This window comes from Xyrauchen texanus, chromosome 12, assembly GCF_025860055.1.
Source record: "Xyrauchen texanus isolate HMW12.3.18 chromosome 12, RBS_HiC_50CHRs, whole genome shotgun sequence".
NCBI lineage: Eukaryota > Metazoa > Chordata > Actinopteri > Cypriniformes > Catostomidae > Xyrauchen > Xyrauchen texanus.
The window spans coordinates 28724949-28962166 of NC_068287.1; the positions used below are offsets into that span (position 1 = coordinate 28724949).

At 40.5% G+C, this 237218-nt stretch overlaps 3 protein-coding genes and 1 non-coding gene across 5 annotated transcripts; 3 read left to right on the plus strand and 1 right to left on the minus strand.

The window, feature by feature from the left end:
* The first annotated feature begins 1948 nt into the window (after positions 1–1948).
* Positions 1949–23314, plus strand: LOC127653466 (uncharacterized). Of its 2 annotated transcripts, XM_052140170.1 has the most exons (10): positions 1949–2189; positions 3820–3952; positions 5260–5425; positions 8675–8784; positions 8941–9104; positions 9291–9310; positions 15344–15480; positions 15663–15832; positions 16066–16980; positions 17122–23314. In XM_052140170.1, exons 2-10 carry the CDS (start codon positions 3840–3842, stop codon positions 21609–21611), a joined length of 6285 nt encoding a protein of 2094 aa, XP_051996130.1. In that variant the 5' UTR covers positions 1949–2189; positions 3820–3839; the 3' UTR covers positions 21612–23314. The 2 variants fall into 2 exon arrangements, with proteins under 2 accessions (XP_051996130.1, XP_051996129.1); XM_052140169.1 differs by having other exon boundaries at positions 16066–23314.
* A 7116-nt stretch (positions 23315–30430) lies between these two features.
* On the plus strand, positions 30431–168985 carry shank1 (SH3 and multiple ankyrin repeat domains 1). Its single transcript, XM_052139116.1, is given in 28 exon segments — positions 30431–30548; positions 83496–84026; positions 101241–101444; positions 102615–102686; positions 103760–103868; positions 108823–108977; positions 109070–109237; positions 110240–110356; positions 112171–112248; positions 112814–112880; positions 113064–113230; positions 114294–114418; positions 118326–118474; positions 119875–119988; positions 120365–120440; positions 145959–146041; positions 146287–146411; positions 146567–146702; positions 147046–147126; positions 149295–149303; positions 149804–149830; positions 149931–149987; positions 150486–150598; positions 150752–150869; positions 159017–161217; positions 161220–162583; positions 164884–165786; positions 166063–168985. Coding segments are annotated over 27 exon segments (7386 nt in total). The 5' UTR covers positions 30431–30548; positions 83496–83546; the 3' UTR covers positions 166151–168985.
* Positions 168986–171255: 2270 nt separating this feature from the next.
* On the minus strand, positions 171256–171345 carry LOC127653501 (small nucleolar RNA SNORD88). The gene has a single exon (XR_007971820.1). It is a non-coding gene; the product is annotated as a small nucleolar RNA SNORD88 (small nucleolar RNA).
* A 12182-nt stretch (positions 171346–183527) lies between these two features.
* Positions 183528–207190, plus strand: LOC127653173 (protein kinase C and casein kinase substrate in neurons protein 3-like). Its single transcript, XM_052139748.1, has 10 exons — positions 183528–183772; positions 188217–188279; positions 193185–193341; positions 195226–195461; positions 195594–195749; positions 195998–196173; positions 196275–196395; positions 204044–204117; positions 204303–204382; positions 205952–207190. Exons 2-10 carry the CDS (start codon positions 188220–188222, stop codon positions 206059–206061), a joined length of 1170 nt encoding a protein of 389 aa, XP_051995708.1. The 5' UTR covers positions 183528–183772; positions 188217–188219; the 3' UTR covers positions 206062–207190.
* The last annotated feature ends 30028 nt before the right edge of the window (positions 207191–237218 follow it).

The following is a 237218-nucleotide window of genomic DNA, read 5'->3' on the forward strand; positions in this document are numbered from 1 at the left end:
TCATAATGATAAATAAGACAATTAGTGGTTTAAAAAATACAATGTTTTTTATTTATTTATTTTTTTTTTCAATGAAATTTGATTTCCAACCTCAAATCTTGTTTCTCAGCTTTCAGAAAGAAAAATAAAACGGTGCATTTGTACTGGCTGTTTTGATATTCATTTTACACTTTTCCTATTAGATTTACAGATTTTCCACACAAAAGTGATCTCAATGAGCATAAACGTTCTAAAAGAGCACAATTAAAAGACGAACTTGATATTTTCAGTTGATCTGAAGCTTTTTTCAGCCACAACATAAAAACCACCTGCCTAATATTATGTAGGGCCGCCTCGTGCCGCCAAAACAGCGCCAACCCGCAGAATCTCAGAATAGCATTCCGAGATATATTCTTCTTTTACACAGATGTTATCTGAGTTACTGTAGACTTTGTCAGTTCGAACCAGTCTGGCCATTCTCCGTTGACCTCTCTCATCAACAAAATCCATCCACAGAACTGCCGCTCCTTGGATATTTTTTGTGTTTGTCACCATTCGGAGTAAATTCCAGAGAATATTGTGTATGAAAATCCCAGGAGATCAGCAGTTACAGAAATACTCAAACCAACAATAATGCCACACTAAATCATTGAGATCAAATTTTTTAGCACTGCACTGCTGCCACATGATTGGCTGATTAGATAGTCGCATGGATGATTGTAGACGGGCACAAAACAATGGTGCCAAAAACAAAAAACATCCAAGGAGCGGCAGTTCTGTGGATGGATTTTGTTGATGCGAGAGGTCAACAGAAAATGGCCAAACTGGTTTGAACTGAAAAAGTATACAGTAACAGAAAACCGCTCTGTACAATTGTGGTGAGAAGAATAGCATCTAAGAAAGTTATTGATTGGCGCTGTTTTGGCGGCACAATCTTATTAGACAGGTGGTTTTAATGTTGTGGCCTTTTTGTGTATGTGTGTGTGTGTATATATAATGAGCATATATATATATATACACACACACACATAAAGTGTCATTTCACCTACAAGTATGGAATCCAATTTCCGCCACATAGAAATAAAGCATATTTTGGTAAATCAAAATTATTAGATGAAAAGTCATAATTTTTAAATAATTACAAAATTATAATGATGAGATATGAAACCATAATGAGATACATTTTATATCATAGTTTTGAATTTTAGCTCAAAATTGAGAACTTTTTATCTCATAATTATGATTTAGTATCTAATAATTTAGATTTATCTAATAACTATTTCAACGTAATTACTTTTTAATCTCACAATTATTACTTTTTATAATAATATTATGACTGTATTTCATCATTTTGATTTAGCATGTAAATGAGCTTCCATATATAAGGATGTTCTACAATAAAAAAAAAAAATACATTGAAAATGATAGTTTTATTCATTTAAATTATAAGCGCCTTAAAATGACATTTTTGGAATATTGAAAGGATTTTCAAACGTAATAGGAAGTCAAAGCGTACGTTAGATATCAGGCTACAAGACAAAGCCTTTTTTATGGTTTTGAGACAATGACCGGCACCTAAATAATACATTTGAAATAGTACAGATACACAGAGAGGGTAATGCATATTTAAACATCTGAAACTGCAGGTTCAGAAAACCTTAAACCATCAAACATGTATTTTTTCAAACAAATAACCTAGTATTTTATTGCATAACTCCAGGAGGTCAGCAGAACAGAGGAGGGAAATTATGTTTCTCTCTCGCCCATTGATTTGTAGAACCGTGTGGTATTTCCTACATCTACTCTTCCATAGGCCAGCATCAATGCCGTGCAACTAAACCAGCCAATAGGATGAGGTAAAAAACACCGAGGCGCGTGTCAATTTTTACACGAACCAATAGGAGCGCGACCATGACCGTCAAGGATTGGTTTAATTCACTTTACAGTACGAGACTTTCAGCTTCGAAAACAACGCAGTACTGAAAAAATTAATGCTAATATCCAATCCGAATCACCTCACTTCGATTTTCCCCCCTGCTTATTCACTGATTATATTTCCGCACCAGAAAAAAAAAAAAATTATGGAATATGGATGCACTCGGAGCAGATGGCAGCAGGACTTGTAGCCAACAGGAAGAGCTAGCCTGCTAGCTTTATAACCAGTTTCACTAAGGACAAACCGATCAGAAATTTGAAGGAAAGCCCGTCAGGTAACTAAAATACGTTCTAATCGAACATTAAAATCGATTTAATAGCGCCGCGTTCGCATTAAACGTAATCATGAATGATATTTTCAGACATAAAGGTTCAAACAGGACCGTGTCGGTCTGGTTGTGTTGTCCAGCGAGCTCACTGGACCGCGTTGGTTCTGGGAGGTTCAGGGTGAAGTTCGCTTCATCGACTTCCCTGACGGCGACAAACTGTCACTTGAAGTTTTGGCGATTTATGTAGACAATTTTGAATGGGCACATTTATTTCCCTCTGACCTCCAGTCATGTATTTTTATTTATTTGTTAATTTATTGGAGAATGTTTGTTTAATTACTAAAAAATGAAAAGGTCAGAGCTGTTTGATAACAGACGTGGGATTTATTGTGAGACCACGTGAAATTTCTTGCTGTAATCAGTTTGATTAACCCATTCACCCTGGTGTATAATTACTTTTTCCATGCAAGTTTTCCCGATCCCCGTACTGCCGAGAGCGCTGTTGTTTTACAGACATTCCTGCAGCTCACTCACTTACTACTCGTACTCTATTACAACTCAAGTGCTGACGTGTTTTCAGACAGAAAAAGGCGGCATTGTATTGCGTTATAAGTAACCTGTCAGTCTCTCCTAGCTGTGCAATTGTAGCACACAACATTTTATAATTTTGTAGCACATGCTCAGTTTTTGTTATCTCTGCCTGTGAAATAGAAGTTTCATCGTGTTTCAAAATTAAAAACTGATTTAGATGTCTCCCCCTTCTGCTGTCTTGGTGAGGTATTCATGTCAACACAGAGAGTGATGTCTAAAGTGATTTGTTTTAAAATGACTTGTAAATATTAATGTAAGCTAATAGACCTGCTGCTGTCTAGTGTCATAATAATCAAACAAACATAACAAGAAAATGAGAAAACGCTCTCTGCTCTTGACTGGTAACTTTAGTAGCTTTAAAAAGTATTAATGTATTATAATTATACAGTGAAGACCAGTAGTAGTTTTATGTTGCTTTTCATTTGAATGTTTACTTGAATACTTGAAATTGCTGTTAAAAAGTACTTAATTTTCTTATTATTTGTAATCCATTTTTATTCATTGCTGTTTTTTATTGTCATTTTATTGTTTACTAGTTTGGAATACTTAAGAACTTGAAATTATTCTTCCACAATTAATATTTATTTAGTGTTATTTTTGTTGCGGTTTTGAAGCTGGTATTGAGATTTGTCAAATTTCACTACCGACTACTGACATGTTGGTATCGTGATAATGTATAGACTTTATTGTTCATGGTAGATCTTGCTGCAATAACATGATGAAAAAGTAGAGCTCATGCCATAGACCTGTGAACATCCCTGCTGTATATGAAGGTGATGGAGGCTTTTCTTTATTTGACTACCATATGTAATTACCATATGACAATAGCCTCCTCCCCTACCCAGTGCAGTTTACATTTCAAGTTCAAGGAAATCCACTGTTAAAAAGACAAGTAAAAAAAAAAAAAAAAGTTGAATAAATGCATGACGTTTCCAAAGTCTGTGAGTAATTGTGTTAAATATTTGTGTATATTGACCAAAATAATCCTGATTATGATTTTTGCCATAATCAAACATCCCTAGCAATGGGTGTCATTTCGTTCCAGCATGTTGATGGTGGGCGACCATGGAGGGATCCTATAGAATGAGTGTGAGAGAGCTGTGTGAGACAGATGATCTGGCCACGAGTCTGGTGCTGGATCCCTTACTGGGGTTCAGCACCCACAAGATGAACATAAGGTACTTATTTTGTAGAAACATTCTCCTGACACTACTGTTAAAATGACTTTTAATTATGTTTGAAATGGGGATGGCAAGAATAATGACTTCAAAATAAATAACAAATTCACCCGAATAATAGAAAAACTATTCAGAAGACTGATCATCCAGTGAGCACAGACATAAAGCGATATTTTAAATAAACATATAGAAAATTACAAAGCAATGATGTGTCTGTGAAACCAATCTTACTACAGTGTAAACCTTATGAATGAAAATGTGCATGGTGATTTTAAGTTGAGATCAGATGGCGGTATTCTTTACTCCATTTGCAGTCTCCGTTAATTGTGCGCATCTTAGAAATCTAAGCTTGTAAATAGTATTCACTTCTTGAAATGTCTGTTTGAAATGTCCGATCATATTAACGACAAACTTTTCACACAATTCACACAAGGATTTATAAACCAAGCTGAGCACGATGTTTAATTGCTGACCAAAGAAGTGCTGATTTTATAGTGGAGCTCGACTCTTAAGTTGACCACATTTTTATCCACATTAAAGGTAAATTATCTGGTTAATCCTTTATTCCAAAAATGTTTAAATGCTTCATAGAGTGTAAATCTATTCAGAATATTCCTGCACATGGAGGATTAAAAAAACGCTGAGTGTATCAAAACCTTCTGATAGAGATTTAATTTGCTTTCAGTTTGTTGGCAATATTAATTTATTCTCATTTCTTTTAATATTTGTATTTAATATTCGCTGCAAAATGTGAACTTGACATTTTACTATTGCTTGATACCTCATGCTTCCAGAATATAATTGTTACTTGCACAGACATACACAAAAATTGTTTCAGCAGATATTAATGTCCGAAATACCAGGAGAAATCACAGTTAACAACATATTCCAAAGTTTATGTAGCCTACATAATTCAGCTTCATCTGGTGAAAAACAAAATAAAGAATATATCAATAATATAATGAAATAAAAATTATAAAAATGTAATACTAATAATATAGGCCTCTCCGAGGCATACTTTATATACAGAAGCCATCTTAAATGTAAGAAAGTTACATTTTAAAATTAGTTTTGATGCACTTTCGATTTAAACCATGCCCGTATCTGGATCTATCCGAATACAGAGACAGCTACGGATAATTCTTTCTAGTAACATACAGATAATGGCTTTACTGCACACCCCTAGTTTGAATTACATGATGGATTTCCAGTACTCATGTCTTCTGTTTGAGGAAGTGTTCATTTCTATTGTATATTTAAATCATATATTGCATTTTTTTCATTGTGTTCTTTCTCCCTAAATGAAGTGCACCTCCAGAGATTCGGCGATGGGGCTACCTCAGAGAGACACTGCTGCGGTTCAAACGCACACATGACTTCCAGACAACCTTTGATGCTCTGCTCGATGGGGAATGGGTCAGTGACTATTTCACTGGGCTGGGTTCACACCGACAGGAGTTGTTGAAGCAGCATGTGAGTCATCTTCCTACATTTATCCCTTTTTTTCCCCCCTCCTTTTTCTCCCAATTTGGCTTCACGCCATCCACCGCGGCATTCACGTTCAACTCACAACTCGCACCATGAGAATGAACCATATAATAGCGACCATGTGGAGGTTACCCCATTTGACTCTACCCTTCCTAGCAAGCGGGCCAATTTGGATGCTTAGGAGACTGGGTGGAGTCACTCTGCATGCCCTGGAAAACAGAGGAAACCTCTCATGATTTTACTCCATCAGCTGAGAGGTTCCTAAGAGAGAGGGAGAGAGGGAGTGATGGCGCACTACAGTACTTGGTTACTTCCTCCTCAGCTCTGGCATAGGCTGACATGGGCTGCTGCTGGACTCTAGCATCAGTAAAGGTCTGCTCTGGCAGTTTCTCTAGCAGAGTAGATGATGATGACCTTCTTTTGGAAGTAGGGCTTTGGTGTTGCTCCTCCTCAGTGATCGGGGTGTCTTCCTTCAATGTGTTGTGCTCTGGGTTGAACTTCTCTTCTACTCTCACCTCTTGCTGTAGGTAAACAAAATGAGAAGAACAGGTATCACAATGTCAATATTTTCAATCCAAACCACATTTGAACAAAATTATTTACAAAACACAAATGTACTTGTTCTATTCAATATCAAAAACCTTGTATTATTATGGAATATTTGTTATTTGGTCAATTGGATAAGTTAAATTAATGTCTTAATCCCAGAGTGACATTTTACATGAAGTGGCAGAGTTGCCTCTAGTGATGCAGCCTCCGCAATCACTCTTCCATACATCTCCGCTCTCTCCTCAGATAGAAAAGTCTGGCCCTAGAATGGTCCAGAGCAGAGGCTGTGAAAAGTGTTTCTCTCCTGCTCACTACTTTATCTTGCTGAGGTCCCCATTGATGGCCTGCTTTATCTCCAAGACCATTGATGACTCTCCAATACTGTCCTTTGTGTCCTGGATGAGTTGAGCTTGCAAAGGAGCAATCAAACAGATTGTGGGGCTGCTCTTCTCTGACATGAGAGTAGTTACATCTTTCATTGGCTTTAGAGCCTTGATAATATCCTCTGCATTTCAGATATCTGCTTCACTGAGAGTTCAGATGTCAGACTCTCCTCTCCTTACCTGAGTAAGGCGGTGTAGACTGCAGGCTGTTGCTCCAGAAACCGGTCAACCATCTCATACACACGGTTCCACCTGGTGCTCACATCTGTTTTCAGCTTGTGTCTCGGCAGACCAAGTAGCTTCTGCTTCTCTTCAAGCTGGTGTTTTGAAGTGGTGCTGCAGTGGAAAAACTTAGTAATAGGTTGGTAACATTTGGCAACTTGAGCGCTCGCTGGAAGGCCAGGTTTAGCGTGTGGGCATAGCTTTTCACATGTAGTAATTTACCCAATTCAGCTGCAACAACCATGTTGGATGCATTATCAGTAACTAAAACTAAATCTTTCTTAGTAATCTGCCATTCCTCTGCTACATTCTTTAACAGCTCAGCCATATTTGCACCCGTGTGGCTCTCATTCAGTGCTCTTGTTTGGAGCACATGAGACACTAGCTGCCACTCATCTGTGATAAAATGCGCAGTTACGGTTGCATAAGATTCTGTGGCAATGGATGTACATGCATCACATGTTACAGCTATCCTACCCCTGCTTAACTTCATAGATTCCATGACTTCGGTTTTGGTCTCATTGTAGAGTGTGTGGATCGCTGTGTCAGTAAAATATCTTTGAGATGGGACGCTGTATCTCGGCTCCAAAGTGTGCAACATAGCGCAAAAGCTATGTGACTAAGCTATGTTCTCAGTGACTGAATACGAACGCAAATCCGTGGCAACTCTTTCCGAGTTGGGTGAAAGCTTTGACATCTCTTGCTCGATGGTCCTCTGGTTGGCAGCAACTACAACTGGGTGGTTTTCTTCCTCCTTCGGGTGGAAACGTGTAATATGGTTTCTCATGTTTCCAAAATATTTTAGTTTAGTTTTACACAACTTGCATATAGTGTGGCTCTTGTCGAGGTCCTTTTTCCTTTTCAACTTCATAGAATCCAAAGTGCTTTCATATGCTAGCTTTTAATGCAGAGGTTGCCGGTCGAATTTCTAATTCAGCCACCTTTTGTCTCTGTTATGTGCACGCCACAGACTGTCCGGGTGCTGCACTTGGTGTCCATCATTGCCACTGCAGAAATCTCATCAACACATTTTTAGTGGCCACATCAGGCGATGGTGGAGTGTAAATTGGTAACACCAAATCTTGAATTTGCCTGGGAGATGACAATTGTCTATCTTATCCAGGCCCTCTTTCAGTTGCTTCAGGACCAACTCTCCCATATGTGTCTGAAAGGTCTGCTGTGTATTCTCTCCCTAAACTATGAATAGGCTGGTCTGCAACCAGGATTCTTTCCACCTCAAATAAAATCCGATTGTCCCTAATAGAAGGACTATGTGATTTTGTTGGCTTAATCATCATTCTGGCCCATGCCAATAACTCTTCCAGCAGTACATGCTACAGTCTGGAGGATGCTTGTGATATCATTCTTATAACTGTGCAGAGCTGACAATCTCACCCCAGATTGTGCATGGATTCCTCTAACCATTTGTCTTGCTCAAATTAGGATTATCTTGAACACAGCCATGAACAAGATGGGAGAGATTAAACATCCCATCGCTATTCCTTTTTCTAGTTGATGACATCGCGTTGTGTAGTCCTGTGTTGCATGACACATCGTCAGGTCCCCATATTAGCTGTCTACCAATCTCCTTATGCACACTGGTACATGGAAAAACTCCAGTGCATAGCTAACGAGCTGGTGTGGAACTGATCCATAGGCATTTGCCAAGTCCAGCCAGACTACGTGGATGTCTATCTCTCTTGGCAGACTAGATCTGCTCCCACATTACAATGTAATTAAATTACAATAAACTGTGAACATCAATAATTATTTGAATGGCTTTGCAATTAAAGCATAATAAAGTATGTAAATACATTAATATGGTACTATATGCATGTTATAACAGACCAGGCTTAAAATGTATCTCTCCGTTTTCTACAATATGTAACGGGGGGTCTCTGCTCTGTCTTTCTGTGCAACAAGGGGTCCTTGGTCTGAAAATGTTTTAAGACCCTGCTTTAACAGGCAGCTCTTACTGTGTATGTGTGGACACTTCTCGGTTTTTGTTGTTTTGCACTCTGTTAAAGTAAAAACTTATCTTGAATAAACTTTTTGTAACATCTTCACCCCTCTCTTTTAGATGTATCGCTATATGACAGCATTTCTGTTGGACAGTGGAGTGAACATTGAGCCGTGTAACCGCTATTCCTCGGAGACTAATGGAGCCAAAATCACATCCACCCGACACTGGTTAGAATCGTCATTATTTTAATGATTATAAGACAATATTTTACTTTTAACTGTAACAGTTATGTTGGCCACATTTCCAATGAGTTCAGGGATATGATGTAATTGAAGCTGCATCAGTAACATTTAAAACATGAATCTGGGTGTGAAATTCTCTAGGTTTGTGGGAGAGCGGGTGGAGGTTCTGCAGGGCTGCATAGCTGAGCTGAGCCCTGAAGACAGTGCAGTGCTGCGGGCAGGAGTGAATGACTTCAGTATCATGTACTCGACACGCAAGAGATGTGCTCAACTTTGGCTGGGGCCTGCTGCCTTTATCAATCATGGTGAGAGAATCATGTTACACAGAAGACCATGGACACATTTAGTCAATTTTCTCATGACTGCCATAAGAATAATAAAATGAAGAGATTAAAATGTTTTTGTGTTGGATGTGAGACACATTTTGAAAAACGTCTTTGGTAATGAGGATCTAATTGTGCATTTTCCATTTTATTTATTTTTGGGTGCAGACTGCAGACCCAATTGTAAGGTAAGGCCCTACATTTCTAAAAATATTTTACTATAATAATATTTTAAAATATAAGACTAGTGTGTCATGAAGCATAATGCTTTAGTTTTAGTAGAAAACTTTAGTTTTGGCAAGTCATTTAGGGCATCTAATTTGTGTATGACAACAATTGTTTAAAGACAGATTGTTTCACTTTTAATAGACCATATCACAATTCCAGTCGGTCAGAAGTTTACATACTCCGTTAACTGTGCCATTAAGAAGCTTGGAAAATTTCTGAAAATTCTGTCAAATCTTTAGGCAATTTGCCAATTAGCTTCTGCTTATTGGAGTAATTTGAAGATATACCTGTGGATGTATTTTAAGCCCTACCTTCAAACTCAGTGCCTCTTTGCTTGACATTATGGGAAAATCAAAAGAAATCAGCCAAGACCTCAGAAAAAAATTGTGGATCTCCCCAAGTCTGGTTCATCCTTAGGAGCAATTTCCAAATGCCTGAAGGTACCACGTTCATCTGTACAAACAATAGTACGCAAGTATAAACACCATGGAACCACGCAGCCATCATACCGCTCAGGAAGAAGACTCATTCTGTCTCCTAGAGATGAACGTAATTTGGTGCGAAAAGTGCAAATCAATCTCAGAACAACAGCAAAGGACCTTGTGAAGATCCTAGAGGAAACAGATAGAACAGTATCTATATCCACAGTAAAACAAGTCCTATATCAATATAACCTAAAATGCTGCTCAGCGAGGAAGAATCCACTGCTCCAAAACCACCATAAATAAGCCAGACTACAGTGTGCATGGGGACAAAGGCCTTACTTTTTGGAGAAATGTCCTCTGGTCTGATGAAATAAAAATTTAACCGTTTGGCCATAATGACCATTGTTATTTTTGGAGGAAAAAGGGTGAGGTTTGCAAGCTGAAGAACACCATCCCAACAGTGAAGCATGGGGGTGGCAGTATCATGTTGCGGGGGTGCTTTTCTGCATGAGGCACTGGTGCACTTCACAAAATAGATGGCATCATGAGGAAGGAAAATAATGTGGATATATTGAAGCAACATCTCAATGCATCAGCCAGGAAGTTAAAGCTTGGTGCCCCAAGCATGCCTCTAAAGTTGTGGCAAAATGGCTTAAGGACAATAAAGTCAAGGTATTGGAGTGGCCATCACAAAGCCCTGATCTCAATCCAATAGAACATTTGTGGACAGAACTGAAAAAACATGTGCGAGCAAGGAGGCCTACAAACCTGACTCTGTTACACCAGTTCTGTCTGGAGGAATGGCCCAAAATTCCAGCAACTTATTGTGAGAAGCTTGTGGATGGCTACCCAAAATATTTGACCCAAGTTAAACAATTTAAAGGCAATGCTACCAAATACTAACAAAATGTTTTTAAACATCTGACCCACTGGGAATGTGATGAAGGAAATAAAAGCTGAAATAAATAATTCTCTCTACAATTATTGTGACATTTCACATTCTTAAAATAAAGTAGTGATCCTAACTGTCCTAAGACAGGGAATGTTTTCTATGGCGTTTAATGTTGGACAAAACAGCGCAAGTGAATTTCAACAGTGTGAGCACCATGACACAGCTCGCACGTAAAATGTAAACCAGCAGAACTTGCAAATCACAAACTCGAGCACCAAAAATATGATTGTGCACACAAATTAACAGGTCCCACACACGCGCAAGTTATTTTCTGCAAACGCGCGAGATATTTTCTGAGATATTTAAGTTGGTTTTGACACTCAGGGGCGGGGCCCAATCCTTTCTGTTAACAAATGCTATTGGCTGCTGACCAAATACTGTATTGATTGGCTGCATCTCTTCGAATCTCTCGTGATTGGCTGTTGTTGGACGAGAACAGACAGAAAGTAGGAAGGATGTTGCAGAGAGTAAAGAGGTTATGGTTTATTTCTAAATTCCTCCTTAATTTCTTGTAGCTGGAAGATGTTTTGTGCATACACACACACACACACACACACACACACACACACACACACACACACACACATACACTCACCTAAAGGATTATTAGGAACACCTGTTCAATTTCTCATTAATGCAATTATCTAATCAACCAATCACATGGCAGTTGCTTCAATGCATTTAGGGGTGTGGTCCTGGTCAAGACAATCTCCTGAACTCCAAACTGAATGTCAAACTGGGAAAGAAAGGTGATTTAAGCAATTTTGAGCGTGGCATGGTTGTTGGTGCCAGACGGGCCGGTCTGAGTATTTCACAATCTGCTCAGTTACTAGGAATTTCACGCACAACCATTTCTAGGGTTTACAAAGAATGGTGTGAAAAGGGAAAAACATCCAGTATGCGGAAGTCCTGTGGGCGAAAATGCCTTGTTGATGCTAGAGGTCAGAGGAGAATGGGCCGACTGATTCAAGCTGATAGAAGAGCAACTTTGCCTGAAATAACCACTCGTTACAACCGAGGTATGCAGCAAAGCATTTGTGAAGCCACAACACGCACAACCTTGAGGCGGATGGGCTACAACAGCAGAAGACCCCACCGGGTACCACTCATCTCCACTACAAATAGGAAAAAGAGGCTACAATTTGCAAGAGCTCACCAAAATTGGACAGTTGAAGACTGGAAAAATGTTGCCTGGTCTGATGAGTCTCGATTTCTATTGAGACATTCAGATGGTAGAGTCAGAATTTGGCGTAAACAGAATGAGAACATGGATCCATCATGCCTTGTTACCACTGTGCAGGCTGGTGGTGGTGGTGTAATGGTGTGTGGGATGTATTCTTGGCATACTTTAGGCCCCTTAATGCCAATTGGGCATTGTTTAAATGCCACGGCCTACCTGAGCATTGTTTCTGACCATGTCCATCCCTTTATGGCCACCATGTACCCATCCTCTGATGGCTACTTCCAGCAGGATAATGCACCATGTCACAAAGCTCGAATCATTTCAAATTGGTTTCTTGAACATAACAATGAGTTCACTGTACTAAAATGGCCCCCACAGTCACCAGATCTCAACCCAATAGAGCATCTTTGGGATGTGGTGGAACGGGAACTTCGTGCCCTGGATGTGCATCCCACAAATCTCCATCAACTGCAAGATGCTATCCTATCAATATGGGCCAACATTTCTAAAGAATGCTTTCAGCACCTTGTTGAATCAATGCCACATAGAATTAAGGCAGTTCTGAAGGCTGAAAGGGGTCAAACACAGTATTAGTATGGTGTTCCTAATAATCCTTTAGGTGAGTGTATACACACACACACACACACATATATATATATATATATATATATATATATATATATATATGAGAGGCAAGATGACACTAGCTGCATTTGAATAAAACAAGAGCGTGTCCATCTGAAGTGTGATAAAGAGACATGAAAGAAGGGCCAGATGCGCTTTCATTATAAAGCCTTGCTACTGACGACGATCATTATCGGTCATATAATGTTGTAACTGACAAATCAGAATCAAACATTTCAGAGAGACATTCCTGTAATAATATTATAATTTATGTACACTTGATTTCCTAACCTGGCCTTATTCTGCTGCACCTGCTCTGCTTTCCCAGCCCCAAGACTGACTGGCTTCCTCTCTGAGCCTGCATTTCATCTATGTATAGAATTAATGTAGAGGCTGATGAGTAGTGGATGGCCCTTGCAGTACCACACAAACAAGCTTGGAACTATCTGGCATCTAGCTATCTACACTTACCATTTTGTGAAACACTAACGTTCCCTTCAACATTAACGTTAGATGGATAGATATGGATAGATAGGGCACCTCTAAACAGGTTCACTAAACACCTTGCTGCGTTCTGTATTTCCACCTATTTTCAGTTATTATCAAAGACAGAAAACACAAACACACACACACACACACACATATATATAAACGCACAAAACATCTTGCAGCTAAAAGAAATTAAGGAGGAATTTAGAAAGAAAGCTATGTGATAGATAAATTGTTTCGATTAATATCCACTTGTATGCTATGTCTAAAGGATGGTTTTATTTCTCAAGCCTTTTGATCTCGAGACTATTTTTTTATTTTTTTAAACCAATACCCCCTTGTTGTTTGCTTTTTGTTGTTCAGTATTGTGTAGGGCACGCTTTTCTTTCATTTACACTGACAATAATTGTATTGTTCCAATTGATTCCAATTGTATTGTTCATATTTTTTGTGCTCGAGTTTGTGATTTGCAAGTTCTGCAGGTTTAAATTTTACGTGCGAGCTGTGTCATGGTACTCACACTGTTGAAATTCACTTGCGCGCTGTGTTTTTGCGCTTGCGCTGTTTTGTCCAACATTAAACGCCATCGTTTTCTACTATTAACTGTAAGAAATTGTGAATAACCGAGTTTAAATGTATTTGGCTAAGGTGTATGTAAACTTCTGATTTTTTGTGTGTGTGTGTGTGTGTGTGTGTGTGTGTGTATGCGTGTATATATACATATATTACCGGTCAAAAGTTTTGAAATGCTTGACTGAAATGTTTCACATGATCTTAAAAATCTTTAGATCTGAAGGCATATGCTTAAATGTTAAAAGCAAAAATATTATTGTGCCACCATATTAATTGATTTAATTATAAAACTAAAATGTAATAAAAAAAAAGTTTTTGAAATTGATGACTTGGACCAAATAACAAAGAAAAGCAGCCAATAAGTGCCCAACACAGATGGGAACTCCTTCAGTACTGTTTAAAAAGCATCCCAGGGTGGTAGATACCTCAAGAAGTTGGGTGAGAAAATGTCAAGAGTTCAAAATGGTGCTAGATGGGCTGGTTTGAGTATTTCTGTAACTGCTGATCTCCTGAGATTTTCACGCACAACAGTCTCTAGAATTTACTCTGAATGGTGCCAAAAAAAAAAACCCATCCAGTTCTGTGGACTGAAATGCCGTGTTGATGAGAGAGGACAACAGAGAATGGCCAGACTGGTTTGAACTGACAAAGTCTACAGTAACTCAGATAACCACTCTGTAAAATTGTCGGAATGCTATTCTGAGATGCGGGTTGGTTCTGATTTGGCAGCACGAGGGGGACCTACACTATAATAGGCAGGTTGTTTTAATGTTGTGGCTGATCGGGGTGTGTGTGTGTGTGTGTGTGTGTGTGTGTGTTTATATATATATATATGAGATAAAAATACCAAAGGTTTGGAATAATGTACAGATTTTGCTCTTGAAAGAAATTGGTTCTCATCAAAAAATCCTCCATGTTCAGCAATGACAGCTTTCCAGATCTTTGGCATTCTTGTTGTCAGTTTGTCCAGATACTCGGGTGACATTTCACCCCACGCTTCCTGTAGCATTTGCTTGTTGGGCACTTCTCATGCACCTTACAGTCTTGCTGATCTCACAAAAGCTCCATAGATCCATAACACACTTTTCCAATTATCTGTTGTCTCATGTTTGTGTTTCTTTGCCCACTGTAACCTTTCTTTTTGTTTTTCTGTTTCAAAAGTGCCAAGGAATGTTGTATGCATGCACAAGATCGTGCTGACACCGGGTGCACTCTCCTAACACTGTCCTCGCTCTTGTCCAATTGTCTTAGCAGAAGCTATTACCAATGTGTAGAAAATGGAAGGAAAAAACCCACTTAATGAATTTACTTGCACGTTATACATTATTGTAGGACCCAGAAGCAGTTGCGGAACACAGATGATCATATCAACAATTTCATAATTGTATCGGTTTAATACTGTTTTAGTTATTTGCAAACTTTTTTTAGAAGGTTACAAATCTACATATGTTTACAACACCAATACATTGTCTATATGTGGTTATTATACAGCTCTCAGGAATATTTGACACCAATTGTTCAATCACCACATTCTGATGTCAAATATTCTTGTATAATTGGCGCTAAACTGTATTTAACAGATGTCTCAAGCAACCAATTTCCTACATAGCTCTGCAAGTTTCAAGTCTCTTGTAGCACTCTGGTCTCTTTTCTTCTCACATAATAACAAGTTAAACTCAAATCAATATTACATGTCCATAATTTGTTCACACTCTGTTTGTTTCTATTCCCCCTTATGCTCTCTTAGTTCGTCCCTGGAGATAAGAATGGAGCTTGTGTTAAAGTGATGCGACCCATCTCACCAGGGGAAGAGATTACCTGTTACTATGGGGACAGCTTTTTTGGGGAGAATAATGAAATGTGTGAATGTTGCACCTGTGAGAGGTGAGCAACAATAAATTGGTATTGCTTCAAGACCAAGTGCTTAGAGGATTATAGTCATGTTGAACCTATACATTTTTTATGTTTTTGTCAAGTTGCAAAATTGCTTTATTTAAAAACCTTTAACAACTTTCTTTACAATAAAATCTCTTATGATTCAAGTCTTATGATACTCATCTATGTAGGAGAGGAGAGGGATCTTTTGAGAAGAGAGACAAGTTGCCAGACTTGGTTTGCTCCAGTGCTCCAGGTTCAGGACAGAAATATAAGTTCAGAGAGACTGATCTGAGGCTTAACAGAAAAAGGGGAAATGGCACTCCAACTCCAAAGCCATTTCTCACTGTATCACACCCTGGTATGTGTGTTATATTGTTCATATTTGCTGACCAAGTTATATTCATATCCTACTTGTGTCCTGGAGTAAAAGTTCACTTTAAAAATGTTAGTGTAAAATTGCAAGGCATACAGCTGATTATGGAACCCAGTGCTCTGTTCAATGCAATTTTAAACAAGGAGGTTTTGATCTGATATGACCATCCCAACCCCTTAACTCTGACTGTCTGCTCTTCTCCTCTCATTTTCTGTCAGCCTTGCCTATGTGGAACACATTTTCCCAGCGGACAAAGAGGAACACCCTTGTTTTGAGCAGTAAGATGAGAAAGACTCATGGGCAGAGGAGGGAGGAGCTTCGCAAACAGGTGGAGAAGAGGCACAACCTTTTATCATCTTTGTCTCACCTTGGACTTAGGGAGCTAAGGGTTTGCCTCTATCAGCACAGTGTAAAATTCCTGCTAAGCTGTAGGAACCCCACAAGCAAAGAACGGACCCTGTTGCACCTAATTGAGAAGGAGAGAACAAAACCTGAGAGGATCAAAAGGAACATGAATGAATCTGTCCCTCCATCACCCAGTAATGCAAACAAAAATGGATCAGAGGAGAGAAAGGATACAGATGGAGACATGTTAAATGGAGACTCTGTCATTAGGTTCAAACCATTTACTCTTGGATGCATTTCCAGAATCCCTGAAAGAGACGGCATGAAAGCCAAGGGATGTAATGCTGATGCTTCATCTGTCAGAATTGTCCACAAGATGGCCATTTCCTCAAGGACCAGGAACATTCTTCGGAGTCGTCTGAGCAGTTTCCGAACAAGCAATAGGTCTAAACTCTCCATATTCAACAAAAAGCGGACCAGACTGATCAAGCATAACCCTAAACTCCCTACAGGAAAAAGAGAATGCTTTGTCTTACAGGCACAAGTAGGGAGACTGCAAAGAGGAAGTGAGGTTGAATCCAAAAATATCCCCAATACTGTTTTAACCCCTGGTAAACCTAGTACTGATAAGCATATACATACCGGGGAGACTGAAACTAATGGTGACAAATCATCACAAACAGAGAGCACAGTGATCAGTGAGGTGCAGCAGAGATTCTTTAGGGATCACCTCAGGGTGGTGGCTGGCGGCGGGAGACACATCAGCGGTTCCAGTGCTACTAGGGAAGGTGATGTTAGTTCTTGTGTAGCTTTAGAGACCTCAGGGGATAACAAGCAAAACCACAGGCAGTCTGCCACTTCTAGTACTATAAGCATTACTCCGTCCTCATCTTCACAATATTTTCATAATCCTGTCTCTCTGCTCTCAGGCTTAAATCGTGACCTCAGAGTAAGTCTGGTCAGGGTAGCTATCCCAGGAGAAGCCAAGGCTGAAAGTACAGGTCAGATGCAGGCAGACAGTGGAGGAGACAAAGTTATCACACCACCAGCAGCAGCATCGGTGCTGCAAAGCATGGAGTTAAATGGGAGCAAAGAAACCATTAGACAAGGTAAGAAGGGGGTGAAGGAGATGTATTTCACACCAATAAATTTGGAGAGTGAAGATAAGTACTTGAAAGTAACATGTGATTTCCTACCATGTGGTTCAGAGAAAAAAAACGTTAAAACGCTACCTGTTGTTAAAGAACTTGTAGATGTGTGTGGTAAAGGTAGCCTCAGTGAGCATGAAATTGAAGGTAATCAAGTTCGAGATAATGACATTGTAACGGTTGCATCTGTTGAGGTCACTATTCCAAAAAATTCTGAATATGCTACAAGACATACGCTTGAGAATGCTTTAATAAAGCAAAAAGGTGCATCTAAGGATAAAAAACAACCAAGTGTTAAGAGCACACCTGAAGTGCAAGGTAAGAAAGAGAGCAGTTTTAAGGTAATTGATCAAGGAAAAGATTTATATAGGAAAGAAATAACAGAGTATTTTAGAAGCAAGACAATTGTCATGAAAAAGGCGAGAGTACTACTTTCAGATATTAGGAAGAGTTTGAGTGGCCAGATTAGTCAACAAATTAAGGATGCTAATGGTCGTCACCCTGCACTTTTGAACTCTCCATCCAGTTACAAGAGTAAAGTAGCTGATAATATGAAGACACGATCACCTGATGCTAATAAAGAGAGGAAGGACATGGACAAACAAGATGCACTCAATAAGAAAAATGGGCACCCTAATCAGGAATTCACTCCCTTTAATCAGTCAAAAATCAGTAAGTTTCAAATGAGACGGACTGAAAACAGTTTGCTTTCCTCTGAGGCTCTGTTGATGAGCAGAGTTTCTCTGGAAAACAGTCCCCAGAGCAATATTCCCCTAAAGAAACGTGCATTTCGAGAATCGCTTGATACCGACCCAGATCAGGATAACAATGTTCCTGCAGCAACACAATTTACAGATGCCAATAATGAAACGGAAGCCAAGCTATACAATCTGTCTCCTAAGCCAAGCGACGACAGCAGTGTGGAAAAAAAAGAGCAGAAATGTCCAATATCAGAATCGAGCTCAACTCTCAGAGACAATGGAACAAAAAAGCGTGGATCATCCAGATTGATAAAAAATTCATCAAAACAACGCTGCAGCGGTCGTTTAAGGGCTCAGACTGTAACAGTACAAAGCAAGGCTAGAGGATATGGAGATAATACAAGTAATGTATCTGTAGCTGAGAGAAAATTCACTAAACCTAAGAAATTAACATCCAGAATTGATGAAAAAGTGGAGTGGAATAAGACTGCAATGGAGGGGAGTCAAGCAGAATGTGAGAAAAAATTAAAAGGACAAACAGAAGGACAGACAACGGAAGGGTCAGGGCTCTGTGAGATAATGGATAATACAGCAGTTAACATTACAAATGAGTCTACCTCAAAAGTTTCTGATGAGACCGAGGAAGATCAGAAGCTAAACTTCAGAATCCGCCTTAAGAGGAAAAGGGGAAAACAGTGGGAAATGGAGAATACCGACGAAGAAGAAACAGTTGTGGACAAATCAAGCCCACAGCAACGCTTTGTTGCAGTTGACCCTTTTAGGGCCATTTTGGATTCTGTCTCAATTTTAAATGCAGAAATGGAGAGGATTCGGTCTCATGGGGAGGCAGATAATGGCATAGGTTTAGAAAAAGCCACCAAAGCAGTCCAAGATGTGCTGGAGCATTGCAGAATGGAATGTGCACCTAAGCCAAGGAAAAGACAACGAAAAGTTAGCACACCGAAAAACAGCCATGATGTTACAGAGGAGCTAATACAACAAAACCAACCTGGTCTAAAAGTTGAAGTAGACATTGATGACATTAAACCATTACCTCCTATTCGATTGTGCAGGAGGGCTGAAGGCAAATGGGAGGTGCAGTGGAACAAAGCTCAGAAACATGATGGGAACAAGCAAACAAAGGATTCAGCACACATGGAACCAAATAAATTAATATATGTCCCTTCTAAAATGGCAATATTAGAACAAATGCCTCACAGAAAAATTAAAGAAGAAAATCTGTCCCCTTGCCAGGAAGTGCATATTTGTAACAAGGGCACAGAGACCTTCAAAGATCCACTGAGTTTTGAGACAGCACCTCAGCCATTATCCCTTTCACCTTTGTCACTTTATTCTCCTTGCTATGAGGGTCTGACAGGAGTTCGTTATGTTGGTGGCAGTGTTCAAGCAAAAGAGGCTGTTGGAGAGAAAATGGCCTCACAGAATATTGATGGGAACGAGACTCTTAAGACTATAGTTAGTAAAACTGAGAGTAAAGGAACGACTGATGCTTCCTTGAGTCACAATTTATTTCAGATTAATAAAAGTCTTTCAAGATTGCAGGCTCTGAGTCAGGTATCTGAAAAAAGTGTGCCCACTAACACCAGTGTAACATCCTCTCAGATTCAGTCTCCCCCCATCTCTCCCTTCACCACTGAGTGCAGCTTTAGTAATTATCCAGAGGATGTCCTTGACTTTCCATGTTTGAATCTTGAAAGCTATGATCAAATAGCAACGCAAACCAGCCTGGCAAGCTCTTTGATGGATTACTGTTCTGGTGAACCACATAACACAGGTTCCTTCAACAGCCCCTTCACTCAAAGTCCCACAGATGCATGGAATCCAGAGACACCTTACCTGGGATCCCCGAGCCCAGTAAGTACCTTTAGTGATGATGAAGATCTAAGCTTCCCGGATCTTGTCTTTACACAATCTGACACATTCTCATCTAGCAGTGGTAATACAGCCATGAGTTCTGCTCCTCTTCAAGACGCTGAAAAAGATTTATACTCGTCTGAAGGTGAGTTGTCAAAAAGTCCTACAGTGCTCCAGGTCCAGGAAGATTCAGCAACACTGTTTCTCCGCAAAGACTTGATCATGTTTAAAAATGAATCTGCAAATGCTAAACAGTCAGTACAGTCAACTGCACATATACATCCTCAGGAGAAAAAGTTCAATGTCCTTGATTCCATTATTAGCACAAAGACTGTGTCAGCTGAGTCATGCTTGGCTAAAATCCAGGAGAAAGACAAAACTCATGGACCTCTCAACTTAAGCTCTTGTAAAACCCAACCCGTCTTTCCGAGCCAGTCAACACAAAGCCTGTCTGGTGCTGGATCTCAGAGTAACGTGGTTACACCCTTCCATTCTCTTCACGTAGGTAGTAAGTCCACCTCACTTGCTGACTTACAAGGGATGTTAAGCTCTGGTAATACACTTTTTCGCAGCTATGACAGGAGGCTTCCATTTTTCCAGAACCAAAAGAATGTTATGAAAACTGAGGGTGGCCAGAATGCATGTAGAGTTTCTGTGGCTGCCAGCAACAACAAATCTAGCAACAGCCTGGAAAGCACCTTCACTGGTCCAGGGGCATCCTGTTCTGACATTGGAAAAGATTCTGCAGCTAAATGTCCTAATGCTGGGTTTTCTAGATTGACTGAAAATCTACAGAGAAGCACCAAGAACACCTCATCAAAACAGTGCCCTGCTAATCTTTGCCAGCAAAGAGATCACATTCACCCTGTTTATTTCCTCAGCTCTAGCAAAACCACATCGAATGCTTTCAAGAACATTCTAGGTACAGAGCCCCAAATCTCACAGAATGATACAAATCCTTCCTTGCCCGCCACATTTTTATTTTCCTCTACTCAAAATCCTCAGTGTTACAGTACACCACAGAGCAAAAGCTCTAAATTGGAGAAACCCCATGCTGTTGTGGCTCCCACTCAAAATGCTCAAATTTCTGCAGTGTCTACTACTCTTCCTAAAACTCAGATGATTACAAATGTTTCTCACTGTGATACTTCTGACTTCAACTTAAGCTCCTCCCTTTCACCTGCTGTATCAAAGCACAACAGTCCTCAACTGGGATACAGGGAATCCTCAACCCATGAGATCCCAGGGACTAAAACTCAGGCAAACAAATTTACACACAGTCAGCTTCCTCACCAGTCTTATGTTGTAAACTTTACAGGAGATCATTCTGTTACTTTGGGGTACAGCGATGATGGTGAATGCTTGAATTACACTGGTTCAAGGCCTGCAAATTACACATACCATTGTCTCATGGAGCCTTCTGGAACCCAAGGAAGGCTGGTTGTAGAGGCATGTGGTCCCTCAAACCTCTCACCTTCTCCCTCTTTGGGTAGATTTGAAGGATCTAAAGTCCATGGGGGCCAAACTGGTAAAGACCCACAGCAGCAGGGGCAGCCTGGAACTCACCCATACAATTCTCTACACTTTTCCACCTCCCACTCACAAAGCAACCCTGCAACGGATCGCAAGCCTAAGAGACTGAGACTTGTGGTGACTGACGGTACAGTCGATCTGGACCTACAATATACGGATTAAAAAATTGTTTGTTGTTGCAATGCTGACACACATATTTCAGAGATAATATTTATTTACATTCAATGTGTTAAGGTGTTCTCTTTGTTTTCATTAAAATTGTACAGAATTATGTACAATGCCCTGTTCTTAGCATCAAAAGAAGAAAAAGAGTTTTTCTTGGAATATTTAGTCACAATTTTATCTGCACACCTGTTCAATAGTTTGTATACTATATTTAAAGAAGTCTGCTTTGTATGTTATTTTAGATGGTAATCTTCCCATACCAGTGGGTTTTTTTAAAGGGGTAATTCACCCATATTTACTCACGTTCCGTGGGTGTCATCATTTACTGTTGTTTCCTCTGTGGAAAAGAAAAGATGTTAGGGACTGATAGCGTCAGTCCCCATTCACTTTCCCTATAACGTTCATCTTTTTCCTATACAATGAAAGTGAATAGTGAATGAAGTTAACATTCTGCCTAACATCTCACTTTGTGTTCCACAGAAGAAAGTAAGTCATATGACTTTGGAACAACATAAGGGGTGAGTGAATGATGACAAAAATTTTATTTTTTTGTGAATTAAGTATTGAAGACAAAAGAAGATATTCTGTTTAACCTGTAGTACATAAGACTTGCCACATGATGGGGATGTGGCTCTCCATGATGGGGAAATTATTTAATTCCCTCCTAGCATTTTTTCATTTCGAAGTCATCTATGTAGCTGTTATAAAACGATGTGACCCATCAACATATGTGAAAGGAATTTGCACATATGGCATCTTGTTTCATTGGGGTTGTACATGAATGACTAAGGCAGGATTCATGTGTTTTTCACAATCCCCCCCACCCCGCAGTCAAACTTGCATACATTTGTGCAGCTTATGAAAGACATACTTTAGCATAGCACTCAGGTGTCCTGCATTTGGCTATGGGGATTCCTGTATCTTGCATAAGAGAAATTAGCGGATGCTACATTAAATACACACATGCTCTTGTAACAATCACAAGCATTTCTGAATCCTAACCATCTATTGTCATGGTTATTTATTTGAATAACATCCCATCTTAACACCCAAATCTCCCACACTTTGCAAGTACATTGTTTGAGCACAATTGTGTTTTAGTCTTTGATGCATTTTTAACACCAAACCCTAGGTGTCTTATTTCAGTTTCATGGTTTCTTGTACCATATTATGTATTACTTTGGTACATTGGGACACAAATGTATATTTGTTAAGTTGCCACTTGTATATCTCTATAGAGAAATGTTTAGTGCCCTTTGGAACTGTTCATTGATCAGACTCCCTGTTTAACACTTGATAGAATATTGTTACATGTACTGTAGCTCTGTAGGTCTCCATGACCCAAAGCCAGAAATCACTGGCCAGCATTATGCTGTGTTATCGTACCTTTTTCTCAGTCCATGTCAGAGATTCAAGGCGTTTGTTGGTTTTTCCTCAATTTTGTGGACATGAGAAAGTTTTGGGCATGAACATGTTTATTGTAGTTGTGTTCAGCCTTGCCTCAGTCTATAAAAGCCAGTCTATTAATTATATTTATTTCAATATTTTCTTAACATGGTGCTTCAATATAACTTAATTTTTTTTATTATTGTACTGGACATAATGTATTTTACTCCATTTTTAAAAGCTAGAACTGAAATTTCTGTTTTTGTTTTGGTAATTCTTGTATGGCCATATTGTTTGTTATTTAGAAAAATTGTGAGAGATTACATTTTAAATTGTGATTGTTCCACTGTAAAATTGTAAAAATTAGAATAACACAAGTAAAATGAAATGATTTTAAAAGGAGCTGTTCATGGTGTTTTAAGCATACTGAATTATTATAATTTTTTTTTAAATTGTTGCCAGTTCTCTGAAAACATATTCATAGACGCAATGTGCTTGAAAATTTTTTATTTTTTTTATTTTTTATTCAAGGTTATGGTACTTGCAGTTATTTCTTTCTATAGTGTCTGACTTTACCTAATTACTGCAAAGACGTTATTAATGAGATGAATCAGATGATCGAGATTATAGAAGGAAACATAAATAATTAGCATGTCCTCTGCCCACAAATACAGTACATACAAATGCACGAGCATATCTGTATGCTTGCTTTTTTGAGATGCATTACTCAAAGCATTGTTTCTCTCTCTGGTCTTCTCTAAATCACTTCACCTCATTTAAATACTAACCTAACACTAAGCCCTGTTTGTTGCCCCACTTCCTTTCATCCTCTGATTTAAAACCGTTTCTTTCAATCAATTTTTAAAATACTTACCATATATCTTCCAGTTCCTGTGATCTTTCCAATTTCTTTTCTCTCTAAGACATCTTTCTCTAAAGGATTAAGCTGTCTTTACATTTTTGCTTTTTGCAATTGCCACATACTTTTTGCCTGTTTAAAAACAGGGTATTTTCCTTTATTTTTAATTGTCTGTATGCCATACTTTCCTTTTCCTGCTCTGTCATTTTGTTACTTTCTTTCTACAGACCTTTCTCAATATATCTTCTCTCTTCCTCGCCCCTTAATCTTTCAGTCCTTTGTCCATTACTCATCTATTTCTTGCTGTATCCTTTACCGACTTATGACCCATTTTTTGATTTTTTCACCGGTGAGCAGAGGGTTAACTCTAAAGCCAAGTGGAACAGCTTTATTCATAACGAGGACACATGCAACAAGGCAGTGGATAGAGAGATGGGCAGTAAAAGGCTGAACCTTTGAGGCACTGCGGAAAACTGAAGGATCCTAAAACCTTTTTCAGTCTTCAGTGACTTCCATGACACAGACATAATTCAGAATCCTCAGTCTCCAGTTGTTGATGCTAGTAGCCAGAAGACCACAATATTTTTTTAATGATTCATGTAAATACATAAATGCCTAAGTTTATGCTATTGACTATTGTCAATCATCTTGATCAATAGCTAAATCTGGTGACCCAAGCAAGCATGGGTTTGCTCAATTTGAAGACACTACCAAATCTTACAGACAGCTTTGTGCCACAAAAGAGATGTACAGTAGCATCCTACATTTGATGGTGTTTGTGTGTGAAACAGGTACTTGTCCGCTTGAGTCATCTATGCTTTCTTCTCTTTTTCAATTACTCCGTTAATCCTTTTCTGCACAGAACCAACCTTCCTGTGTATACTATGGTGTTACTAAACATTTAGAATTTACAATGGAAATCTAACCCTTTCCTATTAATCCCTCATTGAAACTATACATATCTCTCGGTTTCTCTCTTAAACACTTTGTCAGAGGAGATACTGTGATACTCGTGGTATGCTGAAACAGACAGATGCAATCCTTAAAATGTTATGCAAAAGTCTTGGGCTTAAGATGCTTCACTAAAACGTTTGTCTTAATTGGTTATTTATATTTTAAATTTTAGTGTGTCAATAAGAAATATACTTTTTAGACAAACATTACTTTTGCAAGTAGAATAGAAGAACAGGGAGCCCTGCAACAGATGGCATGGTCCCCACTGAAGTCAGTCTGGATTACAAGAAGAGACCGAAGCAATTGAGACAGCCGAAATAGATAGAAGAACTGTGATGAATTCTCCAAGAAGCTTGGTACATCCTATATGCCAACACTTTGTCTCTCAAAGCCTCACGTTACTACACCTTAATTTTTACATCACTCATTCTACAGTAAGTATTACAGCAGTTTCCTAGTGAAACAAACACTAGAGGCACTACAACCACAATTACTTTTATTCACTTCCACACAGATCACTAGTAAAATTACAGATTATCAGTTCCTAAACACTTGCTGTAGTAACCAACTGCCTTTACAAACATGTTAAATTCGATTCATTTGCACATTGACAGTATTGTTTTTTTGATCTCACAAGCTTTAATGTCACTTTCGGTTAGGTTTAGTTTAAAAGGGTATGTATTGTTGATTTAAAACTTGACAGAGCATTAATCGTATACACCCTTAAAACGAATTGATTGAGAGAACATTTAGCTCTCTTTTAGTGCCACACAGTAAACATTTCACCTTGGAGCTGCCCTGGTGTAAAGAACCACGTAATATCATTTTGGAAAATGTCGCCACAGTGAAGTAATTTTCATGAGATCCAAAAGGATTGAAGGTTTTCAGTTACTTTCTGTGAAAAGCATTTCTATAGAAATCTACTAACCTGGCAAATGCCAGGAGCCAGATCATATTTACGTATTCTCAGTAATAAAGCTTAACCATGACTCTGTCTCTGTCCCCATCACAAAGAACTACAAATTTCTTTCAGTCGTGTAGAGGTATGGTTTTCTAAAATAGTGCTACAATTCAGTGTTCATTTGCAGTTCCTTCCCTAGAATATTATTTGTTGTTTCTATCTTATGAGCATTTATATCTTATGAGCATTTAATGTACTTCCTAAAAGTGAAACATCTAATTTTGAATTGAGGACCAGTAACCTCCCAGCATGTTAACAGAGCTGCAAGATGACTTAAAAGGCCCTGTGTATAGTGCTTTTAACCAGGCCCTGGCTCAGCCTGAAAGCTTGTCATGTCTGTAGAGGTTGGAAATGGATGATAATAGATAAAAACTAAAATGGGTGTAGAGTAGACCCATATATTTGGAACTGGCTTAGTGTCCAAACGGCCAATCAGCATTAGTGTCTTAAGTGATACAAATGTGAATGATGGATTGTTTTCTTAACTGGACCTTCATCTCAATTATTCAATGCCAATTTAGTATAAATTGTATATTGAATTTCTTGGCCCATGACACATTAAGTATGTGTTTCAAAAGGCAGATTTGTCAAGTAATCTTCTCTCTGACTGTTAAGCTGTTTCACTCAGCAGTCAGTTGTTTTATTTTTGCATCTCTGCTAGGGACTGTTTTATCAGAGATAGTGTGCAGAGACTATGCTGATATAATACTTCATGGCTTTTATCTTAACCAGTGCTTTTATAGATGATTGTACATGCTCTTAAGTGGTTGTAGAAGTTGATGTGGTGTCAGTGGGGATGTCGCAGATGAAGAAGCAAAGGTAAATAAAGTAGAGCCACATCTTTTGCATCTGAGCCACTGGTGTAAAGACAGAGCTATCCTTAATGCTGAGAAATGTTTGTAGACATAGAGACAAGGAAATGCAAGAGGTATATACAGTATCTCCTGTAGTTGAGAGACAATAAAAGAGAAAGAAAAGACATGAGTGAGTTTGGAAACATCCTAGTGCTTTAAAGCAAAGTAGCTAAATAACACAATGAAAACAATAGAGCTAAATAAATACAGTGGATGAAAATGGAGAAGAATGGATGGAAGGAATTTGTGGATGGAAGTTTACAGGACAAATGATTTAGTGGTAGAGAGGGAAGACCATAATTGGACTTCCTGAGAAACATTTGCAAGTTGCAGGAGACATGAAGGCAGTGATGCAGCTGCAAAGTATTTGAAGTGGAGAAAGGTCATGTTCATTATGACCATAGCAGTTAAAATGGCTGGCATATGCTGACTACAGCTCTTGATGTGTCTTTTATTTCTGTGTGCCATTCGTTTTTGGGTAAGTTGCTCCAAAAACAGTAATCCACGACAAATGACAAATTCATTTTATAAAATTGTGATCAGATTACTTTACGGATTACTTCATGGAAAAGTCATGTTACATCTAATTTCTAATTACTTTTAAGTTACTTCCTTAACACAATTTTCACTGTCTATTTTTACTCCATGTTCATTATCACACGTCATACACTTAGCACCACTTACCTTATAAAGACACATTAATATTGTTTTAGAAATATGGGTAACCAAATTTATAAAAGTAATTAAATTAAAGACAGTACATTAATCTGATTACAGGAATTTAAAATGTAATGTGTAACTACTTTTTAACTAAAAAATTAATTAGACTAGATGGACAGTAATTTATCATTTTATGGTTCAAAAGGATGATCGCTGGGGCCCGTTGTGCACCCAGAGCACTCAATGCACCTTTTTGCAAAGCCTGCACTGGTTTCACAGCTGCACACCACCCAACATATAAGTTAATATGTAGTATGCATGAAGTATGGAATATATATATATATATATATGAATTATATATACATAAAACAATCTTCACCTATATGTAAAAACAGCAGAAATGGGCAGGAGCACTGACCTACTCCTGAGGTAGAATGCATTGTACTGCAATAATTAGTAGATAAGTGAATTCCCTAGTAGGCAGTGCAGTGACGTGACGTGCTGTTTAATTGTAAAGCAACAAGACATAGAAGTAAAATAGAAGAGCAACTTCAACATAGCAGCATAACTGTAACTGACAGGAAAGTGACATTGCAGTAAATAAATTTGTAGTGCAAATTTGAGCGTGAACTAGTGACTGTTCTGGAGCCTGATGGCCTGTAGATAAAAACTTGTCTTTAGTCTAGTTGTGTGTGACTGAAATGTGCAACAATGTAATTTGTCAAAAACTGACTGTGTACAGTGCTATATAATTATGTGGGCTTTCCTGAGACAACATGTCTGATAAGTGTCCTGTAAGGATGGAAGTTTATTGCCCATGATGAGCTCTGCTCTCAACACCCCCTAAAGGGTTTCCCATTCAGTGTAAGAACAACTGCCATTCCAAACAGTGAAATAGCCAGTCAAAATGCTCTCTGTGGTACAGAGGTAGAAGTTTTTCAGAATGTCAAACCTCTTTTGTCGGTATGCAAGGATGTATCATCTCCATTGGAGTTGAGGCCTAACCTGGTATTGTCAACAGCAAATTAAAGATCAAGTTGGAGCTGGTCTTTGCAGCACAGACATGGTTGACAAGGCTACAGCCTCATAGATTTGCAGATATGTTAAAAATGCATGTAGGAAGACCAGGTGAATTCAGCCACAAGTAAGGGTGTCGATCCACTAAAGATTGAAACACTGATGACTTAATTACCTGCAAAAGTATTATGGGGTCTCGGATTAAAATACAAAAATAAAGTATATTTTTAAACAACCTTTGACAAATCCCCTTAGACTCATCACAACCTTTTGCATTCCCTTTGAAAAAATAGGCCATACTAAATAAAAGGTGATACAATTTTAACATCATAATAAACAAGACAACTGTTACATACATACTGAACAGAAAGTGTGGCAGAGTAATCAGGTCGTCCGATAACATAGCCGAATGGCAGCTGGTTGTGAGGTAGGATGGTTCGTTTGGTAACTAGCAAGTGCAATGACAGTGGCTCATGCTATAGGTTGAGTTAGAATGGGATGGGTGGAGCTGAGCAAGCTGCACAAAATATAAATGTCAGTGTTGTGATAGTGCTTGGGAGGCTCAGTGTTTATACATTTGAGTAAGGTAAACCCACAAATGGCTGACTTATAGTTGTCAATGAACAATAAACTTGGATAGTAGAACGCATTTTGACATATAAAAAAGCTACATACTTCAACTTCAACTTTTAACCTTGTATTGTTTCACTTTCATGTACACTATGAAAGATAACTATATCTAAAAATATATTTGACCGAGAATTTTACACTCTAATGACTTGATAGACTTGTGGCTGGAGTGAACATAGTGAGCAATGATGTTCACAAGCAATGGTGCATTTTTTGAATTTTTAAGGTGCATACATTTCAGTACACTAGAACGTATTTGTTATTGTTGTTGTTGTTGGTTTGTGATTGGAAAAGCCCTGGAAATGGCCATCCCCTGGCCAGTGCCCTGACGTAGGGAGCTGATTGAGACACACCCTTTGTTTTGGGCAGTCTGTGGCAAAACACATGAATTCAATGAGGGTAGCTTCTAACCATCAGTATATTTTAAATTTTTAAATTGCATTTAGGTCCTTGTTCCACTCCTTTCCCTACTCCCTTCATCATTTTCCTAGCTCTCTAAATTCTTTTGCCCTCTTACAAGCTCAGCCTTTTTACCAAATCTTTAATATCTATAATAAATAATATTTATAACCCCTCTTTCTGCCTCTCCCCTCCATTTTGGCTCCCTCTTTGCATCTCTAAATGAATAAGTGGTTCACTCTTCCTCTTACAGATGTTGTATTTTTCAGTTCTCAATTTATGTTTGAATACAGCAAGCTTTTATTTTTTCACAGAGCCAACATTTATTCTGTGGACTGCATCAAGGAAAGAGAGTGTTTCCCTCAGATGCCTTCCCCCATGGTGTGATTTTCTTTCTTTTGTCCTCTACGATGAATTTAGCTGAGTTCATGTTTTCTCTTTGTGTATGATGTGTGTCCACAGTATAATCTGATGTATTTTTTATGTTCTCTACTTTTTGTATGCCTTGCACTGCAATCACCATAGTCAGTCAAGAAATCTCCTCCTTGTTCTCAGCTAAGAGTCTAGAACTCAACATCAAAGAAAAAAGGAGAGAAGGAGTGGGTCTGTATTTGGGTTCTGATGGAGAAGACAGTGAAGGAGAAATTGGGACGGGAGGAGGAGGACGGGGGAGGGGCAAAAGCGATTGAGAGGGAGCAAGGCAGGTATGGAGGGTGGGAAACAAGAGGATGAGAGAGGAATGAATCCAACCAACCAGCTGAAAGAGAAAGAGAGATCGGCGCTGTTTGAACGTGGTAGAGAGAAAAGGGGGGAGGGATGGAGAGAGAGAGAGAGAGAGAGAGAGGAGAAATGGTAGGACCGATTGTCAGTAGTGTTGCTACTGCACGGCCACTGGAACGTGTCTGCCTGCTGAGGATATGCATTGGCTCCCAGCACTCAGCAGCACACAGGACACACATTTTAAAATGTAATTTCCAAAGGCCTAATTGTTTCCGCTGTGATTTATTTTCATCCTTTTCATTTTTCTTCTTATTTTTTTGTTTTGTTTGATCTGCCCTTCTCCCTTTTCCTTCTCTTTTTTTTCATTGTTGTTGTTGTTTTTATTTTATTTTATTTTTTTACCAGCTGCTGGTTTTTTCCCTTTTTAAAAACTGCTGTCATTCTCTCCGTTTACAAAGGAGGGATCTGCAAATAGAGACAACCACAGTAAGACAGTAAGTGGGACTTGTTTCTTCTATAGCCTGTGCCGGGGTATGCATGAAACGCTCTGGGAGGCTGGTAAAAATGTGAGGAGGATGCAAAATGAATGGATCTGATGGAGATGGATAGATTTTAAGAGTAGATGCCAGAATCTGACTGCTGCTTTGCTATTCAAAGTTTAACTCTTCATCTCTAGAATGTGTTCAGCTATTTCAAAGCAGAGCCAGCCCATGCATGCACTGTATATACTGTACTAAGTGAAAGATGTCAGGAGATAAGACTGTGGGTGTTGCTTATCTGTATTTTGGCTGCAGCAGTATGTCTGTGATATAGGGGGAATCCGATTTGCCTTCAAAGAAGACAGACACTGAGGTTAGATTAAAACAGGAGGTGCAGGAAGAAGTAAATACAGCATAAGTTTATCTGCATATGTGAATGATTGCATGTTAGGTGTATTGTGCACTGTTTCTGGTCCTCAGTGTATTAAAGCGACTGAGCGTTGACAGGAGCATGATATGCAATATCCTGTCACTCCCTGAAACACACCCACCCACATACATTGGCATGCATGCAGACTTACTCACCCAGCAACGGCAGCTGACTGATCTGCAAGCATGGCAGCTCTCTCATATGATTGCTGCTCTCAAATGCCACATCAGTTTCTCTGTTCCCTCCTTTCTTTCTCAAAAACACACACAATGATGACTAAAATAACTAAAATTACTAAATTTGCTATGAAGTTATGGTTTGACTGATAAATGCCATTCTGCAGTTATCCCAAGTGAATAGTTAAAGGGATAGTTCACCCAAAAAAATAAATCATGTAATCATTTACTCACCCTCATGTTGTTCCAAACCCATATGACTGTCTTTCTTCTGTGGAACTCAAAGAGAGCCAGCCTAATTCACCATTCCCTTTCATTATATGGAAAAAGGTGCAATGAGAGTAAATGGTGACAGGTTAACATTTTGCCCAGCATCTCATTTACTAAAAGAAATGTATACAGGATTACGTTTTATCATTCGTATCACTTTCTTTCTTCTGCGGAACACAAACAAATATATTTTGAAGATTAAATTATGTGTTTTTGTACATACAATATAAGACAATGTGTTTTAAAATGTTTAAGTTTCAAAGAGGACATAAAGGCACCATAAAATGAGCCACTCGAGTGGATTAATCCATGTCTTTTGAAGTGATACAATAGCTTTAGGTGAGAAGCAGGCCAAAATTTAAGTCCTTAATCAATTATAAATCTTGCAGAAGCTCATTCACACACTTTCATGCACTTGACTCAAGCACAGAGCTCTGTATGTGAACCAGACACAGGTTTGTGGTTTTTATGCTTAGTTTGGCTATTCTGAAAATGGAGATGCAAGCTAAAATGATAGAGAAGATGGTTGAAATCATTCATATTTGTATACTTTTAAAATATACCTTGGTTACCAAAAGGTTTATAGTTAACACTAGAAAATCAAAATGCAATGTTTTATTGATGTATAATTACACAAGGATTGAGTGTACCTGGCAACTGTGCAGTATCAAAGTATCAACGTCTTTAAACCTGCACTGTGTTGCGATCGAGCAAGATGTCAAGATTTAAAATAAATAAAGGTTTAAATTTGTATCTGTTTCTCTACCAAAGCAATCAAATTGCTTCAGAAGAAATGGATTGAACAGCTCGAGTTGTATGGGTTACTTTAATGCTACCTTATATGAAAGTTTTGGACCCCAATGACTTGTATTTATGGACAGAAACACACTATACATTCTTCAAATATTTATATTTATTTTTGGGTGAACTATTCCTTATCATTAAATCTTAATCATTAAATACAGACATATAAAAAGCAATGGCAAATCCTTAAGTAGGTTAACAGCATCAGTTACTTTTCAAGTGCTTCCCATAAACACACATACCTATAGCTCCAGATATACATTCACCCAAACACACACAAACACATGTTGGTGCAGCTATCATTATAAGGACTTTCCATAGACATAATGATTTTTATACTGTACAAACAATAGATTATATCCCCTAACCCAACCCCTAAACCTAATGATCATAGAAAACTTTCTGCATTTTTACATTTTCAATGAAAACTTCTTTTAGTATGTTTTTTAAGTGAATAAACCTGACCACACACACTCACTTGTACACAGAATACGGAATGCCCCTTGAACAGAGAGCAAACTCCTCATCTCTCAGGCAAGAAGTGGCACACAAATGAATCAACACAAAAGCATTCTGATGTGAAGAGATCTCCAGGCAGCACTGTGTGTTGTGTACTGTGTATTGATTTGGTTTGGGATGGTCCCCTGTCATTATCTGCTGAATCTATTCTTAGGAGCCTTTGTCTCTTGTGTATATCCTCCTCCAATATATTGCCTGCGCTCACAAGAGGAAGATTGTTACAGGTCTCTGCAGCGGTCACCCGTAATTACATGATATGGGTATTTCTAGCCAGTTATTTTGAAAGAGAGAGAGAGAGAGAGAGGGGGAGAGAGAGAGAATAAGTAATAAAAGCAATGAGGAAAATATATTTATATATATATATGCATATAATTTGCCTTTCCAGCTGTCAGAAACAAACATGTATGACCAAATTCTTTACTCAGAGTATAAAGGAATATTTTTGATGGTATTACAGAGTTGGAAGTGAGGGCTTTCCCCCCTTATTTCAAATACAAACAGCAGCATAAAAACAAAAAGAATACACAAAGACACACAAATATGCTTTTCTGGCATAGATACTGTAGGCAAAACAGTGTTGCCAACATTGCTTGTAATAAAGCATCTCTTGCTTGGTCACATGCTGTCACACACCCTCTTTTCCCATTCTCTGTCTTCCCTTTAAACACACACATACACATTGAGTCTCTTCGGTGTGTGTTAGCTGCAGGGGGATATGAGATAGGATGACAGACTGGATAATCAGACAAAGGCACACAAAGAGAACTAAAATTAGACACAATGAACGGGCCATTGACAAATCGAGAAACTAGAACGGCACTAACACCTTTCTGCTCATTGCTCCGGTACAACCCAGACTCTCGCCTCATCTGCATTGCCCTCTCCATCTCATGCATACACATGGATGATTTCAGAAAAACTGCCATGTCTTTACTCGTTACTATCTGAGGATGATAAAAGCTGTGATAGTATAAAGCATATCTTACGAAGTACTTTATTTAATTTTATATGAGTTCACATTTGGGGGAGGGGGGGTTGGGTTGGCATGGGTGCTGGATGGCAGGGGCAGGCTGAATACATACAAGTTGTGCCGCTGTGATTTAATGTGCTGAATAACATCATTTTTCCCACCGTGTCCGATATTAAATTACGGTCCAGCTGTTGTTAAATTTAAATTATATTTAGTTGTTTTCACCGGAGCACCACCTGAGACTTCTCCCATCTACCAGCGATGCTTGATTCAACATCCCGCGTCTACTACCTGTGCAGATATCAACAGTGCAACTGGGTTGTAGTTTGCCAGGTTGAGGTAAAAAATGGGTTGAAATTTGTATGATGTGTCCATTGTGTGAGTAGGATGCGTTTCATACAAGATCTGGCAACTGGACAACCTTGGAATAATATATTGATGTGATTATTCATATAACGATGTTTGGGCCATACAAATTACGGGAGTTTCATGGGAGAAATAACAAAACGGGAGGGGGGGCGGGAGATCGGTGTGAAATACGGGAGACTCCCTGTAAAAACAGGAGTGTTGACTGGTATGTTTTCATATAAACATTGAAAGTGAGACAAATGTAAACATAAGGTAAATTCCAAATTTAGGGCTGTTGATTCAGCGCGTTAATTCAGTGCGATTAATTTAATTAAAAATTACGCGTTAAAAAAATGTACGCAATTAATCAAAATGCCCCCGGATTGTAATAAGGAAGATTCCTGAGAAATACAAACTTGTAGTACCACCTGTTTACTCCAGAGGGCAGTAATTTAAATTTCAGCATTCGTTATGTTCTTGTGTTCAAAACACTTGATGGAGCGCAAATCCGAACTATGGGATCTCAAGATGTGTTCGAAGTATTAAACTATATTTAACTTGACACAGTGACCTAAAGATAGTATGTTTATTATGCAACGCACCCGAGACGCTACACAAGCATGTCTGATGCAGGTGTACATTGACGGGTCCTTAAACAAGCCCTCACAATAAATCTCGAACTGATTGACAAATTCACTTGTGTAATGGATTACTGTGAACTGTATGCCAATGATTGACTTATGATCAATAATATGGTAGTAAACAATATATTGTATTCTAAAGCCGCTTTTTATATTGTCTTATCATGATTAACTCTTCTGCCACAAGAATATAATACATTTTAATTATCTGAATATATATATATATATATATATATATATATATATATATATATATATATATATATATATATATATATATATATAATTTTAGATATTTATAGATAACTATGTATAATTAGTTCATCATTATTTATTTATTTATTGTTATATGAGGGGCTTTCTCAGCAAATATTTGTATATGCGATTAAATGCGATTAATCGTGAATAATTATTTGGGACATCATGTAATTAATTAGATTCAAAATTTTAATCGATTGACAGCCCTATCCAAATTACATTTTTGCACTCTTCAATGATACTGCTTTATTCATAAAGTCGTTTCAAATCAAATTGAGCAACTGAATCCCTTCACAACAAGATTCGACAACAAGATTCTACTCCAGCTCTAAAAACTCTCCTGGGCTATGAAGAATTGACTGTTAATTCATAAGAGAAGGGAAAAGACATAGAAGTGGAATTGGGATGGTGGAAGGATGCTGGAATAATTGTCACAGTTTATATACACTTGCATTCTGAATGACAGGATTAGATGAACATGCTCCTCCTATACTTTCATTAAGAACTCCATATTGTAGAATCGTTTGTATATTGCATCACATCTCTCCCTAGTTTTCTCTCATGTATAGTGCTGGTATGCTTGCTTGCCAGAAAAATCTCCAGCAATGTACTTGCTTTACATGCACAGCTATAATCAAGCTGCAGTAGTTTTTTTTCGTAGTTGGGATACAGTCTTCATCTTTCTGTCCAAGTATACATGATACAATGCAAAACTGCAGAGAGGAAAATTTGAAGCAAGGACATCAGCTGCGGATGTGCCGCAATACACGCCAAGTGTCACCTCTGTCTTCTAACCATGAGCACAAAGGTGGAGGCTAATTGCAATCCGATTAACGTGTATACATTCTGAACGAACTCAAGCTAAAATTGCATTATCTAGGTCTGTTTATCCAACTTTGAAAATATTGGACTAGTACAGTCAGATAGACTTAATCGTTGACGTGACATTTTATAAAGATGAATTATTGTTTTAGTCCAACTGAAATAGACTTTTAAACAGATACACAGGTAGCTGTCTAAATTTGCTTAAAGTAAATGTACTCTAAATTTATTGAGTGATGTTACATTAATATGGTTTTTGACTTCAATTAAACTAGCTAATAACATTTTTAGGTTACCTTTTTTTTCAATGTGGCCTCCATTTTCACTGACAAAAAGAAAATAGGGCCTTCAAAGATATGAAAGAGTAACTGTTTCAGAGCAGTAGAGGAGCAGTGATACACATGCCTCTGATAAGTTGGAATTATGGAATCCTATTGGGATGCAGGTGCTTTCTTTAATTTCCTGATTCAATTTCCCTTATCTGGCCCTGTCCCAAATAATACCCTCAACCCTACTCCAAGTCTAATCTTTGGTGACGTAATGCTACATAGACTGAAAGTGCATTGAGGGTGCAAACTATATATATATTTGAGGACACCAATCTAAAACATAACCTGACAGCTAGACCTATGGCCTTGGGTCGACTTCACAGACAAATGCAAAAGAAGGGCTCAAGACCACATGTTTTCATGGCAAGTGGCATAAAAAAATCCCATAAACAATAATAATAAAAAAAGTAAACACCAGTGCACTAAACTAACAAAAGCACTTTACAGAAAAAGCTATTCATCATGCATATGTTTTGCTTCTCTTTGTTTTTCTATATTAGTTCTGATGTGAGCACCGGTTTGAATTAGAACAAAATACTTCTTGAACTGTGCAAATCAATTGTGATGAATATAGTCCTGCATGTTCCTCTCACACTTTCCCAAGAAATGGGTAGATACAGATATAAAGTCTGTTAATTTCTATTTTCTATTAACAAACATTTCTATCCTGAGCATTTTCTAAGGGAGGGCTAATTAAACATTTGCCTGCATCAGCTGTATCCAAGCAGTGGGCACAACCTGGCCGGCATGGATCGATACCAATGGATCCATATGAATTAGGCCAGTGTGGAGCCATGATATGGTATTCAGTCTTTCATTCCTGTTTATTTTACTCAACTACTGTCAGCTTATGTTTGTTCCCTGATTCATCCTCTCTTTTCTTTATACTTGAAAAGACTAGCATTGCTGGTCACCAGCATATGTTGAGTTAAGGATGCAGATCCCTGGTCCTCCCTATATGCAAAACTACATGTTGCATAGGGGTGTTAATCAGTATATTATACAGTAAAAAGTGGGACTTTCTTTAGCAAGGCACAACTATTAATATTGGTGCGTCCTTTGTTGAGGGATTTTCGAAAATTCCTAACCCAATACTTCTTCCACCAAAACTTTGGTTATCATTTGTTGCACACCCATGAATGAGGGGTCAAACCGACCAGTTTACCGAGGAGAGGAGCGCTATGACTTTTATAAGCGGTCAGGCGGTAAGCAAAAAAAAAAGCCCATAGTCTTAACATTGAAAATGGAGAAGAAGGCTCATATCTCAGGAACAGAAAAATTGTAGAGACATGGGGGTGGCCTCTTTTCACAAGTTTAGCACAACACCCTAGCAACCACCTTGCAATGCCATATCAACCACCCATAACACCATATCTCAGCACCAGAACATCATGGAGACATAGGGTACCTTTTGACCAGGGGAGATGTGCTGAGGCCCTTAGTACACCCTGGGTGCCTCTAGGGGCCCTGGCCATATCACGGCAACAGAAAAAAATAGAGATGTGGGGATAGACTCGTTTGAATTAGGCCAGTGTTCTTAGGCCCTTAGTAGGCCCTGTGAGGCCTTTGAGGGCCACAGGGGGCATATCTCAGTACCAGAAGATCTTAAAGGCTTAGCTGTTGGCTTGTTTGATTTTGGGAAGTGTACTGAGGTCCTTTGTGCTTTATCTTGGCATCAGAACATTGTAGAGACATGGGCTTTTTTTGACTTGGGGAAATGGCTTGATTTGACATTGTCAAGTTTTGCTAAGGCAAGCACATCTCACGTTTTCTTATCCTATCTCGTTATTAGTAGTATTTCATTTATTTTACGGACATACACAAAGTTTTGCTTAGGGCCCAACAAGGCTGGGGGGTGGGGGTGGGTCGTTCAAGCTTTTGGAATTTAGCCCACTTATTTACGCACTTCCACACATTTTCCTCCCTCTCTCATTCTGCTCAAGGTAGAGGACTGATCTGGGACAGACAGTTTCCCTTGTGCTCTGGCCTACTTCAGATCTGTCCTTTCTCTCTCCCTTACCACCCCCTCTCTTTCTCCTCTTTTATTCTGTCCATCTGTCTCTCTCTCTCTCTCGTTTCTGTGTATCTCTTTGGCATAAGGGGTGATGAGGTTGGTGTTGGCAGGGTGGGGTGTCATATTGTGTAGTGTCTGGGTAACAAGAGTGATACAGTGTTATGTAGAGACAGGTGTCATGCACTCTGGTGGTGTCTGTGTGGTGTTGGCAGAACCAAGAGTGCTGAAGTGGATCTCCAAGTCCCCTTGAACTGACAGAGCTGTTCCCTCTTGAGCGTTGTTTTTCAAGGAGACTCCCTTTTGGACCCAAACAGAAGCCCTGCTTTTGAGATTAGTCTAGCACTTTGGAAACGTATGTACAGAGAACGTGTGATATGTCTGCATCAGTGTGATTATAGGGCATAGGGGTGTTTCAGGGGATGTCAGTGTTTATATGTGTGTGTGTGTGTGTGTGTGTGCAAAAGAACAGAATAGATTTGGTGAATCCCGGAGGACAGCATCGTTCTCTGTTTCTGTCTCTTTCTATTTCAGTCGTTTCCTGTCTATCTTTCTCCATTGCTTCACTGCGAAATGCAAGTGAAATATGGTTATAGTAATGCAGCTGTATGCTTCCATTCTCCTTCTTTCCCACTCGGCCCTGGCTTTGCCACTCGATTGCAGCATGGCGGTATAAGTCATTCATGCCAACTGAACTGAACGATTGGCTGAAGTCTCCTGTACTTCTGTGGACCAGCTCCCGGTGTATTAGTGCTAATTGCACTATTGAGAGGGAAAGAGGGATGCAGCAAAAGAGGGGGAGTGGGGCATGAATTTTTCCCAGCAATAACCAGTGCATCATCAAAATACAGCTATATTTAGATACAGAAGCACGGTTGGTGAGCTGGTCGGCCCAGAACAGCAGTTTTACTGCCGTGTCAGTGCATTACGCCCATATTGACTTATCTATGGACAGTTTTGCTGCTTATGCACATTTATTAAATGTTGACGTTCAGGTTTTGTACGAAGACTCTGAGGAGTATACTTTATGAGATGTTCTATTCAATGCTGTTTAGACATGCAATCGCTACTGAGCATGTTTACATGCACACCAACATGCTGATAACTACCAAACATCAGCTCAACAATGCAAGAAAACAGCATTTACATTAAACTTGAAATCATCAGATTAAGGTGTTTACAGGCAGAGAAAAATGGGATAATGGGCAAAAATATACATGTGCTAAAGAAAAACCTTTTAAAACATTAACATAACCTTACACATTGTGGGCTCATTAAGCATAATTGTTGTAAGATTGTGCATGTAAATACACAGTGACACTATCATGCAGCTCTGAGTACTTTGATATAATTTATGTCACCAGTCTCCAAAGCATTTTAAAGAGCGCAAATGCATCACAAAACACCATAATTTGTGTGGATATTATCATTCAGTTTGATCTGTGAGCTCAAGTCTACACCCAGTCCCAAGTCATTTCTAGTATTCTTGACAGTTCACAAAATGTCATTCCATTGGACAAACATCTTTAAATCAACTCTGTTTGTGGCTTCTTTGGATTACCTGATCAAAACTGAAATGTGGAATGAGCTGTGTGAGTGTTTGTGGTGAAGAAGCATGCATTTTTATTCAGAGGGATTATGTTATTAAGACTTGCTTAATGAAGACAGGAGACAGTCCATTACTCATGAATACTTCTGCATAGAATCTCATTGTTTGCAGAATTGTTGCACTCAAAACTGTATTAATCCACCAATGGTAAATCCTGCAGCATTGATCTTTTTTAGTGAATATTGTCGCTGCTTCTGATGAGAAAATCAGTTAGCAAAATTATTATTGCTCACATCCCTGTAGATATTAGGGACAGAACGTCATTAAGGCAAATGAAACCAACCAGTATGCTTATTAGGAATGTGTTTGAGAGTTCTGCTGAATAGATTAACACTGTATGCTATCCACTGCATTAGTTGATGAATGGCTTGTTGGATACTAGTGATATATTCCTGCTATTCTTCAGTCTCTGCTCATCTACAGTATGTCTAATGGCCACATGCTTCAGCTCACAGCGCTAAATGTTTATCACAGTGGCTTAGCTTAACTTGCTAATGTACCCTTCCTTATGCTGACAGCTTTGGCTCCATTTATCAGTGCCAAGTGCACAGAGACTATCAATCAACCTTCAATTGAGCTGCGGTGGCAGTGTCAGATCAAGTGAACAACTAGATCAATAGGCTTTTGGAACTCTCCTACATGTCAGTCATAAGTGTCCTTATCTAGGCTAATGTTCTATTGTGCATTTAAAAGGGTAGTTCACCTAAAACAAGAACATTCTGTCATAATTTACTCACCCTCACATTGTTTAAGACTCAGTTGTTAAAGTTCATTAAGCAAGTGTCTTGATATTTTGGGTAAATTAATTAAATCTGTGAATGCTTATGATATTTTACTATTCAAGACATTTTGGGACACTGAACTATACAATACAATAAAAAATGTTTTATAGGTTCAGCATAACTTTATATCAGGCCCACTGGTGCCACCTTAAGGATCACATACTGATAAGATCTCTGTGCCTGGCAAACTGGAATTTGGAATTTATATATTTGTGAATAAGAGGAATTTTCTTCTTTCTTCTTTCACTGAAACAGATGCATTCTCAAGCCGATTGCTATTAGAGATGCCTGTTGCTATAAGTGATGAGCAATATGTGGCAGCATAAATTATAAAAAAATAACAAGCCCATCTGTACACTTGCTTCATGTTTTAACAATCATTGCTCAGTTGTGAGTTATATTTTTCATGTCTTTTAAAGAGCAAGTAGCAATGACCTCCCTGTTGGTATCGCCACATTTATTATGTAAACCACACAAAATCTACCACACTTTGTGTTATTGAGCATAAGACACTGCCTCTGTCATGACCAAGCTCAGCATGTATACACTCAATGAGCAGTTACTGTTCACATTAACCTTAAGAATGGGGAAAAATGTGATCTCAGTTATTCCGACCGTGGTATGATTTTTGGTGCCAGACGGGCTGGTTTGAGTATTTATGTAACTGCTGATCTCCTGGGATTTTCACACACAACAGTCTCTAGAGTTTACTCAGAATGGTGCCAAAAAAATATAAATAAACTCCAGTGAGCAGCAGTTCTGCAGAGGGGAATTCCTTGTTGATGAGAGAGGTCAACAGAGAATGTCCAGACTGGTTCGAGTTGACTGAATGGCTGCGGTAACTCAGATAACCACTCTGTACAATTGTAGTGAGTAGAATAGCATCTCAGAATGCACAACACATCGGAACTTGAGGTGGATGGGCTACAACAGCAGGAAGCAGGAAGTAAATTTACCATTTATGATCACTTGACCCTGGGTTGCGTGTCATTGTGATATATTTTGAAGTAAGGTTGTAAGAACATATTACATGTTCAAATGCTAGGGCAAGTGCTATAGCCCTTTTGAGCAGATACGTCTCCTCCTTCACAGTTTAGATAGCAGACAGTCATAAGCAGAGATACTCCCAAAACCGTGTCCATTTGTCCTCTAAGCTTAACGCTGAGGTAACCTAATTATTAAGACCTCTTATGCATGTCCCAAATAACTTTCACCACAAAATGTTCATTAGTGTATTTCATATTGTATATACACATCTGGTGATGGGGGTGTAGCCGAGCGACATTTGCAGAGAGCAAGGCCAGGAAAGACAGAACAGTAAGGAATGACACCTGTGGGAAATCACCTCTAACAGCTGTTTTGTGTTTGCAGTGAGAGTGGAGAGGCAATTTATGGAGAAAAAAAACAATGAAAAAAGGATACTTATTTGCAACAACAAATTAACAGCAATAAATAAGAGATTCCTGTTGTTAGAACAGCTAATGGGATGATGGATGCTGTACTGAGTTTCAGGCAAAGATAAAGAGGAAGTCTTTCATTACTCCCTTCATCAAGGGTGTTCCAAATGATCATGTATGAGACTTGAGTGCCCTGCTCCCTCCAGAGTTCCCTCTCCAAGGGCTCTGCCCTTTGGAGTGATTTGGACATAGGGATGCTCACTTCTGTTTGAAAATTGCCCAATTTCATTATTACATTTCTTAAAGCTGCACTCCGGAACTTTCTGCACACTATCGGCATCTGTGGTTGAAGCCTAAAATTGCAAGCAACTTGCAAAGGAACATTTTACAACAGTTGTGTCGGCACAACTAGTAGGAAGTTTAATAGGCATTAAATCAAAGACCATTAATGGATAGCCCAAGTGGATAATGCAAGTACTGTAAACTATAATCCTACAATAGTTTGCCTAGGCACCGCACACAATAGAAAACTGTAAACTAAATGTAGTTAAAAAATACAAAAAGCAAACTATACATCATTAGATAGTAAAGGTGGAATACTCCAGCTTCGATATTTCATCACTGTTTTACAACAGAAATGTTACTGCAAGAGTAAATACTTAATTTTTGTTAAAATATCAAAACAACATTAATATGTAACTAATAAAGATGCACTTACCCATTAAATTGTATAAACTGTCATTGATTTGTCTTTAGCAGATGTCAGTAAAGTGTGCACATTTAGATAAATATTCATGGGTTCTTATTTAGTTAGCCAATTAAAAAATGTCATTCATGTTGTTTTCCATGAAATTATGTGATCGGAAGCCGAAAGGCCCTACACTCTCATATGGCATGTGTTTACGTAAATATATGATTTGTTATATATTTATATATATTTTATATATTTATGTATATTTTATATATACTATATATTTTCCAAGCAGTCTTGTGTTTTTACATGTTTATTGTATGCATAATAAAAAAGACACTGTAGCTTTCAATTTTTGCACACTGGATATTCTATACTGTAAATGATATGCATTCTGTCTCATTCTATGAATGGAATCCACAATAGATCAGTAAAAGAATTTGTTATAACCACTCAATGTTGACTGAAAGTGATATATGCAGTAGATAATGTGTAACATTCTGCATTTATGACACTAATGCCAGGCTAAATGCTCTACTTGGCCATAATATTTATCTGTTATCCTCTGTTGTTGTATTTTATGATGAATTTTAAAGAATCCTTGTACGATCACGCAAAAGGTTTTCTCCCTTGCTCACATAAGGCCCAAATATACTTTATACGAAATCAAAGAGCAAAAGGGTTTCGGTGGTTCGTAGCAGCTCACCTGAGCAAACTTTTAGGAAAATTTCTAACCGGCTGCTAAACACTTTCTTACTGCCATTGGTCCATGTCATTTGTAGGTGTGACCTGGAGTTCCACCTACCTTGACACTGACAGCTCATTCTGTTTATGTTGTTCAGTCAGTACAAATTAGTCAACCGTGCAGTGTTTAGCGAGCTTGTGCAAATTTACCTACATCTGTGGATCGTTCATGTAGACAAATTTTCCAAGACTATGTCATGCAAGTTTTTGTTTTGTTTAATTAGTCGACAAAAGGAATCAAATCTACTCAAATACTCTCAAGTGCCCATTTACTCATGTGTCTTCTGCAGTGAAAGCCATTTATACATCTGCCCAATGTAAGATGTGCCTGTCATCATTCTTTTGTCTATATTCTGCACGTTAAATCTTTTATACACTGATCTTTACTGCAGTATCAGTGTCATCATATATTACAATAACAGAGTGTAACAAGTGCAAAATGTAAACAAGACAAATTAAAAATGTTCTACTGCATATACACTTTAAATCATCATCAAGTGGTTAAAACAGCTTCTTTTACTGACCTCATGTGAATTATACTCATAGAATGAGGCATAAAGTCATTGATAACACATTATAATATCACATTAGTTAAGATTTTACTGAGCGTCCTCGTATATAAATGCTCTTCTAAACGCCTCCTACGGCAGTGTGGCAGATGTCTGAATGTTCTCAAACAGTATACTGTTTCTCTGTGGTTTAAAACTATTTACCACTGAAAGAAGAAAGAATGAGAACTTCTTCAGAAGTATACCGAGGGGTTTACAGTCACACACATAGAGTGCATCCTTTCTCCTCCAATAACAAAACTAGTAAAGGAGGCTTGGGCTGTTTCTATGCAGGATGCTTAAACAGTGGCGTAAGAATATAAACTCAGCAAAAAGATACGTCCTCTCAATTTCAACTGCTTTTATTTTCAGCAAACTTAAAATGTGTAAATATTTGTATGAACATAAAAAGATTCAACAACTATGACATAAACTGAAGGGGGTCACGGACTGCACCAGATTTGTCAGGTCTTGCTGTGAGATGTTACCCCACTCTTCCACCAAGGCACTTGCAAGTTCCCGGACATTTCTGGCAGGAATGGCCCTAGTCATTCACCCTCCGATCCAACTGGTCCCAGATGTGCTCAACGGGATTGAGATCTGGGCTCTTCACCCGGATCTCTGAACACTGACATTCCTGTCTTGCAGGAAATCATGCACAGAACGAGCAGTATGGCATTGTCATGCTGGAGGGACATTTCTGGATGAGCCTGCAGGAAGGGTACCACATGAGGGAGGTTACTTATCTGTAACAACAAGTTCAGTCCGCTGATGCTGTGACACACCGCCCCAGACCATGATGGACCCTCCACCTCCAAATCGATCCCGCTCCAGAATACAGGCATCTGTGTAACGCTCATTCCTTCAACGATTAATGCGAGTCCGACCAAGAGCACTTTTTATCAGTCCTGTCTGGTACAGCGAAGGTGGGTTTGTGCCCATAGGCGACGTTGTTGCCGGTGATGTCTGGTAAGGACCTGCCATATAACAGGCCTACAAGCCCTGAGTCCAGCATCTCTCAGCCTATTGCGGACAGTCTGAGCACTGATGGAGGGAATGTGCATTCCTGGTGTAATTCGGGCAGTCTGTACCTGTCCTGCAGGTATGATATTTGGATGTACCGATCCTGTGCAGGTGTTGTTACATGTGGTCTGGCTCTGCGAGGACGATCAGCTGTCCTTCCTGTCTCCATGTTGTGCTGTCTTAGGTGTCTCACAGTACGGACATTGTAATTTATTGCCCTGGCCACATCTTCAGTCCTCATGCCTCTATGCAGCATGCCTAAGGCACATTCATGCAGATGAGCAGGGAACCAGGGTATCTTTCTTTTGGTGTTTTTCAGAGTCAGTAGAAAGGTCTCTTTAGTGTCCTAACTTTTTGTAACTGACATTAATTGCCTACCGTCTGTAAGCTGTTAGTGTCTTAATGACTGTTCCACAGGTGCATGTTCATTAATTGTTTCTGGTTCATTGAACAAGCATGGAAAACATTGTTTAAACCCTTTACAATAAATAGCTGTTAAACTATTTGGATTTTTACACAATTTTCAATTTTCTAAAATACAATTTTCTAAAATACAGTGTCCTGAAAAAGGGACTATAGTTCAATACACAAAGCATTTTAGGGACAAAAACCTGAAAATGTTTTGAGTTAAAAACATGTACAAATTGTAATCATGGTATATTCTAATGTTATTAAGTCACTAGAAATGTCATAAAACACTAGTCATGGCAATATCTTAAAGTCAAAAGATTTCCTTGAACTCTCGAAAATTTGTGAAGGGCTTTTTTAGAAACCGCTGCTTTTTCACAGTGAAGAGAGCTGTTGTGCTTATTGTTGCCAGATTGCACAATATAAGTAATAACAATGGGCAGAATATTTCCAAACTGTGCCAGATAAAAACTCTGATTGGGGGATTTTCTCTCTTGATATCTGGCAACCAAAATGTGCCAAACGGCTCTTCAGAATATTCAATTCTGATTGCTAATTTTAAAGAGAATTAAAATATTTTATTTTCACAATTATTTGTAAGTAATAATGATTGACAACTGATCTAAAGGGGATGATAAGGGGGTATGGCAGTTTTACATGTGGGATGTTTTTGTTGTTTCTTTCAACAAGGAGGATGGCATCCTCCCGCAACCCTCTCAACTTGAGCCCTGGATACAACAACTTATGCATTTCTGTGACTGGAGTAAAAGAAATTAGAAAAATGAGGCACACACTTAAGGAACCTTGAAACTGCATTATTCATGAATATTATTAGTATTTTACTGAAACTTCACTGGAAAACAAAACCTACTAAAAACTTTGCGGTCTGTAAACACAACATCCCCTGAGTAATGTTCGATTCATGAAAGCAAGACAACCCATATAAGCTTCAACAACCCTACTAGAAAATTTCAGTAATGAAATAATGCTCAATAATGGACTTAAGTACATTTTAGCCAAAAAAAATATCTTGCATAGAGCAGCTAAAATGTTACCATCTCCTTAAATGTAAGAAAAACTTGAAAAATAGTAAACATGAAAAGCATAATTCGCAGCACTTTAGAGCCCCAACAAGATGGATATTACTGTAATACTTTCTCTTATTGCAGCAATGGCAAGATGTGATGTCCTCAGGTGTCTCAGAGCATTCATATTACCCTCACCATGTGCTCGGTCATCCGTTCACTCCATTTATAAGAGATTACGGTGAATGAGCGAGACACTCATCCACTTCTCCCACTCAAACCGGCCTTCCCAGGATACCTATTTGATCCCCTTCTTAAACCTGTGTGAAGCCACTGGCCTCGTTCAGAGGACTGTGGGTGGATCAACCAGACAGGCATCTCGCGGTGTTGCCGTTTAGTCTGCAATGATGAATTTTGGATAGATTGGTGGGATTGGCTGGATCGGCTGTGTGCATTAATAATGGAGGCGCTTCTAGTTATATTTATAGTAACAGTGGCGGGTGGCAGCACTGTGAACGGGGAATGATATATGACAGAAACTCCCTTACCACTCAGCCACCCGCCTGCGAGTCCGGTGTGTGTGTGGACGCCAACTGGCGTGACTAACAGCTGGAGATATAGCAGGCGGCAAGGTCCTAGAGACATGCATAGATGCACTGGCAGATATTGATGCACTCAAACAAATATGCACTTACCCACATACACCTTAATTATGCGTTCAATCCTCCACACAGCTTTAAATAAACTTTCAAATGAGCTGTTTTATCTTTTTCTTATCTGAAACTTTAAGCAAAAAGTGAAGATTTTCACATAAGAAATGGAACACACATAAACACACTTCTCTTTATTAGTGAGGACATCTCATTGACTTTTTACACAGAAGTGATGATATTTTCCATACCGTTCCCCTAACTCACACACAAACCTGGTAAAGGGGCAGTTCACACAAATGGAAAATTCTGACATAATTTCCTCACCCTCATGTTGTTCCAAAGCCACATGACTTTCTGTCCATTGTGGAACACATATGGAGGAGGTAGGCAGTATGTTAGTCTTAGGCACCATTTACGCTCATTACCTTTATTTTTTTTATCTAACGAGTGCGTTAACATGCACTTTAAAAGTCGGATTTACTTTTGGACTAAAGCAAACTCGTAGATAATTGTAGATAATTTCCATCTAGAATGTATACATGTCTATTGGACTGCAATAGGCCTCGTGTTATGCGCATGCTATAAAAAAAGAGGTGCCGTGTGACGTGTGTTTAATACGTACGGAAGAGGATTAGGGCCAAGCAATAATAAAAAAAATAAAGCCATCTCGAGATTAAAGTCATTATAATGCGAGATTAAACTCGTTAAATTTCGAGAAAAAAGTCGAAATACAATCTTGAGAATAAACTCATTAAATATCGAGAATAAAGTCGTTGTGTTTAGAGAAAAACTCGATTAAGTTTAATCTCGCATTATAATGACTTTATTCTCGATATTTAATGAGTTTATTCTCAAGATTGTATTTCGACTTTTTTCTCGAAATTTAACGAGTTTAATCTCGCATTATAATGACTTTATTCTCAATATTTAATGAGTTTATTCTCAAGATTGTATTTCGACTTTTTTCTCGAAATTTAACGAGTTTAATCTCGCATTATAAAGACTTTATTCTCGATATTTAATGAGTTTATTCTCAAGATTGTATTTCGACTTTTTTCTCGAAATTTAACGAGTTTAATCTCGCATTATAATGACTTTATTCTCGATATTTAATGAGTTTATTCTCAAGATTGTATTTCGACTTTTTTCTCGAAATTAACGAGTTTAATCTCGCATTATAATGACTTTAATCTCGAGATGGTTTTATTTTTTTATTATTGCTTGGCCCTAATCCTCTTCCGTAAATACGCAAGTCAAATCAAATAGCTGAGAAGAAAAAAAAGCAACAACAACACGTGTGCGTTTCAATCAGAAGTGATCATCCCTATGTCCTATTCCCTTCAAAGAGTTTACCATCCACTTTGAGAACTTTGGAGGGCTGAAAAGTGTGGGGCTCAAAAATAAAGTTTACTTGGAATTCACCTTTTAATGTATTTTTATTGGAAATTCTGTTTGAAGCCATCTTACAACATGGCTACTATGATTTTTCTCCTTTCAAAGTGCCCTTCGGAGGCTGATCTCGTTTGTAACGCAGGGACACATGGTGAATGCTAAACATTTTCATTTTTGGACTGATTAGTAGTCTGTAAACCATTCACACCTGTGTTATATTGACCTCTAAATACTACTCTTTTGTCCATTGACTAATCCCCCTATCTGGCTGCCATAGTAACATTCTTATCATTCATTCATTTAATGTACAATATATTACCCATCATCCAACTTTGCAGTAGAAATAAATGTATTTCTTTAATGAAAAAGTGTGAAAAAAATGTCATGATCTTATGAGGACTATTTCCACACATCTATGTTGACTATCATAAAATACAATAAAAGAGGGTAACAGATGCATAATATGGCCAAGGTAAGCATGCTAGCATTAGCACCATAAATGCAGGATGTAAACATTACAAATTATACATTATCTATTGCATCTACAGTGTTTTCATCAAGTGATTATAAAAGCTTCTTTGACTAATCTCATGTGGATTCCACACAAAGAATTGTCAGAAAGTGTGATATTTATAGAGTATGCAACCAGTAGCAGATACAAACAGTACAGATACATAACTGTAAGAATACAGAACAGACAACAAACATACTGTATAAAAATATCAGTGATCCCTTGGAAAATATAGACAAAGCATATATTTTCTTAATCGTCTATTTATTCATGGCATCTCTCCTAAGTCTAAACGTTATTATTATTATGCTTTACATAGAGATTATAAGGATGAAACTGAAGGAAAGCAGAGGTTGTATAATTAGAAGAATCCAAGAGCAAATAGTGTTTTCTTCTGCCTTCGGCCATCACCATAAACACAACGGATAACGTACATCTGATGTGCAACCAAAATCAGAAATGTAGAAATGCATGTGGCTATAAAGGAGAATGCCTTCACACTAGACAGGATTGATTTCATTTGCATCTCTCAAATGCAGTTTTGCCAGATTATTGCTTTATTTTCCAATCAGCTATGGACCATTGACTGCAGAAACCTAATTGATCACAGTCTTGTCTAATCTACCTGATTAGAGCCAAAAAAAAGAAGAACCATTTCCGGAAGTCGGTTGTGATTAGATGCCTGTTATCAGAGGATTCATAAAAGAAGACCCTATTGCATTTTGCACACACAGATAAACAATATGATTTATTTATGTAAGACTCTTAGTAGCCATATGTACGCAATATAAGTCAGGAAATTCAGTAATTATGTTTTTCTTTACCTTTGCTTTATAGGTGCAAGCCTACTTGCAGCAAAATTACTCTTTGAATAAAAAATGATGACTCCTACCATCCTTGATGATTTCTGTATCTCTCTAGATGTAATCAAATGACTCAGTACAGCTCGCTGTCAGTGAAGTCAGGGTTTATCTTTTCAGTCCTACTCATCATTTAACATTTTCATGGGAGCACACAGCACCATGTTAACTCAAACATATTTTGCAGCTTTGTATGACAGCGCTGAGACTGCAGGATTCTTGAGTCAAAATGGAAGAATGTTAAGTCTCTTTTCCATTCCTTTATTGCTTTGAATTATTAAAAATGCAAACACAATTAGGAGGTGAAGAGTATGTGAGTGTTATTAAAGCCGGGTGGGCAGGAGGAGAGGGAGGGGGGAGAAAAGAGCCGTTTGAAGTGTTGCCATATTGATTGGCCTATATAGAATAGATTAGAATGTTATTAAGAGAATTCAGTGTTTGTTGGTTACCCCCTTTCATCCACAGTTTGAAGTCAGATTTAATCTTTGGCTTAACATTCATCTTACTGTTTCCCAGCATCACTGATCTGATGTTCTGCAACTGAGATTAATGTGAAATTTTAGGTTTCAATCATTAACTATCAAAGGCAGAATCTTTTAGTGGCAGTTGTTAGCGAGTGTTAATGATAATGCATGTTAAAATATGTAGTTTAGAAAAGGAACTTGAGATAAAAGATGTGACCCCCATTCTCCTCTCTATCTTTCCCTGTGATTATCTCTTTATTTACACTGACATCATAAGCTAATGATTCTGAATGCATACAGACTTTGTGAAATTAAGGCTTTGACATGCTCGTATTGGTATATTTGTTAGAGTCCGATACTGATTTTAGAGGGGGACAATTCACTGATTACCGTTATGGTGGCCGATATAGTTCATTTTTGAGCTGGAATGAAAACAGACCTGTTCTATGTGGATTGGAAAAAATAGATCTGGAAAAAAATTAGTGTCGCTTGTCAGCTGATATTAATTTTTTTAAATGTACATTTTGTCATGAGGTGTAACCTTGAGAAAACTTGATATTTTTGACAAAAAGAAAATTATAATATGTATACTTATATATAGAAAATACCTTGAAAATTGTATTTGAAAACTTTTTGAAAATGAATGATGAAGTTGTTTATACTCTCATGTATTCAAGGTGCAAATAAAGTATTATTATACTTTTTACTTGATGGTTACACCACACGACAATTAAGTTTCAATTTAAGTTAAAGTTTTAAATATTTTTGTTGAAGGTTTTTCATAAATGTCCAAATTGGACACAAAGATTACATTTCTGAGAAATTGACACATGCATTTTAAAGTAGGTTTCTAATTTTAACACCTTGGACAACCTTATTTGTCAATGACCCATAAGTATTAGAACTCCCAGTTCCCCGTCTGTTGCTCACTCAACGTTGTGTCGAGTGAAGCGACACTAGGGATCTCTCTTGAAGGCCTCGGTTACCTCTGAACTTTGAAATTGGCAGACAGAATTTGTATGTCCCTCCCTATAAATGGAGGGAATCGTGCATCTCTCCATTCAGATTTTTTCTTCGGAGCCGAGCGGTTGTGCGATAAGCAAGCTGAGATCACTTCTGTTCCACTCACCTCTGCAGAGCGTTGCTGTTGGATCTATGGCGCATATCAGCGGCTTTCTCCTTCTCTGCACGCCAGTGCAGCTTTGCAGCGCTTCTGAAAAAGAGGCAAGATAGAGACATGTTTCTCACTGCAAAAATGTAACAATGGCAATGTTGCGGTCGCGGCATTCCTTCCTAAAAAGTAACACCACTTCAACCGCCCCCCACTTCGCTTCTTCTTCCCACGGGATTGAGGACCACCCGGCTGGCGATGGAGGCGATTTGGGGATGACAGCGGGCTCAGTTTCGCCGGGTAAATCCCCACGAACCACCTGCCCCCCCGGCATGCTCGTTGACCTCCGTCCGGGCTTGAGGTGAGAGCGGCTTGACTCATGGTCAGGCTGACTACTCCTTCAGACCTGCCGAGCTGGATAAGTAATTTTCCGCTGCATCGGAGAGCGTCCCGGCATCTGACACGGAAGGCTCGACTGTGCTGCCGCCTTCGGGTCGGCCCGCCCAGTCAGAGGCTGACACCCAGATGGCCGACATGCTTGCCCGGGCTGCCGTGAGCATTGGGTTGGACTGGTATCCTCCGTCCTCCCTGCAGCCCTCACAGCTAAATGATTGGATCCTCGTGTCCGGGCGCCGCTCACAACCACGGACATTGTAAACTAAAGTGTCATTGGTTACTTACTCTATTCCGGAAGTCTGTTTTTTTATTATATATATTTTTTTATTCTTGAATGAATCAGCAGAAATGCAGTCATAACTGAAAGATTTACAAACAAAGACTGAGATTATAATTCAAGTTACACATCACATTCTCCACAACATACCAAACAATAAATTACAAAAAATAAGTAAATAAAGAAAATAAACAAAAATAAAAATAAAGTAGGGGAGTAGGAGATTTTAACATTACAAAACTAATCCTTCAACCAAGAATACACATATTTTGCTTTGGGACTTTTCATCCCACTCAAAGTCTCTAAATACATTGAAAATTCCTCTTTAAAAGCAAGTAATCAGGGAAATTTGTGTATGTAAAGGCCGCTTCCGCCTTGCATGCCATGGCCCTCCTACAAGTCCACCAGGCCAAGGCACTTATAGAACTGCACTTGGGTAGTCCTGACCCCGGCATGCTGCAGGAACTGCGCTCTGCGACCGACCTCACCCTACGGGCCACACAGGTCACAGCGTGGGCACTCGGGCAGGCGATGACAACCCTCGTGGTCCAGGAGCGTCACCTGTGGCAGAACCTGGTCGAGATGCAGGAGGTCGACAAAGCCCGCTTTCTCAATGCCCCTGTCTCCCAGCTCGACCTATTCAGTTTCGCCCAGCAGTTTTCGGCGGTGAAGAAATAAAGAAAATAAATCCCCTTCGGCCCGTTCCTGTCCCCTTGAGTCTTCAGGTAGGTCACAGAGGCAGCCCCCTAAGGGAAGTAGTCATCCGCATACCAACTACCTCGATGACTGGCTCGTCCTAGCCCACTCTTGAGAGTTACTGTGCACCCAAAAGGACCAGGTGCTCAGGCACCTCAGCCGTCTAGGCCTTCAGGTCAACTGGGAAAAGAGCAAGCTCGCCCCAGTTCAGACAATCTCTTTTCTTGGCATGGAGTTAGACTCAGTCTCAATGACAGCATCATTGCCTCACCTTGTTCAAGCTAGGAACAGCGGTTCCTATAAAACAATTCCAGAGGCTCCTGGGGCATATGGCATCCTCCACGGCGGTCACGCCGCTGGGGTTGATGCATATGAGACTGCTGGGGTTGATGCATATGAGATTTTCAACCCCTGGAAAGACCTCTGTTTCCTGCGTACAGGAGTCCCCCTACAGCAGGTGTCTCGACGCGTTCTGGTGCACCGTGTGCAATGGGCATGCAGCCGCCAGCATCTGGACGGGGCCCCCTGCTGGGTTGGCAGATCAACTGCCTAGAGTTGCTGGCTGTAATTTTCGCCCTGCGAAGGTTTCTCCCGCTACTTCGGGGCAAGCACGTCTTGATCCGTTCAGACAGCACCATCACGATAGCGTGCATAAATCACCAAGGTGGCGTTTGCTCTCATCACATGTCGCAACTCGCCCGCCATCTCCTCCTTTGGAGTCAGCAACGACTCAGGTCACTGCGCGCCACTAATATCCCAGGCAACCTCATCACGGCTGTGGAGGAGCTGTCGCGACAGGGCACGCTCAGCGGAGAGTGGAGCATCCACCCCCAGGCGGTCCAGCTGATTTGGGAGCTGTTCGGCAAAGCACAGGTAGACCAGTTAGCATCCCAAGAGTCCTCCCACTGCCCGCTCTGGCACTACCTAATGGAGGCTCCCCTCAGGACAGGCATGCTGTCACACAGCTGGCCCCGGAGGCTTCGCAAGTATGCATTTCCCCCAGTGAGTCTACAACACGACCCTCTTTGAGCCACTAGAATCAGTCAAGCTCAGAGCCCTCTCCTTGAAGACGACCCTCCTGATCACGCTCGCTTCCATCAAGAGGGTTGGGGACCTGCAAGCTTCCTCTGTCAGCGACACTTGCCTGGTCTTTGGTCCGGCAGACGCCCATGTCATCCTAAGACCTCGACTGGGCTACATGCCCAAGGTTTCTATGACCCCCTTCAGGAAGTGAGCCTGCAAGTGCTGCCCCAGGAGGAGGCAGACCCAGCCTTTTCTTTGCTGTGTCCTGTATGCGCTTTGCGTACCTATGTGGACCGCACTCAGAGCTTTAGATGTTCTGAGCAGCTCTTTGTCTGCTTTGGTGGACAGCGGAAACGGAACGCTGTCTCCAAACAGAGGCTAGCCCACTGGGTTGTCGATGCCATCGCTTTGGCCTATCAGACCCAGGCCATGCAGGTTCGACCACACTCAACGAGAAGTGTGGCATCCTCGTGGGCACTGGCCAAGGGCACCACCCTAGCAGACATATGCAGATTGGCGGGCTGGGCAACACCTAATACCTTTACGAGATTCTACAGTCGGTTTTGTCCCGTATTCTCTCAGGTCCGAGCACATAGAACTAGGGAATACAGGACGTCTGACTGGGTGTTCCGCTTGCACATAGCACCCTTCCCCTCCACTGAGGCGATCACGTGTGCTCTTTTCTCCCAGGAGAGTCCACCAAACTCACGCTCCCTGGATGTCCTTCCTCCCTAGCTCTCTGGTCCGCAATTTCAGCGGAGGAATTCCCGACCAGACCCACTACGTGTTTGCAGAAACTCCTCCCTCACTAGGTAGGATCTACCACCATGCCACTTCCACATGTGGCCTGAAAACCCATCCAGCCATCCATCCATCCATCTTCAACCGCTTATCCGAAGTCGGGTCACGGGTGCAGCTGCTCCAGCAGGGGGCCCCAAACTTCCCTATTCCGAGCCACATTAACCAGCTCTGACCGGGGGACCCCGAGGCGTTCCCAGGCCAGTGTGGAGATGTAATCTCTCCACCTAATCCTGGGTCTTCCCCGAGGCCTCCTCCCAGCTGAACGTGCCTGAAACACCTCCCTAGGGAGGCGGCCAGGGGGCATCCTTACCAGATGCCCAAACCACCTCAACTGACTCCTTTCGATGCAAAGGAGCAGCGGCTCTACTCCGAGCTCCTCACGGATGACTGAGCTCCTCACCCTATCTCTAAGGGAGAAGCCCGCCACCCTTCTGACGAAGCCCATTTCGGCCGCTTGTACTCACGACCTAGTTCTTTCGGTCATGACTGAAAACCCATGTGACGTATTTGCCACATTTAACCTTCCCCTGCCTGGGCAGGATGTGGTCTCTGCTGGGTCTTTTCCCCCTGAAAAAATAGGAGTTGGAAAAGAACGCCTCCCCCGATGCGTGTTATAGCGTTAAATGGCCCCAGACTTTTTAACTCTATGCGAGAAACATAGAGAGAGAAAAGGTGCGGCTGGCACGACCTGTGCCCATACTTGGCACGTCGCTTGTTCCCCCCTTCGGGGATGCCGGGAACCTAAAAAGTTTTTGCCGTTTTTATAGGGTGTTGGGGAAGGGTACGTGCAGTCTGATGCAGCCTGCTGCTTTGGCACGCAACTGCCTGCCTGCACCTGCATCAGCAGCTCATGTACGCGGTTCAGTGCATGGCATGATTGAATAGGGACCCCTAGTGTCGAGCCACTGTAATGGCCAAACCTTTTCTCGGCTCCTCAGTGCAAAACCTGAATGGACAGATGCACGATTCCCTCCTTTTATACCCGTATGTCTGGGGGAGGGACATAAAATTTCTGTCTTCCAATTTTTCATTGGACTTTTCTTAAGTTCAGAGGGAACCGATGCCTTCAAGAAAGACCCCTAGTGTTGCTTCATTCGACAGAACGTCTCGTTCCCTCCATCAGGGAACGGAGGTTACAACAGTAGCCTAGACGTTTTATCCTTGTACAATTTTTTTTTACAGATTGGCCACTGGTTAGCACACGTTTATATCTCCTGCTTCAATTGTCCAGTGGCATTCATAATGTGATATGCCATTTACTGTATCTAACTGTGTCAAAACACTGTCAGATTATTTTACTTTATAACTTGTCATTCATGTTTTATGTATGCAATGTCACTCTAAACGCACCCATGAGGATTATTTATTATTGATTATGTGAGGGCGGCTAGAGAGCTGCCCACAGAATTCTGTACACTCCATTAAATACAACACTGCTTCATTTTCTCATGAAGACTGCTCTGATATCAATGACTTCAGCGCCATGTTACAATTGCTTAAAACAGAGCTCAAAATGTCACGCATGATCTACCCAAGATGAAGCTTTTCCTTAGTATATTATGCTTAGATGGCATTTAAAAAAAGAGAAAGACAAACTATGAAATGCATATTACATAAAGCTCTATTTTTGTGAGTGCGCTATGATGTGCCCAAGTCTTTGATCATTTTCACAAGAGTGCTAATTCTAAGCACAATGTTCATTCCACAGCAAAGTGCAAGTGATTGTGGTTGGGAATGTTTGCATTATCTGTGGGTGTATGCACACAAACTGGGGGTGTATTGTATGTAAAGGAAATGGTACAAAGCGCAATTTGCAAATTTCTGGAGAAATAGAATATAAAAATGATTAATAATAAATGCATTCTCTTTCATTTTACAGAGCGTAAATTCAAATTCTGACAGGAACCACATTTTTCAATAAAATATAAGTAGTGTGTCACTGTGAAAGAAGCCTGACATTGAACAAGGATGCAGTTAATGCACAAAAGAATGTGAGTCCATAATTCTATTCTTCTAATTGATTGCATACAGTCCATTTACACTACCAACTTCTTGACAGGGAATGGACTATATAATAGGAAGCAGATGGTGCCGAAGAAGAACCTCAAAATTAAATTGCACTTGACCCAGCCCTTTAGCGCTTTGTACACACAATTTCACCAAACACACTTGAGCCTAGACTTAGCACATATGCTTGCATGAAAATACCAGAACATGCCCATTGACTTTGCATGTATGACTTAAGGCATATTGCTGCACTTAACGCTAGCACTCTGAAAATAGGGCACAAAAGCTCAGTTGGCAAGCAGTATAGGGACAATATAGTGTACAACCAGAGGTATAAAAAGTGCTGAGAAATAAAAATGCACTTAAGTAAATCTCTGTAAAAATTTAAAGATTCTCAAGACACCATTTGGGGTTCCTAAGTTGCCACACTGGCATAACTCTCTGGGGAACCTCTAAGCAACCTTTAAAGGAGTCTCAAATATTGTATTTATGTACTTCAAGAACTAAAATGCCAAGTGCTTTCTTTGCCTTATGATAGAGTTACTGAAGGAACCATTAGCAGTCTTTAGCGTTCTTGCAGGATCTAAGAGTAAATTCATTGTTCAAGAAAAATTCAAATTCAAGAACTTGCATTTAATTACATCTGTAGTTACACTGTTAAACTTAGCCCTAACCCAACCCTAAATATTAACCCTAACCACTTCTAAACCTACGTATTTTAATGTTAGTACATAGTAATTAAAGACACCTAATACAAACTGGACCAGATAAAGTTGTTAAATGTTAAATTCATCATGAGCTGAATTTATATTTTTGTGGACATTTTAGTATAATTGTTTATAGACTGATCACTGGCCATGTTTGCACTTGAGTTGAAGTTCATTTTCAATGATGATTATAACACAAAAATATATTTTTAAAATATCAATCTCGATTCTCTAAATGAAAATGTGAAAGGAGTAAAATGTATGATCAATAATAATTTTTTTATTTATTGAGTAAATGTATTATGCAGTATCAACTATATTTAAGTAAAGCTCAAATTTCCCAAAAGTATACTTGAATATAGCAATGAAGTACAATTCTTGAATTACTTTACACCCCTATGTCAGGTTGCAGGGGTCTTTTGGTGGATTGACAGACAGAGCAGGGACCCATTGATACATATTGTATAAAATTGAGTGTTGCATTGTAAACCTGGCCATAATAAAGTATTTAACATGCATATAGTATGTTAGTATAGTATAGTATTCAAATTTTAATTTGAACCCCAATTCTGAAAAAGTTGGGACAGTATGAAAAATGCTAATAAAAACAAAAAGGAGTGATTATTTTCACAATTTGCTGTATATATATTGACTACACTACAAAGTACAGATTATATGATGTTTTGCCTTGTGAATTTCATTTTTTCTTTTTTTTTCTTTTTTTTTTTATGTACAGTAATTTCACATCAGATGATAGCAACACATTCCAAAAAAGTTGAGACGGGCATTTTAAGACTAATAACAAATTGACGAGTTGAAATAACAAGGCGATTGTGGCAGGGCGGATGGTAGGGCTGGGTCATGATCCTACACACCCGGTCCCGTCTCCGTGAGGATATCCGTGAGGATAAATGCTGACTGCAAGGGATCCTGTGGGAGCGAGAGATCGTTAGCGGACATGTCCGTCGTGTGTGTTTGTGGCTTCTTTTAAGTTTATCATTAAACCATTATTTATATTATCAAGCCGGTTCTCGCCTCCTTCTTTCCATTGAATACTTTTACAGCGATGTGAAAAAGAAGATGTTAAACCGGTGAAGCAATTGTGTCAAAGTATATATGGAGCCTCCAAAAACAGCCAAGTACTTTAAGAGCAAGGATCATTCCAGACTTGTCAAAAATAGTAGTCTTAAAAACATAATTCATCTGTTATGAAGAACATGAATTTGGCTTGGGATTAATTTAGTAAAACTTTGTTAGTCAACACCATTCACCGCTGCATCCACAGATGCAAATTAAGACTTAACTTTGTAAAGCAAAAGCCCTACATCAAAACTGTCCAGAATGCTGCCAACTTCTCTGGGCTCGTCTCATCTTAGATGGAATGTAGAACAGTGGAACTCTGTTTTTTACTCTGAAGAGTCCACATTTAAAAAAAAAATAAAGAAGTTTTTGAAAAACAATGCTGTCGTGGTATCCGGACCAAAGAGGAAACATATACTGTGATCCAGAAATGTCTTTTCAAGGGACATCCCAGCATTTTCAGCAGGACAACTTCAAACCACATACTGGCTGTATTTCAAGTGCATGGCTGTGTAGGCAGAGAGTGGGTGCTAGATTGGCCTGCCTGCAGTCCTGACCTGTCTCCAGTTGAGTATGTGTGGCACATTATGAAGCACACCATACGGCAAAAAAGACCCTTTACAATTGTGCAGCTAAAGACCTACAAAATGGATGATTGGGGGGAAATTCTACTTCCACACAATGTTTTAAATTACTGTACATTTTCAAAAAACAATGAAATTCACAAGGAAAAACATAAAATGTTTAGTTGTAGTGCTTTCAATATAGCAAAGGGTGCTTTGCTATATTGAAAGCACTACAACTAAACATAAAAATTGTTTTATAAGCATTTTTATTCTGTCCCAACATTTTTCGGAATTGGGGTTGTATGATGCTTACACTACAACATCATTTAAATGATCATTATTGATGCACATACAGTTATACATGTACATTTTATGTACATTTTAGGAGCCATATACATTAAAACATTTTATTTACAAAGTTTTATTAAAGAGTGAAATATTTAGAGGAAGTTTTGCTTTTTAACTTTTGCTTTAGATAATGTTGAACACCCTTGTTTTAAACACCATTATGGAAATTGCAGTGTGGCATTTGGAGGAATATAATAGTAAAAGAAAACACAATGAAGGGTATTAAAACAATAGCAATATATGTACTATCAATCAGTCTATAATACCCAACTGGATGTGTTTTTTTAAACTTTTGGCTCATATTTTGATATTGCAGTTCAATCTGTTAAATCCTAATGAAGCAAAGCAGGTCAGATCATTAACTGTATGTAGAAGTGTTAAGCACATTCAAAGTGAGCGGGTACGTATTCTCAGATTTGTGATGCAAGTGAATTTGAAATGGAAATAATTTTTTTTTTATTGTAGGTTAAATGTTTTTGAGTAAAATACTAAGGCATAATGCCTTTATAAAGTCATTATTTCTCTTACAATATCTCTGCAGGCTTTGGCCTTTATTGGTGAAACATCTGAGTTTTGACATCTGGAGTGCAAGTGTGAAATGCACTTTCGCCGTGGAATTGAGAGCATGTACTTGTCAGAGAGCAAGTGGATGTTTGCAGGCTTGACTGGTCCAGCTTCCTACTGCCCTGCCTCTCAGCCATTTCTTTGAAACAGACACACAAAGACATTTTAATCCCCTGTTTGCCCATTCAAATCCCTCTGAAGGCTGTATCATCTCAAAATATATCCATCACAAAATGCTAAGTCAGCTTCATTTGCACCTGAGGGAGCCAGGGCCAAACAGCAGCGTGGGCTGTAAGGAAACTGTGAGAGAATGGTTTCAACTCTCCCTCTCTTTCAAACAAGATCACCTGGAGAAAGCCCTCAGGCCATAGTCATGACATAACACCATCCAGCAGTGTCTCAAGGACAGTGAAGCTAGCTTTATTTGACACATTAATTTAGCACTTAAATTGACATTACATACTACAGTATATTGGTATTGGTTTGGTTAGCAGTAAAATCTGGATCTATTTATTCTGAAATGTGCTACTCCAGTTGCAATGCAAATGCAAGTTGGATTAGATCTTTCTACTGCGTTTGCCTTAAAAAGCAAATTCCGAAAGATAAACATTCCATTTAATTTTTACTAAGTTTCAAACACATTTACTTTCAAAAAACAAAAGCTAATAGCAAGATCAAATGCATGGGATTTAGTTCCTCAATTTACATTTCTATTACACAGAAAATATGTCATATATAACAGTGCCACATGTCAAGGTATGGTTTGATTAGATGTAAGCAAACAATCAGTTCTCGTAGTCTATGTGTTGAATGCAGGAGAAATTGTGGGGTGCTCCCGATCAGCAGTGATGAATGCCTTCCGACATTGGTCCAAGGAGGGACGAACCACAAACCGGCTACAGGGTGTTGGGCGCCATAGGCTCATCGATGCACAAGGGCAAAGAAGGCTATCCCGTCTGGTCTGAACTGATCAAGGTCTACTTTGGCACAAGTCACAGAACATTTTAATGATGGTTATGGGAGTAATGTGTAACAACACACAGTGCATTGTACCCTGCTGCATATGGGGCTGCATAGTGTAACGTAGAGTGCCCACGATGACACCTGTCCACCATCGAAATTGCCTAAAATGGACACAGTGTCAGAACTGGATGTTGGAGCAGTGAAAGAAGGTTGCCTGGTCCGTTCAGTCCCATTTTCTTTTACATCATGTGGACAGCCATGTACGTGTACACCGTTTACCTGGAGAAGTGATGGTATCAGGATGCACTGTGGGAAGACAACAAGCTGGTAGAGGGAGTGTGATGCTCTGGGTAATGTTCTGCTGGGAAATCCTGGGTCCGGCCATTCATGTAGATGACAATTTGACACGTGCCTCATAACATCGTTACAGACCAGGTACACACCTTCATGGCAATGGTTTTCCCTGATGGCAGTGGCCTCTTTCAGCAGGATAATGTGCCCTGCCACACTGCACACATTGTTAGGGAATGGTTTGAGGAACATGATGAAGAGTTCAAGGTGTTGCCCTGGCCTCCAAAATCCCCAGATCTCAATCCGATTGACCATCTATGAGATGTGATGGATAAACAATTCCGATCCATGGCGGCTCCACCTCGCTACATACAGGAGTTGAAGGTTCTGCTGCTAATGTTTTTGTGCCAGATACCACAGGACAACTTCTGGGGTCTTGTAGATGTGATGCTTAGGCGGATAGGAGGTTATAGCGGCACGGGGAAGACCAACAGGATTTAGGCAGGTGTTCATAATGTTTTGGCACATCAGTGTATCTATACACCATTACACCAAAATATATCAGTATTGGTAAAACAAAAAAAAACTAAAACAAGAAAAACTTTTGGAGGTCAATTTTGGAAATAATTCCATTTATTTTTATTTTTAGAAACTTTCTTTTTCTATATCTTTAGATTTATCTCATATTGTAAGTGCTTCAGTTGTAGTGTAGCTGTCTGAGCTTTAACATTTTTAGGGCAAATTTGTAATGGCCAAAACCAACATACATAGATACAAACATAATTTTTCACTTTGTGGTGTCGCTTTATTGTTATTGCATAATATGTATAATGCTTTCATTGGGTGTGATAATAGGTTTCATAGGATTTCTTAAGCTCTCCCATGTTGTATTGTATAAACTGGGTCCATTAGCTCAGTTTTAATAATGTTTATACAAACCTCCGTGCATTAGCTTAGAAAAACTACACTTTCAATGGTCAGTGAAGCCTTTGTGGACTGTAGAGATCAAAAGCTTCCTATTCTGTCAAAGCTTGTTACAGGGTGCTTTTTTTTTCTTCAGAAAAGCAGCCATGAAAGAACGGTAAAGAGAGTTGGTAGGTAAATGAAAGAGAGAGCATTGTGTAACCTGATCAATATGATATTTAACAAAAAAAATCATTAATGTAGTTATTTAAACTCTGCTTTTCCTCAAGCCAAACAGCAACTTTCAGTTCAGTTATGCATGCGTGACTCCTCCCACAATTCCATCTAACTAATTACATTTTCATGAGATGTTCTTTTGGTTGTTGGATTGGGAAGCCTTAGCTGGGAAGCCTATAATGTCACCACTCACTCAAATTTCACTAAGATGTCTTTGGCTCAAAGCAGCATGACTTTAATCTGTCTTGTTTGTAGTGGGTTAAGCTGTCATTTATTTGTGCCATCCTGCATGGTGTCTCCAATCATTTTTAAGCATGAAAAACCCAGAGCCAACACATTCTCTACCCCTGCAGCATTCCACTCTGATGTGTGTAACCTCTTTATGCACTTCCATTCAGGAATGTTTCAGGCAGAGCTCTTTTCCCATTGAGATGTTTGTACTCTTATCTGGCTAAGAAGGAAATGCAGGCTAGCAAAGCATTGTTCAGCCCCTCGGAGGTGGCCAGGAGGAGAGCTGTTACCTTGTAACGACATTATGTGTGTGTCCCATAGTTTTGGGCCCAGAGGTAATACGACATAGTGTCATGCGCCCAGTGGTTATGATGTAATGGGTCATGAGGTGACATCACTGTCACAGGTGGGCAAATAAAAACGGCTTGCCGTCATTTCTGTTGTTGACAAAGCATTGTGACCTTTTCTCATCATGAACACTTTAAGACTTCTCCCTCTCTTTCTCTATCCATTGGGTGCTTTCTGTCTCTTTGAAACATGCACAGACTCATAAACACTTATAGTCCTCCTTGCACTGTACAATATGTGGGCAGCTGCTCTGTGTAACAATCTCATGCATGCTCTCCTTATAGATCTACAGGTCACTGATGATTGATGCTGAACTCAGAAGCATCAGTGTGTGTATAGAATATGAAATCACTCAGCTGTATAGCACTTACATGATGATGCTCAGGTGTTTTAAGAGAGTCGTGGCCTTTGAAATCTCCTCTTTTCAAACAACATCCACCTGCATGATAGTGCTGTAATTTGACTACCGCTCTGATGCGAGTATATTTTTTAAGGGTCTGAACCTTTTAAAAATTGTGAGCTAGATTCTAACTCTAAACATCCTCTCTTCAGAGTATATAATGACATTTAAGTGAAAGATTCTGTAAGAAATTTCATAAGGATACAGGGGGACTTCTGTATGTTCACTCTGCCCTGAAATATCTCTGATATTTTCTGTGCAGTCATTTTGGAAAAGATAGTTTGAAAGAAGGGGATCTAAGATCCCAATTAGCCCCATGGTGGAGAATTTTCTACTCTGAGGGGAAAGTTTGATTTTTGTAGTGAAAGTACAGCTGTTTCCTTCTCTGTAATGTATTTTCTATTATAAAACAGGACCAGAATTATAAAAGGTACACAGTAGAGATTTGAGATTTTTTGCATTCTTTGCTGTGGGAATACGATTCTACACAGCAATAAAATAAAAAAAATAATTTCTTAATCAGTATTTTTGTCTTTGCTGAGCATGCATTTTCTGAACATGCTTAAAACAAGAAACATTAATTTGAGAAACAGAATTGTGTAATATTATAAGACTTATTTTCAGAGAATAGGCTATATATTGAATTAAGTTATTTAAGTTATGAAATTTAAGGATTTAAGTTATGAAATTTTGTTACATCATTGGCAAATAGTTTTTCTTGTTTTAAGCATAAATCTCACTGCATTATTATTATTTTTAGATTTATGCATAAAAAACACATTTTGGGTAAGAAATTGGGTAAGACAATAACTTATAAATACTGTTTATATTCTTAATATATACTTAAAATGGTACTTCACCCCAAAATGAAAATTCTCTTATCATTATCTACCCTCATACTGTAACGATGAGCAGGAAGGCAGACGAGGGGCAAGGATCCAAACGCAGGGTTTTTATTGAATTAATAAGACAACCAAAACAGGAACAAACAAAACATCCACGATGGGAAAAAATAGAAACAAAACACGGAAGACATTAAATGGAACAAAACACGAGAGGCATAAACAGGGTTCACGAGCAAGCATCCATAAACATCAACGATAGACAAGGGAATGGAGAACAAACAGGGTATATATACACTGGATACAAGATGATGACAAACTACAATCAGGTGAGCACAATGACACAAGGCTGGCAGTGATGAGTGCTGGGGATCATGGGAAATGTAGTTTTAACATGAAGACAGTGAAACACGGGGCGGACAATAAGGAAAATGTGCCATGGAATGTGAACAGAGATGGGTGAAACAGAAAACACGGGACAGACAACAAGGGATCATAACATAGGCCCCCCTCAAAAGGACCGGATTCCAGACGGTCCTAGAGGGGAAAAGACCCACAAAAACAACAACAAGAAAAAATGACCAAGGAGTGAGGGGGTAGACCCGGGGGGGAAAACAGACAGATGAAGGGGGGCACAAGGGACACAGAGACAGACCAAGGAGATACAAGGGACAATTAGACAGACCAAAGGGACACAAGACAGGCAATCCAAGGGAGCACAGAGAGCAGACAGGCAGTCCAAGGGGGTAACGCGGGGCACTTAGACAGTCCAGGGGGCAACGAGGGGCAGACAGGAAGTCCAAGGGGGCACAAAGGGCAAGGACAGGTTCAGGTGGTCTGGGAGCTGGCCACCGGGCAAGGACCGGTTTGGGGGACCTGGGAGGAGGCCACTGGACAGGGACTGGGTCAGGGGGCCTGGGAAGAGGCCACAGGACAGGGACCGGGTCAGGAGGCCTGGGGGGAGGCCACAGGACGGGAACAGGGTCAGGAGGCCTGGGAGGAGGCCACAAGACAGGGACTGGGTCAGGGGGCCTGGGAAGAGGCCACAGGACTGGGTCAGGAGGTCTGGGAAGAGGCCACAGGACTGGGACTGGGTCAGGAGGTCTGGGAAGAGGCCACAGGACGGGAACAGGGTCAGAAGGCCTGGGGGGAGGCCACAGGACAGGGACCGGGTCAGGAGGCCTGGGAGGAGGCCACAGGACAGAGGCCGGCTTTGGTGGCCTGGGAGATGGCCGTGGGCCAAGGGCCGGTTCAGGGGACCTGGGAGGTGGCCACAGGACAGAGGCCGGTTTAGGTGGCCTAGGAGATGGCTTAGAAGGCCCAGAAGGCGGAGCTGAGGGAGGCTCAGGAGGTGGAGCTGAATGAGGCTCAGGAGGCGGAGCCGAGGTAGGCGGTGCCGTAGGAGGCTTTAGGAGTGGAGACCAGGAAGGCTCTGGAGTCTCTGGGGGCAGAGCCGTAGGAGGCTCGGGAGGCTCTGAGGGCAGAGCCGTCGAAGGCTTGGGTGGCTCGAGAGGCGGGGCCATAGGAGGCTCTGGAATTTCTGGGTGAAGAGCCGTAGGAGGCTCGGGGAGAAGGGCCGTGGAAGGCTCGAGAGGCTCTGGAGGCGGAGCCCTGGAGGGCTCGAGAGGCTTGAGGGGGGAAGCCCTGGAAGGCTTGAGGGACTTGAGAGGCGGAGCCCTGGGAGGTTCGGGAGGAGGAGCCGAGGGAGGTGGCGCCATAGGAGGCTTTAAAGGTGGAGGCCTGGAAGGCTCTGGAGGCGGAGCTGATGGAGGTGGCGCCGTAGGAGGCTCTAGATGCGGCGGCCTGGAATGCTCTGGAGGTGGAGCCGAGGGAGGCTCAGGAGGTGGAGACGAGGGAGGCTCAGGAGGCGGAGCCGAGGAAGGTGGGGCCGTAGGGGCCTTTAGGGGCGGAGCCGTAGGAGGCTCGGGAGGCGGAGCCATAGGAGGCTCAAGTGACTTGAGAGGCGGAGCCCTGGGAGGCTCGGGAGGCGGAGCCGAGGTAGGCGGCGCCGTAGGAGGCTCGGGCGGCTCTGAGGGCAGAGCCGTCGAAGGGTTGGGTGGCTCGAGAGGCGGGGCCATAGGAGGCTCTGGAATTTCTGGGTGAAGAGCCGTAGGAGGCTCGGGGAGAAGGGCCGTGGAAGGCTCGAGAGGCTCTGGAGGCGGAGCCCTGGAGGGCTCGAGAGGCTTGAGGGGGGAAGCCCTGGAAGGCTTGAGGGACTTGAGAGGCGGAGCCCTGGGAGGTTCGGGAGGAGGAGCCGAGGGAGGTGGCGCCATAGGAGGCTTTAAAGGCAGAGGCCTGGAAGGCTCTGGAGGCGGAGCTGATGGAGGTGGCGCCGTAGGAAGCTCTAGAGGTGGCGGCCTGGAAGGCTCTGGAGGTGGAGCCGAGGAAGGCTCAGGAGGCGGAGCCGAGGAAGGTGGCGCCGTAGGGGCGGAGCCGTAGGAGGCTCGAGTGAATTGAGAGGCGGAGCCCTGGGAGGCTTGGGAGGAGGAGCCGAGGGAGGTGGCGCCATAGGAGGCTTTAAAGGCGGAGGCCTGGAAGGCTCTGGAGGCGGAGCCGATGGAGGTGGTGCCGTAGGGGCCTTTAGGGGCGGAGCCGTAGGAGGCTCGAGTGACTTGAGAGGCGGAGCCCTGGAAGGCTCGGGAAGCTTGAGGGGCGGAGCCCAAGAAAGCTCTGGAGTCTCTGGGAGCAGAGCCGTAGGAGGCTCTGGAGGCGGAGCCCTGGGAATCTCGGGAGGAGGAGCCCTGGCAGACTCGAGAGGCTTGAGAAGTGGAGCCCCGGAAGGCCCGAGAGGCTTGAGAGGCGGCGCCCCGGAAGGCCCGAGAGGCTTGAGAGGCGGAGCCCTGGAAGGCCCGAGAGGCGGAGCCCTGGGAGGCTCGAGAGGCTTGAGGGGCGGAGCCCTGGGAGGCTCGGGAGGAGGAGTTCTGGAAAGCTCGGGAGGCGGAGCTCTGGAAAGCTCAGGAAGCTCAGAAGGCGGAGCTCTGGAAAGCTCGGGAGGCGGAGTTCTGGAAAGCTCGGGAGGCGGAGCTCTGGAAAGCTCGGGAGGCTCGGAAGGCGGAGCTCTGGAAAGCTCGGGAGGCTCGGAAGGCGGAGCTCTGGAAAGCTCGGGAGGCGGAGCTCTGGAAAGCTCGGGAGGCGGAGCTCTGGAAAGCTCGGGAAGTGTTGGGTCTTGGACGGTAGAGGCCACAGGTGCTGGCTCTGGGACGGTAGAGGCTACAGGCGCTGGCTCTGGGACGGTAGAGGCCACAGGCGCTGGCTCTGGGACGGTAGAGGCCACAGGCGCTGGCTCTGGGACGGTAGAGGCCACAGGCGCTGGCTCTGGGACGGTAGAGGCCACAGGCGCTGGCTCTGGGACGGTAGAGGCCACAGGCGCTGGCTCGCTGACCGTGGCAGGCGTGGGCCCTGGCTCGCTCAACGTGGCAGGCGTGGGCCCTGGCTCGCTCAACGTGGCAGGCGTGGGCCCTGGCTCGCTCACCGTGGCAGGCGTGGGCCCTGGCTCGCTCACCGTGGCAGGCGTGGGCCCTGGCTCGCTCACCGTGGCAGGCGTGGGTTGGGAGGCGGAAGCCTTCCTTCTCTTCCTCCTTCGGGCGGACGAAGTTGGCAGCGCCGGCACGTTGGTCCGGGTAGGTAGGGGCTCAGGTTCGACGGCCGTAATCACGAGGGGTGGTTCCTCGGGCGTGAGTTTCCTCAGCACGAGACTCACGTACTCCCTCCACAGGTGGTCTCCGGGTTTCGGCGCCTCTCTCCGCCGGGATGACGGTAACCCGACCCAGTAGATGGTCCTCAGGGCGTCGTCGTCGAACCCGGTGTGGATAGCGACCGTGGAGAAGAGTCGTGAGTACTCGCGGAGGGGAAGATTTGCCTGGGCCAGTTCAAGGAAAACCGCTGCTAGATCCATAGGTGGGTCTATCGTTCTGTAACGATGAGCAGGAAGGCAGACGAGGGGCAAGGATCCAAACGCAGGGTTTTTATTGAATTAATAAGACAACCAAAACAGGAACAAACAAAACATCCATGATGGGAAAAAATAGAAACAAAACACGGAAGACATTAAATGGAACAAAACACGAGAGACATAGGGTCCAAGAGCAAGCATCCCTAAACATCAACGATAGACAAGGGAATGGAGAACAAACAGGGTATATATACACTGGATACAAGATGATGACAAACTACAATCAGGTGAGCACAATGACACAAGGCTGGCAGTGATGAGTGCTGGGGATCATGGGAAATGTAGTTTTAACACGACAGTGAAACATGGGGCGGACAACAAGGAAAATGTGACATGGAATGTGAACAGAGACGGGTGAAACAGAAAACACGGGACAGACAACAAGGGATCATAACACATACAGTGTTCAAATTGATTGGGGGGTGCTCTTACATCAACTCGCCCTTTCACAAAAATGTGATATTAAAATGAAACTATATTTCGGAAAAACAAATTACAACATTAACCCAGCTAATCACAGTAACCTCTTTAATCACAGATTGATTGTATCTTTATCACACTTTTATCGTCCTTCTCTAGGGGTTTTCTAACAAAACGACAGGACATCACATTATAACCTGACCACAAACATCACAAACATTGTTTACCTGATTAAGCTGTGCTTTTGGTCAGGAGATACACAATGCTTCAAATAGTTTCATTGTTGCTTCATGTTCTTTCACAGCTCAATTCTCTTCTGTGACTCTCCATGTTGTCTCTGCTTCATACTACAGTACGGTCATTTCTACATCTCTGATCGTGTCATTGCATTGGCACCCAGTAACTATTATTATTATTAACATTAATGCGAAAAAAAAAAAAAAAAAAAAACACAAAATTATTTACTGCCCCTCAAGTTATCCCTCATAGAGTTTTCCCCCCCAAGTGGAATCTTAACACAATCTTTTCTTCAAGAATCATAATGCTGCTCTTTTCCATACAAAAACAGTTCACGTTGACCACTGCTGTCAAGATCCAAAGAAAAAAAAAAGGCAGAAGCAGGAGATGGCAAAAATCAACTCAAAAGGTCATTTATTTTACACTCCAAAAACTCGCTTTCAGCAGATTGTCAACACACTCTCTCTGTGCGAGGGTTGCAATTTGGCTATATCTGATTATATTTGGGGGGGGGGGGCAACTTGTCCCCCTCAGTGTATATTGTGGTTACAGCCCGAGTCTTAATATCTTGAACAATTCGATTCCTAAATAAATTTATTTTGTAAACTGTATTTAGATATTTTAATAGGAAAACAAAACAAAAATACTGATTATGCTAATGCATTTTGCAGTGTAATAATCTCCATTCAAGTGAATTTAGTGTGTGGTGTTTAGTTGGTGGAGTAGTGGGCTAAAGCACTGAACTGTTAAGCAGAAGGTTGTTGGTTCGATCCCCGCAGCCACCACCATTGTGTCCTTGAGCAAGGCACTTAACTCCAGTTTGCTCCGGGTGGATTGTCCCTGTAATAAGTGCACTGTAAGTCGCTTTGGATAAAAGCGTCTGCCAAATGCATAAATGTAAATGTAATTGTCTTTTGGCAAGCCCTTTTCATGATGAGCACCTTGGTTCAATTACATAATTGGAAATTCCCAACACTTTAAAATGGGAAGTATTTTGTGAAGTAAATGGCAGGCCAAAGTAGTCAGGAAGTGGGTCACTGTTATTACAAACGTCATGAAATATGGTGGGGCGGTTATTGTTTTATGAGCTCCAGTGAAGGGGTGGCTGAGGGAAAGGGAATTATAATGACTCGCTTCGATTTTGCAAAGAAATGGCAGAATAACTCTCTAAAGACTTCACCTCTCTTAGCAACCGAGCTTGCGTCTTGGTTGGTTGACGTATACTATGAAACATGAGATCATCCTGTGGGTCATGAGAGATAGAAGAGAACAATGGTGCACACATGTCATTTCCTGTCTCTGTCACTTGTCACACACACATGGAGGATTATCATTTTGCTAGGTATGTATGAAAGTGTGTGCGTGCCTGTGTGTATGCGTATGCTTGAATGTGTGTGTGTGAATCAAAGAGAAATGGTCCGCTCCAGTTTCATGGTGTACAAAGTGGGGCGGTCTGTTCCTTGGAAGTTTCCCAGTATAATGTCCTGGGGGCCGAGAGACTGAAAATATCTATCTATATAGATGCTTTGTCCTACATTGAAGTGAGGGTGAAAGAGAGAGAGGTAGAGAGATGGAGAGTGAGTGAGAGAGAGGGCAGAACACCTGAGAGTGGGCAAGTGACACAAGGAGAGAACAATAGGAAAGAAAAGCCATTTTAGGATAGGGGAATGGTTTAGAAGGACTCAGAATTTGATGTCCTTCTGGCAAATTATTTAAAGGAAAATTGTGAAAATTCTGTCATCATTCACTCACCCAAGCAAATGGTAACTGAGGCTAACATTCTGACTTATCACTTTAAGTTACTTTGTAGCCTCCAGTTTCTGTGTCCAGGGGTGTAGCAATCTACAACTGGGAGGACATTGGTGGGTTTATCATTTTTTGGGCCCCAAGCAAATTTGGATTTGAGGCTGTGGATTTTGGCATGATTTACTGTAAGTCCTCATTTGCATGTTATGTAAAAACAAATTACAGACCAAATCACTTCAATTGCTTGAAGCAGTCACCTTGAGTAAACAAACTTATAGCTGCTAGCCTGCTACTCAGAAGATTGTGCTAAACTTCCAATTTCCTTAAAAGAAATAACATAAAACCAAAAAATATCCAAAAAGTACCACCTTTTCACATATTATGTGTGTGAGGAGTGAGCAGAGTTGCTGTGTTACTTCAACTGGAGACACGGTTTGAGTTTTCATCACATCTGTACTGTGTGACTCTACAGAAAATAAAGTGATTTCTGTAGTACTACTGTACATTGAATTTTAATATATTACAAACTTAACCATCATAAAATCTAATTTACATGAGGAATGTGTTGCGTGCCTGTTACTGGTTGGTTGACTTGCATCAAGACGCATTTTTTTCAGTCAATCGGTGAGTAGTTAAGTACAGAATATTATGTTGAGCCTTTATTGTAAAAGATAAATAGGTTTATAGTACATTTTCAATATGTTTTCCGCTGAGTTCAGCGTGTGATGCATGGTTAAAATAGGCTGAGCACCTCATCTCTCCTCTCACTGCAGATTTAGGGTTGCAGCACTGTGCGGCTCAACCACCCAGTGTAAAATACCCCTGAAAAAAGTGTAGCTCTGATCCTGGCATTGTCCATCAGTGCTGTTGTTGCTATTGAATTGCTTGTGCAAACAACATCAAAAGAAAAATGGTTGACACTACGGGGGCTCCTTTGTGTGCAAATTCAAGAGAGGGGGCTAAGTCTCTTTGAGTGTGCTGTTTCTTGTAAGCGTTCTCATCTAGAAAGTTCAAGGGGTTAGTACCTGAACTGTATGTGAGAAAGGGGCTATTCAGATAATAATGCCCTTTTTCCGTAAGGGCTCTGCCCTGGAACAGGCCCTATCTGACCAATAAAAAAAAAAAAATTTGACACCCGAGTCACAACTTAAATGGCATTAAGTAATTGCATCATTCGGCATTCTGTCAGAACTTCACGTCGGCACATCATGACCTTCAGGATTACAATGGACTGACTGGGCAAGTAACCAAAAGTGAGTGGCCATGTCAATATAGGCATTTCACCAGCACGGTAAAAGGAGTCAAGTGTTGGTCCTTAGTTTTGTCTCGCAATGTGCGTGCCATGAATGTATGTTTATTTTCTGCTCAAAATAGAAGAGAATGTAGCACAAACTCAGACATAACAAAATATGTCACAAGATTGTGATAAAAAAAAATACTAAATGCTCTGTAGTATGATGGCTAACTGACGTACACTGTCAAACTTCAGAAACTGTGACACTGAGTAATCACACCACAGGCTCAGAAACATTGGATCTCATTAAAATTGAGTAGAAATATGAGTAAGAGGAAGGTTGGCTGGATTGAGCAAGTGAGAGAAGGAGCCATGGGAAGAGGATGAAAGAGAACAAGATGAGGAGAGATACAGTTATCTAGCTCTTCTCATCTCTCTGTTTCCTTCTTGACCCACAGAGGACATCAATCACTTCCTGTCTTGATTCATCTCTTCACCTATGCTGATGATTAATTGAGATATGCTCGGTTCACTATGTGCTATCACATCCTTCATGTCCTTTCAAGCTCTGTCCTAATGTGCACTTTAAAGGAATAGTTCACCCAAAATTGAACATTTTGTCATCATATACTCACCCCCATTTCGTTCTAGTCCAGTATTAATTTCTTTCTTCCATGAAACACAAAAGGAAATCTTAGGCAGAATATCCGAGGAGCTCTTTTCCAAACAACATATGTGGAAAATGATTTGAAATGCCAAGCTCCAAAAAAAACTGATAATAAATGTATCATAAAAGCAGTCCGATATACCTCAGACGCTACATTCCATATATATTGTCTATTGTAGCCATATAATACATTTGTGTGATGAACTGACTGAAATCTGGAAATCTTTCCTTTGCCCATTGATCTAAAATACTATTCATGCTTGTGTTTAATTAAGCAAAAGTTTTACTTTTAGTGTGTCATCCCAGCCTTTGACGTCACCATTGGTCTTTGCGTGTCATATAAAGATCGCAACGTTAAAAAACTATATTTAAGATCAGTGGCAGAAAGAAAGATTATCAGTGAATAAGTACTTTTGGGTCTGTTCCTCAAACAAAGATATCTTATGACTTAAAAAACTTGGAACATTGCACTACAGTCATAAGAACTACTTCAATTGTGCTTTTTTGGGGCTTGGCAGTTGAGATCATTATGAATTTTTCGCTACTCAGATATTCTGCCTTAGATCTCATTTTGTGAGAAAGCAAAGCAAATAAGGTTGGAATGGTATGGAGGGGAGTATATGATGACAAAATTTTCATCTTTGGCAGAAGTATTCCATTAACTCTCTATCTCTCTGCATCTATATTTCTCTATTTAAACTCTCTTTCACATGCTTCCACCCATTATGCACCTCTTCCCATGGCTCCTTAGAGTTTCCCTTTTCAATCTAGCCTTTCATTTCTCATTTCTCTCCTCCTGCTGTGTCCCAGACTCTGTGCCCTGGATCTAGAACATGCAGAGACGAGTCCCTCTGTCTCCACAACTCTGCCTTCCTCTCTGCCTCTCTTTCTTTTTTCCTTCAACATCTCACACCAGCTCTCCCCACCCTTCTCCTTTTGCCATCTATCTTAGGTCCCTCCTACCTCCCCTCATCAATCCCTCCAAACTGTGATTAGTCAGCAGGAAAAATAGGCTTTGTTCTTTTGCCAGTTTTAACTCTTTCATTTTGTCCTTCTCCAGATGCTTCCTCGTGTTCTGCCAGCTGCTGTACCCATCAACGCTCCATCTTTCAGTTTGTCCTCTCTCTCTGTCAAACAGCACTGCCTCCTCTATCGTTTCTGTTCTCTCCTACTGTTAGTTTCTCTCTGTACAGTCATTGCACCCTAAATCATGTTTTTGTTGTCTGTAGCTTCACCATTCTCTGCATTCTTTTCTCCTTGCTTCTGTTGCTCTGCTGAACAGTGTTTTTCTGGGTTAAACTAGCAAGGGTTTTGAGTTTGCCCAAGGAATTTGCAGATTTTTCTCACGGTTGCTGATTGTGTTGGAAAATGTATGGAACTCTACAGAAAAGATGTTTATACAGTAAAATATTTTCAAAAGAGCTGCAGTTGAATTGGTAGCTTAAAGTGTACATTTGTTAAAATATTTAATAAACAATCATATAGGGTTTTAATGAGTTCTGAGGGAATTTTGCTGAGCTTTCATCAAAGACCACATCCACACTTGAAAACGCATTAACTTCTCACAGCCACTTTTAAATAGCCTTCAATGTAGAAAGACACTTTGTGTCTAACGATGATGGTGTAGTTATGACCTTTATTAGCAGGAACTAACGGGGCTATTCTAACCATCCAAACCTTGACTCCTTGGTCATTTAACCCCAGGTTACTACACACAAGAGCTTAAACCATTTGTGGTTCTGATTCTTGGTTTTAGGAGGTCAGTAATGTTGGAGACAGCCTGCACAAAGACACAGTTTCAGAAAGCTTACCAGAGGGGCATTAGTTTGATCATTTGGTTGTAAATAAAAGGGATTTGTGCCTATTTTATTGTATTTCTTTCATATTACCCTATTTTCCCTCTCCACATTCCTCTCTCATTGTCATTTATTTTCTTTGACAGTCATATTATTGCTTTTACAACCCCTTAATGTTCCCGTCATATATTTTCTGTATTTTTTCCACCAAATGAATCCCTCTAGCAATCATTTTCTCCTTTACTTATCTCTATTGATCCTCCTTTTCTCTTTCTTTCCCTCAAAAAGAATATGACAGGCAGTGCCTTTCTCTGTCACTCATTTTCAGATCGGGTCAGGCCTGTAATTGTGCGTAAAATACGGCCTTTATCTTTCTGTCACACTTCTGTTTTATGCATCCCTATCTCTCACATAAAGAAACATGCATATAGGCAGTCAGGGTCAGGCTGTAATGGAATACATGTAATGGCGTTACGTATTCAGAATAAAAAACAAGGTAACTGTATTCAGCCCCTGTTACGTTTTCCAGAATTTGTATTTAAAATACTTTATAAACTTTTGTTAAAATACTTTTAAAATACTCCTCTTATAATGACCACAAAAAAGGCAGAAAGAAAACAATTATTTCCAGTCAAGTGAGAAACTTGATTGTTTATCTGAACAGTTTTTTGAACAGTGCAGATGCGCACAGCAGCTGCAACACGTGAGCAGTTCCAGAGTTTTCTAATTTGCATGCCAAATTGGGCTAATTTGAAAACACAGTCACAGGTTACAATTATAGCTTTGCAGTTTGTGGTTTTTGGGATACTTTACAAATGGACCACGGCCACTAAAAGGTTTGATGGTAGACACTAGATAATAAAAATAAAACATCATAGTCACATATAATGATTCAGGGATTGTATATCTGGCAATCGCACCGGAATGTTGTTGTCTTAAAAAAAGTTGTTGCCAATTTTTGGTATAACTTAGAAACTGAATCATGCATTCGCACATATGAACCATAGGGACAATAAAATTTAATATGCGCAGTAACTGCTTTGAATACGCACAAAATTGACTTCTTTGTTTATATACACATTTAACCTTTAAATGAATGATCAACAACAAGAGGGTCGGGATTGAAAGGAGAATTCTTAAGCCGGTATTAAAATACTCTGACTGGAAGCCTGACTGTTTCAACAACTCTCTAAGGGGCACTTCACAACAAATCCACAGGATCAAAGCTATTATAATCTGTGTTTTGCTGAAGATGCAAATTGGGTGTAATTGTATTTGGCACATTGTCAACTATGATAGCGTTGTTCTCTGTATTTTATATATATATATATATATATATATATATATATATATATATATATATATATATATTATTTTAATTTTTTTTAATTGCATGACTTAAACTCCTCATGCAGCTAAGCTGTTTTAGGACTATTTTCCTACTGTTTTGAAGAGTATGTTTTTGTTCTGGGAATAAGGGCATGGAAGACAAAGGAATCGTGTTGCTGTGCCCCCAGGAATGGCTTTTGAATTACGTGTCTGCTGGGACATTAACACAAGCTGCCCTTCAATGCTGAGTCAATAACCCTTGTGGAGGGCATGTAATGATGTCTTGTTCAGTGGTTCAATTGCTTCCCATCTCACTGAGGTAAAACAAACCAGCACATGGCTTGACTTTAAGCATTGTCAGTAGGATTTGACCGATATATTTTTTCAGGGCAGATAAAAACGATTATTTGTAATAAAGGAGACTAACCGATATTTGGGGTCGATATTTTATTATATTTTACTGTGGATATAGATACTTGTCTACCTGTTTCCTCCAGTATCTTCAAAAGGTCCTTTGCTGTTGTTGATTGACGTGGTACCTTCAGGCATTTGGAAATTGTTCCCAAGGATGAACAAGACTTGTGGAGTTCCAAAATGTTATTTTCTGAGGTCTTAGCTGATTTCTTTGGATTTACCCATGAGGACTTAAAAAACATCCACAGGTACATGTTCAGTACACCTCCTATCAGAAGCTAATTGGCTAATTGTATAAAGGCTTGACATAATTTTCTGGAATTTTTCAAGATGCTTAAAGGCACAGTTAACTTAATTGTATGTAAACTTCTGACTTCAATTGTAGATAGGAAATATACTGTTTGGGCGTTCAGGGTTAACCTCAGAGAGAAAATGTATGCAAAAAAATCTTAATTAACATTTGAATATTTTCCTTAAAATGCAAATCTACCAAAAAACAAACAAACAAAATAGTGCCGCTTAGAAATACTGTTTTCTATAGTTAAGTATATATGGGCTGCCTATCATATAATGGAAATGTTTTTCAACAGCAGAGAACTTGTAATTTCAAAGTTTTGGTTGTCTTTCTTGCCATTTCTTGATTAATTTTCACAACATTGAAATAAAAATCTCTGATTAATATCATCAATAGAATCGAAACATGTTGATTAATAAAGCTAATTTTAGACAAGAATTTTTTTTTCTCCAAGTATATAGGTGCTCTGGAAACACGATAAATTGTCCTATCACAAACCTTGCATCAGACATATCAGACACATGAAAACTGTATCTCCTTCATTTGTGTTTTTCTGCAGTGTATTTAGCAAAAGATGCCAGTATCCACCTATATTGCTTTGCTCACTCTATTTCTCCGCAATGGTCTACTGTCGTTAAAATAACCTCCTCTTCAGCTCTGCTGTGTGGTGCCTCATGCCGCGGACCAGAGGAGAGAGGTAACGCGTGCGGAGCACGAAAGTGTATTAATGAAGCGTGTTAAGTGCCAGAGAAATATATTCAAGGATATAGCGCTGAAAGATCAGTGCTATCTATGCCCTAGTAAGCTTGCGTTTTACACAGTTCTGTTGTTCTGTCATACTGCTAACCTAAATTGTAGACATGTTGAGATGGGGCAACCATTGTCATGTTGTCTCACGGCCCAGATGGAACAAATCTGGGGTTCGGACCCAGAACGCAGTCTGCTAATTGGTGATCTTTGGCATAGAGTATTGTGATGTTTATTGGAAGTTAATTATCAGCATTCTTACCTTTGAAAACAGCTTGTCCTCTCATTGATATGTCTTTTTCTCGCTGCTTTCCTCTTTTGTGTTGGTTGGCCGTATTCGTGACATATAACCAATCCGATAATACTGTGGGCGGGACATTGTGCCAGACTACAAGCAGTTACCTTTCAGAGAAAGGCAGTGGCATCAGAGCTGATGAGAGCATTTTAAAATTTATCAACAATCAAATCAGACAAAATAATGATTATGATAATTAAAAAACTATGAATATCGGATCCGATTATTGGCTAGGCCGACCTACTTCTAAGTGAAAAATTCCTTGGAGCTGTAGAAGGATGGGGAGGCGGCACCGTGGAAGGCATAGGCGGAGCCGAGGGAGGCTCGGGAGGCAGAGCCGAGGGAGGCGATGGCGTAGAAGGCTCAGAAGGCAGAGCTGAGGGAGCCACTGGTGGCGGAGCCGAGGGAGGCTCAGGAGGTGGAGCTGAAGGAGGCTCTGGAGGCAGAGCCGAGGGAGGTTCAGGAGGCGGAGCCGAAGGAGGCGAGGGCACAGAAGGCTCTGAAGGCAGAGCCGAGGGAGGCTTCGGAGGCGGAGCCGGGAGAGGCTCGGGAGGCTCCGGAGGAGGAGCCGTGGTTGGCGGAACCATAGAAGGCTCTGTAGGCAGGGCCGAGGGAGGCTCCGGGGGTGGAGCCGTGGTTGACGGAGCTGTGGGAGGCTCAGGAGGCGGAGCTGAGGGAGGCTTCAGAGGCAGAGCTGAGGGAAGCTCCGGAGGCTCAGGAGACGGAGCCGAGGAAGGCGCAGAAGGTGGAGCCGAGGACGGCTTAGGAGGCGGAGCCGAAGAAGGCTCGGGAGGCTCAGGAGGCTGAGCTGAGGGAGACTCAGGAGGAGGAGCCGAGGGAGGCGGAACCATGGAAAGCTCTGGAGGCTCAGGAGACGGAGCCGTGGGAGGCTCAGGAGGCAGAGCAGAGGGAGGCTCGGGGGGGCGGAGCCCTGAGGGGCTCGAGAGGCTCGAGAGGCGGAGCCCTGGGTGGCTTGAGAGACTAGAGAGGCGGAGCCCTGAGTGGCTCGAGAGACTTGAGAGGCGGAGCCCTGGGAGGCTCGGGAGGCTCGAGAGGCGGAGCCCTGGAAGGCTCGGGAGACTTGAGAGGTGGAGCCCTGGGAGGCTCGGGAGGCGGAGCCCTTGAAGGCTCAGGAGGCTCGAGAGGAGGAGCCCTGGGAGGCTTGAGAGACTTGAGAGGAGGAGCCCTGGAATACTCGAGAGACTTGAGAGGCGGAGCCCTGGGAGGCTCGGGAGGCGGAGTCTTGGAAGGCTCGAGGGGCGCTGGCTCTTGGACGGTCATGGCTACTGGCGCTGGCTCTTGGACGGTCATGGCTACTGGCGCTGGCTCTGGGACGGTCATGGCTACTGGCGCTGGCTCAGGGACAATCGAGGCTACAGGCGCTGGCTCAGGGACAGTCAAGGCTACAGGCGCTGGCTCAGGGACGGTCGAGGCTACAGGCGCTGGCTCAGGGACGGTCAACGCTACAGGCGCTGGCTGGTTAGCCGTGGTATGCATGAGCTTGGGTCCGCTGAACACTGAGGGCAGAGCCACGGGGGGTTCTGGGGACGGAGCTGTGGGAGGCGGAGGTTGGAGAGCAGAGGACTTTCCCCGTCTCCTCTTCCTCCGGGCGGGTGAGACTGGCGATGCTGGAACGCTGTGTGTGGTTGACGTGGCGTCAGGCTCGCTGACCGTGGCTGACGCGGGCTCAGGCTCGCTGACCGTGGCTGGTGTGGGTTAAGGCTCGCTGGCCGGGGCAGGGGTGGGCTCTGGCTCGCATGGGCTCTGGCTCGCAGACCGGGGCAGACGTGGGCCGGGAGGCAGAAGCCCGTCTTCTCTTCCTCCTCCGGGCAGATGAAGTTGACCGTGCTGGCTTATGGAAAGCGACTGGCGTGGGGATGAGCTCGCTGACAGGTGGGGCTGGCGTGACAGGAAGCGCCATGGACGACTGGAGAGTCACCACTGAGGGAGGAGAGGTAGGGTCCTCCTCAGCAACGCCCACGGTTAACGGCGAGCCGCAGACCAGCAAGTCACCTCCATGAAGTCGCGGAGAGTCCAGTCGCGCGTTGCCGGTGGCAACCGCTCCTTCAGCCAGCCACTCAGGTTGTCCCTGAAGAAGACCACAAGGGAGGAGTCTGGGAAATCAGAGACGTTTGCCAGCTCGAGGAAGTCACTAATGTGGTCTTCCACCGGTCGGTCCTCTTGTTTTAAGCAGAGCAGACGGTAGTTGGCTTGTTGCACCGCTAGATCCATTGTTGGGTCGATCGTTCTGTTATGATTGTGGGAAGCAGGAGAAGGCAGACGGGAGGTTTGGAACTAAACGCGGTACTTTATTAACAAGCAAAGTAAAACAAAACACTGGAACAAAGGAAAAGTCCACGAGGGGAAAACCTGAACTCAAATACAAAATGACACACCGAAGAACACAGGTTGGTTAAACATCCACGAAGGGCAAGATTACCTCGAACGAACACGAGTGGAAGACTGGAAGACAGGAACCGCAAGGAACATAGTCAAAGAACATGAAACGTCAACGATCGACAACGGAGAGAGGAAACAACAGGGTTTAAATAGACAGACACGAAGATGACAAAATAACAATCAGGTGTTATACAAAGACTAGTGAAACACGGGGTGGACAACAAGGAAAACGTGACATGGAATGTGATCAGTGACGAGTGAAACAGAAAACACGGGGTAGACAACAAGGGATCATAACAATACCGGTCTGTGTTTTCAATACAATGGCAATAGATAGTGCCTCACCTTAAAGCTTAAAGGACCAAAAAGTCATAAAAATCATAAAAGTCATCAACCCCGAAACTTGAATTATGGAAGGTGGGATTGAGAGAGGATATATCTGAGGATGAATGGAGACAAGTCTGTAAAAACTCTCAGAAACAGTCAGGTAACGTTAGCTTAAAACTACTTCAATATAACTGGTTGATGCAGACTTACATAACTCCTGTCAAACTAAATAGGTTTAATAAAAATATCCCTGATACATGCTTTAAATGCAGAGACGCTCAGGGATCATTTGTGCATTGTGTTTGGGAATGCAGTATTATTAGAGACTTTTGGGTGGAAGTGATTAATATTACAAAGATAATTTTATCCTTGAATATTCCTCTAGATGCAAAAATGATTTTGCTACACTTATATCCAAAGAACTTTAAACTAAATCACCAGCAGCGTAAATTTATAGATTTTGCTATATTACAAGCTAAAAGAATGATAGCTCTTAGATGGAAAAGGTCTGATCCACCAGTTATTGGAGCTTGGATTAACTCCATGGCACAGTGTATGGCCTTGGAAAAAATTATTTAAAAACAAAATGGATGTATATGAAGAAATATGGAAGCCGTTTAATTACTACATTAACAACAATAATATTGGTCATTTATTACAGGAGGTGTAACTATGTATTAGTGTTATTTTTCTTTTCTTTTATTAATTTCTTTTCTTTTATTTAATATGGTGTCTTGCTGGAAAATGTAACTTTTATGTGTAAAGAACAGTAATGTATACTTGGTTTCTGGGTACCTTGCAATATCTGTTTTGTATTTAGAATGATGCTTGTCTGATACCTTTGTGTATTTCTGTATGGGAGTAGAGAGTGATGTGTTTTCTTGTTGGGGTGGGAAATAACTGTGACGATCTGAAAAAGTGTTTCTTTGTTAACTGTCTTGTATAATCCAAAAATAATAAACACATTGTTCAAAAAAAAAAAATCATAAAAGTCATTCAAGCAACTTGTGCATCATATTCAATGTCTTCTGAAGGCATTCAATTGGCTTTGGTGAGAAAATTTCAGTAATATTTCTGTGAAAATCTTGACATCAGTTGAGCATTCATGAGCACTGGATATAAGATTGTTTATAGTATCTTGTGTTTACATGAAAATCTGCATTATTTTTAGTACTAAACAAAGTAAATTTGAGGCATTTCCTGATAATTTCCGGTCTCCTTTTAAATCTCCCTATAAAGTAGCAAAAGACCAAAAAGTTATACATTTCACAAAAATGCATAAAAGCATACACAATATGGGCAAAAGTATGTGGACACATTTGTGCATATTGAGCATTAAATTTAAAAACAATTGGCATTAAGAATGAGTTGATTCTCCCTAACAGCTTCCATTCTTTCTCAAACTCCTTAAACCAATTCTGTATGGACCTTGCTTTGTGCACAGGATCACACCCTATTTTACTGAAAATGTTATTCTAAGGAGATTGCTTTGCTATATGATTGATTTTATACACTGGCAAATAATGGGTGTAGCTGAAAAAGCCAAATCTGATAGTTAAAAGGGGGCATCTCCATACTTTGGGCATTTTAGTGCATATCCTATAAAAGACAGCATGAGTAATGCAGTGGACTGTGGCTTTCAGAAAAGAGTGTGGCAAGATATAGGGTGTGACGCCCTGTCTTCACACCCAATTCTACACACCCGGTCCCTTATCAGGCTAATTAAGCCTCCGAGAGGGATAAAGGCCGATTGCGGACAGTGGTGCGACGAAAGAGAGATTGTTTACGGACATGTCTGTCATGTGTGTGTGTTTGTCTTTTGTTTAAGTTAATCATTAAAATATTGTTTATGTCACCAGGCCGGTTCTCGTCTCCTCCTTTCCATTGAACTGCTTAACATAGGGGTATAAGCAGGCCCGGACTGGCCATCGGAGCATCGGACAATTCCTGCTGGCCTGGCGACTAAGTTGGCCTGCTGCCAGCCAGCGTTTTTTTTTATTTTTTTAACATTTTATTATTATTATTATTTTATATTACTACCTTTACCAGTGATCATTTTTGAATTCGTCATTCAATAAAATTATTATTAATATTAATAACAATAAAAAAAATAAAATCATGAATCTGTTAGTCTTGACTGGCAAGGCTACGATTCGACTTTACGCCTCAGACAAACGGTTAAACAGAAAATGCGAGCAGCACCCGTCTAACGTTACATTCGTGGAGAAATCAAAACAAATGAGTGCACACAGAAAACTCACAGAAGAAATGTACTGAGGTAAAAATTCTAATTGTTGTTTTTTTATTTATAACATATGATTGAGTTTAACATAACACAACTAAGGGAGCTGTTTTGCTGAGTATTATCACGATTGAAAATGTTACATTGAATTTATTGTTCAATAAACAAGTAGCGTAGTTAATATTTATTATTAAGTTACTTCCATTTTAGACACAAACCATATTAACTGTTTTTGTTCTATTTCACCGACTAAAATAGTTCCAAAGGAAAGCGTTTTGAACGAATGTTTTGTATGAATGACTCACTAATTAAGACGGTCACTTGCCGCCACCTATTGGCGGTTTAGTTTAATGTTTAAGTATTGCATTTTTTATATTCAAACATTTATTTAAAACCTCAATCTCATAACATTATTTATTGCAGTTGTAATTGCAGTGCACAGGACGTTATGTGCAGACCCATTTGATATTAGGACTGCTTTACTTCTAGGTTGGTTGTTTATGTTTTTATGTTATGTGAAATAAATGTAATTTAGGGGGGAAAAAAAACAAGGTTGTCCGTGTTTCTAAATTAAATTTGGGTGCATAGGATGACCTGGATGGGTGTAGGATTTCCCGGCCTGAAATTGTGTCCCAGTCCGGCCCTGGGTATAAGTGTCTCAAGGGTTCGGTAAAATGTGCTTTTGGACATGGCAGCTGATTGGCACAATGACACTACCAAGACATCCATTGAGTCAAAAGACATACTCCAAATCTAAAGTGGTAGGTACAGCATATGACCAACAGAACAGCTGGGTGTTGTGTGAGTGGCACTACAGAGACTCTGTTCCCACTGTTCCCTCAGCTAAACACAGTGTTCCTGTTTTGAAGAGGTTAGGGTTAGGTCTAGAGTCTGAGAGTGCAGCGCTTCAGTAGTTTTGATAGTAATAATCAGGGACATATGAGGAGTTGCAACACTGTGCTGAATGGCATTTGTGTGTGTGCAGGGACAGAGGCAATGAAAGCTAACCGTCCTGTCTCTGGTGTAATGTGAGAGGTGCATGAGTGCATGTGTTTGTAGAGCTACAGAGCAGTTGAAAGCCAAAAGTCCTCTCTCTGCTGTAATACAAGAGGCGTATATGCTTGTCTGTACAGGAGCAGTTCTCTCTCATCACTGTAAAGAGTTGGTGTGTTTTGCATAAGGGCAAGTGGGACATGAGGGGTAGGTGGAAGCCTGTGAATGAGAATCAGCTTCTTGCCGAGTAAGGCTGAGAGAGGGCATCTGTTCCCATAGCGACCAGATGGGAACTACTGACTGAATGATTGACTGATGTTGTACGTTTTAGTAAAACAAAACTGTCTCCTTTTATTCTCTCAAACTCCTTCTCCTGTTCTCTTTCTTCACAGTGTGTCTCTGGGGATGATGCTGTTGCCGTTGGTGCCACTCTCCCTGTCGCCATGACGATGCCGCTCAGCCCCCTCTCCAGTGACGAGGAGCAGCAAAGGATGCTGGGAAAGAGTCAACACCTATATCCAGGGGCAGAAGAGGAAGAGGAGGAGGAAGAGGAAATGGACGACGATGGCGTAGATGAGGAAGGAGAGGAAGAGAACGGAGAGCTGGAGTTAGAATACGAAGGGGAGGTGGATGATGAAGATGACATCAGGCGAGGACCCGGGCATTTGAGAGGAGGCAGGGAAGAGGGGCACAGGCAAAAAGTCACAATGGCTGGACGACAACCAGGAGAAAGACAGATAAGACCTGGCAACATGGGCCACACAGCCAACCCTTATGCATCCAACCCTGGACCTGCCCACCAACCGCCAGCTAATCAGCAGCAGCAGCGGAAGCTGAGAGAGCGGAGCTCTAGCAATGCACCTGATGACACACACATAGCTATGATGGTGTTTCGCATCGGCATTCCAGATATCAAACAGACGGTTAGTCACACACACTCACACAAACCCACACCTGTTCCCCAATTACCCACTCATCCACTATGCAGCAGCCTACTTTTGCTAACTATGCCCGGTTGAGCCCACTGCTTGCATATTAACCAGGCAGTCAGAGCATGGCCAAACACAGTTCTAAAAAATCAATGGGGGTGATACTGGGGGTGATTCAAGCAAACATAGTGAGCAAACCTCAAAACTTATCACTCACATGGTGCTCATTTTGGGACATGAATTCTATTTCACAGTGTATGAATTTGAATAAAGGGAAGGAATTAATTAAAAAGAAAACAGACAGGGAAAAGCTGTTCTCAAGTGCTCACTGCCACAAAGAACATCTGAAACAGTCTGGATCTTGTGTTCTACTATGGAAAACAGCAAATCAGAGCTTTCAACAGGGTCTAACATTGACAAAGTCAAAACTCCCCTGCAAAGCCTAAATGCAATAACTACACTGAATGGAGAGCAATGGTTTCAATGTTTTCAAACACGATTTTGGTAATAACTTAATTTTGACAAAATGCGTAGTTAATGCGCTTAGCTTTGCAGGGCGATTTTGCTGCCGCAGATAATTTTGCTGTCACAGACAGATTCAGCATCTTTGTTGCAGACAAAATCAGTGATCGCTACGGTCTGCGATGCTTGTTAAGTATGTACAGTTCAGCGACCTGATCTGAGCAAGTCTTGAGCAGTTGCAGACGCTGGGATGTTTTCACACCATGCTTGATATTATCACCAAATGACCATGTAGTTTGAGTGATCCAATGACAAGAGAATGACAGATGACAAGAAACAGATGTTGTGTAATGTGAGCAGTACAGCGATTCAGGTAGTCTGAAGCCCTGTACACACATGGAGCGACTTCCAGCAACAAAGTGACCTCATCACATTCATTGTCAATGAGAGCTGCAGACTTCCGGTGACACAAGTGACCTCTGGTGACTAGATGTGGGTGTGGTGACAAACACGACAAAGTTGAGAAAAGTTTAACTTTATGCAAATGATGAGTGACTTTCTGGAACCAGTAGGAGTTGAAGACTGTGTCAGTGGAGCTCACGTCATCCATCTCCTTTGAGATGATGGAGTGAGTTTAATTCATACATTAATAGTTTGTTCATCTTATTAATTATATAATGCAATGAGCACTGCTGCAGTTCATATAAAAACATTCTCCCCTGCAGAATGTACATTTGTAGGGAAAAGAAAACAAATTCTTTGTGAAATTAGAATAAAATCACAGTTTTACTAGCAAAATGCCTCATCTGTGATCATATTTTTAAAAGACATGGCCAGACATGCAGTCCACCAATAGTGTTAGAGCGACAGCAGTAGGAACGTCCAATAGCGACTTCACAGTACAGAGACTAGCGATATCAAGTGATAAAGTCGCTGCATGTGTGTACAGGGCTTGAGGGTCATGTAGTGAGAGCATGGCTTTAGAGTAGTTCCAATCCTCCAGTCCTGCTATGCACCTACCACCAACTAAACAGACAAGGCTTTGGAATATATAGTGTATTATACATAATTTAGTATTAAATTATTTCAATCAATTACTTGGCAAAATATTAGCTTTAACTAACTAAATAAATATGTCATTAACAATTTTGGAGCATTTTACTTATATTTTCTTATAGCGACTATTTAAAAAAGGCTTTATGATTCTGGAGCTTGCACTTTATACTGAAAAGGCAAACTCCACCACTGGTTCTCACCAAATGAACATGCACAAAACACACTCGATACTGCCATTACACAACATCCATGAAAATTTTGTACACTGCTCTTTCAACTTACCCATGGGTCCAGTGATCCTGCACTTGAACTTAATCTGATTGAACATTCAGATCTGTTCAGTCAGATTGAATCCAATGATTTACCACTATGATTAAAATTTGATCAGAACTGGTCACTTTAATAAGCCAGGACTTATTAAAGTCAGGAGATTACTCTGAAATACAGTTACTCTAATATGCATTGTAGTTCACACATCTTTTTATAGTTATATGGTATAAGTATTCTTATGGCTCAGGAATCTATAATAAAATATGGGCTGGATCTTCTGAATTTCCCCTCCAGCGTATGCATATACAGTTTGTGTTCTTCCACAAGTGTGTGTGTGAGATGATTTTATCCTCTATGCAGAGTTTCAAAGCTCGGCAAAATCTTCTGTTCAGTGCTTTTCCCCTGATTAAGCAAAAATGAAGAGAGAGAGAGAGAGAGAGATTTAAAATGTATCTTTATTACAAAAAACAAAAAAACACTTTACAAGGTAAGAATCATCTCATAGAGAAAAGTGGAGATAAGATTACAAAAAATGTGTAAAAAAACAAATCATCTTCAAACTCAGAACACAATGCAACTTTGCTACACCATTTTAGTTCAAAAGAAATAAGATCATCCATAGATTTATAAAAATAAAAATCAAACAACACTCTAGACTTTACAAGAGCTGAAAACAAGACAGTAACATTCTGAATAGATTGCTAATTTAACTTGACCCAAGATAAAATTCAATAATTGACAATCCATTCGTCTTTTCTGCACATATTTAGCACCCAATACAAAAATTTCTAAGGAAAAAGTTTCATTAAAAACATCAAATAGATTTGATAATACAATAAATAAGGACTTTAGTCTAGAACACTCCATAAAAGCATGAAAAACAGTTTCTCTTAAAAAAAAAAAAAAAGGACATTCAGAGCTCACATCAGGATTTAAAACTGAAATAAAAGCATTAACAGCTATTGCTCCATGGAGAACCCTCAATTGTATGTCTCCTGCTCTCTTCATTAACGGTGGCTTATACAAAACTCTCCATTCAGGCTTAACATTATCATTCAGTTTTAAGAAAGAACGCCATGGTGCATCCACTTTGTTATCTAAAATCTTCTTATTAAAAACCAAAACACAAACTCTGTACAAAATTTTCCCCATAACCGAAAATAAACTTAAACACAAAGACTTCGTAGTTTTTAAAAACATACCCATACCGTCATCTAGTTTGGGAGACAAGTATATAGCGGACAAGGGTCCTCAGCGTTAGAAGCTTTTACCCCTGCACAAAAGTCTGCAAATAATTGTCTCTCTTCATCTGTAAGAGCAGACTGCCACTTTGCTAACAGTTGAGCAACTATACGGGTTGAAAAAATACCCAAATGTGATGCTGCTTGTTCACTTTTCATAAAACTAGGTCCAGCCACGTTTAACAGCTGATTCAAGGTGGTGATCTTGGATTTGCAAAGTATATTGTTTAGTCCAGGAAATGTGTGTTCAATCGCAGAAATATCCAAACAGGTTCCATGTATTAAGGGTTCGTTTAACAACCAGAAGAGTGATTTCATGCATGGTGTCCTTTGATGATTAAAAAGACTCCATACTTTAAAAAGATTGCAATAAAAAATTGCATGTTAGAGATGTCCAGTTTTATGGGGTCTAAAAAGAAGAGAGATTTATCCATCTGTAGGCCTCCCAATGGCACATGCAACCGCTCTCCAACTAAGTCACATGACCTTGAAAGAAGTCTCTGTATAAATTGCAGACGCAAAGCTGCTGTTCTGCTTTGTAAGTTTAACAGTCCCTGTCCATCTTCTTTAGACAAAAATAAAATACTCTTAGATATCCAGTGTAATTTATCCCCAAAAAAGTCCACCATTAAGGCTTGAACTTCATTCATCAGTTTTAAAGGTGGATCTATACATGCCAGCTTATGCCAGAGAGAGGATGCAATTAAATTATTAATAACTAAAGTGCGCTCTTTAAAAGACATATATTTAGGGCAAGCCATTTCCATTTGGCTAATCGTCCTTTAACTTTTTCAACAATCCCATCCCAATTTTTTGTACAATGGTCTCAGTTCCTTAAAAAAACTTCCAAATATTTAAAACCCCCTTTACTCCAAAGTAAACCATCAGGAAGTCTTTGCTCCTCTCCTGTCCACTTTCCACACATTAAAGCTTAATTTTTGTCCCAGTTTGTTTTAGCAGAAGATAAAACTTTAAAATCTTCAAGAAATTTCATCAAAGTCTTTATATCTTCTTGACTATTACCATAACCTCATCAGCATATGTTGATAAATTAATATTACAGTTAAAACCAGGTATATGTAACCCATTCAGCTTTTCCCTTATCTGCTTCAATAATGGTTCTATGGCTATTGAATAATGCATTCCTTACAATGAACATCCTTGTCTGACACCTCTGCTAACCTTGAAAGGAGTGCATAAGCCACCATTCACTTTCAGCATACTCTCAACATCAGTGTAAAGTATTGTAATCATATCTACAAAATCTTGGCAGAATCCAAAAGCAGTTAAAGTTTTCCAGAGGTAATTGTGTTCAACTCGATCAAATGCTTTCTCTTGGTCCAGAGAAAACAAGGCACAATTTAAACTAAACAACTTGGAGACCTCTAGAATATCCCACACTAAAGAAATATTATCAAAAATGGACCTACCAGGTATGCAATAACTCTGGTCCGGATGAATGACTTGCTCCATTACTTCCATCAGTCTATTTGCCAAAGTTTTAGAGAGCAGTTTGTAATCCATACAAAGAAGCGATACAGGGCACCAGTTCTTGATTTCTGTCAGGTCTCCTTTTTTCGGGAGGAGTGTTAGAATTGCTCTACGGCAGCTCAATGGCAGCTGCCCTTCAGCCAAGCTTTCATTGAGCACCGCTAACAAATCCTCCCCCAACACTGTCCAGAAAGACTTATAATAGTCTACTGGGAGACCATCGATGCCAGGAGCCTTCCCAGATTCCATGCCCTGAAGGGCCTTATACAACTCATCTAGGCACAAGGCCTTACCAAGTTTCGTGTTGGCCTTCCCAGACACCTGTATCAAGTTTTCAAAAAAAACATTGTCAATGTCAGGCTCTGCAACAATATTTTGAAAACGGGACCGAACCAGAGCTCCTTACACCCTAAAATATCACCAAGTTCATTGAAAGAGCTTCCAAAACATTATTCTCCCCATTTAATTTGACTAACTCTTGAAGTTTAAGTCGAGTATACTGTTGACAAAACGGTTTAATTTGCACTTTACCAAACCCACCACTGTCTCAAGGATTGGAAAGAGTTCTTTGTAGCTCTAAAAGTTTCCCAAAAATACTTAAGTGTCTTTAAAATTTGTATCATTTAACAAAGAACAGTTAAAATGTCAATAAGCACTATTTGGTTAAATAGAGTTCAAAATAAAAGAACAGCACACCATACTATGATCAGAAAAACAAACTGGGACAATAAAACATTTGCTAAAAATACCACATTAATGTTTGAACCCATAAAATCTATCCAACCTAGCTAAAGAAAGCACATTGTCACGTGTATGAGACCAAGTATATTGTTTTAGATTACCATTAACATGTCTCCATACATCACACAGCTCATGTGTTTTAATGACTTGGATAAGTCTCTTATGGGATGGTTCACGAGGCTCCATGTGATTCCTATCCAAATTTTGTTCTGTACAATTAAAATCCCCTCCCAGAATCAAAAACTCTTCACTACTACAGTTCTGCAGGGTTAAATTGAAAGGATTTAAAAACAACATTCTTTCAACTCCTGAGGTTGGGACATACACACAAATAAAAACAAAAACATACTTTTTTCAAATAAAGCTCTAACTTTTAAAAGTCTGCCCTTTATAATCTCTTTAACATCATAAGAAACTGGTTTGCAGTTTTTAGAAAATAAAACAGCAACACCACTGGCAGCAGTGCAGTGACTTAAAATAGAGATGCTGTCCCATTCTCTTGCTCAATCTACAGCATTCTTTAAGTCACTGTGAGATTCTTGAAGGAAAACAATAACTATTTAGGGGTGGTGGTGGTGTAGTGGTCTAAAGCACATAACTGGTAATCTGGTAATCAGAAGGTTGCTGGTTCGATCCCCACAGTCACCACCATTGTGTCCTTGAGTAAGGCACTTAACTCCACTTAAATAAGTGCACTGTAAGTCGCTTTGGATAAAAGCGTCTGCCAAATGCATAAATGTAAATGTAAATTTAATATATCATTGCAATCATGCACTAGATGTCCCATTTTATTGCAACCGAAACATTTCATTTTCCCTGTTTTCACAAAAACAACATAGTCAAAGTCATCAATACGAAATTTGAACATAAGATCTAACTCAGCGCTGTCTTTTACAATTAGTTTTGGGTTTTTTCCCTTTGAGGCAGAGTCCTGACATGTGCATGTTACATGTCTGTTTCATGTCTTGTGTCTGGATTCAGCCACTTCGGTTGGTTTGGTTAATTTACTGTGTCCAGACACTTGTCTCGTTATGTGAAAGCACTTGGTTTTGTATTTTCTAATTTCCTTGTGCATTCATGTCTGTCTTGTCTTCAATGATAACCCCGCCCTCTCGTTTGCTTTGTTACCTGTTTGATTATTAGTTTATTAGTTTCACCTGCCTTCCTAGTTTCCCTCCTGATTTCTCTCCCTTTATAATCTCCTTTTGTGCTCTGTCTGGTGCCAGTTTGTTGTGGGATGTTGCTTGTTTTTATGGCCCATGTTAGGTCTCTGTTGGTCATGTTCTCGTCCAGTCGTGTTTCTGTTGGTTTCCCGTTCCAGCCCGTCATTGTGTTATCGCCATGGACGGTGTTTGTGTTCCCCCTTCAGGGTAGCCCATATCACTACTCTGCATTTGAGTCCTGTCATTTCCTCGTCAAAACCTGACACATGCATTCCTTTATACACTGCAACAACAGCTGAGAATAAAACTGGAGAAAAAAAAAATTCCAGTAAACAAGCCTGTGACTTTCAATTAGAGTGAAAAAATAGAATAAAAAAAACAAAAACCAGAATGAGATTCAAGGTCACCTGAACAGATATATACAGAAAGGTATTAGAAAAAAGAGATCAGGATTGGAAGTAGCACAGTAAAAGGCTTGTGATGGCATACAAGTGAAGCTCTTTTATACAAGATAAAGAGATTCAGTGGCTTGAGAAATGAAATCACCACTGCTGTAATCCGTTTATTTTACACCACATATTAAAGCAGGCACTTCTAATTAAAGCCACTGTGGACACGGCTGCTGAGAGGGACACAAACGATTGCGGTGCTCCCTCTCAGCCCAGAAACACACAGCAGCATCAAGTCTCCATCTTTACTACTTAGAATGACATTTTCAAGGCTTCCTTCACTTTCTCATCATGCTTTCTGGCCCACTTCATAGCTGGGCAGTGTTGAGAGCTTATTGTTTCATGAATAATTTGATTATGCTAATATTTGAATTAAAATGGTTGGAAAACTGGGACCATATTGTTCTATTGCATGGGTGTCTGCATCCAAACCAAAGGTATAGATGCCTTGCTGACCAGTAAGTTGATAGTTTTACAGACAATTTTTAAAACAGTATATATAAAGTTACCTCCTAATAAAATTGGTTTCAGACCGGTATCTCAGGCACCATAATGTCACACCTAATAATCTAGAGCAAGGTAAGCCAGTCTTCCTAAAAAAGGGAACAATTTATATTTCTCAACAATAGTAATTTAGGCCTTTGTAACAAAAAGGTTGTTTAAAAAACATAATTCAGTCAAGTAAGACATTTCTAGTGTCCCCGTAATTCAAACCACTTAAAAAACATACTAAACAAAGTTTTTTTTTTGAAAAATGGTTTTTCGTGAGGGTTACGTTTAGGGGTTGGGTTAGCAGATAGAATATATAGTTTGTGCAGTATAAAAAATTATTATGTCTATGGAGAGTCCTCATAAGGATAGCCGCACCAGTGTGTGTGTGTGTGTGTGTGTGTGTGTGTGTGTGTGTGTGTGTGTGTGTGTGTGTGTGTGTGTGTGTGTGTGCGCATTTGTGAGGGGGACGTTTGTGTATGTTTGAGTGTTAGAGGATGACAGCAAGTGTCTTCTTTGTTATTTCTTTGTTCCAGTTATCCAAAGCTGCATATTTAGTCTAACAAGCTGCTAGCAAATTGTAATTAGTGTAAGATTGGTAGATAGCTGAAATAGTGTGGCAGTGGAACACCTGGAGATGATCTGAACTGAATCTACATACTCTGCCAAACACATTCCTCATGACTGTAGCCCATCTGCAACACCTCTGGCTGTGCGAAAGCAATATCACTCATGCTGCAACACAAAAAAGAATTCAAGAAAATATCATAACCATTAAGTTATACTATTAAAATCAATAATGCAATATATTAAAATCATCTCTTAAAAGGTGTTGTTTCTTTTGACAAAGTGAATAATTTGTCTTTGATCCTCTATATACATTAAAGTAGCCATTCAGTTGTGAAAAGCTGTCATGTTGCTTTATTTAAAAAATAAACATACAATGACATTCTTCTATCCTTTTCAAACTCTCTTTCATCTCATTTTTTTTTCACTCTCTTATTTTTACGATTTCTGTCTTGCCTCAAACCATGTTCTTTTATGACTCTTTCTCTCTCTTTCCCTCTCTCTGTTTCTCTTGTGTGAAAAAATATATTCTGTATAATCCCAGCACATTAGGCCTGCTCTACATATCAGCTAATTCACCCTCAATAAACTTTAATTGCTCGTTAATTGTGCTTTAATGAGTTTGAGGAGAGCCACAGGAATGCCCACTCACCCTGAAATATGCTTAAGACTTACACTATCATACTTGGCTGTATGACACAATGGCACATGCATATGGTGTTTTACTGACACAGCTGTGGTGGCAATGTGAGGAGCTACTACACCCTGAGGGGCAACAGGGCAGTAACACAGCAACCCTACTCTTCGCACTCATTAGCCATAGTCTGCCTGCAGTCTTATGAATCAGTAGAAATGGGGAGAGGAAGGGAGGATGGGCAAGAACAGCAAGGATCATAGGAATGAGTGGCAAATCAGGTGGGGAAAAGACCACTAGAAAAAAACAGGGAAAAGAGATGTGTGTGGAGTCAGAGACATTAAAGGTGAGAGTAGACATACCACCCGGCTGAAAAGAAAAATTCCAAACAGCTTAAACAAGCCAAAACTGGCAAGCTGGTCTCTCAGGCTTGGCAGTGGGCTGGTTTTAGAGGGGTTTTGGGCACTTTTTAGCTGGTCAGATTGAGAGACAAGCTTGCCGACCAGCTTAAACCAGCTAAGACCAGCCAACCACCTTAGGCTGTCTTTTTTAATAAGCCTGTCTTACAGTTAAACAAACCAGTTGCCTTTTAATTGAGTAATTGCAATGTTTAACCCTCATACCATCCCAGATGTGTATGACTAACAAAGAATTTCAAAGAATATCTCAACTCTGTTGGTTCTTATAAAGTAAGTGAATGGTGTCCAGAAATCTGAATGTCCAAAAGCAGATAAAAGCAGCATAAAAGTAATCCTAAGTAAACTCATACAGTATCTCCAAAAGTGTGGGTAAGAAACATTTAAATATTTAAGTCCTTTTTTTTACTATAAATCTCCACTTTCAATTTCATATGTGAAAGTGAAACTAAACAGGTGCCACATGTGACTTTCAGATGTCAAAGTGGAGATTTATATAAAAAAATTACTTAAATATTGATCTGTTACTTTCCCACACCTTTCATATCACTTCTAAAGATATGGATTTAACCACCAGAATCTAATGGTTTCCTTTATGTGATTTTTGAAGTTCTGGCTACCATTCACTTGCATTGTATGGACCTACAGAGCTGAGATATTTTTCCAAAAATATTTGTTTGTGTTTTGCTGAAGAAAGAAAGTCATACACATCTGGGAGGTCATGAGTGTGAGTAAAGGATGTGAAAATTGTCCTTTTTGTGTGAACTATCCCTTTAATATGGTGAGTGGCTATGGGAATTAAAGTCCCACAAAGTTTCTGTTAAAAGAGCCATGTGCTTTTTTGATAGAGGCATTGCCTTTTTTACCCTAGAACAAACATGCGCATCAGCTAAATCAGTCTGAATATGACTTTTTTTAAGCATGATTTGAGCTAAAGAGGGAAATATTTATGATAATTTTGTCAAATTTAATACTGATTTGAAATATGTTATTGAAAGAAAATATTGAAAAAACATTTTGGAGATTTTGTTCTTTCCCATTCAATTGGTTATTGGTTTGACTAACTTGCCTTAAAGGGATATTTCCAAAATGACAATCCTGTTAATATTTACTATACCCTACCTTTATGACTTACTTTGTTCTGTGGATCACTAAAGAAATGTTAGGCAGAATGTTCATCTCACCATTCACTTTCATTGTATGGAAAAAATATGCAATGAAAGTAAATGGTGACTGATCATTCTACCCAACCTCATCTTTTGTGTTCCAAGGAGGACAAAAAGTCATACGCGATTGGAGTGACACGAGGGTGTGTAAATAAAAACAGAATTTTTGGGTGAACTATCCTTTTAAAAAGGACTTTACTGGAGCATATTAAACACTAGGGAGTGGTCATGAATATGTCAATGAAAGAGAGAGAGAGAGAGAGAGAGAGAGAGAGAGGAGGAGGAGGAGGAGGAGGAGGAGGAGATGGTAGTGAAACTTATTTCCCTATAGATCTCATTAAAAGCTACTAATCCCCCTGCTTTTGCCCTGCAGAAATGGGCCTGAGGGAGCAGATTGAGAGAGAGAGACGCATGGAGTGTTAAATGAAACAGAATGTGCCATGCATACATGACTGGGGGAAATACGACTGAAAGATGAAACCATTTAATGTTTTAGATTACAATGTCACATTTCTTTCTTCTGTATATCGACAATAGTTACAGTAATTTGACTTATATTGTATGTTCTGGACTGTCTCTCCATGATTGGCTCACTCACATGAACAGCACATCCAAGGGCATTCACACTGAGAGTGATTTGCAGCAACAAAGGGACCTGCAGTCATTAATTTCAATGAGACTTCGAGATTCTGACAACAGCAGAGTAACACTTTATGCAAATGAGCTGCAAAGTAATGTGGCGACTGTCAATGTCTGATACAGTTGGATACTAAAGTCAAAAAGAACACCTACTTGCAACCAACAGAGCACAGAGACTCTGTACAGTCTTTCTGTCACTCAGAAATACAGTATCAGATACATTGGATTTAGAAGAGTTTGAACGTATGCAGAGTAAGAGAACATATATTGGTTTGCCATGCATCGCAATCCTTATTATAGCAGCAAAATTGGGTAATTTTCACTTGAACAAGTTAGACACAGTCTACAGGGATCTCAGCCCCCTGAATCAATAGCGTAGCTCTCTATAGGGGCAGTGTTTTTCCAAAGGGTGTTACACTTAATAGAAACACTTGTGTGATAATGTTAACATGGCATTGTAATATGTTTGACCCTGAAATTACAAAAATTAGTTCCCAGTATCCTTTCAAAAGGCCTCTCTGATCATTTAACTTGAACTGAATGTTCTATCTCTGGGCACCGAGACGGAATGAGGCTGAGTGCAAGAAGGAAAAATCAGGAAACAAAGTGATCAACTAAAAACAGTGTAGTAGCTAAAGAACTGAGAGAAAAAATAAGTATAATTTGGAGTGTAGAACAATCAAACCTGCATAAACCAGCATAAAAAAATGTGTGTTGGTCTTTTCAGCAGGGAGGTCAAGCACTTGAGTAGGTTCTTTTATAAATGATATTCTTATACACTAGAATATACAAGCAATCTTGATCCATTTTTCATTAAATTGTTCCACAGCTCGACATCTAGTTAATAACAGAAAATACATTTACATTTATGCATTTGGTAGACACTTCTATCCAAAGCGACTTACAGAGCCCTTATTACAGGGACAATCCCCCCGGAGCAACCTGAAGTTAAGTGCCTTGCTCAAGGACACAATGGTGGTGGCTGTGGGGACCAGCAACCTTCTGATTACCAGTTTACCAGTTATGTGGTTTAGACCACTACACCACCACCACTCCAATAATAGGACAGTGTTGTGTAGAAGCCTGCGGATTGAACCTGAAAATAATAGCTCTTAACAACTAAATGACTATAATTAGTTATCATTATAATAAATCATTTTACAGGTTTATTGTCATTCAGACTGAATTATTGTAATCAAATAGGTGCAAATGAACTCATGTCTATATCCGTGTTATACACCTTATTTTAAAATCATTTGCATGGTCTGTGTGTGTGTGTAGTGCTAATATTAATGTTGCGAATTGCGATTCTTGTACTACAGGCGTGGATGTTCATGTGGGTGTTGTTTCGCCTCTGTAATAAAATGTGAGTGACAGGACAAGATCTGGACAAGACTCTATGTTGTCAGTGAACTTATCCACTACAACTCTGAACTCTCAAGCAGAACTCCATCCCCTCCATAAACTCACCATAAGATCACAATGAAACATGTACACCTCACCATAGAGCACCAAGGGATTGCTGAGATGTTTCTATGGCAACCTGCAGTTTGCTCCACTAATGAACTGGTTGCCATGGTGATGAGGATTGGCTGTGCGCAAAGTGAGAGGCTGAGAATTTCACACTTTCCTATGCCACTGCACGCACACGCACACACACACACACACACACACACACACACACACACACACACACACACACACACACACACACACGTGCTAGAGGGCAATGGTAAAAGGAGAAGAGAAGATATAATATATAAAGATATATTTGGACTTTGTTACTGTACAACCTCGGACCAATCATGTCATCTCCTCAAGGTCAGAGGCACTCTGCTTCAGGGCTGTCCCATTTTCATTGTTCCTGGAACAGTGCTGCTGTCACAAAATTTAGTCTAAGCAGCTCTAAGCTAATACGCCTCTATGCCAGAAGCCATCGCTCAAGCTTGTAGGCTCTAAGGTGTGTTTTAGGCAATATCGTTGCTAGTCACACACATCAATGCTTTTGACTAAAGAGCGTAAGATCTAGCACTCACTGCAACTTACTCTGGCCAAGAACCGCCCACACTAATACAGCAAGAGACTATTTGACCGACATGCAAAGCAAATAACAACAGTTAAGCCAAGAGTACACTACATGACTTGCAGTCAGAATCCTGTGGCTCACAGTCCTATTTTTCATTGTGCTGGTGCGAACACTACAGGACTGAAGTGTATCAAATACATTATCAAATGATAATAAAGCACAAAAATGTAAAAGTCAAGAAAGAAAAGCACTAAAAACCGGTGCACAATTTCTTCGCAAACAGAATTGCAGTTCCCGTAATTGAGCTTCAAATGGGTGTGCTACTCATTTCTGCGTCCCTATTGTGCATGTTCGTATGCTTATTTCCCTTTAAATTTGTACGTAACTGGCGAAAAACCGGCTTCAAAGGGATCGCCCAAGATGCGTCTTAAAATTAAGATAACGAAATTCATTCACAATTTTGCAGTTTATTCTTGATAACATGTCAATAAACAATAAAAGAATGGCTCTCGTCCGTTATTCAGCTTACTGACACCTCTGTAAAAGAAAAAAGAAAAACAGCTGATAATACTAAAAACAACAAGTCGGGATATTTTATTTATGAATGAGGTTTTATTTTCTTATTTTTCTCTCCTGTTACCCAATACATTGCTCTCCTCTTTCAAAAAACATGAAAGAATGTCTCGTACATTTGCAGGAAACATTTAAGATAAAATGTTCAAAATAATAAAGAGGGTTGTGTAGCATTGGTGTCTAGGAGTGGAAGAGGAAGAGAGGAGACGCAGGAGTGGAATCTTTAAAGCCCTTAATTACAAACGCTAGAGTGGAACAAACACTGGAGTAGAACAAACACTGGAGTAGAACAAACACTAATAAACAGTAATCGCAGAAGTGGGACAAATACTAAGCTCAAAATGCAAACTTAACACTATGTAACACTTCAAGGACTGACCAATCACTGAATAAAACTAGAGGCTATGTATACACAGAAAACTAATGAGGGAATGGAAGGCAGGTGAGGGTGACGATGAGCAGATGAGAGTGATTAGGGCAAGGAATTCTGGAAAATGTAGTGCAGGGGAAAACTTCAAAAGAGTCCTTGAAGAAAGTCCTTTAAAGGGTGACTCCAGGCGCCCAACGACGGATGAGGAGGGTATGATGATGCAGAAGATGAAAGATCCAAGGAGGATGATCAAGAGGCATAGGCGGCGGCTTCAGGGCTGGGAATGGATCCGGGGGCCTTGGGGGCGGCCACAGGTCTAGGGATGGTTCAGGAGGCCTGGGAGGCGGCCACAGGGCTAGGAAGGGGTCAGGAGGCCTGGAAGGCGGCCACAGGGCTAGGAATGGGTCAGGAGGCCTGGAAGGTGGCAACAGGGGTAGGAATGGGTCAGGAGGCCTGGGAGTTGGTCACAGGGCTAGGACTGGGTCAGGAGGTGGAACTGCTGTGGAAGCAGGCGGAACCACAGAAGAGTCAAGGGTGGCAGAGCCAAGGGAGGCGGAGCCATGAGTGGCTCGAGGGGAGGAGCTGAGGAAGGAAGAGCCGTGGAAGGCTCGAGGGGTGAAGCTAGTCATGGGAGGATCGAGGGACGAGGCTGTGGAGGGTTCGAGGGACGATGCCGTGGAAGGTTCGAGGGATGAGGCCATGGAAGGCGGAGTCTTGGGAGGATCGAGGGAAGAGTCCATGGGAGTCTCGGTGCTGAAATCCATGGAAGGGAGTACAGGCAGAGACTGGGAAACGACATCCGTTGTCGTGAGCATAAACAGAGACTGGGGACCGACCACCGTGGTCGTGAGCATAGGCAGAGACTGGGAGGGGGAGTCCTTTTCCTTCTCCTCCTCTTCTGGCCAGCAGGGAGCGTGGATACGGGGATGGTCGAGGCTACAGGCATTGGCTCTGGGATGGTCAAGGCTACAGGCACTGGGAGGGTCGAGGCTACATGCACTTCTGCTTCATAATACCTGGCCCTCCTCTTGCATGCTTCATCACTTTCATTGGCTGTGGCTTATTGTCCATCTCTCGCTCGTCGGGATAGTGCACACACATGACAACAAGACGTCTAGATATCAAGGTGTTTTGAAAACTGTTGTGGCATCATAAAACTAAAATAAAGGTAGGGTACAACAAGGCTAAAGGCACACCTTAAGGAAAATATTATTTTAATATATATATATTTATTTAAATGTATTGGCCTAAAATGGAAAATGATCTGTTTTGCTTAACCATATGAATATTAACCATGGTTTAACTACAGTAATCATGCACTAAAAAACCCCTAATAAGTTCATTGCACTCATTTGATTGAGTAAACTGTTTCCCTCAATTCCATTGAGTAATGGGATCTTCCCAAAACGTTTTTAGTATTTAAGTTCAATTAACTTGGTTTTCAAGTAGAGTGAACTTAACTATTTAAGTTGAGTTAACTAAATGCAAGTGGACCTAACTCAGTTTTGAATTTAAATAGTTGTTTCTACTGTTGTACATTTTTAATTGAATTGATTACATTTTAGATCAAACAACAGCACAGCTCAAATAAATAATTATTTACAATAAATTCATGTATGCACTTCAGCTGCACATGCACAAAGAGAACTGAGATAGTGTGACCAGGGTCCAGCTTGACCCTAATGGTGACATTACACCAAACATCTATTTGCAACAAAGCATAAATAATACAACAAAAGAGCTAAAACATCTATGAATTCGTAATAACAATCATTTAAATGGCCTAATCTGGAGACTCCTGGAGACAAAAGGACTCCTCCTCCCCAGACTCTGCCTATGCTCACGACCACGGTGGTCGGTCACCAGTCTCTGCTTATGCTCACGACAACGGATGTCGTTTCCCAGTCTCTGCCTGTACTCCCTTCCATAATTCAAGCAGCAAGGGATTGTGGGTATTCCCCATAGCCTCAATTTTAACTAAAATATATTCAGTATTTCTGCACATTTAATTAAGGGTGGAAAAAGCAGATAGTTCCTATCTTACGCAACTATTTGCTAATATACTTCTTCGGAAGTATCGATCTGCCTATCCCAACTGTAGCTTCAAGTCCAGCACCGATCTATCTGAACAGTACAACATGAAGTTGAACACCTATTATCTTAGATAAACCCACATCTAAATGGCATGAAATGACATTACCAAACAAATAAAGCATGACCGAAGATGATTGAACAGGCTCTTTCTCTATACGTGGGTGGTTCTTGGCCAGTCGAAGCTCCAATAGATCCTAGACCTTTTGACATTTAAGTAAAAGGTCTGGCTATGTAAGGCTGATAAAAAAAAACACACATACACACACACACACACACAAAAAAAAAACTCCTGGAATTTGTGTAAATTAAGCCATTAACTAATTGGTGTTTACACTCAGCGCTTGTCATTTCTGTGTGCAATATGCATCAGGCGGCCAGTAAACATACTGCGGGCAGTCAGTGGGCATGCCAACTGAAGCTATATAATCTACCACTGCCTGTAACGATGTGCTGGCACTGGCAATGACGAAGACGTGAAGATGAAGAACCCAAGTGCAGTTTATTTACATACGTGAAATCCAAAACCCTAACTATAGGCATGAACTGAACATAAACTTGACTTAAACTAGACTTAAACTAGACTTAGCAAACAAGGTTACATTAACATCTACAATCACATTCAATACTTGACAATGGCAAACATGAGGTTTAAATACATGACATGGGAGACCAAGACAAACAAGTTAACCAATGAACAGACAGAACTATAATCAAGATAACAAGACTAATAAATTTAAACCAATGACAAACTAGAACTGATAAGACAATAAACCAGTGAAAACAAGACACATGAACACGGAGGGAAACATGAAATCACATGACAAGGGAACCACATGACATGTAACAGGAACTAGAATTTCATAATAAAAGACATGAAAACAAAACATGAACAAAAACACATCTAGACATTACACTACCCAAGTAGTAGATTATTCTCAGTGGGGTATGTTACAAGTCAGATCAGAACATTTCACCTTCTTTTACTATACCAGATTAGGCAATACACCATAACGATTACCTCAAGTTAAGAAATCAATTAGCATTTCCATTTAGTAAAACAAGGGTGACTGATTATGAAGAGGATGAGCAGTTGCTGGTCTGGGGTCCATTCATTCGACATGCTGTGTTGTTTCACCCAATTTCGTAAGACTGCAACCGCACTCTCTATAGTGAATCACAATGTCTCCCTCTAGTGAACATTGGACAGCATTTGTGCTAAGACTCAGTTTTTGTTCTTAAGGGTCAGTAGAGATCAATACTATCCAAGAATGAACTAACCAAATAAATCAGTGTCTGAATCAATCATTGAAACATTTTGTTTTATTTAACAGCAGTCTCTCTTTCTCCTTCTCTCTCTGTAGAAGTGTCTGAGGTTCAACCCAGATGAAACCGTGTGGAAGGCAAAGCAACAGGTTTTGTGTAGTCTAACTGAATCTCTGAGGGATGTTTTGAACTATGGCCTTTTCCAACCTGCTACCGATGGTCACGATGCCAAGTTCTTGGAGGAAGAGAGGCCTCTCCGCGAGTACCCTCAATCCTTTGAGAAAGGTGTACCCTACCTGGAGGTACATTCATGTTATTCTGCTCTTCGTTTTAGGATATTTTGTTTGTTTAATTGGTTCTTTTTTTTTTTTTTACACTTAATCTATAATTGAATATGAATCTTGGTGCTAGGAAACCACTGCTTCAAATTGTTGGTTGCCTTGGAGATAATCATTTTTTTAAGCAGCTTCTCTGGTAACCATGAGTCCTAATAACCCTGATATGCTTTACTGGAAATTTATCTTACAGTGAAAATAATAAAAATTTAGGGGAGATGTCATTTGTGAAGCACAGGGCAATTATTAAGGTAAACAATGCTTGGCCTACAAGTCAACTTTATGTAAATTAATTAATTTACAAGAAAGCCCTTTAATTCCTTTTACAAGAGATTAAAGGAATAGTAAATACAACTTAATCTCAACTGACAGCATAAGTGATATACTGATTAACACCAAAAATAATTTTGACTCGTTCCTTTGTTAAAAAAAAAAAAAAATGGGTGGCCTGTGATACTCAATGGAAGATTAGAGGTAATATATTATGGAAATTTTAAATGGAAATTAATGTAAAAGTTTTTAAATATGGGTCAATTGTACAGAACTGAAATAAACATTACAAATTTGAATTTCATTGCACCGTTTGGAAATTATTGCCACGTAAACAATTGAACAATATTAGCATAGTATCAGGGTGATAGAATCACTTACCTGTGCTCACCAAATTCTGTGTAAAGTTATATCCATCTTTCAACACAAATCATGTAAATCCGGTCAACCCGGTAACTTTCACATGGTATCTATGCAACAATACCTCAAAGGGATTTGAGGGAACCATTCGTAAGCGTCATAACCAGAGGTTCATCCATCTAGAAAAGGAAGATATTGGACAACTTCACAGATCAATTAGTAAATGTTTTTAATAAATAATTAATTTAAGAAAACCCTTCCTCCTTTCATCCCTCTTGTTGCCACATAGACTTACATCATAATGTAAGTAATTACTGTAAACACATGTTATTTGTTTAAACTGAGTCAAAATTATTGTGCATGGTAATCATCAGCATGCCACTGATGCTGTCAAAAGAGCTTATGGTAAATAATTTTCACCCCGATTATTGCTATAAGTTTAAATGTGTCTTTGACATCTCTTTTTCCCTGTCTTCAACTGATTTTGAATGGTTTATTTTTACACAGTTCCGCTACAAAACCAGGGTGTACAAACAGACAAATCTCGATGAGAAACAGCTGGCCAAACTGCACACCAAGGCAAGTAGGGTTGAGTAAAAATATGGATTTTCCAAAGCACCGCGATCTTCGCTTGAACGATCTTGACTATTAAATCACAAGATCTTTCTTTTTACACCATGTGGAAACATTCTATAATACAAGTACATAAATCACTTGCATGTCCAACCAAATCTCATGCTATGCAACTAAAAATGTCTCTGGTTAGCTACTACCAGTAAATAATCAGATTTCACTCACCAGTGATTGAGTAGTGTAGTGGAGAAGTTATTTGCACAGAGGTCCTTTCACTGAGTGTTGAGAGTAAAAGTTTGGTTTAACTCGTTCTGTGTGTCCAAAGACGAGATCCACTGATCCATATGTCATAAAATAATGTCTCTTTTAATACCCTCTCTGTTTTTTTTACAGTAAGTTGTTATGATAATGAAAAATGTCATTCTAATCAAACATGGATGTGCTAAAGAATCACGCAGGTCTCTAGTTGTATTCGCCTACTGCCGATGCCGCTAGTCTTAAAGAGACAATACCGATGAAGCATGTGTTCTATATATCAATGTAAATATTGTAAATAGTACAAATTACGCAAGTAAACAATACAAATTTTACACAAATATAGATGCAACATAATTTATGCAATTTAATTAATTGATGGAATAGACTGAATTTAAACAATTTTCAAAAGCAAGATTTGATGAAAAACTAATGATACATTTTTTTTTTCATTTATATTTTCAAATAGTACCTACTGTAGAAGGTTCCTTTATAATTAATAACATTAGCTGAGAGATCATTTATTTTATATGCAAGCAAAATGGATAGTGTAACAGAAATGTACCCATATGAAGTGATATCAAATCATAATCGAATCGATTCTGCACCAACACCCATACCTATAGGTAAGCAATCACAGCATGAACAATTTTATTCTTCCTATGAAAACAGAAATTGATTTGTGTCTGTGTGTGAAATAGAAAGACTTATAGCATGTGCTACATGTGTGTTAGCATGCATGTCAATGTTTAAATACTGCAATAAATTATCCTCAGGGCAGTGGTGAGAACTGAAGTGTGTGTTGTGGCCTTCTCCCCCTATAGGTCAGTCTAAAGAAGTTCATAGACTACATTCAAGCTGGCACCATGGAAAAGGTAGCCAAACTTCTAGATAAAGGGCTTGACCCCAACTACCACGACCCTGATACAGGAGGTGAGGTGTCAAGTACTTTGTTGTTCCCTTCCTGAGAGTTAATGAACTGCCCATTATTTGTAGGCTGAATAATTATTTACAGCCAGCAGAGCATAAACTGGCCCACACACACACGCATCTTACATGCATTATGGAAAATGGCTGCATGAATATTCAATGCATGTTTACAGGAACGGAAATTTGCATCTTCTAAGTCATCCGGAGTTTAAATTGCAACAAAAGTGTAAGGTTAGTTTCCATCCACTTTTTGTGCTTTTTTTGTTATTGACAAAGTGCAAACAAGTAAAAATTTTTGCAAAATTTGCTGTCTTCTACCTGTTTCCATTCAGAATCAGAATCAGCTTTATTGCCAAGTATGCTTACACATAAAAAATTTAATAAAAAATAAAAATAAATACAAATTGAATTGAATTGAATAGAAAATAAAGTATAAATAGAATACACAATAAGACTATATATATATATATATATATATATATATATATATATACATACATACCATACACATACATACACACATATACACACACATACATATATACACATACATACATCCATACATACACACATATACACACACATACATATATACATATATACACATACACACACATACACATACCTAGTGCAAAACTAAATACAAATCTGTTATATACAGTGCAAGGGAATGTAAGTAATGGCAGAAGAGGTTGGATGTGTTGAACAAATATAAAAAAGACTATATGGTAAATTGCACATAATTATTGCTTTATGGGGCAGTTTTAACTCTTCATGTGATGGATAGCCTGAGGGAAAAAACAGTTCCTGTGCCTGACGGTTCTAGTGCTCAGAGCTCTTAAGCGTCGGCCAGAAGGCAACAGTTCAAAAAGGTAGTGGGCTATGTGAGTGCGGTCCAGAGTGATTTTTGCAGCCTTTTTCCTCACTCTGGAAGTGTATAGATCTTGAAGGGAGGGCATGGGGCAAACAATAATCCTTTCAGCACTCCGAACTGTCCTTTGTAGTCTTATGATTTCCAATTTCATTGCTGAACCAAACCAGACAGTTATTGAAGTGCAGAGGACAGACTCAATGACTGCTGAGTAGAATTGTATCAGCAGCACCAGTGGCAGGTTGAACTTCCTCAACAGGCGAAGGAAGTACAACCTCTACTGGGCCTTTTTTACAATGGTGTCAAGGTAGGTCTCCCACTTCAGGTCCTGTGAGATGATAGTGCCAAGGAACCTGAATGACTCAACTGCTGCCACAGTGGTGTTTATAATGATGAGGGGGGTCAGTGTTGGGGTGTTCCTCCTAAAGTCCACAATCATCTCCACCGTTTGAGCGTGTTCAGCTCCAGGTTGTTTTAACTGCACCAGACTACCAGCTGTTCAACCTCCCTTCTGTAAGCAGACTCATCATCATCTCGGATGAGGCCGATGACAGTGGTGTCATCTGCAAACATCAGGAGTTTGACACAGGGGTCCTTGGTTATGCAGTCATTGGTGTAGAGGGAGAAGAGTAGTGGGGGGAGCACACATCCCTGGGGGCACCAGTGCTGATTGTACAGGTGCTGGAAGTGAATTTCCCCATCTCACAAGCTGCTGCCTGTCCAACAGAATGCTGGTAATCCACTAACAGATAGACATGGGAACAGAGATCTGGTGTATTTTAGTCTGGAATATAGCTGAAATGATGGCGTTGAAAGCCGAACTGAAGTCCACAAAAAGGATCCTTTCATATGTCCCTGGTCTGTCCATATGATGCAGGATATGATGCAATCCCATGTTGACAGCATCCTCCACAGACCTGTTTGCTCGACAAGCAAATTGAAGGGGATCTAGAAAGGGTCCAGTGATGGGCCAACACCAGTCTCTCAAATGATTTCATGGCCACAGACGTCAGAGCGACAGGTCTGTAGTGATTAATTCCTGTGATTTTTGGTTTCTTTGGGACAGGAATGATGGTTAGATGTTTGAAGCAGCATGGGACTTCATAATGCTCCAGTGATCTATTAAAAATCAGTGTAAAGATGGGGGCTAGCTGGTTAGCACAGGATCTAAGAAACATGGATGAAACTTGCTTGTACTGTACTTGCTTGTTTTCATTTTTGGGGGGTTACCTCTCGCAATCCCCCCTGGAATCTATGCCCCTTTGAACTCCGCATTGGACAAATAGTTCTATAACATTTTGGGAATGTCATTCAGCTTTTTTTGTCTGAGAACAGGGTAAGGCTAATTTAAGTTTGTGTACAGAAAAGGCAATTATATAGGCCTAACAATATAACATTTTAATTTGGTGATTTCTTAAAAAAAAATTAGTTAATGCTTTATTCGTTTTGGTAATTTATTTAATTTAATACAGGGACAATAATTTGATTGGTGTTCCAAAAAAGCTCACTAAAGCGTTTCCTAGTATTGCAAATTAATTTTTAATTTAAAGCATTGTGCACAGAAATTATATGTTTTTTTTTAATGTGGGCTAATGCCCTATTATTTTGAATGGTGTGGAAAATAAACTTTTTTGTTAATGAATAAACAGATGGCTACCGCAATTACATTAATCACAAAGAGTGGCGATTCATTTGTTCTCTGTGCACTTGTTGATGACAGGGGCGTGATTTGAGATATTTGTGTTGGCACTCCAGGAAGTGTCATGATGCAGACTTGTTTGCAGCATCAGATCTGTTCAGGTATGCCGTTAAAACCAATCCAGAACAGTGCGAGTAATGCTTCACGTATACAATAATTGGCTTTCAAGAACGTATACCTTGTAATCGTGATTACCACATGCTAACAATTTGTGTAAATTGTGTAATGTGACACAAAATGTCTGCGTTAATGCCAATTTTCTTGACAAAAAGTGCTTCCAGCGATATTTGAGGTATCCACAGTTTAAGCGTTTGAGTTAAACAGAAAAAATATTACTTCGACAATTATGACATTTTAGCGATAATTTGCGTTTCCATCAACTATATTGGTAAACTTTTTGATTTTCTACAGCTTTTGTCGAAAAAAATAACCTTGGATGTAAACGTAATTACTTGCTGCTTCTTAAACAAACAAATACAAACAAACAGAAAAATAACCCAATTAAGCTCTTGGCTTTCGTGTGTAGTGAGATTAAACGATTAGTTCAGTGATTCAGTTCAGTGGGTGTCAACAGAGGAAACCCGCAGGAATATATTTGTAACTATTTGCATATTAATAATTGGGCAGCATATTTTGTGGCATATTAATTCAAGTTTTTATAATTCAGATTTAAGATGTTCTTTGAGCATTTGGTGAGCTGTAGACGTGGCCAGACATGCCGTGAAAGTCATTTTATCACCCAGACGACAATGAGGAATAATATTAGCGTTTGTTAAAGTGGAGTGTGGCGTGCGAGACGACTACCTTGAGTGTTGTTCACAGTTTGTGTCGACTGCGCTGTCACAGAACTGATGTTGTGCTTGCCAGGCTGACAGTCACTTAGCAGCAGACCCTGCCAACAGAGTGTGAACTGCTGCTCCATTTGCAACCGCTAGGTGGCAGCGCAAATAAACTGTACTGAATGCCGTCAGCTTCTAAATTTTTTCTTTTTGCTACACCCTTCTAATGGCAGCTGAATTGAGAAATTTGAGATTTTACAGGCCATAAATATTATGACTGTCCATGAAACTGTAATATGAATACATTTTATAAAAAAAGTAAATGAAAATGGGATTATTTAGCTGATTTTGTCTTGAATATTTGTGACAAGAGTATGTCATCAAGAGATGAGCCAGTCTCTCAGTGAAACTGTATCTGTAACACAAATGTTTCCTTCGTTTTGTTTATCATATTCTCATTTTGCAGGCTTAATGTGATTAATATTCCACATATACTTGGGTGTAATCCAGTTACAAAGTTATTAGTAAGTAGCTGTAATCTAATTACAATTGTAAAAAAAAAATAGTGTAATACAATAAATTTTAAATTCTTGTAATCAGATTACAGTTACTGAATTTCAAGTGATTTAATTACTTTGAAGTGCATTATAGGGATATGCTTACTTCTAATATATTAGCCTATTTATGTAGATTCAATTGTGACCCCTGTAATGAGTCAATATGACTGGGAAATGTCAAGAGTCTATGACATGTTTGTAACATTGAACAAGAAAAAATATAGAAATTATTTAGAATTTGTTGAGTGGCAAAGTGTTTTAGAAAGTAACTTAAAAGTAAAGTAACTAGTAATGTAATATTAATTAAGTATTTAGTAAAGTAATCTGATTCCAATTTTAAAGAAATAATTTGTAATTTGTAGTAAATTACTATTTTTAAATAACTTAACCATCATTGTAGATATATTGCCACATGGAGTTCTGAAGAAAACAAAAAACATTTCAGTGTCCAATATAAACGTCTGATAGCAATGAGGTAAATTTCGTTACAATGTGCATAAGTCACTTCAGACTTTTTTGTTTGTTTTTCAATAGTTTGTCATTAATTTGAATTGCTCAGTCACATTAGAGATAATTGAATAATTGAATAATTCTGTTTTATTTACGTACTTGTCAAATAATTTCTTTACTCTCATTTTGAAGGGGACACCAAGGGGTTTTTTGTTTTGCCCCGTTTGCATTTGTATTATTTTATTTCTTAAACAATTATTTTAAGAATATATCATTATATTATTTACAATACACATATTTTATTGATATTTTAGGGGGGGACAACCCTCAGATAGGGGGGGTCCTGACCCCCCCATCTGAGGGATTTCCGCCTATGTTTACGGGCCCTGCCTACCACCATGTATTTTACCTGTGTTTACTTCATTCATGAGTGAGAAATATTTATAACACAGAAATGCTTCAAGTTTCAAACATGTTTAAAATGGTTGTTTATTTACTAATTAAAACCCCAGACATGTATGTATTTGCTAGACACATTAATTGTATGTGTGTATGTGTGTATGTGTGTATGTGTGTGTGTGTGTGTGTGTGTGTGTGGCAGAGACCCCACTCACTCTGGCGGTACAGACAGAGCCAGGCGGAGGGGAGAACATCAGGCTGCTGGTGATGGGGGGAGCTCATATTGACTTCAGGGCAAAGGATGGCTTGACCCCTCTCCACAAGGCCGTCAGATCACATGGACACACAGCCTTACTGGTAACATGCAAACATGCAAACACGCACATAACCTCTGACATTCTGAAACCCATAATGGAATTGAAATTGTGCTAATTTTTTCTCTTTTATAGATGCTGTTGTCTTTAGGGGCATCTCCTGATTATAAGGACCACCGTGGGCTGACACCACTTTACCACACTGTGCTTATAGGGGGTGACACCTCCTGCTGTGAGACCCTCCTGTACCACAGAGCCAAGCTGGGGCTCCGTGATGAAAATGGTTGGGATGAGACCCATCAGGTAAAAAGAGATGAGGATAGAAAGGGTTTGTATGTGCATGCCATACACAGCAAAAACATGCAAATCCAGAGATAAATGGGTATGCACAAAATAATTTTGGAAAGTTGACATGCCCTCTGATGTTATATGCTATACTCCTAAAAAAAACAATTTTGCTGCTACTTTTATAATTCTTATGCATGCAGCTTTTATGACCTCAATGAGAGAGACTACATGAAATCATTTTTATAACCGCAGGACCTTTTAACATGAACTAGTGACAGGCAAAAGTTGATGAAAAATTGTATTATTACACTTAAAAGAAATGGAAGTGTAAAATATACACTTTCGCATATACATTCATATACTGAAAATTGTTACCTAAAATCTTGATGTTGATTAAATGTCAATGTACATGTTATGCATCAAATGCCCTAATGTTTGTGTCTGTGTTAATTTAAACATATCTCTGTCTCACTGTGAATCACTCATTTAGTCACACCTTCACCTTCTTTATCTTTCTGTCTCTCATCTCATGAAATGTCAATCTCACAGTGCCCTCACTTCATCTCAGGGCTGATGGGGAAACACCTATCTTCTCTGAATATCTGCACCGCATTGGGTCTGTGTGTTGGTTTTAAATATGTATCAATAGCGCTCTTCTAAACAATCTACTACTTCATAGTATCTTTCCATCACCCTCTATCCTTATCTTTCTCTCCCTGTCTCTCTCTCTCTCTCTCTCTCTCTCTCTCTCTCTCTGTATGTGTGCACATATCTGTTTTGATTATTTTGTTCTCTCACTCACACATTCTCTGGTGTTAATTAGCAAAGGTGTCTGTTCTGACAATGTATAAAATCTATTCTCCTTTCTCTCTTTTTCCTCCTTGTATCAAAAAACTATTTCCGCCTCTACCCTTCCACATCTCATTATTCTCTTTTTCTCTGTTTCTTATCCATTTTTTATACTTCCTGCTTCCTTTCCCTCTTTTCCTTCTCCCTTTTATCTTCCTCTGTTTTCAGGCCTGTCAAAATGGCAACTCACAACACTTAGAGCACCTGCTTTTTTATAGTGCGGACTCTTCATCCCAGAATGCCTCAGGAAACACTGCCCTGCACATATGCGCTTTATATAACAAGGTAGCTGCCAATCTAGACACAAAACACATGAAATGACAAATTAAATCCCTGTATACTCTTTCTACAACAAAATGGGTAATATGATTACAAGAAAGGTAGCAAATTTAGCCTAAATTAATCAATCATTACAGACTAGCTAGTTTGAGATCAAATGTTGACTTACAAAAGTTATAAAGTTGATAAACATGTATTTCCCTTTAAAGGGTAACTAAACCCTAAACCAACTTTTTTTAGTTAATGATCTGTAAGCATGGGGCTTTATTAGTACTGGTCATTGATTCAAGTAATTTTTTTGACATTTGTGTATAAAGTGTTTTAATTCTACAATATATGGTGTAAAAACGTCTGAGTGCTGCCCTCTTCAGGTTGAATGGTGGCTACTGCAGTTGAATTTTCCTATTGGCTGTTGCGGTATTTCTTGACGTAAGCGGTGACAGTTGACGTCAGCAGGTTCCAGCTCACCACGCCAGATTCATGTACATGTTGTCTTGCGACCGTGTGAGGAATAATAATAACATAGAGTCTGACAGCAGCTGTCAATTAATCCGTCACTACGAGTCTCAGGTGCACCCCGCTCAGCCCCTCACTCGGTTCGTTCCCTCTATCCCCGCCGGGGTCTGCCCACTTTTCCAGCATTTTCAAATATTTCTAGTGGGTGGAGTCAGACTCTGAGCAGGTGTTTAGTTACCCTTTAAATTATAGAACAGTGTTTGTTTGAGATTTTGCTTCATACAATTAAGCAGTAAGGCATGAGAGGCCGAGCTATATTGAGAATATAGTCACGGCTGTAGGGTGTTGCAACCCCTTCAGTTGTGACTATATTCACAATATGGAACAGACTCAACTGCAACTGTATGAAGCAAAATCTCAAACAAATTTTTTAAACTGGTCACAACAATTAAAAATAAAATTATGGACACAAATGTACATTAAAATTTTATATTTTGTATGTAAAATCATTAAATGTCATCCTTCCACCAGAAATATAGTCACTAACAGTAAAGAGTAAACAGAACATTGTTAGGCAACAAGAATAACTGTCAGCTTTGGGTGCTGTGGAGTGATACATATAGAAGTTCAATGAAGAGGTCAAAGCTGTGATTTATTATGAATAAAGCACGGCTGTTGACCAATCAGCATCCAGTGCCTGAACTATCCATTTTATAATAACTTAGATAACAGTGTTAAAGGATTAATGGATGAGCTTGATGAATGCTGTCAACATGACAAATAAATTTCTATAGATAAACAGATATTTGTTGCATAGAAAACTACTACATGCTACCCTGATAACACACCGATAACATCACCTAGATGTCTTATTGTTTACACCAGGAAGATGTATTTTAACATTGTTTTCTCATCTGCAATTTGTCTATAAGACATATGTCAATAAGTATGTCTCGGATGTCAATAAGACATTAAGCAGATGTATTTGAGACATCTATTATTTAGAATGTGAATCTAATCTTTTTAAGATGTTTAGCAGGTGTAAAATTAGATTGTGATGCTTTCCAGATGAAAAGATCAAAAACAGACATCTCGGAGATGTACGTGCGCTATATCTGGGTAGTTCCATGCTAAATTAAGTTTATGTTAAATAGTATATTTAATACTATAATACTGATCTCTCAACTGAAAACATAAGATCTGTGCCTCTAATGCTTTAAAAAGTTCATGGGACCTCATAGTGTATCATGTTAATGGAAAGTGCTGTATACAAGAGTTTTATAAATGATACTTGTTACATTGTACTGCCAGCATCTCATCTCTTTAATGCCTTGAGGTCGTTCTTCTCTAATTCTGTCATTTAGGATAGCTGTGCACGCATACTGCTATACCGAGGAGCTAACAAGGACACAAAGAATAACAGTGGGCAGACCCCCTTCCAGGTAATTATGACATTCTTTCCTCCAGGCTGTTTCTTTGTGTTTGTTCAGGATAAACCAATAATTAAAGAAAACCAAGCTCCCACAAACGCTCTGTTAGGCTTCCTTAGGGAGTTAACTTAAAGGTGATCTGTGTACATTTTTTGGATGTTAAATTCTCAGTTTAATATGTGCAAATAATAAAAATATAAAATAAAATCAGTCATAGGTTGATTTCCCTGAAAAGTGTTAACACTGTGGCTCCTTGTCACTTTTTGAAAATTTTATTTTTGCACCTTTAAGTGTGGTGTTTCGGTTCGGGCTGCTTTTGTAATTTGTAGTGTGTTTTTGTGGATCAGTGTTTTGGTATGCATTGTGAGTCCCAGAAGGAATGAAGCTGCCTTGAGCCGAAAGAGTTTTATTTAACCTTCGTCATTTCCACACAGCTAGCTGTGACTATGTGAGTGTGTATGTTTGTGTTTAATATAAATAGAAGGGTGTTTTTATGTGACTTTGTGTTATTCCCAAGCTTTGCGTCAATCTGCGTCACTCAGAGATGCATGTTAAACGACTGTGCACAATGTTTCAGGTAGCTGTGATGTCTGGCCATTTTGAGCTGGGGGAAATCATTAAGAACCATCGAGAATCAGATGTAGGTAAGAGCACTTCTGAGGAGAAGCAGAGATTTATTTAGGTTGTGCTAATATTTTTTATACAGTGTGAGATACTTGCTCTTCAAATTGTGTGACATTTGGAGCTTAATAATTTAGTCTTTCTGTCTCTCTTTGCTTTTCTCTCACTCTATCTCTTTGAATTTTTCTTTCTTAATTTGATGCCAGTTCCCTTTTTGGAGTCGCCGAAGTACGCCCCCAGGAGGGAGAGTGCACGAACTCTTGGATTGCCCCATCCTCACCCCTTCCTGAGGGCCAACAGTGACAACAGCATGAATGTGCCTGACTGGATCGCCTTTCCCAACGCTGCTGGATCAAATATTGTCTCTGTTCAGGTAATCTTTGGCTATGTTCACACTGAAGTTTAATGTGACCAAATGTGATTTTCTGCTCAAATCAAAAAAAATTTGTAAGGTTGTTCACACAACATTTTAAATGAAGCCCAAATCAGACACTAGTCTGAAATGCCGACGCTTGTTAACTGTCCCGCATGCGTACAACAATCCCAGAGTATGCGTATAACAAACCCAGACATGTTAATTATTTTAATATGTATAATGAATGAACTTGTAAAATTAGTTATTAGCAGTTTATTTTAACCAGAATAGGACACTTAATAACTATCTAATAAAATATCAACAAATGATGGAAAAACAGATGGATAAAATAATCTAAATCTACCTCAGTGTGTTTCCATGCGCATATTTTACTATGTGAAATTAAATCGAACCACTGAACCCAAATGTTATAGACTATAATTCTCTTTTCTTTTCTTTAAAAGGAACTGAATGAATTAACTAGAAACCATAACAGGCATATAAAGCATACAAGTGATGATTGTTGATTTAGATTGAAGTAAAAATCACATTAAATATGACATGTCTGTTCACACTGAAGGCACATCAGAACAAATCAAATCCGTATCCGATTTATTTCCACATATGAAATTGGCCCAGATTGGATTTGAAAATATCACATTCAAAGAGCTGTTCTTATCCAATTTACAGATCTGTTTCACATGTGAATAAAAAAATCAGATTTGGATAAATTCAGCTGCGGTGTAAACGTAGACTTTGAATGCGCTAATGTGTGTGACTCCACAGCTGAGATAAAATCAGGTTTGGTAGCTACTACCAACAGTGTTACAGAAGCATTTGTCATTCATGTTAACTCTTAACCAACAACCTAGAGATGAAATGGTTACAAATTAAAAATTCAAAATCATAAATTTAGACAGAAACGTTTTTTGATTGCACATCTTTTTCTCAAGCAGAGAGAGAACTCTACTGAGTATGTGCCGAGAAAGTTTCAACACTAAAGCTTGTTTGTGATTGAAGAAAATTTTTGTTTTACAGTTGGCCTCTGTTACAATTGCCCTGTTATCCCATTATCTCTCAGGGTATTAAGCACGGCGGCACCCTGCGTAGCTCTAGCAGTCCCCGTGGAGCCCGAACCCGTTCTCCGTCCCGTGGCCGATCTGGAGACAGAGATGATCGGAGCCGGCAAACACGTGGAAGACAAGGGTGAGTGAGAGAGATAGAGAGAGAAAATAGAAATGACAGGGTTATAGCCAGTTTCCAAAGTGAACACTCACAAAGCAATAAATGTGTGCAAAAATTAGTTGGTAACTTTATTACGAACTGCAACATATTGCATGGTTTAAAAGGAATTTTAAGTATGATAATCACACCTTTGCTAATATAAGTGACATAAGTGAGTGAACTGTCTACCAAAGAAATCATCTCTTTTGCGACTCAACTTTTATCTCAACTTTCACACAATTTTTATCTCAGTGCAAAATTTACCATCAGATGTTCATCTTGTGTGCCTAAAGTACTTATGTGGAATATTCCTTGCATTAAGCCACTAAAACCAAAATATGAGGAACAAAATGGGTCTCATTTATGAAACACAAGCAGAAATAATGTTTTGTGTTTAAATCCTGCATAAAACTATTCCTACTTATATTGTCACATTGAATTTAAGGCATACGTTTACGCAAGAATGGTTTTACAAACGATTTACTTTAAATTCATTCTGCAGATATTTCATGAATGAGGCTCAATGTTTCTATACATTATTGTGAAAGGTGCATTTTCACTTCGGATGCTTCGGATGCTCCGAATGATCGGCCATTGATCAGTATCAGCCAATATTCACTTCCTACGATTCTATCGGTGGTATCATGATTTGGCTGATCGCGTCATCCGATCGGCCATTTTGCAACAGACGCATGGCTCCTTTAATTCTTCAGCATCACTGTCATGTAATCATTGGAGTGTGGGGAGCACCGGCTGAATGTTGTTAGACAACAAACTTGATTCAGCAGTTTTAAAACAATGCGGTGTGAGTGGTGTGGTGTGGTGGATATGAAAAAATTTGCGTACAGTATATGGCGTTTCACATGCGACACGGCAAAGGGAAACAGGCTTGCTGTGAAAAGTTAATGTTTTGTTCATTTGACATGTGACAGACGCATTGGATCTGTACAGGATCAGAAATGATTAGTTCACTTTCCAAGTCTTTGGATACGAGTCTTTCATTCATTTGACACGTGACAGCCACATATGTACCCATAGGCTCTGTACAGTAAAACAGAAATTATTAGCTCACATCTCTTTGGGTGCTGTGTCCGAAATCTTTAACTCATTCACTATTTCCTATATAGTGAATGTCAGTGAGTGAACTTTTTCTTTATTTATGTACCTTTGCAAAAATAATAATATTTGTTATTCTTATTAAATGGTATATTAATACAATAAATCTTAATTTTATTTGTCATTTTTAATATATATGTTCATAAAGATTTAATAAAAACTACATACATTTAATGAAAACTACATAATGCTTACATTATTGTATTTATTTATTTATTATGTTTTAGTCTCTTCAAACTCCAATCTCAGCTGGTAAGTGTTTCTGGGCACAGAGATGAGACAACTCATCCACTAAAGTTATTATAGCCTACATGTGATAACTAAATATTTCAATCATCCACAGAATTATCATTTCCACTCTGTGCAGTCTTCTGACTTACAATAATACTACCTCAGTGAATTTAGTGAAAAAAAACTAAACAAAACTTCAGCTTAATGGCAAAATAAAACTCAACATAACATAATCTATATTTCATCTGTATAAATATATAATCATTTGTTTATTTCATCTGTATGATTTTGGCTCACTTTATTTTATATTAATCAAGTAATGATTTGTCAAAAAGTAAAACTACAATCAGCATGAAATAAAACATTGCAAGAGTGAAAGAAGCCTTTAAAGACAGACCTTCTGTAAGTTCTGAAGTTGTTCATTGATGGTATATGCTTCCTTTGAAGCCAATACTCTTCGTTATTTATGCGTCATTGTTTACAAATGGTGTTTAATAGCGGAATTCCTGGTAAACAACTGCATTATCCATGGTCCAGCAGAGAAACGCGGCCACTTATCTATTTGTACATATTGGTATATTTAGCAATAAACGTAAAATGAAATGTTTTATACTTATGATCAACAACCGAAAATCAATAGTTTTATATATTTCCATTGGCTTTTAATTTCATAATTCGCAATGCTTCATGGGATTGTAGATTGTGCCCTCATGAAAGACGGTAAGTGCGTAGTCTTGTACCTTTTCTTTTTGTCCAATTTTCAAATACTTTTTTACCTCTAAAGAAAATTTGCGATGTTATGATTTACCTCGGAGCTGGTTGGTTTGGTCCATGGCTTAGTACTCTTTTATGAAGGATTTTATGAAAAGCCTACGCAAAAAAGGAATGGGAAAAATAGCTGTCCAAATGTGATCTGCAAGGTCCAGTTTCACCCTCTCAGTTAGGAAAACTAACATTTACAGTATACAGTATGTAGTAGAGGTGTGGTTTAGCCTTACACCATCAACTCTTGGTGATAAATACTTTTTGTGCTCCCATACATATTGCATTTTGATAGACTCTTTGTGGTAGCTTCAATACAAAGTGGAAGATATAGGACGAAATTCTGGAAGAGGAGTGCAGAAAAGGCGCGGGGCTGAATGAGTTAAATAGGAAATTACAGTAGTTCTAGATCCAACCTTCCTTAAATACAAATGATAAGTTTGGTTTTATTTTTGCCCTTAGAGTTTAACAAAACTCACATGAAATATTTCACATGAAATAATTCATCTAGACAATTTGCATGACTTTAAAATGTAATTTATTGTCATACTGACATGTACATATTGATCACAATACAAACAACTGCAACACACTGAACTATAAGCTGTAAGACCAGTAATTGTCACTCATGAACAAATCGTTTGTCTTCTGTGCTGAGCCAAGTAGCGGTCACGTGTCAAATGAACAAAAGACTCAGATCCGAAGACCCAGTCGGGAGGTGAACTATTAATTTCTGTTTCCTGTAGAGCCCATACAGCTTTTTGTCACTACTCACAAGAGAGCGTATGTTGCCCTCATTAAAGCTCCAGCAGGAACAAGCGAAAGAGGAACTAATATTACCAACATCCAACAACATAAAAATGCAGGAAACATATTTATTAATATAATTATACTATATACAACTAATACTAAATATGAAAAATTATTAAAAAATAAATTTAATACTAATACTGATTCTAATAATACTAATAAAAATAAATAAATAAAGAATAATACCAAAAATGTCACATTAAGTTTAATCACACCTATCAGTTATCAGTTTGAACTTAAGTCTTGTACTTTATAGGGCTGTCTATCATAATATAGACAATATTTTTTGTAAACCTACTTCTATTAAAGGCCTGTTTAAAAAAAAACTTTCATTCATAAATGAATATTTTTGTGTATGTTTATTTGATTATCAATTAACCAACGTACAGTATTTTTGTCAGCAGAAACTAGGCTACAACTATGGTATTGCCAACAGATAAATGCAGTTAACAGTGACAGAAAACTTATGACAAAACTGATAAAAGTTTAAAGGATCGTTTATCGTTTCGTTATCGGGATTGGTATTGGCTGATCAGATGACAAGGCTGTAAAAATCTTAATCGGAGTATCCCTAGTTTTACTGAGAGACAGAGAGTGGTTTATCTTTTAAGTGATGCTTCAAGTGATATAATGACCTGTGCTGTTTTTCACTGATGTAATCTAAGGAAAAACAGCTAAATAATTAAATTGACATAAGGGCAAAAATAAACATTTTAAATAAAATCATGCAAAATAAACGTTCATGGCTTGCAAGATATATTTCTGCATATATTTCTCAAAATAACTATCATTTGACAGGTGTGGTAAAAACTTACATTTTGTTATAAGCAGGTCATTAAGCAAACTCTAACCTAAATTATCATTAACATTCAGATCCTGTAAAGACATACACCACATGAATGAAAATAACTGGTAAAAGATGTGCATTAAATAATGTTAACCCTGTTTTTTGACGTGTGTCTTTGTACAGGGTGGCCTCCATAAGTAGTCAGGGCACAGCAAGCGGGCAGCGGCGGCGTCTCTACAGTGCTGTACCCGGGCGCATGTTTGTGGCAACTCGCTCGCACTCGGCCCAGGGGGACCATGAGATCAGCCTCAACAAGGGAGACAAAGTCAAAGGTGAATGTGTATGTGTGTTTGTGTTGTTGTGTGAGTAGAGGAACAGTGTCATGTGTTATGTGTGCGTATTCCTGTCAGCTGTCATTCAGGCTGGCAGAGAGCCATTAAATGTGCATTTGTTTTCTGTATGTTTTTTCACAGGTGTGGATAAACGTTGTCTGTGTATGTATTCTGGTGATATGTGTTGGTATGTCAGTATATGTCTGTTTGTGCTCAGTATCATCCTGCATGTGATTGTGTGTGTACGTAAATGAAAGAGTGGATGTTAAGATCTGTCACAACTTCAGGGTTCCCACAGTCATGGAAAACCTGTACATATCAGGAATATATATTTTGTTAGTCATGCTTTACTCTAAAATATTTTAGCAGTTAGATATTGCTCCTGAGTAGAGCTTGTATAGAGAAAAACTACTAGAGTATATGCACTCACTTTGAACTTTATCAGGAACACCTGTACACCTACTTATTTATGCAATTATCTAATCAGCCAATCATGTGGCAGCAACGCAATGCATAAAATCATGCAGATACCGGTCAGGAGCTTCAGTTAATGTTAATCAATGATCAGAATGAGGAAAACATAAGATCTCAGTGATTTCGACCATTTTATGATTGTTGGGCTTGTTTGAGTATTTCTATAACCGCTGATCTTCTGGGATTTTCACACACAACAGTCTCTAGAGTTTACTCAGAATTGTGCCAAAAACAGAAAACATCCAGTGAGCGGCAGTTCTGTGGACGGAAATGCCTTGTTGATGAGAGAGGACAACAGAGAATGGTCAGACTGGTTTGAGCTGACAGAAAGGCTGCGGTAACTCAGATAACCACTCTGTACAATTGTAATGAGCAAAATATCATCTCAGAATACACAACACATTGAACCTTGAGGCAGATGGGCTACAACAGCAGAAGACCATGTTGGACACTTTATTAGGACCATAGTGTTCCTAATAAAGTGCTCAGTGAGTGTAAGAGTATGGCTCTTAAGTCTGTTTGATTTGTGAGCTAAATGTTCTTGCTATTCATTTCTTTTCAATGAATTGGTGAAATCAGTTTTCAAATCAGTCTGAATGATTCATTAGTGAATCAGTGTAAATCAAAATGAAAGTCATGGAAGTCATTGTCAAAATGTGTGGGAACCCTATAGCTTGCATGTTCCGCCATACGTCAGTAAACATTTAAATGACAGTAACTTGCACGCGGTTTCGGTTTCATGGTCTCTATGTAGGTGTTTTTGTGTTGCATTGTGATTGTGTGCAGCTATGAGTGTGCTCTGTAAACTGTTTGTAACTTTGTAACTGTTTGTTTACTGCTCACACACACACACACACACACACACACACACACACACACACACACACACACGCATACTTCTTTCTCCCATGTGTTGTTTCTCTCAGTGCTGAGTGTGGGAGAAGGGGGCTACTGGGAGGGCACGGTTCGAGGGCGCACAGGCTGGTTCCCCTCTGACTGCGTGGAGGAGGTTGCACTCCGCAGCTTGGACAATCGCTCAGGTGAGACTTACACACGCACACGTTACAGCTATCAATGTTGAAGACACCCACTCTACAGTACACTTTGAGCTGTCATTTTGATAAGTCCCAGCTGTTGTTGGACAGTCGGACTGACACAGCTTCTCTGTAATGTTTTGATGTCAGATGCAGTGAGGGAGAGCAGCTATGAGGACTATTAATAGTTTACAGAAGTAGTGGAGTGTGAGGGAGACTGATTGTGCCATTTCACGCTGGTTAAACTCACTGCTGTTTGGGCCACCACACTCTGTCAGAGCGGGAAACTTCAAGTCGGACATGTATTTGCTTTTCATGCTGTAGTTACACACTTAAATACACACAATGATGATGTGGATGAGGTTGTGTGTGCGTGTTTCAGAGAGCCGCAGCGAGAGAGCCAAGCGACTCTTCCGGCATTACACCGTTGGATCCTACGACAGCTTTGATGCTCCCAGGTAAGACCACTTCTAGGATTAATGTATGACTATTGCTGATATGTTTAGATACTCTTACACACACACACACACACACACACACACACACTCATTTGCATATCGGCTAAACTTTGTGCACTAATCAATCACGGTCATGGAAAACTTAGAAATATCAGGGAATTTTAAAACAGTGTTTTATTGGCATGGAAATGTTATTGTTTCTATAACTAAAAATACATTTAATTAGTTATGAAATATTTCAGGGAATAAATATTGCTCTTTGGTAGAACTTGTTCACAAGCCACAGTAATTATGAGTGAGCTAATAGTTCTTTTGAGCCTTTTTTCTTTCGCAAATTGAACCAATTATGATTAATTAGTGAATCATTCTTAATTTAAGTGGTTAATCTTAATTCATTATCACAAATAACTAGAAAGGTCATGGGACATTAATGGAAATTCATTGCTCAAAAATTGCCTTACAAAATTGAACATGGTTTTACTACTGTAACCATAGTATCACCATGGTATTTTTAAGTAAAATCATTTAAATTAAACATGGTTACTATAGTAGCACCATATTACTCTAGTAACAATGGCTTCCACCAAAATCATGGTTACTAAAATATTACTATACTAAAACCATGGTTAATTTTACCTGGGTAAAACCTTTCTCTCAACTTCACAACCTTCACCGAGACTAAATCACTGTGAGGAAATCAACCTTTATATTTATTTGTATTTATTATTATAATTAGGATTAAAGGAAATATTAAGAGTGGACATAGAAAACAGGATGGGAAAAAGTGGGACAAAAGGTGGAATTTCAACCATTCAATTTAATTCAATTAGTTTTCCAAACAAAGTTTGAGTTACAATTGTTAATAGAAGGCTTCTGTTATTTAATGTGCTGATTTGAACTGGTTTGGAATCTCTGCAGAAATAACTATGATGGTAGTGTTTATTGTCATGATGTGGACATTATGTAAGGTCATGCACATGTGAGTACCACAAAACACACATTACATCACATTTTGTATATAATTAAGGTGAAGTAATTGAGGTGAGGATCATACTTTACATCTTATGGAGTTTTGTGTTCCTTGCCACAGTCTTCAGCTTGCTCACAGTGGTTCTAAATACAATTATTATTGTATTACTATTTATAGTTTACAATCATATTTAATCAAACTACACAATGATCACTATAAGACTTTATAGATATTACGTTTTCATTATTTGTTAATGCATGATTTCCTGTAAAGCAGCTTTGAAACAATGTGTGTTGTGAAAAGCGCTATACAATTAAAAATGACCTGACTTGAGACTACAGTGTCTGTTCTGAGCAGAACGTGATAAGACTTTTTAGACACTCTGCTAATTTAATTCTTCTTTTACACTGGATGGGATGCCAGCAGGCAGTATGTGCACAACCAATTGTTTTATCCAGAAAGTTGGCATAAAGGTCTAGATTTATAATGAAAGTGCACAAGGCAGAGCAACAAGATATTTAGCTTAATTTACTGTATTTGACAAAGGTCAAAATAAATGAAGAGAAGTGTAATGAAACAATAATGTACCTCAAACTAAAACAGTACGCAATTTGCTCTATTATTTTTACAGATATTGTGTGAGGAAAAACACAGTTGTGTTGGAATGGGGCCACCAAGTAAATTTACCTAACCACCTCTAGTCTCTTCCGAATAGGGCTTTTGTCTTGGTTTATACTCTGATAAGTGATCAAAGAGGCTTTTAGTGCTGGACAGAGCAGATGTTCTACAGATTATTTTCACATGTCTGTCAGGATACTTTCTGTCGTTCAACAATCCAAATTTACTCACAGTTCTCATGGGTTAGACTGATATTCATTCACTCATGGGAGCATTTTCTGTTGGTTCATCTGAACTGCTGCCATTTGCCAGGATTCTCCTGAGGAGGCTTTGGCACTTCTTCTCTCACTCTTCTGAGTGATATGCTGATGGAAATGGTAATCGGGAAGCAAGGTTGTGATGCATTGGAATGTTTGGTCAGTGCATTTAAACCAGGTGTTGTAAATTGTGAGATGTTAGTCTGTCCAAATTTATTTCAAAAGTTGGAGAATGTGACTTCAGTGGTATACATACAGGATAATGATAATAACATATATTAATATATTGTCAGCAGTGTCCTGAGGTGAAACATGCTATATTTAATCTAAAACTATTTTAAATAACATATAGAATAAAATATTGTTATTTTAAAAATGTGTCACAAATGTTGACTAGTTACAGCATATAAAGTATAGAGGGGCTAGTTTTCACATGGGGATGTTGTCACAAAGGCTGTATCTCAGTAAGGATAATATCTGGAGTCAAAAGTCACAAAAATGTGTGTTTTCTCTAGCAGAGGTTTTGTATGTTGCTTCAAACCCCTAGTACAAAACACTGACACATTTTTACTATCATCATGTTTTTGTTATAGCTCTTAGATATACTAGCAAACATAATGAAACCACACTGGAATACATAAAGGCTCAAGGTTCTTAAGGTTCAACAGTTTTCTCAGGATAAATGTATTTTTCATCAAAGTCAGGTCAGGGCATGTTAACAAATTGTATGTGTTCACAATGTCATTAATGTATACAACTGATTAATTACAATATGTGTAGGCCAAAGCATTTTTTTATATATATTTTTGTATGTTAACTTCACATTCTTGTTGTTTAATTAATTGTTTTGTGCCTTATAATATTTTTAATTTTAAATTTAGCCTTTAAAGCCTATACTAGGCCCACTTTTGGGGCATGTTGGCACAAAAGGTCAACATGGATCTTTTTTCCTGGGCAAGAAAAATGTAACTGTTCAATAGCTTTTTTTGTTGCAAAGTCTTCAAGCCTTAACCTTACTGTAGCTACAGTATGTAAATATTGACTTTCAAAAAATAAACCTACTACTGAGAAATATTTATGGGACTAAAATGTGACAACTAGCCCCAGTCTCCCCTTTATAACTGTTAACATAAAACCTTGATATTGAAGAAAACTTATGCCCATGTTATCTGTCATATACCCACATATATTTTTAAGAATCTGTTTAACTAACGAGTTCACATGCTTATAAAATCCTTGAGTGAGATGTGGCTTGCTGTTCGTGATGGAGGAGTTGTGTAAGAGACTTGATTCAAGCTATACATCCCCCTTGACATTTTATTTAAGAATAGGCCTATATAATATTTAATAAATAAAGAAGTGAATAGAAATTGAGAGGGGTGGGGGAGGGATGCCAGAAGAATTTGTCACAAGATTGAGGTAAGCAGCTATTTATATATACTTTCATTGTAATTGACAGCATTAGATGATCAAGCTCAGTGGCCATGTTTTGACCTTAAGAAACTCCAAGACTCTTCTCGTTTATTTCTTTATTCCTCTCTCTCTCTCTCTCTCTCTCTCTCTCTCTCTCTCTCTCTCTCTCTCCATCTAGCTGTCTCTGAGTCGTGAGCTGGTAAATTAACACTGCTGAGCTCTTTTCATTAGCACCTCACAGTAAACAAAAAGCAGATTTACGTGATGTCATTCTGTCCCAGTCATGGATGGAGATCGTGCTCACCTCATCTCAGCATCCTACAATACAACACAGTACAAGCCCTGCAAATTATTTACATACAGATGTACACATTATAAATCACATTCATTATTTTTATGCAGAATCTCACTGGTCAGTTGCATTCTTATACACACACACACACACGCAGTTTGGTTTCCATGTTTTATGGGGACTTTCCATAGACATAATGGTTTTTATACTGTACAAACTTTATATTCTATCCCGTAAACCTAACCCTACCCCTAAACCTAACCCTCACAGAAAACTTTATGCATTTTTACATTTTCAAAAAACATATTTTAGTATGATTTATAAGCTGTTTTCCTCATGGGGACCGACAAAATGTCCCCACAAGGTCAAAAATTTCGGGTTTTACTATCCTTATGGGGACATTTGTTCTCCACAAAGTGATAAATACACACTCACGCACACACACACACACACACACACACACGCACATGTTTTGTTTTATATCATCGTGGGGACTTTCCATAGTCTTCTATGGATTTTATACGGATCTAACGATAATTTCTATCCCCTAACACTAACCCTACCCCTAACACTAACCCTCACAGAAACCTTTTTGCATTTTTACATTTTCAAAAAAACATTGTTTAGTATGTTAACTAAGCCATTTCCCTCATGGGTACCACTGTCTGGTCCCCACAATGTAGGTTAAACTTGTACACACACACACACACACACACACACACATACAGATACTCTTTTCTATGTTTTTAAGTTTAATTTGTTTCCACTTCTCTATTTTTGGCTTTGTAACCCCCTTATCCTGCTCTTGCTTTCCCTAGCGCTTTTTAATTCCTCCCATTTTACTCACCCCCTGCACTCTTTCATTTTCTCTCCATCACCCTCCCACCCCTGTGGTGACTCCATCTGGAGGTCAGAAGATGAAGGGCACTAAATAGGAAGAGCAAGAGAGAGAGAGAGAGAGAGAGAGAGAGAGAGATAAAGAGAGGAATAAATGGAGGAATGGATGAATGGTTGGGTGAAAAACAGGGGAGTTAAATGTTGAGATGGTGCTTATATGAGTGGTTAGAAGATTGGATTCAGTATACACAGGAAGGGTTAGTGTTAGACCCAAAAATGCCCCTCTAGTACTGGACGAGAAGTACTGAATGGTAGCACCGGTGTGCTGATAGAAAGCAATGGTTTCAAATTTCAGGATGTTGTGGATGTTTTTTGTCCTTTTTCCACTTGATAGCTGAATTGCGGATCTAATCATTTTAAAGCACATTGCCACATTCCAGTAAACTCACATTATCTTAAACATTGATTGTACAAACCGATAGTCCTGCCCCTAACTCACACCATTGGTTGAGCCAACGGTGCTGTGCCAGGCTGGATGGGCTACTCAATCAAACCGGGCAGTTTTAATTGCACCACAGAGTCACAGTGACTATGTTTACATGGACACCAGAAAGTGGCTTATTGCGCAAAAGTAGTGTTCCCGTTTACATGCACTGAATAAGTGGTGTACACTTCACAGCTGTATACATGCAGCTCGATCAGTAAGCAGCTTTCTCCACAGCAGCGTAATTTCTCTGCAACGCTTGTGTAAATAAGCAACATGGTATTCGAGGAAGACTGTTCCTCTGCTTTATTTTCATATTTTACAGAGTTGTTGCTGTGTTTGTAACCTTAACTTTCTATCAGGACCTGCAGTGAAATTGCACTGCATTAGTGGGATTTCCCTCTTTCAAAAACTTTGGAATATTCCCAGTGTACTAGCACATATATGCGAATGTAAGGGACCCTCAATAATTTACATTGGTGCATATAATTGTGGTATGGTTTACAGTGTATGTTCTTTTACCATTAATCTCCCAGAAATTGTGAATTCTTTCCCCTTTGTTAACTTAAAGTTGGGCTCCATGCTATGAAGTTTAAGTACGATTTATACTTCTACATCGAACCTAAACCGTAGGGTATGCATAGCTATGGCGGTAACTGCATAGCCTTATGTGCACCTCTTCAAAAATTTAACTGCGTGTCACGTCGACGCAGATGACAACAGCTGTGATTGTCCTGCTGTGTTACCAGAGAACGTCCCAGCATGACAAAAAATTGTCTGTGGTAACGTGGCATTTTCTCCAAGATTATTTTATCTACATATGCATCCATATCCACCAATCAGTGATCGTGTCACATTGTTTGGACCCGTTGAGTTTTTTTATATTCTGTTTTTATATTCTGTTTTATAATGACAAGTGAAAACGCGATAAAAGAGACATCTGTTTACATCTAATAAACTCTTTCTTGGGACTTTTACTTTTTATATATCAGGCATATGAATGAAAAAATGTTTGTCATATTCTACTCAATAACTTTCTGATCTGTATGTTTTGGCCGTACGTTGGACTGTATGGTGTAAATAATCATATTTCATAAGTTATGAAAACAGAATACTTGTAATTTGTCAGCAAATTAAAAAAAAGCATCTGTTAATAGTTGCTTTATTTTGAGTCAAAAGCAAACATACAGTTTATGCAAACATACAGTTTATGCCTGATTTATTGTCTCTGCATGCAACATTTATAATAAATGATATGTACCTAAATACTACATTAATTTACCTCAATAATTTAATTAATACCTTTGAATACACAAATACCATTGTATTGCTTTCATTTACTTATTAAGCATACATTTAGTCAAGTCAAGTCAAGTCAAGTGGTTTTTATTGTCGTTTCAACCATATACAGTTAGTACAGTACACAGCAAAACGAGACAACGTTCCTCCAGGACCATGGTGCTACATAAAAACAACAAAGGACCAACATAGGACCACATGAGACTACACAACGAACATTTATTTCCGAAATTAAATAGTTTTTGTTTCAATACAATAGCATTTTGACTGTGTACCCACAAAAAGACAGATACACCAAGGTAGAACTATAAATGTAAACCAATGCATTGGCCACTAAGTGGAGCATATGCCGTAGGTTCGACGCAGAAGTATAAACCGGCCTTTATCCATGTCTCTCTTCCTCTTAAAACTCTTCAGTGCTTCTTTTCTCATCTCAGCCCTACTTTTCCAGAACCCCACATCACTACATCCCCTCTGACATTGCCTCATTATCCCCATCACTGTCCTTCCCTCAGTGAGTGATTTTAAATGGCTTCCTCTTTCTGCATCGTCCTTCTCTCTCCTCTGTTCCTTCTGTCCATGCATGCTCCTTTGTATCATAATCTTACCCACAATTCCAGTTTCTCTGTCCCACAGCGCCCTGCAGCACTCTCGCTCTCCCTTCCACATGCGCGTGATCTCTTTATAGGGCAGTGGTCTGTGAAATAGGCTCAAGGACGTACTCATTCATTTCAGGTAAAAGTTCTCTAAAGGAATCACATATATGCTGTGTCAGTGCACGAACATGCCAGGCAGTGCATTCTTACACGGAAACTATTCTAGGCAAGCAAGTTTTCTGGAATTGATACAAATATGGGAGTGCACACACACACATGCAAATACTGTACATACTGCACAGGCACACATAAGCCTTCTGCCACTATTCACACTTCCTTGCACCTCTCTCCTGCTGCTTCTCTCTCTCTCTCTCACTATCTCTCCCCTCCTCTCTCTCTCTTTCTCACTCCATCACACACATGCTCTGAATAAACAGTGATATGGTGTAGTCTACCATGGTGGAGGATAGAAAGAGTGTGAGAGTTACTGAAAGAGGAAGAATAAGGAAGTGAATTCTAGTTACAGCAATGCCGTAGAAAGAGAAGAAGAGAAATAGAGTGAAGGAGGTAGAGGGACACGGAGGGAGAGGGAGCACAACAACATCGACACCCAGCGAAAGAGGCTTTGACAGAGATGATGTGAGTTCTTGCTTTCTCTCCGCTTTACCTCTCTCTTCCTCTTCCCGTTCCTCTTCCTCTCTCTCTCTTCAATTCTCTCTTATCCCTCAGAGATGTTCCACTGTGTCTCCCTCTTTTTTGGTTCCCTCGCTTCCTCTCCTCCTTCATTCATAGGTTCCGCTTTGTTTACAGACATTGTTGAAGGAAGGGGGAGGTGACAGGGTAAGGGGGAGGGGTCTCTCACTCTCTCTCTTTTTACCTTATTGTGCATGTGTTGTCCAATGTGCACTGAGTGTTTGTGTGTGATTTGTGTGGAAGGGTTTTTAGGGTCCACATAGGTTAGATACAGAAAAAAGGAGGGATGTGGGGTGGAAAGATAAAAATAATAAGTTAGACAAGGAATAAGACAAGGAAAATTTTTAGGATTGTGCGAGAGGGGTGGGAGGACAAGCAGAGGAAAAAAAAGGAACAAAGGTCAGATGGACAGAAGGCAGAAGAGAAAGCAGATGGGTGTGGAAGTGTATACATCTGCCACGGTACACAGACAGAAAGAGAGCAACAGGTTCAGAGGACAAAAAATACACCACAGATGAGCAATGCTAACAAACACCTTAAGAGTTAATAAGAAGATTATGCTTATTTGTGAACACACATTCACACAGCAGCAGAATACGATTGTCAGTGTTGGTTCAATGTGCTAAATACAGTTACGTTCCCAAACAACATTGGGTTATACACCGCCTGGCCAAATAAAAAGTCGCTGTTTTGATTTAAATTAGCAGATACTTAAGATTGTATGACTGGATCATTATTGCAGTGATTAATATGTATCAGCTTGCAACAATTCTTTTAACCCTAACTAATGCAGTGTGTAGATTGTAATTTCTTAAACAACCATGTCAAAAGACGTATCCTGTGATTGTGGAGTTAACTAAGGAGATTGCTGAAATCACAGGAATTGGGTTAAAATCTGTCCAACGAATTATTAAAACCTGGAAGAATAGTGGTGAACCGTCAGCTTTGCAGAAGAAATGTGGTCGGAAAAAAATCTTGAATGATCCTAAAACGCTTGGTGAAGTCACATGTAAAAACATCGACAGTAGAACTCACAGCTATGTTTAATAGTGAAACTAAGAGCATTTCCACAAGCACAATGGGACGGGAACTTGCAGGATTGGAACTAAACAGCTGTGTGGTCACAAGAAAGCTACTTGTTAATGAGGCTAATCTGAAAAAATGACTTCAGTTTGCACAAAGATTGGACTGTGGAGCAATGGAAAAAGATCATGTGGTCTGATGAGTCCAGATTTACCCTATTCCAAAGCAATGGTAGCGTCAGGGTAAGAAAGGAAACACATGAAGCGATGCACCCTTCATGCATAGTGCCCATTGTACAAGCCTCTGGAGGCAGTGTTATGATCTGGGGTTGCTTCAATTGGTCAGGTATAGGCTCAGCAGTGTTATGCGGCAATAAAATGAAGTCAACTGACTACCTGAATGTACTGAATGACCAGGTTATCCCATCAAAGAATTTGTTTTCTTCCCTGACAGCACGGGCATATTCCAGGACAACAATGCCAGGGTTCATGGGGCTTAAATTGTTTAAGAGTGGTTCAGGGAGCATGAGGAATCATTTCACACATGAATTGGCCACCACAGAGTCCTGACCTTAACCCCATTGAAAGTCTTTGGGATGTACTGGAGAAGACTTTACAGAGTGGTTCGACACTCCCGTCATCAATACAAGACCTCGGCCACAAATGTATGCAACTCTGGACAAAAATAAATGATTAAATATAGTGACGTTGCATAAGGTTGTGAAAACAATACCACAACGAATGTGCGCCGTAATCAAAGCTATTGATGCCAATTAAATATTAGAGTATGCAACTTTTTTCTTTTTCTTGGCCAAGCAGTGTAATTGAGAGTGATAACTGACTCTTGTAAATTTTCAGGAACTTTGACAGTGAGTTTGGATACCTGTGCTGCGTGAAGGTAACCACACTGGACAACTAGTCTGTCAAGTCATTCAATGCCATTACTACTCTGCATAAACACTTGTCCTGTATCTGTTGCGTTTTTTTCCATGTTGGGTTCTGGGAACTCACAGAGATGGCGATATAAGCTGTGTGTCATCTGAAGGTTTTAGATTCATATATACAGTATATATGGTTAATCACTGTGCCATATCAACCACGACTTGGCTCTGTCCAGTAGCCTGTATGAAGAATACTAATCTCATTCGCTCTTCTCACTCTTGTGACAATGATTACCCCTCCATTGGCTTGGGTGCCTAATGTCGCCAACCCCTGGTCTACTCATTAGTCTAATTAAAATGTTGAGATTGTGTCACTATTACAATAATAGACCTCATTAACAAGCCAATGGGTTTTATTCAGTTAATTATATATTGTTATAATTATGTAAATTATTTGAATATAATTATAAATCAGTCATACACATACAGTACTTTGCAAAAAAAAAAAGATTAACTTTGCATATAAAGATTAATCTTAATCTTACAATTTCCCACACAATATGCATCAAAGTTTTACTGTAACTCCTGTTATTAATGTTTTACAATAAATTATGAAATGTAACTTCAGACATATTACCAGGAATGTAGAAGTAAAAGGAATTGCAGAAACAGAAGCACTGATATAAATGGAGTTTTAAAGACCTCATGAAATCAAAATGAGAGTTTTGTGGTTTTAGTCCATGTCTGTTAGCTTTGAAACCTAGTTCTGTATAAAGATTGTGCTTGTGTACTAATAAAAGTTGAAACAGTAACATTTAGCAGATTTATGCATTAAAAATCTTTAGTCCAGTTTCTTCTAAGAAACCAGACCAAAAAGATTGATGACCACATGACAGTATCAAATGTATTTGTCCATCAAATGCAATAGCAAATCCTGATTTAATCTCTTTAAACTTTACCTCTGTTCTGCTGCAATATAAAAATATGTGTTTTATGTAAGTATAATCCAGCATGATTTAATTGAGTTTGCAAAGGTATTAAGAATTTGTTCCAAAGAAAGAGACAAGATTATTTCTAATGTAAATCAAATTATTATTACAGGTAATATTTCAGACTAGTATAGTCACCTGTCCATGAAAATGTCTGTTCAAACGAAATATACAGATACGTAAAGTATGTATGAACTAGAGCTGTCAGAATTAACACATTAACGCATGTGATTAATTAAATAAGACCATTAATTAAAATAAGTACATTTTCTTAATTGTGATTTAACATTTACTGTTAATACAGCATAAACACTGTTTGGAACCTTTGTAATGTGTCTGCCCAGACTTAATACACTGACGCACACACCAAAAACACACAACAGCGCTTCCGTGCTTATCATAAAATGATAGAGAAAGGACTTCTTAATGCTATTTGATGTACAAAAACTTGTGATAGAAATCAAGTATTTTTCAGCCTATGTAAGGTGCATTTTAATTACCGCAGATGCACGTCAAGCATTAAATATCACCAAAAAGTAGAATGAGACGTTTTTGTCTGCAAGCGCTTTTCATGCAGAGTTAAAAGCGGCACTTGACACTGGCGCTGATGCCCTGACGTGAATCATGAACGCGGCTTCACAATTGCTGTAACAAAGTGGATAGCCAACAGTCTGCCAGCAGATGATATTTTGAAGGATGAGAGTTTAAGAGATTTAATGGCCATTGCGAAGAAAATTCAACCTATGGGGAAACAATTTTTTTCAATTAGTCAAACTCCCACTTAGACTTTGGGAAACATTTAATGTTACTTGAATTGGTGCTATTTTATTGCATTTCTATCTTTATTCTGTGGAAGGCTTTTTTTGGAAAATAATAATAAAGCATTAGATTGCAACAAATTGTTTTGTTTTCTTTCCTAAGATGAAAATAAATACATTTTAACAGGAGAAGATGTATATAGTGTCAAATTTCAGCACTTTCCAAATCTATGATTAATCGCAGTTACTTACAAAAAATTATGCCATTAATTACGATTACAAATGTGAATTGACTGACAGCATTAGTACAATAATAAGTATATACTGAAGTATATTCTTTCATCTTGGTGGTTTAGTGTAATGAATATTGCATTTATTTGTTCAAAACAATCTAATATTCTTTTTAAAAAGCCAAATAAACAAACCGATAAACCTCTATGCTCAGCAGAGGCAAAATTACCATGTCCAAACATTGTATTGCCCCAAACTGCTGCATTACATGTCAATCAGTGTAAAATGAATCTGAAGATTGTGAATCAGGTGTGATGAGAGGAAACAGCATTGAAAAATCCACAAATCTGACAGTGAAACACAAAAGTTCATTCAGAAGCTGGTGATTTTGATGATGTAATAGGTGGATGGTGGTTTAGAACTGTAGTGTTCTACGGCTACGCTACAAGAGCACTAGAGAGAGTGCAGTGAAGTACAGGGCTTACACTGCTCTCTCTTTTTTCTACCTCTCAAACATGCTGCCAGTTTTATGATTGTTAAAACAGTGACTGGTGGAGGCAGTGATAGAAGCCCTTGCTCTTGTAAACTCACTCAGAAGACAAGCAGATGTGTGTAAGAGATGGATGAGTGAAGGAGAGAGACAGTCAGAAAGATGGGTGTATAAAAGGTATTTTGCCCTAGTGAAATCGGTTCATGGCATTTGAATGGCATCTTCCAAATGTTATGATCTTCTGTACTGCAGCAGGTGTGTGTTAGCACGGCACTTGTGTGTGTGTGTGTGTGTGTGTGTGTGTGTGTGTGTGTGCAGAGCTCTTTACATTAAATGCATGCATTAGCTAATCAGCAAACAAACTCAGTCACCTCAAGACAAAAAATTACATCATTTCTCTCTTCTTTCATGCTAAACCATGTCTTCCAACCACACGCACTCTGTCCCTCTAACTCGCCCTCCCTCCCTCTCTTTCTCCTTGCCTGGCTCACTCTCCCTCCTCCTCTGTCGCAGTCACTGTGAACCATCTCTTTCTCTCTCCCCCTCTCTCTTTCTCTCTCTCTCTCTCTCCATCTTAAGTATGAAAGGTTTGGGAGAGCTAGGCCCTCGCTCTCACTCTCTCCGTCTCTCTCTCCTCCTCTCCTCCTCTCGTGCAGCTCTCGCTCGCTGTTCTCTGGCTGGAAGAGGAGCAGCAGAAGGAGGAGGAGGTGGAGGAGGAGGAGAAGGAGGGGGGGGAAATGGCGACGGGAGGATGCGGAGAGGAGGATCTCTCTCTCTCCCTCTCCCTCTCGTCGTCCTGGCCATCACTAGGCCCTATGAATCGCAGCGTCTGGTTCATTTACAGGTACGGGCTGTTTTTATGTTTTTCTCAAGGATGGAGGGAGAAGGAAGGGGGGGAGGTGGGCAGAGAAAGTGCTGCATGTGTGTACGGACATGGCTGTGCAAAGCTGGAGTGATGGAATGGATCTGGCAGGGATGTGTTGCAATGTGCATGTGTGCGTGTTTGGATGTGTGCGTGTCTTATGTGTGGAAGAGAGTGCGCTGCTCGCGCAATCCCAGTGCATTAGCCAGTATAGTGCATCTCCACCGCTGCTTGTGTGTGTGTGAATCTTCACAGCTTCTGTGTCTCTGTTAACAGTGCAGAATACAATGTCTGCCTCCAGCCAAATCTCTGTACTGACACACCACTGCTCTGATGGACAGAATGCTAAAGCGGTGTGTGTTTCTTAGTATGTGTGTGTGTGTGGGACGGAGAAAGAATGTGCTGGCTCTATTAGCTGCTGATTTAGAGGAAAGTAGAGGAGTTGGCTTCAGTGAAAGTGATTGTTGCTAACAGGCTGCACTAGTATGTACTTGCATGTGTGATTTGCATCTGCATGATGTATACATTTAATGAACGAAGAATAGCTGTTCACAAGAGGATGTTTCGCATTTCTCGTTTGCTTGCTGCATTTTTGCTTGTTTAATTGTGGAGTGTGTTCCATTTGCTGTTGTGCTAATGTTGTACAGTGTATTATGTTGCATTGTCTGACAGTTGGCTTTTCACACAAAGCTTGACATGTTGTGCACTTTATTTGAACATATATTGGATCTTATTGTTATGCTGGGAGCTCTATCAATGTCTCATGTTGTGATTTTTAGTTAAACTTAAGTTAAGTTTAATACATTCTCTAATAACTCATTCTTCATCATGTGGTGCGTTAATGTGGATGTAATCTCTGTAGTTTTTAAAGGGGGTTAAGGCACTTGTAAACTGCTCAGGCTGGGAGACCAGCTAAACCAGCTGAAACCCAGCATGGCAAGGTTGGGAAACCAGCTAAACCAGCTTAAACCTGCAAAGACTGGAAAACCACATTAGGATGTTTTAAGATACCATTGTGTAACCTCTTTATTATTGTGTATTGTCTTTGTTATTAGTGTAGGAGCTTGATGCGTAGGTTAACCGTATGTAGTTACTGATGCAGTTTCTGGATAAACTGTGTCTGCATCACATCATAGGACAGCCCCAGTGCTCAAATAAGGAAAGAGAGTGCTAAAATGAAAGAGAGTTAGAGAGAAGGACAGAGAGATGTTAGCATTAGCGGGGTGTGAGATGTCTGTAACTTTATAAAGGGAACGCCAACTTGAAGCAAGACTATCGCTGTTTGACAGAATTGATGCAATTCATTCCTGGTTTGTTTTCTATCTGGGTAGATATGAGTGGGTGATATGGATATAGGCCACTGTTGGCATCCCTATGTGCAGGCATGGTGGAAGATATGTGAGGAGGAGTGTGGACGGACTGTTGGAGTGAAAAGAGGACTGAGATAGAAAGCAGGGTAGGAGGTGACACCGAGGAGTCAGAGAGAGAGTTCAGAGGGAGATATGAGTGAGCCTGGCCTCTGGGTCATGTTCTCTTAGAGGTTCAGAGAAAGCTTATACATTTGTCGTTTGGTTAGTGGTTTAGATGGAGAGTGAAGTTCTAAAGGATTCAGAGAGAGAGAGAGAGAGAGAGAGAGAGAGAGAGAGAGATGGATTGGGAGAGATAGAGAGGAGAAAAAGAGAGAGCCATACGAACAGATGGAGTGGGTTGCGGGCTGAGCTAGTGTACAATGTTATCATCAGCATGTGGGTACAGTATGGTTCAGTTATGGCAAAACAATATCTTACCTGGCTGGTACTGCACATACACACACAGACACTCACAAAGGCTATCTAGCAGTGCAAAGTAGGTTCAAATAACACCTTCAAATAATCCCTTCACAGTAGGATTGCAAATTTTAAGAAATGTTCTTAATTAACAGTCATCAATGTTCATGAATGGAAATTGATTAATCATTACAGTAATAAAACTGTAAGTGGTGAACATCTTAGAACAAAAAAATAAAATACAGATATTTTTCTTATTATATTATTAATTAAATATTATTCATACATTGATTTTTGACTGACCAATGGTTCTAATGCAAACTTGAAAACATCAACATTGCATTGGAGAAAATGTTCTTTGTAGAAGGAAACATGAATCAAGGAATTGAGGATGCATATCTGTTTGTTATATTGTGTTGCTTACAGGATGTGACATGCAGCTCGCAAGTTGCATTGCGCTCTCTAGCAGCAGATTGCTGTATAGACAGTCTTTTCTCAATGTGCTGGCATGATTACCGAATGCATTTGTGTTGAAATTGATTCATCTACAATCGATTGGCTCAATTGATCAAATTATTAACAACGAATAATTGATAATTCAGTAATATTTCTACTCCACATCCTAAAACTAGGGTTTGGAACAGAGGGTTTAAAAAAAAATTAAATAGAGAAACCAGATGATGAATGCATAATTTCCCACTTGTAATGAACTAATGAACTAATCAATGAACTTGGAATGAACTTCCTGGATTGTTGTTAACATAGAAATGTGTAGCTAAGGAAACACATTATGAGCTTTGTTGTAATTAGTGGTATTTTATAAAAATGTAGGAATTGATAAAATATCTTTATTTAAAAGTCTATGTTAATGCACTTTTGAAGAATCTGTTATTTTAAAACATTTGTGATCTCATCATTTGGTGACAGACTACTGAGGGTAGTAATTCCAATGAAGAATTGCATTTCTTATTTCCAAACATTTCCTTCTCAAAAGTACTAAAATAATTGTTAATGGAACCATTAAGAAACTGGAATCAGAACTGGAATCATGTTTTTAAATAATGTTTCAGAAGCTCATCTTTTTTTCTTTTTTTTTTACAAGACAAATAATTTAACAGATTTTTACACCATTTATCAGATTTGCATATTGCTGTACTGTAATTTGAAGCGTAATTACAAATAAATTCCAGAACTCATGACATTTACAAATGCCCTCCTTTCATTTATGGTGGAAGTGCGTTGTTGCACTTCATCAGACAGAATGATGGGTTTTTGGCCACCCATTTATCCAGTAACACACAGGCTGCGTGCTGTAATTTTTGGGGCTATTATTGTCACAAAATATTTTGCAAGCCTGAGGTATATTTTAACGCAAGTTCATTTTTGTTTCATCCTGCTGCCCATTTTAACAGAAGTTAGTGACCATATTAAAAAAAATGTAAGAGAAGTTGCTTCCTTGTCTGCATCAGTATAACTAGTGCTTGTGCATCCCAGCATGTTCTTACTAAACTTAAGTGTCCAGAGAGCTGCAGATGCTGCACAGAGAGCGAAAAAAGGACACAGTAACGCTGATTCTTACACACTGATTACAATTACTGTGTGATCGAAAGGCAAACATATTTATAAGATTTTTTTTTACTTTGACAATCTTTTTATCACCTACTTGTTATAGGAAATAAATGTATATGTGGGTATTTTCCCGCAGTATAATTGCTGAACTTGCAGGGTCAAAATTTTGTGCAATGCCCATAATCCTGCACTGAAATTCAGCTGTCTTTTGCAAGAAACCCCTTAGTGGCATTACCCTTGCAGATAAAACTAAGGGTTATAACTAAAGTTTTTCTTTACTTTGATGGTTTGTTGCAACTGGGACCAGGCCCTGAATTATTATTGATTTCATGCCCATTAATGCTTCAAAGATACTTAATTTGAACAAAGCAGGAACACTTTAGAATCACTTTATGCACTAGCTTGTCTGTACTTCTGCGCACTCAGATGTTAGGCTTTGTACACCCCATGTAGTTTGTGTTCAGCAGCTCTACATGTGCACAAATTGTGGTATTGAATTAATGTCATGAATCCAGCACTGGTCTGACAGGGCAGTGAGAGTTCCATCAACTTGCTTAATTCTTTTTAACACTAAGAGATTTCACATTCTTATTGTTGAGCCATGCTTTTATAGCACTAACACAGATACATCTAAATCAAGCTGATTTTTACTTAATTTTTGATTAGAGGAGACATGTGACTGTATGCCCAACACCCTGTTGGAAAGACCAGAAATGTTCATCACCAGCATATGATTAGTTTTGGAGGCTGCTCTCACCAGCTTGGGATGCTGGTATGTTGGTGTTCCCAACAAGCTTACTGAAGAAACTTTTTTGTTTGCACCATCCTTGACTTACATTGACACCTGCCGTGGATGCAGCGTCATTTCTAGTTTTCAGTAACAGATGACATATACAGATGGACATTGATTTAATCCAGAGTGAAAGTGTCAAATAATAGGACGGTTATTGAGATTAAGCAAGTAGTATTTGACTGGTCATGTGATTCTAACATGGCAGCCCTCATAAGGGGACCCTTTCCATGTAGAATAAAACAACTGTTATAAGGTTACTGGTATGACATGAGTCGTCATCTCATCTGAGTGGTCATGCTTTTATACGTATGTTTCAAAATGACAGTTCATTTCTTTAGGAGTAAATCTTTTTTCATTTGGAAAAAACTATAAGCTTAACAAGAAAGCCTCCCTTGGTCAACCAGCTTCATCAGAAAGATAAAAAAAGGTAACAATTTTTATGAAGCCCACATTTATAATGCATTATAAAGGCATTATACATGCATTATACTGACTTAATAATGTCTAATAATACACTATATAATAAGTTATAACTTCTCACAAATAATTATAAATACAGTTATAACACATTATAAGACTTCCCCTACTCATAGTTAAACTTTAGAGTATAATGCATTATAACACATGCGACATCCAATTTTAATGTAGCAGAAGTTAATAAAGTTTCACATATCCTCCATGAGCGGGGTGTGACCAGGCCCTGAAAAAAAGCGTATTTTCGTTTTGGCGCCCATATTAACAGATTACACCCTTCACATTGCAAGTGTGAGTCACGAGATGAAGTGTCCTAGAAGCTTCCCAGACATGGCAGTGAGCAGATCGTTTTGGCACCAAGCCTATTTTTACTGCATGGCTCAAGCTGAACTCTGAACTAAGTGGCTACGGGTACAGTAGAAAACGAATCGGAAGATTTTAGAAAAGACTCAAAAACAAATAAACTATATTTAAACCGAACCAACTATACACTACAATTTATAGGTCTGTATCTTGACCAACCTTTTTGGAAATATCAGTCTTTCCCCATTCAAGTAGATAGGAGCTGTTCTTTTATGTTGCTTGTTTACAAAGAAAATAGCTGCCCGAGAGCGTTCCAAAGATGACCACCGAGTGGACTGACTTGCCTTGAAAGGAACTTATTTCCAGTCACGACCAAGTAAGCTGATAAACAAGTGCATGTGACTGCCCGCCATTGCTGTAGGAACCTAGAAAAGAGACGAGGCCAATGTGAAAGCCCAAACGCAATGCGTTGCTCACACCCCACTCACGGAGTATGTGTTTAAGTGCTGTATAGTGTAAACTGTCAAAAGGCTTTATGACATGATCATATTATAAGAGCTCTATCCCTGCATTTTTATCCCCTTTTTTCCCAATTTGGAATGCCCAATTCCCACTACTTAGGAGGTCCTCGTGGTGTCGCGGGTACTCTCCTCAATCCAGGAGGCAGAGGACAAGTCTACGTTGCCTCCGCTTCTGAGACAGTCAGTCCGTGCATCTTATCACGTGGCTCGTTATGCATTCCAATTTGGTTGCTTAGGAGACCTGGCTGGAGTCACTCAGCACACACTGGATTCGAACTCACGACTTCAGGGGTGGTAGTCAGGTCTTTCCCTGCTTTAAGTGAAGTTACAAAAGCAATATCTTCTTAAAAACAGCCATAACATAAACTCATATCATACAATATATTACAAGTCAAACTTATATAATGGGCGTTATTTATAAAACTAAGTTTCCAAATAAGATGCACAAACATTACATTTATTGAAAACAGTATATAATAAATTATAACTTATTTTTTTATGTTTATTGTGTTATAATGCATTATACATATAATAATGACTTATAATTGTGGTAACAATTATTTATGAGAAGTTATAGCATATTATAAGGTGCATTATGATACATTTCTAATGCATTATAATGCCTTCACAATGCATTCTAAACATGGGCTTCATAGAAATGTACCCAAAAACAATTCTGGAGAACAACATGGCTAAGCTGGTCCACTAACTTTACCAGCAAAAAAACTGCTTGGAACAGCATGGAAACTCATGCTGGTCTAAGATGGTCTTTTCAGCAGGACATGCAGACCTGCAGCATTTATGTTTTAAGTTAAAGCCTGAAGATAGTGTTTCTGGTGGACTTTACCAGAGCTGCAGACCATGATTCATGAAATCACTGGCCAAATGACTCATGAACTGGCAGAGTCATTGTTGGACAAACAACCACACTGACTCGGTAACACAGTAACTGACTCATCTAACTCACTGAAACCTATAACAGAAATAGCAGGATAACTGACAGCTTCACAGATTCACAGATTTATCAGACAAGTGGCTGAATGTCATTGAGTGATATGGTGACCAGATGAATAAAGAATCATTTATACAGCTCTAGAATTATTCTGGAATTCTCTGGGTTTTATTTACTTATTAAGAAACACATGAACAAATGGATTTGCTGAGCCTCAGAATTCTGCGAAACCTTCCACTGAGAGCATCTGTTTTGCAATATTATGCCACACATTCACTACCTCTGCAAACCTATATGCAGGTATTGAGATGTCTGAGCAAACAGTCCTGTGCTTAAATACAGACATGCTCTGATTTGATTTTTAATACTTAATAGTTGGGTGTGTTGCTGATATGCCTTCGAAGTGAACGTTGGCATGGTGAATGACTAATTCTGTTCAATATAGCTGCCAAGCGTGTGCACTGTATCACTCACTGTGCATGTCTACATATTAGCCTGGCTAGTTCCTATATTCAGTTCTGGCTGTTGCTTAGGCAACTGCCAACATCTCATTTACAGTGCCCATTGCACATACAAACATCACATATACTTTAAGTCTTTTTGCAGGACAACTACATGACGGCTCAGATCAGCATGAATTTCCATGCTAGTCCAGAGTGGTTTATGTTGGTTAATGCTGGTTAGAGTTGGTTTAATGTTGGTCTGCCTTGTGGACCATGTGATTCACCAGCAAAAACTTGACATTACCAGTTAGTTTTTTCTGCCTTGTTGACCAAGGGATTCTTGCTGGTAGTTAACAGGCCAGATGGGGACACCAGCATCCCATAAAGAGAACAAGCATAGTGCCTTTCTCTGTTGTGTGTCATCACGCTAAATGAAATTTGAACTACATACAAGATTGGCAGAGTCTTTACACTAGTTTTCCATTTTTGAAGGCTGAAATTCAGACAGCCTTCAAATCAAGCCTTGGTGACTGGTTTCCCACCAAATAGTTTTCTTGTAATGCTGTTTAAAGGAGGAGAATGACAATGTGTGTGCTGACCTGTAATTGTGTTTTACATGGGCTCTTTCTGTCCTCCAGTCCCTCTTCTTTAGTCCTGTGGCAATGAAAATTGGAACAGTTGGTTAAGTCTACCAAATATAAAGCTGAAGGATGGGAATATTGTGTTCTGTACTGCTTTACAATTTGTTGACACAAGAGCGCAGAAGCCAAAGCATTGTAAACATGGCTGTGGAGTCTGATGTGTTCTGCTGTAAATGGAAACCACTAGTGGGCCAAATGTTTTAGTGTTACAGGAACAGGAAGTGTACATGTACAATGGTTTAAAAATGTAAAGGCAAAGTGTGGCTCATGTGGGGCACAGACTCATTCAAGGGTGGTATGAAGCCAACGTCCCTTATGATGATGATAATGATGATAATAATAATAACTTTCATTATTATTTTAATATGTATAATATTAGAAAACATGTACATTTTCAGGAATTTCAATAGTAAAAATGATATTTTGTTAAATAAGTGATTAAATGTTAATACTGCAAAACATGTATGTAGTGTCTCTTAAAACTGCATAAATGTTATGGACACTGCTAATATGGTTCTGTCTCTTTTAGAAAAGCGCATCATGTAAAATTGAACACACAGTAGTTCTGTGCAGTTGAAAATTCTCTCATCATTTACTCACCCTCATGGCATCCCGAATGTGAAATATTTTCTTTCTTCAGTAGCTGGTTGCACCAGCTATACATCTAAACCTAGTTGTGGTGTAAATTGGCACTAAGTCACAATTTGCACACTACTAAATATGTGAGCATTGCACAATTAAACCTAGGTAGAGCATAACCCTATGTATAAACTAAATATTTATCAAAGCCTCTGACCAAGAGTAACAGATGGAATAAATTTAATGAGAGCAATGAGCTCATGTTTTTGTTTACAGGCTTCAGTACTTTCAACATATATGATGGTGTTGGCATTTACACTTGTTTACATTTACAAGAGAAATCATTATGTAATAAACATACCTATTCAGCATGAAACCGATCTAACGGTACACTTGCCTGTGTTCGCCACCTGGTGTCAAGTTTCAATGTATTAGAAATAGATATTAAAATGATTAAATGTCTATTTCTCCTGCCTGTTGTATTAGTATTTATTTATTTATTGTCCCTTATTCATTTTAGATACAGTTATTGAATATTGCTATTTACATAGGCTAAATATACTAGTCATGAAATCATGTTTTATTACGTATCGTATTTTAATGGGGATATAATTTATTACAGCTGAGACTTACATGAACAAACAAGGTTTGTACATCAACCTTTAACACTTCTGTGTACAAAGTTGAAGGCTGCTTATAGGATCAATACAAGTAAACATTATATTATGCAACTACGCATCACTTTACAGAGAGCTTACAACCTACTAGTTATGTCTTGCCTTAAGAACAGGTGGTGGGGGCCTGGGTAGCTCACCAAGCATTGACGCTGACTACCACCCCAGGAGTCGTGAGATCGAATCCAGGACGTGCTGAGTAACTCCTGCCAGGTCTCCTAAGCAACCAAATTGGCCCGGTAGGGTAGAGTCACATTGGGTAACCTCCTTGTGGTCACTATAATGCGTGTTCTCGCTCTCAGTGGGACGCATGGTGAGTTGTGCATTGATGCCGCGCAGAATAGCTTGGGCCTCCACATGCGCTATTTGTCTGCGTTAACGGGCTCAACAAGCCACGTGATAAGATGCGTGAATTGATGGACTCAGACGTGGAGGCAACTGAGGTTTTCCTCCACCACCCGGATTGAGGCGAGTCACTACGCCACCACGGGGACTTAGAGCACATTGGGAATTGGGCATTCCAAATTGGGGAGAAAAGAAAAAGTCAACAAACAAAAAAACAAAAAAAGGTGGCGCAACCAAATTAAGCACTGACTTAGTTACAAACCAACTAGTAGTTACTAAGCCCTTAGTGTGAACTTTATGTCTCAACTTAAGTGAGACCTTACTCACATCTGGTGCAACCCTACCCAGAACACAAATGAAGATTTTTTTAATATTATCTCAGCTCTGTAGGTCCAGAAGTGATATGATGGGTGAGTACATTTTTACTATAAATTCTTCTCCCTGCTCAGTCAATCTCCACTTTAACTTTCACTTTCACATTCTTCATGCATGCACCTCCTACTGGGCAGGGAGATATATTTCTAGCAAAAATTGACTTATATATTGATCTGTTTCTCACCCACATCTTTCATATCACTTCTGTAGATATGTATTTAACCTCTGGAGTCATATGGATTACTTTTATGCTGCCTTCATATGCTTTTTGGAGCTTAACATTTTTGGCACCCATTCACTTGCATTGTGAGGACCTACAGAGCTTAGATATTCTTCTAAAAATCTTAATTTGTGTTCTGCAGAAGAAAGAAAGTCATACACATCTGGGATGGCATGAGGGTGAGTAAATGATGAGCGAAATTTTAATTTTTGGGTGAACTATTCCTTTAATACTATCAAGTAGGTTATTGTTTTATGTTTAAATAAAGAAGAAATTGAAAATATTAAAGGTATTTTTTTTAATGACTTAATTTGTTTTTCTTCTTTTTTTGAGAGACATACTAGGCTAGATGAATTAAGACTGAATACATTGCATTATAAATGAAGGCTCTATGAAGAAGCAAATTTCTGCTAATTCAAAAATCTATAGGCCTATTCATTTTGTTAACACCAAAATCATGATTATCATAAAGAAGCTGCCAAAGGTTTCAAGGTTTGTGGCATTGTATCTTTAAAAGATATTTAAAAACTTAGTTTGAAGCAGATAGATGTCAAGTAAACAAGATATCCTTGCATGTTTGTCAAACTACTTATGATGCACACTGATATTATACACACTCCAAATCATCATGTAAGAAAATGAAGTTTGATTGGTTTAAAATGTCAGTCAGACATTTCATACCTGAATAAACGATTCTTGAACAGAACAAGATGATGAATTATGCAGAAGATACAGAATTACTTTTTTTGTCTAGTTGACAGGGCAGAAAAGGGATAGAATAGAGTACTAGCCTGTTCACTTCAAGTACTGGTGAAAGGACAGATGATCATAGGGCTTGTTGTCATGTTGTACAGTGTTTGCAATGAACAGAACCGTTGTTTATTGTAAAATGGTCCTTCACCTGATTTCGTCAAGCCCGCTTCATAGGTGCGCTTCTAAAAGGTCTCGCGGATATGACATGCAGCGCGATCTACAGTGTGCAATCAAGTCAGATTTAATTTGAAGACTGTGGGCTGGGTTTCCCGAGATTTCACTCACCAGTGTAGAGTTTGTTTAAAGTGGCGAAGTTTAAAACCAAGATCTTTTCACTGCATGTTTAGAATAAAAGTTTGATTTGCCTCATTCCATGTGTGTGACCAAAGACAAGATCCACACAATCCATATGTCACTGAAAAATATATATTTAAATAATCTGTTCTTTACATTCAGTTGTTGATCAAAAACAAAAACAGAAACCTATATTCTAGTTGCACATCAGCACAGATGCTGTAACAGCATTCAACCAAGACCTTACCATTTTAGACCTTACCAGTTTAGCACTTGTTAATCATTTCAATGTAAATACTTGTAAATAGTAAAAATGAGGCATGTAATCAACAAACATGTAACTATATATATAGTGTGTTATATTTAGTTACTCTGATCTGTATTTGTTCTGTGTATCTGTGTAATGTTCTGGATGACCGCTAGAGGCTGCCATCCCTGTTTTCTGTTCCTTGTTCCTGTTTCCTGTTTGTATTCTGTTATGGCGTTTGCAGTCCGTTGTAGTTCTGTTTTGTCATTGGTCTATTTGATTACCTGTTCCAGGTGTTTCTTGTTTGCATGTTATCCTGTTTTGTGCCCTGTTTTCAGTTCTGTTTGTTGGTTATTAATGAATGTTCTTTGTACATGGTTTTGTGTGCATCGTCAGTGTATTGGTTTGCTACTATCTGTTCCCATTTGTTCCTGCTCTGATCTGGATTTACCCATTATGTATTTGAATGGTTTCTTGTGTTTGGATTTTGCCTGTATTCTGTATTTACTTGTTTGGCATGACTTTTTTGTTTTGCACCTGGATTACATGTGAATTTTTCACTGTTTACGTTTGTTACGTTTGTATAATCCAGTAATAACTAAAGTAAATAATCTTTGTCCTTTTAATTGAAATCTATGCGAGTTGAGCTCGATGGCAATGCAGAATTTGTAATGCCTTCCAGAGATGGCGAGCCCATGGTGTGTGCGTACGTACCTTCATAAAAAAAAATTGTTTTGTATTTTGGAACACACCATGTCGTCCGCCAGACAGTTCCCATGTGCGACACATTTTAATTGACCCTGCTGCTCACAGTTTACCAAAGTTGTGTTGAGAAATATGTTTGAAAGACAAAGACTATTGTGCAACAAGCAGCCCTATTTAGATCTGAAATCTTCTGATTATCGATACCTGAAAATGGCATAGAATAGTGATGTACAGTATGTATTGTGATGTATTGCGATACATATCATTGTCACGAATGTAAGGCAATGAAGGCAGACGAAGGTTGAGGATCCAAATGCAGCTTACTTTATTGTTAACAAAAACACAAAGGAAAACCCTCAGTGGGGAAATAAACGTAAATAGAGAACTCGGGCAGGGAACACAGACCAGGGTAACAACATTCACAAACATTCAACGACTGACAGAGACTGAACAAACAGACAGGGTTTAAATACATAAACATGGGACAAAGGGGCCAATGAACAAACAGAACACAAACTAGATGACAAGGTGATTAACAGAAACCAAAGGCAAATTAACAAGGGCAGGTGAAAACAATGACAGAGAACACAAACGCTAACAAGGAGACTATGGAGTTAAACAAGGGACAAAAGTGAAAACTAAGGAGTGCAAAAGTGACAGAAATGGCAAACAAAAGGGCAACAGTGAAACAAGACAAGGTATACATAACAATCATATCGTGAGGTGTCTGGTGATAACTAGCCGTAGAGCCAATGTGTTTACACTTTGGGGTAAAATCAACTGCACTGTAAACTGGGATAGGAGACAGTATTTTAACTTTAAAGAAATTACAAATTACCTTTAAAGAGTCAGGCAGATGGAACAGTATTCATTTGTACACTGTACTCCTTTGGCCTATGACCCTCCCCCCACCAATAGTTAAAGATATAAAACTTATACTGGTGCAGTAGAGATATTTATAGTTATCTGATATTTTTCTCCCTCTCCTCTTTTTTTTCTCCATCTTCCTCTCCTACTACCATATTCACTCTATATCTGTCCGCTGTTGCCCTCTGATTCTATGCTAGCTTTGCCTTCCATTAATGTTTTTTACCATCCCTAATCTTTTCACTGGTCTCTTTCTTTCTTTCTTTTACTCTCTCTTTCTTTCTTTTACTCTCTCTTTCTCTCAGTGACTATATAATCAAGGAGAAGACAGTTCTTCTGCAGAAAAAAGACAATGAGGGATTTGGCTTTGTGCTAAGAGGAGCCAAGGGTAAGAGGGCACATTCACTCTCATTCTTTCTCTTTCTCTCTTCACACATGCAATTATACTGATCTTTCCAAATTGGAATCCAAAATGTTTAATCTATTGCACTAATCGGCTGTCATCACTGTTTCATGGTGTTGTAACATTGCATATCCCATGTATTGTAATCCTCAACCGAACATTCTGGACATGCATATGCCCTCAGCAACACGACAGGGTATACTGATTGTATAATTGTCCTCTCTTTTTAGCTCAGACCCCAATAGAAGAGTTCACTCCCACCCCAGCCTTTCCAGCACTGCAGTACCTTGAGTCTGTCGACGAGGGAGGCGTGGCATGGAGAGCTGGTCTACGAATGGGAGACTTCCTTATTGAGGTATCTGCAAGAAATGCATGGAACTTTTTGTCTGTTCTTTCCTCTGCATCACTGTCTGACAACCAATACTTAAAGTCTCTCTAGAATTGTCCTCATTCATCAAGTTTTTTTTTCACTCTCTGTTCCTGTTTACATATCTCTCTCCCCTTTTCCAGGTGAATGGGCAGAATGTGGTTAAGGTGGGACACAGGCAGGTGGTCAATATGATCAGGCAAGGCGGCAACAGCCTCATGGTCAAGGTTGTCATGGTTACCCGGAATCCTGATATGGAGGAAGGGATCAGAAAGAAAAGTAAGAGATACTAATTCACACAGTGCTGACAACAGTAGGCATTACCTGCTGAAAAACAAACTGCTTAAGACAGCCTAAGCTGGTTTGCTTGTATTTGCTGGTTTCAGATGGTCTAGCTGGTCACTCAGAGTGGTCAGGGTAGTGTTCAGCAGGTTTAGCTGGTCAAACAGATGATTTTGGTGCGCAGAACTCCTCTAACCAGTGAATTAGACCAGCTATGACCAGGCTGGGAAACCAGCGAATCAGGTTTAAGCTGTTTTTCAGCAGGGTTATGCCACCATAGTTATAATATTGATGAATGTGATGATGGTTACTACAGTGTCTGCTCTCTCTCTCTCCACAGTCCCACAGCAGAGTAAGAGATTGAGCACACCGGCTATCGCTCTACGCTCCAAATCCATGACATCAGAACTGGAAGAGATGGGTAAGACATGGGGATAAAAAAGATAAAATGAAAAGAATAAAAATAAAACACTAGAGGACAGGACCAGAATGATTAGAGAGAGAGGGCGGTGAAGAGATGATAAAGAAAAGAGCCAAAGGAATAGTTGTTCAGTCTAAAGAAGGAGGGAAGAAAGAAAACAGAGTAAATTGGTGAGTTAACTATCACAGTGTACACTGAGATACAAAATCACAATACAAATTATGGAGAGCAGTATTTAAACTGGATGGCAGAAGGAAGGAGAGAAAGACAGATAGAAAGAGAGAGAGATAGAGATAGATATAGATATATATAGAGAGAGAGAGAGAGAGAGAGAGAGAGAGAGACATCATTAAGTATGTGAATGAGTCTCAATGCATTTCACTGTTCTTTCAGAAGTTCCACACTGTCACTACCAGCACCCCCACTACAGGTAACCCCCCAAAAACTGCCCTCCACCTTATCCCTAAACCCTCCACCTGCAACCCCTTGTAGCTTTAACCCTAAACCTGAATCTGAACCACCTATCAATAGGCACACACCTCTAGCTGTCTGAGAAACAGGTTCCTGAGCACTGTGTGTCTTGCCGTCGTAATGCTGCTGGCAGTGGGGAGTGCTGGAGAGGCACAGTATGTGCTGGCTTGGAGTCACCATCACTTATAAACATTTAGTTTAGCAATCAGTGTTATACAAAATTAGGGGAATCAGACTAGATCATTTCAGCAGCCCACCATCAAGACAAACTCTGGTCTGTATAATTATACATTTATGTATACACCTTATCCTCAGTTTTTTAAACCAAAACCACACTCTCCCACCTCTATAGTCCACTGAGATTGATACTATACATAGCATGTTCCACTCCTTTCCCTTCTCCTCAGCCCAAGCAACATTCTCAAAGCTTACAGTTTCCTCTGGTGCTATGTCTACTGTAGATTGAAGTGTTTTTCTCTTAACCCCAATGCTCCTACAATCAAGTAGTTATGGAAAGTGAGGATTATACAGTCTAGTAGTAGTAGTGAGTACTGATTTAAGATCTCAATCAGATTGGTAAGTTTCTATGCAATTTCCAGGGGTCAAGGTGTACTGGTCTGGCAAGAAACAGTCATGTTTTCAAGGTATCGTTTTAATGAAAAACTGATGATAGATTTGCAATTGTTTGTGTTGTTCATGGTATTGAATCTTTGAGTTTTGTTTGAGGCAGTAATTAGCAAGTAAGCTGAGTGTAGAATCATGAGATAATGGGTACAATTATTCTGACCACAGAGTCTTCACACATTTTCTACTAATTTCTTTGGTGTTGTCTATAGAACTATTCAGAGACTGCTGTGCCATTTTAATGTCTATTAATGTTGTATGATCGATTTCAGATATATCTGCCACTAAACGTCACATACAATAAGCAAAGTGTGGTTTGTAATTTTACATGTCGGTTGGCTGGTACCTTTCTGTAAAGGTGGGAATTTCTTGGCCAGAAAAAGCTACTATGTAGACTAGACTCCTTGCCTATAGTCAAAAGTCTGGAGACTAATGTAGGGTTTAAGATTAATGCATGCACTGTTACATGTAACAAAGTTCTGTTTAGGGTTAATAGACTGGAGTAATGTCTGAACTTGATCATAGAACTTTTGATGTGTTACTGCTGTATCTTCTCAATGTGTTTGTTTTATTATGCCATCTCATACTGTACCATATGCCTATTTATATGCAGTGTTTTAATGTGAGTGAAGAGCTCTCACCTTATTCAGATGCACTCACCTCTCCACCTGGTGCAGTCTCACACCTCACAGGCTGCCATGCTCTAAAGATAGCCAAAATCATTCTAGTATTAATGTTTTGCTGCAGTGGGACTTTATAAACCAGGCAGAAGCACTTAAATGAATAAAGAAAAACAGAAGACTCAATCAAGGCAAAAGGCAGATGATGAGTCTTAACAGGCAAGAAGCTTGTTTCTTCCTCCAGTTCCCTCAGAAACCCTTAGCTTTAAATGCACACAAAAACACTTACAGACACACATACTCACACACCCTTTACACTTATTCACTTGTGGCTCGTATGAACCCTTCCTGCACACTTGTGTCGCACGGGTTATTTTTTAGTGATTGAAACCCTAACTAACCTGTCTTATAACCTCCCTAATCTTTCTGTCTGTTCTGGCATTCCATACACAGTGGACAGAGGTAAGATGCACCACTTCAACTTATCTAAGTAATTTGCTAAGGTTGTGTGTGAAAAGGATTGGAAATGCAATTGTGTTTTTATGTGTACATCCTGGAAATGAGTGGTTTTAATGAGTGGAATTGAACCTTTAGCAAGTAGTTAGGGGGCCTGCACAATAGAGTTTATGCTGTGTCAGAAAACGCTGCAAATTAAAAATGTATTTCAGTGGGGATGGTGCATCACAAGGACATAAAAAAATGCAATAAAAAACATTTGCGTAAGTGACACTTTGTCGTGTGACAAAACGCTCTGCTGTTGTATCCAATCTGCTGTATTCCCGCCTGATTTCAAACCTCATAATGAGTCTTATGCATTCTTATCTGTTAAAAACTCTGAGCTTTCTCTGCTGTGTAGGCACCTAAAGTTGGCAATTACAGAATTAGCCACTAATATAGTAGTAGTAGTATTGCAGGCTGCTGGTATTTAGCCTTATATTTACTCTCTGTTTACTTGATCACAGCCTCTGCCCCATGGAAAAAAAAATCAGGTAAAGCTCTTAGTTCCACGTTGTATATCTTGTATGAGACACTTGACCTCACAGGTCTGCAAATATTTCTTATGGGATGAATCCTGTCCATCTGTTACAGAGTTCGAATCTTCACAAGCTACAGAGAAGAAGAGGACAGTTTATCAGATGGCCTTGAGTAAGAGCGTCAATGGATTTATACAGAGGCACTGTCATAATATATTTAGAAATTTAAGAAATATGTGTTGAATCAAAGTAACTCAAGCTAAGAATTAAAGGGATAGTTCATAATTCACCCAAGAAATGAATGAATATTCATCATCATTTACCCACCCTTATGTTGTTCCAAACCATTATGACTTTCTTTGTTTTGAGGAATACAAAAAGAGATGTTAGGCAGATTGTTAAGGATTGGCAGCCTCAGCCACCATTCAATTTTTTCAAACTAATGATGGTGAATGGTGACTGAGGCTAATAATCTACCTAACTTATATTATTATTTTTTTCCATAGAAGAGAGTCATACATGTTTGGAACAACATGAGGGTGAGAAAATGATGATATAATTTTATTTTTTGGGTGAACTATGCCTTTGAGAGCTAAATCACAATAATTAAAGCCAAGAATAAATAGTTTGAATTTAATTATTCTGTTTCTCTTTAACGTTTTTTTGTCAGATAAACTGGATGAGATTTTAGCAGCAGCACAGCAGACCATCAGTACCAATGAGGTTCCAGGGCCCCGGGCTCAGGGGGTAAAAAGAGAACGGGGCAGAGGCTTTTATAATGAGGTGTGTTGTGTGTGAGACCATTTTATATACTGACTGTGTTGGTTACAAAGATTACATGAAAAATGTTACAGAGATAGTTATGAGTTATGGTTTTGCAGGAATTTAAGTGTTAGCATTAAATATGTCTATGTTTCTCTCCATTTGTTCTGGTAGCCAAGTTTCGACCAATCAGGAATGGGGATAACATCTGGGGCTGGGCTAAGCTACGATCGTGGTCAATTTGTGTCTGGCCACGGCACCCAGCACGGTATGCTGCGACAGAAGTCTATCGGTGAGGCTGTCCGTTAGTCCGTCTGTTTGTCTGTCTGCCCAGCTGTCTGTCTGTTCAACCATACTGCTATATACATCTGTGGTACATGCATTAAAGGGATAGTTCGCCCAAAAAATAAAAATTCTATCATGCCATCCCAGATGTGTGACTTTCTTTCTTCAGCAGAATACAAACAAAGATTTTTGGAAAAATATCCTATTGGTCCTTAAAGGGTAACTAAACCCCTGCTCAGAGTCTGACTCCACCCACTAGCAATATTTGAAAAATGCTCGAAAAGTGGGCAGACCCCAGCGGGGATAGAGGGGACGAACCGAGGGTGGGGCTGAGCGCGGGGGGGGCGTGCACCTGAGACCCGTAGTGACAGCTGCTGTCAGACTCTAAAATGGAGAGTGACTGGAGTGGCGCAAGTAGCTGTGCCACAGAGCGGTCTTTTGAAGTCGAGGACCTTTCTCCCCCACCTTCACCTGAAGTGGAGGGGGGTGAATTGTCTGTGGACACAGGGCCGGAGCCATATCAATTCGAGCCGCTGGCTCAAACTGCGGTTTTAACTCCCTGCTGAGCATCCGAGTGCGCATTCACCTTCACTCGTGTGCAGGAAAAACAAACGAAACGCTGTTCAGTGATGTTTATCCTTTTAGCAGGATTTTTATTTAGCAAGCTTCACTTGAACATAACATCAGTTAGCTGTTCTCTCAAATTAGAAGAATGTGACGTAAAGCGTAACGTCATCATGTACAAAACCGTATACCTCCAAATAAAACTATACAGGTAGTCAGTACCGTAATACAATGTATAAGGGTGCAATACGTTTAACACTCCTGCATCGCGAATGCGCGTTTGTCGACCCCAGAGGATTAACTTTAGCCTAACCATAAATTGTGATTCAAATATATATGATCACTCACCTCAAGACGCCGCTGAGGTGGTGGATTCCATGCAGGAGGAGCAGCGTTTGGCACTGCGTCAGCTTTCAGCCGAGCTGTTTGGAGAAGCCCATTTCCACCTCCATTGCGTTGGAGAAGCAATCCCGCGTAAAATGCAGTTTGCACACTCCTCCAGCTCTAGGCGGGAACTCGCAGTCTTCCAGAACAAGGACGTGCAACCCCTGGCACCTAATTTCCAAGTCTGCTGGAAAGCTATACAGTCCAGCAGTGCTGTTGCAACCAGAAACACTACACCTATGTACCATCCTGACCACTGTACTAAATACAGATAATCTACACTAACTTGAAGCTATCCTAACTGACGCAATACTATGCTACTAACTAACTATGCTTCTAACAATACTACACTAACAAATATGCTAATTAACTACCTAGGCTACACAAAATAATCTAAATAACTATATAAATGCTATGCTAAATAGATGCTAAAATACTCTATCCTGATCGTTTTCAATACTGCAATTCCAACTCCTGACTCGCTACAGTGGTTTTGACGAAACGAGATGGTTTTTATACTGCCATGGGCGTGGTAGCTCGTACCAAGGGTGTGGTGAGCTGGAACCTGCTTACGTCAGCTGTCACCGCTTACCTCACGAAGTACCGCAAACAGCCAATAGGAAAATTCAACTGCAGTAGCCAACGTTCAACCTGAAGAGGGCAGCACTCAGACGTTTTTACACCATATATTGTAGAATTAAAACACTTTATACACAAATGTCAAAAAAATTACTTGAATCAATGACCAGTACTAATAAAGCCCCATTCTTACAGATCATTAACTAAAAAAAGTTGGTTTAGGGTTTAGTTACCCTTTAAAATGCAAGTGAATGGTGATCAGAAATCACATAAAGGAAAGGAATCCATATGACATTGTTTAAAGCCATATCTTTCAAAGTGATGTAATAGATGTGGGTGAGAACATACAAATCTTTAAGTTCTTTTCTTTACCTTTCACTTTCAGATATGAAAGTGAAACTAAACAGGCACCACATGTGACTTTGTGAAAGTGGAGTGGAGTTTAGAGTAAAAAATGCTTCAGTTAATAACATCTCAGTTATTTAGACTGTGGCGTGATTGTTGGTGCCAGATGGGCTGATTTGAGTATTTCTGTATTGCTGATCTCCTGGGATTTTCACACACAACAGTCTCTAGAATTTACTCCGAATGGTGCCAAAAACAAAAAGTATCCAGTGAGCAGCAGTTCTGCAGATGGAAACGCCTTGTTGATGAGAGAAGTCAACAGAGAATGGCAAGAATGTTTCGACCGGAAAAAGTCTACGGTAACTCAGATAACCACTCTTCTCACAATTGTGGAAGAATAGAATAGCATCTCGGAATGCTATTATGAGATACGGGTTGGCACTGTTTTGGCAGCACGAGAGGGACCTACACAATATAAGGCAGGTAGTTTTTAATGTTGTGCCTGATCATTATATGTATATATAAATGTCACGTCTAGATGTGTTTTTGTTCATGATTTGTGTTCATGCCTTTTATTTTGAGAAGTATTTCCTGTTTCCATGCCATGCTTGTTCCTTGTCATGTGATATCCTGTTCCCTTATGTGATCTTGTCATGTGTTTCCCCTGTTCATGTGACTTGTTTTCATTGGTTCATTGGTTTATTACTTTGCTATGAGTTCTAGTTTGTCATTGGTTTAGTTTAATAGTCTTGTTGTCATGTTTGTAGTTTTGTCTATTCATTGGTTGTCTTGTTACCCATGTCTGTGTATTTAAGCCATCATGTTTGAAATTGTCTTTTGTCAGATATTGTTAATGTAACTCTGTCAAGGTTAAGTCAAGTCAAGCTATACTCATGTCATTTTAAGTATAGTTCATGTTTATGTTCATGTTTTTAGTTGGGTTTTTGGAGTATAGGTTTGGAAAATAAATTGCTTGGGTTCTTCACTCCATCATCGTCTCAGCCTTTTGCCAACGATGTTACAGTATGTAAAGCACAAATTTCCAAGAGTTGTAAGAGAGTAGCACTTCTTATAGCAAAAAATAAAAAATAGTAAAAAATAATAGTAATCAAATAAATAAATAAATAACTCTGAGACAGTTCAATCAGCCACCAATCAAAAACAACTATATTTGTGATATCTGCATCAGTTCAAACGTCAGCACGGAGTGCGAGTGAACCGATAATTTTCTTCACTTTAATACAAGTTATAACACGAATGTACATCTGAAGGCATGTTGAAAGATACAGTACAACTTACATTCACTTATCATCTCTTGTGTATGCGCCTAAGCTGTTTCAGCCACGGGAAGACGTCAGTAAAACAGTTTGTGAAGAACTTGTCACCTAACGTTATCTCAGGAAGATATGGCCAATAATATCCTCATCACGTTAGTTATCTAGAAAAATGTAAAACTTCTCTATAGAGAAGCATATCGCTAAAATTATAAATGCATTATACATTTTTGCAGAATTTACAAAAGTTTTTATGACAGCCATTTAAATTATTATATCTCAGCAATAATTAGAAACATAGTGATTACATAATCAGAAAGCGGAAACATAATTTTTTATATTTAGTGAATAAAATGTGTTTCTGGGTCAAAGTGACTCAAAATTATGGAGCCGGTCATAATCACAAAATGTGTAAAGATTTTATGAAAATGAGTTCACAATGTAGCCTAATAAGCTTACATTTATTTTGATCTAATAACCTATTTAAAAAAAAACAACTATTATTACGTTCTCTGTCGATTTGAGTCACTCACATCGCATTGCTGATGATTATGGAAAAAACTCCTTTCTCCGATTTCTGAACTCCTATTGGATCATGCCAATTCAGATGCAACTGAATTGAGCCAATGCCATTCGTGCCTGCTCAGACAATGATATTGAGCGTGCAGTGCTCAGCTTTCTATATAAGGAAAAGAGGAGAATGACAATGCCGTATCTTTCACAGCTTCGTCCACGTCAATGGAGGATTCTCCGTCTCCCTACAGCTGGGCAAACTGGTGCCTCCTTGCACACGATGGCAGTGCTCCAGGTCTACCAGGCCAAAATTCGTTAAATAATGGATGAATCCGGTCCCGACCCAACCATGTTCAAAGAACATCGCGACCGATTTTGCGCTAAGAGCAACAAAGGCCACCGCCGGAGCGATTGGGCGCTCCATGGGAAATCTGGAGACCATGACCTTTTGGCTGATGCTGACCGACATGCACGATAGGAACAAGTCGGCCCTCCTCAACGCGCTGGTATTCCCCGTTGGTCTCTTCAGCAATGCAGTGGAAGCCCTGTCGGAGCACTTCCTGACAGCCCAAAAACAGCAGCAGGCCATTAAGCATTTCATGGCTAAACGAGGCAGTACCGCCGCTCAGCCCAACCATTCACGCTCTGCTTCAGTGGACTCGCATAGAATCCCTGTTCTCTCCTCCCGCCGTTCCTGTTCGGGAGATTGTTCACAATTGTTTATCTGTGCCAATAAAGTGTAGAAAACATGTGCAGTCTGCCCGCCTTGCTGTTAGTGCAAAAAGAGAAAAATTCACAAACACTCACGAAAAGAGCAATGTTCCTCTTCACGCACCCATACACTTCCCACAAACCGTCAGCCCCGCCCCTGGGACGGGCGCCGTGTCAGTGATCTCACTATCCCTGCTGTCCAAGCGAATAAAAGCGTGGGAATCCATTCCTGGCAGAAAAGCAGATCATAGCACACATCCATCAGAACAACTGGTTTATCTCAATAGATCTGAAAGATGCCTATTTTCATATCCCGATCGTTCCTCATCACAGATGCTTCTTGAGGTTTGCATTCAAGGAGAGGGCATATCAATTCACAGTCCTGCCGTTCGGCCTTTCCCTAGCTCGGCGCACATTCACGAAATGTGTGGCTGCAGCTTTAGCCCCTCTGAGTATGAGGGACTGCACATACTCAATTACCTAGAGGACTGGCTCATTTTAGCACAGTCAGAGACCGTTTTGCACTCGCACAGGGACAGGCTACACTTGGCCTATGGGTCAATGTGAGGAAGAGCTCATTAATTCCCAGTCAGGAAATATCCTTCCTGGGGTTGCGTTTGAACTCTTTAAGAATGCATGCTTTAATCTCGGCCAAGAGAATACACTCAATATGCAGCACGGCAGCGAGTTTCAAATTGGGCATGGCTCTGCTCGTTATGGGCAACCCATGTTCCCAGAGCCCTGAATTTCAGTGCAGACATGCTCTCTCGACAAGGAGTGATCGCAGGGGAGTGGAAACTCCACCCCCTGATGGTCACAGAGATCTGGAACAGGTTTGAGAGGGCAACGATAGATCTATTCACCTCCCAGGAGACCTCTCATTGTTCCCTGTGGTATTCTATGACCGGACAGGCCCCGTTGGGGTTGTATGCGTTAGCTCAAAAATAGCCAGCAGGACAAAAGTGTGCATTCCCCCCATTGCGCCTCATTCCTCCACTCATCTCCAAAATCAGGGAAGAAATGGAAACAGTACTACTGATCACGCAAAGGTGGAGCTCCTTTATGCGCAATTTTGGGAAATCCCACTAAGACGGGACCTTCTTTCTCTGGCTCGTGGCTCTATTTGGCATCCGCAGCCGGAGTTATGGAATCTACATGTGTGGCTGTTGAGCGGGTCGTGTCAGATGATGAAGACCTTTCATAGGTCATATAGAATACAATTTTGCTGCTATTTCGGCAAATCATGCAGCTGTAGGGGGCATGCCAGTAGGTAGACACTGTTTTGTGGCCAGCTTTCTAAGAGGCACGAGGCGAATGAATCGTCCTCGCCCAGCTATAATCCCTACATGGGTCCTGGCCTTGGTGCTGAGCATGCTGACTTAAGCCCTCTTTGAACCGATGGAGACTATCGATCTGCGTTCTCTTTCCTTTAAAACACCTCTCTTACGTGCCCTGATGTTCATTAAGAGGGTGAGTGATCTACAGGCATTCTCAACGCACAGCTCCTGTTTAGAATCTGGTCCGATTGGATCTAGAGCCACGCTTAGACCAAAAAAAGGTTATATTTCCAAAGTGCTCTCTACCCACTTTAAGGCGCAGCTAGTCAATTTACAAGCCTTTTACCCCCCCTCCCTTCCAGTCAGGAGAGCAACGCTCCCTCCATATGCTCTGTCCAGTCAGAGCGCTACACACCTATGTGTCCCGCACAAGCCAATTCAGACAAACAGACCAGCTTTTTGGCTGTTTCGGAGGTCGCTCGAAAGGCATGCCAGACTCATATTGGATTGACGACGCTATTACACTGGCATACGAATATCAGGGAACCCAATTCCCTATTGGCATTAAGGCCCACTCAATGAGAGGTATGGCTGCCTCTTGGGCATGGGAAAATGGTGTTTCCATACAAGAAATCTGCCTGGCGGTGGGTTGGGCTTCGCCCAGCACCGTTGCACGATTTTACAACCTTGATGTGCATTCGGTGGCTTCACAGATATTGTCTATGCAGCAGCATTAATTAATTGTGTTCTAAGGTCCGCTTCGAGAACTCGATTAATTCAATTCGCTCCCGGACCGCATGCGCCTGTGCAACAATGCAATTCTCGGCCCTTCATGCTAAGCTCCGTCATACTTCATTTACACTGCCTAATTACACTACATGCAATATCTGGTGGTGTTATGCCGCCCGCTTATATAGAAAGCTGAGTGCCGTGTGCTCAATGTCATTGGCTGAGCGGGCACGAAAGCCATTGGCTCAATTCAGTTGCATCTGAATCCGCGTGATCCAATAGGAGTTCAGAAATCTGAGAAAAAGGAGCTTTTCCCATAAGCGTCAGCGACGTGCTGTCTTGTTCTCTACATCTCAGGGAACAGAAGTTACATACGTAACCAGAGACATTTTGTGCTCATAACTTTATTATGTTTAGAGAAAATTATTATATTGTAAACATTTCTTTACTTCTACATTATGTACAGCTATTACATTATGAAATGTGATAACATTATAATTTGCTACAGTGTGTTCATAATTTATGATCCTATTAAGTTCTGTGAAAAATATTACATTATGAGCTTAAGATGTTATTATGTTTTGAGAAAATGATTACATTATGAACATTTTATTACATCAATAATGCAATATTTATTACATTATGTGCAGTTATTACACTATGCTTTGTTACTACATTATGAGTTACTATACCATTCACTTGTGTTGCAAGGACCTATAGAGCTGAGATATTCTTCTAAATATCTTTGTGTTCTGCTGAAAAAGTCATACATGTATGGGATGGCATGAGGGTAGAGTAAATGATGGGAGAATTAAAATTTTTGGGTGAACTATCCCTTTAAGAGTGTTCGAAAGCGTACAACTGTGGGTATGCTTTAATGTGTATTATCTATGTATTAATGCTTTAATGCTCTAGATTAGTGACTGTGCTTTTCATTTTGTTGCAGGAGTCCATAAGAATCTTGTCAGGGGTTATAGGAGAAAGCAATTGGTTTTATTTTAATCTGGCACTTACCATCAATGTTATTTTTGGTTGGAGAGTAAAACATTACAGCCCATTTTTAACACCTGAGATTATTAACATACTATCTTTAAATACTAGAAGGCATCTCTTTCTGACCCATGCCATGAATCTCTAAAGCTGGTAATGCCAATAAATGTTCAATATTGAAATCTCCACAATCTTGGGTTACTAAAATGGTACCTTTTGGTTACATTAAAATTAAAGAGTGTTTCTTTATTTTGCATGCCATCTGATTAGTCTGGCATCCCTATTGTGTATTTGTGTCACTTCTTTGTCATCAGTTAGAGGTCCTGTTTGTACTGCATTTGTTCTTCTGTAACATAGGTTAACACACTGCAATCTATAAACCTGGTTTATACTGACAAATAACAGCATTGCAACAGTGTAGAGGTGAGCGGCTTGAACCTGCTTATACTGGGTGATTGACCAGTCATGGTAATAAACAGACAAGCTGACAGACAGACACACAGACATACTATAAGATGGACTTGACTCAATTCTGTACTTTGTTTTGTTTGCCTCTGCTCATTTTAGGAAATAGAGATGTCTTTTTCTTTCTCCCTCATTCTTTTTCATTTTCAGATTATTGTACATTCTCTTTCTCAAGAATATATTTATTTTCTTTGATGTTTTGTAATACCTTTCACTTTCTCCTTTCTATTTGTTCTCCATTCCTGCCCTTTTCTTTCCATGAAAATGTGTATCATTGCTCTCCCTCTCTTTCTCTCCCTTTCCTTTTTTACGTTTTGAAGCAGGGGTTCCTGAGGAGGAGAAGCAGTTCCTTCATCCTCCTGCCATTAAGTTTGCAAGAAGTCTTTCAGTACCTGGCCCAGATGACATCCCTCCCCCTACAACAGCACCCCCTGAGCCCCCTTTCTCCTCAGTGCCCCCTTTTGGCTTTAGGGGGAAGACATCCCAGCAACCTTCTGATTCTGTGTCCCAAACCACTTCCTCTTCTGCACATTATCAGCTCTACTCACAGTCAGTGCACGGCAGGGACAGGTCCCCTGGACCAACGTCTGCTTCTGGAACAGGGGACCATGCACTCCCTTACTCCCATGCCCAAGCCCACCCCTCTGTACCAAGCAGGACTGCCTCCAGAAAAGTTATTGGGTACACAGGAGACCTTGCAGGGGCTGGAGGAGCAACAGGGGCTAAAGCTGCAGCATTGAGAAGGGGCTACAGTAATGCCGTCCCACCCACCAGTGTCGCTACTGTGACTCCCCAGCAGCAGACTACGCAGAGCCAACCTTCCAGACTGGAGCGCAGTGCAATGGGGGGAGGGGCAGGAGGTGTCCTAAAAGGTGGTGCACGGAGAGGGAAGGTGCCCTTGGTCAAGCAGTCAAAGGTGGAAGATCTTCGTCAGGGCCAGGGCACACTAGAAGGGAAAGGCTCAGTGGAGAAAAGCTCTATTCCTATCCCCACCATCATTGTTAAAGCCCCATCCACCAGCAGCAGTGGTCGCAGTAGCCAAGGCAGCAGTGTGGAGGCTGAACCACCTCTTATAGGAGAGAGTGACAGTTCTAAACCCCAACCTGTTTCTCCCTCACCTGCACCCACTGTTCCACCGCCAGCCCCTCCCTCTACGCCTGCTCCCCCACCCCCATCACTGCCATCACATCGTACTCAAGAGAGTTTGGACTTCACCAGCCAGTTTGGTGCTGCCATAGTAGGGGCAGCTCGCAGAGATCGAGAACGATTCCACGAAGCAAGAAGGAAAAGTGCCTCCTTTTTTCTCTCTACTGAGGAAGAGTTGGGAGGAGCAGGAGGAGGAGGGGCAGGACGGACCCAGACCACCCAACAGCAGCTGAGCTCACAGCCTTCACCTTGCCTGAGACCATCCAAGTCTATAGATGAGGGCATGTTCTCAGGTGATACTTTTATCCACCACACACGCAGCATGCCTCCTGCCTTTGGCCTGCCTGAGTACTCCTCACCTGCTCCTTCAGGGGACTATCAACCCAAGTCTGTACCCGCAGACTTCTATGGGGCAGGAGGCCGACAGCAGCAACACCAAGCCTCTACCACAACATTTATTCACCCACTAACAGGGAAAGTTCTGGACCCTTCATCCCCTCTTGGCTTAGCGTTAGCTGCACGGGAGCGTGCCTTGAAGGATGATGGACGCATACGCAGGGAAAGGACCACAGAACACCACTTTAGCCGTCAGATGTCCAGCATTGGGGGCTTCCCCTCATCCACTGCACAACCCACCTCACACCTCTCCTACTCGATGGCCTCGTCTTCCTCTACAGCCTCCTCTGCTGCCCAGTCCCCAAGTTCCTCCTCATATCTTGTTACCTCCTCTTCACTAGCCGCCACGACTACTTCCACTCGGCCTCCATCTCCCAGGATCCTGCGTGGAGTAGGGAGTAGCTGGGGTGAGGAGGCAGGGGTTGGAGAGCGCACAGAAAGGGAGACTGCTGGTACCTCGGCTCCAAGAGAAGGCCTAAGGGTTCGTTTCTCTGAGGATAAAACCGTCCACACACACCACTACCAATCTCAGCACTACCAGCCCACCCACAAGGAGCGTGAAAGGGAGCGTCAGAGAGAGAGGTCACGAGAAAGAGAGAGAGAAAGGGAGAGGGAAAGAGAGATGGACAAAGCTCAGACCCATATGCAGCAGCAGTCCACACAACCAACGACTCATCAACCTCAGCGCCCCTCATTCTTGAGGATGGAGAGTGAGGCTGGGGCATACATCCTTTCATTAACACCTCCATCCCCTCCTCCAACTATGGTCCCTACCCGTCCTTCAGCTGGAGGAGGATGTGAAGGTGGAAGTGGCCCAGGACTTATGGTTCTTCCTCCGCCAGCTCCTTCGGTGGATGTAGATGATGAGTTTGTATTTGCTGATCCTCTCCCACCACCGTTGGAGTTTGCCAATAGTTTTGATCGTAGTTTAGGTTACTCTGGGATGATGTCTCGTAATGTAACAGCCCGCCAGCAGCTTCAACCCCTCCTCCACCGCCACCTCCCCCGCCACCTCCCCCCCCTCCTAAAGACTCCTTTATGACAGGGTTCCCCCCTCACACACCCCTGCCTTCACCTCAGGCAGGGGATTCTACAACTTCCAGTCTTACTTCCTATGACAGTGAAGTTGCCAACCTGACCCAGTCAGCCCCGTCTCCCTCTCCATCTTCCCCTAACCCTCTACCACCTACCTCCCCCTCCACCTTGCAGCCCTCTGTATTACCTCCACCTCCCTCTGTATCACCTCCTCCACCACCCACCTCTTACCACAGACCATTTGGCCTATCTCAGTCACAACACTTATACAATAGTACACACCAAGCCGGACGCTCTTCTTCTCCCACACCACCTTCCCTCTCTATCCCAGCTCCACCTGCATACCGGGGGACCTCAACAGCAACATCCACCCCTGCAACCTCTGTTTCTCTTAGAGGTAACTCCACTGTGACTGCAACCAGTTCCACAAATGCTACTGCAACTATCGCAAGGTCCACAACTACTGCTGCCACTGTCACCCAGCACACACGCATGGTAACTGTCTCAACAGTAGGTACGGGAGGTAGCATACGACCCAGCATAGAGCATCACTCACAATCCAGTGCAGCTTCCGTCAAGGCCGGTGAGTCCCAGGAGACAGTGGTGGATTCTGGGATTGAGGAGCTGGACAGCCGAAGCAGCAGCGACCATCACTTAGACAGTATCCTGGCACTCAGTGGGAGTGGGATAAGAGAGAGGTTGGAGAGAGCAGGCATGGGTAGCTTAGGTGGAGTTGGAAAGAGAATAGGGTCAACAGAGGCAGACAGAATAAGTGGAGCAGACTTTCTAGAATCTTATATGAGCTACCTTGATGGACAGACATTTGAAATGCACAATGCCAAAGCCGCCAGCACTGCATCCACCTACCCGAAAACACAGAGGTTCAGAGAAGGTAGTCGGGCTGGAGATCTTCGATGGCAAACCAGCACTGCACCCCCTGCATACCATCGACGCAGGGAGGAGGAAGAGGAAGAGGAGGAAGAGGAGGAGGCAGAAGAGGGAGAAGAGGAGGATGTGAATGCCCGTGATGGCTATAGGATGAGGGAAGGGTCAGGGATTGCTCGCTCCTCTGTAATGTACTTTGACCGACCCCACACTCCAGAATTAAAATGGGGTGATGGGTCGGCCGGAGCAGCACAGTCCATGGGGGACGGAGGAGGCCAGGCTGGAGGGACATATGTTGAGTCACGTAAGCTGCATCCTCCCATGACCAGTATGAAGGCAAGCATCATCAATGAACTAAACACCAAATTACAGCAGAGGAGCAAAGGAATGGAGAACTGGGGCTCTCAGAGGTCACTGAGCAGACATAGGTATGTGTTTGATATCAGGATAGGTACGTAGCATGGATGTGTATTACCATCTGCATGATGGCCTTGAAAATAGGCATGTGGCATGAAGATATCTCTGCTGCATTGTGTGATTTAGGGTGTCATAAGTCATAATCAATGTATATCAAGAGATCATTTCAAAGACTATGCATCAGTTAAAGGAAGTGGTGTCTTTGGTCCTTGAATATTTCTGGTTAGTTGTCAAACAACAGCAGGAGGTGCCTCGTTCCTAGTGACTTTAACACACTTAACATTAGTAACGTTTACACAATTTCCATAAAATATCATTAGTAAAATGTGGACCATGTTATTCAGTGGCTGGATGCTCCCTGAATTCTTGGAGAATTGGAAATTAAAGTTTCCAAAGATTTCCAAAAAATCAACCACAAATGGAAGCATAAACCACAGCAGTGAAGCGAATAGCTGGATAGGTGCAGTACTAACAACTATAGGATATGTAGCAGCACACATTTTATGTCTGGTTGTGAACAACATTTTTGCCAAGTAACTGTAAGTTTGATGGGGAGAGTCTAGCTGGTTAGTTAATTCAGAGAGATTTTTTTTTTGTATTTATTTTTAAATAACCTTATAGGTCGCACCAATTATAATATATGAAACTGCACAAGTCTTGCGCTTGCAGTTATAACAGCTTCATTGATTATAATGGGCACGATCCAATATTCCCAACCTTGCCGCTGGGGAAATAATACTGAGAATTTAAACTACAATACACTTTCATCACATCTCTTGTGTAGACGCACTTAGTATCAACAACACAGATAAGTCTGGATAACAAATCAGGTAAACGTTTGATGTTCTTTGAGAAAAGTTCTTGACCCTGAGTCTTATTTAAAGAATCCGGCAATGACACCTCATTGTTTATTTACAGTTTTTGCAAATATCTTATTTGTTCTGTTTTAGTTAGACTCTAAATGTCTGTGGTAGTCATTTTGCTTTGACAGTTCTGAGTTATAAAAATGCAGCTACAGGAAATGCTTCAGGGCCAGACATGCACAGTAGCGGTCTTATTCCTTTATTTTTGTTTACGTTCTTAAAATGGTCTATATTAATGAGAATTTTAGCCATATGATTAAAGGGGTCATATAATGGTACATGCACTTTTTCAAGTTGATTGTACTGAAATGTGTGTTGGCTGTGCCTGTACACAACCATCCTATTATGATAAAAATCCATCCAGTGTTTTTGTTTTAATCTCCTTATATATTTTCCCCTGCCTCAAATCGAGCCGTTCGACCGTGTGACGTCACACGGTCGGAACGCCCCTCCCAGGATTGTTGATTGACAGCAGTGTTTCAACACAGACCCGCCCTCGCTCGTGAGCGAGCTGTCAATCATAGTCCGTCATCATTGTTGATACACTGGAGCAGAATGGCGCCTAAGCGATTGTCGTGTTCTGTTCTTCGGCGTAATAACGAACACAGCAGTCATTTTGATGTTCCTAAATCTGAACCGCTGAAGACGCAGTGGCTGAGTTTTGTTTATGATGGGAATATTCCCCACGAGCAACGTCAATGCATTCATGTTTGCGCGAATCATTTTTCACCAGACTGCTTTATAAACGAGGGTCAGTATAAAGCTGGTTTTGCTAAGAAGCTGCTGCTGAAAAAAGATTCGGTACCAACTATTTATATTCCCTCTGCACCTCCAGAATAAGTAAGTGTAACGTTTTATTAACCTTTATATTAATCTTTGCAAATCGCTTGCACGCTTCACAACGAATGTGGCTAATGTTTACGGAGGGGCGGGGTGACCAAAGCTCATTATCTTTTAAAGTCATATGCACTCAAACGGCGTGCTGAAAACAGAGCTGTTTTTGAGCAGGTAAAATTAGTGTTTTCTTAAAATACTAATGAGAATTTTTAATAAAAGTATATTACAAAGTATTCATTTAGACCCTAAAGATTCATATTAACTTGTACAAAAATGGCATTATATGACCCCTTTAAAGGACTGCTTGAGATTTTGAGATTCTAAAAAGAAATTTGCTTGAATTAAGCTTTGTTTTGTAATTGACAATTTATTATTAGCAACATTTTAAACACCAATGATCTCTTTGTGTGTACTGTGTTACTGTTTCCATTTTTAAACTGTTCATCTCTTTTTGTGATTTCTGCTTTTTATCGTATGGTCTGTCTGTCCCACATAAGACACAGGTAACTGTTGAACTAAACCTCATTGCTCTTCCTCCCTTTTTCTTTCTCTCTCTTTTTTTTCTCTGTTACACTCTTGCATTCATTTGTTTTCATCTCCTTTCTATTCAGGTTCTCAGAGGACTCCACAGGTGCACTGAGTCCTCCCTCTGTCCGCTCTACCTCCCCATCTCCTGTTCACCTGTCTCAGCCTGCTTTGTCTCCCTCTCCCACAACTTCCTCCCAGCCACTCTATCCAAACTGGGCTCGATCTCCTTCCCCTCAGCCCCCTGCTGCCTCATCCCAGCCTCCTCCCCGCTCCCACTCACCTGTTTCTCCCTCATCGTATTCACCATACCCAACGTCACCCAAACACCGGCCTGTGTACCGCACCAAAGCCCTGGAGTTCCAGTTTATCCCCAGCCGAGAGTCCCGTAAGGCTGAGTCCCATCATGCTCAGCGCAGGCGAGCACCCAGCCCACTAATTTTTCCCTCTGACCGTCCCAAGCTTGGCCCTCCCCGCCCCTCATCCCTTCCTATTCTCCCCACCAACCCCCTCTATAGCAGCCTGTATGACCTCCGGGGTTCCATTACTCCACCCTCACCTGCCAACCCCCTCGGAGACCCCTACTTCTCCCCCTCTCCCCCTCTCTTTGCCCCCTCAGGTGCCCCACCACCTCCAAATTCCTCACTTGTGGTTTCTCGTTCCTTGTCTCCCACCCACTTCCTGTCAGGGACTTCATCCCCACCACTGCACCCTATTCCTCCACCCACTTGCCTGAGCTACCCCCACCTTCCACCCCCTTCACCTACCAAACCCTTTGCCTCCAAACCACTTCCATACTGGACCAAGTACGATGTGGCTGATTGGCTGGGCTACCTGAACTTGGGTGAGCACAGGGAGCGTTTTCTAGACAATGAGATTGATGGCACGCACCTGCCCTCTCTTACAAAGGAGGACTACCTGGACCTAGGAGTGACCAGGGTTGGCCACCGAATGAACATAGAGAGGGCACTCAGGAGAGTGATGGACAGGTGAGAGAAGAGAAAAATGCAAATCAGAACAGCAATGGAGAGAGGAGAGGGATTAGGGTGAGAAAGGGATAGCGCACGAGGAAAGAGAGCTAGTACAGATTAGGGAAAACATTGATAATTGATGGATAAATAACCTCTGGAAACAGCTGAAGTGGGCCACTGTATGTACTCAATGATGGCATGTGGAAAGAGATGGACATAGGAGAGAAAAAAGGAGGGGGATGAGGGCGAATGAGAAAAAATACTTATTTATAAAAATACCCCCCCCATCATCAGGCTGTCTTCTAGCACTTTCCCTGTTTCCGCACTCTCCCCTCGACATGAACTTATAGACAGAAGGAGAGATGAGGCCAACCACAACTGAGAGGACAGGAAAGATGAGGCGACAACTGCTGACAACAGAGATTCACTAAATGGAAGAGAAAAAATAAACACAAGAGGAGGGGACTTTGATATCAACCTGCTAGCTCACAGATGAAGAAATAAGAGAAAGTTCAAGGTCTGCCAAACTGTGAACACACCTGCACTTACACATGTTATTCAGTCAACTAAAACATAAACACCACATGGTACATACCAACAGATTAACAGAACACACTTAGTCTGAGCTTGCAGGCACTCACAAGGTAATCAAAATGTGAATGATCGAATTAATCAAATATGGATTCAAAACTAACTCAATATGAGAAGGTGATGTACTACATAACTGAGCCAAATAATTTTGAGGGAAACAATCAAAACGATCATTCGCTTATATGGTTTTTTTTTTTTCAGTGGATCTTCAAATAGAGATAGGGAGAAAGAGAGATATTGAAACCTCCTTTGCTGTCTTTCTCTTTTTCTTAGATTTTGAACCGAGTCTGTATAACTGACACGTTGTACTATTGGTCTCATTTTTAGAGCAGGTTCAATGGAGACTGACGCAGAGAGGGCGAGTACTGACAAACCCCCTGTCTTGCATGGCTAGGGAAGCCCTTAAAATAGAAGTCAATTTAACGGCAGGCACTTAATTGTGTGTGTGTGTGTGAGAGAGAGAGAGAGAGAGAGAGAGCGAGAGAGAGAGAGAGAGAAAGAAAGAAAGAAAGAAAGAAAGAAAGAAAGAAAGAATTCAAAGTTCATCACTAGAGGCATGACCGTGATTTGTTGTGTGTTTTTACCTCACCGATGGAGGGATTCTATTTTACCCAAGACAGATAGGGGCTAGTGCTTATCTTGTATTTCATTACAACTTCTTTACCTTCTCATGTCTTATAATGGAATTATATATCTATATCTATACAGACTGGTCACTGTATTAAAAACCCGTAGCAAAAATAAGTGCCCAGACCAACAGAATAGACACACAAGCTCTCTAACACATACAAACACACATGTACACAGTACATCCTCAGAGTGCTGATTCCAACATACACACACACACACACACACGAAAACACAAACACTGATACGCATATGTTTTATTTATATAAAAAATAATGGGACACAGTAAAATATATATGTATGGATTCAAGATGAAGATGTTAAAACATACGCAAAAAATATTTTAAAGGAAGATGATACAACATATTTATACAGTATATATAAATATATATATATATATATATATATATATATATATATATATATACTGAAAATGTATCAACATTTTTACCACAGACTCTTAAAATATAGAGACTGCAACTTCAATGAACCTCTTAAAGATACAAAGGCTCCATTTTAAAAGAGGAGACTACATGGAGAAGAGGGAGAAGGAGAAAACCAAACTGCCTCTATTTCTCACCCTCTCTCCTTCCAAAAACACTCTTTCTATGGAGGCAAGGCAAGACGAACATGCACTCTGACATCGGTCAGGGATACATGCTAATATCTGTTTTAATACAACTGTTCCTATAATGATTTTTAAACTCTAAATGGCTCTGGAATTGTTGATTTAGCAAGAGACAATGTTATTTATTGCAGTCACTGTTATCATCGTCCTTGCTGTTATCGCTATGACTGAGCTACAATGTTTGTTCCTGAGAGAAAATACTGGAAGTGTTTATGCTTGAAGATTTTTAGTTTGTGACCTCATGCAATGTGCTCAAATTGTTGGTACCTCTTGGACTTAAATTAGAGAAAAGACTTTCATATCTAACAATGTCCCTCACTCTTCTGCTCTTCCCTTCCTACATCACACAAAATATTGTGACATCACTTTGTATGCAAGGACTATCAATGAAATGATCAAAGATTTTATTGTGTGTGCAGTATACACCCTTTACATTCATGTTCCCTGTACCTAAAATTGAATTTAGTGACCTCCAGCCCTAATATACCATATCACAAATAGTTGCTCAATCAATTAAAAGGGCTCCTCATAACATTACACTTCCTTTTATTCCTCATATTTTCTCTTCCTTTTAATCGGCTGTCACCTTTACAATGACTTCACCTTTATGTTCCCTTCTTACAGTATCTTAGACATGTTTCTTTCAGGACCATCAGTAAAGATCTCGCCACCTCTATCTCCTATTCATCTTGCATTTGTTTGTCCTCTAAATAAAGAGTGGGATTCATTCATCATGCATTACAGTGCTCACTTAATCACTCCTACTGGACAAAAAGATTGCAGAACTAATTGTATTTTTGATGTTTAAGTGGGGTAAGTATAGTGACATTGAGGATAACAGTAAGGACAATGAAAGAAATTAGTTTTTATGATTTGAGATGAAAAAAAAAATTATTCCAAGTTTTAAAGAATCTTTGTCTTCCAATGTTTAACATGGGTTTAATGTGTAATCAAATCATGCTTTCTACAAATCCTGCTTCCCGTTTTTTCACTTTTCCTGAGTCATAATTCATCGAGACAATTAGCAGCTGGTCTATGGAACCAAGGTACATGATAAATATTCTCAGTTTTTTGTTGCCTGCTGGGTGGAGTAAAGTGTTACGTACTTTTCACCCTCCTGACAGTTCAGTGTCTGAATAAAAGATTGGATCATTGGAACACATAATGCATGAAAGCTAGCATAAGGCATCAACAGCCAAATTTTTTTTAAAAAGCAAGATTATTTAAGGCTCGATGCTCATTCTACATAAGCTTCAAATCCCAGGCAACAACTAAAATAACAGTATTCAACCTTCCACTAGACATGCTTTGACATACTGCAGGGTTATCCATTATCATTCTGAAGTTGTATGCACATTGAAGATCAGTGTGACCCAGGAAGAGGTGACAGAACACACACAGGAGCAATTGACTAATTAGCCATCCAGGGTGTGCAGAAAGCATCTTTTTTCATTGAAATTTAACAATTAACCAATAAGAGGTTATTCACAGAATATATACATATTCTGATATTCATATACACATGGAATACAAATGTTTTAAGAAATGAAAAGGTTATTAGAATTATAATAAAAGAGGCAGGAATTCCTTTGAGTTGCTTGTGGTTTGTTAGCAATACTAAAGAGACCTCACATATGGACATTTTAATGTTTGCCCTTGACAGTTATGGTTTACTGAATGGTTAGATTAGTAATAGAGTTATATTACTAGAGATCTAGAAATGCAAGTTTTCAATTTTATTAACTCGTTCCAAACCTGTATTTCTTCCATGGAACACAAGTATATGCTTGACAGAATAACCATTGAAATGCAATAGAAGCAAATGTTTAAGGCAGTTTCAGTGTTTTCCATCTAGTGTGTCATGAAAGATTGTCAGGTGTGCCTTGGAAAATTATCAAATTCCACAAAATAAAATGCATGAAAAAAAAAAAAAATATAATATATATATATATATATATAGATAGATAGATAGATAGATTCACCTTTCTGAGAAATTCTCCATTTTGAAACCATAATCGGTGACTTTTGTGATTCTGAAGAGCAATGATTAATGTGCAAAAGTGAGTGATATTTATACGCGTTAAGGGTCTTTCACATGACTCGGGTCAGCGCTGCAGAATACAGTCTATGAAGTGACGTCACTTTACACAAGTGTTTTTCACACGCACGTTTTTGCTTGACCAATAATGTATGAGAGTACTAAGCAACAAGATATATTTAAAAACTGGCCAAATTTGTAGAGACATTGAATGTCTCAATTTATTTTAATTATATTACCTTATCGTTTACGACTATCAGAGAACCCAGTAATTTAACCAATTTAAATTCACCAAGAAAACGCTTCGACCTAAACAAGTCATTTAATTACTTTTTACGATCAAAGCAACTGTGAGCTTTTCTCGCTCTTCTAAATACAAATTTTCAGTGTTGTGCACACCTCCCGCGTTTTTACGGCAAACTCGTAAAATCGCCCCTCAGTGACGCTTTCTCCAACTGTCATGTGGAGTGCAATGCAGTGCTTGACGCAGAGTTCAGCCTCCAGAACCAAATTAAAACTGCCACGGAAAGTCGTCTGTCCGAGGCAAAGACACAAAATCTAATGCAATTGACTCCCTTGATGTGTTTGATTACACACACACACACATACAGGCGAGCATCCAGTTAATGTCGAAGCATTTTTTTCCTTCATATTTTAAGTTTTTTGTGCAATATTGCGTCGTTCATATTTTGGTGGCCTCCGCTGTCGCGGTCACTGCGGGGGTAGGGAAACATTCATCTGCTTCGTGTGGTGTTATATTGTTCATCCATTCGCTTATAAATAATCTGCTCGTCCTGTAAATTTATAATTAAAAATGAAAATGTGAACGAAATTTAAAGCTATTAAAATGATGGGAAAGCGATTGTGCCTGAATTTTTACGATCGTGTCTAAATGACGGACAAGAAAGTCTAACGCGAGCACGGAGCCCACCCGGTTTCAAACGTTACACGTAAACACGCCAAGACTGATTGAAAACATGGACAAGTTCCTAAAAAGGATAAAAGATTCACGACGGTTAGCCTAAGTGGGATAGTTTTGTGCCGTAGAATAAAGTCGTAAAAAGTGTGCAAAGGCAGAAAAAAAAGGTTGGGTAACACCGATTCAGACCAACGTAACATTAAGGGTAAGTAATGATAGTATTTATTTTTGGGTGAACCATCCCTTACGCTGCCATTTTATAGCGCTGCTTTTAAACAATGATTTGTGAGGACTTTACAAAAAGGTTGGGGGGGCGGCCTAGTTTTCAGATTTCTCTTCACACCTACAAGAACGGTGTTTAGACTGCCATTAAAATACAACCTTCAGCATTTTGAAACATGCAAACAAATCAGATTCAGTCATTACAAAAAGTTAACAATTTTATTTCAAAGGTGGTCACAAAAGTAAACATGGTGGTACATTGTGAAACGATACAAAAGATGCATTTATTAACAATTATAAAAATAAATTAACCTGTGGGGTTAACAGCATTATACATAGGATTTGCAAACGAAGATCTGGTAGAAAATTCAGCACAGACCACCAGACTTCACTCTGGAAGACAAAATGTGGCTTTAGTAAAAATTCACATTAAATTTCCCTCTCCAATCAACTATCAAAATAACACTTCTCAGATTCTGCCATGTCAGTAGCAGAACAGCACTTTTTCTACACATGTGCTCAGAGCCCAGTGCTAAAGCATCACAGAAGTGAAAGTCTGGATTTAAGTTTAAACTAATCGGGCATTTCTCACCTCAAGACAGCAGCTTTGAGTCCTGGGACGCTTGAATTTCTACAAAAGAGAAAAGTACAATCTTATCTCCGTGGTGCATAACATCGTTGGGCCGCAAGAATAACATTAGTTCATCTTAATTGTATACATCGTGCAAAGCTGCCTTAAAGAGCCATTTACCAGACAAGAAACTGTTATTCAGACCAACATCGTATAATTAAGGGTAAATGTAATGATAGGATTTATTTTTGGGTGCAGTTAAGTATGTCCTCACTCCACGTGGTGCGGAAAGACTACGCTGACAAACCAACATGACGATTAAGCTAAAAATGGCAGTTCCTAAATAACTCCACTAATCTTATTTACTGATCTAAACGGCTACTATCTTAAGTCACGAAAAAAAATCTATACACATACTTTAATAAATAATAAAAAAAAATTCCTGCTTACCTCTGACCAATATCTACAATCCCACCGGCAACTGAGAACTAACGCTAGAAGTGAAGCAGTTTATATAGCACAAGTAGGACCTTTAGGCGTCCGTTAATAACGCCTTTTCGAAATTCAAGCACTAACAAAATCCAGAGAATATTCGATTGATGCTAGGCCTTTTAGATTACCCAGAACTAATTAATGACGAGGCTCTTTTTTTTTTTTTTTTTTTTTTTTACAAGGCATTTGACACAGTTGAGCACAACTTTATGTGCATGCCCTAATTTTTTTGATTTTGGCCCAGACTTTATAAACATTGTACAAACATTGTACAAAAATATCTCTAGCACCCAACCAAGAAGCTCTGAGCGCCCAATGGTCAACGGATGGAGAAAGAAAGTCCCGCCTTACAGTTAAATGAGCCAATCACCTTTTAGATACAGACATCGCCTGTCAATCATCTCACAAGCTGGGAAAATTGCGTGTTTTAGCATAATATGAGGTAAAGAAGTACAAATAATTATTCCAATATTATCAGATTTTTATTGCTGATTTGACATATGTTCTTTGATCGTAATCTTGATTTCGATGTCCCCCCCCCCCATTCAAGTAGATAGGAGCTGCGCTGGCATGACTGGAAATCGCCTCCCGAGAGCGATCCAAAATGGCCGCCAGTGGACTGAATTGCTAGAAAGACTTTGTTATTACAAAATTACTTCACCCAGTAACATTTTGGAATTCCGTTGTTACAGTGTATATTAATATTATAACCCAACAATTATGTATTTGTCCAGTTTATCATTATAATATGATACAGTATTATTATACTTACTTTGAGGATTTGTTGAATACAAAAGTATTATTTAATTTACTTTCACCTAGAGCTTATATTCTAATGCTGCAGTGTATTGTTCACCATGTTTCAAAAGGTTGTATTTTATGCAAGCATTGCAGGCAACTAACAGGAAACATAGAAAGCACAGCGGCCCCTCAGCACATTAGAACAAAAGGAAAAAAGTTAGCTGTATATCAAGCGCTGATTGCGTCCTGATTATGATGTTAAACTGATCCGATAGGGTCTAGTTGGATAGCCCTACCAGAAGATCTCTGATCCATGTAGTTATGGCCCAGACTATGCAATGACAGCCGAGGTGCTAAAAGACAGATGCGACTTTATGGTAAGCCAACTACACATCAACTGTCAGTTGGTATACAGGCATTTTACAGCACCAAAACAATGGACATCAAACCCAATTCCAAAGAAAGGAAACTCACAACTTATGACCAACTATCAAGGAATCAGCTTGATATCAATAGCAGCCAAAGTCTTCAATCGAGTGTTACTCAACCGCATAGGAGACCCAATCCACAAACTGCTCCGAAACAACCAAGCAGGCTTCAGAACAGGTCGCGGTTGTACTCAACAAATCCACATTCTTCAAGAATGTCTTTGACCTGATTGACCGAGAAATTACTTTTGCCATCTTGCGTCACTATGGAATACCAGCAGAAATTGTCGGTGCAATCAGAGTCATGTACGATCAATCGACAAGTCAAGTGTACATTGGAGGTGAGCTGTCAGAACCTTTCATCATCACAACATGAGTCCTACAAGGAGACGTTCTAGCACTGTTCCTCTTTATAGTAGTCATAGATTATGTATCCAAACAATCTGCAGGCGATTTTGGTTACCTAACACACAAAGAAACATCTCTACCAAAAAGTGAAGGACCACAACGATCTTGCACAAAGAAAAAAATGAATGCCTGAATGGAAGCTGAACGATCTTTCATTAGCGGACGACATTACACTCGGGCACAACAACAACTCTCTATCAACAAGCAAAACGCTGCCGCTGTGGGGCTTGAGATAAATGTAGAAAAGACCATCCAAATTCAACTGAATGACAAATCCTGAACTCAAACACAACTCGTCATCCATGGAAACAAAATCGCGATTGTTGATGACTTCAAGTGTTTGGGGTCTTATATTGTATCAACCGAGAAAGGTGTTGAGAATCGAATCTCCCTCACCTGGGTTGCCTTTACCAAACTCAAAACCATCCTGAGATCACCCAGACCGAAAGTTAAGTTTAAGCTGCAGCTTTTCAATGCAGCTTGCATATCTGTGCTGCTTTATGGATGAGAGTCTTGGGCGCTCACTGAGGCACTGGAGCACAAACTCGACATCTTCACCAGAAAGTGTTATCGGATCATGCTGGGCATCAATCAAGCTGAAGCTCATATGACTAATCAAGAACTTTACAAGAAAACTGGCCAAATTCCAATCAGTTCAACTATTAGATCGAGACAGCTACAGTTTATTGGACACTGTCTACGAATGAACGAGTGCGAACCGGCAAAAATCTGTACCCTTTACAAGTCGGAAGTAACATCGAAACCACGTGGTGCTTTTCATATAGAGAAAAAGTGTACAAAGATCTTAAACTCTTAGGCCTGGAATTGGAAAAAGAACATCTAATGCAAGAGGTCACCAGATTGGCAGAGGATAAAAAGTTGTGGAAGAGTATTGTCATGCCTAACAAGCCCGCCCGATGATGATGATGATGGTCAATGCTGAAACTTTGCTTGCTGCAGAACAATCTGGAAAAATGTTAAACATTACAACAGTCACCTCTTTGCAACCTGAAATTGTTCAGAACATTACATCTTTGTGACAACTGCGCTAAAAACAATCTAGATGCAGCTCAACGAATGAAACAGAACGCAATTGTCTCGATATGCGTTTTTAAAACCTGAATTCTTTTTAATTTGACACACAGTCCAAAAAATGTGCCAGTCCTGCTTGAGACACTGAAGAAACAGCGAGACGCGGTGCAGGAGTCAAGGATGTTCATCCTGTACGTGTTTACAAAGGAAAACATTGGAAAACAGAGCAGACACATGCAAAAACACTTTCGGTGTGAACGGTCCCTAACTCATCCGTTTGCGTGTATCTGTGTGAGTTAAAGTGTGTGGGCGAAACAAGTTCGGAAGGCCTATATATTTTTTTCATAAATTACAAAGCCGAACCCAAAGTCCTACTGGCCCGAACTCTGTGTCTTTTTGAACTGTTCTGAGACTCAGAAATCAGAACATCATAGAGGATTAAATGCTCTAAATTTTAGCACTATTAACAATATCTTTCAAATTAATTGGATCAAGCATTGTGTCGGTTTGAATAATTCTGCATGGTTTTATCCCCAACTTAATTTTCAATAGATGTGGTAGACTTAAATTGTTACTTCCTGTGATTTCTAATGCACTACACTCCTTATTAAATTATCCAGTTTTCATAAACAAGCTCTAGAGCAGGGGTACACAATAGCCAGACTCCGGCCCAGATCTGGACAGAAGCACACTTCAAGAAGAGACTATTTTGACTGTTTAGGACAGGAGTATTCAATTAAAGCTCCAAGAGGTCCAGTCTCTACATTTACTTCCCATCAAAGGCCTGGATAATACGTAGCTTACACGGTGTCTATGGCTATGAAATATGTATAATATACACTCACCTAAAGGATTATTAGGAACACCATAATAATACTGTGTTTGACCCCTTTTCACCTTCAGAACTGTCTTAATTCTACGTGGCATTGATTCAACAAGGTGCTGAAAGCATTCTTTAGAAATGTTGGCCCATATTGATAGGATAGCATCTTGTAGTTGATGGAGATTTGTGGGATGCACATCCAGGGCACGAAGCTCCCGTTCCACCACATCCCAAAGATGCTCTATTGGGTTGAGATCTGGTGACTGTGGGGGCCATTTTAGTACAGTGAACTCATTGTCATGTTCAAGAAACCAATTTGAAATGATTCAAGATTTGTGACATGGTGCATTATCCTGCTGGAATTAGCCATCAGAGGATGGGTACATGGTGGCCATAAAGGGATGGACATGGTCAGAAACAATGCTCAGGTAGGCCGTGGCATTTAAACGATGCCCAATTGGCACTAAGGGGCCTAAAGTGTGCCAAGAAAACATCCCCCACACCATTACACCTACACCACCACCACCAGCCTGCACAGTGGTAACAAGGCATGATGGATCCATGTTCTCATTCTGTTTACGCCAAATTCTGACTCTACCATCTGAATGTCTCAACAGAAATCGAGACTCATCAGACCAGGCAACATTTTTCCAGTCTTCAACTGTCCAATTTTGGTGAGCTCGTGCAAATTGTAGCCTCTTTTTCCTATTTGTAGTGGAGATGAGTGGTACCCGGTGGGGTCTTCTGCTGTTGTAGCCCATCCGCCTCAAGGTTGTGCGTGTTGTGGCTTCACAAATGCTTTGCTGCATACCTCGGTTGTAACGAGTGGTTATTTCAGGCAAAGTTGCTCTTCTATCAGCTTGAATCAGTCGGCCCATTCTCCTCTGACCTCTAGCATCAAGAAGGCATTTTCACCCACAGGACTGCTGCATACTGGATGTTTTCCCTTTTCACACCATTCTTTGTAAACCCTAGAAATGGTTGTGCATGAAAATCCCAGTAACTGAGCAGATTGTGAAATACTCAGACCGGCCCGTCTGGCACCAACAACCATGCCACGCTCAAAATTGCTTAAATCACCTTTCTTTCCCATTCTGACATTCAGTTTGGAGTTCAGGAGATTGTCTTGACCAGGACCACACCCCTAAATGCATCGAAGCAACTGCCATGTGATTGGTTGATTAGATAATTGCATTAATGAGAAATTGAACAGGTGTTCCTAATAATCCTTTAGGTGAGTGTTCAATACTGTGCAGAAGTTTTATGCACTTAAGATGTTTCACAAAAACATTTGTCTTAAGATGGTTATGTATATCATCAGCTTTAGTGTGTTAATATAGGAAAAATAAATTTAGACTCCCAGACACTACTTTTGCAAATATAAATTATTAGAATAGAAGAACAGGGAGCCCTGCAACAGATGTCATGGGATTACATGAAGAGACAGAAGCAATTGAGACAGCCTAAATATATTGAAGGACTTTGGCAAATTCTCCAAGAAGCTTGGAACATCCTATCTGCCAACAACCAAGAAAAACTGTGTCCAGGTGTACCTAGGAGAATTGGGGCTGTTTTAAATGCAAAGGTGGCCAAACCAAATATTACTTTTTTTTTTATAAATTTATTGGATTTTGTATGATGTTAATTGATAAATATAAACTATTTATGGCATTATTTTGGAAGACATCCTTACTATTTTACATATTTCACAAGTGCCTAAAACTTTTGCACAGTATTTGGAACAACTTGCCATGTTGGCAGCAATAGTAGCCTACTTTGTAAAGAAATAAAAAATAAATCCTAAACAATCAAATTATTCTCTTCAAAACTGGGCAGTGATGAGGACATTGGGGGCCCAGGGACTGTCAAAGTAATGGGGTCTGAGGGATCTCCTATCCCTATCAAGACTTCATCAGTTGAGGGCACTTGGATGTGAATATTAAAAGATCAACAGTTAGTTTTGAAGCAGAATGACCGCAATCCAGTTTTGTATTTAAATATTTTTACATTCAGAATATAGCATGTGTATGGGAGGCCTTTTGAAGGATAAATCTACTGTATTGGTGTTCAGGTGTCCCCCCTGAGAGAAAATGTATAAAAATGTAAAAGTCTGAATTGACCATTTTTATATTTTCCTTAAAGTGAGAATCTACTAACAAACAAACAATTTACATAACAACAGTGTAGCATTAAAATACCCTTCGCTAAATGAAAATATAAATAGGCTTTCCTTGCCATCCATACCATGATGACATCTATTATTAATTTTCACAAAATTAGATCAAAATTCATTTTTTTATTATAAAACATGCTCCTAACATGCTGATTGATTAAGCTAAATTTGACAGATAAAACGTCCTGACACAGACCTGGCTTAGCTGAACCGTCAGAATCACATATCAGACTTCAGTTTTGATTTCTGCAGTTTATTTAAGCAAAAGAGGGCATCATAGCCAGTGGCAGAGCTAGGGAGTGGACTGAAGCCTGGCCACCCCATTGGCCATCCACTCGCAGTTGCTGTTTTAGTCATTTTTTGGCACAATTTAGTTCTTTAGAGGTGAAATCATCTCTGTACAAATGTACAAACTTAACATGTGTCAAGGTCTTAACATGTTATCAAGGTCGCCGCACCTCTCCATCCCGGGTGTCATTGTACACACACAGTCCGACAATATAAAAATACTGCCCGAACATTTCTGTGCCACCACAGACTGATCGCTTGCCCCTGCCTGGACACCCCTTTGAAAAACTCCTTGCTCCGCCCCTGAGTATTGCCGGTGTCTCCGCTGCTATTGTTAAAATATCCGCGCCTGAATCTACGTACAGTAAATCAGGTTTTATGTGGCGCATAAATGTCTATAGGGTGGAGAGCAGGAATAAGCTCGTAGTACTGGATGTGCTTTATTTCCGCTCAGCACGTGTATATGCATATGCTTAACCAATCGTTTAGCCAAGTGTCAGATAACTAGCACAAAGATTTAGTCCTTCGGTCCGGTCGCCTACCCCTGATTTAGGATTTATTTAATATTTCTTTACAAAGTAAGCTACTATTGCTGCCAAAGTGGCAAGTAATAAAAACTATTCAAAAATATATATTATATAATTAAGATACATATTATCCGGACCTTTGCTGTGAAGGAAATGTAGATACCAGACCTCTTGGAACTTTAATTGAATACCCCTGCTGTCATGTCTAGATGTGTTTTTGTTCATGTTTTGTTTTCATGTCTTTTATTTTGGAATTGAAGTTCCTGTTTCATGTCAAGTGGTTCCCTTGTCATGTGATTTCATGTTTCCCTCCATGTTCATGTGTCTTGTTTTCATTGGTTTATTGTCTTATCAGTTCTAGTTTGTCATTGATTTAAGGTTATTAGTCTTGTTATTGTTTTACCCAATGTCTGTATATTTAAGCCCTCATGTTTGCCATTGTCTCTTGTCAAGTATTGTTAATGTAACCTTGTTTGTTAGTCATAGTCAAGCCAAGTCATAGTCATGTTAAGTCTAGTTCATGTTCATATTTGTTTCACGTGTGGATTTTCGGTTGTTTGGATTTCAAGTTTTGTTTAATAAACTGCACTTGGGTTTGTCACTCATTCATCAACGTCTTCATCATTGCCATTGCCACCAGCAGCATAGTTACAGAATACTTGACCGCCAACCATGAACCCAGCAGTGCTACTCCTACGCCTACGTCAGGGAAGTCGTCCCCAGAGGATTATGTAGGGGACTTCTGTGCTCTGGCCTGCCAGGTGAACTTTAATGAGGTTGCCCTCTAAGACATTTTCTGTTATGGATTAATTGAGCCAGTCTCTTCTCTGATGCCAGGCGGTAAGAGTACCCTCACCCTTTCTCAATATATCGACCTCGCCCTGATGATCATTGGTTCCACGTTCACTGTGGGGGAGGCAGATGCTGAGCCAGTGTCCCACGTCATGTTCGACGAGCCAGCGTCCCACGTCGTGTTCGACGAGCCAGCGTCCTACATCATGTTCGACGAGCCAGCATCCCACGTCATTGTCGACGAGCCAGTGTCCCACGTCATGGTCGATGAGCCAGCATCATTTTGGTCTCAAGTATCCCTAATTATTTTTGAGGTTTTTCATAAAATTATTCAAATAAGTGAGGCTATGGTCTTGTTTTTGGATTGTGATACCGTTTCATTGGTGATTTTACAACACAATTAAATTCTATTGTTTGGGAAATATCATATACATAAAGCAAAATGTATGTCAAATATCCCCAAAAATATTTCATTGACTTAGAAATCTTTTATGATTCATAAGAAGATAAAAAAAAAAAAAGATATCTCTACTTGTGTACATGTACTTCAGATCTCTACTTCTGAAAACATTTTTTAACATTTTGTAAGGAACACGGCTGATGTATTTATGTTGGAATATGTTAAATGAAAAAGGTATACAGCAGTCATAAATATTCTCACTTAGCAACTGACGTCAATTTGTAGATGAATTTGGAAGGCTGATTCACAATGGTTTCCCTCGGAAATTATCTGTGGATTTTTATAACGGAGGTTCATGAGTAAAAAAAGGTCTGTCGTAAACATTAATTAAAGAGACTTGTGCGTTTTGTTTTACAACATCAATTACACACATTCATGCCTCAAAAGTGAATTTTAAAGCTTCAATGTTTTAATAAAATGTTTGTTGTTAACAAGTTGCTAGATAAGGACTACCAATACCACAAGCATGTGAGTCAATGCGCCTAGCAAAAACTGAAAACCGTAGTATTTCTAAACTACTGTAGCAATTTGTTAGCAACATACTTTTAAAAAACACACACAATGGCTTCAAAAATCATGTTTGGGATATGACTGTGTGGAATTTATGGTGTAGAACAAAACGTCTACGTATCTTCAATTAATGTTTGCCACAGACCTTATTTTACTCACAAAACTGCCATTACCAAAACCCCCAAAAAAGGACCAAAAGGAAAAACTCATGGGTTGAAAATGGTGATTCTATTCTGGGTTTTTTGACTGCAAACTGGACAGTTCTATATCATAAGCCTCTTTTCCACCATCGGGCCGAATGTTTCTGAGCACAGTATGGAATGGTGACAGTTGCATTTCCACTTGAGCACGTTCAGTGCGGTACAATTATAAACCGTTTTCGGCCCAGAATTCTCGGCATGGTTAGTTAACTGCACAGAAGTTTATGTTTAGTGATGAGAACTGTTTGGCCCGATAGTGGAATAGCAGCTACAGAGGACCTTAGGCCACATCCATACTAATACATTTTTGTTTGAAAATGCATTCATTTCGCTACATTTATACTTCAAAATAACCTCATACAGTACTTCGAAAAAACAATGATGCTTTATTTGTATGCAGCCCAGCTGTAAACACTTTGGCAATACGAACGTACAAATACACTCACCTAAAGGATTATTAGGAACACCATACTAATACTGTGTTTGACCCCCTTTCGCCTTCAGAACTGCCTTAATTCTACGTGGCATTGATTCAACAAGGTGCTGAAAGCATTCTTTAGAAATGTTGGCCCATATTGATAGGATAGCATCTTGCAGTTGATGGAGATTTGTGGAATGCACATCCAGGGCACGAAGCTCCCGTTCCACCACATCCCAAAGATGCTCTATTGGGTTGAGATCTGGTGACTGTGGGGGCCATTTTATTACAGTGAACTCATTGTAATGTTCAAGAAACCAATTTGAAATGATTCAAGCTTTGTGACATGGTGCATTATCCTGCTGGAAGTAGCCATCAGAGGATGGGTACATGGTGGCCATAAAGGGATGGACATGGTCAGAAACAATGCTCAGGTAGGCCGTGGCATTTAAACGATGCCCAATTGGCACTAAGGGGCCTAAAGTGTGCCAAGAAAACATCCGCCACACCATTACACCACCACCACCAGCCTGCACAGTGGTAACAAGGCATGATGGATCCATGTTCTCATTCTGTTTACGGCAAATTCTGACTCTACCATCTGAATGTCTCAACAGAAATCGAGACTCATCAGACCAGGCAACATTTTTCCAGTCTTCAACTGTCCAATGTTGGAGAGCTTTTGCAAATTGTAGCCTCTTTTTCCTATTTGTAGTGGAGATGAGTGGTACCCGGTGGGATCTTCTGCTGTTGTAGCCCATCCGCCTCAAGGTTGTGCATGTTGTGGCTTCACAAATGCTTTGCTGCATACCTCGGTTGTAACGAGTGGTTATTTCAGTCAAAGTTGCTCTTCTCTCAGCTTGAATCAGTCGGCCCATTCTCCTCTGACCTCTAGCATCAACAAGGCATTTTCGCCCACAGGACTGCCGCATACTGGATGTTTTTCCCTTTTCACACCATTCTTTGTAAACCCTAGAAATGGTTGTGCATGAAAATCCCAGTAACTGAGCAGATTATGAAATACTCATGAAAAATTCAGGAGATTGTCTTGCCCAGGACCACACCCCTAAATGCATTGAGCAACTGCCATGTGATTGATTGATTAGATAATTGCATTAATGAGAAATTGAACAGGTGTTCCTAATAATTCTTTAGGTGAGTGTATTTTTCATGCCAATAAATCACCTTATTGTCAAGACAAATTTATATCTAAGTTTGGGGAGTAACGGAATACATGAAATAGCATTATGTATTTAAACTATTAAATATTAGTGACTGTATTCCTCTACATTTACCATTTAAATAGTTGGTAGTCAGAATACAGTTACATTTACTGTAGGGGTTACTTTACATTTTATTGTCATTTGTTTCATTTAATGTTTAGAATTTTCAGTTGGAATAATGTTTTCATATAAATTATGCAATTCAAGTGTTTGAACAGTGATGAAAAACTTTTTTATGGCGTGTTACATTAATAGAAGTTCATACGAAAAGTTAGATATGACCTCATTGAGGAACTTTCCCTTGGGAGCTTAATAGAGGAGCTACATAATGTTTCTACAGCTTAATAAAAATAGTTAGAAACGATTTGACAAATGAAACATAAATCCAATATATACACAATCACATGCCTTGTCAATGTTTTTATGCTGTTAGGGTATTTTTTTTTTTTTTTTTACAAGAAATGCTAACCAGTGTAGCTCTTTAAAATCTTATAGAAAGAAAAATTATCATAAAACGTCTGTGGATGTGAACAGAATCCACATACGATCATAAAAGTATATTGTTGTGTTTACTCTGTGGGGTTTGAAGTTTGGAGCTGCAAAAATAGTTAACCTTGTGTAAATTGTCATGTGAAAATATAGCTGTATGCTAAGCTAAAATGCTATTTCTTGACTTTACATGCATCTGTTACCAGGCACAATTATGTTTTATAATGACATCTATGATGAAAATTCACATTGGAGCATAATTTTTTAAAACCTTTGATTTTAGAGCAAAGATGTACTGCACAAATCTTATGCTTAATGAGAATTTAAATATTGTTTTTCTGCAAAAAGATCTTAAATTTGTTTATTAAAACAGATTTACTTGAGTAGCAAAACTGCATAAGATATATATTTCTTTTTTCAGAGAATGTTTTTTTTTTTTTATTATTTAAGTGAATTGTATTACTTTATTTACTTGTTTATTGTCAAAACAAGTGAACAAATTGCCAGTGCAGAAGAAGTAATCCAAAGTATTTATATATTATTACTGCCCTTGAGTAATCAAATGGAATGCATTACAAATTCCATTTTACAGCATGTGTTCTGTAATCTATAGCGGATTTCTTTTTAAAAGTTACCCTTCCCAACCCTGCTGATATCTATGGACACAGTGTCAGGAAGAACAGCAGAGAGTTTTCATACAGAAAGGGTTTGTTATATTACTGCTACTAAAATTCTTGAGATTATAAAAATTTATTTGAGCGATGCATGCATAGATATTTGGGATAGGCTGTACATAACAGCTGCCATATTTTAAATACTGAGTCATGGACGTTTGTTCAACACCATCTGAGGGTCTCACACTCTCCCACTGTTCCCCACCCCTTCCCCTCCATTCCTCTTTCTTTTTCCCTCCCCACCAACCTCTGGATGTTCTGGGCAGCTGTTGTATAGTAAACCCCCTGAGACCATGGGAAATAAAAAAGAAAATAAAAAAAATCTGTATGTCTTTATGTGTTATGTGCAACAGGTACTGGATGTTTAACATTTTCATGTTACTACTTTATTACCACTTTACAGTGAGGAGCAGCTCTCAAGAGAGAGAGAGAGAGAGAGAGAGAGGGAGGAGTGTTGTCATGTAGTATGATCCACAGAGCGAAAAGTCTGGTCGTCCGCAGCTGCTTTGGAAAGAGGGGGAACTGGAGAGAGGGAGGAAAAGAGAGAGAAAGAAAGTGACAGGAAGCCACCTCAACACTGACAGTAGGTCAAAGACAGAGAACAGGAGAAAGAGTGTGAACACGGCATAACCATACGGTGGTCTTAAAAGCAAACAAAAAGGGGGTGATCTGTTACTTTTAAAGAGGAAAGCAAAGAGGAAAGCGTAAACTTTCTGTGGAAAAGTTAGTGGTAAGTCTGTTATCTCCTTTTCTCTGTCCTTCATTTATTCTAAATGTGTTTTTGTCAAATGAGATCATATTGCAGTTGATTGAATTGACTTCTGCAAGATACATAAACTATTTTTGTCTTATGCATTCATAAGTTGCTATATATTTCTGCAGTACATGGGTGTGTGTTGAGTGTGACACTCAAAACGGGGACAGGGGGAGGAGAGAGAGAGAGAGAGACGGAGCCAGTGTGGGTGAGGGGTATGGGGGTTTGAGGGACTTTGAAAAGGGAGAGAAAAGAGAAAATAAGTGGAGAGAGATGATGCGGATTCACAGCAACGTCATGACGATATTTTCAGAGAAGTAGGTCATTCCCTCCTCTCCAAAGTTACAGAACCTTTCAAATCTTTTAAAACATTTCAGATTTCCATTTGTTATAACTTCAGCTCAGTTTGACTGATTCAAATATATTTTTTCTTTTTCTAAAATGTGATAGAATTCTTCTTTTTTAAACACGTTCATTGTCACACCATTTAATGACATAAAGGGAAAAAAGTTTTTGGCCGCAATGAGTGATGATTTAATTCAGCCTAGAAGATGTTTTTATATAGGATAACCCTTTTATTCAATTCTACATAATATGAAATCAGGGTCCAGTCTAACCCACTGAGTTTGATCTAGGGATTCCCAACCAGAGAGACATGTACTTCAGCATGTTTCAGGGGGTACTTGGACAATTTTGTTAATATTTATGAATAAATGAATAAACAGAATTTATAAATGAAAAATACAAGGCCTGTCAATATATTAAATTAATTAATCATAATTTATGATTAATATTTTTTGTAGTTAATGCATTAACACATTCAGTTCCCTAAAGGACTAAATTGACATAGTTTGTGGCATAATGTTGATTACCACAAAAATTATTTACACTCATCCCTCGTTTATTCAAAATATTATAGTACTAACAATGGAAGTGAATGAGCCAATCCATAAATGCTAAAATGCTCATTGTTTTTAAAAGTATAAACACTATATAATAACATGAGTTTAGTGTGATATAAATCGCTTAATAACCTTATCTGTGTAAATTTACATCCAATTGGATTACAGGATTTCATTGTCATGACAACAAAGAATATAACTTTACACAGATTAAGTTAGAAAGCAATTTTATCAGACTAAAAGTTCCCCATTCACTTCCATTGTAAGTGCCTTACTGTAAACGTGATTATTAATATTTATTGTTATTATTATATTTGTACAATAATAATAATAAATAATTATTAAATAAAAATTAGGCCACAATCCATATGTGAAGTTTGGGTGGATTTAATTTGTAGAGGAATATATGTGCATTGTATAGTCTATATAAAGACGCTGGACAGAGGTACAAATGAACCCAATTTAATCTGTAACAAATTCCATTGATTCATTGATGTTACTGATGGGGCTGTGAAGGGTACATAAGCCAAAGAAATGTGTTAAACATTGATCTAGTATACAACAGAGATTGTTATATGAAGTAGAATCTTCTAACAGCTGTTCAAGAATCAATACAAACAGAAAAATGAGAGGAAGAATGTAGTAGTTAAAGCTTGTGCTCCTTGCTCATATTCATGAGAGAGTGCAAGACTGTCTGGAGGGAGAGGAACAGAGAGGGAACAGGAAGTGAGGTCAAAGTTCAAATATAGGGTGATTTATTATAGCCATGACCCCTGGAGTGGGGAAGGAGGATAGGAACAGACCAAGTGGTATAATATACTGAGGGACACAAACCCATGAGATGGAGTTTAAGAGAGAGAGTTTAGACAGGACAACAACAGTTTTCTTCTTGTCTCTGCATTTCCTTTCACTCTCTTGCTCTCTGTCGCCATGTCTTGTGATACAATGCGGTTTATTGCATTTACAGACACAAATGGCCTCAGGCATGTTGAATAGTCAATGGTGTGTGTATTTATGGCATGTGTGTACGTGTGTGTGTGCATGTTTGGGGCAGCTTTAACATGTAATCGGCCATCCACATGTGCTGGTGTTTGCAAGCACATGTGTCAATGAGCTAATGAGCATGTGTTCTCTCATAAGAGAAGGCCTGCACTAGCTGTGAGGGTCTGTGTTTGTGTATGTATTTGAGAATGTATCGGTGAACTTTCACCTCTGATTATTTTGGGATGGCTCAAGTTTCAAAGCTCTGGCAGATACCAGTGGAGTATGTTGGGCAGGCTCTGTCTGTCTGTAAAACCCAATCACTCCAGCTTTCATAGGACACATCATCATACATCCTCATTGGAAACACAGTTTTGAGTAGTTTCAAAGCTTTACAATTAAAAGGAATAGTTCAATCAAAAATGAAAATGTTGTCATCATTTACTCACCTTCACGTTGTTCCAAACCTGTATGACCTTTTTTGTTCTATAAATCACAGAAGAAATTCTGAAGAATGTGCTGGTGGATTTTTTCAATGCAATTACAATGAATTTTTTCTAGAGTTTTCAAGCCTCAAAAAGGAATAAAAAGCATAATAGAAGTATGATAAAAGTGGTCCATACAACTTGTGCATTATATTCAAAGTATTATTAAGCCATAAATAGCTTTGTGTGAGAAACAGACTGAAATATAAGTTGTTATACACTAAAAATCTTGACATCAGCACTAGCTCTCCTTGGCGTATTCATGAGACTTAATGAGAGAAGTATTGATGACCAATTCATGAACAAATAATTCTTGTGATACCTTGTGAGTGTTATTTTTTCAATCAATCAACTGATACAGTTCACAAATTCATTTAGTGATTCAATGATCCGGTAACATGTTACTCTGGAGAGGCAGATTTATAAATGTAACAGTAAAAAGTAAAGTAATGTTGGTGTCACGATTCCCTGTTGCCTGCCCTGTGTTTCTCACTTGCCATCTGTGCCAGACTACACTTCCCATAATTCCCTGCCCTCATCACTGCCAGTGTCACGAACGCCGGCGAAGGCGCCTCCTCAACCGGCCACCGGAGATCTATTTCACCCGAGATCTAACCACTTCCCATAACCCCACATACCTGGCTCGATTGCACGCAACTGTTTCCCATTATCGCCACGCTATTTAAATCACGCGTGTCTGTGCTTTCACTGCGAAGTCTTGTTTGTTTCGGCTGCATTACTGAGCGTTTCATTATCAACCTGCTACTTGACCTCCTGTGTTCTTACCCTGCCTGTCTACGACCACGATTACCTGCCGCCAGCCCTTGTCACTCACACCAGTCTACCCGTCTTCGATATCTGCTGCCTGCCCCGATCCTCCGCCTGCCTGACTACGAGCTCTATTGCCTCTACACTCCAGTCTGCCCAGATCTGAACCTTGCCTGTTTATTGACCTGAACCCTGCCTTTAAATAAAAGACTGCTTATGGATCCCAATCAACCTGAGTCTTTGTTACAGCCAGCTTCATTGTTCTCAACTGTGTTTAATTTAATCATTATCCTTGTGTATTTAAGCCCTGTTGTTTGTTCATTCGTTGTCAGTTGTTGAATGTAATGTATGTTCTTGATTGTGTTCCTGCCCATGTCCTTCGTAGATGTTTCTCTTGTTTATATTTTGGTTTATAAATAAAATTTATATATTTACGTTTATTTTGGCAAATAAAACGTCCCATCGCGGACGTTTTATTTGTTCCCTGTGTCGTTTTGTTTCACCGAGTTACCCTGTTCATCTTTTGTTCTTCCATTAAAACTGTGTCTAGATCCTCTGGTCTGACAGTTGGTCTGTTTCTCATCCAAATTATTGACTGACTTCAGAAGACTTGGAATATAGTGTACGGGTTGTATGGATAATGATGCTTTTATGATTTTTTATGATACTTTTGTTATGCTTTTTTGTCATTTTGGAGCTTCACAGCCCCAGTTCTCATTCACTTCTATTGTATGGAAAAGATATTCTTCAAAAATGCAAATTTTTGGTTCTATGGAGAAAAAAAGAAAAAGCCAATTAGGTTTGAAAAGACATGAGGATAAGTCAATGATAACATGATTTTCATTTTTGAGTGAACTATTCCTTTAACAAGACAACATATTTTCATCAAGAAAGCTCTTAGATTTTTTGTAAGCAACTTTGTATATCCTTCCATTCTTCCTGAACTTGACTTGCTGCAACCAATGCACTTTCTGTCACAGTTCATAAACTGTCATTTAAATAGAAGAAAGCTTGTAAAACACAACACTCTCCCAGCTTGTTATTAGACTGCAGAGAACAAGATTCAGTTCTGTCACACATACCTTATTGTCACACATATTGTATTCACCATTACCCTTTTATCTGCCTGTTAGGACAAGCTAGGAATAAATTATAGTTGTGTGTGCTAGCGACATGTCTGGACAAATGGAAAAGAATTTAGCAGAATGGCTGACCCATGTAGTGCATTGATAATTCTTACCCCAACCCTAAAATGTTGTTTCAGTCTCTCTTGCTCTGTTCTAGATCATGTCGATGCTGCCAGCAGAGACAGGCCCTGAGGATGCCAAAAACCAGAGTTTTTGGATGGTAAGTGAGAAGGGGAGGAAGGACAGCAATGAGTCTGACAGGGTGATGGACCTCTTGGAAATATCATCCGTTTCTATTTTGTTTTGTATATAATACCATTAATGCATAAGTGGTGATGTAATTTACTTGGTTTTAACTCCTAACAATTAGTACTTTAAAAGTTTATAATTGAGTAGCAACAGATGAGAAGATTCGTTAGGGTACTTCTACTGTAGAAAATCATGTTTAACACTCCATATTAACCAAATGAAGATTAATATTGTAAAGACTATCTTAATGTCTTTTTTTGGGAATACTGAACTATGTTTTATGGAGAGTTCTTTAACCTCTAATCTCAGTCTATAAATCTCATCCATTGTACCTCTACCCATCTTAATTTGTTCATCGTTTGTCTCTGAGCTCCTTAATTGGTTCTTTTCTATGTTCTACAATACTACTGGGAATGATGCTATAGTTTGCCTTTTAATAATCCTCTGTTGTATTTTCACTTTAGAATGTTCTCTGATATTTCTGTCTAACCCCTAAATCACACGTCCATGTTTGGTATGGTATAGCAATATGGCAACAATTTATTTTCTTTAAATTTCTCACCTTTCAGAAGAGCTAAAACATTTCTTTGAAAACAAATGGCAGTGTTTGATCAACTTTTATCTAACATAATTTTTTACAGACAATTGAGTTTCTATTATGGCACATGGCAACTTTATGTACCGCAATGGAAAAGTTGATGTTGCCATAAGGCAACACTGTACTACAAGTGAAAATGACATAAATAATCAGTGTTCAATTACTAATTACAAAGTAATTAGTTACTGTAATCTAATGACTTTTTAGTCAACAGTGGTGTAATGCATTACGTTTTAAATTCTTGTAATCAGATTAGAGTTACTTTCAATTCATTTTATCACTTTTAAGTATATTACAGGTATATACTTATTTCTAATATATTATTTATGAAGAATACATGAATTATGGCCCCGTAACAAGCCATTGTGAAGCAGAAATGTGAGATGATGAGTGTATGACGAATGAACAATAAAGAAATATAGACATTATTTTGAATGAGTGGAAACGTGTTGTAGAAAGAAACTTAAAAGAAAAAGTAATTAGTAATGTGATTACTTTTTAAATGAAGTAATTAGTCATGTAATTTGAATACAATTGTAAATATATAATTAGAGAAAGAGAGAGGGAGAGATTTACATATATGGACCCCACACGGAAACGTCTTGGTTACTGATGGAGGGAACGAGACGTTGTGTCGATGAGTTGACACTAGGTATCGCTCCTGCGAAGCCCAGACATCTCTGATCTTAAGAAAAGGCCAATGGAAATTGGCGTGTGGAATTTGCATGCCACTCCCCTGGACATACGGGTATAAAAGTAGTGACGCTGCAAACACACATCATGTATCGCTCTGAGGAGCCAAACCAAAGACCTGTGAGCTGTGAGCTCATCATGCACCTCCGGGAAGAAAGGAACAGGGGCGGAGTGTTGCCGAGAGGGGCGCTCTGGCCCCAGGAACCAATCGTCGAGCCACGAGGGTTGGGGGGGGCGGAGGATTCCACTCCAGCCCGACACTCGTGGCTGCCCAGGCAAGCATGGCCGTCAGCTCCGTGTCGGTCTGCGACTGAGCCGCCGCACCCGAGGGTGGGAGTCTAGCCGAGTCCCCAGCGTCAGACATGAGGAACCCGCTCTCCGATGTCGCGATCGATAGCTCATCGACGTCAAGCGCCCCGAACGAGATCGCAGATCTGCCGTGAAATGAACCGGCAACCTCGCCCCAGCGCTCGGTTAGATCATACGAGCGTGACGGGGAGTGGGATGTCCGTGGGGAATACCCGGCGGAGAGGCTCCCACTGAGGTCCCCATATCGCCCCCAGTGCTAACCGACCCAGCCTCATACCCGTAGGTAGGAGTCGGGGAGCCGCTGGGGTGGCTTGCGCTCTTACGCGGGCAAGCCACGACCGCAACGTAGCCATGTCCTCGCAGCGATCGTGGCCATCAGACGGGGAGAGACATCGACCGCAACCAGGAAATAAACACAAACGAATAGACATCTTGAAAAAGACGCTTTCCGTTTGCACCACTCTTTTAGAGAAAATACAATATATATACTTATAAATATATATAAATATATATATAAACGAAGTTATTCACTCCGTGAACTTCTTGCTTTTTCTGCTGCTGAAGCGCCCAGGGGTGTTTGCTCAGCACAACGTAGTGTGCGAGGGGGAGGACCGCTGGAAAACGCCGTAGATCCAACATGAATGGAGGCGGCAGAGGAATTCAGCTCTGTGACTTGCTCGCTTGGCTCAGAAGAAGATATCTGATGTGTGTTTGCAGCTTCACTCCTTTTATACCCATATGTCCAGGGGAGTGGCATGCAAATTCCACACGCCAAATTCTATTGGCCTTTTCTCAAGATCAGAGATGTCTGGGCTCCGCAGGAGCGACCCCTAGTGTCAACTCATCGACACAACGTCGAGTGAGTGACAGATAGGGAACTAGGGCTATTACTCCAAAAGTTATTACTCTAAACTTTTAATATAAAAATAGCTAACTTATCTTAATCTATAATCTATATACATTTGTTATACTATATACATAAATATTACATATATTTGATATATGGCAATGTTAAATATCATGCTAATGTTCAGATTTATATTGAGTAGAAAATAAATTGTAAGCTGTTATTTAGCAGATGCTTTTATCCAAAGCCATTTACAATATATTTATTACAGTGACAGTCCCCAACCTAAATGATCATTTAAAATTATTTTCACAAAACAAGTGGAGGTTTTAAGAATATGCTTCTAATTGTATCCAGCATATGCATCCTAGAGTTTTTATCTGAATAGTATAGAGTCTTCCATGGTGATTGATTGTTACTTATCTATGACATCTAGAGTGCTCACTACTGCTTTAAAAGCTGTTTGTAGCTGTTTAAGATTCTCCTCAGCTCTCCTCTTAGCCTCAGACTGTTTTTGCTGAGTTGCCATCCCCTCTGGAGTTGGGCCAGTGGTACAGTTTGGTAAAATGCTTGTACCCTCTAACGAATAATGTTTGCAGCAACCACACTGCTTTTGCTCTATGTCACTGTCTGACAGGCCTGCTGGGGTATTGTTACATTGTTATTGGCTGGCTGCTGACCAGAATTGAGTATTGTAGTGTTTGTGTACATCCCAGGCATTATGACCACAGTATTGGCAGATGATTGTCACATTTAGTGATGGAATGCAAACTCTGTCAGCCAGAGCTGTTTGTCATAAACTGAACAGGGTTTGATTTTAAATAGGCTAGTCTGTTCTTTTCTCAGCTGAATGTACCGTTGTGTAATTTTCTGTCTGACAGGAATTTTGTTATTCGTTAGGTCTTCCTGCTTCTCTGATTGGTTGGCAGGTGTTGCTCTGCACCGCTCATGGCCAGAGCAGAAAATCCTCAGCTGGTTTTACTTTTACTTAGACTGGAAAAAAAATAATGGTCCAAACCACAGCTAAGAGAGAGAAAAAGTCTAAGAGAAAGAGAAAGAAATCGAGAAAAAATGCTACAGGAACCGAAAATGAATTAAGATGTAGAAGAGAAGTAGTGTTTGGGAGTAACGGAATACATGTTACGGGATTATGTATTTAAAATACAAAATATAAGTAACTGTATTCCACTACAGATACAATTTAGATAATTGGTAATTAGAAGACAGTTACGTTCAAAAAGTATTTTGATTACTTTGCATTTTATTGTCATTTGTTTCATTTATTATTTAGTTCTTTCAGATGGAAAACATTTATAAATATAAATGATACGATCCAAAGTGCATTTGATCAGCAGTGAAACACTTTCTTATGATGTGTTACATTCATATGAGTAAAACAGAGAAGTAAGTTTGGAGCAGAAGAAATAGAAATAAACCTTGTGTAAGTTGTCAGCTTTATGCTAAGCTAAAATGCTATTTCTAGCCATTTTACATGCACATTACGAGGCACGATCATATTTTTTATCAAGAAACTTCACGTTGGATAACAATGTCTTTTTTTCTAGTAAGACCTATGATATTAGGGCAAAAATTATATTCTTGATAAATTTTTTTTTTATTGTTTTCCTGTAAAAATATCTAAATCCTTAAAACAACATATTTATATAAGATATTTAGGTTTTTCAGAGAATCTTACTGTTCTAATCTACTGTACTGGCAGAGTTGTTATAGTCAAAACATGAGAAAAAAGTACTGAAGACGTAATCCAAAGTATTTAGAATATGTTATTGACCTTGAGTAATCTAACAGAATACGTCACATATTACATTTTACAGCATGTATTCTGTAATCTGTAGTGGAATACATTTCAAAAGTAACCCTCCCATCCCTGAAGAGGAGAAGGATGGATTGATAAAATTGTGGGGGAGCTGCTATTATTTGCCAGCAAAATCAAGGAACATGCTCCACATCAGCAAACAGGACGCCCACTGTGGAAATATCATTATGTTTACCCTCCTACCTCATTCTCTCTCATTTATCCTTTTATTTCAGTTAATCAACCCCTTTCACTGCTCTGTCCATGTGATGCCCCACTTACCATGGCCTGAATTCTCTCGACTCATTGGTACTTATCTAGCCACAGATGTTTTGGTGGAATAATGTTTGAATTGTGCTTTGTTTTTCCACAACACATATGGTCTTCAGGTGTTTATATAAAAAAAAAAGCTCATGGTATACAGAGAGCTCAGCTAATACATAGCAAACAAACCCAGTGACCTTCTCGATACGAAATGAGGAAAAATCTCTCAGAGAAGAAGGAGACATTTTCCCTGTGTTTTACAGTAAATACACCACACTTGACCTCATAAACAGTTTAATTTGCTACCTTTAGTGCTAGTGCTTTCATTTTGTCTCTAATTTGTCTTCAGCCAGGGAACTACCACCAGACAGTGAAGCGGACAGAGGATGCCTTCCAGGCATCTAATGACATAGTGACGTGTTTCCAGGAGAGGGCTAGGGTTGAGAGGCAGTATGCTCAGCAACTTAGTGAGTGGAGTAACAAGTGGAAACCCCTAATGGATGCCAGTAAGTATTGCAGTTTTTCTTCGAAAATGGCTGTTTGGAATGAAACACTAGCATATTGATTACTGCAAACTGAGCAGCAGGTCCCTTTCTGATAATTTTGTTGCCCTAGGGGAGATGCCTATTGGTGCCCACACATGGCGGTGGTCTTCTTGAATGCCTAGTTCGCTTATGCTAAGAAATGGCCCTGCTGAGCAGTATATTCATAGTATATGAAAAATAGAATGTGAAACAATACACAGTATGTACAAATAAATATCACCAAATTACAGCAATGCACCAACAAAGATAAATGTATGTTGTCATATGGCCTCACTATGTTGCATGTTATATTTAAAAAATATGATTTTATTTACATTATGAATCCAATTTTGTGTAAAATTGTCTTTAAATGATTTAACAGTCTGATCAAATAATGTAATGGTTATAGTTAAGAATATTGCAGTAATAATCCCAGTTGATATTTAGAATCTCAGTTAACAGTGATCCTACACACCCGGTCCTGTATTAGGCTAATCAAGCCTCCATGAGGGATAAAGGTCGACTGCAGAGGATCGTGCGGGAGAGAGAGTTTACGGACATGTCCGTCATGTGTGTTTGTGTCCTTGTTTTAAGTTTCTCATTAAAATATTATTTATATCGTCAAGCTGGTTCACGCCTCCTCCTTTCCATTGATCTCTTTACACTGATATTTAGAATCTCAGTTAACAGTAAAGATCACAGTTGATGTTTAGAATCTCAGTTAACAGTAAAAATCACAGTTGATATTTAGAATCTCAGTTAACAGTAAAAATCACAGTTGATATTTAGAATCTCAGTTAACAGTAAAAATCACAGTTGATATTTAGAATCTCAGTTAACAGTAAAAATGACAGTTGATATTTAGAATCTCAGTTAACAGTAAAAATCACAGTTGATATTTAGAATCTCAGTTAACAGTAAAAATCACAGTTGATATTTAGAATCTCAGTTAACAGTAATAATCACAGTTGACAGTAATAATCACAGTTGGTATTTTATATATCACACCAGAAAAAAAAAATCAAGTTGCGCATTGTACTTTGTGCACATCCCACACAGTGTACTCATTTTGTGTACTACACATTTTTTTTGTCCTGTTTTCTCCAAAATTGGAATGCCCAATTCCCACTACTTATTAGGTCCTTGTGATGGCACGGTTACTCACCTCAATCAGGGTGGTGGAGGACAAGTCTCAGTTGCCTCCGCTTCTGAGACCATCAAGCCGCGAATCTTATCACGTTGCTCGTTGTGCATGACACCGCAGACACTCCGGATGTGGAGGCTCATGCTACTCTATGTGATCCACGCACAACTTACCATGCACCCCATTGAGAGCGAAAACCCCTTATCGCGACCACGAGGAGATTACCCCATGTGACTCTACCCTCCTTAGCAACCAGGCCAATTTGGTTGCTTAGGAGACCTGGCTGGAGTCACACCTTGGATTCGAACTCGCGACTCCAGGGTTGGTAGTCAGTGCCAATACTCGCTGAGCTACCCAGGCCCAGTGTACTACACATTTTTAGCAAATTTGTTTAACCATCCAGTATTTTCTGTATCAAACAGAACAATTGCATGGTATGGAGAGTATACATACGGCGTACTGAAAATAAATAGTATGGTAGTATACCATTCTCAACATTCTCCACGTCATGATGTGCAAGTCAAAGATGTTTGTGGAGAACAGGACAGAGAGACTTAAAGAGCTGTGACCTCAGTTTGACATGAGACGCCCTAGTCTTCTTTTTAACTAATCAAAGAGTTTAATCTCCTGAATTTAATTTTAGTGACCCTAACATGTCCTTTCATTGATTTCATGAGCTTCTTCATGCTCTCATTTGTCTTTCCCTCATCATCTGTCTGCAGGTCCTCTGTATGGCTCTCTGTTGCAAGCGTGGCAGTGTTTCCTCTCTTCTGCTGACCGCCTCTCCTCACTGCACTCCTCCATATGCCGCACACTGGTGTCAGAGGACGGAGATCGTATACGGACATGGCAGAAGGAGACTTTCCATAAGAAGATATTTGGAGGTTTCAAAGAGTCCCAGGACTTTGAAACAGGCTTCTCACGTGCTCAGAAGCCCTGGGCCAAGAGACTGAAGAAGGTAATGCAGCAATAGGGTTTTTATTTTGCTGAAAAAAAAAACTACAATCTAAAGAATATAATAATAAGATGATGGTTAAACCACCAGTATACGCTCTTGTTGAGTTCTTGATTCTGTGTGTTCTTATGACAGCTAGAGAAGGCGAGGGTAGCGTTTCACAAAGCTTGCCGTAAGGAACACATGGCTCGTGAGCGGGAGGCCCATGCCCAAGGCAACCCTGACATTGCCATCGAGAAACAGAGAAAGATCCAAGAGGAGACAGAGCTGGCTCACCAGGAGACAGAGAAAGTGAGTGTGTGCCAGGAGAGAGGAAGAGATTGAGAAAAGATGGAGACTGTCAAACTATCTATCATTGAACTACATTTACATTTGCAGGCAGGATAATGCTGCAGTGAGTTGGGTACAAAATATGTCACACTTAACGGACAAGCATGAATCACCTAATAGCACTCAAACAGACAAAAAGAGAGAATCTGGAGAGCGAATGCAAAGAAAACAAACCAGATGTCTGTACTGATCGATATTCCTGTGTTCAGGTGCGAGCCCGCTATGAGAAGGTTCTGGAGGAAGTAACACGGTATGCTCCTCGCTACATGGAGGAAATGGAGTCTATCTTTGACCAATCACAAGAAGAGGAAAGGAAGAGGATAAGCTTCCTCAAACAGGCTTTCCTGTCCATCCACAGACACTTGGATGTCACCAACAATGAAAGGTGTGTAAGAATGTTCATAGTGAACAAAATGGCAATTTAGTAAACTTTTACATTGTATTGATAAGTAATTGTTTATTGCTTTCATTCTCTCTCTCTGTTAGTGTGAAATCTGTGTATAACGAGCTCCATAACACACTGATGTCCATCAGTGAGCAAGAGGATTTGCGCTGGTGGAAGAACACACATGGGCCTGGCATGCCAACCGACTGGCCTCAGTTCCAAGTATATACATTTATACAGTGTATATAGCAATATACACATATACACAGACAAAAATTAAATATAGCTAGATTTTTACATTCAGGTAAATATTTTCATACGTGTCAAAAAAATGTCCTGGTCCTATTTAACTAAAATCAAATTAAACAAATATGTAATTATATTTTGCATAAAATAAAATAAAATGTACCTTTAGGATCATTAAGTTTTTTGGGTTTGTGACAATATTTTGAGGACATTTAAAGGAATATTCTGGATTTTATACAAGTTATGCTTAATCAACAGCATTTGTGTCTTAATATTGATTACCACAAAAAAATATTTTGACCTGCCGCTCCTTTTCTTTAAAAAAAAAAAAAAAAAAGCAAAAATCTGGATTCCAGTAGTTTCAAAATTAAAGCCACAAGATTTAAACAATATGCATGTTAACATGATTTTAGTGTGATCAAATCTCTTACTAGCCTTTTCTGTTACTCCCAATTTTACAAGTTTGTTGCCATGACGATTTAGTCAACTGTCATGCGGCCTCTCTAACAACTCCCGTTCCCCGTTCCACTTCCCCTGATTTCTAACACACAGCTGCAGCTGATTATTCTATTTTTACAGACAATATATATTAGATCTCTGCTTCATTGTCTAGTCTCATCCAAGAATTACTCAGACCTCGCTGTTTCCCATAGCAGATTCGCTTACTTTCGCTCTTATACTTAAGTGGTTACTTACCTTTTTGTTTTGTTGTTGTTAACTCTTCCGCTGTGCTCTTCAATAAATTTGTCAGAGTGACTGACTTCACTCCAGACTCCTCTGTCATCTTCCTTTACATGACAGAAGACTAGAGCTTGAGAAAACTCACTTCAGGGAGGTGTTTGCTTATCCAGCTGGAGGCTCCCAGCCAGTGAACATCTTATGCGGTTCCGCCAGGGAAATTGTCCAGTCACTAACTGTGTCCTCAATGTCCATACGAGTAGCCCATAGGCTAAAGGCATGTCATAATGATCCACCTCAGCCCCAACGCTCAGAATTCCTGGCCCTTCCTCAGTCTTCCCAGCAAGTCAGTCAGCCCACAGAGGAACATATGCAACTGGGCAGTGTTTAAATTGGCTTCTGTTGGGAGGGGGAGCCCTAATTTACGGTGAATGGTCATCATTCTAAATCCCGCCGTAAAATGACTTAATGTGTTTTTACACCAAAGGGGCTCTTTTTCCAGTATTAATGTGTAAGTTAGGGTTGAGTAGTTATTCAAACAAAGACAAATACAATTCACTTATTTTATTATTATTTTTTATCTTGAATGTTAACAGGCAGGCAATGGATTTCACCCTCGGAAAATGTATGAAATGAACATGTTTGAAAATATTGCAAGCCAGAGACGAATATGTAAATGTATTTTTTATTTGTGCAATTTAGAAACGTTGAAGTCCCTTCGCACCTGAATGTTAATGTAACTCTTGCAGTAATTATTTATCATATTCATGCAGCCTGTGTTATTCTGTTGAGTGTTGAAAAACCATCGAGGAGAAACGATCATGACAAGTTTTAGAAAGAAAATAAAGAGTAAACTTGTCCGCTTACGACAAACATTAGTCGTTCTATACATTTTTTATTATTATTATTCAAACTGAATAATAAATGAACAGGGAAGTAGAGTTGGCAAAATAAATGTATAATCTCTGCCTTTATTGAGTTTTTAATGCCTGATAGAAAAGTATCTATCTTTGTAGAGCAATACAATTCTTTAGGCAATTGCAGAATAGTCTCACTAGTCACAGATACACTTCAGAAAATTGAGTAGCTACACAACTATTTCTGGGCTTAAAAGTTACAAAAACCAAATAAATGCAGAACATTGTATCTCAAAAGCAATACAATGTGGTACCCCATGCACTACTTAAAACCTGATGTGGCCCCTTAACCAAAATAGTAAAAAATATGAACTATTACACAATATTAAAATATTACACACCATCACCTTTACAAATTTGTTTCAGGATTTTACAAGAGTAAATGTAACTGTTATATTTTGACAAAATGTTTCAGTTTCATATGAAATAATCTAAAGATAGAATGTAGACATCAACAGTGGCAGTTTAAATTTCAAGATGTGTTTAAGCCAGAGGGGTTACCAGGATATCATGTTTGGGGGGCATTTGGCTTGTTTGGGGGCAACATAAACAATTGAAAAAATCAAGCAAAATTAAGCTATACTACACACAATCTGTTTTAGTGCATATCTTTTTCTAAGCCAGGAACCCAGAGATAGGCACAGGGCCCCTATTAGACTATAGGGCTTAAACTGGATTTTTGTTGTGTCAGACCTCACTCATCTGCTAGCGATGGAAAAATATGCACAAAACAATCCACTTTTAAATTGTAATTTATCATCAGATGCAGAGGCGTTTCCAGCATTGAAGGACATCCGGGCTTAGCCCAGACAATTTTATTTTCACACTAGCAACCACTTCTCTGTAGTCCAAAGCTGGTGAGAGGGTATTCTTTGAGTTTTGCTCTGGCTGGGCCTGTTTCTACAGTTCCTAAATCTTCCACTCTAGTACTATCCTCAACATTCTCTCTCCTCCCTGAATCATCTGTGATGCAAAAGAACAGATACAGCACATAACTTATTGCAAATCAGCTTCAAACAACTAATTCATCAAGTGCTACATATGTCAAATATTAGACCAATACCATTGAAGTAAATGTATTGGGGAGAGCAGATCAGTGGGATTGCCCTAAGATCTATCATGATTCTTGAATTTTCATGTACATTAACATAAAGTCATCACAAAAGAGTTATATTATAGTGAGTAAAGTGAGGTAAAAAAAATATTGAATATAAATAATTTATATTTTTTGACATAAATAGTCAAAATGATGTATAAGATCCTAAGTTAAAGCAATACATAAATGACTTTAGTCTAAGTTCATTGACACACTATGGCATCGAACTGTATATAATTCTCATCTCTATGAGAATAATTCATCTGTCAAAATCCTTTCATTAGGATCATTGAGATAAACAATGTTTCACTTTTAACTTTCTCTTAAGTAAAGTGACTTATTAATTGTTACCAGTTTCCATGCCCGATTCTGGCACAGCTGCTGCTGGCTCCTCAGTCTGTAGCTCATCTTTGCTACTCTCTACAAAACCATTTAATCAAATCAAAGTGTATATTTACTACAAACTAATATCACAAAACAAGTCAAACATACATTTTACGTTAATGCTTATTGGTTATCCTTAGCGAAAACAACATCTGATAAACAGGAAAAGTACGCTCCGAACGGGGATCAAACCGCGTGAGAGGCGACTACGTTAACTCAGAGCTACCAAGCTGTGTCAGTCTAAACAAGGAGGTTAGAGGCTACAACTCTTGAGGTTTAGCCTACTGTGGGTGAAAGCCAGCTAGATGATGATCTTAAGACTTTAAGGACAAAAACAAATGTGAATTCTTACCCACTGACTTCTTTCGGAAAAATCCCCAAAGCCTCATTTGCTTAATTTTTGCTGTCTTTCCTACTAATTGCCGTTAACTCGCCACTAAGTAAAGTTAGTTGATGTCAACGACTGTGCTAGCTCCTCTACCTGCTGCATATTCAACAGAGAGGAAGAAACGGAGTCGCCCATAGGCTACCGACAGCAAAGGAACTTATTCTATAGGCTAGATTATGCCTATGTCTATTTTTACAGGCTGTATGCAGTATGTGCAAAGCCAAAGCACAATGAAATAAGGCAACTTATGATTTCGGGGGTTTACATAGGCTTTTGTCCGGTTTCATATTTGTCAGTCAACTATTCAAAATACATTCGGGGCTACACTCAAAACATTCGGGGCTGAAGCTCTCAAATTCTCAGGGGAGGCAGAGCTTATCCTAGGGGAGGCACTGCCTCCCCCAGCCTCCCCCTAGACACGCCCCTGGTTTAAGCTAGTATGTATTTTCATAAATACATTAATTTATTATTATTACTATTATTTAAGACTAACACTGACCTAACTTTCCTTCTGTGTATAAAAATGTAATATTAGGTAACAAATGTCATAATGGGCCCATATAAGTACAGTTTCTGTAGATTTTGACATCAACAACAAAAATAATGTCACTTGATGCATGTTCATGTAGGCTACTGAAAAACCATGAACAAAACTATGCAACATAAAAGGAAATGCTACTCAGGACACATTAAATACAGGTTATGTTTAATCTATGGCAGGTCGACACTTGATGTCCAATATAAAATCTGTCCTGAAGTAAAAACCAGTTGAGAAACACTGAGATAAAGTTACAGACAGGAGCAGGATATATTTGATCGCTCTTGTCGTTAGCGGGTTTCCATGGTAACGTCGCTGTTACGCTGAATTGTGGCAGTTTTCCCTTGATGGCTGTGGGCGGGGTGCTGAATCAGCGATTAATGCATTTATGACGTCTGATAATTCCATGTAGCCTGGGTGTCTCTGTGTATATTATTCAGTCTCATATGCCATGTACTTGTCAGGAGTCAGGAGATTAAAAATAATTCAAGTGGAATAACAATATTTGGTGCTGAAGGAGACGGAGCTGAGCTCCGGCAGGGTGTGTTGTGGACCCGAGGAGGCGGAGCTGTGCTCCGGTGCGCTCCGGCCCAATTTAACCTCTGCAACTGGGAGATACTTGTTTAACCCTCGTGGAGTGCAGAAGGAGACTAGAGAACTGTATTTTTGTTTAGAATTTAGAATTTGTTAGAATTCCGAATTTGTTAGAATCTGTTCCATAGTGCAGAAACCTCTGGGTTCCGGCCTCATCACGCACCAAATTGAGCCCTTCATCTTGCAAGTTGGTGCATTACACAATGATTCCATATCACTCCTTATCCTTCAGGACTCCACTGCTGACATTGTTCTGGGACGGCCATGGCTGTTGCACCACAATTCATCATAATTTCTTGGGTCACCAGCAAAGTCCACACCAGGGGAAAAGAACTGCCTAACTCTCCCTCTCTGCCTTCCATTTCCCACTCACCCTCCATCTTCATCTTTTACCCTGGGATGCAACACAACATCTGTGGAGAGTCCCACTCACATGCACGGTGGGTCTATTCTTCCTGACTACAATGACTTTCGTGAGGTATTCAGTCCTCATATAGCTTCACAGCTACCACCTCACCGCCCCTGGGACTGCGCCATAGACTTGCTACCTGGATCCCCTCTCCACCGGGGGCAAGTCTATCCTTTGTCACTCCCAGAGCAGAAAGCAATGGAGGAGTATGTCCACGAAGCTCTTCAATAAGGCTATATCTGACCATCGATATCAACAGCGGCTTCTAGCTTCTTATTGTAGCAAAAAAAGATTGCGGTTGCGAATATTAGGTGATGCCATATGCCCTGGCCAACGCCCTTTCTGTCTTCCAGGCCTATATGAATTAGATATTCCGAGACTATCTCCACTGCTTTGTGATCATCCATATTGATGAAATACTGATCTACTCCTCCAATCTGGCTGAACACATCTGAAATGTCAAACTAGTCCTGCAATGCCTTCAAGAGCACCACCTGTATCTCAAAGCTGAAAAATGTCAGTTCCATCAGAGCTCCATCCAATTTTTAGGGTATGTCATCAGCCTGGAATGGGTTCAAATGGGCACAGAAAAGATACAGGCCATCTGCTCCTGGCCACAACCTACCACCTTCAAGGAGTTGCGGCGCTTCCTAGGGTTTGCCAACTACCGCGTTACATACAGAAATTCAGCAATATTTTCGCTCCTATAACCTGTCTCTTTTTTTCTTCTTTTTTTCTCCCCAATTTGGAATGCCCAATTCCAAATGCGCTCTAGGTCCTCGTGGTGGTGTAGTGACTTCAATCCGGGTGGCAGAGGATGAATCTCAGTTGCCTCCTCGTCTGAGACATCAATCTGCGCATCTTATCACGTGACTTGTTGAGCGCGTTACCGTGGAGACCTAGTGCATGTAGAGGCTTCACACTATTCACCACGGCATCCACGCACAACTCACCATAAGCCCCACCGAGAGTGAATCACATTATTGCGCCCACGAGGAGGTTACCCCATATCACTCTACCCTCCCTAGCAACCGGGCAAATTTGGTTGCTTAGGAGACCTGGCTGGAGTCACTCCGCACACCCTGGATTCGAACTCACTACTCCAGGGGTGGGAATCAGCATTTTTACTCGCTGAGGTACCCATGCCCCCACATCACCTGCCTCTTAAAAGGTAAACCCAAACTGCTCCCCTGGAATCCAGAAGCCACCACTGCCTTCCAGTGGCTAAAAAGAGCCTTAACCTCTGCACCGGTCCTGCAACATTCCAATCTTGACCTTCCCTTTGTTGTCGAAGTGGATGCTTACACCACCAACATGGGGGCAGTGCTGTCCCATAGGCAAGGTACTCCTCCAAAACTCCATCCTTTGTGCCTTCTTCTCTAGGAAGCTGTCACCTGCTGAACAGAATTTCAACATTGGGAATAGGGAGTTACTGGCCATTAAACTTGCGCTGAAGGAATTGAGGCACTGGCTTGAGAGAGCACATTACCTAGTCCAAGTCAATACGGACCACCACAACTTGGAATACCTTCATGCAGCCAGGAGATTGAACCGTGTCAGGTCAGGGGACAAGCAATAGGGTCTGGGATACTGCTCATGTCCATCTACAATGAGCGGTCTGCCGCCAGATACTCCAGGTGGATACCCAATGCTCCAACACCCCTCAACTCCAGCCAGGTTAAAAAGTGTTCCTCGCTACCAGGGATATCCGACTCGGCTTTCCTGCAAAAAGTTAAGTCCACATTAAATCGGCACATTTACTATCATAGAACAAGTAAATTCAGTCACTTACCAATTACAGCTCCCACTTCATTACCACATTACTCCCACAGTCCATGTTTCTCTGTTAAACTCTACTTGTCGATTGAGATTTACTTGAATTGAACCCAGAAAATTCCTTTAAGCACATTTTACCCCCCCCCAATACATTGTTCCTCTCCTTTTCTCATATTTTCAAAGATTATTTTCATTATCATAACAGTATTTTTATATTTATATATTTTTTGCTGTTTTACTGAAATAAAAGGCTTAATTTTCTATATTCAAAATGTAATTTCATATTTGGTTCTGTTATATATTGAAGTAAATAGGACCAGGAATTTGTTTTTGACAGGTTTCATGAGAATCACCCATCTTTTGGACAATATGAGTACTGCTTGCCAGTGCAAAACCTGTTATTATGATACTGTGGTGTTCTGGGTGGTTGTTAGGGCTTTTATATGTGGTTGCTAGGGTAATCTGTGTGGCTGTTAGGTGGTTGATTATTGGCCCAAGTCAAAAGAATCTGTATTGTTCAAATACCTAACTCTAGGTATGAGTAATGGTAATAGGGATGCTTGCCTTGCCTTAGCAAGCACCATTAATAACTCTTGGTTCAGTTCGAGAGCAAAATTTCCTGTATGTTTTAGTGATGTGTAGGTATTGTTTTGAGGATAATGCATTCATATCTGCCTCTGCGTTATGCTGTGTGAATAAGGGTCTTAGGGTGACGCTTGTTGTTGTGTTGTCATCTTGTATGTACCTCAAAGAAGTACATCCTCAAATAAACTGCATTCTGTTGTGCCAAAAACCCACATTTACTCCTTCACTCACTCGGCCTCTCATTCTCTCTCTATTTTAGGAGTGGACTCCAGACAAGAAGCACAAAAAGGGAAAGCAGGAGGTGGAGAAGAAAGCAACAGTAATGGAGAGAAGGTCAGTTGATTTTTATCATTTGGGATGTTACTAGAGTGCTCTTTGGGACTCATATAGCTATGCCATGACCATGGAATATTATTCAGCACAAACCGAACTGGGTTTGTATAAACATCAGGCCTTGTTATAATTGATGTAGTGTATTGTGTTATCGAATGTGTGTCTGTTTTCCCTCCTTGTCTCAGTGTGATGATTGGAGGAGTGAGGGTCAGAGCTCTCTATGACTATGTTGGACAGGAGACAGATGAACTGTCCTTTAAAGTTGGTAAGCTGTCTTTGTCCATATTTGAGTGGTTGGCAATCATATAAGTATACAGTATGTCTATATGATGTAGGTTTATCCATTAAATGTGCCTGAATTCATACAGATTCATGCTGCTTTTTTGTCATAATAGAATAGAGTAGAATAGAACAGAATTGCTGACTCTATATATACAGGACACTCTATCAAACCGCAGGACAGTTTAAGCAATTTTTTAGCTTTAAAGGTAACTATTACCTTTGGCCTTTCAGTCCCTTGATGATAATTTGTGTTATTTTCATACATTTAAAATCAAATGGAAACAACTTTTAGAATCAATATGGGTGTTACACTTTAGGACAGTAAAACGATACTTTTAAAGGGATGTTTCACCCAAAAAAATGAAAATTCTCTCATTATTGATTCAGCCTTATGCCATCCTAGATGTGTATGACTTTCTATCCTCTGCAGAACAAAAATGAAGATTTTAAGAAGTATATTTCAGCTCTGTAGGTCCTTACAATAAAAGTGAATGTGACCAGACCTTTCATAAAAACATAAAAGTGTAAAACATATCACTCCAGTGATTAAATATATATCTTCAGAAGCAATATGACAGATGTGGTAAGAAACAGATCAAAATTTAAGTCCTTTCTTTTTTTTTACTCTAAATCTCCACTTCTACATCTAAAAGCCACATGTAGTGCCTGTCACATCTGAAGGTAAAAGTGAAAGTGGAGATTTAGAGTAAAAAAAAAGGGCTTTTAAATTGTTTCTCACCCATATCACTTTTGAAGATATGATTTAACCACTGGATTCATATGGATTACTTTTATACTGCCTTTATGTGATTTTTGGAACTACAAAGGTCTGATCACCATTCACTTGCATTGTGTGGACACAGAGCTGAAATATTAATATTTATATAAAAAAATGTGTTTGTGTTCTGCAGAAGAAAACTAAATACATATGGCATGAGGGTGAGTAAATTATGAGAGAATTAAAAAATTTTAGGTGAACTATTCCTTTAATGATCAAGTTAAAACAGATTTTTGTATTATTATTATTATTATTATTTATTTTGAATTAGTTGTTCTCAAGATTGTCCTGGACCTCTTGGATTACTATAAACTCCAAGTCAAATTCAGTATGTATGCTTGAAAAATTGCCAAAAATCAGGCTTTGTAGAAATTTCACAGTGATGATTTAAAATTAACTACCATATATTTAGATCATATTGGGCCATGTTTTAAGGCATTCAATATTATATACTGTCAGATGCTTTTATAAATTTAATTTTAACAAAATAAATAATAATTTAAATCGATTTGTAGTTTTTTGCTATTCAACACTGGTGACATACAGTACAAAGGGAATATTTCCATATTCTGCTGAAATCTGCATGATGAAATTGAGACAACATTTCTAGAAAATAGTTACAGATAATGATAAAGAGATAAGTAGAAATATACATCAGTGTATGGCCATATGAAGAGTTGTATCAGTATGGGTGCATGTACAGTGTATTTGCATATGTACAATTCAATATGTATAGATGATTATAGTTATAAAATAATTTGTGTTTGTGTTCAGGTGAGGAGTTTCTGAAGATCGATGATGAGGATGATCAGGGTTGGTGCAGAGGCATGATGGATGGAGTGAAAGAGGGTCTTTATCCTGCTAACTATGTGGAGGTGGTGTAGAACCACACATTTCTTGCAGTCCTGATGTTAATGCTTATTAAGAGAATATTCATTTGAGCCCCTACCTGTAAATGTATCCAGCTCTGAGGTCCTTAACTGCCCTGTACTGGTGCCCAGGATTGTGCCTGTTCACAGCTATTTCTATAGGAGTTTGCTTTGTTTTCTCTGAACGGATTGGCAGAGGTACGGGTTTAGAGTTGACTTACAGGATTGATTTGGGAGCAGAAATAGAAAATGCTTCCAGAAGTGCTTTAATTACAATATTACTTGAGAACATTACAATATTATATTTGATTGTGTTATATTGTGACTTTAAAGGGATAGCGCACCCAAAAACGAAACATTCTGTCACCATTTACTCACCCTAATGTTGTTCCAAACAGTATGATTTTCTTTATTCTATGGAACCCAAAAGGAGATATCAGGCAGTATGTTGGTCTCAGTCACCATTCATTTTTATTGCATTTTTTTCTCCATACCGTGACAGTGAATGGTGAATGAGGCTAAAATTCAGCCTAACTTCTTTTGTGTTCCACAAAAGAAAGAAAATCATACTAGTTTGTTACAACATGATTGGGTGTACTATCCCTTAAATTAAAACTATCAAAACATGTAGATATTCATTCTTTTATGATATGAATAGGTATGAAAATCATCTAATATATTAGAGAATATGAAGAGAATGATCTTGATCCATGAACTTACACAGTGTCAAGTATTTTAAGAACAATGTCTCACACCAAAGATTTTAGCACTGTTTATATTATATCAATGACATATTTTTTATGATGTTACTCTATATCTGATGCCTTAGTAAAAGGGGCCAGATGGCTAATGTTATCATCTACAGCTGCAAATTTCATGCAAAGTGTGTCTTAAAATAATCATATGCTATATGTTACCTGCATTGGTTCTGTTGTTAACACCAGTCTCACATTTACCTGTAGTTGTTATAGTTACACTAAGGCAGTATTAATCACCACAACTTTAAGGTTATCAGACCCCAGTGAGGTTTCTTCATTTGTTTTTCTGTTGTGTATAAGATGTCATGCTAACCAAAGAAATTGTATGTATGCAAATTAGTGTATTATTTGTTTGAGCCAGAGTAAATCACATTTGGATCCTGGAAGTATCTTATGCACCATAATTAATATAATGCAAACACTAGCAATAGGGATAAATATTATGTTGAGTCTTGCTTTTTTAATCATCTTGGAAAATAATTTATTACACACATAAATATTATTACGATTCATATTTCTCCACATGCGGGTCCTGGGGCCATGTTCCATATGTGCAACTGCAAATATGGGGCTGTAAATAAATATTTGTGTGTGTGTGTGTGTGTGTGTGTGTGTGTGTGTGTGCGCGCATGCGCGCGAGAGTGTGTGTGCAGGTTTGGGTGGTTTATGAGGACATTTGTTTTAGGTTACAAACTGGTAATTACAAGGGTATTATGCTATAAATATGGTTAATGAGGACATTCCTAGTGTCCCCATGATTCAAATCGCTTAAAAAACATACCAAACAAAGTTTTTTGTAATGGGTTAGGTTTAAGGGTAGGGTTAGGGGATAGAATCTATAGTTCATACAGGATACAAATTATTATGTCTATGGAGAGACCTCATAAGCATAGCCGCACCAACGTGTGTGTGTGTGTGTGTGTGTGTGTGTGTGTGTGTGTGTGTGTTTGTGTGTCTGTGTGTGTGTGTGTGTGTGTGATCATATATGAGTCATCCTGCACACGTATCAGCTTCAGTGGACCTTGCAGCTCATGTCTTAATAGAGTCAGATCATTCAGTGTGTTGCCCTGAGTGGTTGTCACACACATTCACACTCTCATACTGCACACACTTATTCTGCATCACTGAGTACATGAGTCAGAAATGTGCCCACTGTGAGATTTTGAAAGGGTCAGTTTCTTTCCCACAATTTTGAGCAACATCCACTTTCACCTTTGCGAGAAACACAGCCCATAAAAGTTCAGAAGATTGCTCGCTGTCTGCAAGAAATAACACACAGGGGAAAAATAAAGCTAATTTTAAGTAGAACTGGCATATGCTATAATGGTAAGAACAGGGGCGTAGATTTCAGGGGGGGGGGGGGTGGAGGTAATCACCCTTGGATAAATAATGCAACCAATTATGTTGTCAGGGAAATGTGGTTTGATTCACAATTTTATAAACTCTCACAGCCACTTTGTTTATAAAAGAAAAAAGTTCTGATCCAAGGTTTGAGTTCAGAGCAAAGTGAAAAGCTGCATGCATACTCGCTCTCATTGCATGCATGCGCTGCACGTATACGCACAAAGCAATCCAAAAACCTCAGGCAAATGCATCAGTGTCATTGTAACTATAGCCATACATACCTTAAAGCAGTGCTGGCATTAGGGGGGAAAACTGGAAATGTTGTCCCGGGCACTATGATGAGGGGGGCCCACTGAATTTTAGCGACGACCCTGAATGAGAGCCACTTATTTTTAGGTGGTGTTAAGAATTATTATCAGGGGAGTTGGTTGGGTTATTGATTGGGGATTAATATTTGTAATTGGTATTATTTTTTTCATGCATTTGTTTATCTTGGTTAATGTAAATGTATAAATATACTATTGTTCATTGTTAGTTCATGATAATTCTTAATGATGTTACATCACTTGATATCATTTTTGATATTAAAAATGTATTAGTATATGTACAAATTAACTTAAGCCAAGATTTAAAAATACTGTAAAAGTTTGTTCATTCGTAGTCTATGTTGTGTAATGTTAATTTATACACAACCTTATTGCAAAGTGTTGCCTGAGCAGAAATCATACAATGCTTTCATGCATAGACTACTGACAATATCTCACATTTCCTTAACTACACACTGTAAGGCCTAATCCTCAAAATAATAATCTTGAGTTGGGAAAAATTGAATCATACAAATTAGTTCAATAAATTAACTACAACTTTAATAAATGAAAGTATTTAGAAATTTCTCTTTCTTTTGGTTTATGAAACATTTTAAGAGCATGAATTATTTTATTGTTTTGAGTTTGATTAACTTGTTTCTTTAAATTTACAGGAACTTAAATTTAACTTAAACTGGGCAGGGGATTTCAATTTCTCAGCAAGCTTTGCATGGCACCTAACGAATCCGTTACCTAACGTAACCTCGGTTCTATCTAGATGAGGGAACGAGTATTGCGTAAGCTAGCTTACGCTACGGGAAAGATTCATCTTTTCTGAGATATTGAAGCCAAAAAATTATCCTTAATTTTGTATCATTTGTCAACGCAGTGCAGCAACTGCAGACCTTGAGCGGGCTAGCTAGCGACTGCTGCAGCCTATAGACGAACTTGGGCGAACTCGCGTCCAATGAGAGGCGTCCGCACACTTACTGCATCAAAGCCCGCCAAAATGGGCGTGGCTAGAGTGCATATAAGCGTAGTTCGTAGGCTGGAACCCTGGTTTTCATTGAATGAAGCGAAAGTCGCTCGTGGCGCGAGCACGGCCGGCTACGCAATACTCGTTCCCTCATCTAGAGAGAACCGAGGTTACGTTAGGTAACCGATTCGTTCTCTTACGAGAGGTTCTCTCGTATTGCGTAAGCTAGCTTACGCTACGGGAACCCATTGTCAACGCCGTCGCGCCAAGCATCCACTGCATGAGCCCCGGGGTGGGGGACCTGGGGAGCCCTTGTGAGTGGGGAAATAATATTTGGCCGACAAGAGTGCGGGCCAGTGTGTGTGTAATACATAAGCACATAGTGGGAAGGGAGCGACAGAGCGGCGGTGCCGGTCTGTGTGGAATGAGTCCCATCAGTGCAGCTCACCAGGGAGCTGTAGCGTATTAAACCGCTAGTAGCTTTGCCTGCAGGGCGGGCACTTCCAGATTGTAAAATCTGACAAAGGTGGAAGGGAAGCCCAGCCCGCTGCCACACATATGTCGTGAATGGAAATCCCGCTGGACCATGCCCACGATGAGGCCATGCCTCTAGTGGAGTGAGCCCTAATGCCCAACAGGCATGGCAGGTCTTTTGACGCGTATCGCGGCAGCAATAGCGTCCACTATCCATCTAGACAGTGTCTGTTTCGAGGCGCGAGACCTTAGGTGCGCCCTCGAGCGAAACGAAAAGCTGCTCAGAGCGTCTGAAAGAGGCGGAGCGCGCACTATACAATCTCAGTGCTCTGACTGGGCAAAGGAGATTGGCGTCGCGTTCGCTATCGGATGCTGGCAGCGCCGATAGGGAAATGACCTGTGCTCTGAAAGGAGTACCGATCACCTTGGGAACATAGCCGTGTCTAGGCTTTAAAATGACCTTGGAGTCACTTGGTCCAAACTCAAGACACGCAGCGCTGACAGACAGCGCGTGAAGGTCTCCCACACGTTTGACTGATGACAGGGCATTCGGAAAAACGGTTTTGAGTGAAAGGTATTTCAAATCCACGGATTGAAGCGGTTCGAAAGGGGGGGCTTTCATAGTTTCGAGAACTATAGAAAGATCCCAGATAGGAACCGATGGGGGGCGCGGGGGGTTCATCCTTCTAGCTCCCTTGAGGAAGCGGATGACCAGCTCGTTTTTTCCCAGTGACTGGCCGTGCAGGGGATCAGCAAACGCCGCGACGGCCGCCACATACACTTTGAGCGTGGATGGGGATCTGCCCTTATCCAGCAGCTCTTTTAAAAACACGAGCAGCGACGACACCCCACATGTCCGTGGGTCCAGGTCTCTGTCGGTGCACCATTTTGAAAACACAGACCATTTTGACGCATAGAGTCTTCTCGTGGAAGGGGCTCTAGCGTGTATGATGGTGTTTATTACTCCTTCTGGCAGAGCGACGGGTAGTCGTTGATCACCCACGCGTGCAGCCCAGCTCTGGGTGGGGATGCCAGATCGTGCCGCTGAGCTTGAGAGAGGAGATCTGCTCTCACTGGGATGGGCCACGGCGCTGTCAGTGACAGCTGCGTAAGCTCGGGAACCATGTCTGATTCTCCCAACGCGGGGCTATGAGGAGCACCGTGTGACGCGCTTCCTGATCCTCTGCATTACCTGTGGCAATAGCGAGGCGGGAGGGAAGGCGTAAGCGGGCGGTTGGGCCAGTCCTGGGCCAGCGGCGTCCTCGCTTCGAGAAAAATATTGGGCAGTGAGAGTTCTCTTCTGACGCAAAGAGGTCTATCTCTGCTCTGCCGAATATGCGCCATAACTTCTGGACTGTTTGAGCGTCCCTGGAGGAATATTGTCTCTGGACAGTCTGTCTGGGCCGTCGTTCAGGTGGCCTGGCACGTGCGTCGCCCTCAGCGAGCGCAGGTGGCACTGGGACCAACTCAGTATGCGTTTCGTCAGATGGAAGAGGTTCCTGGATCTGACACCGCCCTGATGGTTTAGGTAGGATACCACAGATCTGTTGTCCGAACGGACCAGGACGTGGTGACCCTGAATGACCGGGAGAAAGCGCATGCGCGTACTCGACCGCTATCATTTCCAGACAATTTATGTGAAGGAGCTTTTCCTGAACTGACCATAGGCCAAAAACCGGAGAGCCCTCGCGAGACCGCCCCAACCCGTGTTGGACGGCGTCTGTCGAGATGACTTTCGGCGAGATACAGCTTCCATCGTCACTACCCGCTGATACCATTCGGCCACTGTCCAGGGCTGCAGAGCTGAAATACAGGTCTGAGTCACCTTGATCGGCTGGCGGCCTGTGACCCAAGCCCGGCGAGACGCACGGGTGTTTAGCCAATGCTGAAGCGGGCGCATGCGCAGTAAACCCAGCTGAAGTACTGCTGCGGCTGAGGCCATGTAACCTAGCACTCTCTGAAATTTTTTCAGAGGCGTGAGGCTGTTCATCTGAAAGGACGCGGCTAGTCGCTGAACACGGCGCGCACGCTGTGTAGATAAGCGAGCCGTCATAGCCACGGAGTCTAGTTCTATTCCAAGGAAGGAAATTTCCTGACTGGGCTGTAGTGAGCTCTTGGTCCAATTGACTGCAAGACCCAAACTGTTCAGATGGCTTAGGAGAACTGTTCTGTGAGACAGAAGCTCCGTATGTGACTGTGCCATAATCAGCCAGTCGTCCAAATAGTTCAGAATTCGCAAGCCCTGACTCCGCAGGGGTGCGAGCGCCGCATCCACGCACTTCGTGAAAGTACGGGGTGCTAAAGACAGGCCGAACGGAAGGACGGTGTATTGATAAACCTGGCCGTCGAGGCGAATCTCAAGAATGGCCTGTGACGGGATTTATCTGAATCTGAAAGTAGGCATCTTTCAGATCGAGAGAGATAAACCAGTCCACCTGGCGCGTATGCACGAGGAGTTTCCTGATTGTAAGCATTTTGAGCGGTCTTTTGCAAGCACCTTGTTCAAACCCCTGAGATCTAATATTGGTCTGAGGCCGCTGTCTTTCTTGGGAACAAGAAAATAACGGCTTTAAAACCCCGACTCAGCTCAGCTGAAGCGGCACTTCTCTATGGCCCTTTTGCACAGAAGGTTTGCTATTTCTGAGCGAAGCATGCAGGCTGCTTCCGTGTTCACAATAGTTTCGAGCAGCTCTGAAGCGGGAGGGCGGCGATCGAACTGTAGCAAATAGCCCTGTTTTATTGTGCTTAACACCCATTTGGATATCCCTGGGATAGCTTCCCACGCTTTGAAGCGTAGCGCTAGAGGGTGAATGGCCAAATCGCCCTGATTGCCGCACACAGCGCGCTGAACAGAATGTGTGAGCGCGCTTACTGTGCTTATGCATGACTGCTCGCAGACAGCAGGGACAGGCTGTTCTGTGAGTGACTTCCCGATTGAGGTGAATGGGGAAAGAGTCACATCTGTTAAGTGATGCGCGAGCATAGTCACGGGCACGGGACTTACATACAGAGAAGTGTTTGCTGGCCGTGTGACAGAGCGGGCAGAGAATGGGTGCGCACACGTATTCGTGAGCGCGGTTATTGACTCTAACACTCGAGCGGTTTGTGTCCGCTTTATGTGAGTGGGCTCTGATAGGAACACGGGAAGTGTAATGCTTGTGTGTAGGGGTGAACACTGGATTGTGGGCACATTTTCTACACATAAGTCATGTTTGCTCTTTACAAGATTTCTTTGGGTCGCCGTGAAAACGGCGTTTGAGTGCAGGCAAGCGGGCAGTATCACCGGCTTGTTGACTGCTGAATCCACCACTGTAGTAGCCTGAGAGAGGGGGGCTGACAGGGGGCGAAGCTTTGACGGTGGTCCGGGCCGCGGCGGGACTGAGCCGTCGTTTTTTCAACAAGGCTAGGAGGACTTCGGTTGCTCAGGTTTCAGCACAACCTTAGACCGAGGCCCGCGGGGGGGCGGCGGTCTGCGGCGGCTGCCTGAGCGCGATCGAGGGCGGCCACCCTGTCGACGCTGAGAAGTCTGACTTTGTTGAGCTGGGCGCTGTGAAGAGGCTCGTGCAGGAGGCTGGTCACGTGGGCGGCCTGCAGAGGAGCTAGCGCGACGCGGCAGGAAGAGGTTCATGGCTTGGGTGGCTTTCTGGACTTCTGAAAAGCGGTCAACAATGCCACTCACCGCGGAGCCGAAGAGACCGGTCGGAGAGAGCGGTGCGTTGAGGAACGTGGAGCGCTCTGCTTCTCCCATGTCGGCTAGCGTTAGCCACAGGTGTCTCTCGGTCACAGTCAGCGAGGTCATGCACTTCCCTAGAGCTTGGGCTGCAGCTTTGGTGGCGCGAAGGGCGAGGTCCGTCGCGCTTCTTAGATCTGTAACAGCCTCTGGGTGCCTGCCTTTCTCATCCCACTCCCGAAGAAGGTCCGCTTGGAGGATCTGTAAGACGGCCATGGAGTGCAGAACAGATGTGGCTTGGCCGGCGGCGGAATAGGTGCGGCCAACATAGGCAGAAGTCGCTCTGCAGGCCTTAGACGGGAGCACTGGCTTAGACCGCCATCTCGCGGAGGGCGGGCAAAGGTGTGCTGCTACTGAATCCTCGACCGGGGGGATGGAGGAGTAGCCCTTCTCGGTGGCGCCGTCCACCGAAGCGAGAGGGGTGGAGACGTGGGAACGGATCCTGGCCGAGAAAGGCGCTGCTCCACGACTTTGCAAGCTCAGTGTGGAGTTCCGGCAGGAAGGGAGCGGGCCGGGCCGCGGGTGTTGCGCGGCGACGGCTCTGAAGAACGCAGCCGTCGAGTCTGTTGGGAGCCTGCTCAGGGGGCGGTGAACACTCGAGCCCGAGGCGGTCGACGGCCTGTGTGAGGAGGCGTGTTAGTTCCCCTTCGACTCCGGCGCGGGTCCTGCTGGATTCCTGGGCCGAGGAGGAGGCGTGGGAGCCTGACCACTCCTCGCTGTCCGAAGCCATGATGGAACAGCCCTTATCCTCCGCCTCGTCCTGCGAGATGGCAGCAGTGCGGCCGCTGGGCGGCAACTGCGCGTCCCGGGGGGGCGGGGAGGGTGAGAGCGATGCTCGAGGGAGAGGCTCCGGCGAGGCAGTCGCTTCTATCACCGGTTCTGGCAGCCTTTGGAAGCGGCGCTTTTTCCTGTGCGGCGGAGCGGAAGGCGGCGTGGCGGCTTCGATTCTGAGCGCTTCAAGTCGAGCCCGCAGGGTCGACATCGGAAGCTCCTCGCAGAGGTCGCATCCGCCTTCAGCGAGGGCGAGCTCTGCATGCCCCAGTCCCAGGCAGAGAGCGCAGATGATGTGGCGGTCTCCGGCGCTAAGAGGGGCGCGGCATGAAGCGCAAGTGGTGCGAGGCATCTTAAAAAAGACGCTCGTTACTCTTTTGTGAAGTTCGTTAAGAACTAGCTTGCTCTAAAAAAGGATACGTCGCCGGATGGCGTAGCTCGCAGGATGGCTGAAGGTGGCGGAGACGGCCGGCTTCTTCGAGCACTGTCCAAGCTTGCTAGATGCCCCTCGAACGGCGACGCGGCTTCCAGTTCAGAGATGCGAAGAGCTTCGCTGAAGAGATGAAAATCAGGGTTCCAGCCTCACGAACTACGCTTATATGCACTCTAGCCACGCCCATTTTGGCGGGCTTTGATGCAGTAGCGCGGGACGCCTCTCATTGGACGCGAGTTCGCCCAAGTTCGTCTATAGGCTGCAGCAGTTGCCGCAGAGCAACCAATGAGCTCGCTAGCTAGCCCGCTCAAGGTCTGCAGTTGCTGCACTGCGTTGACAAATGATACAAAATTAAGGATAATTTTTTGGCTTCAATATCTCAGAAAAGATGAATCTTTCCCCTAGCTTACGCAATACGAGAGAACCTCTCGTAAGAGAACAGGGAGAGTTAAAGTTAAAATGAAGTGTTTTGTAATGTGTCAGTCCAAGATGAATGTAAAGGGGGAGACTTGTTAGCGTTTAATGTTTTGTTGTGTTATTTAGAAAAGTTTCTGTTATGTTGGAGTTTAGGGTTAACATTATGCTAAATATTGGCTCTTGAGCTTATTCAGGACTGGCACAATTTAAGATTGTTCTATGGAATATTGCTTTACTCTTGAGCAATTGATGCACTAATCAAGGCATAAACTGCGTACCAAATGACTCACTATACACTCTTAAAACGGCATACCTTGTTGATGCTTTATAACGAGACCATCAAGCATCTGCATATGGCTCTGCGTCAGTGTGTAATAGACAAGTAGAAATGTCAACCACTAGAAATGTATAAAATATAATGTCTATCATGGTTATGGAAAATCCATGGCAATGCACATTCCCAAAAATCATTGTATTATAATCATCATTTTGCATTTCTCACAGCCATCGATGATAGTGCTCTCTCGCGTGCGCACATGAGCAAACACATAGAGCGTGAGGAGAGAGAGCGCGCATCCATGGTGGTGATATACTTTATGTGTAGACTTATATATAAGTTGAGGGAGCTTCAAGGTAAAAAGGTTGGGAACCACAGGTCAGGCACATATTTTCATACAAAAACAACAATAAAAAAAAAAAAAAAAAAGAAAACAGCATATACATACATCAACTTTCATGAATAACCCATTAAGCATTACTGCATTATACAATGGTTAATAGACAGGTAAAACTGAAAATACATTAATGTAGTAAGTAATGAATGTAATGAAAGCTTGATTTGAAAGATATAAATGTTGATGAACTAGCAATCTGTTAAGAATTTGGACTACATACAGTATATGTTTGTCATGTTTATGAAGAATCTTTTGTTAACGAATTCTGTAGTAATTTGTAATGCATGCATGCATGCTGTAATATGATAGGCCTACATTACCAGTTGAACACCCACTGTGCCCCTAAATGCTGTTAAGCGCAACACCCTCCAATCAAAGGCAACTTCCACGCGCATCTGATTGACAAGTAAAACTTGCTCTCTTATTTTAGATTTGTTGTTAATTTTTAGGTTATTTTTTTTTTGTTTAGCCAGACAGGTTGGTTCATATAATCAGTTGAACAACATTAAATTAAAGAGGGTAAACTTTATAATTCAGCTGAACAGTGCACGTGCATTTTAAACACTTACGTCATGTTCTGTGCTTTTTTCCATGCACGGAATGAATGCGCGTCCTTGAATGAGCGTTGTTGTTGTTGTTTTTAGCGCATTTACGTCAACAGCACAGGCAATGTCATTGGTGTGACCCAATTTAAGGGTAACTGAAATTACAACTTTAATAAAGCAGAGCTATATATATATAGGCCTATATATGTGTGTGTGTGTGTGTGTGTGTGTGTGTGTGTGTGTGTGTGTGTGTGTGTGTGTGTGTGTGTGTGTGTGTCAGTGTGTCAACCTATTTAAATTTCAAGCTTCATATTACAATAACCTTTTACGATCCTTCATTTTAGGGGCCTACACTTAAAAATGCCTTTAAAAGATGAAGATGGTGTCAGCCAGCAGAGGGCAATGTTGATTCATAAAGCAATTAGCCATAATGAGTAATGGCCTATGTTACAACTGTGCACTAAGGCTGACATACACTAACACTTGCAACAATAACAGAGGCACCGAGAAAGCTGCTGAAATACAAGTCTTTATATTTAGAATAGGATGAGTGAGACTGAGTAAAGCAAACCTTATGCTGTGACTGTCAGCAAAATGTTTGTGTACTTGAATAGTATTATGTCATTAGGTCTTCCAATGCTTAGCCTTTCACATTGTATATAGAAAGCTACAACTAATATATCTATGACAAAAATGCACATTGGAGCATAACTTTTTTCTCTAGTAAAACTTTTGATATTTGTGCAAAGATGTACAGCAAAAATCTTATTCTTAATGATAATTTAAATATGATTGTTCTGTAAAAATATAAAAAAAAATCCTTAAAGCAAGATACATTTAAGATCATTTTCTTACTTTATTTACTTGTTTATAGTCAAAAAATGGGAACATTTGCCAGTACTGAAGAAGTAATGCAAAGTGTTTAGATTACATTACTGACCTTGAGTATTCTAATGACATATGTAACAAATGACATTTTACAGCATGTATTTTGCAATCTGTAGTGGAATACTTTTTAAAAGTTACCCTTCCCAACCCCACATGCTGTGTTGTCATGTTGTGCAAGACTGTACATTCCTTGTGTTTGGACTCTAATTTTTATATGTTTCTCAGTCTTAATCAAAACCCAGGATGCAGATATTTTTGAAAATGTAACCTGTTGTATCACAAAGTTAACATTTAGAAATTAGACTGTTATCCAATATAGCTATGTTGTTTCAGTGTGGGGTCAATTTTCTACAAAACACATTGTAGAATTTTTTTTAGAAAAACAAAACAAAAAAACAAAACAAAATCCAAATAAACAACTGTCAGGAATGCACTGTTACAATGTGCACACCACAAATAAATACAATATAAAATATGTAAAATTATATAATAACATACATTATAATATAAAAATATTTATACAAATAAAAAATATATATATTTATAGGGATGCTCTCATACCCTTTTTTGAGGCTGAGTACGAGTACATTACTTTACAAAAAAGATTTTAAATTGTACTCGCTGATACTGAGTCCGATACCCGTTTTCTTTTTTTTCAGAACTGCACATCAACAGTTTCAATCAAATGAAAGTATAACAATTAATTTCCAACATGATATTGTATTATTTTTTTATCAGAGGAAGTGCTTTTATTCAGAACCTCGCAGCACAATCTAAAATACATTGAGTTATTTTTGTCAAATAAAGTGCTCCATAACAGAGCATCACAGATGTAAGATACTGCTTAAAAATAATACAATTACAATTGATTTATTATTATTATTAGTAGTAGTAGTAGCAGTAGTAGTATAAGAGTGAAGATTTGATTTCTAACATATTTATTTATTATTTAAATTGAGCTTTTATTTTGAGAGCTTTTATTTTTAAGTGTTTCTGTGTTGTTTTGACCAAGAACCTCTTACATATAATGGGAGCTTCCCACTACGAAAGAAATTTGGCACTATGTGATTCAAAGTGTTTATTAAACCGCAAAATCTGCTATTTAATTAAATAAGTATATACTCTGTGCCTCACGCTACAAAGTGAATTTGTTCATCTGCTTCAAACAGAGTGCTCAATGCTCATGACGGTGTGCTCTCTGAATGTGCCTATGGACGAATTAAAAGATACGTGCAGCCGGCGTCGGCACCACACTGTCTCCACATATTCACAAGATCTCACATTTGCAACACGCCACTCATGGAAAATATATATTTATATCATTAAATCACAGAATTTTGACCAAAGTCATACGTCAGATGGTTTTTGTTATCGGTCATTTTTACGAGTATGAGTGCCAGTACATGAACGCGGTATCCAGTATTGGTATCGGGATATCCCTAAATATTTATATTTTATTTTGTATATTATTTTTACATTCAATTATTATATATGAGCCAAAACATTATGACCGTTAAACATTCCAATAATATGCTGTTGGTCCTCTGAGTTTCGCCAAAACAGCACCGACCCGCTGAAGGCATGGACTCTACTAAACCCTTGAAGGTGTCCTGTGGTATTAGCTGAATATCCTTCAAGTCATGTAAGTTGCGAGGTACAGCCGCCATGGATCGGAATTGTTGGTCCAGCAGATCCCACAGATGCTCAATCTTATTGAGATCTAGGGAAATTGGAGGCTAGGGCAACACCTTGAACTCTTCATCATGTTTCTTAAGCCATTCCCGAACAATGTGTGCAGTGTGACATGGGCAGTGTTGCCAACTATTTTCAATGGAAAGTAGCTAAAGCCTGCTCGAAAAGTAGCTAAATGTCGCTAGATGACGTCATGCGTCATTAGCATATTAATGACGTCATCGCGTCGTATTTGCATTCTGCCTAATTTGTCGGTACTGTGGCCTACTTCAGTTTATAATCATGGTTACCTCCCCTAAACCGTGCTCATACTGTTTTTATATAAGTATATAGCCGAATGTCCAGAAAAAAGGTTCTCAATTACATATTTTCTGTTAGAAAACGGAACGGAACGGAACTTAGCTAATGTTACATGTTTATGAGTTTGAAGAAGGTTTATTGTTGTGTTTGGATAAGTAAAATGTATAGAGTCTGTAAATATACGATCTGAAGTCGGAGAGTTCAGAAACCGAACCGGAATGAACTAAAACTCTGATTAGTTCATGATTATGCCAAGAAAAAACGGTCAAATTAAATGTTTTGAATTAAAACAAAGGAGAAGGCAGCTGCTATCTGATCACTGATTGGTTCCTGCTAACACAGCGTGCACATGCGCAGCTCATTCATGTCTATGTCCGCTGGCGTGCAGGCAACGGAATGTGCTGCTCCTCTCAGCCGCTCACTGAACAGAGCAGACGCAGCGGGGAAGTAAGACCTCACGCTTGCAGTACTGGCGATATTTGGAATTTGGAAAGTTGCTAAGGTTTGTCTAAAAAGTCGCTAGATTTGTCGCTAGTCGCTTTTTTGAAAAAATGTCGCTAAAGGGGTCTGAAAAGTCGCTAAAAATAGCGACAAAGTCGCTAAGTTGGCAACAATGGGCATGGGTATTATACTACTGAAAAAGGCCACTGCCATCAGGCTGAGGCTACTGGAGAGGAGACTAGTCCTTGAAATTAACATGGATTTGTACTGTTTCTGTGATTTGTAAAAAACAAATTCCCAGACCTATACTGTTGTATGCTGGACAACTTGGTAAGTTCTGCGACAATATACAGTGAGGAAAATAAGTATTTGAACACCCTGCTATTTTGCAAGTTCTCCCACTTGGAAATCATGAAGGGGTCTGAAATTGTCATCGTAGGTGCATGTCCACTGTGAGAGACATAATCTATAAAAAAAAATCCAGAAATCACAATGTATGATTTTTTAACTATTTATTTGTATGATTCAGCTGTAAATAAGTATTTGAACACCTGTCTATCAGCTAGAATTCTGACCCTCAAAGACCTGTTAGTCTGCCTTTAAAATGTCCACCTCCACTCCATTTATTATCCTAAATTAGATGCACCTGTTTGAGGTTGTTAGCTGCATAAAGACACCTGTCCACCCCATACAATCAGTAAGAATCCAACTACTAACATGGCCAAGACCAAAGAGCTGTCCAAAGACACTAGAGACAAAATTGTACACCTCCACAAGGCTGGAAAGGGCTACGGGGAAATTGCCAAGCAGCTTGGTGAAAAAAGGTCCACTGTTGGAGCAATCATTAGAAAATGGAAGAAGCTAAACATGACTGTCAATCTCCCTTGGACTGGGGCTCCATGCAAGATCTCACCTCGTGGGGTCTCAATGATCCTAAGAAAGGTGAGAAATCAGCCCAGAACTACACGGGAGGAGCTGGTCAATGACCTGAAAAGAGCTGGGACCACCGTTTCCAAGGTTACTGTTGGTAATACACTAAGACGTCATGGTTTGAAATCATGCATGGCACGGAAGGTTCCCCTGCTTAAACCAGCACATGTCAAGGCCCGTCTTAAGTTTGCCAATGACCATTTGGATGATCCAGAGGAGTCATGGGAGAAAGTCATGTGGTCAGATGAGACCAAAATAGAACTTTTTGGTCATAATTCCACTAACCGTGTTTGGAGGAACAAGAATGATGAGTACCATCCGAAGAACACCATCCCTACTGTGAAGCATGGGGGTGGTAGCATCATGCTTTGGGGGTGTTTTTCTGCACATGGGACAGGGCTGACTGCACTGTATTAAGGAGAGGATGACCGGGGCCATGTATTGCGAGATTTTGGGGAACAACCTCCTTCCCTCAGTTAGAGCATTGAAGATGGGTCGAGGCTGGGTCTTCCAACATGACAATGACCCGAAGCACACAGCCAGGATAACCAAGGAGTGGCTCTGTAAGAAGCATATCAAGGTTCTGGCGTGGCCTAGCCAGTCTCCAGACCTAAACCCAATAGAGAATCTTTGGAGGGAGCTCAAACTATGTGTTTCTCAGCGACAGCCCAGAAACCTGACTGATCTAGAGAAGATCTGTGTGGAGGAGTGGGCCAAAATCCCTTCTGCAGTGTGTGCAAACGTTTGACCTCTGTAATTGCAAACAAAGGCTACTGTACCAAATATTAACATGGATTTTCTCAGGTGTTCAAATACTTATTTGCAGCTGTATCATACAAATAAATAGTTAAAAAATCATACATTGTGATTTCTGGATTTTTTTTTTAGATTATGTCTCTCACAGTGGACATGCACCTACGATGACAGTTTCAGACCCCTCCATGATTTCTAAGTGGGAGAACTTGCAAAATAGCAGGGTGTTCAAATACTTATTTTCCTCACTGTACTTAAGTACGTCTTTGTTCAGCAGATCTGACGTTGCACATTTTCATCAGCCTAAATATCCAGAAGAGCCCTGATATTGATACTGTCCAGAACTGATGATTGGCAGGCCAGGGCGCTTGGCCGTTGGCACCAAGGAGGCACGATGAAGCCCCATAAGTGACAGTGGCCCGATAGTGGAAATGCTGCTAGTGATGATGGTCTGGTATCTCATAAACAGTTTCTGTATTGCATATACTTGCTATTGAAACCATTAGGCTACCACAGGGACAACTAGACTTTGACATCTACAAGCTTGTGGATTGGCAGGACCAGGTTTGGTCTAGGACATGACCCTCCTCCTATCATTTTCCCCATACTTGCAAAAATGGAGTCCATTTCCTCTGTGTGTTAAGGAGCTTATTGTGTCACATCATATAAAAACCACGGACAAAAAGTAGTGGAGCTTTGAGTTATCCTTCACACTAACAGAATGAGTGGGGGAGACAGAAAGAGAGAGAGAGAGAGAGAGTGTGTGTGTGTGTGTGTGTACGTGCATCTACTGGGTCAGTTGAGGAAAATAAACAGACTTAGGCTGCCTTAATTTTGTCTGCTCAATGCTTTAACTTCCCAAAATTATGACTAATCAGGAAAATTGTTATTCTAGCTTCTCGATTAATTAAATAATGGCATGGCTGGCCACAGAGGAGAGGGACGTAATATATTGTGGTGTGTGTGTCCAACCTCCTTTGACAGGCTGAAGGCTTAGATTTTAAGATATAATAGTCCCATTTAGTGATCTGTAAATTAGTGTCAAGAGTGTTGTTGTTACAACCTACAGATTTAGGCCAATTCCCTGGCCCATTTTGCACAAAATGTCAAGTCAAGAAGTACAAGAGGTACACTGATAAGAAAGTGGTGTTACCATCCTCTCTGTCTAGTTAGACATGACATTTACAGTGATTTGATTTATTTATTTATCATGTAAAGTATGCGTGAATGTTATATATAAAATTAAAAATAAAGAATTTGCTAATTCAGATTATATTAGTTTAGTCATTTAACATCAATGAACATGATCGTATGTCAGATTATAAACCGTTTAAACATAACCGTGTTACAACAAACCCCAGACTCTCTGAGAAGTTACTGTAATTATGCGAGCGTAATTATGTCTGCAAATGTATGTATTTATAGTTGTACAGGTGTGGATATCAGGGCACATCTCTCTGAGGGTCTAGTCTCAGGTAGACCAATGGGAGGGGGAAGGGCCATGTGAGAAAAAGAAGAGAAATAGAGAGACATAGTCTCCATTAGCTGAGAGCTGTAGTGCTGTAGAGGTTAATTATTACTTCAGCATCACTTCTAGTACTGAGAGCCAGATGGTAAAGTGGACTCTCATGGAGACCGAACAAGAACAGAGAGTAGCACCCCTGCTGAAACACACACACACACACACACACACACACACACACACACACACACACACACACACACACACGTTGTGTTTCCATGTTTTATGGGGACTTTCCATAGACATAATGGTTTTTATACTGTACAAACTATATATTCTATCCCCTAACCCTACCCCTAAACCACACCCTCACAGAAAAATTTCTGCATTTTTACATTTTCAAAAAACAAAGTGATAAATACACACACCCACACACACTTTTTCCTGATTTCTGCTCCTCCATAGTGTGACTGTTCCGCCTGAAGAGTGGAGCTCCCCAGCACTGTGCAGAACGGCTGAGTGAGCATGTAGCTTATTTGCCACTGTGATGGCTCTGTTTCCAAACTCAAACATGTTAAGGGAGATATCATGTACATGGGCGTCATACTGACCAACATCACTCAAAGTGTTTATATTTAAAGGGCCCTGCATACCTGAGGTCTCTTTCCTTATGTCCAAATATGTGTACTTTCCTACCATATAGTATGCAAAAAGCTGTACGTCAAATTAGTATGATGCTTCAATACACAATATAATGATTGTGGCAATATATCTTTGTCTTCTTTTTATCACATGGCCCTTTCCCCTCCCATTGGTCTACCTGAGATTTAGTTTCATGTAGCTAGACCTTTTACAAAAATGGCAAATGTCTGGGATATATAACAGCCTCAATTGGCCAAGAACTACCCAGTAAGACTGGAAAAGTCCTATAATTGACATTAACTCACAGTTGTTTAGTCATCACATCGTTTAATAGTATGGTTATCAAAGATATATCAGTCCATAATAAAAAACCATCATGGGGAAAGCTATATGTTATAACGTCTCGGTTACCTACGTAACCTCGGTTCTCTCTAGATGAGGGAACGAGTATTGCGTAAGCTAGCTTACACTACGGGAAAGATTCATCTTTTCTGAGATATTGAAGCCAAAAAATTATCCTTAATTTTGTATCATTTGTCAACGCAGTGCAGCAACTGCAGACCTTGAGCGGGCTAGCTAGCGAGCTCATTGGTTGCTCTGCGGCAACTGCTGCAGCCTATAGATGAACTTGCGTGAACTCGCGCCCAATGAGAGCGCCAGCGCTCACTGTCCCAAAGCCCGCCAGAATGGGTGTGGCTAGGGTGCATATAAGCGCAGTTCAGTAGGCTGGAACCCTGGTTTTCATTGAATGAAGCGAAAATCACTGCGTGGCGCGAAGCACGGCCAGCTACGCAATACTCGTTCCCTCATCTAGAGAGAACCGAGGTTACGTGAGGTAACCGAGACGTTCTCTTCACGAGAGGTTCTCTCAGTATTACGTAAGCTAGCTTACGCTACGGGAACCCATTGTCAACGCCGTCGCGCTCAAGCATCCACTGCATGAGCCCCAGGGGGTGGGGGACCCGGGGAGCCCTTGTGAGTGGGGAAATAATATTTGGCCGGCAAGAGTGCGGGTCAGTGTGTGTGTGATACATAAGCACATAGTGGGAAGAGAAAAACAGAGCGGCGGTGCCGGTCTGTGTGGAATGTGTCCCATTAGTGCAGCTCACCAGGGGAGCTGTAGCGTATTAAACCGCTAGTAGTTTTGCCTGCAGAGCGGGCACTTCCAGATTGTAAAATCTGACAAAGGTGGAGGGGGAAGCCCAGCCCGCTGCCACACATATGTCCTGAATGGAAATCCCGCTGGACCATGCCCACGAGGAGGCCATGCCTCTGGTGGAGTGAGCCCTAATGCCTAACGGGCATGGCAGGTCTTTCGACGCGTACGCGGCAGCAATAGCGTCCACTATCCATCTAGACAGTGTCTGTTTCGAAGTGGCGAGACCCTTGGTGCGCCCTCCAAATGAAACGAAAAGCTGCTCAGCGCGTCTGAAAGAGGCGGAGCGCGCAGTGTACAATCTCAGTGCTCTGACTGGGCAAAGGAGATTTGTGTCGCATTCGCTATCGGATGCTGGCAGAGCCGATAGGGAAATAATCTGTGCTCTGAAAGGAGTACCGATCACCTTGGGAACATAGCCGTGTCTAGGCTTTAAACCTTGGAGTCACTTGGTCCAAACTCCATACACGCAGCGCTGACAGACAGCGCGTGAAGGTCTCCCACACGTTTAACTGATGACAGGGCAGTCAGAAAAACGGCTTTGAGTGAAAGGTATTTCAAATCCACGGATTCAAGCGGTTCGAAAGGGGGGGCTTTCATAGCTTCGAGAACTACAGAAAGATCCCAGATAGGAACCGATGGGGGCACGAGGGGTTCATCCTTCTAGCTCCCCTGAGGAAGCGGATGACCAGCTCGTTTTTTTTTCCCCGTGACTGGCCGTGCAGGGGTTCGGCGAACGCCGCGACGGCCGCCACGTACACTTTGAGCGTGGATGGGGATCTGCCCTTATCCAACAGCTCTTGTAAAAACACGAGCAGTGACGACACCCCACATGTCCGTGGGTCCAGGTCTCTGTCGGTGCACCATTTTGAAAACACCGACCATTTGGAGTCTTCTCGTGGAAGGGGCTCTAGCGTGTATGATAGTGTTCATTACTCCTTCTGGCAAAGCGACGGGTAGTCGTTGATCACCCACGCGTGCAGCGCCCAGCGCTCTGGGTGGGGATGCCAGATCGTGCCGCGAGCTTGAGAGAGGAGATCTGTTCTCACTGGGATGGGCCACGGGGCTGTCAGTGACAGCTGCGTAAGCTCCGGAAACCATGTCTGATTCTCCCAGCGCGGGGCTATGAGGAGCACCGAGTGACGTGTTTCCCTGATCCTCTGCATTACCTGTGGCAATAGCGAGATGGGAGGGAAGGCGTAAAGCGGGCGGTTGGGCCAGTCCTGGGCCAGCTGTCCTCGCTTTCGAGAAAAATACTGGGCAGTGAGAGTTCTCTTCTGGCCGAAGAGGTCTATCTCTGCTCTGCCGAATATTTGCCATAATTTCTGGACTGTTTGAGCGTGCAGGGACCATTCCCCTGGGGGAACATTGTCTCTGGACAGTCTGTCTGGGCTGTCGTTCAGGTGGCCTGGCACGTGCGTTGCCCTCAGCGAGCGCAGGTGGCCCTGGGACCAACTTAGTATGCGTTTTGTCAGATGGAAGAGGTTCCTGGATGTGACACCGCCCTGACGGTTTAGATAGGATACCACAGATCTGTTGTCCAAATGGACCAGGATGTGGTGACCCTGAATGACCGGGAGGAAGCGCAAGAGCGCGTACTCGACCGCTATCATTTCCAGACAATTTATGTGAAGGAGCTTTTCCTGAACTGACCATAGGCCGAAAACCGGCGAGCCCTCGCAGACCGCGCCCCAACCCGTGTTGGACGAGATACAGCTCCCATCGTCCCTCCCCGCTGATACCATTCGGCCACCGTCCAAGGCTGCAGAGCTGATATACAGGTCTGAGTCACTCTGATCGGCTGGCGGCCTGTGGCCCACGCCCGGCGAGACACGCGGGTGTTTAGCCAATGCTGAAGCGGGCGCATGCGCAGTAAACCCAGCTGAAGTACTGCTGCGGCTGAGGCCATGTAACCTAACACTCTCTGAAATTTTTTCAGAGGCGTGAGGCTGTTCATCTGAAAAGACGAGGCTAGTCGCGCGCGCCGTGTAGATAAGCGAGCCGTCATTGCCACAGAGTCTAGTTCTATTCCAAGGAAGGAAATTGCCTGACTGGGCTGTAGTGAGCTCTTGGTCCAATTGACTGCAAGACCCAGACTGTTCAGATGACTGAGGAGAACTGTCCTGTGAGACAGAAGCTCCGTATGTGACTGTGCCAAAATCAGCCAATCGTCCAAATAGTTCAGAATTCGCAAGCCCTGACTCCGCAGGGGTGCGGCGCCCGCATCCATGCACTTCGTGAAAGTACGGGTGCTAAGGACAGGCCGAGCGGAAAGACGGTGTATTGATAAACCTGACCGTCGAGGCGAATCTCAAGAATGGCCTGTGACGGGATTTATCTGAATCTGAAAATAGGCATCTTTCAGATCGAGAGAAATAAACCAGTCCCCTGGCGCATCATGCGAGGAGTTTGCTGATTGTAAGCATTTTGAACGGTCTTTTTGCAAGCACCTTGTTCAAAACCCTGAGATCTAATATTGGTCTGAGGCCGCCGTCTTTCTTGGGGACAAGAAAATAACGGCTGTAAAACCCCGACTCGCTCAGTGAAGGCGGCACTCTCTCTATGGCCCTTTTGCACAGAAGGTTTGCTATTTCTGAACGAAGCTTGCAGGCTGCTTCCGTGTTCACAGTAGTTTCAAGCGCCCTGAAGCGGGGAGGGCGGCGATCGAACTGTAGCAAATAGCCCTGTTTTATTGTGCTTAACACCCATTTGCATATCCCTGGGATAGCTTCCCACGCTTTGAAGCATAACGCTAGAGGGTGAATGGCCGAGTCGCCCTGATTGCCGTACACAGCGGGCTGAACAGAATGTGTGAGCGACTTATTGTGCTTATGCATGACTGCTCGCAGACAGCAGGGACATGCTGTTCTGTGAGTGACTTCCGATTGAGATGAATGGGGAAAGAGTCACATCTGTTAAGTGATCTTGTGAGCATAGTCACGAGCACGGGACTTACACATAGAGAGGTGTTTGCTGGCCGTGTGACAGAGCGGGCAGAGAGGGGACGCCACGCGGGCTCATGGGCGCGTTTATTGACTCTAACACTCGAGCGGGCTGTGCCCGCTTTATGTGAGTGTGCTCTGATAGGAACACGGGAAGTGTAATGCTTGTGTATAGGGGTGAACACTGGATTGTGGGCACATTTTCTACACATAAGACATGTTTGCTCTCTGATAGGGACACGGGAAGTGTAATGCTTGTGTGTAGGGGTGAACACTGGATTGTGGGCACATTTTCTACACATAAGACATGTTTGCTCTTTACAAGATCTTTTTGTGTCGCCGTGAAAATGGCGTTTGAGTGCAGGCAAGCGGGTAGTAACACCGGCTTGTTGGCTGCTGAATTCACCACTGTAGTAGCCTGAGAGAAGGGGACTGACAGGGGGCGAAGCTTTGACGGTGGTCCGGCCGCGGTGGGACTGAGCCGTCTTTTTCAACAAAGCTAGGAGGACTCGGTTGTTCAGGTTTCAGCGCAATCTTAGGCCGAGGCCCGCGAGGCGGCGGTCTCGCGGCAGCTGTCTGAGCCTGATCTGGGGCAGCCGCCCTGTCGACGCTGGGAAGTCTGGCTTTGTTGAGCTGGGCACTGTGAAGATGCTCGTGCAGGAGGCTGGTTACGTGGGCGGCCTGCAGAGGAGCTAGCGCGGCGAGGCAGGAAGAGATTCATGGCTTGGGTGGCTTTCTGGACTTCCGAAAAACGGTCAACAATGCCACTTACTGCGGAACCGAAGAGACCGGACGGAGAGAGCGGCGCGTTGAGGAACGTGGAGCGTCGGCTAGAGTTAGCCACAGGTGTCTCTCGGTTACAGTCAGCGAGGCCATGCACTTCCCTAGGGCTTGAGCTGCAGCTTTGGTGGCGCGAAGGGCGAGGTCCGTCGCGCTCCTTAGATCTGTAACAGCCTCTGGGTGCCTGCCTTTCTCATCCCACTCCCGAAGAAGGTCCGCTTGGAGGATCTGCAAGACGGCCATGGAATGCAGAGCAGATGCGGCTGGGCCGGCGGCGGAATAGGCGCGGCCAACACAGGCGGAAGTAGTTCTGCAGGCCTTAGACGGGAGCACTGGCTTAGACCGCCATCTCACGGAGGGCGGGCAAAGGTGTGCTGCTACCGAATCCTTGACCGGGGGGATGGAAGTGTAGTTCCACGATTTAGAGAGCTCGGCGTGGAGTTCCGGCAGTAAGGGAGCGGCCCGGGCCGCGGGTGCCGCGCGGTGACGGCTTTGAAGAAAGCAGCCATCGAGTCTGTTGGGAGCCTGCTGAGGGGGCGGTGACCACTCAAGCCCGAGGCGGTCGACGGCCTGTGTGAGGAGGCGTATCAGTTCCCCTTCGACTCCGGCGCGGGTCCTGCTGGATTCCTGGGCCGATGAGGAGGCTTGTGACCACTCCTCGCTGTCCGAAGCCATGATGGAACAGCAGCCCTTGTCCTCCGCCTCGCTCTCTGAGGTGGCAGCAGTGCGGCCGCTCGGCGGCAACTGCGCGGCGTCCGGGGCGGGGAGGGTGAACGCGATGCTTTCGAGGGAGAGGCTCGGCGAGACAGTCGCTTCTAAACCCGGTTCTGGCAGCCTTTGGGGCGGCGCTTCTTCGGCGCGGCGAAACAGAAGGCGCGGCGGCTTCGGTCCTGAGCGCTGGGTCGAGCCCGCAGGGTTGACATCGGAAGCTCCTCGCAGAGGTCACATCCGCCGTCAGCGAGGTGAGCTCTGCATGCCCCAGTCCCAGGCAGAGAGCGCCAGATGATGTAGCGGTCTCCGGCGCTGAGAGGGGTGCGGCATGAACCGCGAGGTGCGAGGCATCTTTAAAAAGATGCTCGTGCTCTTTGTGAAGTTCACTGAGAAACTAGTTTGCTTTAAAAGGATACGTCGCCGGATGGCGTAGCTCGCAGGATGGCTGAAGGTGGCGGCGACCGGCTTCTTCGAAGCTGTCCAAGCTTGCTTGATGCCCCTCGAACGGCGACGCGGCTTCTTGCAGTTTCAGAGATGCGAAGAGCTTCGCTGAAGAGATGAAAATCAGGGTTCCAGCGCATCGAACTGCGCTTATATGCACCCTAGCCACGGCCATTCTGGCGCCTTTGGGACAGTGAGCGCTGGCGCTCTCATTGGAGCGAGTTCACGCAAGTTCGTCTATAGGCTGCAGCAGTTGCCGCAGAGCAACCAATGAGCTCGCTAGCTAGCCCGCTCAAGGTCTGCAGTTGGTGCACTGCGTTGACAAATGATACAAAATTAAGGATAATTTTTTGGCTTCAATATCTCAGAAAAGATGAATCTTTCCCGTAGCGTAAGCTAGCTTACGCAATACGAGAGAACCTCTTGTAAGAGAACTGGCTGGACAATCAAAAAGCCATTGTTCGCAATTTCTGTGTAAGAGTTGTTAGTGTATTTATTGCATTTGGCTTTGTAGGGCATTATTGCATTCAAAGAGATTCTGAAGTGTGCAAACATTGGTCACTTTGCTATCCCAAAAGGCCACGGGAGCTCAGGGATCATCAGATTTGAAAAGTGAGACTGCTCTTTTTAAGGTTAAATGCTATAAAATAGGTATCACGAAAGTTGTTCTAGGTGGTTAAATTGTACTTGTTTAACAACAATGTGGCAGGGCGGAGGGCGGGAATCAAGCCTAGGGATAAAGGGATAAAGGCCGACCGGAGATGATAGTGCGAGAGAAAGAGTTTGTCTTTTTCGTTCAGTTCTTTATTAAACTGTTGTTTATATTGTCAAGCCGGTTCTCGCCTCCTCCTTTCCATGAATCCCTTTACACTGGTGCTGAAACCCGGGAAGGAGGAGGGATGAGCCATAGTAGAGTCCTCACCACTATCATCCACCCCAATGGAGCAACCACGGCCATTCGCCGGGGGACGGAGGAGCCCGGCCGCCTGAGAGCGGAGGAATGGCCGCCGACCACGAGGGGAGGAGGGGCTCCTACATGACCGCCTGGAGTGGGAGGACCACTGTCAGGGTCGGGGGAGACCCCTTACATCCCCCGGAATGTGGCGGGGCATTCCATCTGCCAGGGACCTGAGGACTGCCTCCGATCTGCCCAGGGAGGCATGGCTGTCGTCCAGCAGAGGGTGGAGGAGTGGACGATGACCAAGCTACGGCGTATTTGAGAAACAGCGAGTACGTTTTCTGTGTTTTTTTGGTATGTCGCTGTTACAGTGAGTACCGTGTTTATTTGTTGTTATTATTGTTGTTTCCCTCCCCCTGTACCCTCCTAGATCCAGGAAGTCAGGGATGACCTGCCGGCAGACGGTCTGTAATAATAAGAGCACTTTTTTCCTCGTTCTCCCCTGAAGCCCAAACAATTCTCCTGTCACTCTCCTCTTTCCCTCATCAGTATTTCAGTCTGTACCCTCATCCTCTCTGTCACAGTCTAATGGTCATGCTTAATTGGCAGCTGTCTAATTGCTTCTCATTAGCTTTTGAAACCAAACATCCTTGACACAACAAATAAACAAAGCCTTTTCTCATTTGTTTCATTTTTTCATTCCTCGGGTTCCCATGCCAATCCCCTTCCCACCTTCCCTCTGCTCCTTAAGATTCTCTCACAATGTTTGTCTTTTATCTCATTCACTTAGATTTCTTTCCCTAATGACTACCCAGATTTAACAGAAAGACTCTTTCCAATATTTTTCCTTCTCATTCTCTTCTCCCCTGCTGAAAAAATATAGCTTAAACCGGCCCAAGCTGGGCTGCATTTCCCAAAAGCATTGCAAGCTTAAGTTGATCGTAGAGACCATTGGCACCAATGGTTTCTGCAATCTACTGAAGCTTACAATGCTTTTGGGAAACACAACCCTGGTTTGTTGGTTTTAGTTTGTTTTCCAGAGTGGTCTGTTTGCTGGTAGAATGTTTAGAGGTGTGATGGCATTTGTCAGCAGATCCACCCTACAAAGGCTCAACACAACTTAACTATGGCAACACTGCAACTGAGAAAAATGGCTACAAAGTTACTTGGTTTTAGACTCTCTCTCTCTCTCTCTCTCTCTCTTTCTCTCTCTCTCTTTAAAAATAATGTAAAAATGTGCTTTATTTGGTAACATCTAAATTAACTGGTTTTACTGAAGTCAAAATTAGTTTTCAACATGACTAAATCAGCCTGACAACATTAAGTTACAACAACAAAAATATTTGAATGGTTAGATCAGGTAGAAATAACTTCTTAATGTAACAATTGCAGGTTACTGCTAGTGTAGATTCTGTAGTAACTACAATTGAATATAGTTGAACCAAACCCATTTCATGAGTTCAAATGCTCATATAATGCTTGAGTATAATGAAGGTGTAACAGTCTAAGGATGGGCAAGGAGGAGGCGGGAACCGGCTGAACAATAAACATAAACTTTAATTATATAAATTAACTTAATACAACATAAAACATGAGGACACACATGCAATGTGGCCGGGTGCATTTCTCTCTCTCTTGAACTGGCATCTCCAGCTGCCCCTTATCTCGCTCTCCAGCTGATCAGCTGATTCAGCGCCAGCTGTGCTCCATCATGGCCCGTCCACGCCCTCCTCCTCGTCACAGAGGGTAAACAGTTTGGCTTACTGTCCAAGACAGAGGACTCGAGCTCAAGACTCGACTCAAGCACTAAATGACCCCATGTTATGGACTACTAAATAAATTAAGTTAGAAATTAATAATGAAGATGGAGAGGTGGAGGGATGGCAAAATAATTGTCACAGTAATGAGGTAAACAGCTAATTCTTGCTTAATGATTGTCAGGTTTAGATCAAATCAAATCAAATCAAATCAAATCACTTTATTGTCACACTACCATGTACACAAGTGCAACAGTAGGTGAAATTCTTGTGTGCAGTTCCGAGCAACATAGCAGTCATGACAGTGACGAGACATATACCAATTACAATAAACAACATACTTACACAAAACAATTTACATATCAAATGTACACATACTTACACAAAACAATTTACAAATCAGATGTACACATACTTACACAACACAATAATTAAAGATGAACTGGCTCTTTACAAAACTTATTTTAAAACATGTGTAGAACACTTGTCACTGGAAAACTCCTATCCTAGGGGCAGTAGCGGTGTTAACCACCATGGCGAAAGGTCGTTCGATGATTAGACCTCAGAAATCAAAACATCGCTCTGCCTTAGAGACCCCATTTTGGTCAAGACTCAGTTGTGACAAAATGCGCAGTTACTGCATTTTGCCCTTGCTCAAATAACCAGTTAAGCACCAGTTTGGCCAGGCTGAGAGACTAGCTAGACTAGCTAAGACCAGCAAGCCAACTTTTTTTTTCCAGCTGGTTCTCTATGCAGCGGACTATCACTCTTATCCTTCCCTGTATCTCTTTGCGTTTGTCAGTGTTTGAGCATTTACGTCACCTGTGTCACCTTTAAATCTATTCAACATGTACTTCCATACTCCACACAGAGAACTCCAGATTCTAATTCCCTTCTCTGTGCAAAGTGCTTTACCGGCCTGCTGGCCAACTCCATACACCCAGCAATGCATCAAGCTTTGAAATGGACACCTGAACAGCAGAGTAGTTTAGCCAAAGCAGCATGATATATAGAGCTCTGTGTTTCACAGTGGTGAATAACATCAGCCCATGTGAAGACAGACATCTCCTGAAGCCAGCACACTGCCTTTGCCATAGTGTGTCCCCAAGGTTTGAGAAATGTGTGAACATGAGTATTTGCTTTGAAGAGGAGATGACTGCTTCGGGTGAAGTGCACTCTCAGTTTTTTTTCCTAGCACTCTATCACTTCCATGCATACAGCCACACACAAAGTATGCCAGAGGATTGAATATTCATCATTTTTCTCTTTAACTTAAAAGGAAAGGGACATAATCGTGTCAAATAAGTCTGAGGTCCAGATTTTTGTCCTGAAGAGGAAACACAATTAGATGTAACCAGACGCATACACACTATTTCTCAAGAACTTCTGAATTCACACAGGCAGTCACAATGTCTTTGCAGCATACTGTATAGCTCACATTTTGTGTGGCTGCCTGCCTTCCCTGTCATGTTTGTTTGCTTTTCCTTTAATAGAAACACTGATCATTTTAAAGTTAATTTAGGTGTTGTATTTTATTTTTAAACTGGTATAAACCAATTTATTTAAACCTTGTGGACATTTATCTGTGTCATCCTCCAAATAAACCTATATTAAAGCCTGTTCAGTTTCTGTTTTAGACAGGCACAATACCAGGAAGCCAAAAAGCAAGAAGCACTTCAACACTCGTCTGAAACTCTGTATGTCGGAGATGTTTGGAATGAAGTATAAATATTTTATAGCAGACTGTGGTGAAGAAGAATGAACATAAATCTAAACCACATATTACAGTGTTGAGGAAGAGAAGAATTGAGGGTAAACCAGATGAGTGGAAAATACAGCATCACAGTGAAGAACGAGTAAGGGAATGAGTCGAGAAGACGGGAAGATGAAAGTCACTGTGAGGGAAGTAAAAAATGAAAGAGGAAAGGGAATGGGGGATGTGGGCGACTCACTGAGAGATGGTTGGCATGGTAACAAAATAAAATGGAAAAATCAAAAAGGAGCAATCTAGTGAAAGAGGGCAGACAAACTGTTGTGGATAAGAGAGGTGAGACGTGCTGAGACCTGAGAGGTTTTCATAATTTTGTAACGCCCCTCCCACTTATATATTAATCTTGGTTTAGGTTAAAATACTAATATATATATATACAGTATATAAACACACTCAGGGGCTTAGATTCCAGGGGGATGGGGGGGGAGGTAACTCCCCCAATAATCAAACAAGCAAGTACAACCCCCATTTATACCATGACAAATGAAAACATGTAGATGCTTAATGCTGCAATCCCCCCAATGTTCAAGCCAAATCTACGCCCTTGTATACACTGATTTGTCACAACGTTAAAACCACTGACAGGAGAAGTAAATAACATCTCATTACAATTACAACTGTCTAGGGGTGGGATATATTAGGTGGCAAATGAACAATCAGTTCTTGAATTTCATGTGTTGGAAGCAGAAATATTGGACAAGCATAAGGATGTGAGAGACTTTGACAAGGGCCAAATTGTGATGGCTAGTTGACTGGGTCAGTGCATCTCCAAAACGTCAGGTCTCGAGGGGTGTTCCTGTTATGCAATGGTTAGTACCTACCAAAAGGGGTCTAAGGAAGGACAACCGGTGAACCGGCGACAGGGTCATGGGCCCCCAAGGCTCATTGATGCATGTAGGGAGCGAAGCCTAGCCCAACTGTTCCGATCCCATAGAAGAGGTACTATAGCACAAATTGCTGAAAAACATAATGCTGGCCATGATAGAAAGATGTCAGAACACAGTGCATTGCTGCTTGCTGCGTATTGGGCTACGTAACCGCAGACCGGTCAGAGTGCCCATGCTGACCCCTGTCCACAAGTGCCTACAATGTGTACGTGAGTGTCAGAACTGGACCATGAAGCAATGGAAGATGGTGGCCTGGTCTGATGAAACACATTTTCTTTTACATAGATCATGTGGATGGCCAGGTGTGTTTGTGTCATATACCTGGGGCAGAGATAGCAGTAGGGTGCACCATGGGAAAAAGGCAGACCGGCGGATGCAGTGTGATGCTCTGGGCAATGTTCTACTGGGAAACCTTGGGTCATGGCATTCATGTGGATGTTAATTTGACACGTACCACCTACCAAAAGATTGTTGCAGACCACTCACACTCTTCATGGCAATGGTATTCCCTGATGGTAGTGGCCTATTTCAGTAGGATAACGTGCCCTGCTCATGAAAAAGAGTTCAAGGTATTGAATTCGCCTCCAAATTTTCCAGATCTCAATCCGATTGAGCATCTATTGGATGTGCTGGACCAACAAGTCCGATCCATGGAGGACCCACCTCGCAACTTACAGTACTTAAAGGACCTGCTGCTAACATTTTAGTGCTAGATACCACAGGACACCTTCAGAGATCTTGTGGAGTCCATGCCTCAACGGGTCAGAGCAGTTTTGGCAGCACGAGGGGGACCTACACGATATTTGTCAGGTGGTTTTAATGTCGTGGCTGATCGGTGTATATACACTCATCGATCACATTATTAGGTACACCTATACACCTAATTATTATGCTATTATCTTATCAACCTATCAGAGAATGCCAAGAACAGAAAGCTGAGGCTGCAGTGGGCCTACCATTTGTGAACCTCAACAGAAACTGAAGCTCCTGACCCATATCTGCATATCTAACAGTTCATGGATGGGCAAGGAGGACTGAAAAGTAAACAAAGTTTTAATGAGAAACTCAACTTAAAACAAACGTAAACAGACACATATGCAATGCGCCTGCTCATGTCTCTCTCTCTCTCTCGAACCAGCGTCTCTTGCTGCCCTTTGTCTTGCTGAACAGTTAAGAAATGTTTTATGAGAAACTTAAAACAAATGTAAACAAACACAGACACATATGCAACGTGGCCGTGTGCATCTCTCTCTCGAACCGGCGTCTCCGGCTGCCTTTTATCTTGCCCTCAAGCTGATCAGCTGATTCAGTGCTGGCCATGCCCTCCTTCTCATCACAGCATGATTTTATGCATTGCACTGTTGCCACACAATTGGCTGATTAGATAATCACATGAATAAGTAGGTGTACAGGTGTACCTAATAACGTGGTTTTTTTTACTTTTTAAAGTTACTAAACTTACGTAGTCAAGAGCGGAGAGTGTTTTCTCGTTTTCTTGTTATGGTTGTTTGATTATTATTAAGACACACAACATAGCAGCAGGTCTATTAGCTTTCATTTATACTTGCAACTACAACATTTTAATACAAATCCACCTTTTTCTCCACTGTTTACTTTCACTTTAGACATCACTCTCTGTGTTTACATGAATACCTCACCAAGACAGGCATTTTGGCTGAATTTTGAAGTGCATCAGTGCGAGCATTTTCGGAACACACGCGCATGTTCAGCACACACATATGCTGCCTGTCAATCAAACAGGCCGCAGCTGTTACTAGATCACTTGCAAATTATAAAATGACGTGCCCTTGATTACTTTCAGCAGCAAAATAAGAATATGAACTTTCTAATAAGTGAAACTGGCCTAGGCTTTCACAAATATAGCTGGTTATTATTTTGTTATTGATGTTTTAATCAGTCTTCTTGTCCAATCAGGCAATTTTCTTTCACTTGCCCCTTCAAAAATCCAGGACTACTGGACAAGCGTTAATGTCGAACCCTGAAACCTATGAAAAAGTTCCTAGATCACATTTAATTTCTTCTCATGTTGTCAATAGTTTTTTATCTACTAACTTTTGTGAGAATTGATATTGAATTGAATTCTTACCTGGGCTGGAATGAAGCGTGACATTTTTAAGCCTATTTATCTGACATTTTTTTGTAAAATAAATTGTTAATTTACACTGTAATTTGATTGTGGAGACTGCGAGTGAGAATCGAGGCAAAAGATTATTACAGTCACTTGAAAAGAGAAAATCGTCATTTGCTGGGAATTACACACCAGTTAACATTAA

Excerpts from the sequence above, each read along its gene's own strand:
- LOC127653466 (XM_052140169.1), top strand. The coding sequence starts at position 3,840 with ATGGAGGGATCCTATAGAATGAGTGTGAGAGAGCTGTGTGAGACAGAT. Across the intron at positions 3,953-5,259 it reads ACCCACAAGATGAACATAAG|TGCACCTCCAGAGATTCGGC; the intron begins GTACTTATTTTG and ends CCCTAAATGAAG. Across the intron at positions 15,481-15,662 it reads GAATGTTGCACCTGTGAGAG|GAGAGGAGAGGGATCTTTTG; the intron begins GTGAGCAACAAT and ends TCATCTATGTAG.
- LOC127653173 (XM_052139748.1), top strand. The coding sequence starts at position 188,220 with ATGTCGATGCTGCCAGCAGAGACAGGCCCTGAGGATGCCAAAAACCAG. Across the intron at positions 195,750-195,997 it reads CTCACCAGGAGACAGAGAAA|GTGCGAGCCCGCTATGAGAA; the intron begins GTGAGTGTGTGC and ends TCCTGTGTTCAG. Across the intron at positions 204,118-204,302 it reads GCAACAGTAATGGAGAGAAG|TGTGATGATTGGAGGAGTGA; the intron begins GTCAGTTGATTT and ends TCCTTGTCTCAG.